The following is a 288,358-nucleotide window of genomic DNA, read 5'->3' on the forward strand; positions in this document are numbered from 1 at the left end:
TGTGCGGGACCGTAGCCCAGCTTCATGGGGACGGTTGCGAATGGTCCTCGCCGATACCCCAGGAGCAACAGTGTCCCTAAATTGCTGGGAAGTGGCGGTGCGGTCCCCTACGGCACTGCGTAGGATCCTACGGTCTTGGCGTGCATCCGTGCGTCGCTGCGGTCCGGTCCCAGGTCGACGGGCACGTGCACCTTCCGCCGACCACTGGCGACAACATCGATGTACTGTGGAGACCTCACGCCCCACGTGTTGAGCAATTCGGCGGTACGTCCACCCGGCCTCCCGCATGCCCACTATACGCCCTCGCTCAAAGTCCGTCAACTGCACATACGGTTCACGTCCACGCTGTCGCGGCATGCTACCAGTGTTAAAGACTGCGATGGAGCTCCGTATGCCACGGCAAACTGGCTGACACTGACGGCGGCGGTGCACAAATGCTGCGCAGCTAGCGCCATTCGACGGCCAACACCGCGGTTCCTGGTGTGTCCGCTGTGCCGTGTGTGTGATCATTGCTTGTACAGCCCTCTCGCAGTGTCCGGAGCAAGTATGGTGGGTCTGACACACCGGTGTCAATGTGTTCTTTTTTCCATTTCCAGGAGTGTATATATATACACTCCTGGAAATTGAAATAAGAACACCGTGAATTCATTGTCCCAGGAAGGGGAAACTTTATTGACACATTCCTGGGGTCAGATACATCACATGATCACACTGACAGAACCACAGGCACATAGACACAGGCAACAGAGCATGCACAATGTCGGCACTAGTACAGTGTATATCCACCTTTCGCAGCAATGCAGGCTGCTATTCTCCCATGGAGACGATCGTAGAGATGCTGGATGTAGTCCTGTGGAACGGCTTGCCATGCCATTTCCACCTGGCGCCTCAGTTGGACCAGCGTTCGTGCTGGACGTGCAGACCGCGTGAGACGACGCTTCATCCAGTCCCAAACATGCTCAATGGGGGACAGATCCGGAGATCTTGCTGGCCAGGGTAGTTGACTTACACCTTCTAGAGCACGTTGGGTGGCACGGGATACATGCGGACGTGCATTGTCCTGTTGGAACAGCAAGTTCCCTTGCCGGTCTAGGAATGGTAGAACGATGGGTTCGATGACGGTTTGGATGTACCGTGCACTATTCAGTGTCCCCTCGACGATCACCAGTGGTGTACGGCCAGTGTAGGAGATCGCTCCCCACACCATGATGCCGGGTGTTTGCCCTGTGTGCCTCGGTCGTATGCAGTCCTGATTGTGGCGCTCACCTGCACGGCGCCAAACACGCATACGACCATCATTGGCACCAAGGCAGAAGCGACTCTCATCGCTGAAGACGACACGTCTCCATTCGTCCCTCCATTCACGCCTGTCGCGACACCACTGGAGGCGGGCTGCACGATGTTGGGGCGTGAGCGGAAGACGGCCTAACGGTGTGCGGGACCGTAGCCCAGCTTCATGGGGACGGTTGCGAATGGTCCTCGCCGATACCCCAGGAGCAACAGTGTCCCTAAATTGCTGGGAAGTGGCGGTGCGGTCCCCTACGGCACTGCGTAGGATCCTACGGTCTTGGCGTGCATCCGTGCGTCGCTGCGGTCCGGTCCCAGGTCGACGGGCACGTGCACCTTCCGCCGACCACTGGCGACAACATCGATGTACTGTGGAGACCTCACGCCCCACGTGTTGAGCAATTCGGCGGTACGTCCACCCGGCCTCCCGCATGCCCACTATACGCCCTCGCTCAAAGTCCGTCAACTGCACATACGGTTCACGTCCACGCTGTCGCGGCATGCTACCAGTGTTAAAGACTGCGATGGAGCTCCGTATGCCACGGCAAACTGGCTGACACTGACGGCGGCGGTGCACAAATGCTGCGCAGCTAGCGCCATTCGACGGCCAACACCGCGGTTCCTGGTGTGTCCGCTGTGCCGTGCGTGTGATCATTGCTTGTACAGCCCTCTCGCAGTGTCCGGAGCATGTATGGTGGGTCTGACACACCGGTGTCAATGTGTTCTTTTTTCCATTTCCAGGAGTGTATATACAGAGGCATACATAACTTTGTACAGATGAGCACAGTCTCAAGATGCAGCTAAGTGTCCCAGCCATCTGCTCTTGATCAAATGGGACTGAAACTGGAGCGGAGCTCGTAGATGTCAACAGCGCCTGCTAGAGGGCGCTGTCGTCGGTGTCTCGTAGTAGTGCCAACTTAAGGCAGGTATTACACTATCAAATTTCTTTGTCAAAGATTTGATCAAAGATGTGATCAAATATTCCGTCAAATATATTTGACAAAGATCTTTGTCATAGTGCTAGAAGGGGTATTACACTGTCATCATATTTTCGTCAAAGTTCAAGATGGCTGACAACAACAACTTGTTATTAACCGCAGCTGCTGCATGTACCACAATTGCACTGTGTGCACATGCAGAAGAGAAGTGGGGGAAAAACAGGACACATACCTGGGTGAAGCCGTGGGTTTTACGACAACACGATAAAAGCATTCAACAAAACTTTCACGTGAGCTTATAGTGGAGGACGTCAAGTCGTACATCAATTACTTAAGAATGGATGAGCATACATTTCTGTATGTCCTCAATGAAGTGTAGCCTCATATCACAAAGCACAATATTCACTTAAGAACTGCAGGCTCACTGTAACACAACGATTGATTCCTTGTTACAGGAGAGCCTCACGCTGTAAAGCGCCTCATCAGCTTCATATATCTCTATAAATTTTGTAGTTGTCGGCACACACCAATTGTATTTACCCGCAATGTTTATAAAAATACTACAGACGGCAGAATGCAGCGATGCTAGCGCTCCATGTGGTAACATGTCACATTGCAGTGAACAAAAGACAAGCGACTTCTTTGATCAAATCTACAACGAGGCCCTAGATTTGATCAAATATTGGGCGACATTTGGCAAAGTTCCCTATTACACCATCAAATATCTTTGTCAAAGATACTGGAAAAAGATATTTGACAAAGAAATTTGATGGTGTAATACCGGCCTAAGGTACGCCGTGGCATCGTAGCTATCGAAACCACACTTCTTACATGACTGGCTCTTTGGATACATTTCTTTCCATGTTACACAAACTTTGTTTTCTAAAAGATATGCAGCTAGACGAATACTTTCTGTACTCACTGTAGCTCCTTTCCAAACTTGGAATTTCTGCAGTTATCTCATGACAGTAATATACACTTGAAGTCACTCACTTGCCAAACATAGAAGCGCAGCATGATTTTTATTTGTGAGCTTATTAATTTCAATTCCTAATCTGATGTGGAATATTTCAAAATATGCACCAATGTTCTGAGACCGCAACCAACAACGCCATCTCCTAGTAGCACAAGAAACTGTTTGCATAAATGTTGTCATTTCAGACTGAGCACTTTAGTATTTGTGGATAATATTATTTGTATAACCAGTTATTTCAAAAGTTGAACTATACTGAAAAGCAGAAAGTGCATTAACAAGAAACAAAGTACATGGAATATTTATTGTACTTGTACGAGAGCTGTACTAGTTAGGCAGAACTGTTCTTTTTTCGTAACAACTTCCGGAGTAGTACTCTGTGGCAGCCTGTTCGTAGTGGCAATGGCGTGTGATCGGTGTCCAATTGTCAGCCTTCTGAGATGATCGATGAAATACGTCAGTTAGAACATTTATAACGTGACTTTATGTGGAGATACTACGAAAAGAGGTTTTCTGCCACTGAACAGCGACGTCACAGCAGCAATCCAGTTAATGATAACAGTGCAGATTCTCACTAACGTTTTAGGTCCATATTCTGAACACAAAGCGTATTTATTTAACTATTCTGACGACTATTTTCACAACTCTTCATTACGAGTTATTTTGACACTGCCGTTTCAGTCATCCCAGTAAATTATTCAGTGCACTAAGGGCTATATTATCAGTTGTTGTTGAGGTCTTCAGTCCTGAGACTGGTTTGATGCAGCTCTCCATGCTACTCTATCCTGTGCAGGCTTCTTCATCTCCCAGTACCTACTGCAACCTACATCGTTCTGAATCTGCTTAGTGCATTCATCTCTTGGTCTCCCTCTACGATTTTTACCCCCCACGCTGCCCTCCAATACTAAATTCGTGATTCCTTGATGCCTCAGAACATTTCCTACCAACCGATTCCTTCTTCTAGTCAAGTTGTGCCACAAATTTCTCCTCTCCCCAATTCTATTCAATGCCTCCTCATTAGTTATGTGATCTACCCATCTAATCTTCAGCATTCTTCTGTAGCACCACATTTCTAAAGCTTCTATTATCTTCTTGTCCAAACTATTTATGGTCAATGTTTCACATTCATACGTGGCTACACTCCATACAAATACTTTCAGAAACGACTTCCTGGCACTTAACTCAAGACTCGATGATAACAAATTTCTCTTCAGAAACGCTTTCCTTGCCATTGCCAGTCTACATTTTATAGCCTCTCTACTTCGACCATCAGCGGTTATTTTGTCCTCCAAATAGCAAAACTCATTTACTACTTTATTGCGTAGTCCATGAATAGTCTTTTAATGTGAGTGCATTATAGTGTAGATAATTATTGCGATTATTACTTTACTAGAGTATTACGTGATTCAGTGATGTATTGTATGCATCGTTAGCTACTCCACGTCTACCTTCCATTTGTCAAACCTGGATTGTTTCATTCTAATTAGTGGTCGTCAGTACGTGTACATAAAAGTAGGTTAATGTTATCGCGCGTATTGAAATTTAGTAGTAGCTCAGCGTCGGGTCGTCTGATGAATTCACCGTCACATATTCAATGAATTAACATCTCAGTGTAGTAATATCCCAATGGCCGCGCCACAGTTTCCATTTGAGTTTACGAAGAGTCTGTAACAGTCGCGTCTTCATCGAATATATTGGCAACAAATCTAGCAGCACGCCCCATAGTTGCTTCGATGTCTTCTTTTAATCCGATTCCAAACATTCAAACAGTACTTAAGAATGGACCGCACTAGTGTTCCGTATGCGATTGCTTTTACACATGAGCTACAGTTCCCCAAGATCCTGCGTTCCATTTCATGTCGCTTGGAAACATTTCGCCTTTTTAATCGAAATGATCGTTACAAGCAGCGCACCAGTAACACGGTATTCGAACATTATAGTTTGCTTTTCCTATTTCTCTTTATAAACTTAATTTTACCCACAGTTAGAGGAAGCAAACATCAGTCGCAGCATCTATTCACGCCATCCAGTATCCCCCTAGTCACTCAACGACGATACTTTCATCAGAAAACAACCGCAGCTTGCTGCTCACCCTATCTGTCAAATAATTTAAGTATGTACAAAACAAGAACAAGTCCTCCAAACATGAACCCAATCGAACATGCCTGGGATAGATCGACGTAACCCACAGACCACATTGAGGAATCTACGCCGAATCACCGTTGAACAGTGAGGCAGTCTGGACAAACAGTGCCTTGATGAACTTATGGATAACATTCCACGACGAATACAGGCATGCATCAATGCAAAAGGACATGCTACTGGGTATTAGAGATACTGGTGTGTACAGCAATGTGGACCACCATCTCTGAAGGTCTCGCTGTATAGTGGTACAACATGCAATGTGAGGTTTTCATTAGCAATAAAAAGGGTGGAAATGATTTTTATGTTGATCTCTGTTCCAATTTTCTGTGCAGGTTCCGGAATTCCCGGAACCGAGGTAATGCAAAACTTTTTTTGATGTGAGTATTTCGAACATAATCTTAAGTATATCGCTTCTTTTAGTCCTAGTATCCTATTCTTCAGATGAACTATGTAGCTCAACTGAAGAATGGGACATTGGTACAAAAAAGAAAGAAAGAAAAGGGACAACAGTAACTTGTATAGGTTAACTGCAGTACGGGATGCAAATTAAACGTATGTCGACTTTTTCGCCTTTGCTACACTAGTAACCTGTTCTTCAGTTGACCTATATAGGTCAACTGAAGAACGGGATACAAATTTTTAGAATGTCGGTCTTCTCCCCTACGATAGTTCTAGTATCGACTCAAAAATATCGTAGTAATACTAGTACTAGCGAAGGCGAAAAAAGCGACAACTATAAAATCTGTACTTCGTACTGAAGTTGACGAATCCTGCTTGAAATCTTCCACCGGCCGCTGTGGACGAGCGGTTCTATGCGCTTCAGTCCGGAACCGCGCGACTGCTACGGTCACAGGTTCGAATCCTGCCTCGGCATGGATGTGTGTGATGTCCTTAGGTTTAAGTAGTTCTAAGTCCTAGGGGACTGATGACCTCCGATGTTAAGTCCCATAGTGCTCAGAGCTATTTGATCGTGATGGTAGAATTGTTTTGTTGATCTCGAAGATATGAACCATTTTTTGAAATCTTCCATATTAAATAGAAATAGATACCTGCAAACTGAAACCCGGCAGGGTAGCTGAGAACGCTAACGCGCTGCTTCCTGGACTCGGGTAGGCGCGCCAGTCCCGGATCTAATCCGCACGACGGATTAACCACGAGAGCCGGTGTACCAGCCAGCCTGGATGTGGTTTTTAGGCGGTTTTCCACATCCTGCTAGGTGAACACCGGGCTGGTCCCCACGTTCCGCCTCAGTTACACAGCTCGCAGACATCTGAACACATTCACACTATTTTATGGATTCCACTAAACACAGACAGTTAGGGTACACTACTTCCATCCTGGGGGGGGGGGGGGGGGTACAGGGTGGCGGCAGGAAGGGCATCTGGCCACCCCTTATAATTAACATGCCAAATCCGGTTAAGCATGGCCGACCCTGCGTATCTGCGGGACAAGGCGCAAGCTATAGAATACCTGCAAACTAAAATCAAAAAGTAAAAATTGTCCAGAATGGAAAGCAAATCCTCCAAAATATCTCAAACTCCCTGAGAATTAAAATAAGCACCGAATAAATTGGAACGAACAAATGATTTAAATTAATACAAGTGACAAAAATCCTACACAGTGTCTAGTCCTGTCTTTTGAAAATGCATTCATTTATTTCAATTTACAGTGATGACGCCTCGCCACAGAAGATAACCGATTTATTATCTATGGCTCGAAAATAAAGACATTAGTGTGTGTGAGTAGACTATGACGTCGTTCATCAACGCCGACGGGTTGTATCGCATTCTTCAGTTGACCCTAAAGTTTGGTGCGCGACACGAACTTCTGCGTGGCTGCCAGTAATGAACACTGTGAAATACTGCAATCGCGCAAGTCGATTGTATTGCTGTTAGAATCCAGCCAGAATCAAACCCAAACAGAGTCCAAGGTCTCAGCATAGGTCACCCACGAGAGGGCAGCCGGCGTATACGTTGTAAGCATGTAGAGTGCAGGCGACTCTGGCCTTCTGCCGCGATGACGTCATGCTTTATCCCAGTCGTGATGACGTCATGCTTTATCCCACTCTGGAGATACCACCAGCGCGACGCGTGAAGTGGCAAAGAGACGCACTTCTCTGGCCCACTGCTGTGTGTTCGCTGCCTGCTGCGCGTACACTCAGGTGACAAAAGGCGTGGGATAGCGGTATGCACGTATAGAGATGTCAGTAGTGTGGTGTCATCGCCAGACACCACACTTGCTATGTGGTAGCTTAAATCGGCCGCGGTCCATTGGTACATGTCGGACCCGCGTGTCGCCACTGTCAGGATCGCAGACCGAGCGCCACCACAAGGCAGGTCTAGAGAGACGTACGAGCACTCGCCCCAGTTGTACGACGACATTGCTAGCGACTACACTGACGAAGCCTTTCTCTCATTTGCCGAGAGACAGTTAGAATAGCCTTCAGCTAAGTTAATGGCTACGACCTAGCAAGGCGCCATTTGTACCATTGCATGTATCTCAAGATAGTCTCACTTGTATCATCAAGAATGCTGTATACCAAAGGACGATATAAAAGTTAAGTGTTCTAGTAGCTACGTTCTTTTCTTTATCACATTCATTACGAATCCTGTTCCAGACTTAACGCCAGACGGCGTGAGTTGACGCGTGCCCTTTCGGCTACTTCACTGTGGACTGGCTGCCTTAACAGTCCACTACAAGTAGTATCTGGTATACAAGGTATAAAAGGGCAGCGCATTGGCGGAGCTGGCAGGTGATGCATGTGAAAAGGTGATTATAGCCGCACGACGGGAATTAAGAAACTTTGTACGCGGAGTGGTAGTTGGAGCTAGACACGTGGGACATTCCATTTCGGAAATCGTTAGGGACTTCAATATTCCGAGATCCACTGTGTCAAGAGTGTGCCGAGAATACCAAATTTCAGGCATTACCTCTCACCACTGGAAACGCAGTGGCCGACAGCCTCCACTTGAGGACCGGGAGCAGTGGCGTTTGCGTAGAGTTGTGACCCCTAACAGACAAGCAACACTGCGTAAAATAACCACAGTGTCAATGTGGGACATACGACGAACGTATCCGTTATGACTGCGCGGTGAAATTCGGCGTTAATGGGCTGTGGAAATCGACGACTGACGCGAATGCCTTTGCTGGCTATGGCAACAGACGACCGACGCAAATGCCTTTGCTAACAGCACGACATCGCCTCTCCTGAGCTCGTTACCATATCGGCTGCACCCGAGACGACTGGAAAACTTGTGTCGTGGTCAGATGAGTCCCAAATCCAGTTGGTAAGAGCCGATGGTAGGATCTGAGTGTGGCTCAGGCCCAGGTTGTCAACAAGGCACTATTCAAGTTTCTGGTGGCTCTGTAATGGTGTGGGCTGTGTTTACATGGAATGGACTGGGTCATCTGGTCCTATTCACTAACTTAAAAGCTAAAGACAAAACAAGGAGACATACACTCCTGGAAATTGAAATAAGAACACCGTGAATTCATTGTCCCAGGAAGGGGAAACTTTATTGACACATTCCTGGGGTCAGATACATCACATGATCACACTGACAGAACCACAGGCACATAGACACAGGCAACAGAGCATGCACAATGTCGGCATTGGTACAGTGTATATCCACCTTTCGCAGCAATGCAGGCTGCTATTCTCCCATGGAGACGATCGTAGAGATGCTGGATGTAGTCCTGTGGAACGGCTTGCCATGCCATTTCCACCTGGCGCCTCAGTTGGACCAGCGTTCGTGCTGGACGTGCAGACCGCGTGAGACGACGCTTCATCCAGTCCCAAACATGCTCAATGGGGGACAGATCTGGAGATCTTGCTGGCCAGGGTAGTTGACTTACACCTTCTAGAGCACGTTGGGTGGCACGGGATACATGCGGACGTGCATTGTCCTGTTGGAACAGCAAGTTCCCTTGCTGGTCTAGGAATGGTAGAACGATGGATGTACCGTGCACTATTCAGTGTCCCCTCGACGATCACCAGTGGTGTACGGCCAGTGTAGGAGATCGCTCCCCACACCATGATGCCGGGTGTTGGCCCTGTGTGCCTCGGTCGTATGCAGTCCTGATTGTGGCGCTCACCTGCACGGCGCCAAACACGCATACGACCATCATTGGCACCAAGGCAGAAGCGACTCTCATCGCTGAAGACGACACGTCTCCATTCGTCCCTCCATTCACGCCTGTCGCGACACCACTGGAGGCGGGCTGCACGATGTTGGGGCGTGAGCGGAAGACGGCCTAACGGTGTGCGGGACCGTAGCCCAGCTTCATGGAGACAGTTGCGAATGGTCCTCGCCGATACCCCAGGAGCAACAGTGTCCCTAATTTGCTGGCAAGTGGCGGTGCGGTCCCCTACGGCACTGAGTAGGATCCTACGGTCTTGGCGTGCATCCGTGCGTCGCTGCGGTCCGGTCCCAGGTCGACGGGCACGTGTACCTTCCGCCGACCACTGGCGACAACATCGATGTACTGTGGAGACCTCACGCCCCACGTGTTGAGCAATTCGGCGGTACGTCCACCCGGCCTCCCGCATGCCCACTATACGCCCTCGCTCAAAGTCCGTCAACTGCACATACGATTCACGTCCACGCTGTCGCGGCATGCTACCAGTGTTAAAGACTGCGATGGAGCTCCGTATGCCACGGCAAACTGGCTGACACTGACGGCGGCGGTGCACAAATGCTGCGCAGCTAGCGCCATTCGACGGCCAACACCGCGGTTCCTGGTGTGTCCGCTGTGCCGTGCGTGTGATCATTGCATGTACAGCCCTCTCGCAGTGTCCGGAGCAAGTATGGTGGGTCTGACACACCGGTGTCAATGTGTTCTTTTTTCCATTTCCAGGAGTGTATTTACCATGGGTTTAAAATGTCTTTAAAAGGTGAAATTAATGAGAGAACGTAAGAAGTAACACTGTCTTTCTGGATAGTTTAAAAACTGTGACAAAAATGTGGACAGAAAGCGCAGTTAAAAACACCTGAGGAACACGAAACACTTGAGAGAGAAAAGTACCTAGCAAACACTGAACGAGATAGACGCTGATCATTAAAAAACGGAGCACAGTACACATCCACCAAACTGGAAAAGAACTTGTCCTGGGATGGCAGATTGTTAATAAAAAAGAGTATGGAGTAAAGATGAATGGTGGTGATGGGGACTCGTAAGAGATGGTGATGAGATAACGATGACTGTAGGTAACAAGGAGGGAGGGGTATCTGGTATTGGGATCTATAAATTTGAAAGGAAATAAGGTGGAGAGCGACAGAGAAGGACAAACGGAGGAGGTGCGGTATTTGGTATGGGGAGAAGATGTGGAGGGAGTCCTTGGTGGTGTGGGGCGGGGTTGGGGGGAGGGGGGGGGCTACGAGAGGTGTATGCAGAGTTGGTGGGATATGTTGGGGCAGAGTTCATGGTCTGGGAGAGGGAGACAGTTGAAATTTCTTTGGGAGAGTACGTGTAAGGTTTGCAGGTGGAGGGTAGATGGGATGTGTAGGTAGATGCGGGGCAGAACTCTAAAATTGGAAAGGATACAGGACACAGTAGGATTGTTGGAGTCCAGTTTGCGTATGGTGTAGGTTATCTGGAGGTGTTAAATATGAATGAGTAGAGGTGGGAATTTGATGAGATTGTAAAGGATCCTTGTGGAGGGAGGTAAGTGGATGTGGAAGGTGAGGCGGAAAGCATGAAGTTCAAAGATCTGAAGGGACCTATGGAAGTTGGGTGCAGCAAATATCCACGCAACATACGAATGAATGGACAGATAAGAGATTTACATGTGTGAAGGATAGTGGAGGGGTGAAGTCACCAAGTTCAGCCAGTTAGTAGTTTTAGTGTATTGTGTGCTTTCTGTTGGATGGTTAGCAGTTGAGGTTCAAGCGCTAGTCGCTGGTCGAAGGTTAGTCCTAGGTATTTTAGTGTGTTAGCGGATAGGACGTTCGTAAAGAAAGAGATTGTCGGTTCGGAGACATCGTTGGGACTTCTGGAGCGTAGCGTACAGGCTGAGGAAAGCGGTGTCATTGGCATATTGAAGAAGGTGGATGAGGTGAGGCGGTTTGGGCTTATCGACAGTGGATAAGAGGTAAAAGGGAGAGAGAGAGAACGGGACGTTGGGGCACTCCTGCAATAGATTGAAGGTATGGGAATTAGTCTTGTTAATAATGACATACACTGATCACTCAAAGAAACTTGTACACCTGCTTAATATCGTGTAGGGCCCCAACAAGCACGCAGAAGTGCCGCAACACGGTGTGGCACGGCCTCGACCAATGTCTGAAGTAGGAGGAAGCTGAGAGCATGAATTCTGCAGGGCTGTCCATAAATCCGTAAGAGTACGAGGGGGCAGAGATCTCTTCTGAACAGCACATAGCAAGGCATCCCAAACATACTCAATAACGTTCATGTCGGGAGAGTTTGGTGGCCAGCGAAGTATTTAAACTCAGAGGAGTGTTTCTTGAGCTACTCTGAAGAAATTCTCGGCTTGTGGGATGTCGCACTGCCCTGCTGGAATTGCCCAAGTACATCGGAATGCACAATGGACCTGAATGGATGCAGGTGATCAGACAGTATGCTTATGTACATGTCACGTGTCAGTCGTATCTACACATTTAAGGGGTCCAATATCACTCCAGTTGCATACGCCCCGGACCATTACAGAGCCTCCACCAACTTGAACAGTCCCCTGCTGACATGCAGGGCCCATGGATTTATGAGGTGGTCTCCATACACGTTCATCCACTCGATACGATTTGAAACGAGATTCATTCAACCAGGCAACATGTTTCCAGTTATCAACAGTCCAATGTCGGTGTTGACGGGCCTAGGCGAGGTGTAAAGCTTTGTGTCGTGCAGCCATCAAGGGTTGCAACACAGTGATTTTGTGCTTTCTGCAGTAGTCAGGGACGAATGTGCTGGTGCGTTACCGTGATGCAAGAGCCATGAATTGTCTGGCTACATTTCAAGCCGTTTTCTTCTCACATTTTTTCACAGGCGTCGAAACACGTCCCAGTAGTACTAGAGATTAATATTTTGTCCCTGTGGCACGAATTCATTTGAAGCAATCCTTCAAAGTGAAAGAAAAGTATCAGCAGGGCTTTGACATTTTATACGACCTTACGAGCTTTTTTTTTTTTTTTTTTTTTTTTTTTTTTTTTTTTTTTTTTTGTCTTTAAGAACCTTTCCCGAACCATTATCGACACCTTGGTCTCAACATCATAACCGTAGGCCAACGTCTCATTACCAGTTATGATTCTCTTGAGGAACGTCTCGTTCTCATTTGCGCGATCCAAAATCTCTTCACAAGTTGCGAGGCGAAGGTCTTTCTGGTCTTGACCCATGAGGCGTGCAACGAACTTGGCGGCAACACGATGCATTGCAAGATGCTGTGTCAGGATTTTATGAGATGATCCAACTGAAATGTTACATCCTTCCGCAATCTCTCGGACAGTCAGTCGTGATTGGCACGCACAATTTCTTTGACGTTCCCGACATGAGCGTCATCGGTAGACGTCGAAGGGCGCCCTGAACGAGGATCGTGTTTAACTTCTGTCTGGCCATTTTTAAACCGTGAGAACCATTCCTAACACCGAGTACGGCTCAAGCACTCATCACCGTAGACTTCCTGCATCATTTGGCGTGTCTGCAAAGGTGTTCTTGAGTTTCGCGCAAAATTTAATGCAGACACGTTGCCCCTCTAACTCTGCCATCGCAGAATTTGCAAACTGTGCGACACAACGTTCTACTCAATGCAGCACTGAACGGTAACTAACAAGCATACAACAATGAAACTTTCTACAGTTACACATTAAACAAAGGCGTTTGCAGGGATGCGAACCGCATTTCGCTCCAACACACCATTGGTGCGAAATTACGAATGTTCCGAAATTTTGTGAACAGACCTCGTATATAAGGTACAAAATCGTTAAGGTGGACAGAGAGAGCAGTAATGGTGTCATTATGGAATGCTGTGGAGCACTCATTGTAATTTTCCAATTAAAGATGATGTATCATTCTTGCATGATATTATGAAGCTTGTTGTGCAGTTTTGGACGACATTTTCATATACAGCTATGATGAACGAAATTATAACCATCGCAAATAGGCAGTTTCGACGTCTTTTGGAAACAATGAGAGAAGACCGTCAGTCTACATTAGGATCAGTTGTAGAATGTCACTCTAGCGTATGGACTCATTGACTGCAGCTTCTGAAGCCAGCTTCGTTAATCAGGAGAGGGCGTGCTACCAAGATTAACAGGCGGCTACTGCACTGTACCGAATCAAGCATTGCTAGTAATTCTAGGAATAAGCCCATTTAACTTGGAAATCGGGGAAGGGGAAGCTCTTTATTGGTTGAGGAAAGGTAGTCAGGTCGTAGTACGAAGGATACTTGGAACTGAGGCCAATACGAAAACATTATTACAAACTAGCATGTTGCAATCTTTATAAGGTTTTAATAACATTAGCCGTAGTTGGGCATTGAAATGTATCAATGGTAACGTCCAGGACTAGGGTTCGGTCCCGGCGGAGGTTAGAGTCCTCCCTCGGGCATGGGCATGTGTGTTTGTCCTTAGGATAATTTAGGTTAAGTAGTGTGTAAGCTTAGGGAATGATGACCTTAGCAGTTAAGTCCCATAAGATTTCACACACATTTGAACATTTTTTGACTAGGGTGCGAACACTGATTATCTGCTTTACGGGAACGGTCGCCTCTGTCCGTCGGCCATCCGAATACACATCTTACCCAAATTCCCAGCCTGGTACTCACCACTGATTTAGAGACAGCTATCCATGAAACTCTCACTCGCGGACTCTGATTCCCATAAGAGATCGGGATGGCAAGCATCGTCAACTTACTTATACATGACGATTTTTTCCACCGTGATAAACTCTAGGAATTGATCGATGAGACCATACAGAACAAAAAAGACCTAATGAACGTATGTCCTGAAATGAATGCTTTCCATACTAGAGACCGTTTATTCATGTGACAGAGACTGCGGTCTATTAGCGGAGTACCACGAAGCCATAGTTACAGTATGCATGATTTCCTCCTAGAGGGTGGAACTGTTCCTTGTAAGTCACAACCTCTCCTGCCATAGTTATTGGTAATGTTGTGTTCGATTCACTTACCTTGCTGATTCACCTTGTAGTGGATGTGATACAATGTTGTACACAATAGTTCCGTATTCAAATCGAGAGTTTGCTGGCATGGTCTTTCCTTACGGAAAGGCAAACGGCAACGGATGGCGGGCAGCAAGGTTGTATCGGGAGACCTATACCCGCCCACAAAAACCGCATCATTCAATGTTTGCAACAGTGTTTCGCCGTTTGTCTGAGGCAGGGTCGTTTCAGGAAGCAGGAAATCGTGAAGGACGTACCCGAAATGTTCGGACACCAGACTTGGAGGAAAATGTGATTATCACTGTGGGAGGCGACCGCTGTGTCAGTACCAGGCAGTTGGCTCGCCAGTACAGGGAAAGCCAGATGACCATGTGGAACATCCTCGTGACAATTGTTACTACCCTTATCACTAATAGCGTGTGCAGGGCTTACTGGCGACAGACTTTGCACCTCTGAAGCAGTTTTGTCACTGGTTTCTTCACAAGGCAACCACGATTCCGGGATATGTGTCATTCATCCTATTCACAGATGAGGCCACCTTTACGCGAAATGGTATCTTCAACCTTCACAACAGTTATCTGTGGGACAGGATGCAGAATCCCCATGGTACGATGACAGCGAATCATCAGCATTGGTGCAGCCAGAATGTGTGGGCCAGGTTAACTGGCGACTGTATTTTTGGACCAGTCTTCTTTTCACGTCACCTAACAGGCCGGAACTATTGGCGTTTCTTGCAGGTGACTTTGCCTCCCCTGTTGGAAGAAGTCCCATTGATGATTCAAAGGGTTATGTGGCTGGTATAAGATGATGCTCCAGCCCACTTCGCCGTTAATGTCCGGACGCATCCCAATCATGTCTTCCCTGGTCAATGGACTGGACGAGGGAGTCCAGTTTCATGGCCTCCTCGTCCATCGGATCTCAACCCGTGAGATTGCTGGTGTGCAGAGCTAATTCCAGATGTGGAGACCTAGGAGCAGCAGCGTATTCATGCTGCCTTTGACACTATTCGGGTGCAGGCTGGCCAATGTGAACGAGTGAGACAGAACATGCTACGGTGCGTACATGCATGCGTTGGGTGCTTGGCAACCAATTTCAGCACATACTCTTAACTGTGGCTGCACGATACAACGCGTATTAGACCACAGTCTGTGGCACATGAATAAATGGTCTCTAACATAGAAACCATACGTTTTCGGACATAAGTTCATTAGACCTTTTTTGTTCCGTATCCTCTCATCGATCAGTCCCTAGAGGTTGTACACGGTGGAGAAAGTCGCCCTGTATATACGAGGCGTGTGAGAAAAGTACTGAGACTAATTTCTTTATCCACCAAATTTTTTACTTTCTTCAAACAAGAATAATGACCGCTTCAAAGTAGTTCCCTTAGGCAGCTATACACCAGTGAAGTCGTAGCAGTGCTGAAAGGCTTCAACTTGTACGACCTCTAACACATCGGCCACATTCTTTTGAACGTTCTCCAGAATCCTTTTTTCAGTTTTCGGAAAAGTGTCACGAAGCCTGTGATCAAGTGAAAAAGGGGGGGGGGGGGGGGGACTGTGTAACAAGAGGAATGCCTCTTGAAGTAAAAAAATTCGGTAATTTAAGTAGCCGTATGACTTAGGGCGTTGTCGTGATGCAGCATCCACTTGTCCACAATGTCCGATCTCATTAGATTCACCCTTTCCTGAGCCTTTCAAGCATATCCTTGTAAAACACTTGGTTGACAGTTTGTCTTGGTGAAGCAAATACTGTATGCGCGGACCCCCTACTGTGGAAAAAGCTAATCAACATTGATTTGATTTTCGATTTACTCATTTGAGCTTTTTCAGGGCAAGGAGACGTCTCAGTATGCCACATCTCACGTTGCCGCTTTGTCTCAGGATCGTACTCAAAAATCCAGGATTCATCACCTGTGATCACACGACCGAGCCATTCGTGTTCATTGGAAATCTTGTCAGGAAGAACACCTTGCTTGGTCGCTGGTCAACAGCATGTACAAATTTTTAAAAATGCACAACACTGTGCTGTCGGTAAGATTGTTATTTTATTTTGCTACCGGTTCGGTTCTGAACCATCATCAACGGCAGGAAAACTATCACAGATGTATGTGCTTTAAAATAAGTTATCACAGGAAACCATAATTTTCAAGGTAAAGTAAAAGCTAAAATTATAACAGGATAAAATTATTTTTATCTTGTTACAGTTTCCGATCTTACAATATCTTGGCAATTATGGTTTCCTGTGATAACTTATTTTGAAGCATACATGAGTTGTGCTAATCTGTGACAATTTTCCTGCCGTTGATGATGGTACAGAAACAAAACAAAATAACATTATTGGTTCAAATGGCTCTGAGCACTATGGGACTTAACTTCTGAGGTCATCAGTCCCTTAGCTTAGTTAGGTTTAAGTAGTTCTAAGGACATCACACATATCCATGACCGAGGCAGGATTCGAACCTGCGACCGTAGCGGTCGCGCGGTTCCAGACTGTATCGCCTAGAACCTCTCGGCCACCCCGGCTGACCAAAATAACATTATTACACACAGTTTTATGCATTTCTTAAAAACCTCTCAACAATATCAGCCCACACGTTTCTTCGATTGTCCTTCTGCTCAGTTGTAAGGTTTTTCGGCACCATTTTGCACAAACCTTTCGCATGTGCAAATCTTCGGTCAAAATTTGATGTACGGTGCTAATCATCGGTTTGATCTCACAAGGGCACGCAACGTTCGACGCTTTCCTCAAATTTTTAAGTTGAGGGTTTCCCTGAACGAGGTTCATCTTCAGTGTACTCTCTGACGTCCAAAAATGATTTGTGTCGTCAAAAGCCTTGTGTTCTTCAAAAGCAATGTTCCCTATAGGCCTGTTTCAAATTTTCAAAGGTCACATTTGTGGATACCATAAGTTTAACACAAAATTTGATTGCATAACGTTGCTCTAAGTTCCGCTGTTCCATTTTCGTTACACACAACAGAAACACAACTTTACTGATGGTGCTCTCAGAAATCACGTGATGGCTGTACGGAGTCTGAAACTCAGACTGAGCGTCTAGAAGGGATGAACACACCGATCTACACAGGTACAATATACCGTTGCTAGATGGCTCGCTGTGTTACCAGTCTCGTTTCTTTGCTCACTTATCTCGAATATACGAGCGTCATTCAATAATTAAAGAGAAAAATTGGTCTGGAGAGAAAAGCGTTTATTTTTACAAAAGAATACTTTTTCTAATTTTCAACATAATCCCCTTGAACATTTATACACTTGTTCCATCGGGATACAAGCTTTTTTATTCCGGCTGCAAAGAACTCTTTATCTCGATGTTTGAACCAATTTCTCATAAACTTTTTCACTTCCTCGTTGTCCTGGAACCTTTTCCCACGTAATGCCTCCTTCAGTGCACAAAACAAATGGAAATCACTAGGTGCTACATCAGGACTGTAAGAGGGACGTGGCAGTAGTTCCCAGTCCATTATGTCGATGATCTCACTGGGTAGTTGAGCAATATGAGGGCGTGCGTTGTCATGCTGGAAATCACACCTCTCCTCTGAGATCCACGACGTCTCTCTCTCATGGCCGGTTTCACCTTGTTTAAAAGCAAATCCAAGTAGTATTGGCTGTTCATTGTACGCTGCTCTTCGAGATAATCACAAAAAAAACTGGGTTACTGCATCCCAAAACACCGTCAACATGACTTTTCCTGCTGATGCTTAGCTTCTGAATTTTTTCTTGACAGGTGAGTTGGTGTGGTTTCATTCCATGCTTTGTCTTTTTGATTCTGGCTCATAAGAGCGAACCCAAGTTTCATCACAAGTTAAAATATTGTTGACGAATTGCTCACCTTCTCTTTCATAACGTCCTTTAGCTCTGTGCGCACTCTCAACCTTGTTTCCCTGCGTAGCCGCGTCAACTCCTTTGGGACCTATCTTGCACATGTTTTGCGGTACTTCGGCAATGTTATGAACTGTACCAGTACTAATTTGAACCTCATCAACTATCATTTCCACAGTCACACGGCGGTCGGCACGAATAATGTCATCAATTCGACTTTCAAGTGAGGGAGTTGAAACTGCAACTTGTCGGCCAGAACGGTTTTCGTCAGTCACTGAGTCGCGACCATTTTTGAACTGCTCTACCCACTTACAAAAATTTGCACCATTCATACAACCTTCACCATAAACTTTAGACACTCTACAGTATATATTCAACAGTTTCTCCCCCTCAGCAATCAAAAAACCAATAACAGAACGTTGTTCAACTAATGTGGAATTTTCAAGCAGACTCACCATCTCGAAATTTAATTTTTAGGTTATAAACAAAACAATGTTAATACATCAGCTGCTGGCCGCTGTGGCCGAGTGGTTCTAGTCACTTCAATCCGGAACCTCACTGCTGCTACGGTCGCAGGTTCGAATCCTGCCTCGGGCATGTATGGTGTAATGTCTTTAGGTTAGTTCGGTTTAAGTAGTTCTAAATGTAGGGGACTGATGACCTCAGATGTTAAGTCTCATAGTGCTTAGAGCCATTTGAACCAATACATCAGCTGATCAGGGCTCATCCCAGTGGTGCCAACTTAAAGCCATAAAAGTACCAAATTTGCCCCACTAACAGTTTTTCCCCAGACCAATTTGTCTCTTTAATTATTGAACGACCCTCGTACATACTACAATTGTAGTAAAATGACTATGACATTTGAGGCACAGACAGGAGAACATACGAATTTTTTCACAACATTAGGGAAAGAACAAAATAAGATTTCTTAATCCGTTGAGTGAACTGATACATTATCTGACCGGTCACGGCGCGTACGCTACATATCTGTACAACATCAAAAGACAAATGAATAATGTTCTGCCCCACGCAGTGTTGGCTCTACAAAACTCACATTGAGGGGCTGTGCGGCCGTCCGCTGTGACCGAGCGGTTCTAGGCGCTTTAGTCCGGAACCACGCAGCTGCTACGATCGCAGTTTCGAATCCTGCCTCGGGCATGGTTGTGTGTGATGTCCTTAGGATAGTTGGGTTTAAATAGTTCTACGTTTAGGGGACTGATGACCTCAGATGTTAAGTCCCATAGTGCTTAGAGCCATTTGAACCATTTTTGAGGGGCTGAGCGCCCAACGGAGATACAACGGGTAGTGACCGTCAGACTTCAAGGATAATGGATGCCAAAACAGCATTGAGTATAGCAGTATAATGTTCGTCAAGAAGGAAGGTGACAGCCAAGAAACGAAATATATACAGGGTGTCCCAAAACACAACACAGACAATCTTTTATGATGGGCTTCTTCCACCAAAACAAAAGGTTCAAATGGCTCTGAGCACTATGGGACCTAACTTCTGAGGTCATCAGTCGCCTAGAACTTAGAACTACTTAAACCTAACTAACCTAAGGACATCACACAAATCCATGCCCTAGGCAGGATTCGAACCTGCTACCGTAGCGGTCGCGCAGTTCCAGACTGCAGCGCCTAGAAGCGCTCGGTCACTCCGGCCGACACCAAAACAAGAAAAGAATATGTAGTTCACCTGGGCTATAAACTGCATACCTTAAGACCTACGTCCAGTTGTTCATCTTCGATGTTATGAAATAAATATATTCTATTGCAAAGACTTTGCTTTCTACATTCTAGAAGAAGGTGCTATGGACCAAACCAAAATAGAGGCTCAGTAAACAGGAGGGATAAAATGCATATTTTATGAGCTATGAGCGCTTGTACATCTTCGCTACTGTGAAACACATCTCTTCTACTGAACAAGTGTTCATAGCTCTTAAAGTATGCACTTAAGAGCCGACTTTATCAGACATTTTTTCTTGTTTTGGTCCATACAACTTCCTCCAAAAATATGGAAAGCAAAGAGCCTGAAGTAGAGGAGAAGCATTTCATCGTATCGAAGTCGAACTAGTTCTCATAGTTCCTAAGGTAAGCTTTTTAGAGGCCATTTTTACATGAGTTTTTTTTCTTTTTTTATGTTTCGAATGATCATTTCTGTCATATCCCTGAATATTGACCATCACTTCTGAAACACCCTGTATATTAATAAAAGCATCTATAAGCATGAAACGTGTTTACTCTTGTTTTGTTGCAAAGAACCTGTCCCTATAGTCTGTCGCTGTTCTCTCTCTCTTTCTTTCTTTTCTTCACTGTATGTTCTGATGATGAGATTAAATTTATTGTACTTGACGTCTGCAAGTGGACTCATCAGTCATGGAACGCTGCAGATATGAAGATATCTTCTTAGGAATCACTACATTCGATGCAATCTGTTAACGTTGCATGCAGCAGAAAATGAAAAGTAGATTGTCTACTAAATTCTTCAGTTATCTCTCAGATCTTTCAAGTTAACTTAAAAACGATGTACTTCGTAATAACAAGTTTTCGAGTCCTGCTAATATTATGATACATTTCCACCTGTCGGACACTTTTTCATTTGTCGTGCGCTCGAACAAGAATTTCCCGCGAGGACGGCGGAGCTCTCCGAGACCATTATTCTTCATTGTTGGCTATAGAAAGAAATGTAGGAGTGTGAGGTGGGGGCAAAAGGGATAAATAATCGGGGCAAAAATGACGCACAGGGAGAGATGTACGGCTGGCAACCAGGTCACTCCGGAGCGAAAGTTGGGTAAGGAGTTCTCGCGCCGGTTATTTCCGATTAGGGGACAATTTATGTGACAGGCGGGGCTCTAAAGGGCCTCATTCGAATATATATGGCTGCCATTAGCAGTTCTCCGAAGGGAATCTTTCCAGCCTGAATTGGGTCTTAATGGAAACGACGGGACACACAGAAAGGAAGAATTAACGGAGCTTCGGTTCGTGTTCGGCCCTACTGGAGAACCGAGTCGGAATCTCTGGGCAACTAAATGGTTGTGAGCAGATCAGTTGTAGGCCGTTAATACGCTGGCGAAGTACTTCTGTGGCTTCATTAAATTTTAAGGGATACATTTGCTTCTCTATGGCCGTTTCTTAACGATACAACTGTGGAGAAAGATCTGTCTGTAATGCAGAGGCAAATCGCCAGTGATGTCAGCAGTCATTCAACTTGTAAAAGCTTTAGCGGCATTAAGCTCTGTAACGATATATACTCACGGTTTTGCTAAACTAAAACAAACGTTCGACTTCTACTTACTAGAACTGTGATAGTACACTTAAGAGCCAAAGGGTAAGGTACACTGCCTAATACTGTGTAGGGTCCCCGCGAGCAAGCAGAAATGCAGCAACACGGCGTGGCATGGACTCGACTAATATGTGAAGTAGTGCTTGAGGAAATTCACACCATGAATCCTTCAGGGCTGTCCATAAATCCGCAAGAGTACGAGTGCGTGGAGATCTCTTCTAAACAGCACGTTGCAAGGCATCCCAGATATGCTCAATAATGTTCATTTTTAAGGAGTTTGGTAGCCAGCGGAAGTGTTTAAACTCCGAAGAGTGTTCCTGGAGGCGCTATGTAGCATTTCTGGGCGTGTGGAGTGTTGCATTGTCCTTCTGGAAGTGCCCAAGTCTGTCGGAGTGTACAATGGACGTGAATGGATGCAGGTGATCAGACAGGATGCTTATGTACGTGTTACCTGTCAGAGTCGTATCTAGACGTATCAGGAGTCCCATATCACTCGAGTTGCACGCTCCACACCATTACAGAGCCTCCACAAGCTTGAACAGCCCCCTGCTGACATGCATGGTCCTTAGATTCATGAGATTGTCTCAATACCCGTGCACGTCCACCAGCTCGATATAATTTGAAACGAGACTCGTCCGACCAGACAACACGTTTCCAGTCATCAACAGTCCAATGTCGGTGTTGACGGACCCAGGTGAGGCTTGAAGCTTCGCTTTGTGCAGTCCTCAAGGGTACACGAGTGGGCCTTCGGCTCCGAAAGCCCATATCGATGATGTCTCGTTGAAAAGTTCGCACACTGATACTTGTTGATGGCCGAGCATTGAAATCTGGAGCAATTTGCGTAGGATTGCACTTCTGTCACGTTGAACGATTCTCTTCAGTCGTCGTTTTTCCCGTTCTTGCAGGATATTTTTCCCGCCTTAGCGATGTCGGAGATTTGATGTTTTACCGGATTCCTGATATTTACGGTTCACTCGTGAAATGGCCGTACGGAACAATCCCCACTTCATCGCTACTTCAGAGATGCTGTGTCCCATCGATCGTGCGCCGACTGTAACTCCACGTTGAAACTCACTTAAATCCTGATAACCTGCCATTGTAGAAGCAGTAACCGAGCCAACAACGGCGTCTGACACTCGTCTTATAAAGGCGTTGTCGACCGCAGTGCCGTATTCTGCCTGTATACATATCTCTGTTTTTGAATACGCATGCCTATACCAGAGTCTTTGGCGCTCTAATGTACAAGCAAAAACGTTTCAGCAAACATGAGAACCAATTCCGAATGTTTTGTTACGAGACGCTACTGTCTCCAGTAAGAACTATTGTTCCAGTTAGTACAAACGTATTTCGAATTTAAACTTTTTGGTTTAGTCTCAATCTGCGAAGGACGTTCAGTAACTACGGGCAATGCAATAAATTTTTATTTCTCGGTCAATTTCGGTTGTAAAAATGCAGACTTTCTTGTGAGGCATCGTAGAATACTCACTCTTCAGTCCTCATTGATCCTGTCCCTACCCTGAGGCCAGATCACAAAGGTATCATCCGCATAGCTAAAGAAGAATGTGACTTTGTATCTTGCCGTCTCTAATGCTTCCTCCTCAAATTTCACCATGAACAGAGTGGCAATCGCTGTAGGTGGAAGGCTATTCGTGGCTACTCCATTTGTCTATTCGTAATATTAGCTCCCCTACAGAAAATATCTTAAGGTCAAATTTCTCTCCAGCTCGTCTTCCAATGGTATCTTGGTAAACAGAGATATCACATCGTTTCACGGGATCTGATATAATGGTCAGTGACTTACGAACTACACTCCTGGAAATTGAAATAAGAACACCGTGAATTCATTGTCCCAGGAAGGGGAAACTTTATTGACACATTCCTGGGGTCAGATACATCACATGATCACACTGACAGAACCACAGGCACATAGACACAGGCAACAGAGCATGCACAATGTCGGCACTAGTACAGTGTATATCCACCTTTCGCAGCAATGCAGGCTGCTATTCTCCCATGGAGACGATCGTAGAGATGCTGGATGTAGTCCTATGGAACGGCTTGCCATGCCATTTCCACCTGGCGCCTCAGTTGGACCAGAGTTCGTGCTGGATGTGCAGACCGCGTGAGACGACGCTTCATCCAGTCCCAAACATGCTCAATGGGGGACAGATCCGGAGATCTTGCTGGCCAGGGTAGTTGACTTACACCTTCTAGAGCACGTTGGGTGGCACGGGATACATGCGGACGTGCATTGTCCTGTTGGAACAGCAAGTTCCCTTGCCGATGGGTTCGATGACGGTTTGGATGTACCGTGCACTATTCAGTGTCCCCTCGACGATCACCAGTGGTGTACGGCCAGTGTAGGAGATCGCTCCCCACACCATGATGCCGGGTGTTGGCCCTGTGTGCCTCGGTCGTATGCAGTCCTGATTGTGGCGCTCACCTGCACGGCGCCAAACACGCATACGACCATCATTGGCACCAAGGCAGAAGCGACTCTCATCGCTGAAGACGACACGTCTCCATTCGTCCCTCCATTCACGCCTGTCGCGACACCACTGGCGGCGGGCTGCACGATGTTGGGGCGTGAGCGGAAGACGGCCTAACGGTGTGCGGGACCGTAGCCCAGCTTCATGGAGACGGTTGCGAATGGTCCTCGCCGATACCCCAGGAGCAACAGTGTCCCTAATTTGCTGGGAAGTGGCGGTGCGGTCCCCTACGGCACTGCGTAGGATCCTACGGTCTTGGCGTGCATCCGTGCGTCGCTGCGGTCCGGTCCCAGGTCGACGGGCACGTGCACCTTCCGCCGACCACTGGCGACAACATCGATGTACTGTGGAGACCTCACGCCCCACGTGTTGAGCAATTCGGCGGTACGTCCACCCGGCCTGCCGCATGCCCACTATACGCCCTCGCTCAAAGTCCGTCAACTGCACATACGGTTCACGTCCACGCTGTCGCGGCATGCTACCAGTGTTAAAGACTGCGATGGAGCTCCGTATGCCACGGCAAACTGGCTGACACTGACGGCGGCGGTGCACAAATGCTGCGCAGCTAGCGCCATTCGACGGCCAACACCGCGGTTCCTGGTGTGTCCGCTGTGCCGTGCGTGTGATCATTGCTTGTACAGCCCTCTCGCAGTGTCCGGAGCAAGTATGGTGGGTCTGACACACCGGTGTCAATGTGTTCTTTTTTCCATTTCCAGGAGTGTATTTCAGACACCACAGAATTATGCCGTAAATTTTGACGAAACGGTACTGTTCCCTACTACAGTTCTTCAACCGTATCAACAGGCATGTCGTACATTTCAGTTCTGCAGCGATATCAGACAAAAAAATCCACAGGACTAAGGTCAGGGCATCTTGATGGCCAAAATCGAGATCCTGGTCGACTTATCCATTTTCAACCATGCTGACTCTTTAGGCGTCGTCTTATTTAAGCACCAAATTTTTAAGGTGGTTCTTTCCCTGATTATAGGACAGGGATGAAATTTCAGCCCAGTTAGATGGTAAGTTAATCGAAAAGTCTACCTTTTAAATATATTTGTACTACCACGCGGCTGCTACGGTCCCAGTTTCGAATCCTGCCTTGGGCATGGATGTGTGTGATTTCCTTAGTTAGGTTTACGTAGTCTAGGGGACTGATGACCTCAGATGTTAAGTCCCATAATGCTTAGAGCCATTTGAACTAAAAAGGTACAATATTTCATACCGAAGTCAATGGCCGCTCGTAACCACACATTCGCAGTTATCTAGCAAACAGCCTGTTTGCAGACTCGTATTTAATGGCACTTTTTTGCTTGTGCGATGACGGTAAAAGTCTTAGCAGCAATAAATAATTTATTTCGAGATAAAATTTGTCTAGGTAACATATTTAAGTGATTAATGTTGCAAGATCGCAGGGTGAGGAAATCCATTGCAAATGTGAAATGCTGGTACACTAATAACAGGTGCTGAATGCAAGCACGCAAATGTGCATACATTGTATCGTACAAGTGCCTGATGCCAGTTTGTGAGATGGAGCTCCATGTCTGCTGCACCTGCTCTGTCAATACAAGGGTGGTTAATGCAGTTTGTGGATGACGCTGCAGTTGTCATCCGATAATGTCCCACACGTGTTCCTATGGAGACAAATCTGGTGGTCGAGCAGGCCAAGACAACATGTCGACACCCTGCATAGCATGCTGGGCTACAACAGCGGTATGTGGGCGAGGATTATCTTGTTGGAAAACACCCCCTGGGATGCAATCCCTGAATGGCAGCGCAAAAGGCCGATTCAGCAGACTGACGTACAAATCTGTAATCAGGGTACGTGCGGTAACCACGAAAATGCTCCTGCTCTCATACAAAATTACCTGTGTTAGGCGATCAACTAACTTTTAATACTTACAAAATGCAAATAATATTCTGTAAGAATATAAAATACACAATGGACTAAGACTGAATGACGTCCAGTTTTAATTATCTGCAAAACAAACAACCAAGCAAAGCAGGAAACAAAGAGAAGTCGTCGGCCCCCATTTTCTTTCTTCCACTTTCATTTGTGTGTCTTTCCCTACCAATACTACCAGTACTACCATAATCCTACCATTTACTACATCGTTTATGTATTGTACCAAAACTAACGAACCGTAGTTTTGGTAAAGCGCAACTGTAGAAACTACTGTGAAATACCTAGGAGTGACTGCCTGACGCGTTACAAACTGGAACGACTGCATAAAAGAAATAATAGGAAAAGCAGATGTCAGGCTGAGTTTCAGTCGAAGAATTTTAAGGAAGTGCAAATCATCTGCGGAACATGCATCTTACAAAAAAAAAAAAAACTGCCTTTGATCGATTCTTGAGTATTGATGATGCGTCTGTCACCCTTACCAGGTTGAATTAATAGAGGATATGGAAAAGAACCGACGAAGAGAGGCACGTTTCGCCATGGGATCGTTTACTCGGCGCGAGAACTTTACTGAGATGCCCAACCCAGGCAAGTGGCATACACTGCAAGAAAAGCAGGGAGGTTTCTGTCGTAATTTCGATAGCGTACAGTGAGAATGAGTCGGGCAGCATATTACTCCCTTGCATACACGTCTCGAAAAATGAGCACGAAGAGAAAAATCGGAGGAATTGGAGCTACCCAGATAGCCGAGCGCGTTAAGGCGCACGCCTTCGAGATATACGCTCCGCCCGGAGCCGCGCGACCGCTACGGTCGCAGGTTCGAATCCTACCTCGGGCATGGATGTGTGTGATGTCCTTAGGTTAGTTAGGTTTAAGCAGTTCTAAGTTCTAGGGGACTAATGACCACAGATGTTAAGTCCCATAGTGCTCAGAGCCATTTGAACCATTTTGAACCGAGATATAGGGTGCCTCACCGGCTGCGAATGGAATCCGCCTCGCGGATTAACGACGGGCACTTGTCTACAGGCCATCGTGGTTGTGGTTTTAAGGCGGTTTCCCACATCCTCCTAGGTAAATACCGCCTCAGATTCACGATGCACAAATACTTCCCAAATTCGAAGTCACATCTGACCACGCGATCACATTAGACGCAGAGAGTAGTACACGGATATCTCTCCCGAGATGGGACGGAGGACGAGGGGTTGTGATGATGATGATGTTTGGTTTGTGGGGCGCCCAATTGCGCGGTAATCAGCGCCCGTACAAAGTCCCAATTTTTTCGCAGTCCAATCAAGCCACTGTCACGAATGATGATCATGATGATGAAATGAAGTGGACAACACAAACACCCAGTCCCTCTGCAGAGAAAATCCCCAACTCGGCCGGGAATCGAACCCACGTCCCATAGGGAGGGAGGGGGAGGGGGCAGTTTTTCAGGCAATAATTTTAAAATGTCTTTTCGAGTGGCGACCCCATCGTAATAATAGGCATTATATGTATTGCGGCGAGGCGGGTTGTTCTCTCTCTATCCGTTAAGCAGTTAGTCCACCTACCTGAATAGGTTTCAGGTTGTCTGCCCCTTCACTCTGCGGTGGTAGATACTGGTTTAGCTGACAAAAGCAGCGTTGACAAAAATTCGACTAAATATCTAACACGCAAATGCCGCATTACTCCAGTCAATGGACAGTCGCTGAAAGTTAAACTACCGAAGCTTCGGGATTCTTGCACGAGTCATTTGTGAAAAAGTGTCAAAAATTTCCTTGTAGTTGGTTTATTGTCATTAAAACAAGGAAAATGGCTATCAAGCCCGTATTTAATATCCCGACATCAATTATGCAATGTTACTGGTTGTCTCTGTTACAAGTTCACACCCGAAAGCAGCCAAAAGGTACTTAGTCCGACCATATATTTTCAACGTCCTAAACAGTCACTGATCCACTACTTCTTGCAAGTTAACGCATTCAGTCTTCAGAAGGCTTCTTGTAAAGAAGAGCTCGCCATAATGTTTCGTTATCTGCACGAAACACGCCACGAGGAGTTTATGGACGACATGAAATGTTCACACGCGAAGATCTCCTTAAATAAACAACTCACAAGGCTCAAACTTTCACAAAACAATCAATACTGTAGTCGCTTTCCGTCCGCTACACGTAAACCAATCAAACGCGCGAATTTCTTCATTTTGGTACAAATTTGATCAGGGCGGTTTAACATAGGTGTTTACCAGCAGACTTCTCCTGAGCGACTATCTCGATTTATAGATCTGAGGCACAAAGCCCAGTTCAAAAGTGCGGCAAACACTGAATTCCTATTGGCTAGTATTTTAAGCAGGCAATCAGATCATTTCAAGCACTTCTGTACTCGCCAATCAGATTACCACAAGTAATTTAAGCTAGATATCTCATAATTCGAAACTAACTAAAATTTAATGACAATAAAATACGATTTCTTGCCACACAGTAAATACAAATAAATTTAATAATCAACGCCCCTTCTGGCTTCCTTTTACCAAACCAAGCTCACTCAGACGTACGTCAAAAATTTCGTCTATTGCTCGAATGGCTCTTAGCACTATGGGACAACATCTGAGGTCATCAGTCCCCTAAACGTAGAACTACTTAAACTTAACTAACCTAAGGACATCACACACATCCATGCCCGAGGCAGGATTCGAACCTGAGACCGTAGCAGCAGCACCGTTCCCGACTGAAGCGCCTAGAACCGCTCGCACAACAACCGTCTCGGACATATATTTATATAGTTTTAATAAAATATCACATTCTCACTTTACATGTGCCCTCCATTCACTCAGTCTCTCAGTCTCTCAAAAACATGTGGAATAATAATTTTCGAAAGTACTTTTAATTACGTCACAAATCTGTGGTATTGAAAATAAAGAAAACTCCAGAAAATAAGATTGTATGAACCTATGCTCTTGATTGTAGTTTCAATTGATACTACAGGTGACTACATTACTGTCCCTACTCGGTTTCACAATTCCACCACAATTATTACGTGTTTTAGGTAAAAATTTATACCTCCGAAAGTATTGAAGTTATCGATTTGAAATTTTAACGGTACAGTTGTGTTATCGATAGAATTTTGTATACAAAGTATAAAACACGTCGATTAATATTTAATAGTTGTTGTGTACATAGTTCTGCATAGTCAGCGCGTACACAACTTTCCCACTAGAGCGCGCCCCGCTAAGCACAACAGCGCAGGCGCAGCGCTCGTCCGTCTCCACACTACAAGATGGCGCTACCTTAGAGACGGACCAAATTCTGCTTCCGCCGATCCGCGTATTAATATGTAATGCAGCCAATGAGATTGCTGCTAATCTAGAAACTTTTCTCTTCGCGGATCACACTCACGCAGTGATACCTGAACGCGCGAGGTATTATAACGAGTGTACAGACCTCCAATTAGTCAGTCTGCATTAGTCTGTACGAGTCTGCATTTATCTGCACCTGTCTGTACCAGTCTACATTAGTCTGTAGCAGTCTATAGTCAACTTTCAGTCTGCGCCTAATAAGATTACCCTATTCCTGTACATAGCCATGAAGATAAATGAATAGACACTTTGTCAAGTATCAGAGACATGTGAGAATAAGATTAACGTACCAAGACCAAAGGAACTTCAGATTGTCAATTGTAAACAGCATCCAGAATCAAGTTACGTAATGTCTATGATTTTTATTATTTTAATAAATGTGTGTGAAAATTAATCAAGTTCTGTTTAAAGTTGGTCACCGTCAATCTGCTACTCTAAGCGTGCAAGTGGCATTTCTATCGTTTGACCTAACGGCAGAAGATAAACACGCCACGATGAGACCACGAGACATATTGCTGACACTCGCCTACTTCGTTAGAGCAACAAGTCAAATAATCCGATGGCGTGTGTACCGAAGGTCTTGCAGTACGCACACCACAATAGTACTTCTTCAAATCCATAGAGAGTAATGTTACTTACTGCACGCTTCATTAAGCAAGTCCACAGCTCGCTGGGCCCAGAAGCCAGCGTCAGTTGTGCCAGCGCAAGAATCAAAATCTGCTCTCCTTCCGGCACCACGACAAGCTACGCTTTCAATGCAACATGACAACTCGTAATAATTTGCTGCGTTACGACATGTACCGACAGTCACTCTTCACACACACACACACACACACACACACGCACGCACACACACCATTCACGAATGGAACAAGGAAGCATGCTGACAAGGGAACCTCCCCATCGCACCCCCCTCAGATTTAGTTATAAGTTGGCACAGTGGATAGGCCTTGAGAAACTGAACACAGATTAATAGAGAAAACAGGAAGAACTTGTGTGGAACTATGAAAAAATGAGCAAAATATATAAACTGAGTAGTCCATGCGGAAGATATGCAACATCAAGGATAATACCCGCACCGTCGTGGTCCCCTGGTTAGCGTGAGCAGCTGCGAAACGAGAGGTCCTTGGTTCAAGTCTTCCCTTGAGTGAAAACTTTAATTTTTTATTTTCAGTTTATGTGACAAACTATTATGTTTTCATCAGTTTTTTGGGAGTCATTATCACATCCACAAGAAAACCTAAATCGGGCAAGGTAGAAGAATCTTTTTACCCATTCGCCAAGTGTACAAGTTAGGTGGGTCGACAACAAATTCCTGTCATGCGACGCACATGCCGTCACCAGTGTCGTATAGAATATATCAGACATGTTTTTCTGTGGAGGAATCGGTTGATCTATGACCTTGCGATCAAATGTTTTCGGTTCCCATTTGAGAGGCACGTCCTTTCGCAAAACACAGACACTAAACTTATTACAGTGAACAGCGACGTCAATGAACGAACGGACAGATCATAAATTCGCGAAAATAAAGAAATTAAAATTTTCACTCGAGGGAAGACTTAAACCAAGGACCTCTCGCTCCATAGCTGCTCACGCTAACCACGGGACCACGGCGATACTCGTGTAACGCTCTCCTTGATGTTATATATGTTGCGCATGGACTACTCAGTGTCTATATTTTGCTTATTTTTTCGTAGTTCCACATAACTTCTTCCTGTTTTCTCGATTGATCTTTGTTCAGTTTTTCAAGGCCTATCCACTGTGACAACTTATAACTAAATCTGAGGGGGGTGCGATGGGGAGGTTCCCTTGTGAGTATTGATGTATCAACGTGTCCCACTTAGAATGCACTATTTGTGTGCCATTTTCGTTCCAATCAGTTGGTAACACTCCCTATTGCTCAGTTTTCACCCAGAGACTTTGCAGTTACCGACGACTGACGCATCTTCGTCACCAAAACTTGTTAAAAATACGAGGAAAGTTCTTGAGTGACGCTCGTCACATGGCGTACGCTATTCAGACGCCGAAACGTGCCCAATTGATCATCAATTGCACGAGTAACTGAAAATTTTGAGGAAAGCAGTCCAGTTGCTGCTGACAGGACATCAAAGCGACGTTCCGACAAATCTGCTGAACATGTTGTCTCAGTAAACCTGAGTGTATCTCAGAGAGATCGGACCTGCTTTCGTCTTCAATAAGAATAACTGGTGTGAGTCTCCGGTAACCACCACTCCGTCTACAGGCCACAAGTGGCCCATCGGGACCATCCGACCGCCGCGTCATCCTCCGAGGAGGATGCGGATAGGAGGGGCGTGGGGTCAGCACACCGCTCTCCCGGTCGTTATGATGGTATTCTGGACCGAAGCCGCTACTATTCGGTCGAGTAGCTCCTCAATTGGCATCATGAGGCTCAGTGCACCCCGAAAAATGGCAACAGCGCATGGCGGCCTTTGTGGTCACCCATCCAAGTGCCGATCACGCCCGACAGCGCTTAACTTCGGTGATCTCACGGGAACCGTTGTATCCACTGCGGCAAGTCCGTTGCCGTGAGTCTCCTGTTAAGTCCTACAAAATTTAAACTAAACTTATATCAGATCAGTAAATGTGAAATGTAAAGAAGGAACAAAACTGAGTGTATTGCTGTCTATAAAAACCGCAGCTTATACGACGGATAATTAAACGCCACAACTCGTTAATATGATATTTTTGTGTTAAAAATATTAATGAAATATGTATCATAGGATCAAAGAACAATTATACAAATGAAAGACATTCTTGTAAGCAAGGTAATCCTATCTCATTAATGTCGAGAAGACTCTGTTCAAAGATTTAATGCTAGTTTCACCTCTGCTGTTGAAGAATTAAATTGCTTAGCTGTTCTGACGCTCTAAGTATTTGATGTATGTATTTTCTGTTACAATATATGGTAAAAAGTGAATTTCTCCTGTTCTTATTAAAACCTCTCCCTGCCTGTGGAAAACTTAAGTGAAAATAATTATTTAAAGTGAATTTTGCAGGAGATCGCCCTTCTGGCTTTCTTTTGTCGTAATGGCGCACAGGCGGCCATTACACAGAATTTAATTAAAATATTAAATATTGGGCTTCACCCTCAAGTCAGCATAATAAATACTTCGAATATTGATAATAATTTTCAAGCATTAGTATTTGCGAAGTTCATTTTATCATAATCTTTACGGAAATACATAGACAAATTTAACCACTGTAGGCAACAAGGCTTAGGCTTGCTTCACGATGTCTTTGCAATTAAATTTATTTCTGTCAAGTAAATGCTTAACCAAAATGAAGCCAGCGTGATAGAAATGAAATTATTTATCGTGAAGCACAAATCCTTACGCTGTGGAGATGGTTATATCGCCTCTCTCTTCGCAGCAGTTAATTTATTGGGCAATGCTACTTATGATTATCATTGAGCTAGCCGTGAGTCTGGATGACGTAGTTAAACCACTGCAACCGAAACTCTACCCATTTTTCCTAACATTTTTGTCTGCGTATCAACTTCGTCGGCGTATATGTAAGCCGTAATTATGGACGTGCAGAATACATGCGACGCTATAGCAATGTATTACATATACTTTACCTGTTTCCAAACAATCCCGACCACGTCTTACATTAAAATCAAAACACTTTAGTATCAAAGAAGAGAGAGAGACGATGTACTGGACATTCGAGTAGCACCTTAATCTAATCAAATCTTAATCTCTCCCAACAATGTTGCCATACGACCATTTTCAACGGCTTGAATTCGCCGACCAGGTATTGGAAAACCAAAATGTGGTTGACAACGATGAATGATATCTTTGGAGATGAATAGCATTTCTAAACGGGCAGCTGCTTCAACAAAAATAACTGTGGTATTTGGGGCGACAAGAATCCACGCATAACTCTTTAACAGCCGATGCGTGCAAATGAGAAATTCTTTGCTGCGGATTTTGGGCGGACGCGGTGACTGGACGCTACCTTTTTACATCAACGTAGTTGGTGGACTGAATACCTTACTACATCAGGGTGAGTGAGTTTCTTTTACCCAAATTAGAAGGGGTGGACCTCGAAATCAAGCGTTTCCAGAGAGGTAGCCCAACACGTCAATCGCGTTGTTCCAGGGGAAAGTCCTGTGTCGTGTCATCCCATTCCATGGCGACCAGAAGTGGCTGCTAAGAGACATCGTATTGTGAGACGTCGTATAACTACTCCCTGTGCGATTGTGTACAGTCATGTGTTTACGCGAGAACGATTCGTGAGTTAAAGGAAGAAAACTGAGCGTGTCATTGAAGAAATCAGTCCATAAATGTGCGAAAATTTCATTAATAATTTTATGTAACCAGCAAGAGATGGTCAACACCGTTTTGGCGATCATTTGTCCGATATATTTTTCCATGCATAACCGTATCGTATACTGATATAGCCTACAGCAGGTCAAGATTAACATCGCATCTTGGTTATATGAAGATTCACCGTCGTCATATACGTAATTTTTTTCACCTGTAGCATCTGTCACATATACGTGTCTAAGTGACAGATACTGTAACTAAAACAGTTCTGTGTTTGACGCCAAGGGATCTTCCTGTAATCTTTTCCTAATATTAATTCGTTGTTGTAGCTAGAAGGACTGGTCTAGGCGTTGCGACCGGTAAACACCTATTTGCTGTAAGGTTAACGCTGAAAACTGAGTAGGCGAAATGTTCTATAGTAGGGACATCTGTATCGAACTCGTGTAATTGAGGAAGTCGTCGGAAATATCAAGGAATTAATATTGAAGTTTGAGCATAAACAACTATACAAGCAGTACGTAGGTGGTGTAGAAAGACTGCACAAGAAATTCAAGTTTTGCGAGAATTATAGTACAGGGTGTTTCAAAAAGAGTATACGTATTACAAAGTATTATGTTGTCAAAACTATCGCTCGCTGCGCCACGTCTCTGTTGGAGAAAGGAATACATCGTCTAGGTACTGCCGGTAGATGTCGGTTGCCTTTTGTTTGATGGGCTACCGTTACATATTGCAAAATGGCTACTCCGCAGCAGAAATCATTTTGTATTCTCGAGTTTGCGAAGTGTAACTCCGGGATTATAATGCAAAGACGTTTCAGATTGAGGTACGAAACTGATCATCCGGATGGATGTATCATTCACAGATGTTATCCACAGTTTATGCATCGACAGGATATGGTTCATCTACATCTACATCTACATTTATACTCCGCAAGCCACCCAACGGTGTGTGGCGGAGGGCACTTTACGTGCCACTGTCATTACCTCCCTTTCCTGTTCCAGTCGCGTATGGTTCGCGGGAAGAACGACTGTCTGAAAGCCTCCGTGCGCGCTCTAATCTCTCTAATTTTACATTCGTGATCTCCTCGGGAGGTATAAGTAGGGGGAAGCAATATATTCGATACCTCATCCAGAAACGCACCCTCTCGAAACCTGGCGAGCAAGCTACACCGCGATTCAGAGCGCCTCTCTTGCAGAGTCTGCCACTTGAGTTTATTAAACATCTCCGTAATGCTATCACGGTTACCAAATAACCCTGTGACGAAACGCGCCGCTCTTCTTTGGATCTTCTCTACCTCTTCCGTCAACCCGATCTGGTACGGATCCCACACCGATGAGCAATACTCAAGTATAGGTTGAACGAGTGTTTTATAAGCCACCTCCTTTGTTGATGGACTACATTTTCTAAGCACTCTCCCAATGAATCTCAACCTGGTACCCGCCTTACCAACAATTAATTTTATATGATCATTCCACTTCAAATCGTTCCGCACGCATACTCCCAGATATTTTACAGAAGTAACTACTACCAGTGTTTGTTCCGCTATGATATAATCATACAATAAAGGATCCTTCTTTCTATGTATTCGCAATACATTACATTGGTCTATGTTAAGGGACAGTTGCCACTCCCTGCACCAAGTGCCTATCCGCTGCAGATCTTCCTGCATTTAGCTACAATTTTCTAATGCTGCAACTTCTCTGTATACTACAGCATCATCCGCGAAAAGTCGCATGGAACTTCCGACACTATCTACTAGGTCATTTATATATATTGTGAAAAGCAATGGTCCCATAACACTCCCCTGTGGCACGCCAGAGCTTACTTTAACGTCTGTAGACGTCTCTCCATTGATAACAACATGCTGTGTTCTGTTTGCTAAAAACTCTTCAATCCAGCCACACAGCTGGTCTGATATTCCGTAGGCTCTTACTTTATCAGGCGACAGTGCGGAACTGTATCGAACGCCTTCCGGAAGTCAAGAAAAATAGCATCTACCTGGGAGCCTGTATCTAATATTTTCTGGGTCTCATGAACAAATAAAGCGAGTTGGGTCTCACACGATCGCTGTTTCCGGAATCCATGTTGATTCCTACATAGTAGTTTCTGGGTTTCCAAAAACGACATGATACGCGTTTTGTTGTGGTTGTGAAGGAAAGAGCACTGGCCGCAGTCGAAAATGTCAAACTAATTCGAACCGCTTTCTTACTTAGTCCTACAACATCAACTATACTGTATTCATCATGAGAATGAACCAGATGTGAACATTACGTCATGCATTTCTCCGCGTTTCCTTGAATCTCACTGGATTTCGTTTCACGTGCAACGGGTGCCAAGCTGTGACCAGTACAGTCAATCTACTATCATAAGGATGCGTTTTATGCTGTGTTCACACAAAAGTATCCGGACACCCCCAAAAACATACTTTTCATATTAGCTGAATTATGCTGCCACCTAGTGGCAGGTGCTCCATATCAGCGACCTCAATAGGCATTAGACATCGTGGGAGAGCAGAATGGGGCGCTCTACGGAACTCAGACTCTGAACGTGGTCAGGTGACGAGGTGTCACTTGTGTCATACGTCTGTACGCGAGATTTTCACACACCTAAACAACCCTAGGTCCCCTGTTTCCGATATGATAGTGAAGTGGAAACGTGAAGGGGCACGTACAGTCGTGGACAAAACGAGCGAGACCCCTCGCCTTTTCGTTATGCTGATCCGCTACACAGCATAACAGGCAAGGCAAATGGTTCTGAGCACTATGCGACTTAACTTCTGAGGTCATCAGTCGCCTAGAACTTAGAACTAATTAAACCTAACTAACCTAAGGACATCACACACATCCATGCCCGAGGCAGGATTCGAACCTGCGACCGTAGCGGTCGCGCGGTTCCAGACTGTAGCGCCCAGAACCGCTCGGCCACTCCGGCCGGCGCAACAGGCAAGGCGACGAAGTGATACCAACATAATATGCGCAGGCGTGAAATTGAAAAACTATCAGAACTTTACATGAAATGAATTCCCTTAGCTGCATACAGGGGTTGATATAAGTCAACGGGGACAGTTGAAAATGTGTGCCCCGACCGGGTCTCGAACGTGGGATCTCCTGCTTACTTGGCAGAAGCTCTATCCATCTATTTTTTTTTTTTTTTCATTTTGTTCGGTATAGTATTGAGTCCAGAAATCTCTATGCAACAGAAACTGCAAATCATTTTGCCATTTTCATTGCCAAATTGCCGGCTTATTCATGTCTGGGGTAATAATAGATGGCTGTTTTCCTGGCTTGTCTGCTAGCATGGTGAAAGGTGTTTGTTACTGCAAGGGAGGTCTGGTTTGTTTTCAGTTCTAGTCTTGATGGAGGCAGATAGGCTATCAGTAAAGCAATTGTAAGAAATTCTCGCGCCCCAATGCGTTTTATTGCTACCTTTATTCTGTACCGGCGCCCTGTGGATGTCAGTATGAAAATCTTGTAGAATTTCATACTTGTTACTGCCTACTTTTTCCGCTTCTGTCAATAATTGAACTGACTTACGTGTGGCACTGAATGATTTTTTAATTGAATTTCGTTATGAATCTTAACGCATTGCTAAATTTGCACACTTTCATGGTAGGTCAGCAACGGTAACCCAGTATGACTCGTCTGAACGTTGACACAGAACGTTTCGCGGCCGAATGCTCATAATGTTTTGCTAATTCGTAACGATCTGGGGTACTTTGCCTTACTAAAATAGTTATGTTATCTCGATAAGCTGAAATTCATGTTTGTTAGTACAGTTCATACTAATTAGCGTTTCTTCTTTCACTTATATCTCATATTTACGTGTTGTGTTTAACACACTAATCAGCATTAATATAGTCTTTCACATGACTGAAAGCAGTGTAACAAAGTTCGGATAGTTTTTCAATTTCACGTCTGCGCATAGTATGTTGGTAGCACTTCGTCACCTTTTCTGTTATGCTGTGTAGCAGACTTTAAAGTTGTGCGGATCAGCATAACGAAAAGGCGAGGGGTCTCGCTCGTTTTGTCCACGACTGTACAGCACAAACGCGTACAGGCCGATCTCGTCTGTTGACTGACAGAGACCGCCAACACTTGAACAGGGTCGTAATGTGTAATAGGCAGACATCCATCCAGACCATCACACAGGAAGTCCAAACTGCATCAGGATCCACTGCAAGTACTATAACAGTTATGCGGGAGGACAGAAAACTTGGATTTCATGGTCGAGAGGCTTCTCATAAGCCACACATCGCACCAGTAAATGCCAAACGACGCCTCGCTTGGTGTAATGAGCGTAAACATTGGACGATTGAACAGTGGAAAAACGTTGTATGGAGTGACGATCTCACGTGAATGTATTTATGTTACAGCTGTTTGTTGTCCAAGTTGCAGGTCCACGGCTTCATACATACGAACGTATGTTAGAGGTGAACTTTCAATTTATAAATGAAAAACAAAAAAAAATCGAATAATCTTGGTTTATTATTGTTCTGCACCTAAACAAAAACATGAGAGTTAATCAGAGACCAGAGTATCGTCATGAGTACCCGTTACTATTTTTTGTATATGTAAAAGATCTGGCGGACAGAGTGGGCAGCAAAGCGACATCAAAACGAACGAGCACGTGAGGATTGTGGTAGGAAAGGAGAATGGTCTACTGCGATATATTGGGAGAATTTTTGAATAAGTGTAGCTGATCCGAAAGGAAACCGCATATAGGACGCTGATGCGATCCATTGTTGAGTACTGCTCGCCGGCCGGAGTGGCCGTACGGTTCTAGGCGCTACAGTCTGGAGCCGAGCGACCGCTACGGTCGCAGGTTCAAATCCTGCCTCGGGCATGGATGTGTGTGATGTCCTTAGATTACTTAGGTATAATTAGTTCTAAGTTCTAGGCGACTGATGACCTCAGAAGTTAAGTCGCATAGTGCTCAGAGCCGTTTTGAGTACTGCTCGAGTGTTTGGAACCCGCACCAGGACGTTTTGAAGGAAGTCACAGAAGGCGGGCTGTAAGGTTTGTTGACGATAGGTTTTAACAGCGCATAAGTGTTACGGATATGCTTTGGGAGCTCAAATGGGAATCCCTGGATGACAGGCGTCCATCTTTCCCAGGAATACTACAGAGAAAATTTAGAAAACCAGCATTTAAAGCTGACTGCAGAATGATTCTTCTGTCACCAACATAAATTGTGCATAAGGACCACAAAGATAAGGTAAGGGCTCATCGGAGGCGTATACACTACTGGCCATTAAAATTGCTACACCACGAGGATGACGTGCTACAGACGCGAAATTTAACCGACAGGAAGAAGATGCTGTGATATGCAAATGATAAGCTTTTCAGAGCATTCACAAGGTTGGCGCCGGTGACGACACCTACAACGTGCTGACAAATGGAAAGTTTCCAACCGGTTTCTCATACACAAACAGCAGTTGACCGGCGTTGCTTGGTGAAAAGTTGTTGTGATGCCTCGTGTGCGGAGGAGAAATGCGTACCATTACGTTTCCGACTTTGGTAAAGGTCGGATAGTTGCCTATCGCCATTGCGGTTTATCGTATCGCGCCATTGCTGCTCGCGTTGGTCGAGATTCAATGACTGTTAGCAGAATATTGAATCGGTGGGTTCAGGAGGGTAATATGGAACGCCGTGCTGGATCCCAACAGCCTCGTATCACTAACAGTCGAGATAACAGGCATCTTATCCGCACTGCTGTAACGGATCGTGCAGCCACGTCTTAATCCCTGAGTCAACAGATGGGGACGTTTGCAGGCCAACAACCATCTGCACGAACAGTTGGACGACGTTTGCAACAGCATGGACTATCAGCTCGGAGACCGTGGCTGCGGTTACCCTTGACGCTGCATCACAGACAGGAGAGCCTACGATGGTGTACTCAACGACGAACCTGGGTGCACGAATGGCAAAACGTCATTTTTTCGGATGAATACAGGTTCTGTTTACAGCATCGTGATGGTCGCATCCGTGTTTGGCGACATCGCGGTGAACGCACATTGGAAGCGTGTATTCGTCATCGCCATACTGGCGTATCACCAGGAGTGATGGTATGGGGTACCATCGGTTACACGTCTCGGTCACCTCTTTGTTGCATTCACGGCACTTTGAACAGTGGACGTTACATTTCAGATGTGTTACGACCCGTGGCACTACCCTTCATTCGATCCCTACGAAACCCTACATTTCAGCAGGATAATGGACGACCGCATGTTGCACGTCCTGTACGGGCCTTTCTGGATACAGAAAATGTTCGACTGCTGCCCTGGCCAGCACATTCTCCAGATCTCTCACTAATTGAAAACGTCTGGTCAATGGTGGCCGAGCAACTGGCTCGTCACAATACGCCAGTCACTACTCTTGATGAACTGTGGTATCGTGTTGAAGCTGCATGGGCAGCTGTACCTGTACACGCCATCCAAGCTCTGTTTGACTCAATGCCCAGGCGCATCAAGGCCGTTATTACGGCCAGAGGTGGTTTTTCTGGGTACTGATTTGTCAGGATCTATGCGCCCAAACTGCGTGAAAATGTAATCACATGTCAGTTCTAGTATAATATATTTGTCCAATGAATAACCGTTTATCATCTGCATTTCTTCTTGGTGTAGCAATTTTAATGGCCAGTAGTGTAGATAGTCGTTTTTCTCTCTCTCTGTTTGCGTGTGGAACAGGGGAGGCAATGACTAGTAAAGGTACAGGGTACCCTCCGCCACGCACCGTACGACGGCTTGCGGAGTGTGCATGTAGATGCTGTCACCTTCACCCCAGGCATAAACAATGGAAGACTATATTCGAAAAATAAACACATCAATTGTCTGCTACAGTGTGTGCAGGATGCAACTCCCCCATGCAAGTGCTACTCCCAAAAGGGAAACCCCCTCCAGCTGAGGTAATTTAAAGTATTACCTAAAACGGTCGTGTCTGTCTGTTTGAACACGCTAATCTCCAAAACTACTAGACGAATTTGCATGGAGTTTTCACAGCTAAATTGAGTATAGCATGGGGTAATGTATAGGTTTTAGTTCATCAACATCAGATCACAAAAAACTATCGTAATTTAAAGTTTTGTGAGTCTGCTCAGGTTAATATTTCGGATGTTTACCTCAATGACACGATCGTAATAGCGTAGTACACCAAAGAAACATTAGATGGCGCTGTTGGTTTTGTACGACACCAAAGAAGCAATCGGGGTGCCGTTACTTTCTTTTAATTCAGTGACAGACGTATTTTGAGAAATTTACGTTAGTGACATATTTAAGCTTCGCAGTATTACCTTTACGAAAGCAAACTGACATTGAATTGACTTGGCTAGGATATACTTATTTACTGATTTCGCTTTGTGTATTAAAAACTTAACGAAATTGTTTTACGTTTTTCGATAGTTTTTGTTTGTGTTTGAAACATTAGCTAGAAAAAAAAACAAGTTTATTGATAAAGTAATCCTGTAACTGTCCTGTTTTTATCGATTTACATATGGAACCCTAAAAAGCGATTGTATTATAAAGCTCTTCTTCAGTTTTATATGTGAAGCATGGTCGTATAGCTACAGCCGAAGTAAAAATGTAACATAATGTTTTCGTGATGTACATCAAACAAAATCCGTTTGATCAGAGGATTACAAAACTGTAATTGCATTTTGTCTAGGCGATGTATTATTAAACTTTGATACAATTTAATTGGCGTGTTAGTTCATACATAATACACTAATACGTCGTCTCTTAAATGAAAGTGGCCCCCAGAAGCCAGGTGTTTTGACCTCCTGTTTCAATTGAAATACAAGACTTTACTAAAAATTGTCAGAACGTAAGATGAGTGTTGCTCTCACATCAGGGCTTGCACGATTAGTTGGTGCAACCTATCCACCACAGAACCTATCATGCCACAGGAAATAATAATTGGTTCTGACTTCTGATGATACATGTTAGTAAAGATGGGGAAAATTTCTAAAAGACAAACCAGATACGGAAACTAACCACAAGGAGAAAGCTGATAAATTAAATATAAATAAAAGGGTCGGTATGGAAAGGGCGGATATTTTTCAGCAATTTTGTGTAGTGACAGAACGTGTCTGCTATGTTACATCGATAGATTCTCAGAACCAACTTTTATTGTGCAGAATTTAGTTTATGGCGAACAAAGTAGTTTTCATCTGAAACAGTCGAGTTGGAACAGTTTGAGTGCTTGCGATCAACCTCAGATTTATTAAAACGGTGACGAGTTGAATGGAATTATTATATCACAAACAAATCTAGTTGCCTGTAAAAAAAAATTTTTTACAGTAGCTTTTTGGTGGTTCTGTAGCGTCGTTACTTAAACATACACTTTAAGACAAAAGAAACGACGCAACACGAAGGAATTACCCGACTGCGGCGGAAATCTGTAGATGTGTTGTGCAGGTACAGACAAACAAATGACTACAATTCCAGAAAAATTTGATTATTTCCTTAAGGGGGGACGTTGATGAAAAACACACACTATTTCAAAAATGCACCAAATCCACAGTTTTGGAGATATGGCAATGCAATTTTGTATGTTGTAAGCTCTTCTCATGAGGTTTTTGGAATAGGTCAAATAGGAGAATTTTCATAATTTTTTTATTATGATTCCACAAGTACAATTTTAAATTCATGCAAAATTCCAAGCACTTTGCCCCATATCTCAGCTTGCAATCAGAATTTCAAAATTTGCTTTTGAGACAACGTTTATTAGGTTTACAGAAATATGTGTACAAAATTTCATATTCTAGCATTCATAGAATCTGAGGAAAAGGTACATAAACTTTAAAAAACAAACTTCTCAGGAAACGCAATTTAAAGTTCAACCTAACTTCTTTCCTTATGTCTCTTCTTCAGAAGGCAGCACATTTGTACTCTGGGTCGTCTTTCCCTTCAAGGCTTCTCTTCTGGTTTCTTGTTGCCTGACTTCTTTCCTTTACCAGGTCTTCAACTGACTTTTCAGCTGCAGAGATGCGCTGTAAATCTATTTTTTTCAGGATGTCTTGATTAAAATTTCCCATCTTGAAGCCCATTTTTTCTAATACCTTCATACTCCCTACGTTCTCATCGTTAAATAGAATATCTGAATCATAAGTTGCAATTCTGACAACTGTAGCAGATGTGAATGTGTTTTTAGGGCATCGTTTCCATATGAGTGAATTTAGAGACTCATTTGGATTTTGGATTTTGCCATGAACACACTTTCTGAGAAGTGCAGGATCGACCAGAAACCTGTAAGTGGGCTTGATGTATCCCGCACACGTTTGATTGAAAGTAATACACAGAATCGTTTTTCACTGAGCTGGTATTGAAGTGCTGTTTCAAAACGTGGGCGTGGCAGGGAGACCGCATCACACTTTTAATTAATTTTCAGGCACTTCTGATGCGATTTCAACATTGAAACTTTGGGAACTTAATGTCCATTAGTTGTACTAACAAATAAAAAAATAAATCGAGAATGGACGTTTTTGGTCAATTTCATCAACGTCCCCCCTTATGAGAAAGAGCATAACAAATTGAGCAAGTCAGTAGTGCGTTGGTCCACCTCTGGCCGCTGTGCAAGCAGTTATTCGGCTTGGCACTGACTGACGGAGATGCTGTATGTCCTTCTGAGGGATGACGTACGAGATTCTGTCCAGTTGGCGCGCTAGATAGTCAAAATCCCGAGCTGCTTGGAGGACCCACCCATAATGCTCCAAACGTTCTCACCTGGCGAAAGATTCGACGACGAATGTAGCGCTTATCAAGACCTAAAAGAAATACTATTAAGGCGGGTATTGCTGAAATTTAAGCCCAGGATGGCTTGCCATGAAGGGCAACAAAACGGGGCGTAGAACATAGAGCTTTAGGGACGTCCAAAGGGATACTGCTATGAAAAGAAATCGCATCCCAGATCATCACTTCTGGCTGTCTGACAGTATGGCAGTCGATAGGTTGGTATACCGCCGCTGTCTAGATCGTCTCCAGACATGTCTTCAGTCTGGACCAACGAAGACTTAACTGGGGACGCCCCAGACAGACCTAATGTCACCTGATATATGGTCCAACAACCTTGAGTGATGGTTTGGGATGCCGCTTCATTTCATGCCAGAATTTCTTTGGTTGTCATTCTTGGCACCCTTACAGCATAGTGGTACGCCCCATCTTGTTGCCCTTCATGGCAAGCCATTTTGGGCTTATATTTCAGCAAAATAATGCCTCACCTTCGCACACAGCGAGAGTTTCTGCTTGTCAAACCCTACCTTGGCCAATTAAATCGCCGCATCTGTTCTCAGTTGAGAACATTTGGTGCATGGCCTTGCGACCATCTCGGGACTCTGACCATGTAACGTGCCAAGTGGACAGAATTTGGGACGATATCCATCTAGAGGGCATCCAACAAGTCTGTCAATCAATGCCAAGCCTGATAACTGCTTGCATAATGGCCAGAGGTGGACCAGCGCGTTGTTAACTTGCGCAATTTATGAACCTCTTTCTCTTGAATAAATCGTCCACTTTTTATGAAAGTGTAAGCACTTGTTTTTCTGCAGATATACATAACATCTTCCGATTTCCGTACCATTCAGATAATAGTATATATGATATGCAAAGAAAAACACTGGATAAATAAACACAACAGAACAAAGTTATGGTTTTCCTTGGAAGCAACATTAATTTAATTGTTAAATACCTCTTCTGTCTTTTGGAGAAGTGGAGTGTCCACCACGCAAGTATTTCTGTAAGTTCTTAAGACGACCTTGATTGTTCTGAAGCCCATGCACACTTAAAAATGCTTCTCTGCATACCAAAACATTACAGCCATTAACCTTAACCTGGTACGAAAAAGTGACCATTCGCCGTGAAATTGTGCTTTTACTTTTCTTTGGGTACCTTAAAAAGCGAAATATATTAATCACAATAATAATATTTTATTTATAAAAAGTACGTGATATCCTTTGCACTTGCATCTTAATATTGCTCAGAAGGTAAATATTTTGGTAATTGAAATCAACCATATCCCAAAAAGAATTGAATATCTGCTCCACACATTCATTAATTTTGCTGCAACACTTGTTTTTACATTTACATCCAGGACCACGAATTTTAGCTCAACAATTTGTCCTGTTTTATCAGATACTGCCATAATTTCTACGACGTTTAGATTTTTCCCTTTTCCAATTGCTCATATTTATCTTATTTCTTCTGCCTTTAGGTTCTTTAGCAGGTGATACTTCAAGAGACCTTTCACATTCATCAGCATCCTAAGCCAAATAAAGTATTCAGAATGAGAAAGACCAAAGCTACTTTAACACATATATCAAACGTTAGTATATTATACAAATAGGCTTATAATATTTAAATTATTACCAATAACGCAGTAATTAATAGCAGAAGTAAAATTTGTACATGATACACATGTACATATTTTAATTAGTGAGTATATAATAGTTATAACTACGCAATAATATTTCACTGTGCTACAGACCTAAGCCTCAATGTTTTAAATGTTTTAAAAAAGTAAGTATTTTAGACTTACCATGTCATTTTCAGATGAAAATTCATCACAGGGACAATAACTGCTGCTACTGGACGAAAAATCGTCTTCAGAACTAGCCATTTTTGTATCTGAATCTTCTTTTTCGCTTATGCATGGAAGTAGCCTCTCCTTTGCAAGCGCCATTGTACTGTGGCTTTGGGTTGTTTCAAACGCGAAAAAGACTCCTTCCTCACAGTACGTGCAGTGTGAACTGCTTTGCCATCTATTGACCGAAAGTTAAAATATTTACGCAGTAGCTTCCTCTGTTGAGTAGAAGTTGAACTAACACAAAAAACGTATGTTGAGAAAAGTGTGGCTTTGGGCTATATTCATTCGTGGTGCGTCGCTTTTTTGTCTGGAGGTGTACTTACCTACTTCCTCTTCCGGGCTTAGGCTATTATGCTGTTCCGGCTTGTTTTCCTGCCATCTCTTCATCGGGTGAGCAATGTCTGTACTTGCACGAGGATATTTTCTATAATTTTGTTTATTCACTTACGTCTCGCTTCCATGCATCAGTGTTGGTACACCCATTGTCTTGGAGATTGGATCTCTTCTCTCAACTTGCCCTTCAATGTTCACCTAATTATTCCACACATACATTTAACCCGATGAAGCTTTTTCTTCACTTCGTCATTAACGTTAGAAGATAAACCACAATCAAGATAAATGAACCTTGAGATTTGTCCTATTGCTCCTCCTGTTACTATGATGGCTCTAATTTGATATTTTGCTTGCTATGCTATTACTTTGGTTTTTTTTTCCCTATATATCTGAAAATGATAACTTTTGAAAAGTATATTTAGCATACATAATTATTTCTGAAGTTTATCTTAAATAGACTAGTGAGTTTAAAACAAAAGTGTTTCCGCTTTTCGAGCCACTACTGCGTTTTATTGATATTTTTGTTTAGTGAGGAAATAATGCACAGGTGAACGACCGGATGTCAGAGACCAAAGGGCACAATATTTCGGCAAGCGACCACATTGCCATCATCAGTGAACTGACCCGTTTTTATCTCTCCCCCTCATCCCACCCCCTGCGATCTGCCGCCCTATCCGCCATCCGCGCCCCGCATTTCCCCCACCACTCCTGCCGCGGACTCTCTGCACACTCCTAGGTTCGCACCCAGGTACGCGTGCTGGCGGCACCTCTGCTGTTCGTCCATCTGCCCACGAAGTCAGTTCGTTGCTGGGTATCTCCTTCCTCTTCTTAATCAGACTAATTTTGCGGGTTCCCAGGACTTACTAAGGATGTACACTCTGTCACAACTGATTAGCGGTTCCCATATTCGAATCTCGACAGATGATTCAATGAGACACTCCCAAAAGTTATACGAATTTGTCTGAACTTGCACGAGGATATTTTCTATAATTTTGTTTATTCACTTACGTCTCGCTTCCATGCATCAGTGTTGGTACACCCATTGTCTTGTAGATTGGATCTCTTCTCTCAACTTGCATGATTGTAATTCGTTCCATGTAATTCCTACAGGTAATGTTCCGCGACTGCCTCCTGCAGTTATTGAACTATATGAAAAAAACGTAAATTAGTTACAAACTGCAGCCTGCACGCACTTTGTTCAACATGTCAACGTCACTAAAGATATTCGGATTTAGGTTATGACATGTTCCACAAACCTGCCATCATTGACGATGATATGGCGTAGACGAATAGCGATATTCTGTATGACCCGCTGAAGTGTCAGAACATCGATGCTGTCGAGGAGCTCCTGAATGGCTGTTTTCATCGCAGCAATGGTTTTGGAGTTATTAATGTACACCTTGTCTTTAATGTAGCCCGACAAATAGAAGTCGCATAGAATGACACATAGTTATGCACTTTCAGTACAGGGTGACAATTATTGAATTATACGAAAATAAAACGTAAATTAATTACAAACTACGGCGTGCACCCACTTTATTCAACATGTAAACGTCATTACAGATATTCTTGTTGTGTTGGCAGAAGAGCCAACACCGTGTTACTAGTGGAGGCCGAAATAAACGCGTTTTAGCTCACGCAGGCTGGCGTGAGGAGGGAAGGATTATACTGACGTGAGGTCTGGAACATGACAAGGAATTAGAATTCAGAAAGCGGACGTAATTAGTTTGATACTTAACTTTAATCGATTATGATGAACGTCGCTCTTGTCGGTACATGATTCACAATATTATCTGTTCAGAATACATTCGTAGTAACTGAATATGGCGCCTTGCTAGGTCGTAGCAAATGACGTAGCTGAAGGCTATGCTAAACTGTCGTCTCTGCAAATGAGAGCATATGTAGACAGTGAACCATCGCTAGCAAAGTCGGCTGTACAACTGGGGCGAGTTCTAGGGAGTCTCTCTGGACTGGACCTGCCGTGTGGCGGCGCTCGGTCTGCAATCACTGATAGTGGCGACACACGGGTCCGACGTATACTAACGGACCGCGGCCGATTTAAAGGCTACCACCAAGCAAGTGTGGTGTCTGGCGGTGACACCACAATTCTAATTTAGGTTACGACATGTTCGATATGCCTGCCGTCATTGGCGGTGATGTGGCACAGACGAACAGCTAAATTCTGCATGACCCGCTGAAGTATCGGAACATCGATGCTATCGATGACCGCCTGAATGTTTGCAGATGAGCAGAGTTTTGGGGTTATTGCTATACACCTTGTCTTTAGTACAGCCCCACAAAAAGGAGTCGCATGTGTTCAGATCTGGAGAAAATGGCCGCCAATAGACGCCCATGCCAATGGCCTCTGGATACCACAGAGCTAGAATGCGGTCCCCAAAGTGCTCCTCCAGGACAACAAACACTCTCCTGCTTCGATTGGGTCGAGCTCCGCCTTGCATGAACCACATCTTGTCGAAATCATGGTCACTTTCGATGATGCGGATGAAATCATCTTTCAAAACCTTGACGTATCGTTCGGTGGTCACCGTGCCATCAAGGAATAGTGCACCGATTATTCCATGGGTGGACACTGCACACCACACAGTCACCTGTTGAGTGTGAAGAGACTTCTCGACCGTCACATGCGGCTTCTCAGTCCCCCAAATGCGCCAAGTTTGCTAATTGACGAACCCATCCAAATGAAAGTGGGCTTCATCCCTAAACCAAACCATACCTGCGTATACTAATTCCCATCGAGCCCCACGGCCAACGGTGCAGTTTGAACGTCCTGATACAAACCGTTCAGAAGCTATGACGATTTTATTTCGTATAGTTAAATAATTGCCACCCTGTACCAGGCTACTGCAATCTTGTGCGCCGCACAGCACACAGCGTCTGACCTATACGGATCGAGACATTTAAAACTGTTTTTTGGTAAATATTTAGAGAACTACAAATCGGATTAAACAAGGTTGTAATAAAAGTTGTTCGTTTAGAAGGGGAACATCGAATGATACCAAATTCGACTCCCCTGCCCCACCCCCAGGGTGCGGTACGAGATCAACTTTGACATCTTAAGTAGGTAATCCCATTTATTATTGCAGATTCGAATTCTCCGGGAAAAATACATAACTTTAAATATAAATTTTTTTGTTGCGTGATACGTGGCGCTGTTATCGACAAAAATCAAAATGGCTTAAAAACTGTTGAGAAATGATGATATCTCAAGAAATATACATCATGTTAGGGTCACAGGGGGTTTAGAAGGCAGTTATTCCACTCGTAAAATATTTAATAACAAACCGGTTTTTATAGCAGGAAAACTTGGTTCTCCTGAACATAATACATTGCTTTTTCCAAATAGTTCAAATGGCTCTGAGCACTATGGGACTCAACTTCTGAGGTCATCAGTCCCATAGAACTTAGAACTACTTAAACCTAACTAACCTAAGGACAGCACACAGATCCATGCCCGAGGCCGGATTCGAACCTGTGACCGTAGCGGTCTCGCGGTTCCAGACGGTAGCGCCTAGAACCGCACGGCCACTCCAGCCGACTGCTTTTTCAACATTATTAGTGTATTTTCTTCCATAGATGTCGATCACATGGAAGGCATGTGGAACTATTGATTGGTTTACTTATAAAAGAAATTACGCCAATAATGTTGACAAAGTAATGTATTATGTTCAGGAGAACCACGCTTGTTCGCTATAAAAGACCGGTTTCTCATTAAATATTTTAGAATAGCTGCCATTCTGAACTCGTGCGATCCTAATCTGGTGTGTATTTCTTGAGATATCATATTTCTACGGTTTTTAAGGGGTTTTGATTTCTGTCGAGTACAGTCCCATCTATCAAGCAACTATAAAAATGTTAAATATAAAACTGATGTTTTTTTCCAGAGAATCCGAATCTCCGATAAAAAATGTGGGTGGCTATTTAAGAATTCGAAGTTTACCCCCCTCATGTCTTCTGGGGGTGGAGCAGGGGGTATCATTGGATGACCCACTTCGACCCGAATAACTTTTACTACGTCCTTTTTTAAATCCGGTTTTTAGTTTTACCGATATATCCAAAATGAGTTTTAACTGCCTCACCTCGTATATGTCTTGGTACATGGGCAGGCGATACAACAGACCACGGATTTCCATAGTCTGTTTCCTTTGAACACAACATCGTTGGATACTAACATCTGGCCGTTCACGGTTGAATTATTTCGTTATGAAATACACCAGAAGGAGCTGAAGAATCACATACTAAAGAGACGACTGAAAATTTGAACCGAGGCTGGGATTCAAATCTTGGTTTTCTGCTCACTACGAAGATGTGCCAACAACTACGCCGCCCTGGCACAACTGCAAGGACCACCCTAGCACACCTCTGTCCTCAATCAAAATACCCATTCACCCACGTGGTGTTCATCCTAAACCCGAACAGAATTGCAGAGGCACTCCACCTGTACCGGCATAGCACCTCAGCACCCAACGAAATGGGGCATCACAGACGTTTGAGACTTGGAAAGGTTTCTAGAACCATATAGTTTCATTTGAATGAAGCGTGTATGCTTGTGTTTCTGAGAGGATGCTCCGTATAGTTCAGGGGGAATACCAGGTGGGCTAAGGTTTAAATGGGAATTTGGGTCGAGTAGGGAAGTGTGCTGGGGTAGTCTACACAGTTATGCACCGAGCGATGTAGCGCAGTGGTTAGAACACTGGACTCGCATTCGGAAGAATGACGGTTCAAACCCACGCCCAGCCATCATGATTTAGGTTTTGCCGGCCGAAGTGGCCGTGCGGTTAAAGGCGCTGCAGTCTGGAACCGCAAGACCGCTACGGTCGCAGGTTCGAATCCTGCCTCGGGCATGGATGTTTGTGATGTCCTTAGGTTAGTTAGGTTTAACTAGTTCTAAGTTCTAGGGGACTAATGACCTCAGCAGTTGAGTCCCATAGTGCTCAGAGCCATTTGAACCATTTTTTTGATTTAGGTTTTCTGTGACTTCCCTAAATCACTTCAGGGAAATGGCGGGATGGTTCCTTTGAAAGGGCATGGCTGACTTCCTTCCCCATCCTTCCCTAATCCGACAGAACTGGAGATCTCACTGTTTGGTCCCCTCCCCCGAATCAACCAACCAACCGCAGTTATGCAAAGCCGCTTAGCCTGGGGAGAGGGGGGGGGGGGGGTAGCGAGCAGGAGGCCAGGGATTCGAGTCCCGGCTTTGGTTCAAATCTTCATTCGTCGCTTCAGTCTGCATTTATACACCGTAGGTGTTTGATGACACTTGAAAAAGTCTCTGGAACCATATACACTGAAGAGCCAAAGAAACTGTTACGCATGCGTAATATCGTGTAGAGCCCTGCAACATGATGTGGCATGGAGTCGACTAACGTCTGAAGTAGTGCTGGAGGGAACTGATGCCATGAATCCTGCAGGGCGTCCCATAGATCCGTAAGGAAACGTGGGGGTGAAAATCTCTTCTGAACAGCACGTTGAAAGGCATCCCAGATATGTTGAATAATGTTCACGTCTGGGAAGTATGGTCGTCAGCGAAAGTGTTTAAGCTAAATAATGTTCCTGAAGCCAATTTGTAGCAATTCTAGACGTGTGGGATGTCGCACTGTCCTGCTGGAATTGCCTAAGTCCGTCGGAATGAGCAAAGGGCATGGATGGATGCAGATGATCAGGCAGGATTCTTACGTACGTGTCACCTGTCAGAGTCGTATATAGACGTATCAGGAGTCACATATCAGTCCAATTGTACACGTCCCACACCATTACGGAGCCTCCACCAGCTTGAACAGTACCCTGATGACTGCAGGGTCCATGGATTGATGAGGCTGTCTGCATACCCGTACACGTCCATCCCCTCGATACAATTTGAAACGAGACTCGTCCGACCAGGAAACTTGTTTCCAGTCACCAACAGTACAAGGTCGTTGACGGACTCACCTGAGGCAGTCATGTCGTGCAGTCATCAAGGGTACACGAATGGGTCTTCAGCTCCGAAAGCCCATATCGATGATGTTTTTTGAATGGTTCGCACGCTGACACTTGTTGATGGCCCAGCACTGAAATATGGAGCACTTTGCGGAAGGGTTGCACTTCTGTCACGTTGAACGATTCTCTTCAGTAGTCGTTGGTCCCGTTCTTGCGCGATCTTTTGCCGATCGCAGCGAAATCGGAGATTTGATGTTTTGCCGGATTCCTGATATTCACGGTACGCTTGTGAAATAGTCGTACAGGAAAATCCCTACTTTATCTACCTCGGAGATGCAGTATCCAACGCTAGTGCGTCGAGTAATAACACCACATTCAAACTCACTTAAATCTTGTAGCAGCAGTAACCAATCTAACAACGGCACCAGGCAGTTGCTGTCTTATATAGGCGTTGCCGACGGCAGCGCCGTATTCTGCCTGTTACAGATATCTGTATTCGAATACACATGCCTATACCAGTTTCTTTGGCGCGTCAGTGTAGTTTCATTTGACTCGCATACTAATTTGTGCATTCCTACTGTGGCACGCTTTAGATGTAGATCTAGATCTACATCTACATGGTTATTCTGCAATTCACACTTCCTGGCAGAGGGTTCATCGAACCATTTTGATACTACTACTGCACCATTCCACTCTCTAACGGCGTGTGGGAAAAAGGAACACCTAAATCTTTCCGTTCGAGCTCTGATTTCTCTTATTTTATTATGATGAAAATTTCTCCTTACGTAGGTGGGTGTGAGCAAAATATTTTCGCATTCAGAAGAGAATGGGTCGGGGTTGGGTTATTTGGGGAAGAAGACCAGACATCGAGGTCATCGGTCTCATCGGATTAGAGAAGGACGGGAAAGGAAGTCGGCCGTGCCCTTTCAAAGGAACCATCCCGGCATTTGCCTGGAGCGATTTAGGGAAATCACGGAAAACCTAAATCAGGATGGCCGGACGCGGGATTGAACCGTCGTCCTCCCGAATGCGAGTCCAGTGTCTAACCACTGCGCCACCTCGTTCGGTAGAAGAGAATGGTTCAAATGGCTCTGAGCACTATGGGACTTAACTTCTGAGGTCATCAGTCCCCTAGAACTTTGAACTACTTAAACCTAACTAACATAAAGACATCACACACACCCATGCCCGAGGCAGGATTCGAACCTGCGACCGTAGCGGTCGCGCGGTTCCAGACTGTTGCACCTAGAACCTCTCGGCCACCTCGGCCGGCTCAGAAGGGAAATTTGGTGACTGAAATTTCGTAAATAGATCTCGCCGCAAAGAAAACCGCCTTTGTTTCAGCGACTGCCAACCCAACTCTCGTATCATATCAGTGACATTCTCACCGCTATTGCGCGATAGCACGAAACGGGCTGACCTTATTTGCATGTTTTCGATGTCCCCCGTCAATCCTACCTGGTAAGGATCCCACACCGCGCAGCAATATTCCAGCAGAGGACGGACAAGTGTAATGTAGAATGGAAGGTAGGAGACGAGGTACTGGCGGAATTAAAGCTGTCAGGACGGGGCGTGAGTCGTGCTTGGGTGTCTCAGTTGGTAGAGCACTTGCCCGCGAATGGCAAAGGTTCCGAGTTCGATTCTCGGTCCGGCACACAGTTTTAATCTACCAGGAAGTTTCAAGTGTAATGTAGGCTGTCTCTTTAGTGGGTTTGTCGCATCTTCTAAGTGTTCTGCCAACAAAACGCAGTCTTTGTTTCGCCTTCCCCACAGTATTATCTGTGTTGGTCTTTCCAATTTAAGTTGCTCGTAATTGTAATTCGTAGGTATTTTGTCGAATTGACAGCCCTTAGATTTGTGCGATTTATCATATATCCAAAATTTATCGGATTTCTTTTAGTACCGATGTGGATGGCCTCGCCCTTTTCTTTGTTCAATGCCAATTGCCACCATACAGAAATTCTCTCTCTAGATCATTTTGTAATTGGAATTGATCGTCTGATGATTTGACTAGACGGTAAATTACAGCGTCATCTGCAAACAATCTAAGGGGGCTCCTCAGATTATCATCTAGATCATTTATGTAAATCAGGAACAGCAGAGGGCCTATGACACTACCTTGCGGAACGCCAGATATCACTTTTCTATTCGATGATTTACTATCACTACGAACTCTGACCTCTCTGAGAGGAAATCACGAATCCAGTCACACAACTGAGACGATACTCCATAGGCACGCAATTTGATAGTCGCTTGTGAGGAACGGTAGCAAAGGCCTTCTGGAAATCTAGGAATATGTAATCGATCTGAGATCCCTTGTCGGCAGCACTCATTGCTTCACGGGAATAAAGAGCCAGCTGCGTTGCACAAGAACGATATTTTCTGAATCCGTGTTGGTTCAAATGGTTCAAATGGCTCTGAGCACTATGGAACTTCTGAGGTCATCAGTCCCCTAGAACTTAGAACTACTTAAACCTAACAAACCTAGGGGTCGCTCGGTTCCAGACTGTAGCGCCTAGAACCGCTCGGCCTCCCCGGCCGGCCGTGTTGGTTCAAATGGTTCAAATGGTTCAAATGACTCTGAGCACTATAGGACTTAACTTCTGAGGTCATCTACATCTACATCTACATGATTACTCTGCAATTCACATTTACATGCTTGGCAGAGGGTTCATCGAACCACAATTATACTATGTCTCTACCATTCCGAACAGCGCGCGGGAAAAACGAACACCTAAACCTTTCTGTTAGAGCTCTGATTTCTCTTATTTTATTTTGATGATCATTCCTACATATGTAGGTTGGGCTCAACAAAATATTTTCGCATTCGGAAAAGAAAGTTGGTGACTGAAATTTCGTAAATAGATCTCGCCGCGACGAAAAACGTCTTTGCTTTAATGACTTCCATCCCAACTCGCGTATCATATCTGCCACACTCTCTCCCCTATTACGTGATAATATAAAACGAGCTGCCCTTTTTTGCACCCTTTTGATGTACTCCGTCAATCCAACCTGGTAAGGATTCCACACCGTGCAGCAATATTCTAACAGAGGACGAACGAGTGTAGTGTAAGCTCTCTCTTTAGTGGACTTGTTGCATCTTCTAAGTGTCCTGCCAATGAAACGCAACCTTTGGCTCGCCTTCCCCACAATATTATTTATGTGGTCTTTTCAACTGAAGTTGTTCGTAATTTTAACACCCAGATACTTAGTTGAGTTGACAGCCTTGAGAATTGTACTATTTATCGAGTAATCGAATTCCAGCGGATTTCTTTTGGATCTCATGTGGATCACCTCACACTTTTCGTTATTTAGCGTCAACTGCCACCTACCACACCATACAGCAATCTTTTCTAAATCGCTTTGCAACTCATACTGGTCTTCGGATGACCGTACTAGACGGTAAATTACAGCATCATCTGCGAACAACCTAATAGAACTGCTCAAATTGTCACCCAGGTCATTTATATAGATCCCCTAGAACTACTTAAACCTAAGTATCCTAAGGACATCACACACATCTACGCCCGAGGCAGGATGCGAACCTGACTGTAGTGCCTAGAACCGCTCGGCCAACCCGGTCGGCTCCGTGTTGGTTATGTATCAATAATGTCATAAGGTAGAATATTTTGGGGTAACTCTTCAAGTCAAACAAAAGTTTTCAGAGTCCAAAAGCGTGTAATACGTATTATTTGTGGAGTAAATTGACGGACGTCCTGTAGAAACCTCTGCAAAGAACTGGGTATTCTAATTACTGCCTCTCAGTATATTTACTCATTAATGAAATTTGTCCTAAATAATATATCTCTTTTTCCAACAAACAGCTCAGTTCATACATACAATACCAGGAACAAAAATGATCTGCACAAGGACTTAAAAGCACTTACTTCAAAAAGGGGTCCTCTACTCAGGAACACTCATCTTCAATAATTTGCCAGTAAAAATAAAATATTTAGTTACAAATAAAGATCAGTTTAAAAGGAGCCTGAAAGACTTACTAGTGGCCAACTCCTTCTACTCCACTGAAGAATTTTTTAATAGAAACAAATGATGTATTGTATATATTCATACTATTAGTATTGTTATTTCAGCTTAAAAAAAAAAGACATGTTCCACATCCACGAGGATCTCCTCAGCACGGATCTATGGAACGGAAAACTAATCTAATCTAATCTAATCTCTAATCTAAGTGATTTTGTTCAAGGTGATTCATAATGTTCGAGTACAGTATATGCTCCAAAATCCTACTGCAAATTGAGGTCAGTGATATGAGTCTGTATAATTCAATGGGATACTCCTATTTCCTTTCTTGAATACTGGTGTGACCTGTGCTACTTTCCAGTCTTTAGGAACAGATGGCGACGGCAGCAGTGTAACGCGCGCGCTGTGGGCAGTGTGTTCCAGGAGATGCTGTACGGGATCTCGACGGGGTTCGGGTCCCCGCAGGTGCCGGTGGCGGAGATCCTGGCGCGCGCCGTGCCCACCCTGCACTCGCCGCAGAAGCCCAAGAGCAGCAACTTCCTGCAGGTGCCCGACATCGAGTCGCCCAGGTACGTGGGAGGCCGCGCCGCCCCCGCCCCTCCAGCAGACGCTCGCAGACCGCATATCAAGCGACACAGCCTCCGTGAAGTATCTGATGAGCGGATCACCACCAACACTGCCAAAGTGCTTCCGCTCCGTGAGACACTGCACAGAGGTTTGGAATTTAATCCATGCTACTGGTCCAATGTTTGTCACATCCATTTCGGTAAATATTGGGCTGGATTCCCAGGTTCCAAATAAGCTACACACTGCGCAAACACTTTGAAAACTGTGATACATTTCGCCATGCGACATACACTATACACAGACAGAAGAGGTACATAGGTCGCTCACAGACCGCATATCAAGCGACACAGCCTCTGTGACGTATCTGATGAGCGGATCACCACCAACACTGCCAAAGTGCTTCCGCTCCGTGAGACACTGCACAGAAGTTTGGAATTTAATCCGTGCTACTGGTCCCATGTTTTCCACATCCATTTAGGTAAATATTGGGCTGGTTTCCCAGGTTCCAATTCAGCTAAGCACTGCGCAAACAGTTTGAAAACTATGATACATTTCGCCGTGCGACATATACTATACACAGACAGAAAAGGTACACAGGTCGCTCGCAGACCGCATATCAATGAACACAGCCTCTGTGAAGTATCTGATGAGCGGATCACCACCACCAGTGCCAAAGTGCTTCCGCTCCGTGAGACACTGCACAGAAGTTTGGAATTCAATCCATGCTACTGGTCCCATGTTTTCCACATCCATTTAGGTAAATATAGGGCTGGTTATCCAGGTTCCAATTCAGCTAAGCACTGCGCAAACAGTTTGAAAACTATGATACATTTCGCCGTGCGACATATACTAGACGCAGACAGAAGGGGTACACGGGTTTCTGTTTTTGGATGAGCTGTCAGTAGGCTTGGAACGCTTTTGGGACTGGCGACTCCATCCACAACACAGCCCGACCCAGCAATGGCTGGATATAGGGCTCCGGAATGGACACAATGATGTTTGGTTTGTGGGGCACTCAACAGTGCAGTCATCAGCGCCCGTCCAAAGTCCAAATCTTGACACATTCCAATTTTTTTTAGACAATCCAATCTAGCCACTGTCACGAATGATGATAATGATGATGATGCTGATGATGAAATGATGAGGACAACACAAACACCCAGTCCCCAGGCAGAGAATAGCCTCAACCCGGCCGGTAATCGAACCCGGTACCCTGTGATCCAGATGCAGCAACGCTAGCCCCTAGCCACTGGAATGGGTGGATGGACTGGTACAAATACTGGTGATCGGGAACTGCATGCTACCGCTGCTCCTCTCCCTGCTGGACAAATACTGGGGATTATAAGGTTATGAATACTTTTGCTAGTAAACAGGCCGTCTCCAGCGACAACATACCAGTAACACACCCACTGCGCTTCCTAAAAGAATATAAAACTAGTGTCAGTGTTCACGAGAACTTTTACAGCATAGTTCGTTGAAACTCGCGAAGTCCTCTGATTCTCAAATGCTGGTTCGGTATAGTCCGAGTACTTCGCGCACAATTTCTGGTTTTAATTATAGGTTATGAGTTCCGCCTTCTTGCAAACACACTTTTTTTTTCTTTTTACCCAAACATGTTCGAGCACTTCTGTGCCATCATCTGAGGGTTTCCATTCATTGAAAACTGTAAAATAAAGCGTACATATTTTAGGTTGTAACTGATATGACAAAGTGAGGCCTACAATTTTTATTAAACTGCATGTTGCGGGCAGTCTTGTGAAGTTGCAACCCAAAATATGTTCATTTTTTACAGTTTTCAATAAACGGAAACCAACTGACGATGGCACAGAGCTGCTAAAACATGTTTGGGTAAAAATAAAAAAATGTCGTTGCAAAAAGGCGGAACCCATAACCTATAATTTAACTGCAAAAGATGGAAAAAAATGATCAAATGTGTGTGAAATCTTATGGGACTTAACTGCTAAGGTCATGAGTCCCTACGCTTACACACTACTTAACCTAAACTATCCTAAGGACAAACACACACACCCATGCCCGAGGGAGGACTCGAACCTCCGCCGGGACCAGCCACACAGTCCATGACTGCAGTGCCTTTGGACGCTCGGCTAATCCCGCGCGGCAAAAGCGGGAAGAAAGGACAAGAGTTGCAGATCCAAAATATGAATATTTCGTCGCCCAGCCACTCATTCCCGAGTTATCTCTACAGTAAATACAGGAACACCTTAATGAAACTTCAGAAGACAGCTCTCAAGATATAGTTTAGTAAAAACTGTAGGCCTAACTTTGTTAGATCAGTTACAACCTAAAATACGTTCATTTTTTTACAGTTTTCAGTAAACGGAAACCCACTGATGGTGGCACAGAGGTGCTGAAACATATTTGGGTAAAAAGAAGAAAAAACAGTATGTTTGCAAATAGGCGGAACCTATAACCTGTCATTTAACTGCAAATGTGAAAAGAAAGGACAAGAGGTGCAGATACAAAAGATGAATATCTAGCTCGAAAACTTGGCTTACTGTGTTAACACTTTAACTTCAGAATATACTTCTTAAGGAGTAAATTTTGGCAACATGTCAAATTTCGAAATTTGACCAATAATTATTCGAAATATTGAAAATCAAATTTTAGATGCCCTGAAAGCCTGCAACTGCTACAGCACATCCCTGTGCCCTGTTTTGCTGTTAGGTAATATAGATTGGAGTAATATAGATTAGAGATGACAGAAATGAACAAGGAGGTGTATATTTGTTTTATCGACCGGCAGCAGGCTTCGGCAGAGTCAACTGTAGTATATTGCTGAGAATATTATAAGGTGTGGATATAGACTGAAGAGAGAGAAAGATAAGGAGATTTACACAAAACAAAAAGTGTTTGAATGAGTAGGGAATTAGGAGACGGAAGAATTGAGCATTGGAAGGGGGGTAAAGCAAGAAGTTCGCTATCACCGAAGCCGTTCAGTATATATGGAGAATAATTGGAAGAGAAATAATAAAGACTACAAAATGGAGTCAGAAGATGAGCTGTAGAAGATGTTGAAGAGTACTGCAACGAGTAGCAAAGAGTATGGACTGAAGAAAAATATAGGAAAGACAAAAGCGATGAGATAGCAAGAAGGAAGCGCCAATTAATGTATTCTTAGTTGGAAAGTAAAATCTTTTCTGCATCTTGGAAGATTAATGACATGAAATGGAAGCTGTAAGGAAGAAATAAGGAGGACATTTATGGGAAAGAGAGAATTTGAAACGGTGAAGCAGTTACTAATACGTAGAAGAATTCCGATAGAGCTAAATGTTACGCCTGGAGTTATACAGCAGTGAATCGTCGACAGTTAACAAGAAAGAAGAAATTAATTCAGAAAGTTTTGAAATGTGCTATGGAGACGAATGCTTCAGGTGGATTGACAAACTTAAGAATGGACAAGTAAGGAAGAAAATAGGGGAAAAATAAGATCATTTGAAGAGATCAAAAAAATATCTTGGCTGGGATGTATACTGCTTTGGAATTGTCTGCAACAAATGATTGTAGAGGGAAAAGTGGAAGTAGTGAGAGGAATAGTTAGGAAGAGATTTGGAATGATGGGTGACAGTAGAAGAGGCCGAACATACAAACAGATGAACAAAGATGCTTAGAATGGGATATGATGGAGAGCCTCCAGAAACACGGGTACGCTAAAGAAGAAGAATATAGATTATTTCCCTGTTTTATTCCAATGAGGTTTGGAGATACAACCCATTTTCACAGACTGCATTGGCATTTTTGTTTATTACATGTGTTTCAGTTTACGACCTAGCAGTAACTGAACGACATAGTTATCAGTTGTACGCGAGAAATATCTCAGACGATAGAAACGAGTAAGTTAAGTATTACTAACTTTTGGCTTCATTTGGTCATTAGTAATGCTTTATTTACACTCCTGGAAATTGAAATAAGAACACCGGGAATTCATTGTCCCAGGAAGGGGAAACTTTATTGACACATTCCTGGGGTCAGATACATCACATGATCACACTGACAGAACCACAGGCACATAGACACAGGCAACAGAGCATGCACAATGTCGGCACTAGTACAGTGTATATCCACCTTTCGCAGCAATGCAAGCTGCTATTCTCCCATGGAGACGGTCGTAGAGATGATGGATGTAGTACTGTGGAACGGCTTGCCATGCCATTTCCACCTGGCGCCTCAGTTGGACCAGCGTTCGTGCTGGACGTGCAGACCGCGTGAGACGACGCTTCATCCAGTCCCAAACATGCTCAATGGGGGACAGATCCGGAGATCTTGCTGGCCAGGGTAGTTGACTTACACCTTCTAGAGCACGTTGGGTGGCACGGGATACATACGGACGTGCATTGTCCTGTTGGAACAGCAAGTTCCCTTGCCGGTCTAGGAATGGTAGAACGATGGGTTCGATGACGGTTTGGATGTACCGTGCACTATTCAGTGTCCCCTCGACGATCACCAGTGGTGTACGGCCAGTGTAGGAGATCGCTCCCCACACCATGATGCCGGGTGTTGGCCCTGTGTGCCTCGGTCGTATGCAGTGCTGATTGTGGCGCTCACCTGCACGGCGCCAAACACGCATACGACCATCATTGGCACCAAGGCACAAGCGACTCTCATCGCTGAAGACGACACGTCTCCATACGTCCCTCCATTCACGCCTGTCGCGACACCACTGGAGGCGGGCTGCACGATGTTGGGGCGTGAGCGGAAGACGGCCTAACGGTGTGCGGGACCGTAGCCCAGCTTCATGGAGACGGTTGCGAATGGTCCTCGCCGATACCCCAGGAGCAACAGTGTCCCTAATTTGCTGGGAAGTGGCGGTGCGGTCCCCTACGGCACTGCGTAGGATCCTACGGTCTTGGCGTGCATCCGTGCGTCGCTGCAGTCCGGTCCCAGGTCGACGGGCACGTACACCTTCCGCCGACCACTGGCGACAACATCGATGTACTGTGGAGACCTCACGCCCCACGTGTTGAGCAATTCGGCGGTACGTCCACCCGGCCTCCCGCATGCCCACTATACGCCCTCGCTCAATGTCCGTCAACTGCACATACGGTTCACGTCCACGCTGTCGCGGCATGCTACCAGTGTTAAAGACTGCGATGGAGCTCCGTATGCCACGGCAAACTGGCTGACACTGACGGCGGCGGTGCACAAATGCTGCGCAGCTAGCGCCATTCGACGGCCAACACCGCGGTTCCTGGTGTGTCCGCTGTGCCGTGCGTGTGATCATTGCTTGTACAGCCCTCTCGCAGTGTCCGGAGCAAGTATGGTGGGTCTGACACACCGGTGTCAATGTGTTCTTTTTTTCCATTTCCAGGAGTGTATTTCTTTTATGTCGCCTCAGATTTTTTTGTGGCGTAAAATTAACAGCTATTTCTTTCCTTTGCTGAACTAAACTAAACTCTGTCCGAACAGGCCTTGGAAGGCACAACGTTACCGACCGGCCGCCGTGTCATCCTCAGGTCACAGGCGTCACTGGATGTGTTGATGGAGATGCATGTGACCGGCACACCGCTCCCCCGACCGTATGTCAGTTTACGAGACCGGAGCCGCTTCTTGTCAATCACGAAGGTTCTCAGTTTGCCTCAGAAGGGCTGAGTGCATACCGTTCGTTCCTTTACTGCCAGGAGATAAACTGAAGCAGACGTAACGCCCCGAAACCTTAAAGTATCCATGAAAACGAAATTATACCTTCGAAACGCATTCGATAAAAGAGGCAAATATAACACCTCGACTGTAGACGGCGTGTTAGTAACAAAAGTATTCCTAACCTACATACAAGCTACACTCACGGACATCTCTTCATGGAATATTTGTTATTAACTGACAAAGATAATGTTTTTTTCACCATCGGGAGTCGCTCTGGCCCCCTCCAGGTTGACGCCACCTTAGTAGTCTGCATTAGCGACCTTGACCATCGTGTAGGTTCCATTCTTAGAAATCGAACACCAACATAAACACCGTGCACTGTCATCTACAGCAAACGAGGAGCTCCCTGTAAAACCAACTTTTACCAACAAGACTGGCAATGTTATTCAGATCCATAACGCTGTACCATCGCTACGTACAAGGCACACAACAGAACAATATCTCACAATATCGTTGGCTTCGTCGTACCAGATATGCCGCAGACGTAAAAGAGGTCTAATAAAGTTACTGTCAACATCGGACTCAGAAAGCTCTTTTGCTCTCTGATCATATAAACTGAATCACTTTCATCTCAGTTCTGAAACCATTACATCTCAGATCCCGTATGTGCCGATTCAGGTTCGAAATACTGGGGCAAATAATAACTTCCTTGCAACACAAGATAATTCTGTTTCCGAAGACCAATTACAACATATTAAAACGTACTATTAATTTTCCCAAATTCTATACGAACTTATTATGCCCTGCCTTAATTAATAACTGATTAGTTTTGATCTCGTTGAAATAATGGTGGCAAAATCTATTAGCCGAGACATATGTTTGTGTTTATTTGAACTCTGTTCTCTATTGTCTACTGTTTCATTCAAATAACAATCTATCTTCACATTATTCACCTCGATACATAATCATTACTGCAATGTGGAAAGGGCGCAAAATTCTGCTGAATGAGAATGAATTTCCTTCCGATTTGATGAAGGAAGGAAGAAGGTGTGATGGTTCCGACAGTAAAAACCAAATTCACAACCAAATCGATAACTGGCAACAGAATCATATAGTCTTTACGTGAGCTGATATCAGTAAGTGGGAGCCTAGCATTTCAAAATCTCAGTAGCCCCAGCACATTAATCTAGTATGCCGAGTAAAACAAGCAGTATCGAGGCAAATAAATAAGAAACCTTTGTCAGAATAGGCCGTACCAATATATGTGACTGTGATACAGTAGGTATTAAAAATTGTGCTGTCAAGGACTGTTTAATATGTTCATACAAACCTAACATTTTAAACGTTTTTCAAGTGTTACATTTTTAATATTTTTATGCATTTTATATGCTTATGAATAGCTGTTTTTTCGATGGATGTACTCTCAGCATCGATGTTATCTTGATTATGTATGTGTGAAGGTCATGATTTCAATTAATCGACACACCTCATCCAAACAGCAAACATGTAAAACTAAGACCGTGAGTGGCTACGAATTCCATGTAATACTGTTAGATATGTGCGTTGTTACTTTGAAAACTGACTACTATGGGTCAAAATTACATTAATTAAACTCGACTAATCACTTTAAAACCTTGCTACAAAAAGATCAAATTCTTAATAAACAATTTCTGTACTTGGTGGTTTTTGTGCAGTGATCAATATGATGTTTGCTATTTGGATATTGTAATTTTGTATACACCAGTTACAACAGGTAGCGATAGAAAACGCAAATAAATATGTTGAAACATTTTTCTCTTCCCTAAAATTAAAAAAAGTTACATTGAATATCGTGAAGTGATTCCATGCATTCGTACTGTGATGGTTGATCTCAGTATATAGAAACCTTCCTGCTAGAAACTCGAATTATTTTCTGGCCATAGGATGTGTAACAATCGTTAGGAAGCATGTACTGTAATTTATTCTCCCCTCTTCCGCCACATGATTTCTGAGGACATACAACGTCATATCTGAATAACGTTATGCCATTTGCATCTTTCGCCATTTCTTACAAAAAACAACATCTGGAACTGCTCATTTCCATAAAAACGGAAGCCCCCCTTACAAAATTCCGATTTTTATAATCCACCTACTTCATACCGCGTTCCATATAGGGACGTTCCAAAGTCTTCAATCAATACCATTCAGGTGTAAAACTGTACTGAAAAAATACCATCAATAAGGTATATAGTCCCTTCTCCCTATCTGAATTCTCTACAGGCAAACACCCATTCATTCGCCTGAATTAAAGTAGTTTGCGAAGAAGTGAGAATTTCTTATGTAGTCCTATTGTAAGATTATTTTAGTAAGTTTTCTAATGAAAAAATGTTCTCCTATGACGACATTCGATAGCAAGGAGAGAGAGGAGAAAGCGATATCTCTACGGTCGTAAAAATAGTTACACGTGTATTAAGTGTTGGCCGATTATTACCAATACACCATCTTATGCGATATTTGCCGTGCAGTTTCGAGGGACTTTGGACCAATGTGAATCGCGTTGTCATGAAATTTTACGGAGAACATTGAAGTTGTTGTGTCAGTGAACGCTTGATCTTTGCAAGTGCTCTTTTAGAAAATCTGATTTCAATAACTTCGACAATTACGCAGAGTATATTGACATCCTATGGTCTACAGATGCTACTGTATGTATGTATAAGCTGTAGACTGCACTTTGTCCTCTTCTATTTTCTTCATACTTACTGTCGATTTTAGGTCAGTGACTGGGTATCTGTTTCCTAAAGCAGTAACGCGGATTTCTGAAGAAAAAAATTATCGTTTAAGAGTAGCAGGTTTAATAAAAAACACTTAACAATGGTACCTGAGTTTTGCATAGCAGGTTTGTTTTCTTATACATACAGTTTAATTAACAAAACTTGGATAGATCACTTACTTCTACAAAACGTTGAACAAATCATTCACATCACAAACGTGAATATCACTTGTTCATTTTCTTGTGATAACGTGAATTTCTTTTTCTAAGATAAACCACATATTGTAGTAGTTGCTGCAATTCTGCTGTTTAATTTCTCTAACTTACAGTTACAAGTAGTTGAGACAATATACAACATAGTATAAAGAAAATGTTCTGCAAGAAAAACTACATACAACTGATAAATAAATGTTTCTGGGGATACAAAATGTTCAGTGCTATGGATGGTCATTTTATCGTCATATCATGTTTATTATTAAGAGTTCCTTTTTTAATGTAAGTAATTTGCAGGACGTAATTGTAGTCGTTAAGCTGTGCATCAACTTTTGTTAAACCTTGTAATTCACTGAAATTCAGTTCAATAACGGATTTAGTTTAAAAAAGTGCGTAGCATACAAGTTTTGTAATTGTGAAGTTGCAGGTTCGAATATGATTAGTGCCAACTTTTTTTATTTACTTTCATTTAATTCTGTGTCTCATATCAAATGGAAATGTTAATTAATAAATATTAAATTATATTGTTTCAAAAAATTAACATTTTTTATTCTTAATAGCTGGTCGTACGATAATAAATTAAATTGAGTTTTTGTCAAATGAAAAAAAACGTATCCATATGAATGCACCAATTTATGCACCAATTTATGCACCAAATTTTTATTTATTGTGAACACCTACATTTACAAGTCATTGGTTGCTAAAAGTAAAAGTAAAATTTTGTTACTTTTATTAAAGATTTATTATTTGTCAATTAATATTTCCATTTGTTGAAGTGTACAGAGTTTAAATGAAAGCAAAAGAATGTTGCTCCTAAATAGATTCGAACGACCATCTTTTACGATTGCATTACTTTAACGCTACACACTCAGATATCAGGGACTGGGTTATTAAGTTCGATATGTTTCACACGTAACAGTACTTGGAAATCTTACAGTCTTCAAAGGAAATTTATGCCTGCACACTAATCTTAAAATCCGCCAACTACGAAGGAAATTGAAGAGAGACGATCGGTAAGGTTTCCTTATAAGCAGATTGGAACATATGTCGGGAAACAGTGGGGCGTATCCAAGACTGAGGGAAATCGTAACAGTGCCGCGTTTTTAACTCTACCACTGTTAAAGCTTGTTACGTGATTAATTGCAAAAATTCTTCGATATGGAAACGAAGATGTTTGTTCCACACATTACGTGTGTCGTATTCATGCTTCTTGTTACGTGTAGTCTACCTAGACCTATTCACCTTTCTCCATATACGTCAGCACATATTTTTTCTGTACAGGTGGTTCCGCAGCTTGAAACACGTCGTAATACAACATTTTAAATTGAAACTTCCAAGTTAGTTGCTAACAGTTGTATTATATTTAGCAAAAAATGCCTATTTCGGCAGTACATGTGTAGTTGGGCGAGACGTACGAATTGCATCACTGATGAATCCTTTTGTCCATAGTCGCTGTTCTAGTAACGGTAAGATAAAACCACGTAGTAATTTGACAACTATTTGACAGATCCCCATGACTCTGCATGTTTACATGCTTGGTAAACATGTAGCATGTTCAGATGTGTCCATATTTGGTAAACATATGGCGTCACCGAGACCTTTCAAGCAGCCGTAAAATTACTGCGTGACAACTAACAACTGATCGAATGTAAAAGTCTCGGGCAGGTAGACATATACTTGACATTGGAAAGACTGACGAAATGGGCCTAGTGAAAGAAATAATAAAATTATTAGCAGCTAACTTGGAGGATTCAGTTTAAAATGCCTTCACATATACTCCGCAATCGACAGTACAATGCATGGAGCAAATTACTTGTAAACATGTAATTGCATTATCTGTCACTCATTTTCTGCGTAAAAAACACACAGAGAGAAATTAGACATTTTTCCGTTGTTAGGGTACAAGAATCGGGCTGTAAGCTTCTACATCAGGAATTATTCTTTGTTCTCCGTTCAAATAAAAAAACTGTTGTAACTGGTACCTGTTTATCAATGTTTTTATCTAACTCTTGTCGTTTCTTTCTACAAATTACCTGTTTTAGTATTTGTTCTTTTTTCAACGATTCTAATCATTCATTTTTTCAGAATGCTCTATTAATCACAATTTTTTTACTTATATATGTGTGTTTTTAATGTATTTCTCACACAGTCTGCACCACACAAACTTTTATTACTCACTAAAATAAGATGACATTTTTTTCCCTTTTTGTCTTTTTCCCCTGTTTTTCTGTGACTGTATTTCCAGTTGTATTTGTTCACGTCTCTCCGTCAACCTGGCGTAGATTCCGCTGCATGCTTTCCCCCTGTCCACAGTTTGACGCTGTGCATGGCTTTGGGTCGTTTCGGCTTCAGTCGCTTTTCGCTTTATCAGGCTTCAAGCTTCTGCCTGAAGAAGGGACGTACTAGTATAGAAATTATTTCTACTCTCCAAATTGACTTCCCCTTCCTGCACATTGTGTTAGCAAACGTAAGACGCATTGTCTAACATTTGTAACACACCATGCGGCAGTAAGGACATATCCTAATGTGGAACGACACAGTTAAATTCATTTTCACGTCAGTAGACAGCGTGTCTTTCTTCCAATCTCAGCTAAAAGTCGGACAAAAAAATTAGTTTCCGTAAATTTAAAAGAAAAGTCAGAAAAACGCAACAGACTCAAGGAAAGAACAATGATTCAAGGGAAAAGGTGTTGGTGTTGTTACTAGTTTTGCTGCACAAAGTTGGAACAGAAAAAAATTTTTTTTCACATTTTAGGATTTTTATCTCATTATGAAATTTGCAATTTTACGCAAAAATTATAAACTCACATGGGAAGTATTTTTTTAATATAATCTACACCGGTTGAAAATGTTAAAATTTTTAGGTGCCTTACATCAAGGTCTAATAAAATCGGTAATTTTTTATATAGAAGGCTGTGGATGGCTGTGTTATAAAGATTAAATTACGTGTTTGTATTGGTAGCACTGTCAAAAACAGTATCGTATCGTTTCATAGTATAAACATGCGTTGTATACCGAAGTGCTTGATGAACTACAGCAGTAGTATGGGATTGCCATTAGAAATAATACTGAGGATTTGTTTAAAATGAAGCAGGCAGTATGGACTACCTTCTTCCAGAGACTGTCAGCTGATGATAAACCAGTACACCACCTTTGCCCTCCTGGACCTGATTCATGGTGCAATTACCGCAATGCCCAGTGCTCAAACAGTTCATAGAACCATAAACAGTCCACACCAATAGCAGTCATGGATATCATAAAACCTATTTACAGAGACCTGGCAAATCCTGAATTACTCAAGAAATATCAGTATGGTCAGACTCAAATTCCCAATAAGTCGTTCAATAATCTTACAGTATATGGATTCGCTTACCAAAAAAATGTTTTGTTGGAATGGAGACACTAAAGGGGGGTCAGTAATGCTGTTATTGCTTTTAATGATGGCAAAATTGGTAGGGTGTAAATGCTATAGCATACGAGAATTAATCCTGGAGCAAACTGCATCAGAGAACTTGAACGGATGGACCAGGTTCGCATTGATAAAGCAGAGCATGTAGCACAGTTGACCACTAAGGAGTCCAGAAAGAAGAAAAGAAAAAGATCAAGAGGGTGAGATACGGTATGGTGCAGGGTGCTTCTGACTCACTAAAAATTAAAAATTGAGCATATATTGAGTTACAGTCTTTTGAAACTTTAGAAGCCGTTCCTGAAAATTTACATTTTCTGTTGCATTTTCCCCTAAATCTCAGAAACCACTTCGAGTAGAGTATTCAAATTTTCAGGAAGTAATACATACCCTGAGTCTACTGAACTGAAAGAAGAACATGATGTTATGTACAATTAAAATTATTTAGGATAATGCACAAAAAAGTACATAAAATTTTAAACGTCTAAGAAAAAAATTGTATTTCCTGAAAACAGTGGCTGAAATGCAATTATTGTAGTTCAGTAGACTCAGAACATACAGTTTAATGTCCTGTAAAAGTTTCATGTCAATGGCTAAAGTGGTTCCTGAAATACAGGGAAGCCAAGTCACTAAATTTGACATAGTCGGGATAGAGCGTTCCAACTCTCCTTACATCAGTGGCGCTAGAATTTGCTTGCGTTATCTCCATGCACCAGAATGTCTAAACATGGGACAGCAATTGAAAGTGTAGTTCAAGAAGACAGCTGGGGTACCTTCATTTATAAGACATACCACAATAGTGGCCATTGGCAGACTGCAGGCAGATCAAATCCAGGCAGAGGCGGGCAGGTGCTAGATGTTTATTTTTTCTTGAACAAGAATTTAACGATTCAGAATATTGACACGGCTGAAGGCTGCAACGCGAGCCGCTTTCCAGTGTCTGCGGTTATGCGCTCTTGTCCCAACAATAGTCCCAAGGCTGCATCCGAACTGAGATGTCTTTGCTGCATTTAACGATATTCTCTTAAAATTGAATCGAGCCCCACGCTGGGCGCCATTTTAACGATATTCTCTTAAAATTGAATCGAGCTTCACGCTGGGTGCCATTTTAACGAAATTCCTGGAATGAATGATTTGAAATTTCGTAGAAATAAAAAAAGGAAATAATAATTTTATTTCTTGCTTAAAAGTTAATTTGCCTTAGTGCGAACTTTGTTGTAGAACCACTCTCTTCATTACGTGTGGTAATAAAAAAACAAATTTTACTTTCTTAAGGATCACGTACATTTAAAGGAAATTATTACGTGCACTCATATTAATTGGATAGTACTATCTGGATAAGAACTGAGTCTCTTAAATCATTCGGCCTTGGCATACACTTTCCAGAATGCAGTGGGTTTTTCTTTTTGTGAAATATTTTTACTGACTTTTATCCCGGCACTAGCCATAGAACACAAGAATATTTTAATTAACAGAAAATGTCTTAATTATTGCCAAGCCGACATTTATCACTGATCAAACCTACTACATTACGCATGTGATTTATAGATGACGTGGGCATGCTCATTTACATAAATAATTCACACTTTTAATGAATACTAATATATTTAGCCCAAACAACAAGTCAACTCACATTAATTCGTACGCTTTGATTAAAGGCGGCAAAGTCCCGACAGATACAAAAGAAGTACATCTTAACTCTGCTGGATAACCACGATGCATACACAACCTTTAGTGCCCACAATGCGGGTTAATGAATCAGGCGCGTCTAATGGGCGCGAGCGTAGCTGCACATCGCGTCTGCTAGAGCGATCAAGGATTAACACTTCCTCACTTCTTCCTCACTTCAGCTGCTCTGTCCACAACTGACCCTTCCTCACTCTAGCGGCTCTGTCCACACACCTAGCTGCTCTGTCCGCAACTGACCCTTCCTCACTCTAGCGGCTCTGTCCACACAACTAGCTCTTCCACACTCTGACTGCTCTGTCCATACACACTGCACTGTCCATACAACGACAGAGAGTCTCCACATGCCAAAGATAAACAACGGCACGACTATTACGATTATTAACATTTCTTTGTAAATCGATTTCTAGCAAATATCGCTGATACCGCAAATACTGACACTTTTACATTCACATAATAAATATAGAAATTTCCTATCCTAATACAGAGAAATGTTACAAAAAAATATAATAAAAATAACAAACATTTCATACCACATTCAGTAATATTAAGATATATATATATATATATATATATATATAACTTGCCCAGATCGGCGTATATGTTACAAATAAATTGTGAAAATGCCAGGGAACGTTACATTGCCCCCTGGCAGCATTTGGCAAAGAGGTTTTACACTTTGACACAATGGTGCCAGTAACGTTCTTTACACCTCTGTATGTTTTATGGAATGGCTCTTGTAATTAGCCCCAGGATTATATAAGTACATGGCTCCCCCATTTGGGCGCAGGCAATCAGGAAACCTGGGCAAAACTGTGCCGGAGCCCAGCCATCCCAGTTGGTTTATAGTCCATATTAACAGTTTTTCATTTGAAGTATTTTGCAGTTTGTCACAAACGGGTTTACACAATTACACAATATCACTATTTTTCTTGTGATACACTACAAGGTCACTTGTCCTAGGATATATCAATTACGGACGTACATAGTACATGTTCAATGTTTATCAAAATGAAGTCATTAATATGTTATTCAGTTTATGTAAACATTTCAAAAGCCAATAATGTATTTGATGAGCGGTGGGGTGCGGCGCTCGGCGCGGCGCGCTGACTTCGTGTAGGTCACCGCCCCATCGTTGACAGCTACGGCGCGTACGGGCGTGGCCGTCTGGTCTGCTACGGGCTGCTGTGGCCGCTGCATAGCTGCTATAGCCGAACGCGTTGGATACCAGCTCGCCCGTGCGACGTCTTCTTGCGGTGCTCCAGGAAACATGCAACAAGTTCACAAACAGTATACTATCCGTATTTCCTGCTGTGGGAAAGAACGCACACAATTAGTGGTAGTTATTACTCAGTAGGCCTTCACTAGTCTGGTTCGCACAAGGTTTCATTGTCACAGTACACTTTTATGGGCACACAATATTTTCCACCGTCATGACTTGTCATTAGTCACACGCTCTTTCCTAGCGTCCCTTTACATACAAAAAGTTAAAATTTGACACTAGGTTTATCCACCGTCCGTTATCGGTTCACTATTCGTGTTGTGCTAGTTCTTTATCAGTGACTGTCACTGTTTCTGCCGCACAATACTACACCTTTGTTAAAGTTTATTTATTTCTATTTACAATGTCCGCTGCTGAATTTGTTTGCAACAGCACATTCGTAACCTTTTACCAGAGTGTAAGATTTACGTACATACAATCAACGTCCTACGTAACCACAGTGAAGTCTCTGTAGGCGAAAATTTACTTGGACCGTATCTGGCTAGCTCTTTCTTATTGATTGAATCTGCACATGCTTCAATTGAAGCTTCTTTGTGAGTTTCTTTACGCTACATAAATTTACAACAAGGTTGCCTCCCGTGGTGCTCTCGGGTCACTACTGGGTGCATTATTTTGTGATAACACTAGTGAGATAATAAAGTTCTCAGGGCCTTATATTACTAATATTGTTCCGGGTTCAGATCTGTCAATCTGACAGCTACACATAGATACACATAATATAAAGGATTGTGCCAAGAAATATCTCAAATTAAACACAAATTAAAAGAGTACATAACACAAATATCCACACACATGAAAAAGGTCAATCATATTCTTATAACTATACACTCCTACACTAGTACACCTTATTAATGTTCATTGTTTACAAAGGAACGGTGTCCGCATAGGACTATTAGTCTTTTACTGTAGGAATGCTTTTACATCCTTACGCGGATACAGTCCCCGTACTCTCCCTGAGTGGGGATCTGCTAAGAGATAGCGTCAAATGCGCGTTGACATTCGTCTGTCCACACCCAGTGCGCATTTTTACGCAACAGGCTCAATAACGACTCGTTATTCATTAATTGGTTCGGGACAAATCGTCTAAAAAAGGATGCTAGACCTATAAATGCCTTGAGCTGTTTCTTAGTTCTAGGACTAGGAAACCCACGAATTGCATCAAGTTTTTTGTTGTCAGGTTTGATGCCTTGTGGTGTTATTATGTGACCTAGGAATTGAATCTGATTACGTCCAAACTTGGATTTATCAAGATTCGCTGTTACCCCTGCTTGCTTAAACCTTTCTAAGACTTTACTCAGTAGTTCTACGTGCTCCTCCCAGGTGGCAGTGGCAATCACTAGATCGTCTACATATACTGTCACCCTTTGCAGCAACTCCGGACCCAAAACCGCGTCAAGGGCTGTTATGAAAACTCCTGCACTTACATTTAGGCCGAAAGGTAGTACCCTAAATTGGTAGCTTCTTCCCCCAAATATAAATGCAGTATATTGTCTCGACTCGGGTGTAAGTAGAATTTGCCAGAAAGAACTTCTCATATCAATAGATGTCAAATATTGCACTCCATGGAATTTTCGAAGTTGCTCATCAAGGTTTTCCGGATGAGTCCTGACAGGTACAATGATTTCATTCATGTCTCTTGCATCCAGTACTAACCGTACCTGTCCGTCAGCTTTTGCTACCGCCACCAATGGACTACTATAAGGGGACAAAGACGGTTCTATTATTCCCCACTCGATCAGTTTTCTTATTTCCTTAGCTACTATTTCCTTCTTGGACCAAGGAATGGAGTATGAGGCTCGACAGTAAGTTTTGTGAGGCTTTACCTCGATCTTGTATTGATATCCCTTAACAACTCCTGGTCGTTCAGAAAATACATCTGCATAATTAGATAATAACTGTACTATTTCCTTCTGTTGAATTGAATTTAAATTTTCGGACTGTGATACTTTGTTCACTAATATATCCATATTCACCTTTGATTGATCACCTTGTACGTCAGGATAATAGAGATTCTGCCCTGGACAATAATTGTCTAATTGTAGTATCGATTGATTCCTACATTTTATATTTATGGCGTTACAATTAGGTACAGGTACCTCTTCAGATCTAAGCATGGAAAATTCTATTCTCCTACCAGCATTCATCAAACTTAATTTTCCCCGAGAAAGGTCTATTATTGCGTCCCTCTCTCTCAAAAAATCTACCCCCAAAATGCAGGCTACCTTTAAACCCTTTACTACCAGGAATGAGCTCGTTATGGCTTCTTCCCCTATATACATCTCTACCCGCACTTGGAGCTTAATTATTTGTCGCTGTGCACTTATGGCTCCAGTGACTCTACAATTATTCACGGGAAAAGTCAGCATACGCCTTTCCTTCCCCAATACCTTGAATAAGTCCATACTCATAACACTAACAGTAGCACCTGTATCTATGACCACTTGCACATCAATATTGTTAATTTTAACTTCTATTATCACTTGTACATTGTCCTTGTGTTCCTTTATGCACGTGGATGGTTCGGTTATTAATTCATCTCCCATCTGTACCCCGTCATTATACCTAAGGATACAGATTGTTTTCGGTGTTTTGTTTTGTGTCGGGCTGCTCTCACTCCAAACCGTAGCCGACGATGGAGAGCGTATCTCGGCCGCATCTAGTTTGTTGAATTATTGCTAGTGGATGGGCGTGGCTGCTCTGTGTCATTGACCTCCACTATGTGCACGTTGTGTTGCGTCGGCCGCCACGGCTGCGCAATTGGCGCATTTTGTGGTGGCGGTCGGTTATTGTCATATCTATCACTGTTTTGCCGGTCCGGACTGGGCCTCTGGTTCTGTGGCCAAGTTCGGTTTGCATCATTATAAGTATTAGTGTTGTACGGCCCCCTGGCATTTTTCCATCTATGACTGCTTGGTGGGCCTGTTTCATACCGGTCATCGAACCTCCTTTTCCTATCATTATTCCCCGGTGGTCTATTTCCGTTCCGGTCTCTATCTCTATTTCCGTTTTGTGTATACCCTTGTCTCCTATTATTACCTCCGCCGTTTCTATTACTGGTTAGAGGCGTGTTATTTCTACCATTTCTATAACTATTTCCGTTACTTCTAATCTGTTCAGAGGCCGCCTTAATGTCCTCCTGAATCAGGTCAATTGCGTCCAGAATAGACAAGAAATGTTCCATATCATTTTCGGGCACGTGTATAAGCTTTTCCTTTACATCTATCGGCAAGTGTGATTTCAAAAGTCTGATCAAATCCCGAGATGAAATCTGTTCGTCCCAGTAACGGGTCTTATTAATGTACTTCTCAAAATATTTTCGCAAATTGCCTAATCGTGGAGAATACGGCTCTGGATTATATACTTCCTTCCGTAATCTCTCCTGAATACATGTTGACCAATATTTGGCCAAGAATGCCTTTTCGAATTGCTCATATGTATCGCAACTGTCAGCTGCTTCGGTTGCCCATAACGCAGCATCTCCCTGTATGTAAGACATAACAAACTGTATTTTCTGGGTATGACTCCAAACGCTAGGCAAAATGTTTCTAAATCCCTTGATAAACACTACAGGGTGAACAGATTTCTTCTCCGTTGTAAAGATCTGAAACTGTCGGTTCCTAATCAGACTTTCTTCAATCACTACTTTGGAATGACATTTATTTGTTCCGCTTACATCGGTTGCCTGTCCTGTCTTGCAGTCACAATTGTGTACTGCTGTATTTATATGCCTATCATTGTTGGACTTGGCTGGCGTGACATACGCCAGCGCATCGTCTTGCCGCAAACTTAGCTCCATTTCGGCAAGACGGCGGTCCACACTCCGCTGCCATAGCGGAATGTCCTTTTGCACTATCTTTTTAAGATCTTGCACATCCGCAGTAGAATCCATCTCTCTGGCCTCAATTGCGGCGTGCACTTTCTCATCTAATTCCTTTATGAAGTTACGTTCTACTTTGTGCACATGTTCGATCACTTTGTTCTCAATTACGTGGGTTGTGTTAAGTTCTAGTTGTTCGACCCTATTAGTCAGGACACTGACTTCCTCTACGATATTGGCATTAGCCATTTGAATACTATTTAGTCCTTCGCTTAATGCTTGCACCGTTTTGGGCATGGTTTCATATTTTTGTTTCAAGTTAACAATGTCACTTTGCATAACTTCTAAAGCTTGCATCAACTGCAAGTCCCTCTCATACATGCGTCGGTCACACTCTGCTTGTTTGGCATCACGTTCTTTATCACGCTCTGCTTGTTTACATGCAAATTCAGCTACCAATCTCTGGTCACGCTCTGCTTGCATTTGTACAAATTCAGCTTGGAAAGTGAGCATGCGCTCAAACATATCTTTTAATGATTGCACTTCTGACATCACACCACTCTCTGGTCCGTGCCCAGTGCTTGCGGATGGCACATTATTTACGCTATCAACTGAATCACTGGGTGGCAGTGGCAACATTTCTTGCCCTTCTGCCCCCAGATTCTCACATTGTACTTCCTGAGCTACGTCACTAACATTACTTTGTGTCCCATTTTCTAACTCGGTATCACTATTGACTAACTGTTGCTCATTATCCATGTTGATATCTTTCTGACTACGCAATCTAACCATATTAAACAAAAGAAATAAAATCTGAACTAAGTATCCTAACACTTCAGGTTTCACTCACATAAGCACACCAGAAATGGACATTACCCAATACATACGTACTATATACTACAATGACTAACTACTTAAATGTCCTGTTATTTTAAAACAAAGTACTAACAACAAGCACACCACTAATGATCCGAGGACACTGCACGGAGGCTACTTTACTACCTACAGGACAACTACACTGTAGCTTTACCTTTTGGTGATCTATCTTGGGTGCTGCTGCCCCCTGATATTGTGGAAGGTTATTAATTTTTCAAAATAATGAGCTCTCTGCTTCAGCTCCGGATACATAGTGTTCTCATGCAAAAAATCATACACAGGTATTACCACACAATATTGGTTAAGCAATACATACAGTACATGACAAAATTATTAAATGTCCTGCAACAAAGTTCGACTATATTAATTCCCTAGGTATCTCAAGGGTATTTCGTGGCCACTGCATATTCGAGCCCCACGCTGGGCGCCATTTTAACGATATTCTCTTAAAATTGAATCGAGCCCCACGCTGGGCGCCATTTTAACGATATTCTCTTAAAATTGAATCGAGCTTCACGCTGGGTGCCATTTTAACGAAATTCCTGGAATGAATGATTTGAAATTTCGTAGAAATAAAAAAAGGAAATAATAATTTTATTTCTTGCTTAAAAGTTAATTTGCCTTAGTGCGAACTTTGTTGTAGAACCACTCTCTTCATTACGTGTGGTAATAAAAAAACAAATTTTACTTTCTTAAGGATCACGTACATTTAAAGGAAATTATTACGTGCACTCATATTAATTGGATAGTACTATCTGGATAAGAACTGAGTCTCTTAAATCATTCGGCCTTGGCATACACTTTCCAGAATGCAGTGGGTTTTTCTTTTTGTGAAATATTTTTACTGACTTTTATCCCGGCACTAGCCATAGAACACAAGAATATTTTAATTAACAGAAAATGTCTTAATTATTGCCAAGCCGACATTTATCACTGATCAAACCTACTACATTACGCATGTGATTTATAGATGACGTGGGCATGCTCATTTACATAAATAATTCACACTTTTAATGAATACTAATATATTTAGCCCAAACAACAAGTCAACTCACATTAATTCGTACGCTTTGATTAAAGGCGGCAAAGTCCCGACAGATACAAAAGAAGTACATCTTAACTCTGCTGGATAACCACGATGCATACACAACCTTTAGTGCCCACAATGCGGGTTAATGAATCAGGCGCGTCTAATGGGCGCGAGCGTAGCTGCACATCGCGTCTGCTAGAGCGATCAAGGATTAACACTTCCTCACTTCTTCCTCACTTCAGCTGCTCTGTCCACAACTGACCCTTCCTCACTCTAGCGGCTCTGTCCACACACCTAGCTGCTCTGTCCGCAACTGACCCTTCCTCACTCTAGCGGCTCTGTCCACACAACTAGCTCTTCCACACTCTGACTGCTCTGTCCATACACACTGCACTGTCCATACAACGACAGAGAGTCTCCACATGCCAAAGATAAACAACGGCACGACTATTACGATTATTAACATTTCTTTGTAAATCGATTTCTAGCAAATATCGCTGATACCGCAAATACTGACACTTTTACATTCACATAATAAATATAGAAATTTCCTATCCTAATACAGAGAAATGTTACAAAAAAATATAATAAAAATAACAAACATTTCATACCACATTCAGTAATATTAAGATATATATATATATATATATATAACTTGCCCAGATCGGCGTATATGTTACAAATAAATTGTGAAAATGCCAGGGAACGTTACATGCAGTAATTGCGATAGTGAAATCAGTGATAAATGTATCGAGTTTCATGCAGGTAGGACATTCAGGCCCAGTAGTAATATGATGTTTGAGAGCCACGAAACAACATGAGCCATACCGATACTGTGTGCATTATAATGCGCACCAGCAATGTAGCGGCGCAGGACGCTGTGGCATAAGTACAAGATGTATAAAAAAACTGGCTTATGTACACACTTCTCGTGTGAATTTTCTATCCACTGACCATCCAGAGCACCAATAACGGGTGATATGCAATCCGGAGACATACCGGCTCTCCATAACTTCGATCAAACAGTCCAGCGTAGTTTTTTTGGGTAGATCGTTTGACATATACTACACACATGCTCATAACTTAAGGATAATGCTGATACATGGTGAAACAACGCTCTGCTGGGAGGTTTGCGGGTTTAAATGACCTCGGGGTATGACTATGCGGTGCATTTGACCTGAGGTCGTCGCACGGTGGCGCTGTCAGCAGTCCACATATGCAGAGGTGTGTGAGCCATGTCAGTTTACGGTGCAGCGAGTAAGTGTGCAGACATTTTCAGACGTACTAATGGTGAATTTGTGTTGAAAATGGCTCAAAGAACACATACAGGTGACGTTATGAGGGGTAGAATACTAGGGCGACTGGAGGCTGGTCGAACACAGCAGGTCGTATCACGGGCCCTCCGTGTGCCACAATGTGTGATCTCAAGATTATGGCAACGATTCCAGCAGACAGGAAACGTGTCCAGGCGCTACAGTACGTGACGCCCACAGTGTACAACACCACAAGAAGACCGATATCTCACCATCAGTGCCCGCAGACGGCCACGGAGTACTGCAAATAGCCTTGCACAGGACCTTACCGCAGCCACTGGAACAGTTGTCTCCAGACTCACAGTCTACAGAGGACAGAACAGACATGATTTATTCGCCCAGAGAACTGCAAGGTGCATTAAACTGACCCCTAGTCACAGGAGAGCCCTGTAAAACCTGGTATCAAGAACACAGTACATGGTCATCGGAACAGTGGTCCCAGGTTATGTTCACGGACGAGTCCAGGTACAGTCTGAACAGTGATCCTCGCCGGAGTTTCATCTGGCGTGAACCAGAAAGCAGATACCAACCCCTTAATATTCTTGAAAGGAACCTGTATGGATGTCGTGGTTTGATGGTGTGGGGTGGAATTATGATTGGTGCACATACACCCCTGCATGTCTTTGACAGAGGAACTGTAACAGGTCAGGTGTATCGGGACGTCATTTTGCACCAGTATGTCCGCCTTTTCAGGGGTGCAGTGGGTCCCACCTTCCTCCTGCTGGATCATAACGCACAGCCCCATTGAGCTGCCATCGTGGAGGAGTACCTTGAAACAGAAGATGTCAGGCGAATGTAGTGGCCTGCCCGTCTCCAGACCTAAACCCCATCGAGCACGTCTGGAATGCTCTCGGTCGATGTATCGCTGCACGTCTTCAAACCCCTACGACACTTTAGGAGCTCCGACAGGCACTGGTTCTAGAATGGGGGGGCTATACCCCAGTAGCTGCTCGACCACCTGATCCAGAGTATGCCAATCTGTTGTGCGGCCTGTGTACGTGTGCATGGTGATCATATCCCATACTGATGTCGGGGTACATGTGCAGGAAACAGTGGCGCTTTGTAGCACATGTGTTTCAGGGCGGTTTTCTCAAGTTATCACCAATACCGTGCACTTACAGATCTGTGTCGTGTGTGTTCGCTATGTGCCTATGCTATTAGCGCCAGTTTTGTGTAGTGCCACGTTGTGTGGCGCGACATTCTGCAATTATTCTTAATTTTTTAGCATGAGTGTAGAAGCAGGGCTTACACTCATGAGCCAAAACATTATGTCCACTGCTCGTCGTGAAACTCACATGTCACCTTGCGGGCACGTGAAATGATAAGAACAGGTACATCGACACAAGTTGTGGGATACCGTTACGCACATGTACAGACGGCGGTAGCATCGTGTACACAAGGTACAAAAGGGCAATGCATTGGTGGAGCTGTCGTTTGCATTCAGGTGATACATGTGAAAACGTTTTCGGCCTTATTGTGGCTACACGAGGGAAAATAAAGACTTCTAGCGCGGAATAGTAGCTGGAGCTGGACGCATGGGACATTCCCTTTCGAAAATCTTTAGGGAAATCAACATTCCGAGATCCACAGTGTCAACAATGTGCCGAGAATACCAGATTTCATTCATTACTTATCACCATGGACAACACAGTGAGCAGCGGCTTTCACTTAACGGCCGAGAGCAGCGGCGTTTGCGTAGAGTTGTCAGCGCTAACAGAGAATTGCGTGAAGTAACTGCAGAAATCAATGTAGGATGTACGACGAACGTATCCGTCGGACAGTGTGGCGATATTTGGCGCTAATGTGAGGGGGGGGGGGGGGGGCATCAGATGACGACAGGAGTGCATTCCTTAACAGCATGACATCGTCTGCAGCGCCTCTCCTTTGCTCGTGATCATATCGGTTCGACCCTAGACTACTGGAAACCGTGGCCTCAAGATTCTCGATTTCAGTTGGTAAGAGCTGATGGTAGCGTTCGGGTGTGGCGCACACTTCACGGAACCATGGAGCCAAGTATTCAACAAATCGCTGTGCAAGCTGGTGGTGGCTCTATAATAGTTCAGGCTGTGTTTACATGGAATGGATTGGGTCCTCTGGTCCTACTGAACCGATCATTGACCGGAAACGATTATATTCGGCTGCCTGGAGACCATTTGCAGCCATTCATAGACCTCAGGCTCCCAGAAAAACACTGGAATTTTTATGCATAACAATGCTCCATGTCGCGATTGATTTGAAGAACATTCTGGATAATTCGAGTGAATGATTTGGCCACCCAGATCGCCAAAAATGAATCCCATCGAACATTTGTGGACATAATGGAGAAGTCAATTCATGCACAAAATCCTCCACCGGCAACGCTTTCGCAGTTTTGGGCGGCCCGTGGTCTACGGGTAGCATCTTTGATTAGTAATCAAAACGTCCTCGCTCCAGAGTTCGAACCTCGCCACCACTTAAATTCTGAATAAAAATCATCAGCGTTGGCGGCCGAAGACTTCCGGAATAACAAATAACTCTCATTCTGCCAACGGCTTTATCAAAGAGTGTGGGGGAGCGGACAGAGTTCATGGCACCCTCTGGCCCTTGGGGTGGGAAATTATCAAAAAAAATGGTTCAGATGGCTCTGAGCACAATGGGACTTAACATCTGTGGTCATCAGTCCCCTAGAACTTAGAACTACTTAAACCTAACTAACCTAAGGACATCACACACATCCATGCCCGAGGCAGGATTCGAACCTGCGACCGTAGCAGTCGCGCGGTTCCGGACTGCGCGCCTAGAACCGCTAGACCACCGCGGCCGGCGGGAAATTATCCCTAAAGCCTGAAGAATAAGCAATGATCAACGGCATGAGGATGCAGAAGGCAATGGAAACCACTGCTTTAAAGACGCATTATGTCTATCCACAGGACATGTGGCCTGGAACTGGAAAAGTGTCATGATGATTTACCATTGGCAAAAGATTCCGGAATAGTCCCCCATTCTGATCTCCAGCGGCGGACTGCCAAGGATGAGATGACCAGGAGAACAAGACTGAATAACCGACGAAAGTATAACGTTCTACGAGTCGGGGCGTGAAATGTCAGAAGTTTCAACGTGGTAGGGAAACTAGAAATGAAAAAGGAAATGCTAATGCTCAATCTAGATATAATTGGGGTCAGTGAAGTGAAATGCAAGGAAGACAAAGAATTCTATACACATGAGTATAGGGTAATATTAATAGCAGCAGAAAATGGTATAGCAGGAGCAGTATACGTTATAAATAGGAAGGCAGTGCAGAGTGTGTTACTGTGCACAGTTCAGTGATAGGGTTGTCCTCATCAGAATCGACAGCAAACCAACACCGACAACGATAATTCAGGTATATATGGCAACGTCGCAAGCAGAGGATGATGAGATAGAGAAAGTATATGAGGACACTGAACGGGTAATTCAGTGTGTAAAGGAAGATTAAAATCTGATAGTCATGGGGGACTGGAATGCATTTGTGGGGGAAGGGGTAGAAGAAAAGGTTAGGGAGAATATGGGCTGGGTACTAGAAATGAGAGAGGAAAAAGACTAATTGAGTTCTGCAAAAAATATCAGCTACTAATAGCGAATACTCTGTCCGAGAATCATAGGAGGAGGACGTATACTTTGAAAAGACCCGGAGGTAAAGGAAGATTTCATCATCAAGGTTACATCATGGCCAGGCAGAGATTTCGAAATCCGATACTGTGTTGTAAGGCGTTCCTAGGAGCAAATTAGACTCCGATCAGAATTTAGTTTTGATGAAGAGTAGGCTGAAGATTAAGAGACTGAATTAAGAGACTGATCAGGAAGAACCAGTACACAAAGAAGTGGGATACGGAAGTACTAAGGAATGAAGAGGTACTCTTGAAGTTCTCTAAGGCTATGGAAACAGCAATACGAAATAGCAGGCAGTACAGTTGAAGAGGGATGGGCATCTCTAAAAAGAGCGCTCACAGAAGTTGGGCAGAAAAATATTGGCACAAAGTAACTGCGAAGAAAAGAAGTACCTGCGAAGAAACAGAAGGAAGCACTAAACCGTTTAGGGAATTTCAGGAATACAGAAATACAAGTCGCTTAGGAATGAAATAAATAGGAAGTGCAGGGAAGCTGAGGCGAAATGGCTGCTTGAAAAAGTGAAGAAATCGAAAAGGGAATATTGTCGGAAGGACAGACTCAGCATACAGGAAAGTCAAAACAACCTTCGGTGAAAATAAAAACAAAGGTGGTAGCATTAAGAGTGCAATGGGAATTCCACTGATAAATATAGAGGAGATAGAGTGTAGGTGGAAAGAGGCATCTGAGAAGACTTGTCTGATGCGATTGAAAAAGAAACGGAAATAGATTTAGAAGACATGGGGGATCCAGTATATGGATCAGAATTTAAAAGAGCTTTGGAAGGTTGAAGATCAAATAAGGCAAAAGGGATATAGAACATTCCATCAGAATTTCTAAAATCATTGGGGTAAGTGGCAACAAAGCGAGTATTCACTTTGGTGTATAGAATATATGAGTCTGGAGATATACCATCCGACTTTCGGAAAATTGTCATCCAGACAATTCCGAAGACTGCAAGATATACAGAAGAATGGAAAAGAAAATTGAGCATGTGTAAGATGACAATCTTTAGGAAAGACAGTTCTGACGTTTCGGTTGATAATGGAAGCAAGACTCAAGAAAAATCAAGAGACGTTCATAGGAATAGTCGACCTGGAAAAAGCGTTAGACAATATCAAATGATGTAAGACGTTCGAAATACTGAGGAGATACGGGTAATATACAACATGTACAAGAGCCAAGAGGGAACGAAGAACGAAGTGCTGGCCCTCTACTGTTCTATCTACTCATTGAAGAAGCAATAACGGAAAAAAAAGAAAGGAGTTAAAATCGAAAGTGAGAGGATATCAGTGATAAGATTCGCTGATGACATTGCCATCCTCAGTGTAACTGAAGAAGAATTACAGGATCTTCTGAACTGGTGACTAGTCTAATGACTACAGAAACTGGACTTTGAGTAAATCGAGTGAAGACGAAAGTGATGAGAAGCAGCAGAAATAAGAACAAAGAGAAACCTAACATCAGGACTGGGGATCACGAAGTAGGTGAAATTAAAAATTCTACTACCTGGGCACCAAAACACTGTAGCACATGATGGATGGAGCAAGGAGGACAAAAAGACCAGACTAGCACTGGCAAAAAGGGCATTCCTAGGAAAAAGGTCTTTTAGTATCAGACATAGGCCTTAGTTTGAGGAAGAAATTTCTGAGAATGTACGTTTGGAGCAAAACATTGTGTGGTAGTGAAACATGGACTGTGGGAAAACAGGAACAGAAAAGAATCGAAGTATTTGATATGTGGTGCTACAGCCGAATATTGAAAATTAAGTTGAATGATGAAGTAAGCAATGAGAAGGTTCTGAGCAGAGTCGGAGATGAAAGGAATATATCGAAAACACTGACAAGAAGAAGGTGCAGGATGATAGGACATCTGTTAAGACATCAGGGAATAACTTCTATGGTACTAGGGGCAGACAGAGATTGGAATATATCCAGCAAATATACTGGGCATTAAAATTGCTACACCACGAAGATGACGTGCTACAGACGCGAAATTTAACCGACAGAAAGAAGGTGCTGTGATATGCAAATGATTAGCTTTTCAGAGCATTCACACGAGGTTGTCGGCGGTACAGGCACCTACAACGTGCTGGCATGAGGAAAGTTTCCAACCGATTTCTCATACACAAACAGCAGTTGACCGGCGTTGCCTGGTGAAACGTTGTCGTGATGCCTCGTGTGCGGAGGAGAAATGCGTACCATCACGTTTCCGACTTTGATAAAGGTCGGATTGTAGCCTTTCGCAATAACGATTTATCGTATCGCGACAGTGCTGCTCGCGTTGGTCGAGATCCAATGACTGTTAGCAAAATATGGAATCGGTGGGTTCAGGAGGGTAATACGGAACGCCGTGCTCGATCCCAACGGCCTCGTATCACTAACAGTCGAGATGACAGGTATCTTATCCGCATGGCTGTAACGGATCGTGCAGCCACGTCTCGATCCATGAATCAACAGATGGGGACGTTTGCAAGACAACAACCATCTGCACGAACAGTTCGACGACGTTTGCAGCAGCATGGACTATCAGCTCGGAGACCATGGTTGCGGTTACCCTTGACGCTGCATCACAGACAGGAGCGCCTGCGATGGTGTACTCAACGACGAACCTGGGTGCACGAATGGCAAAACGTCATTTTTTCCGATGAATCCAGGTTACTGTTTACAGCATCATGATGGTCGCATCCGTGTTTGGCGACATCGCGGTGAACGCACATTGGAAGCGTGTATTCGTCATCGCCGTACTGGCGTATCACCCGGCGTGATTGTATGGGGTGCCATTGGTTACACGTCTCGGTCACCTCTTATTCCCATTGACGGCACTTTCAACAGTGGACGTTACATTTCAGATTGTGTTACGACCCGTGGCTCTACCCTACATTTCAGCAGGATAGAAGAAAGATTTAGGAAAGGCAAACCTATGTTTCTAGCATTTGTAGACTTAGAGAAAGCTTTTGACAATGTTGACTGGAATACTCTCTTTCAAATTCTAAAGGTGGCAAGGGTAAAACACAGGGAGCGAAAGGCTATTTACAATTTGTACAGAAACCAGATGGCAGTTATAAGAGTCAAGAGGCATGAAAGGGAAGCAGTGGTTGGGAAGAGAGTGAGACAGGGTTGTAGCCTCTCCCATATGTTATTCAATCTGTATATTGAGCAAGCAGTAAAGGAAACAAAAGAAAAATTTGGAGTAGGTATTAAAATCCATGGAGAAGAAATAAAAACTTTGAAGTTCGCCGATAACATTGTAATTTTGTCAGAGGCAGCAAAGGACTTGGAAGAGCAGTTGAACGGAATGAACAGTGTCTTGAAACGAGGATATAAGATAAACATCAACAAAAGCAAAACGAGGATAATGGTATGTAGTCGAATTAAGTCGGGTGATGCTGAGGGAATTAGATAAGAGGAAGTAGAGAAGATATAAAATGTAGACTGGCAATGGCAAGGAAAGCGTTTCTGAAGAAGAGAAATTTGTTAACATCGAGTATTGATTTAAGTGTCAGGAAGTCGTTTCTGAAAGTATTCGTATGGAGTGTAGCCATGTATGGGAGTGAAACATGGACGATAAATAGTTTGGACAGGAAGAGAATAGAAGGTTTTGAAATGTGGTGCTACAGAAAAATGCTGAAGATTAGATGGGTAGATCACATAACTAATGAGGAAGTATTGAATAGAATTGGGGAGGAGTTTGTGGACAACTTGACAAGAAGAAGGGACCGGTTGGTAGGACATGTTCTGAGGCATCAAGGAATCACAAATTTAGCATTGGAGGGCAGCGTGGAGGGTAAAAATCGTAGAGGGAGACCAAGAGATGAATACATTAAGCAGATTCAGAAGGATGTAGGTTGCAGTAGGTACTGGGAGATGAAGAAACTTGCACAGGATAGGGTAGCATGGAGAGCTGCATCAAACCAGTCTCAGGACTGAAGACCACAACAACAACAATGCACGAGCGCATGTCGCAGGTCCTGTACGGACCTTTCTGGATACAGAAAATGTTCGACTGCTGCCCTGGCCAGCACATTCTCCAGATCTCTCACCAACTGAAAACGTCTGGTCAATGGTGGCCGAGCAAATGGCTCGTCACAATACGCCAGTCACTACTCTTGATGAACTGTGGTATCGTGTTGAAGCTGCATGGGCAGCTGTACCTGTACACGCCATCCAAGCTCTGTTTCACTCAATGCCCAGGCCTATCAAGGCCGTTATTACGGCCAGAGGTGGTTGTTCTGGATACTGATTTCTCAGGATCTATGCACCCAAATTGCGTGAAAATGTAATCACATGTCAGTTCTAGTATAATATATTTGTCCAATGAACACCCGTTTATCATCTGCATTTCTTCTTGGTGTTGCAATTTTAATGGCCAGTAGTGTATGATTGAATAAATGTTGTCTACCATGAACACCCTGCGTTTCCTGGCGTAAGTTCATTAGACCTTTTTTGTTCCGTGTCCTCTCGTCGATCAGTCCCTAGAGTTTGCACACGGAGGGACAAATCACCCTGTATTAGAGGCAGTGAAACGAAAACGAGACCAACTGTATAACGAGCATGTCACGGACATTGGTAACGCAAGTCTGTCTGCGCACGGAAGTGCCTTGTATTGGGAATCAGGAAGGAACGGTCACCACTGGGTCGTTGCTGGTTACATGTTGTCGGCGTGAGGTCATCCAGTGCTGTGTACATCCGAGGCAGGGATAGAGGAACAGCGTGGTGTGTTTCGGTTGTTAAATGCGAGAGTGTCAGGAAGAGGAATTCGTGCCCGAACTTCTGTTGTGTATGGCGAAGAAGGTGTGTCACTTGCGCGTGTGTTTGCGTGAAGTGAAAGATTTGGAAACGTCGGTGGATGCTGCCGTCAGAAATGGGCGAGAGTGGAAGGCATTCGGCTCAGGCTGGACACCAGTCACAGTACGGCTCACGCTGTTGTGACAGATCGTCTGTAGTTCCGTAAAACTTGTGCGCAGTGGGTTCCCCACGGAGGAGCACAAGTTGAAGAGAATGTCGTCGCTGCAGTACCTGGAACGATATCGCGATTAAGAGTCGCGTTTCTTGTCCCGTATTGTCGCGGGAGATGAAGCACGGTGTCATCAAATGTTCAAATGTGTGTGAAATCTTATGGGACTTAACTGCTAAGGTCATCAGTCCCTAAGCTGACACACTACTTAACCTAATTTACCCTAAGGACAAACACACACACCCATGCCCGAGGGAGGACTCGAACCTCCGCCGGGACCATCCTCACAGTCCATGACTGCAGCGCCCAGACCGCTCGGCTAATCCCGCGCGCCACGGTGTCAATTTTGAGCTGGAGAGCAAGTCTAAGAGCTAACATGGGTTAAAATCAACAGTCGAGATCGCAATAACATTTATTTATTGACCGGTATCGTCTTATGTTAAAGTCATCTTCAGATTTTTTGGGCCTCCCATGGCTCGTGCTGGCGGCACCCCAGCTTTTTGCTTGACACACTGTCTTTTTCACGTGATACTACGATCATACACTGTGGAATCACCATAAGGGACCCAAAAATTCTGAGGATGGCTTTGACATAAGCCGAAACCGGTCCATAAACAATGTTATTGCGATCTCGACTGTTAATTTTAACCTAAATATAGCACCACATTGCTCTGCACTCCAGACAATGAAACCGCCCTTTCTACAATGTCAACCTATTACAAAAAGAATTCTCTAAAACCCAATCCCACCAAAACTCAAGTGAGTGCATTCCATCTGAACTCGAGGTAGGCAAAGTACAGGCTCAATGTTACCTGGGATGGGACATTACTAGAACACACAGATACTCCCACCTACCTTGGCGTCTTGCTGGACAGAACATTGACATACAAATATCACTACGAAAAAACACGCAAAAAAGTAGAAGCACGAAATTCCCTAATAAGAAAGCTGTCCAATAGCAAATGGGGTACCAAACCTACCGTGGTCAGAACTTCAGCCCAAGCTTTGTGCTTCTCAACTGCCGAATATGCCTGCCCGCTATGGTGCAGATCCGCCCACGCAAAAAAGGTAGATATTAGCTTGAATGAAATATGCGGGATAGTGACAGGCTGCATGAAACTAACCTTCATAGAAAATCTTCACAGGGCCGCAGGTTCCACAAACCCTGACTCACGTAGGACAGCCCATGAGCATACCGAGAAGAACAAACTCACTATCTGGCCTAGTGTGGCCCCAGCAGACTCAAATCCAGACGCTGTTTCCTAAGTTGCGCCTTAGATGAGCCCCCCATCTACTATCCACTAAGAGAGGACCCACCAAGCGGCGTTTCTGGTGATTGGAAAACCTGGAGAATGCTTAACCGCATCAGAACTGCGGTGGCTCCTGTGAAATCTAATCTGATCAAATGGGGTTTGTTGGACGAAAATGACGAAAAATGCGACTGCGGCACTCGACAGGACATGGAACATCTTCTACAATGCCCTGCCTGCACCCACAGATGCACCCTCGATGATCTATGGCTGGCTAAAGAAGAAGCATTGGACATTACCCAATACTGGGCAAACAAATTGTAGTTTCCGGACACGAAAAAGTAAAGTAAAGTAAGCTGTCTAAATTTATAAGAGCTAACAATAGAATAACATGGGTTCTCCCTCACAGAAAAAAAAGTTCCAAAACCGTGCACAACAGCTCCGGGAAAGACAGATTACCGTTTTCTTTTACTGCAAGGCCCCCTCCTCAATGACTTTCTAGAATATGTCACCCCAATTAATGCACAGTGGTACGTGGACACTTTGCAAAAACTGGAGCGCGCCGTCACCCTACTCACACGTTGTTTCGACTACGCTGCAGAAGCTGTGTTTGAAATGTCTTGCACATCCTCCATAGAACACCGATGTCTCCTCGTGCTATTTCCATGTGTTTAGAGCTGTGAAGAAAGGAATTCGTGTCCGCCGGTTTGCTTCGGACGAAGAGATGCACGCCTGGGTCCAGTCATAGTTTCGTAGGCAACCGCAAACATTTTTCCATGAACGCATTGAACGTATTGTCTCACTGTGGGATAAGCGTGCTCGTGTCCACAGCTATTGCGACTGCTTTTGAAATAATTAACATTTTACTTACTTTTTTTCCATTTGTCTCGTTCTCATCTGACTGCCTCTTATATAATAAAGAAATGCGTATTTGTAGTTTCATCACAGTTTAGTCCACACAGATTGTGATGGTAGAAAGTTTCTTATGGGTCTCGAAGATACCTAAGATGAGTGTACTTACGAATAGCTGTGTGTTACTTACGTGTGATGTAAGTTGTAGACATTATCTTATAACTGATTCATGGAGAGATTTTACTTTCCAGCAGGGTCTTTTAACTAAATCATACTGTCGTACAAGATGAATGGTTAAAATCTGAGAACTGTTGCGTTTGGATAGTTATCATGTACCATGCGTATTAAAAGTCTGCTGTTGCAACTAATTCGTAAGTATAACTATAAAAAAACTGCAACCCCACCCTTTCTTACTTATTACAAATGTTACGTATGTTGGTGTTATGCATGTCTGTTACTTTACATAAGTAATATAAAGACTGTTATGATAGAGTACGGTAAAAACTTTCATATGTGGCGTTTGGCATGTCTTCATTAGTAAGTGCATGCAGTTTTCAACAACAACAAACTTCATTGTGATGTTCAATCCCTAATTGTGCCTGCACGTTTTTGAATCTTGAAATGTGCTTCCATATAATTAAATTAATAGCCTTACTATTAACAACATTTTTAAATTGTGTACTAGCTAACACAGTCTCTAGTTTTAAAATTGTATTATGTACTAAGTAACATAAACCAGTTTCTAAAATGCGAAGTACAGAGATGAAATGTCAGTAGTATGCTTGCAAGAGAATACTGTAGAGCCTACATAATTTAAATTGAGGAAAATTGCTTAAATCCTGTTTCCACAGCAATAGAACCCTAGTCATTACTGATTTGAGACGGACGAAGCTCCAGGCCTTTTGAGGAATGGGCGAGTGTCAGCTCTTGGACGATGTCCCGTACTGAACTTCGGGTTGGGAGCACAAACACTATTATTATACTTTAGGTTGTTTCATTGGACTTTGTCCCCTGCATTATTTCAAACTTTTCTTTCGCACTCCTGGAAGAAAAAGGTTCAATAAGGAAGTTAAGAGTTGTTATCTAAGGAAAGATTTCATTAATAGGCGTCATCTGTCAGAATTGAAAGGCAACTTATCACATTCAAACAATCTTCGAAAGAAACCTTATACCTTGTTACATCTTCAGATACTTCAGTTCATTCCCAACATACAGGGTGTTTCCGTAAGAGCGTGTAAAAACGTAACAGGACATACAGAATGCTCCACTACACAAGTTAAGATAGGAAACCTCGGGTCGGATAAGCCTGCTTTGTCTAGTATTACTGTCTTCCAGCCTATTCACAACTAACAAGCGTACAAGTTCACACGTACTCTATTGTTTATTTGAATGTATACTCTTTATTTCCTGCAAGGAAACAAGGAGAACGAGCCTGATTACCAGGAAGTCATGATGCAAGTCATGTTTACAGAATGAGATTTTTCACTCTGCAGCGGAGTGTGCGCTGATATGAAACTTTCTGGCAGATTAAAACTGTGTGCCGGACCGAGACTCGAACTCGGGACCTCTGCCTTTCGCGGGCAAGTGCTCTACCATCTGAGCTACCGAAGCACGACTCACGCCCGGTCCTCACAGCTTTACTTCTGCCAGTATCTCGTCTCCTACCTTCCAAATTTTACAGAAGCTCTCCTGCGAACCTAGCAGAACTAGCACTGCTGAAATAAAGGATACTGCGCAGACATGGCTTAGCCACAGCCTGGGGGATGTTTCCAGAATGAGATTTTCATTCTGCACCGGAGTGTGCGCTGATACGGAACTTCCTGGCAGATTAAAACGGTGTGCCGGACCGAGACTCGAACTAGGGACCTTTGCCTTTCGCGGGCAAGTGCTCTACCAGGAAGTTTCGAAGTCATGTTTACTTTACTTCTCCATAAGGTGGATCTGTTGTATCGTATACACATTGTCCCATGACAGAAGGTGCTATGAATCAACGACAGATCTATTCATTACTCAGTGCTGTTCATACACGTACAGCACAATACGGTGGAGCAGTACCGGTACTATTTCCTGGTCGTTGGATTGGTTCAAATGGCTCTGAGCACTATGGGACTTAACATCTAAGGTCATCAGTCCCCTAGAACTTAGAACTCCTTAAACCTAACTAACCTAAGGACATTACACACATCCATGCCCGAGGCAGGATTCGAACCTGCGACCGTAGCGGTCGCGCGGTTCCAGACTGAAGAGCCTAGAACAGCGGGGCCACACCGGCCGGCGTTGGATTGGAAGGGGAGGTTCTGTTGCATGGCCTGCGAGGTCACCTAACCTGAATCTCCTTAATTATTTCCTATGGGGACATTAAAGTCACTTGTGTATGAGACCCCATTGGATACGGAGGTGGAATTAGTTGCCAGAATTGTAGCTGCCTGTGATGTGATTCGAAACACACTAGGAATATCTGTCAGGGTGCGTCAGAATCTTGTTCGCCGATATCTTGCATTGAGGTTGATTTCCGTCAGTTTCAGCACATTTTGTAAGACACAGTGCAAACAGTACGTTCATTGTGTCAGCGATGGTATTTGCATTTAATGTAAATAAAAAAGTACACAGTAATGTTATTTTATTCCCACTAACTCCTTAAGCTGGCTTCTCCGACCCCAGGTCCCCTACCTTTCCAGTGGAGCAACCTCCATGTCCCGTAAAATTTTTGTACGTTCTTACGGAAACATCCTGCAGATTATCTTTGACATAAACAGTCTGAAAAACGGTGATACATCTCTGTTAAAAGCAGCATTGTAAACCATCTTGTCTGTTCATAGTGTAACCCAGTAACAAACTATCCTCAACAGCCTATCAGCCCATTAGACATATAACGAAACTCATAAAACCTTCGGAGATTAGGTCTTTGTGGCAATGTTCCATTTGTTGATGACCTCACTCTAGTAGCCATACCAAATAAGTAACCCATTGTAAGATCGTAACAGTATTATCTTCGATGAAGTGGCACAGTATACTATAGGTAACATGGAACCAACGGGTAGAACTCTTTAAGGACTACTGGAAGACGTAAGACGCAATTTATGTGAATAAACTGCTGTACTGCAGATATACCTGAATGCTATATACAGTGCTCCACTGATATTGTCTTGAAAAGAGTTTGTAAGATGAACATCGATGAGAGTAATGGAATGTAGTTGAATTAAATCAGGTGATGCCGGGGTAATGAGGGAAGGAAATGATACATAAAAGTAGTGGTCAAGTTTTGCTATTTGGGCAGTGAAGTAACTGACGATGCCCAGAATGGAAAGGATATAAAAATCAGTCTGGCAATAGCAAGAAATTCGTGCCTGAAGAAGATAAACTTGTTAACATTAGAGATAAATTTGAGTGTTAGGGAAGCCTTCTATTGAAACAGTTGCCCCGAGTGGAACCATGTAAGGAAGTGAGAAGTGGAGTATAAGCAGTTTAGACACAAAGAGAATAGGATCTTCTGAAATATAAAATATGGTACTGCAGGAGAATGTTGGGTATGAAATTGTATGTGGGGTGTCAATGAGGAGGTACTGAGTCGAACTGAGGAGAAAACAAATTTGTGGCATAACTTAAGTAGGGGTCGGTTGGTAAGACGCATTCTGAGACGTCAGTGAATCGTAGATTTAATAAGGGAGGGAAGTGTAGGGAGACGAGGGTGGGAGGGGGGCGGGAGATTGTAGAGGAAGGCCAAGCCTTGGCAATAATAACCAGGTTCAGATGTCAGTAACTTGCAATAGGTACGTTGAGATGAAAAGGCCTGCACAGGATGGAATAGCAATGACAGCACATCAAACCAGTCTTTGGAATGAAGACCGTAAGAACAACAACAACAACACGCTCATTTACAGACAGCGGAATACTTAGGCTGACCTAGATAAATTGATACAGTTACGAACATTATGAAAGGAAGGTGAATATTTCTCGAGCTGCTAGCGAATCACCTTTTTTCCACTCAAGAAAAGAACGCGTTTTTTGACATTACCTCTTCGAGTTCGATATACTTTGTCAACGTGATTTCCATGATTATATTCTGTATATTGAGCAAGCAATAAAGGAAACAAAAGAAAAGTTCGGAGTAGGTATTAAAATCCATCGAGAAGAAATAAAAATGTTGAGGTTTGCCGATGACATTGTAATTCTGTCAGAGACAGCAAAGGACTTGGAAGAGCAGTTGAACGGAATGGACAGTGTCTTGAAAGGAGGGTATAAGATGAACATCAACAAAAGCAAAACGAGGATAATGGAATGTAGTCGAATTATGTCGGGTGATGCTGAGGGAATTAGATTAGGAAATGTGACACTTAAAGTAGTAAAGGAGTTTTGCTATTTGGGGAGCAAAATAACTGATGATGGTCGAAGTAGAGAGGATATAAAATGTAGACTGGCAATGGCAAGGAAAGCGTTTCTGAAGAAGAAAAATTTGTTAACATCGAGTATAGATTTAAATGTCAGGAAGTCGTTTCTGAAAGTATTTGTATGGAGTGTAGCCATGTATGGAAATGAAACATGGACGATAAATAGTTTGGACAAGAAGAGAATAGAAGCTTTCGAAATGTGGTGCTACAGAAGAATGCTGAAGATTAGATGGGTAGATCACATAACTAATGAGGAGGTATTGACTAGAATTGGGGAGGAGCTTGTGGCACAACTTGACTAGAAGAAGGGATCAGTTGGTAGGACATGTTCTGAGACATCGAGGGATCACCAATTTAGTATTGGAGGGCAGCGTGGAGGGTAAAAATCGTAGAGGGAGACCAAGAGATGAATACACTAAGCAGATTCAGAAGGATGTAGGCTGCAGTAGGTACTGGGAGATGAAGAAGCTTGCACAGGATAGAGTAGCATGGAGATCTGCATCAAACCAGTCTCCGGACTGAAGACCACAACAACAACACAATTCTGTACCTACGCTATGTGATGAAGTATCCGGACACCAGGCTGAAAATGACTAACAAGTACATGGCATCCTTCATCGGTAATGCTGGAATTCAATATGGCGTTGGCCCACCCTTAGCCTCGATGACATCTTCCACCCTCGCAGGCATACGTTCAGCTAGGTGCTGGAAGGTTTCTTGGGGAATGCCAGCCCATTCTTCACGGAGTGCCGCACTTAGTAGAGATAGCGATGTCGGTCACGAAGTCGGCGTTCCAAAACATCCCAAACAGGTGTTCTATAGGATTCAGACCAGGACTCTGTGCAGGCCGGTCCATTACAAGGATGAATTCCATTCACGAAATACCAGCGGTATATGATGGTTATAACGCACGCGATCTGTCAATATCAATGTGCTGTGCTACAGCGTGTCCCTGAAATATTTTGCAGTGCATTCTGCACTGATTAGCCACAACATTATGACCACCGACCTACTATCGATATAAACCCGTCCAGGCGATAGCAGCGTCACCTGGCGAGGAATGACTGCTAGTCAGACACACGGAAGGTGCATATAGTATCAGTGCATTATGCAGAGGTGCTCGATCGTGTTGAAGGATGCAATCGCTATCCCCGCATTGCTGTTCAGTAGTGGGAAGCAAGAAGATGCTTAAAACATAAACGTAGGTCTGTGCTGTGATAGTGCCATACAGAACAAGTGGTGCAAGCCCTCTCCATGAAAAACACGACCACACAATAACACCACCGCCTCCGAGTTTTACTGTTGGCACTACACATGCTGGCAGATGACGTTCACCGGGCATTCGCCATACCCACACCTTGCCATCGGATCGCCATATTGTGTACCGTGATTCGTCACTCCACTCAACATTTTTCCACTGTTCAATGTTTACGCTCCTTACACCAAGCGAGACGTCGTTTGCCATTTACCGTCGTGATGTGTGGCTTATGAGCAGTCACTCCAACATGAGATCCAAGTTTTCTCACCTCCCGCCTAACAGTCATAGTACTTGCAGTGGATCCTGATGCAGTTTGGAATTCGTGTGTGATGGTGTGGATAGATGTCTGCCTATTACACTCTATGACCCTCTTCAACTGTCGGCAGCCTCTGTGAGTCAACAGACGAGGTCGGTCTGTACGCTTTTGTGCTGTACGCGTCCCTTCACGTTTCCACTTCACTATCACATTGGAAAAAGTGGACCTAGGGGTGTTTAAGAGTGTGGAAATCTCCCGTACAGACGTATGACACAAGTGACACCCAATCACCTGATCACGTTCGAAGTCCGTGAGTTCCGCGGAGCGCCCCATTCTGCTCTCTCGCGGTGTCTAATGACTGCTGAATTCGCTCATGTGGAGTATCTACCAACAGGTGGCAGCACAGTGTCTAATATGAAAATGTATGTTTTTGGGGGTGTTCGGATAGTTTTGATCACACAGTATAGTACTTTCATTGCGAAGATCAGCAAAATACACTGCTGTGACCACCATAACCGCTTCGTTTCCCAGACTTTTTCATATGTGCGAGGTTCTGCCGGATTTGAAGCTGTGAGGGCGGGTCATGAGTTGCGCTCGGGTAGCTCAGTTGGAAGAGCACTTGCCTGTGAAAGGCTGAGGATCCGAGTTCGAGTCTCGGTCCGGCACACAGTTTTAATCTGGAAGGAAGTTGCACATGTGCGATTAGTAGGAAACGAGAGGATCTGTTAGTAGGAAACGAGAGGATCCGTATATGGTTGATACGATAAACTTTTCAATAATCCATAGTTCAAAACGACTTGAACTGGGTGATTTGAGATGGTGAATTAATGCCCAGTGGCAATCCGATAGAAGGCTTTAGGTTTTACCTTCCGCCATGTGTGGTGGCAACATTGAAGCACTGGGGAGGTGGTGTTACAGTACAGGAGTGTTTTCGTGGTCAGGGTGTGTGGTTCCCTTATTGCGCCTTAGCAAATGCTGAAGGGGAAGGATATGGACACATTTTACATCATCGTGCAACATACACAGTAGGGAAATGGTATAGAGACAATGATTGATCGTATTATTATTTACTGTACCATGAAGCAGCATCTGTGAGGCGTGGTTTGTTTACAGTAACATTCCCGAAATGGTCTGACCTGCCCTGAACGCAATCCAACACCTTTGGGATGAGCTAGAACGCCGACTTCGCTGTAGATCCCAGTGTCCAACAGCACAGCATTTTCTGATTTCTCCTCTTGAGGTAGAATGAGCTGCCATTGCTCCACAGACATTAAGATGCCTCATTGAAAGTATCCCCAGTAAATTTCAAGCTGTCATATAGATGAAAGATCGATACACCCCATATTAAATCAAATGAAAAAACAAGTTTACTGTTAACAGTCACTGTTTATTTATGTCTACGGTGCTTTTCAAAGGTGTAAACTCCCATCATCAGGTGGATTTACATTCGTTAGTCTGACGTGTGTGTGTGTGTGTGTGTGTGTGTGTGTGTGTGTGTGTGTGTTACGATTTTTGGAGGAATCTATGGCTCTGTCTAGTGGAGCAACAAAACACTACTTCGGAACATGGTTTTGGTTTTTTTTAACAAAAAAGTAAACGTATATATATCGGTAAACATAAAATAACTGAAATAGAGAACCTTTGGTAGTCACAGGTTCCTTCCACTGTCCTAACACAAGTATACTGCCATATTTTGTAAACAAATATGGCGTCTGTAAACTATTAGGTGCAAGGATCATATAGCAAAAGAGAAACATTATCACAAAGTACAAAGAATATACATTATAACAACATTATTACAGAATACATTTTAAAGGATTTTAGAGATCTTTGTTTTGAGGTTTTGAATTCATGCTTTGGAGTACATACTTCAGGTGGTATATAAATCCGATTTTGTGAAGTTTATATAGGTTAAACTTCATACTCGACAAAATCTTGACAAAATCGGATTTGTATACCACCTGAAATATGTATTCCAACGCATGTATTCGACACCTCAAAACAAAGATGTCCAAAATCCTTCGAAAGTTATTCTGTAATAATGTTGTTATGATTATATTCTTTGTACGCTGTAATAATGTCTCTCTTCTGCTGTATGATCCTTGCGCCTAATAGTTTCCAGACGCCATATTTGTTTACAAAATATGACAGTACACATGTGATGTGTTACGACAGTGGAAGGAACCTACGAGCACTGGAGGTCGTTTATTTCACTTATCTTATGTTTATCGTTAGACATACGTTTACTTTTTTGTCAAAAAAAAAACATGTTCTGCAAGGATGTTTTGTTTATCCACTAGACAGTGTCATAAGTTCTTCCAAAAACCGTAACACAACACACACACGTCATACTAAAAACCTTTGAAATGCGTCTTGACGATAAATAAACAGTGACTGGTAACAGTAAACTTGTTGTTCCATTTGATGTCAATAACAATCACGGTAAAGCCAAACCTAAAATGTTCGCATTTAAGCATCCCATATTACTGTTCACTAACAGGTCTCCAGATACATTTTATCACATAGTGTATGGTAATTTTATGGTCCCAAATTGTCAATAGTGGGGTTCTGTATAAATATACGCACTACTGTAGTCAAGAATAAAATTCTGTATACGTACCGTACTCAAACATTTCATTTACATATGTTTTAACGCAAATACTCATGAGCATCTCATTTATTTTCTGCATGTGGGGTACCACAGCCTTATATTTGTTAAAATACATTTTAACAGATTTATGGAGCGTTTCCACATAGGGTGTAAGTGGCAAGTATACGGTTTATGGAAGTCCGAGCTTTAACAAAGCGAATACTGTTGAACAACAGCCGAGGTGAAAATCTGCAAAATGTCTTAACTCATGAGTACGGTTTGAAACGCGCCACACACTTCACATTTTATCAGTATATGATTATCATAGGTATGACACCATGCAGTGTGTCATTCGTTATGGCAATAATAGAAGCCTAATGCTGTAACATAGTTGACATTCTGTTATCTGTATATAATGTGCTGGAACCACATTCTGTGAAACATAGTGATAATCTTTGTTGTCAAAACGGATAGTAAATGAAATATTCGCTGCAGTCAGCAATATATCGTAATGGATAAGGCGTTGTGTAAGACTTCCAAAGGCTTCGTTTGCATTTTTACCATGGTCCAAATTTTGTTTTCATATATTATTACAAAAGAAGTTAAAACACGCCAACAGATTCAGTATGTCAACAGAAACACACTCGCAATGTTTTTCGATAGTATAATTTCCCAAGAGAGGGAAATACTGCTGTTTATCTGTACAGCCACGATTATTTTTCACGCGATTTGAATAACAAATCTTTCTGGATATTCTTCGCGGGAAAGCGTTATCCTTAGTTGTTTGCATGACGGCCAGAGGCTGTTCTTTCTTTCACGCAGAGAGGCACAGCGAACTTTACCCACCGACAAAGTGACAAAAGGGAACAAGACTTATGAGACTTTTATACAAGAGCTGAATTATCGGGTGTAAATAATTCATAGTGGGTTTACGCCTCGTAATCACGGTACATAAAGGAACCTCGGGTGTTTTGCATTTCAAAGCCCTCCAGAGGAACTTGGCTCATACCTTCAGCGCTCCTCTCCAGGTGATCACAGTCCGCCGACTTAACAGTGCCAGTGGCAAGCGAGAAACAAGGTGGAGATCTCGCGACAGACAGACATGTCGCAAAGAGTGCATTTACTTCTTTGTCTTTGTGGGTTGGTATACTGTACGATCGCTAAGCTGGTACTGCTCCGGTTCTTTTTCCTTTGGTAAAGTGGCGTTTTCTTCTTTATTTATTCACATTTTACTAAATTTTTAATGACAAATTATCATAGGCTACATCGTAGTTCACTTAGAACTACAAAACAGAGTATTAAAACATGGAATAACAAAATTCAAGAATGAAAACCAACATTGATATCAACTATAATAATAATAATAATAATAATAATAATAATAAATGCACAGTATAATGATTAACTACATTTTGTAAATGTTAATAATAGGTAGGGAAAGGCGAAGGGCCGTAATATGCCCCTGTCACTAATGCGTGTAACGAAAAGAAATGGTTCTAGCATGGAGCCCCGAGGAACACGCTTTCTGATTTCTTGCCATACGAGAATGTAAACTAGCCTTCTACTTTGTGCTACTCGTATATGCAAACCAGTGGAATACAGTAACTCTAAATTCGCAATGTTCTTATTGATTTAGCAACAAAATTTTCAACAAAGCTCATTAATGGTAGCAGCTTTCGTTGTGGCTGCTCGTGATGGGGAGTAACAGCAATAAATGAAGTCAAAAGAAATAAATTCTCGAATATCGTTTTTTGTTCTAACTTAATCATGGCGGATAGATGTAGAATGCTTAATATCCTCCAGAAACTAACATAAACATGATATCAAATTTGATACAAAGAAATGAACAGAAATTATATCACAATATAGTACAGATTCGACCAAAACTTTGGAACGATAGACCGAGGCTCCGTTGCATACACTGAACTACCTAGAGCTGTAATTAGCTGAAACAAAAGTGGAAATTAATAAAAAACTACGACTGAATATTATCCCTTGCAAACATTAAAACAAATTACTAACTGCGACACATGTTGAGGAAGTTTATTCCATTTCATGATAGGCTGATTGGTGCAGCAACCGGTTTTCATAATTATATAAAGAGACAGTCTAGGTTGCAAAGTTACCGGGTGATCAAAAAGTCAGCATACATTTGAAAACTTAATAAACCACGGAATAATGTAGATAGAGGGGTAAAAATTGACACACATGCTTGGAATGACATGGGGTTTTATTAGAACCAAAAAGAAACAAAGATCACAAAATGTCCGACAGATCTCTTGCGCGCGTCGTTTGGTGATGATCGTGTGCTCAGCCGCCACTTTCGTCAGGCTTAGCCTCCCAGGTCCCCAGACCTCAGTCCGTGCGATTATTGGCTTTAGGGTTACCTGACATCGCAAGTGTATCGTGATCGACCGACACCTCTAGGGATGCTGAAAGACAACATCCGACGCCAATGCCTCACCATAACTCCATAAATGCTTTACAGTGCTGTTAACAACATCATTCCTCGACTACAGCTATTGTTGAGGAATGGTGGTGGACATATTGAGCATTTCCTGTAAAGATCATCATCTTTACTTTGTCTTACTTTGTTATGCTAATTATTGCTATTCTGATCAGATGAAGCGCCATCTGTCGGAGATTTTTTGAACTTTTGTATTTTTTTGGTTCTAATAAAACCCCATGTCATTCCAAGCACGTGTGTCAATTTGTACCTCTCTATCTACATTATTCCGTGATTTCAGTTTTCAAACTTATACTGACTTTTTGATCACCCGGTATTTTCATTACGGACTTGGTTAAGGCTTCCTCAGATTTCTCTAAGCCAAAAGGAAAAGCAAGGATGTAATTATACAAAATTAAAAATTAAGGGGCGTGGTACTAAGCTGCGCTAAATTAAAAAACAGATCAACACTCGCGAACGGCTGTCAAAGCAATGCATATCTCTGGTTAGTAGGGCGGTTAGTCAGCAATGTGGTAACGAACCATCTAAAGGAAGGATCGTCGAACAAGATACACTGGAAGAAAACCAAGTGTATAAGCGAAAGGGGAAAAATTTATGGAGGAATTAATAAAAAAAGGGGGTCAGGCAAATAAAGTAAACGAAATTACCTCCAGTTGTCATAGCCGCCATGTGTAGTGCACCTTAGAGCCACACATACAACGAATGACGTGTTTATCAAGTGATTAAAGGATCTAATGAACGGCCATATTAAAATCAGAGTACAGAGGAATACTATGTTTCCTGTGCTAGTAGGACTGTACGTCAAGAGAAGGCGCTAGTTTCGGTAAGAACTAATCTAGACATAAGACTATAAAAAGTAGCTACAGGCTATAAGTAAAAGTTATTAGGTAGCACCTTCACTGACAGTGTATGACAGCGCGTAGGATAAACATTCAAAATGATTGCAAATTAAAAGAACGTAAAGAAAATTAAATACTGTAAAACCAGACATTGCAAACACGACAATAAAAGATCCCAAAAGATTGCAAATGGGTATACATAAAATATAACCAAAATAACTACACACGTGAAAATAATCACAGTATTAAAATCGTTACAGTACATTGCGCATTTTTTTCCTATTTTACACACTATACTATTACCGTTTTAATACTCTGATTAATTTGTAACTTCACCGCCTTAGGAGAAAATTTCTAACTTCATCACCTTAGGAATCTCTTGTCAGGCAAAGACGTTATGCAAACGATAATCACAGTCCTTGGAATTATATGAACGCGCTGTTTCACACAGAGAGAAATGTTTGGGTAGCCTATTAGATAACGATATGAAGTGGAGCTGACTTCCTGACATTTAAGATCCCATTTTCGATCAACTACACAGTGTTTGTTGTAACCGGAATCATTCTTCCTGTGGAAAATAGGTAATGGGATCCAGCTAGAAGATCTTAAGTTGAAATATCCATTTTGTAACAGAGAGAAAGTTCTGGTAAGCTAGTAGTACTGGAATTAAGATGACGTTATGAAACTTTGCATCCATTGCTAACCTTTGAGGCTACTGCCGCGATTATGGGCATTTTTCTTGAGATGCAGAACATACAATGCGACTCAGGGAGAATGTCAGTGCGCAGCAGACTTTGAAGTCAGGGCAGCGACAGTTTTAAAAGATCAGACGCTTTACCTGTAAGTCCTTTATCTATAGGTTCGATCTGCTTCGCAGCATTTCAGCTGCATCAATTGCAATCTGTACAAATTTGTAGAAAAAGGCTCATGTAAGGCAGCAAGAAAACATAACTAAAATGAAAAAGTACATACAGGATGAACATACATAATCAAGTCATTTTAGAGCAAAAAAAGAGTATGAAATGATCCAGCTTTCATAATAAGATGTTGTTGTTGTTGTTGTGGTCTTCAGTCCTGAGACTGGTTTGATGCAGCTCTCCATGCTACTCTATCCTGTGCAAGCTTCTTCATCTCCCAGTACCTACTGCAACCTACATCCTTCTGAATCTGCTTAGTGTATTCATCTCTTGGTCTCCCTCTACGATTTTTACCCTCCACGCTGCCCTCCAATGCTAAATTTGTGATCCCTTGATGCCTCAAAACATGTCCTACCAACCGATCCCTTCTTCTAGTCAACTTGTGCCACAAACTTCTCTTCTCCCCAATCCTATTCAATACCTCCTCATTAGTTACATGATCTACCCACCTTATCTTCAGCATTCTTCTGTAGCACCACGTTTCGAAAGCTTCTATTCTCTTCTTGTCCAAACTGGTTATCGTCCATGTTTCACTTCCATACATGGCTACACTCCATACAAATACTTTCAGAAACGACTTCCTGACACTTAAATCTATACTCGATGTTAACAAAGTTTTCTTCTTCAGAAACGATTTCCTTGCCATTGCCAGTCTACATTTTATATCCTCTCTACTTCGACCATCATCAGTTATTTTACTCCCTAAATAGCAAAACTCCTTTACTACTTTAAGTGTCTCATTTCCTAATCTAATCCCCTCCTTGGTTCAAGTCTTCCCTCGAGTGAAAATTTTACTTTCTTTATTTTCGCAAAGTTATGATCTGATAAGAAGAAATTCCTAATAAGGGGCTACCAGGTAGGTAAAATACTAATAAATTCCACTCACCATCAGTAATAGCGTCTAGTGAGCTAAACAAAATCTCATCTGCTGAAATAGTGATCAAACCATAGATGGCTCCGCTCATCTACGAAATAATGTAAAAACTGAGCAGCTAGCGGTCCCCTATTTCCATGAAACAGATTAAAAAACCCAGCTACTCAAACTGAAATTGTTCTTAATCCCCACCAAAACTGTCCAGCGTAAAACTATTTTAAGGCACAGCACGCAACTGACATGAAGTAAATAACAGGACTGAAAATCATAGCATACCTAACTAGCTCAATCGGCAGAAAGCAGCGCATTGCAATGCCACATGGCTGGGAGCTAAATTTACCAATAGCAAGCGCGCGCACTGGATTGTGTACTAAACAGGACGTAGCTGCGATTTCATAGAGAGATCGGTATATTGTGGAGTGCGCATGCGGTCTGCACTTTGATCACCATTTCTCCATATGGGCACTCCGCTAGCTCGCCAGACACCTTTACTCATGGCGAGTGGAGGTTATTGGTGTTTTACTGACCTGGTAGTCTCTTACTAGGATTTTATTCTTACAAGGTGACCTCCACATCGCACCCCTCTCAGATTTTGTTATAAGTTGGCACAGTGGATAGGCCTTGAAAATCTGTGTCTAACAGATTGTTGTGGCGTAACAAGCTCGCTACGCCACACTGAGAAGGAAGCCGAAAGGCACGCGTACACACACGCAGACTGGCGTCAAGTCTGGAACAGGATACGTTATGACTGCTATAAAGAAAATACGTAGCTTTGGAATATACTTAACTTTTAATGCTTCCTTTGGTACATCTCTCTTGACTATACAAATGAGACTCGTACGATACATGCACTGTGACAATTGGCGCCTTGCTAAGTCGTAGCCATTAACTTAGCTGAAGGCTATTCTAATTGTCTCTCGGCAAATGAGAGCAAAGGCTTCGTCCGTGTAGTCGCTAGCAACGTCGTCGTACAACTGGGGCGAGTGCTCGTACGTCTCTCTAGGCCTGCCGTGTGGTGGCGCTCGGTCTACGATCACACAGTGGCGACACGCGGGTCCGACATGTACTAATGGACCGCGGCCGATTTAAGCTACCACCTAGCAAGTGTGGTGTCTGGCAGTGACACCACACAGATCAATCGAGAAAACAGGAAGAAGTTGTGTGGAACTACGAAAAAAATAAGCAAAATATACGAACTGAGTAGTCCATGCGCAACATAAGCAACATTAAGGATACTCTGAGTTCAGCAGCGCCGTGGTCCCGTGGTTAGCGCGAGCAGCTCGGGAATGAGAGGTCCTTGGTTCAAGTCTTCCATCGAGTGAAAATTTTACTTTCTTTATTCTCTCAAAGTTATGATCCGTCCGTTCGTTCATTGACGTCTCTGTTCACTGTAATAAGTTTAGTGTCTGTGTTTTGCCACCGCACCGCCAAAACCGTGCGATTAGTAGACGAAAAGACGTGCCTCTACAATGCGCACCGAAAACATTTGCTCTCAAGGTCATAGGTCAACCGATTCCTCCACAGGAAAACACGTCTGATATATTCTATACGACACTGGTGACGGCATGTGCGTCACCTGACAGGAATATGTTGTCGACCCATCTAACTTGTTCACTTGGCGAATGGGTAAAAAGATTCTTCTACCTTGCCGATTTAGGTTTACTTGTGGATGTGATAATCACTCCCAAAAAAGTGATGAAAACATAAGAGTTTGTCACATGAACTGCAACAAATGAATGCAATAGTTTCACGGACGCACAGTTTTCCCTGTGCTCTGTCAAAACATATGTTTTTAACGTTTTCAAATTTTTCCGTGTGTAGACCGTCAAATCCTGCATGTGTCCAAGCAAATCTGAACATGTCCTTGAATTTTGGAGAGCGAAGTTGATTATGTTTGAGTGCCTTAACTTTGATAATAGTCTGAAAATAAAAAAATTTTCACTCGAGGGAGGCTTCAACCAAAGACCTTTCGTTTCGCAGCTGCTCACGCTAACCACGGGACCACGGCGCTCTTGAGGTCAAGCAATCCTTTATGTTGCATATCTTGCGCATGGACTACTCAGTTTGTATATTTTGCTTATTTTTTTCATAGTTCCACACAACTTCTTCCTGTTTTCTCGATTGATCTGTGTTCAGTTTTTCAAGGCCTATCCACTGTGCCAACTTGTAATTAAATCTGAGGGGGGTTCCCTTGTTAGCAGTTGCCTCCTTTCTAGAAATCACGGAAGCGTTATATGTGATATTCTTTTTTGGCGTCCGCTACTTAGCAAAAATTTTCTGGTTATGAACACTGGGTCATCCCAGCCTCTTTTTTTTTCAATATGAACATGACTTGATTTTGTATGTTCGTCCCATATACAGGGTGTGTCAAAAAGAATCATCTGATTTTTTTACAAAAATCATAACTATCATGTTATTTGAGATAACGTACGTGAACAACGCAATGTTGGAAAGAGCAAACTCTCGAGTTTTACGTGGTTCCCGCTAGGTAGCAGCAGTGTGGGCTTACTTCAGTTCTAGTAAAAATGGTGTCGGGACAATAGAAAGCTTTTTGTGCTCTACGTTTTGCGCAGAGTGGGTCAGTAATAACTGTTCAGCGTGACTTTCGTATTAGGTATGGTGTGGATCCTTTCTACAGCACAGAGCATTAGATGATGGTATGGACAATACCGAGAAACAGGTTGTTTGTGTAAAGGCAAATCGCCGGGCCGTCCCCGAGTGTCTGACATAGATGTCTAATGCATCCGCCATAGCTTCACAAGTAGTCCGCAGAAATCTGTTCACCGCACAGCTCAATATGCCCACGATGTCCGTTTGGTGTGTGACGTCGACGTTTACACATGAAACCATACAAAATGCAGCTACTGCAAACTCTTCGTGAAGGTAACAAATATCGTGTGAAGTTCTTTAATTTCGTTCTTGGCAACATGGAGAATGACATTTTTCTTCCACGCTTTATGTTTAGTGACGAGGCAACGTTCCATTTAAATGGAAAGGTGAACCGTCATAATGTGAGAATATCTCGTATATGGACAGGCTTGAGAACTTTCTTTTCCCCCAGTTGGAGACTGATTTGAACGACTTCATTTACCAACAGGATGGGACACCGCCACACTGGCATCTGGAAGTGCGGGAATTTTTAACTCAAAGGATTACTGAACGATGGATCGGTCGCACTGGACCAAATGATTCAGCCTTACGTTACTAGCCTCCAAGGTCACCGGACCCGACAGTATTGTCTTCCAATTTGTACAGATTGCATTTGACGATGCAGCTAAAATGCTGTGAAAGTGATCGTGCCTATAAATAATGGGCTTACAGCTAAAGCGATAATATCTTTTCAAAAGAATGTCAGTAGTTTATATGTAGACAAATTCAGGAATGGGAATGATTTAACCAGAATTAAGATCTCATTTCCAGCTTCTGAGGCTATAAAGGATATTTGTATGGTAGAGGCCATACAGTATGATCCAAAGAAATGTTGCCGGCATGATTACTAGTTATCAGAAGGGAAATGATGTTTCCAGATTTGGGAGCTTTCATCCAACTTCCAAGTTAGGGGGGCTTTGTACCTGAGGAACACATTATGACCTGAAAAGACAATATCGGGTGGTCCTGTCCATCCTCTGTCAGCTTCTATCAGAGATCATTCACGTTGTAGAACGACATACAGTGGATGCTTATGGGGGACATGCTTATGAGTTGAAAATTTGGACGTTGTACTGAAATAAATGTAACTTGTCTGGTATGAGAACTTTCTTTCCAGTTTCTGAGCGTATTGGGACTGTCTGTACGGTAAAGGACGGACAGTGTTACTTGTAGAGATAATTTTGGGTTGACAGCTAGCTAACAGATAGGTAATGGAGCTGGCTTTACCACTTCTGAGACTTTCAGAAGACACAGAATGTGATCTGTATAGATGAAGTAGGTCTGACTACTAGATAACACACAAAGGGTGGAGCTGACTTTTTAGGCACATTTACTTTTCCAACCTCTGTGACTATCGTTTGTGCAATGGGAAGACTCACACTGAAATCTAGGGAATTGTTTGTGTGTTGAGAATTAGCAAATAGAATTTGACTAAAGCGGAGTTCCTCTGGATCTTGTTTATAAGTTCTGAAACCATCAGGAACATCGGTACAGTAGAGTAACAATATGATCTGTAGAGGCGATGTTGGGTTTAATGTTGTATAATAGCTAGGAAACGGAGCTTACTTGACCAGTTTAAGGAGCTTCCTTCCAACTTTGAGGCTCTCAGAACCATTCTTGTGGTAGACAACATACATTTTCAACCATCTATCAGGAAGGGGATGGAGCTGACTTGGACACCATTAGGATCTTCTTGTCAACTTCCAAGGATATCTGTACTGTAGAGGACACATAATATGATCTAGATACATGATGATAACAACTATCTAATACTAACAAGGGAACCTCCCCATCGCAACTCCCTCAGATTTAGTTATAAGTTGGCACAGTGGATAGGCCTTGAAAAACTGAACACAGATCAATCGAGAAAACAGGAAGAAGTTGTGTGGAACTATGAAAAAAAATAAGCAAAATATACAAACTGAGTAGTCCATGCGCAAGATAGGCAACATCAAGGACAGTGTGAACTCAGGAGCGCAATGATCCCGTGGTTAGCGTGAACAGCTGCGAACGAGAGGTCCGTGGTTCAAGTCTTCCCTTGAGTGAAAATTTTACTTTCTTTATTTTCGCAAAGTTATGATCTGTCCGTTCGTTCATTGACGTCTCTGTTCACTGTACTAAGTTTAGTGTATGTGTTTTGCGACCGCACCGTAAAACCGTGCGATTAGTAGACGAAAGGACGTGCCTCTCCAATGGGAACCGAAAACATTTGATCGCAAGGTCATAGGTCAACCGATTCCTCCACAGGAAAACACGTCTGATATATTCTATACGACACTGGTGACGGCATGTGTGTCACATGACAAGAATATGTTGTCGACCCACCTAACTTGTACACTTGGCGAATCGGTAAAAAGATTCTTCTACCTTGCCCGATTTAGGTTTTCTTGTGGATGTGATAATCATAAATAAAATACATTAAACTTTTCACGCGATTGAAGATTTTATATATATATATATAATTGATCAGAGGCCTTCTGCGCCCCGCTGGTAATATGTTGAGTCACGGCTTCTCGAAATTGATGTGTTCCGTTCAATTGTTCAGAAATGTTCATTGGTTCAAACAGGAAACCTTCTTCTCTCTTGGCTTAACACATTCCAGCTGCGAGGCGGGTCGTGGAAAGCAGTCCCAAGGAAATAACAGTCGCTTTCTCTCACGTTAGCGCGTTTCCACAGAGCTAGGGAAGAGGCATTTTTTAAAAATGGTTCAAATAGCTCTGAGCACTATGGTCATCAGTCCCCTAGAACTTAGAACTACTTAAACCTAACTAACCTAAAGACATCACACAACACCCAGTCATCACGAGGCAGAGAAAATCCCTGACCCCGCCGGGAATCAAACCCGGGAACCCGGGCGTGGGAAGCGAGAACGCTACCGCACGACCACGAGCTGCGGACAAGACTTGAACTAAGGACCCGTCGTTCCGCAGCTGCTCACGCTAACCACGGGACCACGGCGCTCCTGAGCTCACGTTATCCTTGATGTTGCCTATCTTGCGCATGGACTACTCAGTTTGTATATTTTGCTTATTTTTTCGTAGTTCCACACAACTTCTTCCTGTTTTCTCGATTGATCTGTGTTCAGTTTTTCAAGGCCAAACCACTGTGCCAACTTATTACTAAATATGAGAGGGGTGCGACGGAGAGGTTCCCTTGTAAGGAAATGAGGCTGACTTGCCCGAGCATAGGATTCTCTTCCCCATGTCTGGGATTATAAGAAACAATTTTTATGTAAGCGAACAAACAATATGTTCTGCCGAGATGATGTCGGGTTGACAACTAGCTAACGTAAGAGAATGGAGCTGACTTGGCCCGATTGGTGTTGCTCCCCAACATCTATGACTGAGCTGCAATTGTGGGTCATTCGTATAGTGGAAGGGCATACATTCTAGCCCAGGGAAGTGGTACAGGTTGAGAAATAGCGAGTGGTACTGGACTGGAGCTGAGCTGACTCCCCCAGACCCAGACCTGCATGCCCCTCCTAGCGGAGACCACCACGGGAGTAGCGAGGACTGCGCGCGTGTAGTCCCGTGGGAGAGCTGTGGCTGGCACGCTGCTGATCCGCCTCCGCCATTGGTCCGCCGCTGCCTGCCAGGTCCTGGCGAGAGTCCCTCGTGTGGTGAGGAGCTGTGTGTTGTTGTGACTGCCACAGGCCCAAAAGCGTGCCCTCGTCGCCCATGGTGAAGCGCGCCTTCTCCCGCCTGGGCAACCTCACCGCCGGCTGGGGCCGCTCCATCCGCAAGCAGCATTCCCAGCTGTCCGCCGACGACAAGAAGAAGTGGTCTTCGTCGCAGGACTGCTCCAGTAAGTACACGCCATTATTTCAACTTTTATTCTCAGCGGAAACCCCTAGAGCAGGGCTTCCCAACGTGTGGTCCGCGGACCCCTTAGGGGTCCGCCGGCTCTTTCTAGGGGGTCCGCGGCCACCTTTCACCAAATCGTGTAAAATAATGAGTAAAATTATTGAATAAAATGTGAAAATCAAATTCATTACTTTTTTTTCGTGTGTAAAACGTGTGTACTTCAGGTCGTATCCCCAAGCAGCCTTTGCGGTTCCTGAGTGAGAATGTATACACAGTTTAGTGGAGGAGAATGCGGCTCCTCTGATCGACTGTTTCGCAACAATACGGGGGTCGTTTGTGTGCTGGTTCACGGCGCTAGATGCGCTGAAACCTTTTACGCATGCGCGGAGCGAGCTTTGTCGACCAATCACAGCGCTCGCTGGTACGTATGCGGCCCCAGGCATCGTTAAATGTTAAACTTGCTTTGTCAGTGCACTACCTAATAAGTCGATTTTTGACCAGTGTATTACTTCTAACATGGATCGGTGGCTGAAGTCAGGATCATTGAAGAAGGCTGCAGTTTCTCCATCACCTTCACAACAAGGGAAGTTTCCAGTTGAAATGAATGAGGAGGGAGGACGACCAAAGGAAGACTATACATACATCTGAACATTTTTCTTCGGATTTCACGAAAAACCACACACACACACAGAGAGAGAGAAAGAGAGACACACACACACACGACTGTTACGAAATATGCATGCTCCTTACACAACAGTAGCCAAATAGTAGAAGTGAACAGACCATAAGCGACAGCTTGTCAACAGCGAACAATTTGGATGTGACGTTGTTGATTGCTCTTGGAGGAAGAAAGCTCCATCGTGTGAAATTTCAATTACCGAGTAATTTTAATCAGGCTATAGTGTATTGAACAAAGATAGTAAACCTACTAGTAAGTGTTGGATACAGTGGGAATTCAAATTGGATCGTTAATTTCAAGTTGTTTTCATTCATCTCTAAACCAAAGACTATTGATACTTCGGGGGAGAGGGGGGGTCATTCGGAACATGGCACCTGCATTAAGAAGCTTTCAGTTCCCATGGGTTTCGCTCTGAAATTTGAAGTTACTGTGCTGCTGACTTACCAGGGGTCCGCCATGGATTTTCGACCGAAGAAGGGGTCCGCCAGCTGAAAAGTTTGGGAAGCCCTGCCCTAGAGTGTGTGGTGGCACATTAAGTACCAATCTCATTCCATCCTCTGGATTTCTACCATACATCTGCACCTTCATCTATATCCGTACTCTGCAAACTACTGTGAGGTGCTTGGCAGAGGGTACCTCAAAGTGAATCACGTATTATGGCTGCTTCCCGTCATGATCGCATGGGTTGTGCGGAAGAAAGACTCCATAAATGCCTTCACTCTGTTGTAATTTAATCTTGTCCCTGCTGTCTCTATGAGATTGATACCTATGGGGTTGAACGACATACATGAGGACGTTCTTCACTTAAAACTGGTTCTTGACACTTTGTGAAAAGCTTTTGGCGAGATGTTTAGCATCTTCACAGAAGAGCCAAAGAAACTGGTACACCTGCCTAATATTGTGTAGGCCCCCGCGAGCACGCAGAAGTGACGTAGCACGACATGGCATGGACTCCGTAGGAGTATGAAGGGGTAGAGACTGCTTCTGAACAGTGCGTTGCAAGGCATCCCAGATATGTTCAATAATGTTCATGTCAGGGGAGTTTGGTGGCCAGCGGAAGTGTTGAAATTCACAAGAGTGTTCCTGGAGCCAATCTGTAGAAATTCTAGTCGTGTGGGGTGTCGCATTGCCCTGCTGGAATTGGCGAAGTCCGTCGGAATGGGCATGAATGGATGCAGGTGATCAGACACGATTCTTACGTACGCGTCACCTGTCAGAGCCGTATCTAGACGTGTCATTGGTCCCATATTACTCCAACTGCACACGCCCCACACCATCACAGAGCCTCCACCAACTTGAACAGTCCCCTGCTGACATGCAGGGCCCATGGATTCATGAGGTTGTCTCCATACCCGTACACGTCCGTCCGCTCAGTACAATTTGAAACGAGACACGTCCGACCAGGCAACATGTTTCCAGTCATCAATGTCACTGATGACGGGCCCAGGCGAGGCGAGGCGTAAAGCTTTGTGCCGTGCAGTCACCAAGGGTACACGAGTGGGCCTTCGAATCCGAAAGCCCATATGGATGACGTTTCGTTGAATGGTTCACTCGCTCACACTTGTTGATGCCCCAGCAGTGAAATCTGCAGCAGTTAGCGGAAGGTTTGCACTTCTGTCACGCTGAACGATTCTCTACAGTCGTTGTTGGCCCTGTTCTTGCAGGATCTTTTTCCTACCATAGCGATGTCAGAGATTTGATATTTTACCGGATTCCTGGTATTCATGGTACACTCGTGAAATGATGATGTGTCCCTTCGCTCGTGCACCGACAATAAGACCACGTTCAAACTCTCTTAAATCCTGATAACCTACCACAGCAACAGCAGTAATCGATCTAAGTGCGCCAAATACTTGTCGTCTTATATAGGCGTTGCCGACCGCAGCGTCGTATTCTGCCTGTTTACATAATACGCACGCCTATACCAGTTTTTTGGCGCTTCAGCATATATCCAGTGTTTTCAGCATGTTCTTGACACCTTCCTACGGATTCAGCCAAACCTGTGCTCATTTGTGCTGCTTTACTTTCTATATGTTCAGTATTCCCTGTCAGTTTTATATGGTATGTGACCCACAGTTTTGAATAATATTCTAGGATGTGTCGTACGAGTTTTTTAATTGCAGTTTAGCAGTTACCTATTAGTCAGCGAAGTCTGCCACCTGCCTTACCTATGACTAAGCGTTCATAATCGTTCCATTTATTATCCCTGTAAGTTATTACACCTTGGTATTTGTATGAATTAACTGATTCCAATTGCGACTCATTGACGTTGTAGTTTTATGAATTGCACGATTTTACGCTTCTGAACATTTAAAACGATTCGCAATATTTACACCTCGTTGAAATCTTACTATTGTCTGCCAAGTCACTAATGTACAACGTAAACAGAGCAGGACCCAACACACTTTCCTGGTACACTCCTACATCTGCCGATGACTCTCCATCCAAAGTAATATCTGAACTATTAAACGAGGGTAAAATAACACTATTGGCAGAAAGTATTCAATGTGATACGATTCCTGACTTTTGCTTGAATAGCTCAGTCGATAGAGCATTTTCTGCAAAAGGCAATGGCCCCAGACTCGAGTCCTTTTAGGGCACACAGTTTTAGTCTGCCAGGAAGTTTCGAACTAGGACTGGTTATGGGGTGCCCTCATAATTGAGTTCTATGTTTCTAATCGAAACTGACTCCCCTCGCTTGACCCATTTTCGATTTGTTTTCAGAATTGGAATAAAACTCCAGTTAATCAGCTCATTTGCATAGCATCTAACTTATTCCAAGAAAGTTCTTATAAACTGCTTTAGACGTTTTACTTTCGTGTACAAAGATGAATAAGTTCTGTGGTTGTTCAACTCGTAAACAAGCGAGAAACGCGATTCTTTTAAATTCATATCAACAACATTGGAATGTTTCAATCATACTGTTAGCTACTCTTACCGGAAATTGGAGGCTTTTGAATCTGAAACGAAATTGAGTTGAAAGGAATGAAATTTGAGGTATAAACACTTAGTTGCATTTTTCTTTTCCGATTAATATTTCAGTTCCTGTGACGTTGTTTTGAAGCTTTTTTTGCGGGGCGATATTGAGCGAATTTAGGAAATATGTTACGAAGTTTATGCTCACGTCTTGGTTCGTCGTCATATCAATGGACTTACATATTTTTTCTTCACATTATATTCTGTATTGGCAGATATGTTTGTTGAACTAAGTCAGTTTTTATGGCTAAAATTGTTCGCTCACGAAACCATTATTTGCGTACATAGTAGTCCTATATAAGCGGATACACTTTTTTCCCCGATAATCTGGTCCTCTGTCTTAACCATGTTGCACAACTTATCGGTTAAATAGTTCTTCTGGATTGAGGATCAATACAATGTTTGCTGTTTAGGAGTTCTGATGTAGAACATTCGAGAATATTGTAGAACATTCGAAAGTATTCTGGAAGAGTCGAAAATATTCGTTAACTCAAAAACATTATGGAACAAACTCCAATTTTTTTTTTCCTTGAAAAATGCACGATGCGAAAGAGACAGAGATGTCCTGGTGTGTCGGCCACTAGTGGCCGTGCGGTTCTAGGCGCTACAGTCTGGAACCGCGTGACCGCTACGGTCGCAGGTTCGAATCCTGCCTCGGGTATGGATGTGTGTGATGTCCTTAGATTAGTTAGGTTTAAGTAGTTCTAAGTTCTAGGGGACTGATGACCTCAGATGTTAAGTCCCATAGTGCTCAGAGCCAATTTTTTTCTTTGTCCTGGTGTCCTCCACGATGTAATGACGATAATTTCTGTCATCCACATCTCCACCACCACATTTGCCACCGCACAACCACTATAGCGAACAACTGGGGTACCAAGTGTCGCACCGCACACAGAAACCAGTGATTAGCATGCGTGACTTTGCAGAAATCGGTAACTTCAGCTACAAACACTTTTTTTACTCGATTCGGACGTTCTATGGACTTCGTAAATAATAGCTTCTGATTTGACTTCCACTTTTTCCAAAGTCTTTTTAGTTCGATCAGAGTGTTGTTGTTTCCGACCTTCTGACTACTTTTCTCTAGTTTCTGTTTCTGGTTTCCACTGGATATAGGTATCTAAAACATTCTTTAGAAAGGTACCTTTGTATAGAATTTGAAGTTCTTTCAATCTTCATGCCGTTCAGCTAACTTCTGATTTCATGGAGCCAGGGAGATTTTTTCCGGTTAGCATGTTCAAAAATTATCATGCATATCCTTTTTCCATTCTTCCCAGCCAGATGGCAATAAAACACCGTTCTGTGTTTTCTCCTTGTTATATTTATGGGTTCAGCTTTGTTGTATACATTACTCATGTTTTACCAACTTTCCTCTCTTTCATTTTCCTGTTTAGTATCTCTTGTGTATTAGTCAAATCCAGGCATGCGCCTACGTATAAATAGTCTGGTTTTATTACTGTAATACGAGGTGTGGTTAGAAAAAAAACGGACTAGTACTGGTGAAACAATAAAACGAATGCAATAAGGCTGAAAGTCGCGTGGCCTGTCACGTGACTCTCGCTCCGCCTACTGCTCGAGTTTCATCTGCCTCCTGCACTCAGTCTGCCCGTGGCGTCTGTTTTAAGTAGTTGACGTTTTGTCTGTGCGTCGGAAAATGTTGAGTGTACAGAAAGAACAGCGTGTTAACATCAAATTTTGTTTCAAACTAGGAAAATCTGCAAGTGAAACGTTTGTAATGTTACAACAAGTGTACGGCGATGATTGTTTATCGCGAACACAAGTGTTTGAGTGGTTTAAACGATTTAAAGATGGCCGCGAAGACACCAGTGATGACACTCGCACTGGCAGACCATTGTCAGCAAAAACTGATGCAAACATTGAAAAAATCGGTAAACTTGTTCGACACTTTCCTTGTCAACTCCTGTTAACTCAGACACTTCTCTGATTGTTAAACGGCGATCTTGTCGAACAAGTTTACCGATTTTTTCAATGTTTGCATCAGTTTTTGCTGACAATGGTCTGCCAGTGCGAGTGACATCACTGGTGTCTTCGCGGCCATCTTTAAATCGTTTAAACCACTCAAACACTTGTGTTCGCGATAAACAATCATCGCCGTACACTTGTTGTAACATTACAAACGTTTCACTTGCAGATTTTCCTAGTTTGAAACAAAATTTGATGTTAACACGCTGTTCTTTCTGTACACTCAACATTTTCCGACGCACAGACAAAACGTCAACTACTTAAAACAGACGCCACGGGCAGACTGAGTGCAGGAGGCAGATGAAACTCGAGCAGTAGGCGGAGCGAGAGTCACGTGACAGGCCACGCGACTTTCAGCCTTATTGCATTCGTTTTATTGTTTCACCAGTACTAGTCCGGTTTTTTTCTAGCCACACCTCGTATAGCACTGCCCTGTAAGTCCAAAAAGTTTGGAGCATGCATTAATAAAAAAATAGAGAAACTTTAAGATGTTCTACCTAGTCTCTCTCCTCGTGACTATACTCAACAACTCCTGCAACCATGTCAAACTGTCGAAAAGTTCTCATTTGAGATGTTCAATTCGCACTTCGCATTGGCTCGATAGTTGGTTATGTCTCCAATGTGTTGACCCTTTATGTGAATTTCTGCACTTTGTCGTTTTGTGGTAGATTCGTATCGTTAACACCAAGTCTCGTCATCTGTGATGACTTTCTCCAGAGAAGAATTGTCCGCGATTTTCATTTCAAGTTGCTGCAGGTGACCCATGCGTCATTATCTTTATTCAAGAATCAGTTTTGCGGGACAAAGTCTGCACATACTTTTCTTTTCTTCAAAATGTATTGCTCATAGAGTATCATGAACACTAATGAAGACTTCATAACAAAAACAATCCCTGTCATTTTTTTTTTTTTTCGGTTTCGGGTTTGCAGCTCAGTCTTGTAGCCTTCCACGAGACTCACGACTCGTTCCAATTAGATATGGCAGAAACGACCTTCGTCCTGAGTTGCTGCAGCTCAAAAACGTGATCGTTCTAGGAAAACGGCCAAAACATACAAAGACAACCTTTGTCATTTGAAAAGGGCTATTTTTGTGTCACAGCAGACGACAGTGCAACCTCAATGTTCATTGTCGCCTTCTTACTACTTGACGGATTATTTCAGTCTACTCTTTGGAAAGTGACAGTTCGGTGTCTGTGGTTCTGCAATGAATTCCGAAGGCAGTGTTCAGTGGTCTAAAAAGCAGAAACGTCAATAAAGAAAGGAGAATGTAATGAAGAAGAAGCTGATCGGTGATGAACACGCGAATTATGTCGGCAAAAGTGTTCCCGCCAAACGGCATAACGAAGTGACACGCGTATTGCTTCATTACTTGAAAAGTAGGCAACACCTGAAGAGAGATTTAATTTTTATTTCAGAGGGAAGCGCTGGTCGGAATAAAAATTATGTCGTCATCTATTTTCTGTATATGCTAGAGCACAGCCTGAAAATGTACAACAGAATAACTTGCGTCTTCCCCATGCGAGGTGATTCTTTTTTGCTCAGTGATCATGACTTCTTCTTACTTTCACGTAAAAAAAACAGAATCACGTCATTAAAGTACCTGATTATTGGAACACCGTCATTTCTTCTTCTCGAAAACTTCCAACACATTTCCGCACCTGCGAAGTGGGCCAGTCAATGATATTCAACATCATGAAAGAAGCTGTTGTCCTCTACTTCAAACCATTTGAAAAAAAGTAAATACATGAACAGTTGAAAGGGCTAAGGATGTATAGAATTGAGGCATGTACGAGCTACACTCTTGCGCGAGTCAGTTAACAGAACCCTGGCGTACGGCTGGACTAGCGCGCCCGATTAGCCGTTCGGTCTAACTCATTGCTTTCCGGACGGGAAGGCGTGCCGATCCCCGGCACGAATTCGCCCGGCGGATTCGTGTCGAGGTCCGGTGTGCCGGCCAATCTGTGGATGGTTTTTAAGGCGGTTTTCCATCTGCCTGGGCGAATGCGGGCTGATTCCCCTTACTCCGCCTCAGTTACACTATGTCGGCGATTGAAGCGCAAACACTGTCTCCATGTACGCGTACACCGTAATTACTCTACCACGCAAACATTTGGGATTACACTCGTCTGGTGTAAGACGTTCCTGGGGGGGGGGGGGGGGGGGGGGTCCACTGGGGGGACCGAACCGCGCAGTAACCCTGGGTTCGGTGTGGAGCGACGGCAGGGTGAGTGGACTGCTGTAGCCTGTTGTGGGGCTGTGAACCACTGAGGGCTACGGCGGGGACGAAGCCTCTCCGTCATTCCTAGGTCCCCAGTTCAATACAATACAAATACGGCTGGACTTCGGAGCAACGTGAAGCTTCCACATGAATTAACTTTCTCTTATATTTACAACAATGTACGCAAGACGTCAACGCTCTTCTTCATTATTTGAGTGGAGGGGACCAGTGAGCTTTTATTTGATCAGTTCTATATACGCTATATGATCAAAAGTATCCGGACACCTGGCTCAAAATTACTTACAAGTTCGTGGTGCCCTGCATCGGTATGGTGTGGGCCCACCGTTAGCCTTGATGACAGCTTCCACTCTCGCTGCTGGAAGGTTTCTTGTGGAATGGCAACCCATTCTTCATGTAGTGCTTCACTGAGAAGAGGTATCGATGTCGGCCGGTGAGGCCTGGCACAAATTCGGCGTTCCAAAACATCCAAACGGTGTTCTATAGGATTCAGGTCAGGACTCTGTGCAGTTTAGTCCATTACAGGGACGTTATTGTCGTGTAACCACTCCGCCACAGGCCGTGCATTATCAACAGGTGCACTCGGCATCCCCGAATTGCTCTTCAACAGTGGGTAACAAGAAGGTGCTTAAAACATCAGTGTAGGCCTGTGCTGTGATAGCGCCACGAAAAACAACAAGGTGTGCAGTCCTCCCCTCCATACACCACATACTCGTAATTTTACTGTTAGCATTACATAAGCTGCAGATGACGTACACAGAGCATTCGCCATACCCACACCCTGCCATCGAATCGCCACGTTGTGTACCGTGATTCGTCACTCCACACAAGCTTTTTCCACTGCTCAATCGTCAAATGTTTACGCTCCTTGCATCAAGCAAGGTGCCGTTTGGCGTGATGTGTGGCTTATGAGGGGCCACTCGACCATGAAATACAAGTTTTCTCACCTCCTGCTTAACTGTCATAGTACTTACAGTGGATTCTGATGAGGTTTGGAATTCCTGTGTGATGGTGTGGATAGATGTCTGCCTATTACACATTACGACCCTCTACAACTGTCGGCGGTCTGTGTCAGTCAACAGACGAGGTCGGCCTGTACGCTTTTGTGCTGTACGTGTCTCTTCACGTTTCCACTTCACTATCACATCGGAAACAGTGGACCTAGGGATGTTTAGGAGTGCGGAAATCTCTCGTACAGACATATGACACAAGTACACCCAATCACCTGCCGGCCGCGGTGGCCGAGCGGTTCTAGGCGCTTCAGTCTGGAACCGCGCGACCGCTACGGTCGCAGGTTTGAATCCTGCCTCGGGCATGGATGTGTGTGATGTCCTTAGGTTAGTTAGGTTTAAGTAGTTCTAAGTTCTAGGGGACTGATGACCTCAGATGTGAAGTTCCTTAGTGCTCAGAGCCATTTGAACCAAACACCTGCCCACGTTCGAAGTCCGTTTGTTCCGCAGAGCGCCCCATTCTGCTCTCTCACGATGTCTAATGACTACTGAGGTCGCTGATATGGAGTACGTGGCAGTAGGCGGCAGCACACTGCACCTAATAGGAAAAACGTATGTTTTTGGGGGTGTCCGGATACTTTTGCTCGCATAGTGTATCTTCAGCATAGCTTAATCTTTCGTTCTGTAAAATATTATGAGGTTTAGAAAGTTTCATTACTGCATCTATCGAATCATTCCTTCATAATCCCAGCTAAATTTTCTGACAAAACCAGCCTGCGTTAGTGAGGACTGTAATTTCAAAAAAAGAAAAAGATAAAATCTTATTAGCTATTCTGAAACTAAATTAGTACAGTGTCATAAAGATGATTTTGACATTCCCAACAAGCCAAGTAAAAAATGTGACTGACGCGAGACGTTATACAACTATTGTTGAACGTTTTGTTGCTCCCCTGAGAAGTGTTAATTTTTGGTGAGGGTCGTTTTTGTTATGAAGTCTTCACTTGACTTAGACATGATCGGTTCGCTGCTCCATTGCGATTAGTGACAGTACAACATTGACACAGTACAGCTGTCGTCCTCAACTTAGCACTGACTCGTCACAACTGAATAGTCGAATGTCATCCGTTATTTACAGTTGTTAGAACTGTTACTATAGTCACTGCGATGACTTCACTTAGTCACCAGAAATAAAATCAGTCTCGGGACGTTTTGAATGGACAGTGTGTGCTCGTGTAAATATAGGAACCCATATGTGGAAACGTCACCCAATGATGATACAGAGCGCCAAAGTTATAGGCGCCGGCGCCTGTAAATGTTGTATACATAGGGTGATCCCGTGATGACGTTACTAACGTTTAGGGATGATGGGGAAGGATAAATGTATCGATTAGGGGTAAGGGACCTTAGTCTGTAATCTACCAAGTCGAAAATACGAGGGTTGTCCAGAAAGTAAGTTTCGCTCTGTCGCTAAATGGGAACCACAGTGAAAATCAGAATCATTTTACTTCCAAGAGTTAGCTACACTTTCCAGATGCTTCTCTACATAGTCGCCGCTCCGACTCCGACTCCGACTCCGACATTTGTCGGAGCGTTATACCAGATTGCCAACACCGTCGTCATAGAAGGCAGCCGCCTGTGCTTTCCTATAATTCTCTACGCTGGTCTATAGCGCGTAGCCTGTACCCAAGTGTTGTCTTCGTATCCAGAGTTTCATGTGAACAGAGATCATAATCAGGACGAGCCAATTAGGGCTTTGTTGTGGGTGATCGAACACTTCCCATCGAAAAGGCTGCAGGAGCGTCTTCACTGCCCCTTACAGAGTGCGCCTGAGAATTGCAACAAAGAAGGAAGTGTGTGGCAGTTGTGTTAGGTGGGTTGCATTCATTAAGGCGAACCCTCTCAGTGGGCCCTCCTCTTTGGCGGGAGACATTGTTGTTCTAGGCACCTTTACTCGCTCACAGTGCGCTCACAACTAAAAAGAGAGTCTTGATGCGTCGACAGTCATACTATAGACACTATCCAACACATCTGTGCTAAGTTTCGTGGGGTTTTCACTGTGGTGTCCATTTCGCGACCGATCGGAACTTACTCTCTGGACAACCCTCGTAATAAGCGAAAATCGTTGTGATACCTCTGATGGTGGAATACATGTACCAGTACTGTTGTAGCTAAGATAGTTGCGTAGGCAACTTTCAGAGGTGGTGGTATGGATCACGACGAGAAAAAACGCCAAGCAAACATGGGCTCTAAAAAGCATGCCTGAGGAGCTACGGGCATTTGTTTATCTTCGTTAGTGTGAGAGACATTGTCTCTATTGAACAAGAGCTCATAGCTCTTTAGGTATAGCCCATGTTTACTTGACATTTCTTCTTCTTTGGTCCATACGGTCAGCTCTGAAAGTTGCAACAACCGTACCGGTTCATGTATTGTAGTGTCGGAGGTATCAGAACCGTTTTCGTTCATAAGTTTTGACTCGTCCGTTTCCGGTACAGGGACTCTTACCTCTAATTGATACATTTATCCTTCTCCATCATCCTAGAAAGTTTGTAACATCATCATGGGTACACCAAGTACATATATGCAAATACAAGTGTCGGTGCCTATAACTTTGACGCTCTATAGCATCGTAGGATAATATTATTGATTGGCGACTCCATAGTGTCCTGTGCACTACGACCAGATAATGGGTATACTTGAAAGGAGAGTCAGCATTGGTCGTATATTTTTGTTTATTATCGCAAAATCACTAAGTGACCGAAGATCGTAGGATAACGTTTCCGGACATGGGTCCTTACGTTAAACTTGATCTTCTAACTCCCCTCTACAGCCTCTAGAGGTGTGTAAGAAATCCATAATGGGGAATACCTTAAAATGGAGATGAGACACAGCTAAATGCTATTCATAAAAGTTGTAGGAGACGCATTGTTGTTAATGACCGTGACCCTGAACGTGATTTTCAAGGTTATTTTGAGCTTAAAGTGATTTTTCTATATGCTAACACTAACATTTAATCTAAGATTTGAAAAGGTCATGGCAAGGTTCAATCAAGCTCAAATAAGAAAGTAAGTCTTCATTTGTAATAGGGATTAACTCGGAATAGATGAGGAATACAGCAGATACGCTGTCAGATGCAAACTGGAAAGAGGAATAAGGGTCACGTATCATTACCAATAACCATGATTTTAAAGGTAATTATCGAAAGCCATTCGAAGGTTGAGTTTTATTTCATGGAAACCTCTACTTGTGACGTCGGATTTGGAAAGCGTAAACAGAGATTTAAACTAAGTTTTAATTACCGTTTTATTGGCAAAAGTTAATACATCACAGCGTATAAATGCTATTGTGGCATTTGCAAGACAGAACAAACATTAATAAAACTTAGATCATTGATTTATAAATCGTTAAATAAGTCCCTTCGCCTCTGATTCCCTCGGGATGCCTCTTCCAGCTTGTATCTTGCATTATACTTAGCCGTATTCTTCCTCTGTTCTGAATTAATTCCTATTAGATCTAAAAACGTATTTGCTTATATGACATTCATTGAATTAGCTGCGACCTTGAATAATGTATCATTTTGCACGTAAAATTTGCCGCTCTTTTCAAAACTTGAATGAAATATTAGGGTTCCCATTTGAAAAAAAATCACTTTTACCTCCACATTGCCTTAAAATTTACGTTTCAGATAACGGCCATTAATAGCAATATGTGACCCTCCTTGCCACCTACAATATTTATCTAAAACACGTTGTTGTATCTCATTTCTATCTCCCCGCGATTAATTAATTTTTTACATATCTACATCGCTACAGAACACAAACACTGAAGATCCAAAGAAACTGGCCACAGCACGACGTGGTATGGACTCGACTAATGTCTGAAGTAGTGCTAGAGGGGAACTGACACCATGAATCCTGCAGGACTGTCCATAAATCCGTAAGAGTACGAAGGCGTCGAGATCTCTTGTGAACAGCACGTTGCAAGGCATCCCAGATATGCTCAATAATGTTCGTGTCTGGGGAGTTTGGTGGCCAGCGGATTTAAACGCAGAAGAGTGTTCCTGGAGCCTCTCTGTGGCAATTCTGGACGTGTGAGATGTCGCACTGTCCTGCTGAAATTGCCAAGTCCGTCGTAATGCATAATAGACATGAATGAATTCAGGTGATCAGACAGGATGCTTACGTACGTGTCACCAGTCAGAGTCGTATCTAGACGTATCAGGTGTCCCATATCACTCCAACTGCCCACGTTCCACACCATTACAGAGCCTACCCCAATTTGAAAATCTTCGTGCTGACATGTAGGGTCCACGGATTCATGAGGTCGTCTCCATATTCGTACACGTCCATCCGCTCGATACGAGACTCGTCGGACCAGGCAACATGTTCCCAGTCATCAACAGCCCAATGTCGGTATTGACGGACCCAGGCGAGGCATAACGCTTTGTGTCGTGCAGTCATCAAGGGTACACGAGTGGGCCTTCCGCTCCGAAAGCTCACTTCGATGATTTTTCGTTGAACGATTCTCTTCAGTCGTCGTTGGTCCCGTTCTTGCAGGATCGTTTTCCGGCCGCAGCGATGTCGGAGATTTGATGTTTTACCGGATTCCTGACATTCATTATACACTCGTGAAGTGGTCGTACGGGAAAATCCCTACTTCATCGCTACCTCGGAGGTGCTGTGCCCATCGCTCGTGCGCCGACTATAAGACCGAGCTGAAACTCAATTAAAACTTGATAACCTGCCGTTGTAGCAACTGCGCCAGGCACTTGTCTTATACTGTATAGGCGTTGCCCACCGCATAGCCATGGTCTACCTGTTCAGGCATATCTGTATTTGAATACGCATGCCAATCCCAGTTTGTTTGGTTTTTCACGTTACAGAACGTTGATGTGACACGATTTTATGTTTACTTTGTTTCCAGACAAGGAGGGCAAGGACAAGGACAAGAAGGAGGCGCAGATCCCGCAGTTGGCCGTGCCGCGGCTCAGCGTCTGTGCCGATGCCCAGAAGGTGGACCGCGCCAAGCTCGCACAGACCGAGGTCAGTTGCTTTCGCCTGCAGTCTGTAGTGGTAGAGATGACGTTTCTGCTTGTCTGCCAAAAGTCTTTTCAATAAGGAAGCATTGCTACACAAATAGAGCAGGCACAGAAACTTAGTAAATAATGATGCAAAATGAATGAAAAATACTCGAGGTCTGTAGGAGATTAGAGAAATGAACAAGTGGCAAGTGTTAAACGAAATGGTCTATAGCAGGGCTTCCCTACATGTGGTCCGCGGACCCCATAGGGATCCGCCAGCTCTTTCTAGAGGGACCGCGGCCACCATTCACCAAATCGTGTAACATAATGAGTAAAATTATTGAATATAAATGTGAAAATCAAATTCATGACTATTTTTTTCGTGTGAAAAATATGAGGTGCATTCAAGTTCTAAGGCCTCCGATTTTTTTTCTCCAGACCGGAAAGAGATAGAAACATGCGCATTGTTTTAAAATGAGTCTGCGTTCATTGTCAATACGTCCCAGAGATGGCAGCACCGTACGGCAGATGAAATTTTACTGCCAGCGGCGAGAATGAGAACTGTTTTAAATACTTAAAATGGCGACGTTTTCCTTACTTGAACAGCGTGCAATCATTCGTTTTCTGAATTTGTGTGGTGTGAAACCAATTGAAATTCATCGACAGTTGAAGGAGACATGTGGTGATGGAGTTATGGATGTGTCGAAAGTACGTTCGTGGGTGCGACAGTTTAATGAAGGCAGAACATTGTGAGACAGCAAACCGAAACAACCTCAGGCTTGCACAAGCCGGTCTGACGACAGGATCGAGAAAGTGGAGAGCATTGTTTTGGGGGATCGCCCAATGACTGTTGAACAGATCGCCTCCAGATTTGGCATTTTTGTGCGTTCTGTGCACACAATCCTGCATGACGACCTGAAAATGCGAAAAGTGTCATCCAGGTGGGTGCCACGAATGCTGACGCACGACCACAGGGCTGCCCGTGTGGCATGTTGCCAAGCAATGTTGACGCGCAACGACAGCACGAATGGGACTTTCTTTTCGTCGGTTGGGACAATGGATGAGACGTGGATGCCATTTTTCAATCCAGAAACAAAGCGCCAGTCAGCTCAATGGAAGCATACAGATTCACCGCCACCAAAAAAATTTCGGGTAACCGCCAGTGCTGAAAAAATGATGGTGTCCATGTTTTGGGACAGCGAGGGCGTAATCCTTACCCATTGCGTTCCAAAGGTCACTACGGTAACAGGTGCATCCTACGAAAATGTTTTGAAGAACAAATTCCTTCCTGCACTGCAACAAAAACGTCCGGGAAGGGCTGCGCGTGTGCTGTTTCACCAAGACAACGCAACCGCACATCGAGCTAACGTTACGCAACAGTTTCTTCGTGATAACAACTTTGAAGTGATTCCTCATGCTCCCTACTCACCTGACCTGGCTCCTAGTGACTTTTGGCTTTTTCCAACAATGAAAGACACTCTCCGTGGCCGCACATTCACCAGCGGTGCTGCTATTGTCTCAGCGATTTTCCAGTGGTCAAAACAGACTCCTAAAGAAGCCTTCGCCGCTGCCATGGAATCATGGCGTCAGCGTTGTGGAAAATGTGTACGTCTGCAGGGCGATTACGTCGAGAAGTAACGCCAGTTTCATCGATTTCGGGTGAGTAGTTAATTAGAAAAAAAATCGGAGGCCTTAGAACTTGAATGCACCTCATATGATTACTTTTACTTCAGGTCGTATCCCCAAGCAGCCTTTGCGGTTCCTAAGTGAGAACGTATACACAGTTTAGTGCCGGAGAATGCGGCTTCTCTGATCGACTGTTTCGCAACAATACGGGGGTCGTTTGTGTGCTGGTTCACGGCGCTAGATGCGCTGAAACCTTTTACGCATGCGCGGAGCGAGCTTTGTCGACCAATCACAGCGCTCGCTGGCACGTATGCGGGCCCAGGCATCGTTAAATGTTAAACTTGCTTTGTCAGTGCACTATCTATTTCATAAGTCGATTTTTGACTAGTTTATTACTTCTAACATCGATCCGTGGCTGAAGTCGGGATCATTGAAGAAGGGTGCGGTTTCTCCATCGCTTTCAGAACAAGGGAAGTTTCCAGTTGAAATGAAGAAGGAGAGAGGACAACCAAAGGAAGAACAATGACAAGAAGCTCCAAAGACTATTGATACTTCGGGGGGGGGGGGGGTCATTGGGAACATGGCACTTGCATTAAGAAGCTTTCAGTTCCCATGGGTTTCGCTCTGAAATTTAAAGTTACTGTGCTCTTGACTGACTAGGGGTTCGCCATGGATTTTCGACTGTAGAAGGGGTCCGCCAGCTGAAAAGGTTGGGAAGCCCTGGTCTATAGAATAGTAAGAGTAAATGGTATGGTAAGTAAGACAAACTAATTTACAAAGAAAACAGAAGGAAAGTGCAGAAAATAGAAGAAGTAACCACAGGAAGAGTGAATAGGAGGGAAAAAAAGAAAGGGCATGAAAACAAAAGATAGAGTATTGAGAAAGGCTAAGGGTGAAGGATTGGTTGGTTGGTTGGTTTTGGGGAAGGAGACCAGACAGCGTGGTCATCGGTCTCATCGGATTAGGGAAGGATGGGGAAGGAAGTCGGCCGTGCCCTTTCAGAGGAACCATCCCGGCATTTGCCTGGAGTGATTTAGGGAAATCACGGAAAACCTAAATCAGGATGGCCGGACGCGGGATTAAACCGTCGTCCTCCCGAATGCGAGTCCAGTGTCTAACCACTGCGCCACCTCGCTCGGTCTAAGGGTGAAGGAGGTAGAACAACAAAGGAAGAGCAAATGGGGACTGAAAGATTTGATAGAGAAGAAAATGATTCCAGCAGAAATAAAGAGAAGGTGTAGGCAGAAGTGCCAGCAGAGGAAGGAGAAATGAACAGCGAAACGTAGACTAGTTCAGTAAGAAACTGAACATGATCACGCCCTTCTGGGGGTCTGCCTTTGTTCTGGCATACAGCCACCAAGGACCATCCAAAAAAATTCAAATGTGATCCGAAGCACAAAGCAGTAAAGGTGTTTATGTTTTTTCAGGACTCCTGTGGCATGATCATTGAGAGGTGCAACATCTACATGTGCATGAATAAAACGGCGAAGGAGCCCTCTAATAACCTCCCTCTCACCCCCCCCCTCCCTCCCCTGGCCAGTTCAGCAACGCCCTCGGTGTCACGCACACACCTTTGTTGAGCATGTTAAATATGTACCTGACAGACTACAACACCCACCCAGCTGATTTATACCCTGTGCCTTCTATAGCGCCTGAGGGCAGACAACCCCTTAACACCACTCAGGTGGGATTTCCTGCCCAAAGACGCTAGACGCTAGAGCAGTCCCGAGACACGTCTCACCTGAACGGGTGTTGAAGTCTCTGATAGGTAGGTATTTAACATGCTCAACAAAGGTGTGTGAGTGGCGTAGAGGTAGTTGCCGAAATGGTGGCGGGAGGGGGGTGGGGGGGAAGGGGGAAGAGATGGAGGCCTCTTTGCCATTTTATTCACACACCTGTAAATGTTGCACCCCTCCATTAGCAGGCCACAGGAGGGCTGAAAAAACATAAACACCCTTTGCTACTGTGGAAGAAGTTCGAATTTCGTCAAATGGATTCGGATGGTCCATGGAGGTTCCATCATGTACACCAGAGCAAAAATTGCAGTCGCACTGCACTCCAAGAGGTGCGATCACGTTCGATGGGGTCACAGCCCTATGGTACCCTTAGAGAACGACTGAATTGTCCAAGGGGTGTCAGCAGCGTCGAATGTTGTCAAGAAAGTCGTCCTGTTGTTCATCACACTGTGGACTGTCGTTTTCAACTCCGAAATGCATGGGTATCAACGCCCCGAGGAAAAGTGTGATCCCATCGAAGCCCTTTGTGCCGCGTCGTGAGGGAATTTCGCGTCGATTCCTAGCGGTGATATGCCTGAAATATTTTCCCCAGCTGCCCATAAGAAAACTGCTTGATTTCAACCGCGGTTCTGACCTCTGTCGCAGAGACGTCAAAAGAAAGGGTGGAATATGGGTAAGAAAAGGTGTGGCCACATTCCCATCTTGTAACACATCCACAGTGGCGTGGTGAAATTTGGTGACAATGTGACATCATTGGTCCACCTTATACCTTACATCCCCAAGCCCATGAACCATGGACCTTGCCGTTGGTGGGGAGGCTTGCGTGCCTCAGCGATACAGATAGCTGTACCGTAGGTGCAACCACAACGGAGGGATATCTGTTGAGAGGCCAGACAAACGTGTGGTTCCTGAAGAGGGGCAGCAGCCTTTTCAGTAGTTGCAGGGGCAACAGTCAGGATGATTGACTGATCTGGGCTTGTAACACTAACCAAAACGGCCTTGCTGTGCTGGTACTGCGAACGGCTGAAAGCAAGGGGAAACTACAGCCGTAATTTTTCCCGAGGGCATGCAGCTTTACGAGAGCTGCATCAAACCAATCTCTGGACTGAAGACCACAATAACATACCTTACATGAACATCTGAGCTGTGGCCTTTTTTCGCATGTAGCTAAACATTGCTCCCCGTGTGTGTTTCTGGATTAGGCGCGCTCAACGACGAGCTCACCTGTACTACACCTTGCTGTTTGAAGCAACATGTAGCAGGGTGCCCTGCGCTTTTGTACCACTACAGAGGAAGACTGTAGACACCTTTGAGCCAAATTTCAAAGTGATGCGTCGGAAATAGTTAGGGGTAACGAAAACGTGATACTTTTTTTACACAGTATATTGACACTGAACATGTATACGAAGTCTGGTCAAAAAAATTCGGAACATTCGTAATTTCGCGTCAATGGTCTGTTGGTGCGAAATGTGTAGCATTCCTGCACACGCCTGTGTTTAATGTGTGACTGCGGGGAGATTCGTTGTTGTATGTTCGTTAGTTATTGTTCAGTGCTGTACTGAGTAGAACGTTGTGTCGCACAGTCTGCAAATTTGGAGACGGCACAGTTAGAGGAACAACGCGTCTGCATTAAATTTTGCGTGAATCTCAAGAAAGTCTTTACGAAGACACGCCAAATAATGCTGGAAGCGTACGGTGGTGAGTTCTTAGGCCGTACTCGATGCTACGAATGGTTCATACAGTCTAGAACTGGCCGACCGGAAGTTAAAGATGACCCTCGTTCAGGGCACTCTTCGATGTCGACCGACGACGCTCGTATCTGGAATGTCAACAAAATTGTGCCAACCAATCGAAGACTGACTGTCGGAGGGATTGCAGAAGAATCTAACATTTCAGTTGGATCAAGTCACGGAATCCTGACACAGCATCTGGGCATGCATGGCGTTGCCAAGTTCGTCCCACGGCTCATGAGTCAAGCACACCGCTCTCCCAGGTGTTATGATGGTATTCTTGACCGCAGCTGCTACTATTCGGTCGAGTAGCTCCTCAATTGGCATCACGAGGCTGAGTGCATCCCGAAAAATGGCAACAGTGTATGGCAGCTGGATGGTCACCCATCCAAGTACCACCACGCCCAACAGCGCTTAACCTCGGTGATCTCACGGGAACCGGTGTACCCACTGCAGCAAGGCCATTGCCTGCTGTATGCGAGCAGTCACCTTTTTTTTGAGCAATCTGAGGAAACGAAGTAAAATAACAATGAGAAAAAAAAACAGAAAAAATCAGGAAGCTCCTTTTTTACTTTATTTTTTAATTTTTAATTTTTTTACTTTTTTTTATTTTTTTTGGGGGGGGGGGTCCATAGTGGACTGATAGGTGCTTGGGGGGGGGGGGGGCAAAGTGGGCAGAGGTCGAAACCCGAGGACTGCCCACAGCGTCCCCCTCACCACCACCGAGCCTGTGGTGCTAAGGGAAGTGGGAGGCACAGGAATCCACAGAAGTGGAAGGCGTTGTTGTTATTTATTTATTTGCGTTGTGTTTTTGTAGTATTCACTATTATCATGAAGTTATGTGGAACACATCGGTGACAGAAAAAAGAAATATATAAATTCTGGGTAAAGAAATGAAAAGAAAAAGGAAAAGCAAAAAGAAATAAAATCTGTGCAATCTGCGATGTGCTCTCCCATCCACAGAGATCAGAAGTTAAACTCAGATACCGCTGGGGGAGGAGGGGTAGGTGCCCTCTGAGCCAGGCACCCCCAAACTTAGTAGAGGTCTAACAAAGACCCCTCGATCACGTCATATCCTCTCCCAATGCATGGCCTGGTGGCGTCGTTCAACCACATTTGCGCAGCGGTTCCTCTGTAACTAGCGATAACAGTCCTTGGCCATGGACGATCGTGTAGAAGGCAGGTAAATGCAAATGTCGTGTGACTAGGGCCTTCCGTCGAGTAGACCGCTCGCCTGGTGCAAGTCTTTCGATTTGACGCCACTTCGGCGACTTACGCGTCAATGGGGATGAAATGATGATAGGGACAACACAACATCCAGTCCCTGAGCGTAGAGAAAGCACTCAGCTACCGGGGGCAGACTAGAAGGCAGGTCACCCAGCCGGTAACTATAATCAGTTAGAAACGTACGAATGTGATTGAGTGGCGGCGAAATATGACCGACAGCGACTGGAGGGTTCAGTGATGGTAGCGCCAGTTCGTCGATGACGGTGCTGAACAGGCTGACTTGTTCAGAACGCAATAGTCGGCGCATCGTTCCCAGAAAAAGCGTATGCACTCAGTTCCTGACATAGGTCAAACCTACGTCACTTTCACACGAGGACAATGTCAAAGCGTAAGTAATTTTAAAAACAGGGTCAGCACTCACGGAATAAAATTTGGTTAACAGGACATCCACAACAGAGCATCGTATAATCAGATAATAAACCGCTTCAGTTGTAAATAGTCTTATTGGTTCAATCAAGACCGGTTTCTGGTGATTATAAGCCCACCTTCAGGTGAACAAGACTGCAGTAGGAAAACGGAGAAAGTATAATAAGAGACTCTTTTTCACTTAACACTTGTTTATTATAGTAACAGTGGGAATTCACTTCCCAGTTGTAAACATGAGTTGATATGGTCATGAGAGCATAAGGGAACAATTGACAGGAATGGGGGAAAGAAAACAGTAGAAGAAGAATGGGTAGCTCTGAGGGATGAAGTAGTGAAGGCAGCAGAGGGTTAAGTAGGTAAAAAGACGAGGGCTAGTAGAAATCCTTGGGTAACAGAAGAAATATTGAATTTAATTGATGAAAGGAGAAAATATAAAAATGCAGTAAATGAAGCAGGCAAAAAGCAATACAAACATCTCAAAAATGAGATCGACAGGAAGTGCAAAATGGCTTAGCAGGGAAGGCTAGAGGACAAATGTAAGGATGTAGAGGCTTATCTCTCTAGGGGTAAGATAGATACTGCCTACAGGAAAATTAAAGAGACCTTTGGAGAAAAGAGAACCACTTGTATGAATATCAGGAGCTCAGATGGAAACCCAGTTCTAAGCAAAGAAGGGAAAGCAGAAAGGTGGAAGGGGTATATAGAGGGTTTATACAAGGGCGATGTACTTCAGGACAATATTATCGAAATGGAAGAGTATGTAGATGAAGATGAAATGGGAGATACGATACTGCGTGAAGAGTTTGACAGAGCACTGAAAGACCAGAGTCGAAACATGGCCTCGGGAGTTGACAACATTCCATTAGAACTACTGACAGCCTTGGGAGAGCTAGTCCAGACAAACCTGAACCATCTGGTGAGCAAGATGTATGAGACAGGCGAAAAACCATCAGACTTCAAGAACAATATAATAATTGCAATCCCAAAGAAAGCAGGTGTTTACAGATGTGAAAATTACCGAACTATCACTTTAATAAGTCACGACTGCAAAATACTAACACGAATTCTTTACAGACGAATAGAAAAATTGGTAGAAGACGACCTCGGGGAAGATGGGTTTGGACTCCGTAGAAATGTTGCAACACGCGAGGCAATACTGATCCTACGACTTATCTTAGAAGACAGTTTAAGGAAAGACAAACCTATGTTTCTAGCATTTGTAGATTTAGAGAAAGCTTTTGATAATGCTGACTGGAATACACTGTTTCAGATTCTGAAGGTGGCAGGGGTAAAATACAGTGAGCGAGAGGCTGTTTACAATTTGTACAGAAACCAGATGACAGTCTTAAGAGGCCAGGGGCGTGATAGGGAAGCAGTGGTTAAGAAGGGAGTGAGACGGGGTTGTAGCCTGTCCCCCATGTTATTCAATCTGTATATTGAGCAATCAATAAAGGAAACAAAAGAAAAATTTGGAATAGGAATTAAAATCCATGGAGAAGGAATAAAAAATTTGAGGTTTGCCGAAGACTTTGTAATTCTGTTTAGATGGTTGAAATGGCTCTAAGCCAGGGCTTCACAACATACGTGCTCGCGGAGCAAGCTGTGAGCAGCAAGGCGCGAGCACGGAGCAGCGCGAGCACGCTACCCCCACTACCGGACCAGAGCGGAGAGTGGGGAGCCATGTGAGGCACACAACAGCTGCCGCCAGTCAACGTAAATCGGCGGCCACCTTCAGGGATATCACTCACGAATTATACTGCGACAAATGAAACAAATAAAGGAGAATGTACACGTGCCAGATAATTTTATTAGCTTAGTGTATGCCTCTACATTCGTATTATTTTGTGAACTGTTACACAATAAAAGGTGTCACTGAAGTGTGGGATTCTCGGCTATCTTGTACTTTTTGCCCTTTACAATTGCGCTTATGTTCGGAGTAATTGTTCTTGTGCATTGTAGGCGCAGCGTGCAGTTTAAATTTCGATCAGAAAATGCGTTTCTCAGGCGTGTCTTGTTATATTTCATTGCAGGGAACAGTTCTTCACAAACATACGTGGAACCGAACATTATTATTATTGTAGCCGCCAGTTTGTGCAAACGAGGAAATCTATGCTGAGGGAAGTGTCTGTAGAAATGCAAAATGTTTTTCTTGTTCTGAAATTTGTCTCTGTATTCTCTGTCACTCTGCAGGTCAATAATTTCTAGTTGCAGCTCAGGACGAATCTCTTCAATATTCGCTGAATATGGAGAGGAGAACAGATCAAAATCACTGTCTAGTGCTGTCAGATCTTGAAAGCGTTGATCAAATTCTTCCTTAAGGGTAACTAAACTATGTGAATAACGTTCACAGTTTTTGTGAACATCTTGCATGGATGGTAATTTAGGAAAATGAGCTAGATTTCCTGTTTCCAGCTGACTCACCCAAAATGTTAATTTCATTTTAAAAGCTCGTATTCGATCTATGAAATGAGTAATTAGCAGATCTTTATCTTGTAGTGAAATGTTCAAAGCATTCAGATAGCTAGTTAAATCTGCTAAGAACGCGATATCACATTTCCATGAAGGCTCTTTCAATTCAGGAACACACATGTTATTTATTTCCATGAACATATTTATCTCATCTAATAGGCAAAAAAATCGATTTAATAATTCGCCACGACTAAGCCAGCGGACCTCGCTGTAATAAGGCAGGCTACCATACTGGTTTTCTACATCCTCAAGAAAGCTTTTAAATTGTCTGTGTTGTAGCCCATGCTTCCTTATATAATTGGTTGTACGAACAGCAACACTCATCACATTTTTTAGAGTGATACTCTTTGCACATAAGATTTCCTGGTGGATCACACAGTGAACGCCCCTTATTTCATTCGGCACGGTCAGTTTTTGCATTTTCTCCTTCAACAGCGCAACGAAACCTGATTTTTTCCCTGTCGTCGCTGGTGCACCGTCTGTAGACACTGAAACTAAAGAATTCCAGGACAATCCTATATTTTCAACACTTTCTTCAACACTACTTAAAATATCACCTCCAGTTGCAGTGTTCTTCATGGCTACTACATTGAGGAGCTCCTCCCTCACCTGAAGATCTCTATTAACACCTCTAATAAATACGGCAAGCTGTCTGTTCCCGTGATATCAACACTTTCGTCCAGAGCTAGAGAATACGCCATAAAATCTTTACAGATATTTGCAAGCTGGCTCTGGACGTCGTCTGCCATGTCCTGTATGCGTCGCATAATAGTCATGTTAGATAAAGGCACAATCAGAAACTGTTCAACTTGAGATGGACATAAATGTTCCGCTGCAGCTACCAAGCATTCTTTTATTAAATCGCCATCAGTGAAGGGGCGCAGGGATTTTGCTAAAAGAAAAGCAATTTTGTAACTCACTCTGAGAGCTGCCTCAGTTGATTTTTCTTCGTCGTCCAGATCTTCTTCGGATAGCTTCCTTTTAAGTTTAATAACTTCCTGTGCACGATCTGGTCCATCACATTTTCCACTTCCGTAGTCTTTCGCGTGGTACGACATATAATGTCGCTGCAAATTAAATTTCCTAAAAGAATTCAGCGTTTTGTGACCTGCTAAACATTTTGCAACTCCATCTTTTTCTGTAAACAAATACAATTCCTCCCAATGGGGGTTGAACTGCGAAAGCACGGTTGGGGTTACACAACGGCGACTTGACATGATTCTTAACCAGCGAAGTGACTGTTAGAGCTGATCGTAGTACTTTAAACGTTACACAGTCGGTGCGAATTCAATAGGCATGTTGCGCCCCTATTCAAACGTGCGCGCGAATTTCCCCTTCCTCCCCTCCTTCCCTACTCCGCGACCTTGCACCTGCTCGCGAGCACATGCCTGAGCAGACGCGAGTACTCGCGCTCAAAACCGGCCAGTTGTTAAGCCCTGCTCTAAGCACTATGGGACTCAACAGCTGAGGTCATCAGTCCCCTAAACTTAGAACTACTTAAACCTAACTAACCTAAGGACATCACACACATCCATGCCCGAGGCAGGATTCGAACCTGCGACCGTAGCAGCCTCGTGGTTCCGGACTGAAGCGCCTAGAATCGCTCGACCACCGCGGCCGGCTGTAATTCTGTAAGAGACAGCAAAGGACCTGGGAGAGCAACTGAACAGAATGGATAGTGTCTTGAAAGGAGGATATAAGATTAACATAAACAAAAGCAAAATGAGGATATGGAATGCAATCGAATTAAATCAGGTGATGCTGAGGATATTAGATTAGAAAATGAGACGCTTAAAATAGTAAATGAGTTTTGTTATTTGGGGAGCAAAATAACTGATGATGGTCGCAGCAGAGAGGATATAAAATGTAGACTGGCTCTGGCAAGGAGAGCGTTCTGACTAAGAGAAATTTGTTAGCGTCGATTATGGATTAAAGTCTGAGGAAATCTCTTCTGAGAATATTTGTATCGAGTTTAGCCTTGTACAGAAGACAAGAAGAGAATAGAAGCTTTCGATATGTGGTACTACAGAAGAATGCTGAAGATTAGATGGGTAGCTCACATAACTTATGAAGAGGTAATGAATAGAAGTGGGGAGAAGAGCAATTTGTGGGACAGCTTGACCAAAAGAAGGGATCGGTTGGTAGGACACGTTCTGAGGCATCAAGGGATCACAATTTAGTACTGGAGGGAAGCGTAGAGGGTAGGCAGGTGATAACTGTGTTTCATTCTAACGCGAGCATATCAGTTTCATATTTACAGTTGGGCTGTGAATTCCCAGTATTACAACAAGCAAGCTATAAGTGGTGTAAAATCTCTTATTACAGATTCTCCATTTTCCTACTGCAGTCTTCTTCACCTGTCGATGGGCTTATGATCGCCCGAAAACAGTCATTGAACCAATAAAACTATTTACAACCGAAGTGGTTTATTATCTGATTCTACAAACGAAATGTCCAAATGCAGCTTGTACCCTGGAAGCAACCGTAATGGAGGTCGGTAGCATATGATCGAAATGGTTTAATTTGGGAGATCAGACGACATTAATGTACTGTGTCTGCTGGAACAAGTCCATCGTGCATAGCGTGCGGAGTCACACCAATGGACGTACCTGTTGTAATATGTGACGGTTGCAGTGCATTGAATGTGGTTTTGAAGGAGGACCGCTAAACATTTGAGCGCTGATAAGTCAGTAATCGACACTGCCGCTCCCAGGGACAACCATCAACCCACATCCATATACTTCGTCTTCCGCAAACCGATGATACTGCCCGCCACTGTACCGTATTGTTGAAACCAACGCTGCACCGTCTGTACGTCATCCCCTGACCTGGCCAGGAATATGTCATTATCAGCATATGCACAACATCAGAACCTTGTAGTCCATAAATGAACCCTTCCAAGCATCGGCGGAGACCAAGCTGAGCTGGCTCAAGGACCAGTGCAAATAAAACGGTAGACAAAGGGTCTCCTTGCCTCACGAAACGTTCGATAGAAATGAGTTTGCATCGATAACTGTTCGTCGTCATTCAACCTTGAATGTTCTCCATGATCTAGCGCAGAACTACATCTACAAACAGACGGGGAAGCCCCTGCCTTCCATGGTCGTATGGAGAATACAATATTATGGATTTGAATCGGCTCGTGACATATTCAAGACTCTGTATGAGTAATGAGGCAGTTGTACACACATCAAAAAAAGTTTTGCATCACTCTGGTTCCCAGGACTCCTAAAGATAGACGTTGACTGTGGATTTTGTTTCACAGACACAGTCCGAAAGATGTAAACAACAATGCATAAGCAGCGCCTATTAGACGGAGGGGGTCTGACAGCCGATCAGTTCCAGTCATTACACCAGGAAGGAGGTACACGGCTCGTGTTGTCTGTAGTTCAACAATGTCTAGGCGGTCAATACCGCGGTTCAATCGCATCGGCAATGTTACTTAGTGCCGTGGAGGGCTCTCAACAAGGGAAGTGTCCAGGCGTCTCGGAGTGAACCAAACGATGTTGCTCGAACATGGAGAAGATACAGAGAGACAGGAACTGTCGACGACATGCCTCGCTCAGGCCGCCCAAGGGCTAATACTGCAGTAGATGACGGCTACCTACGGATTGTGGCTCGGAGGAACCCTGACAGCAACGCCAACCATGTTGAATAATGCTTTTCGTGCAGCCACAGGACGTCGTGTTACGACTCTGAGTGCAGTAGGCTGCATGATGCGCGGTTTCACTCCCAACGTCCATGGCGAGGTCCATCTTTGCAACCACGGCACCATGCAACGCAGTACAGATGGGCCTAACAACATACCGAATGGACCGCACAGGATTGGCATCACATTCACTTCACCGATGAGTGTCGCATATAACTTCAACCAGAAAATTGTGGGGGACGTATTTGGAGGCAACCCGGTCAGCCTGAACGGCTCAGACACATTAATCAGCGAATGCAGCAAGGTGGAGGTTCCCTGCTGTTTTGGGGTGGCATTTTGTGGGGCCGACGTACGTCGCTGGTGGTCATGGAAGGCGCCGTAACGGCTTTACGAAACGTGAATGCCATCTTCCGACCGATAGTGTAACCGTATCGGCAGCAATTGGCGAGGCATTCGTCTTCATGGACGACAGTTCGCGTCCCCATATTGCACATCCTGTGAGTGACTTCCTTCAAGATAACGACATCGCTCGACTATAGTGGCCAGCATGTTCTTCAGAGATGAACCCTATCGAACATGCACGGGATAGATTGAAAAGGGCTGTTTATGGACGATGTGACCCACCAACCACTCTGAGGGATCTACGCCAGTGGTGTACATGTTCCGCTTTTAACCCGCCCATGCTTGCCCGGTGGCCAGGCGGGCAGACCGCCGCGCGTTGCCAAAAGAACGGGCAGGCTGCTTCACTCCCAGCCAAGCCAAGCAGAACCCAACCCGGGCAGGCTGCGGGAAACTTGCTTGCCTGCCCATATAACTGCTGAGCTGCACTACGCAGCCGTTCAGTCTGCGCGCGTCATTGTCGTACTACGAACGTTAATTAAATGTTTTTATTTTACCTGAGCACCAAAAGACAAACCCCAACATTATATATACACTCCTGGAAATTGAAATAAGAACACCGTGAATTCATTGTCCCAGGAAGGGGAAACTTTATTGACACATTCCTGGGGTCAGATACATCACATGATCACACTGACAGAACCACAGGCACATAGACACAGGCAACAGAGCATGCACAATGTCGGCACTAGTACAGTGTATATCCACCTTTCGCAGCAATGCAGGCTGCTATTCTCCCATGGAGACGATCGTAGAGATGCTGGATGTAGTCCTGTGGAACGGCTTGACATGCCATTTCCACCTGGCGCCTCAGTTGGACCAGCGTTCGTGCTGGACGTGCAGACCGCGTGAGACGACGCTTCATCCAGTCCCAAACATGCTCAATGGGGGACAGATCCGGAGATCTTGCTGGCCAGGGTAGTTGACTTACACCTTCTAGAGCACGTTGGGTGGCACGGGATACATGCGGACGTGCATTGTCCTGTTGGAACAGCAAGTTCCCTTGCCGGTCAAGGAATGGTAGAACGATGGGTTCGATGACGGTTTGGATGTACCGTGCACTATTCAGTGTCCCCTCGACGATCACCAGTGGTGTACGGCCAGTGTAGGAGATGGCTCCGCACACCATGATGCCGGGTGTTGGCCCTGTGTGCCTCGGTCGTATGCAGTCCTGATTGTGGCGCTCACCTGCACGGCGCCATCACGCATACGGCCATCATTGGCACCAAGGCAGAAGCGACTCTCATCGCTGAAGACGACACGTCTCCATTCGTCCCTCCATTCACGCGTGTCGCGACACCACTGGAGGCGGGCTGCACGATGTTGGGGCGTGAGCGGAAGACGGCCTAACGGTGTGCGGGACCGTAGCCCAGCTTCATGGAGACGGTTGCGAATGGTCCTCGCCGATACCCCAGGAGCAACAGTGTCCCTAATTTGCTGGGAAGTGGCGGTGCGGTCCCCTACGGCACTGCGTAGGATCCTACGGTCTTGGCGTGCATCCGTGCGTCGCTGCGGTCCGGTCCCAGGTCGACGGGCACGTGCACCTTCCGCCGACCACTGGCGACAACATCGATGTACTGTGGAGACCTCACGCCCCACGTGTTGAGTTTTTTTTTTGCTGTGTTCGTAATTCTCAGGACACGGTTTTTATGAAATAAAATTTTTGGAAAATCGACCGAAAAATTGGGAAATTTGAGAAAAACTCAAAGTGCGTTTTCATTGTGTCCGTGTGTTTGTATTGCATACCATCTTGATGAAATTGTGCACACTATACCTTGAAACCAAGAGGAAGGTCACAGCCTACATAAAATTTCGTAGGATGCATGGCAGGGGTTACTTTACCTAACGGAATTCGACAAATTGTACGTTTTTATTCCGATCTTGATGAAATTTGGCACACTTGATATTCAAAGCAGGATGAAGGGCGTTGTCTGCTTAAAATTCTGAATGGTGCATGGCGGAGGGTGCTTTACTTACACATTTCTACACCACCCTAAACTTTTATTCCGATCTTGAAGAAATTTTGCACACTTGACCATCAAGTTGAACATCACTGTCTACATAATATTTCGGACAGTGCATGGAATAGAGTACCTTACAAAATATTTTGAGATCGTTCGCGGGTTACAATGAAAGTTGGCTCATGTACGCATATTTCCATAGAGAAAGTTTTTGAATATTTCCATGTGCATCTTTATATATATATATATATATATATATATATGTGTGTGTGTGTGTGTGTGTGTGTGTGTGTGTGTGTGTGTGTGTGTGTGTGTGTGTGTGTGTGTGTGTGTGTGTATACATTTTTTTAACGAAATGTCTATGATCTTTTTGAAATTTGAGAGATATCTGACACATTCACAGTCATCGTGTTTGACAATTCGCGCACAGCAAATGTCATTTAACAGTTGCAAACCATTTTTGGTTGAGCAAACGTGTTATATTGGCTGCAAAAAACCTTGATGTTAACGAAACAAATTTTAAGATTCAAAATATGATACCTGGCGAATTGATGACATACAAGTGATGTACTCAACTATCCTATGGAATTTTTAACTTCGCTGGATTTGCCCTCATTACCGCCTCCCAATCTGCAATTAACTCGGATCGGCAATCATTATGTTGCGAAAGGTAAACCAGCCACGTCTTTGTAATGACACCCAGCTTGCGGTGAAGAAATTAAAGAACAACATACTCGAAGACACAGTTTTAAAAGGAAAGTACAAAGGTGAAGACAGTTTGATTCCACGTATCACTATGATTCCGACGACATACCATTCGACTTTAAACGGTTATAATTTCCAGTGCAGCTTGCAGTTGCCATGTCGATAGATAAATCGCAAGGGCAGTCGTTATATGTTTGTGGCATCAATGTTGAAAATCATGTTTTTCACATGGCCAATTGTAAGTCGCATATTCCCCTGTCGGGACACCTTCAACATAGTTTGTTTACGCACAGAAAACAAAACTATCAATGCTCGGTATCAAAAAGTATTACAATAAATGCTACCTAGCAATAAACTTTGTCACTGCTTCACTGATCACCACAAAAGTTGACAGATATATATGAGTTTTCATAGACAGGTGAAGAGGAGATGAACTGAGGTGGCGGAGTCCAACAGAGAGAGGACGAGGAGAAGGATAGAGGGTGGGGGAAGATGGGCCAAGGGATGGGGGCGGGAGGTGAACAGATAGATAGTGGGAGAGGAATAAATGGGTAGAGAGAAAATAGGGGAGGGAAGATGGACTACGAGAGTATGGAACAAATAAATGCCCAGGCAACGCAGAGTTTTCAGCTAGTTGTCAAATATAAAAGGATTTCTTCGAGATTTCAGATATCTCAATACTGGATATTCGCAATTCGAACCACCATCAGATCACATCTCAAACAGGTTTGTGTAGCAAGCAGAACAATCACTGAAAATGGAGCTCCTTTGTACAATAAAAACTACAGATAACCACCAGGGAGTAGATAACGGGGAGGGGTGGGGCAGCGGTCCCCCCCCCCCCCCCTCCCCGAGCCCATGAACATAGTGTTTTTTGTTTTAGTGGAACGCAATGCAGTCTGTGTTGCAGTTTTCAACACTGAAACGGATGGATATTTGTACTAAAGAAGTGAACCTCCACCCCCCCCCCCCCAAAAAAAGAAGATTGGTCCCCTCCCCAGAAGGATAAATTATATACGCCCCTGATAGCCGCTGTACTGCAATTAGAACCAAATTAAAATTTTGGAAGTCTAGATTCCTTAATTTTAGTATTTTTCAGCCAAGTATGACACCAGTTATACAAATATTTAACTACTTTTCCAGGATGTACGAGGCCTGTTCAGAAAGTAAGCTCCGATCGATTGCCAAATTGAAACCACAGTGAACATCAGAAATGTTTTACTTGTAACAATTAGCTACACCTTTCAGCTACTTCTCTACGTAGTCGCCGTTCTGACTTAGGCTTTTGTCATAGCGTTGTACCAACTTTTCAATAGCCTCATCATAGAAGGCAGCCGCCAGTGCTTTCCGCCAATTCTCCACGCTGACCTACGCCTCGTTGTCTGTGTCAAAATGTTGTCTTCAAAGACAGCGGTTCATGTGACCAGAGATGAAACTCAGGGGGAGACAATTGCGGACTGTATTGTGGGTAATCTCACATTTCCATTTGAAAACGATGGAGGAGCATCTTCATTGCCCCTGCAGAATGCGGCTGAGAATTGTCTTGAAGAAGAAACCGCACGACAGTTATGTAATGTTAGCTGCATAGCTTCAGGCGAAATTTCTCACCAGGCCCTCGTACTTGGCGGGAGACACTATTTTCTAGACATCTTTACGCACTCACTGCGAGCTCAGAAACGAGAAGAGCGACGTGATGCTAACTGGGGTTATACTAGAGACACTACCCAACACATCTGTGCAAAGCTTTATCGGATTTTCATAGTCGTTTCCATTTCGCGACCGATCGGAGCTTACTTTCTGAACGCCCCTCGTATTTTACTGGTTCTGTGAATTCATTCGAAGTTGGCAAAATCATTCTAAATTGCCAAAATGCATTTTAACAAAATCGAAGCATTTGTTTCGTACCCAGTTCGTCTAAAAACTATAGTACTGGGAATACAATGGCGACTCTGAGCCATTTTTCGCGGCGTCTACGTTTGCGTCATGAGAGTCCACACTTGTAGTCTAGGTCTGCGTCATGAGGGACCATAGTTCGGACCCTCATGATACAGACTTAGACGACGAGTGTTTACTTGCATGATACAAATCTAAACGACGACTCTAGACCCTCATAACACAGAACTAAACGACGAGTCTGAACCCTCATGACGCAGACGTACACACTGCGGAGAGTGTCTCATAGTTTCCATTATATTCCTACTACAATACATTCGTGGAAAAGGACGCTCTTCATTTTAAAAGCATTTGTAGTGTCTAGGTCTCCAACATCTTGACCCTGCTTGTGGGATTTCCCTTATATAGAAATAGAGGAGTAAAATTACATTTCGCAATGTGTGCGGAACTCAACAAAATAAAGTGTAATTTAAACTCATAATGTGTATTGCCTTAAGCCACAAATGAATATATTATTTTGCAGAACACTTTTCAATATAAAATATTTACAAATTTTCCTTCAGTTCCCCTGAAAGTATTATTTAGGCCAAATCAGATACTCCTAAAAATATTTGGCTACTTTTGCAAACACAAGTAACAGAAAATGGTTTACAAACAATAATAAATGTCACTTGGGACGATTGAAATCAAAAAGTTTAGTCTAAAATAAAAATGAACTGTATGCATTACAAAATTTCTATCTCAGAAATTGACGCCCAGAAAGCACAAGAAAGAAAACTGCACTCTTAATTAGTAAATTTGCACTCAAACTCATAGTTTCCTGTTTAATGTTCTACTGTATTCTTAATGTGTCTGCTGATTAGTGTTTGAATTAATTATGACGAGATCGTTAAGTCTGTCTGCATTAAGACGGGATCGTTTTTCGCTAATTAGGTTTGCAAAGCAACTAAAAATTCTCGCACTAGAGGCACTAGTGGCTGGTATATTTAATATTTTTCTTGCCACACACGCAAGTCAAGGAAGTCGTTGGGAGCTATTTTTCCACCACTATAGAATACCTCCCTCGTTCACACAGTGTTCTTGCAAGTATCTCCTGACTTCATCATGTAGGAGAGGAGACTCTTCTGCCCAGTCCTCAAATTTCGCCATTTTGTACGGTCCTGGATTTGTTTCTTGGGTGCTGTGATTGGGCACTTGTACTGAAACTATACAGGTTCCAGTTAATATTTGCAGAATAATGTGAATATCGTACTACACATAATTGAAATTATAATAGTTTTTAGATGATGCTATCATTTATCGTCCAGTAAAGTCACCAGAAGATCAAAACTAACTGCAGGACGATATAAACAAGATGTATATTTTTTGTGTGAAAATTAGCAGTTGGCAATAAATAATGAAAAGAGCGAGGTTATCCGTGTATGTACTAAACTAAGTCAGTTAAACTTCGTTTACAAGATCAACCAGTCAAATCTAAAGGCTGTAGATTCTACTTAATACCTCTGATTACAATTACGACCTACTTAAATAGGAATGGACACACAGAAAATGTTGTGGTCTTTTTAATGACAAAACACTCTTTTGGAGCATTGCTACGCAGTTGGAGAGCCTTTTCTGGTACGATTGATGGAGGAGGTCGAAAGAGTCTAAAGAAGGGCAGCTCGTTTGGTATTATCGTGAAACAGGGGAAAGAGTGTCGCGGATTGGGGTTGGAATTATTACAACAATGGCGTTTCTTGAGGTGGCGCGATCTATATATGAAATTTCGATCACCAACTTATACCGAATTCGATGATATATTGTTGAGTCCCATCTACATTGGAAGAAATGATCAGTAGAATAAAATACAAAAAAGCAGCGCTGAGACGGAGAGATGTAGGTGTTTTATCCCTCGCGAAATCCAAGAATAGGAGACAAATAAGTCTGAAAGTGGTTCAATGAACCTCAACCAAGCACTTGCGTGTGACTTGCAGAGTACCCATGTACATGTAGATGAAGAATATATGCATTATCTTAGGAGCTTACGTTCAGCACACATCTGTCATGTTGCTTGGTAATGGCCGAGCGGTTCTAGGCGCTACAGTCTGGAAACGCGCGACCGCTACGGTCGCAGGTTCGAATCCTGCCTCGGGCATGGATGTGTGTGATGTCCTTAGGTTGGTTAGGTTTAAGTAGTTCCTACGTTCTAGGGGACTGATGACCCCAGAATTTAAGTCCCATAGTGCTCAGGGCTATTTGAACCATTTTTTTCTTTATTTGTTGCTTGGTAAACATCAATTTTTTCATCCTCGGTTAACTTTCTTAATGTGTCGTAGTTAGGCACGATAAACGTTGCACTTTTATGCAACATACTAACGCACATTTTATGATCTAGGAAGGCACCGGCGGCTTGTTTCAAAGGTTTCATGTCCTGAAAATACATTTTATCAACATATATATTTCACAAGTGGTTCTATAATATTCAGATGGAATAAAATTGCAAAACTCTTCATCGTTATCCCGTACAGTACAGTGAGCTTTTAAGGCATAAAACCACGCTAGAACTAAATGTAGGGTTGGCTCCTTGTCACCCTCTAGATTAACTGTGGCTTATTTAAACGGCTTAAGAAATGCTGGCCAGTTATGTGGTAGTCATAACCCAGCATCTTAACAGAGGCACCTTCGTTATGTAAGACAGCCTTCACTGATCAATCTGAGAATGGACTGATACAAGCATGTCAAAATAGCTATTCCAACGAGTTGAAACCCACTGCTTTACAGATGAGTTCAGTCTCACACAGAGACCTCTTCTCTTGAAGTAGGAAACCGTAGCCCGCACTGTATTAAGAATGGCTAATATATTTGGAACATTTTCTTTCAAAAACTGTTCGCTCAGAACATGTTTCAAGACTGTGTATATAGTATGAGTCATGCATAGAAGACGCTGATATACATACACTCCTGGAAATTGAAATAAGAACACCGTGAATTCATTGTCCCAGGAAGGGGAAACTTTATTGACACATTCCTGGGGTCAGATACATCACATGATCACACTGACAGAACCACAGGCACATAGACACAGGCAACAGAGCATGCACAATGTCGGCACTAGTACAGTGTATATCCACCTTTCGCAGCAATGCAGGCTGCTGTTCTCCCATGGAGACGATCGTAGAGATGCTGGATGTAGTCCTGTGGAACGGCTTCCCATGCCATTTCCACCTGGCGCCTCAGTTGGACCAGCGTTCGTGCTGGACGTGCAGACCGCGTGAGACGACGCTTCATCCAGTCCCAAACATGCTCAATGGGGGACAGATCCGGAGATCTTGCTGGCCAGGGTAGTTGACGTACACCTTCTAGAGCACGTTGGGTGGCACGGGATACATGCGGACGTGCATTGTCCTGTTGGAACAGCAAGTTCCCTTGCCGGTCTAGGAATGGTAGAACGATGGGTTCGATGACGGTTTGGATGTACCGTGCACTATTCAGTGTCCCCTCGACGATCACCAGTAGTATACGGCCAGTGTAGGAGATCGCTCCCCACACCATGATGCCGGGTGTTGGCCCTGTGTGCCTCGGTCGTATGCAGTCCTGATTGTGGCGCTCACCTGCACGGCGCCAAACACGCATACGACCATCATTGGCACCAAGGCAGAAGCGACTCTCATCGCTGAAGACGACACGTCTCCATTCGTCCCTCCATTCACGCCTGTCGCGACACCACTGGAGGCGGGCTGCACGATGTTGGGGCGTGAGCGGAAGACGGCCTAACGGTGTGCGGGACCGTAGCCCAGCTTCATGGAGACGGTTGCGAATGGTCCTCGCCGATACCCCTGGAGCAACAGTGTCCCTAATTTGCTGGGAAGTGGCGGTGCGGTCCCCTACGGCACTGCGTAGGATCCTACGGTCTTGGCGTGCATCCGTGCGTCGCTGCGGTCCGGTCCCAGGTCGACGGGCACGTGCACCTTCCGCCGACCACTGGCGACAACATCGATGTACTGTGGAGACCTCACGCCCCACGTGTTGAGCAATTCGGCGGTACGTCCACCCGGCCTCCCGCATGCCCACTATACGCCCTCGCTCAAAGTCCGTCAACTGCACATACGATTCACGTCCACGCTGTCGCGGCATGCTACCAGTGTTAAAGACTGCGATGGAGCTCCGTATGCCACGGCAAACTGGCTGACACTGACGGCGGCGGTGCACAAATGCTGCGCAGCTAGCGCCATTCGACGGCCAACACCGCGGTTCCTGGTGTGTCCGCTGTGCCGTGCGTGTGATCATTGCTTGTACAGCCCTCTCGCAGTGTCCGGAGCAGGTATGGTGGGTCTGACACACCGGTGTCAATGTGTTCTTTTTTCCATTTCCAGGAGTGTATTTCGAGAGCATTGACAATGTTACTGCCCTGGTCTGTGACAAACGTAATTTTGGCAATGTCTTCACGAGAAACACCCATAATTTCTAAGCAATCTTCCAACTCGTTTCGAATATTCGAGCCAGTTTTTGGGCAGTCAGAAAACGCAGAGCACATCAGTACATATTTATTCAAACGCCAGTCTGAATTTATATAATGCATTGTCACGGACATGTAATGCACCCATTTGCAATTGTCTGTCCATAGACCAATTGTACTGGCACATATACCAGAACGGATCGCATGCACTATATATATGGGAGCATTTTGCTGCGCACTTTATCAGCTAGGTTTTGAACTTTCCTAGCTACTGTCACTCGGGAAGGAATAATATTTTTCATATCAACTGAGCCATATTTTTTACCTATGTCGATCAGTGTCTGCCCTAAATTAAGAAATCCTTCTCCCTCTATACTGCTAAATGGTCTCAGGTCCTTAGCACACATTTCGACGCTCTTTTCGGCCACTAAATCTTTGTCCTCTTTCAAGATATTTACGGAGTGAGGGAACTGCTTGTCAAATTTGCACACATGTCGTAACATACTCGAGGTTCCCGAACACGTACTTAAGAGCTTTTTACATAGTTTGCATTGAGACACACCTACCGATTTATTTGAAGCGGCCTCATAAACAAACGAAAACGTTTCCCATGCGGCACTTGTGCTCTGTTTCGTTACCAGCATGTATTCGCCAGTTGTCAATTTTTTTTCAATCTCACTAAAGTTCGACCTATTCATTGTGCTGCCCCACCGTTGCGATATATGAACTGCGGGCTAACTACCTGGCTACTCTAGTCACGGTAGCTTGACAGCGCAACCTGTTGTCAGGCGCAGCAAGCTGAGCGGGTCCCGTGAAGCTTGGCAGGCCTGCGGGAACCCAGGTAGCCCGGGCTTGCGGGAGCCCAAGTCGGCCGCATTACCCACTATGCCTCAGTACACGCGCACTCTTGTGTTTACGTCGCGGCAGGCTGACCTGCATGAATGGTTGCAGAGGGGCTAGGGGCAAGCAGGCTGCAAGGGGAATTTGTACACCTCTAATCTACGCCGAATCGCCGTTGAGGTGTGAGAAAATCTAGATCAACTGTGCCTTGATGAACTTGTGGACAGTATGCCAAAATGAATACAGGCATGCACCAATGCAAGAGGACGTGCTAGTGGGTATCAGAGGTACCAATGTGTACAGCAATCTGGAACACCACCTGTAAAGGTCTCGCTGTGTGGTGGGACAACATGCAATGTGAGGTTTTCATGAGCATTAAAAATGGCGGAAATGATGTTTATGTTGATCTCTATTCTATTTTCTGAAAAGTTCCGGAACTCTCGGAACCGAGGTGATGAAAAAAATTTTTTTTTGATGTGTGTATTTGGCAAGTCCAATATGTTATGAATCCATGATGGCTGTTTGTCAATAGACCGTTTTCTTCGAGGTATTTCACAATGTTCGTACGCAGCATATGTTGCAAGATACCAGCGCCCTTCCCACGTTGTAAACACTGTTTCTCGCCCGATCCCCGAAATTAAGCAACGTCGGGCCTAGGTTCAATAGATGCTGTTCGCTCGGGGACAGACAAACCGCCGAAGTGCTGTCCAACTGAATGAAATAAGTGCACCACGCCGTTGAAGCACACAACTTTATGTTCCAAAATCCCAGCGCATGAATATGAATATTAATATTTGTACATAGATCAATGTTGTACATTAACTGTATTCCGTAAGTTCAGTGCAGTTGTAGTCAACATCATTCTGTATGTTCATTATAGTCAGTGTATAACACTGATCTTTGTACACAAGATGATCAGTGAAACATGCTCTGTGATTAATGTCATTTTTAGGGTTCCATACTACAGCCGGTGAAAACGTAACCCGTATAGGACCACTTTCTTGTACGGCTGTCCGACTGTTAAGAACTCTTTGTCTTAGGAAGGGGTAGACGGATCAAGATGAAATTTATGTCACATATTAAGGACTATGGTCCCTTAGCGGTGAAAAAAAGTGAAGCCTCCAAGTTCAAAGCAATAAAAGATATGGCCATTTATGTAATACATTTTGATACTCGCAAACTGACTCATAAAGCCTACACGATAGTTCCCCTAGACGTAGAATCATGAAATTTGGCAAGAAGCAAGGTTTCACACTGCAACCAAAAGAAAAAAATCCTAAAATTGTTAACTATACAACAAGAAAAAAAATGCCTCATTTGTTATCAGACTGGCTGTCCATCTGTCTGTTATAGTCCATATCTTTCAGGGACAGGTAGACCTATCAGTGCTGAAATTTATGTCACATTTAGGTCTACATTCATGTGGTGATGTAAAAATGTAAGCTTCTAAGTCAGTTCAACCGAAATACACCGCCATTTATGTCGCATGTTTCGATACTCGAAAACTCACCTATCAAAACCTGCATCGTGTTTTCCGTTTCTCTAGAGTCACGAAATTTACCAAGAAGTAAGGTTTCACTCTACAACCAAAGGAAAAAATACTATAATTATTGTTAATTTGCGAATGTACCACACGAAAAAATTTTTTTTTCATTTATTATCTGACTGTTTGTCTGTCCATCCGTCTGTTATGCCCATGTTTCTCAGGAAGGAGTAGATGTCTCAAGTGGAAATTTATGTCACACCCTGAGGTCTGTAAAAATGTTAAGCTTCAGAGTCACTGCAAGCAGAAGACATTGTCATTTATGTTACACATTTTGATACTCGGAAACTCAATCATTAAAACCTAGAAGCTATTCCTCGACGTAGAATCATAAAAGTTCACAAGAACAAAGACTTCACAGTACAAGTAAAAGAAAAAAATTAATATTGTTAATTTGTAATTATATCAGATAAAAAAAATTCTTTTATCATTTGTTATCAGACTGTCTCTCCGTCAGTATGTTAAACCATCTTTTTCTCAGTAACGAGCAGACGTATCAAGTGCAGAATTGTATCACGCCCTGAGGTATATAGTCGTTTAGTGCTGTAAAAATATAAACAAAAGATATTGTCACTTACGTCACACTCGAAAAATCAATAATTAAAATCTAGAACGTAGTCCCCCTTGACGTAGAATCATGAAATTTTATATGAACAAAGATTTCACAGTACAAGGAAAGGAAAAAATCTGAAAATTGTTAATTACATCACACGAAAAGAAAACTCTTTTGTCATTTGTTACCCGACTTCTAACTTGAAATTAAAACATTCTTGAAAATATTGGAATCCTGTGAGCACTATTTTGCGATTATGAACGTCGATAACAGGCAAAAATACGTAGGACAAACTGGACGTGCCTTTAAAACCAGGTATAAACAACATCTTTTAAGAAAAAATGGCACTAGCCCCCAAAATTCGTCCTTTGCCGACCGTCTTCTGATTACAGATCACTCGCCTAAAGCTATTTGCGATTTCATCATTTTGAACACCGACAAGAAAGGACGTAAATTAGATATTCTGGAAGGATTAGAGATTTTTAAACATCTTTCTCGAAATGATAGCCTCATTCTCAATGATCAGCTGCAGTTGCGCAATAAAAATTTGTTCAACGGTACAAAGCCGTTACTTGACATTTAATTTCACGTTGTGCAGTTTGCCGAAATGTTGGTTTTTTTTTTATCGTTGTGTTTGGTCGTTGCGGACGCCGCAAGACATCCTGTTGAAGTGCGGTGGTTGGTCCTTCCACTCAGTTTTTTATTACAGAGGCCAACAGGCTCTCTGACCGAACACGCTGAGCTACCGTGCCGGCAATCCATCTAAATTAACTCATAATTTTTCATTTATTATATGGTTTATTGGCTGTATTTCATGTTATATCGCTTTCTACAAGCTGTGTCATTCAGCCCTTCCTGTATTTTCTATAATGACGTTTTTATGCTTCAAACTGTACTTCTAAGCTCTGTTGAAGACAAAATGTTACTTTTTCTGTCGCTGTTAAACAAAATATTGCTTTTTACATTATGCACTGAACAATATTCATTATAATTTTCCTTTTTTTTTCAATCTCATTTTGTTCGTTGTTGATCTATTAACTCACTTTTTTTATTACAGAGGTCAGCTGACCCTCTGACCGAACACGCTGAGCTACCGTGCCGGCATCAAACACAGCGTCTAATAGACGCTTTTTCATAGGTCAGTACGTTACCACAGAGCCGGCGAAGAAGTAAATTTTTTTCTTCTGTCTACACTTGGATGTCAAGTAGGCAAGTTTGTGCATGCGGCTACTAGATGGCACTCTCGATGCAATGTCATGTTGCCCGCACTTGTTAACGCGGCCGCCTCAGTCCGTTGCAACCTTGCCGGCACGGTAGCTCAGCGTGTTCGGTCAGAGGGTGATGTGCCCTCTGTAATACAACGAACTTAAATGGATGTCTTACAACGTCCGCCCCGAGCAGATGCAACGAACGAAACCGAACAAAATTAGATTTTAAAAAAGAAAAAAAAGAAGGTTAGCTGCCCCCTGTAATAAAAATAACTGAGCTAAAGGATCAACGATAAACTGAAACGGGTGTCTTGCGACGTCCGCCCCGAGCAGATACAACGAACAAAATGGGCTTAAAAAATAAAAAAAATAAAAAAATAAAAAAAAGCAGCCCATAGTAGCTCCCCTTCAGGCATTCCTTTATATATATTTTGTGACTAAAGCCCTTCTGGCTTGTTAAATATTTTATATGTGACAAGTAACTACTGTCTGTTTTTGTTGTTAGTCAGTACTTACAATTTTTATATGCAGATGTATTTTCCTATAAATTTGAAACTATGTTATAGGCCATTTTAATTGTTTTAATTCTGATGAAGGCACTCTTAGAAGTGTTGAAACCTGGTCAATAAGACTAAAAATAATAGTGACCGAGGGCTCATCTGTTTCAGTTTTAACAGGCAGAAATCGTCCCGATCTTCAATTCCGGTAATAGATGAAGTGTCCGTATACATAATTAAGTTTGTACGGTTCCCCCAGTTTGCCTACTCTCAGCTGGCCAATTTTTTTATGCCTGAGGATGGTATGTTGTTTGAACGAAACTAGGTGTTTCAGTAAGGCGGCATACATATATTGTGCCAAATGTTGTTTTTAAAAAATATATTTAAAAGCTGTATACCATCGCCTTCCTTAAAACAATGTAAACGTTCAGTGCGTAATATAGCATTGGTGCAGTGTATGTGTGTTTTGGTGTGGCAGTTCCCCATCATCGAGTTCGACCCGGAGACGTTCCGCATCCTGCTGGACTACCTGCACACCGGCTCGTGCCCGCTCACCTGCTCCAACATCCCGGGCCTCATCTGCGCCGCGGAGCACTACGACCTGCCCGAGCTGCTGCAGGCCTGCTTCCACCACGCCAAGCAGTTCCTGCGCATCGACGTGGTCAGTACCCGACTATTCTGGCCCACTCTTGTAAAATGAAATGATACTTAAATCAAGACCGTAAGCTGTCGACAGGCGTTGATATACATCAACGGGAACAGTTGAAAATGTGTGCCCCGACTGGGTCTCGAACCCGGAATCTTCTGCTTACCATGGCAAAAACTCTCTCCATCTGAGCCACCGAGGGCACAGAGGATAGTGCGACTGCAGGGAATTGTCCCTTCCACGCTTCCCAAGAGACATGCATGGTTCAAATGGCTCTGAGCACTATGGGACTTAACATCTCAGGTCATCAGTCCCCTAGAACTTAGAACTACTTAAACCTAACTAACCTAAGGACATCACACGCATCCATGCCCGAGGCAGGATTCGAACCTGCGACCGTAGCGGTCGCGCGGTTCCAGACTGTAGCACCTAGAACTGCTCGGCCACTTCGGCCGGCTGAGACACACAGGCCCAACTTAATGTCCACACACTACATTCGTAGTGCCCCAGTCCATTACTGGCGGCAGACAATCTTACCGAGTCCCGTAAGACTTCGGGCAATGCGTGTGCATCCAGTGCAGATGAAGAACGTCAATGGCCGGTTAGCCGTAACATGTCCGAAAGAGCAGGCAGGTATCATCTTCATATAGTTAAGGCTAACCCGCCATTGACTTCCTTCATCTGTGCTGGATGCACACACATTGCCCGAAGTCTTACGGGACTCGGTAAGATTGCCTGCCGCGAGTAATGAGTGTAATGGGCAGGGGCACTACTAGGGTGTAGACGTAAGTTGGGCATGTGGGTGTCACGGGCAGCGTGGAAGGGATTAATCCATGCAGTCGCACTATCCTCTACTACGACTAATAAGAATTTGTTTCACTGGAACATGAAAGTCTGCCTTTCCCCCTCTGTACAGTTAAAATGCCGCAGTTGTACCTACTTACGATTAAAAAATAAACACTGATTTTACAAGCTTCTATACACGGACGAAAACTAACAAATAGTCAGAAGTTGTTATTGCATAGCATCTCTATTTGAAGACATTCGTATTGAGTTCTTAACTATTACATTTAATATTTATAAAGTACCACATAGGAATATTATATTTCATTTTTTCTATTATATGAAAAAAAGCGATCTAAATATCTCTATACACATTAATTACAGTTCAGTACAATATCAAATATTTTGTAAGAAATATTGTATAAATTTGCGTGAATAGGTAACCGCACCCAAGGAACACATTGCCTCAACCTCAGAGTCGGGGAGAACATGGCGGACGATTCAGTCTATTATATAAGCGCTCTACCCACATGCTTTCCGTCTGCAGTGTTAGCACACTAGCCAGACAAACAAGCAGGGAATTTCAGGAGGAATAGTAAATATTTTAGTGGGTGTAAAATGGCGTCCCATAAAGAACTCAACTCTTGAGTGGATTAGAGTGTACAACTTATTGATCAAACTGGCTAATATATGCATTATTGTAGCGTATGCTACTCATATGCCCTTCACTCTGTAAGCACACATTCACACTTTCGATGAAATTTTCCATAACTTTTCGACATATTTGCACCTATAGTTCTGAAAATATCCACTGACTCTCAGTGCGGAAGTGATTGTGGTGTTATTGATGTACACACAAGATTTCTAATATCTCCACAAAAAGAAATCACTTGGTGTCAAATCACAGAATCTCGGTGGACAGTTCACACCACCATTGCGAGAAATCACCCTACTAAAAAACCCCTCTGGTAACAATTGTAGCAATAGATATGTGACAGGTGGTGCCATCTTGAAACCGAAGCTCTTCATTTTCACACAATCCATTTCAGACCACAAAAACTCTCTTCTCTGTCCACTGTTAGTGTGTTCACTGTTCACGGCGACATCTTCAAAGAAGTACGGCTCAGTTATGACCTCAGCCCAAATTGCATACCACACAGCCACTCGTTGTACATACAATGTCTTCTCCATAACTACTCGGGGTTTTCAGTACCCCAAATCCTGCTTGTTCACGAAGCCATTCAACAGCAGTTATGCCTCGTCAATGAACATCATTTTTCTGCTGAAACTGATGTCCACCCTTCATTTTCAAGCACCTTATGGCCAAATGTTCAGCGTGTTTCTTGATCGTTTTGTCTCAGTTATTGTGTCAGTTGCATTTTATAGACCCGAAATTGCAGATATTTTTTCATAATTCGCTTTATGCTGATTCTGGATTATGCGTGTCACCTTTTACTTCACCTATACTCTGTTGATTTTCGGGTTCAGATAAGATATGACTGCTGGACACTCCACCAGTCTCACACAGCTTAGTGAAGAATTGGGTAAGCACTCCTGAATCTGGTGCTCTGCAGTTACCAAATTGTGTACCGTATCCTCCACAAGCATCAGGAACATTTCCTTTACAAACCATGTGCACAAATACCATATTGGCATACTCATCATTTGCAGATATGTGAAGCATGCTTAAACGATTGAGTAGAATTCTCCAATCACCATCTCAGCTGAAAAATTCAGTTACGTTTACTCCAACTTGAACTTCAAAACAAAGATGACAGTCAATGAAGAAACACATATCAACTGGAGTTCCAACACACTAACTGATAATTATCTCTGTTGTCAGCTATATGAATAAAAATTGGATGCATGTTGCATGGAATGTTTTATTCGAATTAATCTATACTACCACCTCATAAATTATTGACTGTTCCTCCTGAAACATTTTGTATAAGATGACATCCACATCGACTCTGACACTATATGTAAGAGAATGTTACGGTACTTTAGATAACAGCAGAATATACTAGCCATTTTTTTACTTTTTTTTTTTTTTTTTTTTTTTTTTTTTTTTTTTTTTTAAATTCCATTCTTGGATCACGATATAAATTCCTTCGACGACAACGGTTTCAGTCAGTAATGACCATCTTCAGATCTTCAATATAAAAAATATACACCAAGTGGCAGAGTACATCTAAGCCCACAGCAGCGGCATCTATGAAGCATACAGGCAAACAGATTTCTGGTAGCTACTGCACTTCAGTAGATTTTGTACAGTAACACCAGTTGTAAAATGACTGTGTGGACAATGTGGCCTATTTTACACCATATTTTAGTTCTATGAGATGATGCTTTGCTGAGTGTATTTATATGTTTTGACAATGACATTATGCCTTTATCACATTAGGACATCGTGTAGAACAGGTATGATTTACCTTATCTTATCTGAACAGATCTCAGTTTGTATGAGAGTATATTGTGATATGAAATTGTGTATTGTTTCAAAAGATAGACTGCAGACTAGGTGTATATTTTTTATATTGTAGATCTGAAGATGGTCATTACTGACTGAAACCGGTCATCGTCAAAGGAATTTATATTGTGATCAAAGACTGGAATAAAAAAACATTTGACAGTACCAGGATCTTGTTTATATTCACAACCATGTTGCAGCTGGTGAGAATATACTAGACCATAAATATTAGAATCTTTGCAATATTTATCTGAACAGTGTACTCCAAAATTATTATTACACACTTGTAGAAGAACCACGAGGTTTAGTGAATAACCTGTTAAATAAGAAGGTGTGCTTGAGAAAGTCACATGTTCATGTTACATGTACAATGAAGTACACTAACCTTTTCAATTCTTGCACTAACATTAATACTTTTTTAATATTTTCCCATATTTGGTTTTGAAGTGAAACGTGTTGACTCAAATTTCTGAGGAAAAATCTGCATGTCCTCGGTGTCCATGCGTGGGACTGTATCATCAGTGGCGGTTTGATTGTGCTGAGCATCTTTCTTTTCCTCATAATATGTAAGAGCTACCTGATTTTTCTCTAATAAAGTATGTGGTGGCAAAACGTGCATTGGACATTCGTGAAGGTATTTAGTTTCAACAACATTTTTAAATATGTTACACTTTTGCTTTATTTTAGCACAAGTAACTTTATAAGAAAGCATTAGTTTGTGAATTTTCCAGGATTTGTGGCAATATGTATATATGTGTGTCACACACACACACACACACACACACACACACACACACACACACAGAGAGAGAGAGAGGGGGAGAGAGAGAGAGAGAGAGAGAGAGAAAGGGGAAACAAATAACTAAAAAGTTAAATTGGCTGAAAATAGGAAAAAGAGATAAAGTGAAAGAGATAGGAAAAGAGAGAAAAAAAGAGGGGAAAAGGAGAACCCGAGAGAGAGAGAAAGAGAAAGGAGAAATGAATGAGTACATGAGAATAAATGAGAGCTAAGGAAGAAGTGGAGAGGAAAGGAAAAGGGATGACTATTAGGAGAGGAGTAGTGGGAGGGTACTGAGGAGTGAATGGAAAAGGTGGGACGGAAGGAGAAGGGAGAAGGAGAAATTGAAGGGGAAGCAGGAGTGAAGAAGAAGGAGGGGTGAAAGTGTGTGGATGAACAGAAGGAAAAAATGGAAGGAGAAGAGCCAGGAGAAATGTGGAAGCAGAAGGTGGAATGAATGGGAAGAAGCAATGTGGCAGATGTAGGAATGGAGGAGTAAGGATGAAAGAAAGGAGAAGAGGAAAGAATAAATGAGAAAGGGGAGGGAGAGGGCAAGGGAAGCAAAATTGAAAATGGTGGAAGCGAAGGAGAAGGGGACGGAGGACTGAGAGATGGACAAAGAGGAATAAAGGGGAAGGAGGGGTTGAAGGGGGCGTAGGAATGGAACAGTAAGGGAGAAGCGAAAGAGTAGAAGGAATGAAGGAATGGAAGGGTAAGGAAGAATGGAAGGAGATGGAGGCAGATTCTGAAGCAGGAAGAGAAAGTAAAGTGGGAAGAAGAACAGAAAGCAGGGAAGGAGCAGAAATAGGATGAGGAACGAGAAATAGAAATACAAGAATATTGTGTAAGGAAAGGAGGAGAGAGATAAAAGAAATTGCAGGAATGGATTTTGGAAGAGGAACAGATGAAGGAAGAGAGATGGATGAAGGAGTTATAGAAGGGGAGACGAAAAGTGGAGGGGGAGCAGGAGGAGGAGAAGGAATATAAAGAGAAAGAAAGCCAGTAAGAGAGGGGGCAGGGGTCTCATAACATGATCATCTTAGATTTCTTCAGCTCTCTTGACAGATGTTAGTCAGGTGTCCATTCAAATTTGCAATTCCTTTTCTGTGCTCAGTATTGTGCTACGTGGATCTACACCAACAACAAGCTTACCTAAGACCATCACTTGAAGCACCTATGTTGAAAACCGTCCATAAATATGGAATTGTGAACCTGGATGGACACCAGGAAACAGAGAGACATCAGTCTAACCTGGCTATCCCTACTCTAACAGGTTTGCGTGATGCTGTGCGCCCTGGAGAACTACTACTGGCGGTACACGTCTGCGTCAGAGCTGGTCAACATGATACTTGCCTTCGTGGAGACCAGAGCGCACCAGGTGAGTAGTCTATCACCATTCTGTGGTCACCACTATTCACTGTCGGCAGTTGGAGGCACTTCAGCAGATCTACCAACCGCTGCAATTTGCAGTAGAATGGATGACGCACAAAATTAGTAATGTCTTAGAGATGATCCACAGGAGCGAAGCGACTTAGTATGCCTTCACAAATTTCCTGCACAATTCTAATATTTGTGAATAAAGTAGGCAGCCACTCTTAATTGCAAAATTCATGCAACATCAAGCACAAGAGGTTTAACAAAGAGCAAGCTTTTCACAAGATGTACTGTCTGTCATCCACAAACAGCTTTGCTATTCATTCATGTTGAAATGTTCTTCCACCTTCTTCAGACCTGCTTTTACATTAGAAGTTAAATAAATGTTCTGATAAGCAAAGTAACTAACTTTCCATCCTACTTACCACGAACAGTTATTTCCTCATTTAGCGTTTATTTACTCCCATTTGGATTTCACAGTGCTATCTAACCAAAAGTATCTGGGCACCTATAACTGGACGTTAATATAGGATGTTTCCACTCTTCACCCTTATGATGACTTGAACTTTAATAGAGACAGTGAGGTGTCTGAATGTCTGTGGAGGAGTGGCGGCTCATTCTTCCACAAGAGCGGAAACCGGAAAAGGTAGTGATGTTAGACACTGGGGCCCGGATTGAAGTCAACATTGTAACGCATGCCAAAGGTGTTCTGCTGGGTTCAGATGGAGACCCTTGGGTAGGTCAGTCCATTTATGGAATGTTATTGTCCACAAACCATTACCTCGCAAATGCTGATTCATTGCAGGATGCACTCTAGTGCCGATACAGACAACCACCATCCCCAGACTGTTCCTCTACTGTATGCAGTACACAAGCCTGTAATATGTGTTTACGCCCTTCCACATCTAGCATTTTCTTAAGCGCAACAAGGGGACCACAACCTAACTGTGAAAAATATCCCCAAGCTGTAACACTGACTCCTCCGTGCTTCACACATGATGGCAGGTAACATTCTCCAGGCATTCACCAAACACAAGCCTTTTATTGGATTGCTGCAGTGTATAGTGTGATTTATCACTATTTTCCAGCCATCTGCTGTCCAGTGGCATCACTCTTTGTACCATCACAAGTGTCACTTAGCACTAGCTACTGATATGTGAGGCTCATGAGTGGCTCCTCAACCACAGTACTTCATTCTTTTAACTCCCTACACACAGGCATTGTGCTAGACAGACTGCTGGTAGCACTTTGGAACTCATGAGTGATTCTGTCCACTGATTTCACGCGATTTTTACAACAACCCTTCTCCTGGTACCGAGCGCCACAGGTTTCGAATCTGCACTAGACGGCATAGACCTCGATTACTACTAGAGGTCTATGCAGCCGTCGTGCTGTAAGACATAACTGCGTGGACTCCTGGCCCACGTATAATGTGAGGGCGCCACTGTGGAGCACGTGGTCTCAGCAGCCAATAGTAACATACCCTATCATGTATTTAAGCACTTGCCTCTCACTCAGTGAGGCACTGTATTCACCTCCACCTTAACCAGCACCACCTCCTTCTCCTTACCCAGTGTGGCTTCCAGCCTTCCTTCTCTGCTGACGACCAGCTCCTTAACCTTACCAATCTTCTTTCCCTCCAACTTAACTCCTGTCGCTCCGCTATCTTTGTTTCCCTTGACCTCCAGAACGCCTATGACCGAGTCTGGCATCCTGGGCTCCTCTTCAAACTCCAGACCTGTGCTCTCCCCATAATCTTCGTCCATCTCGTTGCTTTCTTCCTCTCCCATCGTCCCTCCTATGTGACTAACCACAATTCAAACTCCCGTACTTTCTATCCCTCTGCCGGTGCGCACCAAGGCTCCGTCCTTTCCCCTCTCCTCTATCTCCTGTACACTGCTGATATGCCCAAACCTCCCTCGCCTGTTCATCTCCTCCAGTTTGCTGATGATACCGCCTTCCTAGCCCTATATCCTACCCTTCAATGGTCCCAACGTACCCTCCAAACCCACCTGTACCAATTCACCGCTTGGTGCAACCAGTGGTTCCTCCGTATCAACCCCTCCAAGACCCAGGCAATCATCATAGGCCGCACTACCTGCTCCTTCTGTCCCCATGATTTCTACCTCACCATTTATGGCCATCCTATCCACCACACTCCTACCCTCAAATACCTTGCCCTCACCCTTGACCGCCACCTCACCTGGACTCCCCATCTCCTTACCACCCAACACAATGCTCACAACAGACTCCACCTCCTGAAACTCCTGTCTGGCCGAACATGGGGTCTGCATCCTTCCACCATCCTTCACACCTAAAAATCCTTGATCCACCTCATCCTCTGTTATGCCAGCATGGCTTGGATATCTGCCCCTCACAGGTTCTATAAATCCCTCCAAATCCTTGAACGCCATGTGCTCCACCTCGTCTTCCGCATCCGCCTTCCGTCCCCCACGCGCGTCCTCTACGACCTCATCCCCTTCCACTACCTCTTTTTCCTTGAACACATCCGCACACTATATATTGTCTGCCACATTGATCCCCCTCACCCCCTGGTGTCTCCCTTCCTCTCCACCCCCAGACTGCTGCCGCACCTTTACAGTTGTGTTCCACCCTCTCTCCATCTCCACACCCCTCCGCTTCCTTTCCCAACGCAACTTCCAACAACTACCCCTCCCGGATGATGAGCTTCGCCCTGACATCTACCCTTCGTACCAGCTCTAACCCCATCTTCCTGCCTACTCCTCAGGGCTCCCTCTCCTCCCCCCCCCTTCTCCTGAGTGGCTTGCCCCTCCTACTCACACCCCCCCCTTTCTCTTGTGCTCCCTTTCAGTGTCTCTGCACTCCCTCCTGCCTTGTCTTCCATCTCCTGCCCCACCAGTCTCCTGCCTCTTAGTGTATCCACTGACGCCCCTACTCTCTTCATCCCGCCACCTCCCCTGCTGCACCTTGCTCTCCCCTCCTTTTCCATCCTCTCCAGCCTCTCCCTCGGCAGGTCCCACCTGGCAGTTTTATTCTTCATTGTGTGTGCTCCAAGTGGCTTTAAAGTGTGTTGTTCTGGAGTGTTTTTAATACTGTGGCCGACTTTTAATCTGTGCGTGTCATGTGCCTTCAGTGTCTTCTTTGTGTTTTAAGAATCGCCAGCTATGTTTTTTAACTTTATGTCGACTTTTTTAATTGTCCTCCCATGAACGTCTCCATATCAGTGTATTTTTACCTCCATTATCTCCCCTTACTCTGTTTTATGTACCCCTTTTTTATCGCCTTATATGTGCATTTTATTCTCGTATTATTTGTCATGTCACTCGGCTGAAGAGCGGTGGATTGTGCCGCTGACACCCCTCCCCTCCCCATATGGGGTAGGAGAATGAAATCACAATTTTTTTTAAAAAATCAGTGATGCAGTCTGGTATTCATGTGAGTCTCTCGATATGTCGCTTACAGACATCGTGTTTACTTTCCGTGTCCGAGTGGACATTGTTGATTTCTTGAGGCCTTCGCTTGTGACCCTATTGCTTCTTGCGGTTTGCTGTTCTTGGTGTCTCGCTCGGTCGTCTATCATTGTGTGTGTCCATCCTTTCCCATTCATCCATCTTGTTTGTTTGCAGGCCACTCCTGTTCTGTCCCACCACGCCTTCATTCGTGGCCACCCCGCGACCATTCCGGTCGTGGTTAGAACACTTCTTAATGCTCCTCATACTTGTGTATTGGTATATGATGTCTGCCCGGTCGTCGTTTATCTGTGGTTGTTTCTTCACGTTTCCACTTCACAGTCAGGTCACCAACAGTCAGGCACCTTTAGATGAGACCAAATGTCTGTTGATGGATTTGTTACTCGTGTGACATCCATTGGCTTTAGTCTGTTCATCATAAGATTAAACCTGATGTAAAAAAACACAAACGCAATGATTGTCCAGAAGCCATAACACACGTACACTGTTGTTGTTATGCTCTTGGAAATAAGTCCTACTTTGTATGAGATGTATTATTTCTAAGTTACATTAAATGAAACTTTAAGATATTCAGATGTATTAACAGCCATCAACGTATTTCTTAATCATGCTTTAGCTATGTAGCTTTCATTTCAAAAATTGTGTAGAGTCACAGCCTCTGTACTGTTGTGCTCTGATTGTCACACTGTTAATACTCAGTATGAAAATATCTGAGGCTGCTTACTGTGAAACGTGGGTTTGGAACACGGTTAAAAAGTTCTGAGACATAGGTTGTTCTTAATGTTTTTCATAAATTCACAGAGATAATCGGCTTTGAAGTTTTTCTATGGGTATTACATACAGTTGAGACACCAACTTACATTGTATTTATAGTGGTATCGATAGTGTAGTAGATTGATAATTAATTGCAGGCTACTGTTCGCTTTTTCAATTCTTGCATGAGTCATTTATCATAATTTTTATGAACAATGCCTGTCTCCTTGTTTCTAATTACATATTGCACGCAAAATTTCTGTTTTAATTTCAAATATAAATTCTTAGTTGTCGATATTTTATAAAAGACTGTTTATGAAGGTTGCTTAAATCAAGAAAACATGACAGTCTAATTTTTGAAGACAAAAATGGAAAACTAAATACTCTTTATTTGGCTTGTGTCCATTGTTTTATACCACAGACGTATATAACTGTTCTAGAAATACAGAAAACAATCATTTTCACAGCATCGAGCACACCATGCAAATGCTGCATTTTTACATTTGCCACTTGTACCATTACAATATGAAACCTACAGAACTGATCTGGAACCAAGTTAAGGGATTTGGCCCGAGAAATAACAAGACTGTTAAGCTGCCAGACATTCTGGAACTGACGCACTCAGGAACAGCACCTCATAAAAGAAGAGGAGAAAATGTGGTGCCTGGGTGGCTTCGTGGATTCTGTTGTTGATCGACTCATTATCAACATAGCAGATGACAGTCCCAGAACTGAGATGTATTTGTCAGATTCGGATAAGGAAGGAGCTGAGAGATTACCAGACGACTGACTGTAATTAATACCTTCATTGGCTCCAGTATTCAACAGTACGGTGAAATCTTTGGAGTACACTTGGGGCATCATATTGTTTCTTTGTCCGTCTCTTTTTACATCTGAACTGCAAATGCTCACACCATTGCAGGTTAGGTGGACTGCTGAGTGGCCAGTGCTGTCAAATTTTTACACACTGGTACAGCTGTTGTTCCGCATTATCACTCAGTCTGTGTCCATATAACACAGCATAAAACATTTACCTATGATCGTACTTGACTGTACTGGTCACAGCTTGGCTTCCGCTCCGCGTGAAATGAAATCCAATGAGATACAAGCAAATGCAGAAGAATACATGGCGTAATGTTTATATCAGGTTTATTCTTATGATGAACAGAGTAGAGACCATGTCCAAGATCAGTGAGCTTTCCTGGCTGGCCCATTCTGCTGTCACTGATTGTATGCTGACAAACAGTATTCCGGCCATCTTTTATATTGGTGGGTCCACCTCTTGTGATATCTAGTGGAGCATTCCAATTCAGTATTACAAAGAGGTGTCCACACAGTATTGATCATGTAGTGTATCATAGATTACTCTTCCATGTATGTAGTTTACAGTAAATTCTTCCAACAACTTTGAAAATTGTTTCTGATTTTCTTTTCTGGCAACTTAAAGCTTTTCCTGGATCCGGACTGATCTTCAATTGGTGTGTCTTCATTTGTGTCTTTCTATTTATCAGTATATTGTTCTGATCTGTATGTTACTAACATGAGTTGTCAGGTATATTGTTTCAAAGCTCTCACATTTCTCAGCTGGGTGCTTTCTTTATTATGTTGTGGTAACATCTACTGCCTTGAAAAAATGGTGCATATCCTTTTACAATGTTTACAACATCAGATAAAATAAACTTCCATTCCATGTACCTCGCACCAATCTTAATAATTAATGATTTGTTTGAAGACCAATCAATCATGGTTTTCTGATCAACTAATTGGGCATTATAGGGTCAATAGTATTCACACATTTTCCATGTCTCTTTAAATATGTGTAAGTGTAAGATAATTCATTACATCCTCTGGCTGCTGCAGCTGCGCATCTGGCTGGCCATGTCGAGCATGCGCTTAAGGTCACCTAGTCCATTTACCTACACTAATAGCCACCTCCGTGACCTGCTGTCCATGCCTGAGCTCTTCGTTCTGCCAACCTTGCCCTGTGCTGAGTATTGCTGGGGCCAGGGCAGTCAGGATTGTCTGTTAGTCTGAGTCTGGTCACAGACATTACAAGTAAACACAATGTATCTGGGTACTTATTCCATAGCTTTGAATCTGCAGATGAATTGCTTAACAGACAATGTACACTGAAATAGCTTATGCTGCTAACATGTAACTCCTCATGAAAGGCTTTCTTTCATTTGCAATTAGTTGTTGTTGATAAACATATGAGTTTTATTTCACATGTTGATACTTATTTATCAGCTTTTTGGACATAATTTACAATGTCAACATTGTAGAATCCATAATGATGAAACATTGATGTTCGTCTGTACTAGCGCTATAATTTGCCTCCAAACAACTTTCGAGGGAAGTGCCTGGATGCCAAGAAACACATTCAAAGCTAATCATTATATTTTGAGCTCATTAACCCAATAAACTATCCCTAGGGAAACTTCTAAACCAAAATGTCAACTTTTCTTAATTCTTTTTATACGGTATGTAACTGTTACTATACAGTAGAAATAAATGATGGTGTATAACCTTTATTTAAGAATTCAATAAGGAAATACTACAGTTTCTGCACAACCTAATTAAATGTCAGCTTTAATTCCTAATGCCCTTTTGTGCCTCAGAAACAGGCAAGTGTCTGCAACTGACTGACCATCATCTAATGAAGTTAACTTTTTTTTTTTACATATATATGAACTGCTGTGTGTTGGTCTCACCAAAACTCAAAAATGGCTTAACAGATTTGGATGATTCTTTTTTTGTTGTGTTCATAATTGTGAAGGCAAGGTTTCTATGTAAGAAAAGTTTGGAAAAGTTGCCTAGAAAATTGGAAAATTCTAGAAATACTGAAAGATCTTTTTTCTATGCGATTTTCATTATTCACAATTAAAATTATTGATATGAATAATTATTTATTTGTTTTGTTCATTATGGTCTTGGATTTGAAGCATCCAGTCTGTCAGCAGAGATTGAAATCTCACCCACTTCTCCCTTTGAAATTAGGAAAATAATAAACTTGCTTGAAAGCAAAAACTCACATGGAATTGATGGCATTTCCAGCAAAATACTAAAAGCTTGTTCTCAACAGATAAGTAAGATTCTCAGCCACCTGTGTAATAGCTCTCTGGAACAGGACATTTTCCCTGATAGACTGAAATATGCTATTGTTATACCTTTGCATAAAAAGGGGGATAGATCTGATGTCAACAATTACCGTCCAATCTCCCTTCTAACAGCTTTATCCAAAATTTTTGAGAAAGTAATGTATTCAAGAGTAGCTTCACATATCTGTAAAAATGAAGTACTAACAAAATGTCAGTTTGGTTTTCAGAAAGGTTTTTCAACAGAAAATGCCATATATGCTTTCACCAGTAAAATTTTGAATGATCTGAATAACCGAACACCACCCATTGGGATTTTTTGTGATCTCTCAAAGGCTTTTGATTGTGTAAATCATGAAATTCTGCTAGACAAGCTCAAGTATTGTGGCATGAGTGGGATAGTGCACAAATGGTTTAATTCGTACCTAACTGGAAGAGTGCAGAAAGTTGAAATAAGTAGTTCTCGTAACATGCAAAGATCAGCACATTCCTCAAACTGGGGAACGATCAAGACTGGGGTTCCACAAGGGTCAGTCTTGGGTCCTTTGTTGTTCTTATTATATATTAATGACTTGCCATTCTATATTCATGAAGAGGCAAAGTTAGTTCTCTTTGCTGATGATACAAGTATAGTAATCACACCTGACAAACAAGAATTAACTGATGAAATTGTCAATACTGTCTTTCAGAAAATTACTAAGTGGTTCCTTGTAAACGGACTCTCACTGAATTTTGATAAGACACAGTACATACAGTTCCGTACAGTGAATGGTATGATGCCATTAATAAATATAGACCTTAATCAGAAGCATATAGCTAAGGTAGAATATTCCAAATTTTTAGGTGTGTCCATTGATGAGAGATTAAATTGGAAGAAACACATTGATGATCTGCTGAAACGTTTGAGTTCAGCTACTTATGCAATAAGGGTCATTGCAAATTTTGGTGATAAACATCTTAGTAAATTAGCTTACTACGCCTATTTTCACTCATTGCTTTCATATGGCATCATATTTTGGGGTAATTCATCACTGAGGAATAAAGTATTTATTGCACAAAAGCGTGTAATCAGAATAATAGCTGGAGTCCACCCAAGATCATCCTGCAGACATTTATTTAAGGATCTAGGGATATTCACAGTAGCTTCTCAGTATATATACTCTCTTATGAAATTTGTTATTAACAACCAAACCCAATTCAAAAGTAATAGCAGTGTGCATAACTACAATACTAGGAGAAAGGATGATCTTCACTATTCAAGATTAAATCTAAGTTTGGCACAGAAAGGGGTGAATTATACTGGCACTAAAGTCTTTGGTCACTTACCAAATAGTATCAAAAGTCTGACAGATAACCAACAAGTATTTAAGAAGAAATTAAAAGAATTTCTGAATGACAACTCCTTCTACTCCATAGAGGAATTTTTAGATATAAATTAAGAAAAAAAAGAAAAAATATTAAAAAAATAAAAATAAAAAATAAAGAAAAACAAAAAACACAAAAAAATAAAGTTGTTATATTAACTTAAGTATGTTGTTAAATTAACCTAATTATGTCATGTATTGGAAAATTCGACTCGTTCCACATCATTACGAAATATCGTATTCATGATCCATGGAACTAGTATTAATCTAATCTAATCTAATCTAATCTAATCTAATCATGTTCATACATAAGGTGTTTGTGAGCACAGTAATTCATATGGACAGGCTCATCAAGCTCAGATAGTTCTGTATTTTTAACTATTTATTTTTGTTTTTAATTATTTATTTATTTAGCATTGTTATATTTCTCATCCTTCTTTCTCATCCAGGTTTTGGTGAAGTTGATTTTCTTTTTTAATTTTTGTACTTATTTTTCATTTTTTGTCTTTTTTTTATTTTTAAGCAATTTTTTCAGAAGTCAGGGCTTAATTTCATCTTCCTGATGTAGCAACTTGGCTAACAGTTCTTCTTTCTGTGGTATGTTTCAAAACATGGTACAACACACAAGTGTACGTTCCATGTTTTGCATTCATATTTCATTTCTCGGCACACATTCTGTTTCGAGCAGACTGCACATCTGTGCCACAGTCTGCATTTCTTGAACTGGTCACTTTGGAATGACATTTGGGAAGTGCCTTCCAGTAAAGTGCAGAGGATTCTTGTCATCAGTGTGTCTTCTTTCCTATATCTTATGCTTTCTATAGAAATTTTTCCACAAGTTTTTGTACCAGCTATAAATGAAAATCTGCTGATGGTATTTTTCTCCCTTTCACCAATCTGTGGCTTCATTACTTTATTGCCAGTCTTCCTGTTTGTCTTTCCCTTGTCACACAATACCGTAGTGTTACAGATCGTCAACATCAATACATATCTCTTGTCCCACCACTTGATAGCAAGCATTTTGTCAATTGACATAAATTCAGCTTCTCCCTGTTTCAGTTTCTTCTGTAGCTTTGGCAAATTGTGCCTATTGCTACATACAGCGCCGCATGCTGCTCTCTATGGTTGTGCCAGAGGAACAAATCTGGACTTGCTTATCATTGTCGACATTCAGGGTATGTTCACATTCACAGTATGCCACTATATCGCCAGATTTTCCCAAATTATGGACTTCAATTTCTGTTGTTGTGCCTGAGTATGCAATGAAATCCAAAACATATCCAGTTTTACAGTCACACAACAGAAATGTCTTGATTCCAAATCTACTTCATTTCGAAGGACTGAATTGTTTAAAAGATAAACGACCTTTGAACCATAATAGGCTTTCAGCAGCACACAGCTTCTTGTATGGATTAAACACACTGTGGAATGCCACAAACTGTATAAATTATTTTCCTAATTTTAAACAAACTGTCATCTCCATGATTGGCAGAGTTGTCATTCAAATGTGACATTCTGAAAAGTAACATAAAATGGTCACGGGACATAACTTTGCTGAAAATTGGAGTGCTCAGAGATACATCTCTAGAGCAATATTTCCTTATTCTTAACTTTTTAACACAGGCCTTGAGAAGTTAAATACAAGAGAAGCAATACAGTTCCTCAAACCACTGTCTTTCCAGGTAGACTGTTGAGAATGCACTGATTCTGACGTATTTACAATGGTGAAAATGTAGAATTGCTTTGTTTCAAGTGCTACTAATTTCAACAGATTTTCTGACTGAAATACATGAAAAAGGAGAGAATGCTCGAATCAGGCACTAGTTGGCAATTGTGTTCTGAAGATGAGTCATCAAATGCATGCAGTACTGGAATGAAATCACACTTTTGCCAGTCCAATTTGTCGCTAAGGCGTGGGCTTTTATGGGTTGATTCATCTTCATTTTCAGTATCTGAAAAAGAACTAACCTAAGCAAAGTATGTGGACATGTATTACTACCAGATTCTTCTGAAGAATCATCATCATCACTACAGTCATTGAAGATGCGACACTCATTGTCACTGTTACTCCTTGTGAGTATCTCCAATATCTCTTCTTCTGTGCAGCCATACCGACATGCTGTTTGTTTGTGGAATTCAAAAGTTATAACTTTCTAAAAATCCTGATGAATAGGCAGTAAGCTAACTGAAATCACAGAAGCAGAATGCAAATGCAGACATGCACCAGCTAACACTAATGTCGAACACCAACTGTGAAATTTGACGAAAATACTGCTGAGTAGCTATAGACGTCTGCAGGACCACAGGTAGTGGAACTGGTGAACGGTAAAAGCTGTCATTAGGATACAGGTACTGGCCAGGCTGTGATGGTGAATGCCGTCTGCAGCACCCATGGGAAATACCACTAGAGCAGCTAAGGTCGTCCGCAGCCCCTGCGGAGAGGTAGATCATGGCAGAGTTTCACGTATGAGTGCTCAAAGGGTTAAAAAAGATAAAAAGCCTTACAGTATCTGAGAACAAGGGTAGTCATGAATGTCTTGAACATCGTATATGTATTTAGTGGTAATGTGAAATGAGATAAACACATAAAATCTGAATTAGGAAATGTACATGGAAGACTAAGATTTATTGGAAGTATTCTGGGGAAATGTGACGCATTTTTAAAGGAAATGGCATGCAAGACACTTGTGCAACTCATTCTATTGATTCCAGTGTTTGGAGTCCTTATTGATTAGGTATGACAGCAGGCATTGAACAAATTCAGAGAGACATTGCAAGGATCATAACCCATCTGCATAGTCCATGCAAAAGTGAGAGAAATTCTCAGGGAACTTAAATGGGAATCTCTGGAAGAAAAACAATTTACGTCTCGCAAAATCCCATTGGCTAAACTTAGAAAACCTGTTTTTGAAGAAGACTGTGTCACCATTGTGCTGTCATTGTTGCATAACTCAAGTAGGGACCATGAGAATAATATGAAAAGGTGATTATGGTGCATACAAAGGCATATAGACTGTTACTTTTTCCTCTCGGCACATCCTTAGAATAGAACAAAAAATTTGTTATGTTAGTAAGATGTACCCTCCGCCATGCACTGTACAGTGTACAGTGGCTTGTGGATTATAAATGTAGATTAAGATGTAGAATCGCCTTGCCCATCTCTTTTAAAATGTTGCGGAGCAAATCTATCTGTATTGGAGAGTGAAGGGATTCAAATCCCTGTCTGAGCTTTGTGTTTTACATTTTCGTATCTTCTCTAAATCCACACGGAGAAAATGGCACAATGGTATCTTAATTACTGTCAAAGATGTTCCTTCATCAAGCAAATCTTACTGAACTGATTTCCTTTCTTAAACCACTTAATAGAAATTTTGCGTCTGCAAACGTGTGTTTTCCATTCTATAGAACTGTGAATAATAATGATTGTAGTAGCTTGTGGCTCAAAGACTGAGTACTAGCCTTTCAATTAAACACCACTTCAGTGGCTTACCTTTCCCTAACCTACCCCATTATCCAATTTGAAAAAGGGAACCTGCAGGTTGAAATGAATTACTAACCACTTGTCATACCTGCTGACTCCTCACATCAATGGGGTAAAGATTAGATTAAAGGCATAGTGAAGATTTCTGTGCCCAACTGGGATTTCATCACGAGACCTTTTGGTTTCTAAGCACACACTTTACCACTGAACAACCAGTCCTGATTGGAAGCATGAAAGAAGTTGCCCGATTTGTCAGTGTACCAGTGAAGGCTGTCTAACATGTCTACAAGTGACAATGCGCCACCTGCAGCCATGTAACAAGACATAAGAACAATAGGTGTAAAAACATCCTAACCAACTGGGACCTGAGCCTAGTACCATGGCTTGTCAATGACAATCAGTTTCAAATGCAACAGGAATTGATATTATCAGTGAATTCAGGTCTATCTCAGTTTCAAGGGGACACTGCAAAGTAAAATCATTGCAATCGGCATTTGGAGAAAGATACCTCACAAAAGACTGCCACTCACAGCATCACAAACAGTTGCATGTTGTCACTGGACCAAACAACAGAGAAACTGCACTGTGGCCCACTACCTTAGCTGTTTTCAAATGATGCAAAGCATTGAGTACACCAATGGCCCAATGAGGCACTGACCTGCACTGTGTGTTCAGACCAGAGTTGGTTCTGTGATATTTGAAGGCTTTTTATCATTTCATCACTCTGGTCCACTCATTCAGATTTCTGGATGTTTATATCCTCGGCCATCTTCCTTTATACCTGCACAATATGCTGTTGACACTCCCATCTTCCAAGATGACAACAGCAAACGTCACAGGACTCCCTGAATACGTTCCTCGTTTGGTGAACACTAAGTCATGTTATCATATCTTAACTGGTCTGTTCTTAATCCCATACAAAATTGCTGGAACCATTTGGTACAGCAGGTGAAGTGTAACAATGAACTCCAGCAGTATGGTAGCTTCGAGGGGTTTAATCATTGTGTCAGGGTCAGTATGGTCCCAAGTGTTGTGGACCTCATTACGGGCTATGATATTGCTGCTGTATGGAAGACAAGGTATCAGGTACGGTGAACCAGTTCCTCATTGCGGAATCATACAGGCAGTGAGAATAATAACAACTTTATTTAGCAGAAACTAACCAGTAGCCAAAGGCATCATCTGGACAGCAGCTGAGCCATGTCAGCACAACAACAGTGTCACACTGGCTGTGCACCGATTTCAGCAGTCAGAGTCACTTGGGTCTGTGGTCTTGTGGCCAAAGCTGCACCAGTAGCTTACCCACAATCTATGGCACAGAAGCGTTGACTGCCAACAACAAGTGACAGTAGTTCAGAAACGAAGCACCCTCAAGTGCAGTTATTGAACACAGAATCTCTGGATGGCGTCCCTGAGTCGGCTGACGTTAGCCAGCAGTGGGCTGCCAGATGGTAGAAGAACCCATTCTGTTCCCGGCAGCATCAGGACTAGGCGCAGCCTATAGGCCTGTAGCTAGCAGAGGTAACATGCAGTAGTAGTTGAGACTGGACGGCCTTCATCGGATGGAGTGATGATGAGGAGGTCTCCTCAGGCTAGGATGCAATTGACAAAAGATACTGCATGACTGGAGTGGATGGTGTTTATGGCTGCTTATCATGGTGCTTTTGTGATGGGACGTCACTTTTGATCATACAGACTATGGAAATGACATAGTGCCAGGACCAAGCACGGTGTAATCCGTGTCACCACTGCGGCAACCTGGCCCTCTTACCATACTGTGTCAACAATGTTACAACCTGGCAGCAGCAGCAGGACTGGGTATCTGGTTCTGGCAAAATTCAGTGAGCAGACACAGATTTTCATCATGTCAGCTCAGCGTCCTTCCAGCTTTTGGCAGCAGAATGCGGTGGCAGCACTCCGGCTCTCTTGCCACACCTTATACACGCAAGTTTGAGGGGGTAGTGGTATAACACCAGTGGCTTTGTCCCCTATAAAACTGTGACTTCTTCTTTGAATGGGGTCATTATCAATTCTAGAAGCTGTGTTACACATTATTAGTGTGATGTGCCCTGGCACTGACTTCCTTTTCTCCAGTGTGCTATGATACACCTCAGTTGCAACCGAGAATCGTCAGTCGGAAAGTGAAAACGGCAGTTTGGTTTCTGGTCCTTTTGTTCCATTCTTAACAGCTTAACTGATTTCATTAAGTTAGACATATCACACCACATTAAGACCATAGGGCAAGATTAGTGGTGCATTGTCAGAAGAGAGTACATGTTCTGGGTTTTGTGCAGAGATGGCTCTTCTATGATATGGATTACAGGTGCCTCACAATGTGCAGCTGACAAGGCACAACAATTAGAAATGTACTGCAAAGTTGATGTACACAGGGCAGTACGGTTCTTGTGAGTGACACCTCTAAATTGCACACAGATCCATCATGAAGTTGGTTGGTTGGTTGGTTGGTTGGTTTTGGGAAGGAGACCAGACAGCGTGGTCATCGGTCTCATCGGATTAGGGAAGGATGGGGAAGGAAGTCGGCCGTGCCCTTTCAGAGAAACCATCCCGGCATTTGCCTGGAGTGATTTAGGGAAATCACGGAAAACCTAAATCAGGATGGCCGGACGCGGGATTGAACCGTCGTCCTCCCGAATGCGAGTCCAGTGTCTAACCACTGCGCCACCTCGCTCGGTTGATCATGAAGTTCTAGTGGTACGTGGACTAAAAGTAATGTTGTGTGCTGCATAGTGAAATGATGCCAACAATTTGACCAAGGTTGTATAGATGCAGATGATGATGATCATGAAGTCAAGATCTTACATCAAGCTACTTCCATCTTTTCAGCAGAAAGCATGTCTTGGGGGGGAATGGGGGATGGTGGTATCACAACGATGAGGTCCTTCTGCACATCAGTTCTCCATTGGCACCATGACCAAGGAATGGATTTCCATAGTGTAAGAACTGAATGACTGGTAGAGTATTTTGACCATTATTTGAAGAGACTTGGTAACTATGTCAAAAAATAGTGTCATGTATTTGTGTCACTTTGAACTGTTTTACAGCATTTAATAAAGTTACTTGGCTTGCTGTAATATTGTGTAACTTATTGTTTGAAACTCCCTTCTACCACATCAGTGGGGACTGACAACCAGCTGTCTAAAGTGACCCAGTATGGAGACATACAGCTCATGCCTGCTCCAAGTCTCATAAAACTTAAGTGCAGTTGAACTTGAAGTAGGGGTGCCAGGCCAATGGGTCAGTAGGATCTATACATCAGAATGCCACAGATGCTCCCCTGCATAACGAGTTTGGGCGGCCCATCGGAGCATGTAGGACCAGTGTTATGCTCAGCCTCTGTGCCTAGGGTGGCAAGCCGTCATCGTGCATCTGGTGTCTTGTGTGTAGGTTCTCACCTGACCCTCATTTACCAGCACACTGTCATATTCACAACCAAGTCTTGCAACTGCCTTTTCTAAACTGGCTATGTGCTACAAAGTGAGTTGGGATCTGGGTGAAACAAGATAAAACGAGACCAGAGGCCTGTCATTAATCAATGACTGAGAAGTTAGATAGATGGCTATGCTAGTAAAGCTGTTATCTTTGATCTTTATGAGGCTTAAATACCATCAGACACTGCAGTTTGCATCTGAAAGGTTTATCTAGCTCACATGACAGTGCCCTCAGCCTTTTAACTTTCTGTGTGACTCACTTTTTTACTACAATTTGTAAATGTACATACGTTTTCAATGGTCATGGCTGAAGTGTCCTCCTACATCATCTTACAGGAAAAGTAGTCAAAGGAATATCTTCTGCTGGTCACCAAGACTCAGTAATAGAAGTATTGCTCTAAATAGAAACACAGTGTACAGTGCTGCTGAATCAATAACAAACACAATGAAACTGAGCATATCGGTTAACATCAGCTCAGAAGTGGAGAGTGAAACAAATGAAAAGAAATTCCTCCTGGTTGTTATGCCACATCATCGTCCTCTTCAGATTTCCTCTTACACAATGTCTATCTCTGTGTTGAGATCTTCTTTGTGATCTTCTGGCGTGCCTGTTTACCTGAACACTGTTATAGATCAGTGTTGCATTCTTTTATATGAAGATGTTTTCCCACACTTCATCAGTAGAATTGTATTACACGGTGAAATCTTTCTAGTTACTCATTCTATAGGTATCTAAATGGGCAGAGCAAGAGAAGGGGAATGTTTACCAAAATATTATAGCTGTGTTGCAGAGTTGGTTTCTGATCATTGTCTGTGTCTTTATTTCCTTGATGGCTGGAGGGATGACTCTGGAAGCCTACAGCAGTAATCTCTCCTGAAATTTCTTTTGTACATAGAAATCTCAAAATGCTTCTCAAATGTCCTTCTATAAATATTGCATTTTAGGCTGTATACTGCCCACAATTCTCCTAATGTTCATACTTTATTTTAAAGGTGTATGGCATTCATTCTCTTTAATACATTCTTTTACTGTCCTTCCAATTTCACCCATACAGGGTGTACAAAAATGTGTGTCAGAAACTGTAAGGATCTATTCCTGACATCAAAGCATTACAAAAAGTTCATATGAACATGGGTCTGAAAATCATTCATTAGAGAGCTATGACAGAAATTACCTATGTTGACTCATCTTTGTTGTGTAATTTGCCTCAAATGTGCACTTTCACTTACTTATTCGCAGGTGGTCATGTCATTTGTTTTGTTTTGTCTGATTGCCATTTGTTCTGTTTTAGAGAACTTTCATCATAACATTCCACAATGACATATTCAGTGTCTTAAATGATGGATTTGTTCTATGTATATGGCCTAGCAGATGATACAGCAGATGCAGCACAGCAATTTTATGTGAACATTATCCTGGAAGGCAGTTGCCTTGTGCAAGAACACTAACGCTTGCGAGAGACAGCCTCATTTGAGAAGAGAGTTGAAGATGGTGGGAGACCACATGAAGTACGAGTGCCTGAGCCTGAAGAATATGTTCTTTGTGCTGTGGATGAAACTCCGCCAACTAGTGCTAGGAGAACTGTGAGAAGGAGAAAGGAAAGGTGTTACAGTATTCCCTTCAAAGGGTGCAAGGATTAAATGAGGTAGGTTTTTTTTAGCAACGTATTCCCTTCGAAGGGTACAAGGATTAAATGAGGCAGGTTTTTTTTTAGCAAAGAATGACTCTACACCAGAATAAATGATAATTAGACAAGGCAAAACAAATGCCATGACCAAGTGTAAACAAGAAAGTGAGTAGAAAAGCACATTTCATATAAATTACATATCTGGGATTCACTATAGGGAATTCCTATCATATCTCTTTAATGAAGGATTTTTAGAACCATGTTCACATGAGCTTTCTGTAATATTTTAATGTCAATAATAAATCCCTCAAGTTTCTGACACATGTTTTTGTACACCCTTTATGCACTGTGTCACAGCCACACATCACATCATGTACTCCTACAGTGAGGAGTTGATCAGGTGCATACATTTTGTGACTGGAAAAGTCTTTTATTTTCTACTGACTGAAAAATGTCGTCTTTTTGACAGTGGCCCACAAATAATAGTAGCCAGAAAAAGTTCATCCAGTAAACCCATTTCATAAGAAGTGCAGGCATGCGACACTAATCTCTAAAAGTGTTCAGCTGACTGGTAACACAAAAAAAAAAATTGTACAGTGGTAGGAAGGAGTGCCATGAGCAACATCCAACATACTAAAAATGTTGACCGGGAGGGTGTGAGCATCTGGGTAGAGGGGGGTGAGTGATTTAAAAATATCATCTTTAGTTTGTATTGAATAACTCTATAACTGTACCATCTAGCAAAAACATTTCCCTGTACAAAATTGAACTGTATTACATTTCCAACAAAAAAGATACTATTCAGCTTTTCTCTAGTCCTGATAGTTTCCGTGTTCCAAAGGGTATAATAATTGTAGATTATTAAAAATAATGTTTTACTTGTATTAAAAGAATGTTTATTGTTAAATTAAGTGAGTTAAGAACAAATATTAACTGTGGTGTACCACAGCTAAGACCAACAGAAATGTAATAAGGGATAAATTGTGTTCTGCTGGTGTGAGAGGGTGGAGTGGGGGGGCGGGTAGATGTGTGGGGGAAGGGAGGTTGCTGGATTGTGCACTTCCCTCCTTCATATGTCTACAAACTGAAGAGCAAGCAGGTGATTCCCATTCTCTTTATCCCACTACATCAGAAGAGTTAACTACAAGATGTTTCCACAAACTTGTACTGAATCTTCCACAGCTTTCTTTACAAATTACTGTGATGCAGTGCACAGACATCTCAGGGGATGTTTATTTTTCACAAAGTGCTTTAGCACTCCATGGAATACAAATAACAGCTACTAATAATAGTAATGCAAGGAATCCATGTAGACAGATTCTATGTAAATCTCTGTACATTGTTCTACACTGCTAGAGGGGAAATTGATTCTTAGTCATCCTGTACAGGTGCTGTAGCATTCTTCAGGGACAGGCAACTACCCTTACCATGAATCCTGCTCCTTTGTCAGTTTACTGATAGGCTATGCATACTCAATATTTCCTATCCTGTTTTCTTTTATGAGTAGAGAAAATAACTTCACTGAACTCATGTTTATATTGTGGAGCTATTTTCAATTTATTAAATGAGTACTTATTTGCAGATGTTAAGTGAACTATTATCTAAAAATGTTGAACAGCTCTAACAGTTAACTATCTACTACATTCAAGTGCCTGTCCCAATAATAACATGCTGTTAGTATGTAGTCTGCAAAGTGGATTTTATTGTCTCCACCATCACTGGTTGGAATGTTTTTCATAGCATGGAGAGTATCAAATGCATCACCAAGCTTTATCTTGGTGATGCATCAGATGCAATATCAGAAGATGTCCAGAGATTTAAACTCTCTCTCTCTCTCTGACACAAGTAGGCAGTAGCTGTTATAGAATTTCAAATATTTCAGTATAAATCAAACAGTGCTTACAGCAGATTAGTATTCTAGACTTGAACATGATTGGTCCCATTCCATCAGAAATTTTGAAACCCACCTTGCGAGACCTACTGTGGATGTGTGGTAAGTGGTTCCACTCAATGCAACCAATTCTACAATTTCCAGTTATTCCTGAATGGAAGAGATTTACACTATTAATGGTAAGAGAGGAGCAGCAACTTTCTGTGCATTCATTAATTCACCACCAAGTGACTACAACACAGCTACATGGTTTTACAGTACTCTGTCAATGATGGACAGCAGCAACATGCCACATTTACCTCTCCAATTCCTTTCCCTCTTCCACCACTTGAGTTGCTGACATCACTCTTACCAAGTAATCACATTTGAGTCATTGTTTATAGGAATGCATTTTACATAAGATCTCACTTAGTAATTACAAGTAAGTACTCAATAAACTGAAAATAACTGTACTACACAAACATGGGCTCAATGAAGGATTTTTTTTTTAATCAGTTTATCCTCTAGCAGTGTAGAACAGTATGTAGATATTTGTATAGAATATGTCCTTAACTGTTTCTTGAATTAGTATTATTAGTAACTCAGATTTATATTCCATGTAGTGCTAACACACTTTTTGGATCTAAAAACCCTTGGGCGTGTCAGTGCACTGCATCCCTAGTGATCTATAAAGCGAGCTGTGGAAGGGTAGTATAACTTTGTGACATACATTGTAGTCATTTCTTCTGACATAATAGGGTAGAGAGAAGCAAGAATCACCTGCTTGCACTTCAGCTTACACCTGTATGAAGGCAGGGAGTGTATGACCACAATCTGGTAACCTACCTTCTATCTATCCGCTTTTACCCTCAACCCCTCTCAACCCTGTTACACCTCCAGAATACAATGTATCCCTTTTATGGTCCTCCTGCACTTACATGTGGTACACACATATAACATTAGTTCTTAACCCACTTCATTTAACAATAACCATTAATTTTATACCATTAAAATTATTTTTAATAATCTGCAGTTACTGCATATCCTGCAATGTAGAAACTGTCGGTTCTAGAGAAAAGCTGAATAGCACCTTCTTTTTGTAGGAAATACAATGTGATTTAATTTTGTACTGGGAAACATTTTTACTAGATGGTGCTGTTTTTGAGTATTCAAGAAAAGGAAAAGCTACCTTTAAATGGCCCCTGCTGCCCACCCCCATGCTCAAACCAAATTGGTCAGGATTTTTGGTATGTTGCCCACACAGCTCCTCCTACCACTGTACAAAAATTTGTAACTACATGAATTTTGCCACTATTCAATCTTTCTCGATCTTTGTTGACTGGTTTATATGGCAACACCTCATTTTGTCATTGTTCTAGACAATTAGTTTTCACCTGCAGTTGTTTGGGCTTCACAGTTGAAGACTGGCAATAGTGCTGCCACCTGTCAGAGATCTTCTTTTCCCAACTGTACTGTAGGATATTTTGCCTTCATTGACAACTACCACAAAAGTTTGCAGTCTTAAATAAAGCAACTATATATTTATTCAAGATCAGATTTGCTAACAGTACACAAAAAAACTCTTTTAATGTGATAAAGCAAATTACTTGGGTGCCTCTTTTTTCCTCACAGTAGGCGGTGGACTTGCCTCCTTTCCCCTAATCTTGTACACTGAAACAACCAATATTCATGTGAAAAATCACTTTTTTTCCCATAAAGCATCTGTAGACTCTAATACACAAAATTTAAGCTACATAAATAAAGCATAAAATCACTTTTTACTTAGAAGTGGATTTAACCCCTTTTCTTTGGTGGTCTTCATTTAAGGACAGATAGGGAGGTTACAGAGCCATGTAAATAAGATACATGGATAACCTCAAATAAATACATAAACTGAATAAAGTCACCAGATACAGGTAAAAGAAACTCACTTGATCAGTTAATGAGGTAACACTGTGGAAAACTTGCTTAAACGATTCTTCTCTCATAGCATGCTGCACCAACAGTCACTGTTCAATCAACAGGAGAAAAATGACACACACGAAATGTTAAAATACACAAGAGAATAATAGTGAGCATGAGAGGGATAATACAATGGCAGCCTTACCTCAGTAGCTGCATTGATGATCTTGTGATTAGGACTCTGACATACTTTAGAAATGTTATCATAATAACTATTGATCGATTTGTCATGAGTAGTGTGCAACAAGATGCTTTAATGGTGTCCTTATTGAAAATTGGCGAACTTACCTAAATTTCTGAGCCTCTGAGAACTTACAAAAATGTCTAATTCATGGCACCTAAAACAACTTCATCTTCTCTAGTAATGACCAAAAAGGGAGGCCCATGGCTCACCTTGAGTGCTACTTAAAGCCTCTGCTTCCAGCAAAACCAATGACAGGGCAAAGTTTCACTCCTTTTTCACGAATATTGTAACTGTACATTTTGCAGGAGCGCTCTTGAATGTTAAGTTGCCAGTGGTTTCTGAGAGGCAACGTCACCTTGTTGGGGTAGCTCTGTGTGTGAAACTGTTGAAGTTTATACAAAGATATTGCTATCTAGGTGATAATTCGGAAATTTTTAATGCAACTTGGTACTGATTATAAAAATAAGGGAGGATAACTCTGTACCTGTGAATCAGCATTATCTATTTCCGCCTGCTTAGCTGGTTGGTAACTTGATTGCCTCCCATGCATGTGGACCCAGGTTCAATTCCTGATTGGGTTGAGGATTTTCTCCACTCATGGACTGGGTGTTGTGCTGTCGTCATCATCATTTCATCCTCATCACCAGCGCACAAGTTGCCCAGTGTGGCGTCAAATGAAATAAGACTTGCACTCGGTGGCTGAACTTCCCCAAACAGGGGCCTCCCTGCCAACAATGCCATATGTTCATTTGCATTTAGCATTATCTATTTATCATCCTTCGACTGACCTCATATCCCAAATAATATTGCACAAATTTCGATACTTATTAATTATTAAAGTTTCTGGATGAATTTTTTGCTTCATCTGCTTCATATTCTGTGATATATGTAATCATAATTTTTTTTTTGTTTTATCATCATCCATTGAGGGTGTGATATCATACATCCTTATAGGCAATTAGTGTAAGGGTGTTGTAATCCATGTGACACTGACAAATCCTGAAACCACTGGTAGTGCAGACTCAGATAAAAATATTTTTTTTTAACTGAACAGCCTCTGTATGAATCGTGTTGTCCTCCTTGAAACATACCTATATACTGGTATATTTACAGTTGCAGATAAAATGACAGGTGGTAAATTGTGTGTATCCCCACATTTTCTGGAAGTCACTCTTGGCTACAGCAGTTGCCGGTCTCACATACATAAGTCCCCAGCTTCTCACTTATAAAGGTTTACTTGCACAGGACATCACAGAACAGAAAGACAAAACATTCCACAACACATTTCAAATGATAACATTTGCTTAGCAGAGTCCCAAGTGACTGCAAAAAACCACAGGCAACTGCCATATATAAGAAGGTTAAAAGAATAGACTAAAACATTGCAGACCAATGTCCTTGATGTCAGTTTACTACAGAAAAGCTTCTATCCACAAATCTACACACATTTAGAAAGCATCGCTCATGTGAACTTCACCTTACCCTTTTCTTGCATAAAATCCTATGAACCAGGCACAAGGGCAAAGGCAGATTTGATAAAGTGGCTCAGGTATGTCAATGGCTCAAAGACTTTTTTGAGTAATAAAACCCAGTATTATAACTTATTTCAACACTCACACTTGTGATCACGTTTAAGTTGTTTATTTTTATTTTCAGATGACCTGTTTCTATCTTCTAAGAAATCATCCTCAGATCTTACATTCCACAATGACTGTAGGAACAGTTGGTGCGGAGCAAGCCCACTTGTTCAGGTGTATTCTCCATGCCAGCACAGATGGATCCACTCCATGCCTTACCTGAGCAGCTGTACTGATGATCTCATGGTTTGGTTTCATGTCATGCATATTACTTGCTGAACTTTCTGCCTTCGCTGCAACCCTCTGTCACTAAACAGTTCTGAATTGTAGCATGTAATGCAACAGTGCTTAATGTAATTGTGTTGGTGGGTGACAAACAGTATGCTATACCTGATTTTTGAATTTGAAGAGTTTGTCTATTCATGGAGCTCCTTCTCCTTCAGCATGACAATACAAGTCAACAGATAAGCGCTGTGACATATGCAACAATGTGATGCCTCGTGTTCACTGTCATTGATCATCCTCCGTACAGTCCCATCTTGGCCCCATACAGTTTTCATGTTTCCGAAACTTAAAGAACGCATTTGAGGACTTCACTTTGATAACGATGAAGCAGTGCAGGCAGAGTTGATGTTGTGGCTCCATCAACAAAGCACGACATCCTACAATGATGGTATCAACAAATTCGTCTTTTGCTGGGAGAAATTTGTTGATCACCAAGGTAAGTATGATGAGAAGTAAATTTGAAGACATGAAGAACAAATATGTAAAATGTTAATAAAGTGTGTTTTATTTAGAAAGCCTTAAGCTCTTTCACATAAGAAATTTTGAAGAATTATTTTTCATCATGCCCTTCTATTTTGGGTAACTTCAATCAGATGTAGTGGTATTCCTCTTTTTTCCATAATATCAATAGTTTTCCTGTGTAAACATTATTAAAATCTTTGCTGTAGTCTATAAAGACTATGTAGATTTCTACATTGTATTCTCTTCTTTTTTGTGTCACTTGTTTTAATGCAAAAATGTTATCTGAGCACTATCTTCTTTCTGGAAACCTGTGTGTTCTTTGAGTAATATGCTGTCTTCAATGGTTCTCATCGGATTTACTGTTATCTTTGCATATACTTCATATGCCATATTTAAGAGACTGTAACTTCCACAGTCTGTTCTTGATCCTCCTTTAAAAAAATGCTTCCTTTCATTCCATTGGCCAATATAATTTCTTTTTAGTCTATTGTAGTGCTTTATAGCTCAAATACCCAATAGTGCCAGTAACAGTGCTTTTGGGCAGTCCTAAACTCAACAACAGTAAGGACCCTCTGTGTGCAGCTGTTCCAAGTGCAAGACTTCATGATGCTGTCCGAGTCGATGGTGCAGATGATCATGTGCCGCAACCTGGAGATCCCCGAGGTGCGCAAGTTCGAGGCGATGCTGGGCTGGGCGCGCAACAAGATCCGCACCAAGACCTCCTCCAAGATGGATGCCAAGCTCGAGTTCAAGTGCATCATGGAGCGCCTTGCTAGGGACCTCAAGCTGTACCGCATCTCTCCGCAGGAGCTCATCAAGGTCAGGACACCTGCCTTCACTAGCCTGCCTCACGTACTGCCAGTGGATGTCCATCAGAGGGCACACATATTAAACAAGTATTTTTCTTATTCCGAATAATCCTTCCAGAGAGTGCGATAAATAGCCACTGTTTCTGCTTCTTTATTTGCAACTGCAGTTTCCTTTGGGCCCACACTGCTTTCGTTCTTTGAGAATGTTGTTGCTTCTCTTCCTGCATCTACATTCTTCCAGTTTTTGATTTTTTCCCTCTCCTGAATATCTGTTTTGTTTCTTATTGTGTCCATGTTGACTCCCACATTTTCAACATCACTTCCTACTCCTCCCAGTCATGTTAATTTGGATTTGTAATTGCTTAGTAAGCAAAAGATTTGTCTAGTTATACTGTCATTTTTCATGCAGGCTATGCATCCATAGAATTTTAATTTTATTTTTCTCATTGTGTCTGTTAGCTTTTCTACTTTCAGGTAAAGCTCTGTATTAGGCCTTAATAAGTATTCTGATTCACTGCTGTTTTTGGGTCCTAGCATTTTTCTTAGCATTAAGAGTTTTCACTTCATACATTATTTCTGGTCTGATCACAAATTCGTAATATTTCAATTTCTTATTACACAGTAAATATTGTTAGCATATATTTTTCTTGTTATTTGAAACATTGATACTTGTACACCTCAAGCTGCAAAATAAAGACTGTACAAGATTGCTACCTAGTGATAACAACCATTGGGGGAAGGATATTAATGCATGATGAAAACTGCATAATGGCTTTCATTTTACAGATCGTTCTGCCCAGCAAGGCGATCAAGAATGAGCGCATCCTGGAGACACTGATGTTCCAGGCAAACTCTGGAATGTACCGTATCCAGGACTCTTACCTGGAAGCGTGCCAGCAGCGGCTGCTGCAGAAGCAGGACTCGCGCTTCAGTGAGTGGGAGTCGTTCGACTATGGGCTCTAAGCCGGCTGGCCACGACCACCAGGTACTACGTCCACATCACACCTTCAAACCTTACACCTCTGGTCAACATTAAAGCTAATGTCTCTCTCTCTCTCTCTCTCTCTCTCTCTCTCTCTCTCTGTGTGTGTGTGTGTGTGTGTGTGTGTGTGTGTGTGTGTGTGTTTTGATGGTTGGGTGGCCAGATAGCTATGTGCAAGCATGCGTGTGTTGGAGTTGTATTGAAAAAAAGAGAGTTCTTACTGGTTCAACATACACTATGTGATCAAAAGTATACGGACACCCCCAAAACCATACATTCTTCATATTAGGTGCATTATGCTGCCACCTATTGCCAGGTACTCCATATCAGCGACCTCAGTGGTCATTAGACAACGTGAGAGTGCAGAATGGGGCACTCTGCGGAACTCATGGACTTCGATCGTGGCCAGGTTATTGGGTGTCACTTGTGTCATACATCTGTATGCGAGATTTCCACACTCCGTAACATCCCTAGGCCCACTGTTTCCAATGTGATAGTGAAGTGGAAATGTGAAGGGACATGTACAGCACAAAAGCGTACAGACTGACCTTGTCTCTCGACTGACAGAGACCGCTGACAGTTGAAGAGGGTTGTGATGTGTAATAGGCAGACATCTATCCAGACTATCACACAGGAATTTCAAACTGCATCAGGATCCACTGCAAGTACTATGACAGTTAGGCAGGAGGTGAGAAAACTTATTTCATGGTCAAGTGGCTGCTCATAAGCCACACATCATGCAGGTAAATGCCGAACAACACCTCACTTGGTGTAAGGAGCATAAACATTGGACAATTTAAGAGTGGAAAAACATTGTGTGGAGTGAGGAATCTTTGTACACAATGTGGCGATCCAATGGCAGGGTGTGGGTATGGCAAATGTCCGGTGAATGTCATCTGCCAGCATGTGTGCTGCCAACAGTAAAATTCGGCGGTGGTGGTGTTATGGTGTGGTCATGAAGGGGGCTTGCACCCCTTGTTGTTTCGTGTGGCACTATCACAGCACAGGCCAACATTGATGTTTTAAGCACCTTCTTGCTTCCCACTGTTGAAGAGCATTTCGGGGATGGCGATTGCATCTTTCAACACGATCGAGCACCTGTTCATAATGCACAGCCTGTGGTGGAGTGGTTGCACAACAATAACATCCCTGTAATGGACTGGCCTGCACGGAGTCCTGACCTGAATCCTATAGAACACCTTTGGAATGTTTTGTAACGCCAACTTCGTGCCAAGCCTCACCAACTGATATCGATATCTCTCCTCAGTGCAGCACTCCATGAAGAATGGGCTGCCGTTCCCCAAGAAACCTTCCAGCATCTGACTGAACGTATGCCTGTGAGAGTGGAAGCTATCATCAAGGCTAAGGGTGGGCCAACATCATAGTGAATTCCAACATTACCGATGGAGGGCACCACGAACTTATACGTCATTTTCAGGCAGATGTCTGGATACTTTTGATCACATAGTGTAGCCCTCCGTGATTTCCTATTTCAAGTCAATCTCTTCATCTCACAGTAACACCAATGAGCATATTACTAAGTTATTTCTTTGATGTACACTCTCTGATCAAAGGCATCTGGACAACTATTAGTGGATGTCAATATGGCAAGTCACCACCCTTCACCTTTATGAATGAACCCTGCTGGGGACACTTTCAGTGAGGTGTCTCAATATCTGTGAAGGAATGGCAGACCATTCTTCTTCAAGAGCTGAAACCAGAGAAGAAGGTAGCGATGTTGGATGCTAGAGTATGTAGCAAAGTTGATATTCTAACTCATCCTGTAGGTGTTCCATTAGGTTTAGGTTGGAACTCTGGGCAAGCCAGTTCATTTCAGGACTGCTACTCTCTTACAGAGGCTGCTTGATGATAGGCTCCCCTGTCATGTTGATACAGTTTATCATCATCTCCAAACTTTTCTCTAGTGTGCACAGTATACAACACTGTAAAATTTGTTGATACCTTTCTGCGTTTAGCGTTTTTTAAGCACACACATTAACCTCCACAAACATCCCATATCACTACTCCCACTGCTCCATACATCATTGTTGAAACTACACATCTTGGCAGATAATGTTCTTTGGCATTCACTAAACTCAAATCCTTCCATTGGACTGCCACAGGGTATAACATGATTCATCACTCAAAATCTCTTGTTTCCAGTCATTCACTTTTCTGTGACATTGCCCTTTGCATCACCTCAAATGATTTTTTACAGCCACACTGCACAACGGTTGATGGTCCCTGTCCATCAGTGTATGAGGTCTGCCAGGTTTCGATTTAGCTGTAGCTGTTCCTTCACGTGTCCACTTCACAACCAAATCACCAGCAGTTAACCTGGGCAGCCTTAGAAGGGCTGAAATGTCTCTGATGCTGATGGTTGTATTAATCAGGTGACATCCAGTAACTAGTCCACATTCAAAGTCACTGAACTACTCTGAATGGTCCATTGTGCAACTACTCCTTGTCTTCTGACAATATAATACTCCCCAGCTCTTTTAATGCTGACAGGTCCTTCTCCCATGACATCTAGCAGTCAGTTTGTGACAAAGCAAGCTGGGATCTCTTTACTTCCCCGCTTGGTTTGCCATCTGCCTCCTTAAATTCTTTTTTTTTTTTATATAATTACCATTAACATACATGAGTATAATCTGAATTTTCATAAAAGAGAAAGGTTGGCCCTCAGTCGTAAGAAATATAGTACCAGAACTAATTCTGTGCTTAGTTTTGTGTATGTACTCAATTTCCTAATTTATTTTGACTGATGATGATGATGAGGTCCCATACTCTGACGAGCATAGGGGACAATGCACGAGACCCGCACCGCCGACTAGGCAAGGTCCTAGCGGATGTGGTTTGCCACTGCCTTCCTCCGACCATAATGGGGATGGATAATGATGATGAAGATGACACAACAACACCTAGTCATCTTGAGGCAGAGAAAATCCCTGACCCCACCGGGAATCGAACCCGGGATCCCGTGCGCACGAAGTGAGAATGCAACCGCAAGACCACGAGCTGTGGACTTATTTTTACTAATCGTAGTTAATAATTGCTATAGGATGAAATCAGTAATTGTTTTGTGACTTAAATGTTATTATTGACTTATAAACAAATATAAATTCTGTACTAATTATAAACATTTGGAAGAACCACCACTAGGATTCTTTAAATATTTATTTGGTTCTATTCAAAAACATATCTTCAAAGCCAGCTCTGACTTAATTCCAAAATAATTACCAGGTTTGTCAAAAGTATTGTTTGTATAACTGTATCTGTTAATTTCATCATTTAAACAAATAATTCGATCTAACACTTGTAATAGAAGAAACTGTTAAAAAGAAGGAATTTTTCTATATATTCTATTAATTGAACGAGTTATGTTTTAATTGTAATTTCTGTAAATTAAACATCAAACAATGTATAGTTTCAGTACCTGTTATTGTGAGGATATATAATGGCCCAATTTTTGGTTCCGAGACAGTCAGTCCACTGCCAATTTTCAGATGAGGAACCTGTATTGGTTAGGTCAACAACAATGTATCAGCTTAACCGTGAAGTAAGTGTAACACAAATAGGTCATGTGTTAAAATAATGACAGTGTCTGTTCAATAGTGCCACATGTACCATATTATGCTGCAAGAACTGTGTGGTTAGGTTTTTACTGTTCGTAGATGTTCAATGGTGAACTAGTTATTGTAGCAGTGTGCTGACATTTTCCTGCAAACTATTGAAGAGGCTTATCAAAAGTTGACCAACAGTGAACTGGCCATATTAACTGTGTAAATTTGGGGGGATGTGAACAGTGGAAGTAAAGAACTGTGAAATGCAACTGTGCGACTGTTGGCTACATCATTTACAGTTGTCAGTGCTGAACTTCCACTCCCCATTTTTCAGCCAGTATAACAACACATTATGTCAACACCAAAGACTATCAAGAAAGAAATAAAGCAGGTGAACACCAAAGTTCTGCATTACTTAGGGGGTCCAGCTACTTTTGATCAGGTAGTGTACGAGTGTCATGCAGATGTTAACTTCTCTTTTTTTGAGAAAAGTAAAAAAAGAAACCATATTTATACAAAAAACTTTATTGGCAACCGATACAACATTGGTCAAGCTATTTTTTGACATAATTACCTTCAGAACTGAGATGGTTATCATATTGTGGCATCAATTCTTATATTACTGTGTTGTAGAAGTGTGCTTCCTGGGAGTGGAGCCACATTGCAAAAGTTGTCACCAGCTCTTCTTCATTGTGAAAATGCTGACCAGAGGACAAGAATTTTTTTAAGTGCAAGAAAAAATTAAACTGCTGCCAGCATGATAAAGACTATAAGGTGGATGATCAAACAGCTCCACAGACACTGTCACGGATAAGTACATCACCTGCAATCTGCATTCCATGCCCCGTGTTTTGAATGCCCTGCCACGATTTCTGCTGTGTTTCAAAGTAATGGTCAGCCTTCACTGTTTCAGTTCTGGGCAGGAAGTCAGTGAACAGAATTTCCTTGCAGCCCCAGAATGCTAGGCCCATTCTGGGGTGGCAGACTCTTACGGAACAGGAATACAAAAATTGATCCCACCATATAAGTGTCTCAATTCTGGTAATTATGATGTCAAAAAATAGTTTAAACATTGCTGGATCTATTGCCAATGAAGTCTTTCATGTAATTATGTTCTTTCTTAACAAAACAGGACAACTTAATTGTTGGATGATCCTCATATTTCAGTTTTTGTGTTCCTCTACAACTTTTGCCCCCTATGGTTTCCCCCAATGCCATGAGTGTCTTTAGACAGGTGCTATCATCCTGTCCTTTCTTCCATGAGGGTGTTGAAAGTAAGTGTGCAGTGCATTTTCTCATTCATTAAAACAATACTGCAGTATTCAAAATTACATCATTTTTCAACATAGATTTTCAGGGTTGTTGCTCTACCATTGCACAAGCTTTCCAGTCATCTCAGAGAAAAATTTTCTCAGATTAGCAGCAAGCTACATACACTATTTGATCAAAAGTTTCCAGTCACCCCTATGTAATCTGTAACTGGATAGATGTCACGAGAGGCTGACCTACCAGTATATAAGGAGGTGGGGAGTACTGGGTTGTCAATGGAGAAATAGTAACAGCAGAAATGAAATGAAATGAGCGTATGGCATCGTTGGCTGCGAGGCACCATCCGAGGCAGTTCAGCCGCCAAGTGCAAGTCTTATTTCGGTCTTGCCACACTGGGCAACTTGCATCCCGGTGATGAGGATGAAATGATGATGAGGACAATGCAACATTCAGTCCCCGAGCAGAGTAAATCTCCAACCCACTCGGGAATCAAACTCGGGCCTCCTTGCATGAAAGGCAGGCATGTTACCACCTAGCTAAGCAGGCAGACAGTAACAGCAGAATAAGTTGGTCAGGAGAGTTCATTAACTTTGAATGTGATTTTCAAATTACCCAATCAGTGACACAAATCTGAAGGCTGTAAATTCAACTAAATACTTAGGGATTACAATTACAAATAACCTAAATTGGAATGATCACATAGATAATGTTGTGGGCAGAGCAAACCAAAGACTGCCATTCATTGGCAGAACACTTAGAAGGTGCAATATCTCTACTGAAGAGACCGCTTACACCATGCTTGTCTGCCCTATTCTGGAGTATTGCTGTGCAGTGAGGAATCCGCATCAGGTGGGACTTACGGATGACATCGAAAAAGTTCAAAGAAGGGCAGCTCATTTTGTATTATCACGAAATAGGGGAGATAGTGCCACAGACATGATACATGAATAGGACTGGCAATCATTAAAACAAAGACGTTTTTCGTTGCGACGGGGTCTTCTCATGAAATTTCAATCACCAGTTTTCTCCTCCAATTGTGAAAACATTCGGTTGGTACCCACCTACATAGGGAGAAATGATCATCATGATAACATTAGAGAAATCAGGGCTCAGACAGGAAAATATAAGTGCTCATTTTTCCCGTGCGCCATTCGAGAGTGGAACAGTAGAGAGAGACAGCTTGAAGGCGGTTCATTGAACCCTCTGCCAGGCATTTTATTGTGAACTGCAGAGTAATCACATAGATGTAGATGTAGAGGCATTGGTCATCATCCAAGTATGAGACCCATCAAGAACATTTCAATCCTTCTGAAGCTGTTGGTGATGCGACTGCAAAATGGAAATGCGAAAGAACAACCATAGCTAAACCAAGACCTTGCATACCTCATGTAGTGCTGAGTAGGTACTGTTGGACGTTGTGGAGGGTGGTTGTGAAAGCAAAGTCTGTGATGCAAAACTTTCTTGAAACTGATGCAAAACAGGCTTTGTAGCGGATCGAAAGAGTAACAATCAGAAAAGAGTTCAAACTCCAGAAAACATACATGTATGCAAAATGCAAATATTTTCTAGTAGTTTTGTTTTGTCTACCTTTCACTTTCCTTATCATGCCCCATAGCCACATTATCGCCAGCTGACATTCAGTCTTGAAATGGGTAGTGGTCGTTATGTTTTGGCTCGTCAGTGTCTGCAGACATGGGTACACATGCATATTTCTGTTGGTTATACCTGCCATATAGTTATCTAAGGTAGTAGATGCTTAAAACAAATTAGCTTAATGACCTAAAAGTAATTCATCAAGTCTCTTAACTGCAAAGACCCCCTCACTTGAAGATGAAATTAGGATCGTGACCATGCAGTCATTTGTGTGTTGCATCTCCATGTCTTCCCTCCTGCTTATCTGAAAAACTGATTCAGACTCCCATCATGATGAGTGAGATTTTGCACTCAGGAAATGGTGTGGCATAAGTAATATACACCAGCAATTACCTTTTTCTATTAACACCTACTCTGTGTCCTCTATAGTGCATTTAAAACAAGTTATGACTTTTGACAGTTCAGTACGCAGCAAGTGTAGGGAAGCATAGTTGCCAGGGTGTGCTGGGCACAGCAGCAGGTGATCGCAGTATAATGCCAGGCCTGCTTAGCCTGGCTCTTCACTGCCTGAAGAGCAAGTCAGCCAATCAATGATTTTTCTCAAATGAATTTAAGGAAACTACTCACTAATAAACTCTCATTCTCACACATCTTATAGTTTAAGTCATCAGCTTCATGCTGAACCGCCTATGATCATAGTTATTGTGATATTTCAATAGTAGGTAAACTGCTGCAAGAAATTCTTAGTTTGCAGTGAAAAATAGGTATCATTATGAATTTGTGTTTGGTGCACGTTAGGTTACATGTTGCTCTGTGTTAAGTGTAGATAATATATCGAATTATTCTTTTAACTTCGAAGGATATCACTGATTCCAATCTCGAGAAAATAGACTGTATGTAAAGCACTCTGCCATGAGCTTGTGAGTCAGTGTAAACAAGAATGAAATATTCATAAATTTCTCATAACTCTTAAATGTTTTCAGATATTGAAACACAAGTTTGGCAAATGACAGTGTGCAAAGACAAGAGAGTTTTGCCATATGATTAATATGCAAAATTTTCATATCTACCGTGATATTCTAGCGGCTACAGATTTTTTTCAGTGAAATAATATAATTATTGAGGGTCATCAATAGCTGGTGAGATGAGAACTGCCATGAGTTTTGTAACAATATAAGTGAGGAATTACAAGTTTAATTTTATACTGACTACTTAACAACGATCTTGCTATGGCTGACAACCCAAGATCAGTCCTGTCATGTAACATTGCCAGAGGAAGCCTGATTAAACTATTTCCTTTACCATTAGCCAGTTTGTTGACCTAGTACCATGAAGTTTTGTGTTGTACAGCATTACAAGTTCCATTAACTTCGCCTTATGTAGGTCCAACTTTATCTCATGGAACATTTTTTTGTACCTAGAGAATAACATCTGCTTTCCTCCAATGCACTGTTGAAGCTTTATGCATCACAACAGAGTGATATGACTTTTCTCCTGTCCTATTGGTGAATTGTGAGGAATGTTTTGCGGCAGAACATTATCTTCCCAGCTGGTGCAAGTGTTTGTCAATGACACTTTTATTGTAAATCTCATATTTAGATGTACTGCACTGTTGTTGTTAATGCAACACCAACATAAAACACTTGTTCGCAATACCTGATGACTATAGAACACTTCAGTGCCAGAAAATACTACATTACTGGCCATTAAAATTGCTACACCACGAAGATGACGTGCTACAGACGTGAAATTTAACTGACAGGCGGAAGATGCTGTGATATGCAAATGATTAGCCTTTCAGAGCATTCACACAAAGTTGGCGCTGGTGGTGACACCTACAACATGCTGACATGAGGAAAGTTTCCAACTGATTTCTCATACACAAACAGCAGTTGACCGGTGTTGCCTGGTGAAACATTGTTGTGATGCCTCATGTAAGGAGGAGAAATGCGTACCATCACATTTCCGACTTTGATAAAGGTCGGGTTGTAGCCTATCGCGATTGAGGTTTATCATATCGTGACATTGTGCAGCCACGTCTCGATCCCTGAGTTAACAGATGGGGACATTTGCAAGACGACAGTCATCTGCACAAACAGTTCGATGACATTTGCAGCAGTATGGAATATCGGCTCGGAGACCATGGCTGCGGTTACCCTTGATGCTGCATCACAGACAGGAGCACGTGCGATGGTGTACTCAGTGATGAACCTGGGTGCACGAATGGCAAAATGTCATTTTTTCGGATGAATCCAGGTTCTGTTTACAGTATCATGATGGTCGTATCCGTATTTGGCGACATCCCAATGAACACACTTTGGAAGCGTGTATTCATCATCGCCATACTGGCGTGTCACCTGGCATGATGGTATGGGGTGCCATTGGTTACACGTCTCGGTCACCTCTTGTTCACATTGTTGGCACTTTGAACAGTGGACGTTACATTTCACATGTGTTACGACCCATGGCTATACCCTTCATTCGATCCCTGCGAAACCCTACATTTCAGCAGGATAATGCACGACCACATGTTGCAGGTCCTGTATGGGCCTTTCTCGATACAGAAAATGTTCGAATGCTGCCCTGGCCAGCACACTCTCCAGATCTCTCACCAATTGAAAACGTCTGGACAATGGTGGCCAAGCAACTGGCTCGACACAATACGCCAGTCACTACTCTTTATGAACTGTGGTATTTTGTTGAAGCTGCATGGGCATCTGTGCCTGTACATGCCGTCCAAGCTCTGTTTGACTCAATGCCCAGGTGTATCAAGCCCGTTATTACGGCCAGGCGTGGTTGTTCTGGGTACCGATTTCTCAGGACCTGTGCACCCAAATTGCGTGAAAATGTAATCACGTGTCAGTTCTAGTATAATATATTTGTCCAATGAATACCCGTTTATCATCTGCATTTCTTCTTGGTGTAGCAATTTTAATGGTCAGTAGCGTACTTTGCGAGAGCTGACGAACGTTGATGCATCTAATGCATGACACTACATGGTACTGTGTATTCATGATGTGGAAACAGGGGCGTTTTACCATCCAAACCACTTGCGGCATGGTAGGGAAAATCCGGCTTGCTATTGGTGTTACCTGGGCAATGGTGTCAGGTCCCCCTCTGGTCAGCCAAAGATCAAAAGTAGCAGCTAATTTGAAATGCACTATAACTAAAACTTAACTGTGTATTATGCAGTGTTTAAGAGAGACACTTCAAATGCCTTTTGTAATTAAATGCATTGTATTAATTTATTGTATTTGCATCCAGGAAATGAATTTACAAAAGATATCTTTTTCAGCTTATGAGTGTAGAAGTAAGTAAATGGAAAAAGATGTCCTTCAAATGCACTGTAATTATCTCTTTCACTGCCTTGGACAAATTATTATACAATTTTAATCCCTGGTATAAAACACTCTTGATAATTTTTAATATGTATTTTTTGTGATAAATACACTCCTGGAAATGGAAAAAAGAACACATTGACACCGGTGTGTCAGACCCACCATACTTGCTCCGCACACTGCGAGAGGGCTGTACAAGCAATGATCACACGCACGGCACGGCACACCAGGAACCGCGGTGTTGGCCGTCGAATGGCGCTAGCTGCGCAGCATTTGTGCACCGCTGCCGTCAGTGTCAGCCAGTTTACTGTGGCATACGGAGCTCCATCACAGTCTTTAACACTGGTAGCATGCCGCGACAGCGTGGACGTGAACCGTATGTGCAGTTGACGGACTTTGAGCGAGGGCGTATAGTGGGCATGCGGGAGGCCGGGTGGACGTACCACCGAATTGCTCAACACGTGGGGCGTGAGGTCTCCACAGTACATCGATGTTGTCGCCAGTGGTCGGCGGAAGGTGCACGTGCCCGTCGACCTGGGACCGGACCACAGCGACGCACGGATGCACGCCAAGACCGTAGGATCCTACGCAGTGCCGTAGGGGACCGCACCGCCACTTCCCAGCAAATTAGGGACACTGCTGCTCCTGGGGTATCGGCGAGGACCATTCGCAACCGTCTCCATGAAGCTGGGCTACGGTCCCGCACACCGTTAGGCCGTCTTCCGCTCACGCCCCAACATTGTGCAGCTCGCCTCCAGTGGTGTCGCGACAGGCGTGAATGGAGGGACGAATGGAGACATGTCGTCTTCAGCTATGAGAGTCGCCAATGATGGTCGTATGCATGTTTGGCGCCGTGCAGGTGAGCGCCACAATCAGGACTGCATACGACCGAGGCACACAGGGCCAACACCCGGCATCATGGTGTGGGGAGCGATCTCCTACACTGGCCGTACACCACTGGTGATCGTCGAGGGGACACTGAATAGTGCACTGTACATCCAAACCGTCATCGAACCCATCATTCTACCATTCCTAGACCGGCAAGGGAACTTGCTGTTCCAACAGAACAATGCACGTCCGCATGTATCCCGTGCCACCCAACGTGCTCTAGAAGGTGTAAGTCAACTACCCTGGCCAGCAAGATCTCCGGATCTGTCCCCCATTGAGCATGTTTGGGACTGGATGAAGCGTCGTCTCACGCGGTCTGCACGTCCAGCACGAACGCTGGTCCAACTGAGGCACCAGGTGGAAATGGCATGGCAAGCCGTTCCACAGGACTACATCCAGCATCTCTACGATCGTCTCCATGGGAGAATAGCAGCCTGCATTGCTGCGAAAGGTGGATATACACTGTACTAGTGCCGACATTGTGCATGCTCTGTTGCCTGTGTCTATGTGCCTGTGGTTCTGTCAGTGTGATCATGTGATGTATCTGACGCCAGGAATGTGTCAATAAAGTTTCCCCTTCCTGGGACAATGAATTCACGGTGTTCTTATTTCAATTTCCAGGAGTGTATAAGTTGCAACTGGCTCTTGCTCCATGATTGTTTATTGAACTATTTGTAAAACAGATTGGGAGATAAATTTGCTTGGTACGATAAGCATACCTAATTTCTTAAATATTTCCTTCCAGTGAGCCCAACTGCAACTTCTAATTTTTATTCTTACGATGTTTTTTCCGCATTTTTAAGGCTAGATCCATGTTTTATGCATCTGATCCTCAGAAAATAATCCAATAGAAAGGGAATAATATTTAACCACAACATGCTGGCTGGTACACACTGATGATAGAACCTGAAGGGCATAAACATACAGTTTAATTCTGTAGACTATTTGGTATTCTCAGTCAAAGTGAAGAAGAATTACAAAATCTGTTGAATGGAATGAAAAGTCTAATGAGTACAGAATATGGATGAAGAGTAAATTGAAGAAAGACAAAAGTAATGAGAAGTAGCAGAAATGAGAACAGCGAGAAACTTAATATCAGAATTGGTGAAGTTAAAGAATTCTGCTACCTAAGCAGTAAAACAGCCCACGACAGATGGGACAAGGAGAACACCGAAAGCAGACTATCACTTAGAAAAAGGCACTCCTGGCCATGAAAAGTCTGCCTCTATTAAACATTGGCCTTAATCCGAGGAATAAATTTCTGAAAGTGTAAATTTGGAGCACAACACTGTATGATAGTAAATCACAGATGGTAGGAAAACCTAAAAAGAAAACAGTCTTAGCATTTGAAATGTGACCCTATAGAAAGATTTTGAAAGTCAGATAGACTAATAAGATAACAAAAGGTAACATTGCCACAGAATCAGTGAAGAAAAGACTGTATGTAGAACACTGACAAGAAGAATGGACAGGATGACAGGACATGTGTTAAGATATTAGGGAACAACTCCTGTGATATTAAAGGGATACACCAAACAAAGAATTGGGGATGTAGGGAGAAAGTGCTATTCTGAGATGAAGAGTCTGGCACAGGGTGGGAATGCTTGGCAGGCCACATCAAACTAGTACGAAGACTGATGACGCCCCCCCCCCCCCCCCCCCCCGTAAATAAATTAAAAAATAAAAATAAAAAAATTATTTGACAAAGATGAATGTTATATGTGATTATTTGTCTCATCCTACACAATTACCAAATCATTCCATTTCATGTGCATGAGGCACATAAGGTTTTGTAATGAACTGTAACTGTTTTATAAAATGCATTATTTTAAAGGCATTATCACAGTATAAGTATTATAATGTCATTTTTAGTATGTAAAGTCTTCTTTTAAATTTGCATTTGTCCTGTTCAAACAGTATTGTGTTTCAGGAATTCTATAACAGAAAAATGCCAGCAATCTATGAAAATCATCTACATCTACATCTACATCCATACTCTGCAAGCCACCTGACGGTGTGTGGCGGAGGGTACCTTGAGTACCTCTATCGGTTCTCCCTTCTATTCCAGTCGCGTCTTGTTCGTGGAAAGAAGGATTGTCTGTATGCCTCTGTGTGGGCTCCAATCTCTCTCATTTTATCCTCATGGTCTCTTCGCGAGATATATGTAGGAGGGAGCAATATACTGCTTGACTCCTTGGTGAAGGTATGCTCTCGAAACTTCAACAAAAGCCCGTACCGAGCTACTGAGCATCTCTCCTGCAGAGTCTTCCACTGGAGTTTATCTATCATCTCTGTAACACTTTCGCAATTATTAAATGATCATATAACGAAGCTCGCTGCTCTCCGTTGGATCTTCTGTATCTCTTCTATAAACCCTATCTGGCACAGATCCCACACTGCTGAGCAGTATTCAAGCAGTGGCCGGACAAGCATACTGTAACCTACTTCCTTTGTTTTTGGATTGCATTTCCTTAAGATTCTTCCTACGAATCTCAGTCTGGCATCTGCTTTACCGACAATCAACTTTATATGATCATTCCATTTTAAATCACTCCTAATGTGTACTCCCAGATAATTTATGGAATTAACTGCTTCCAGTTTCTGACCTGCTATATTGTAGCTAAATGATATGGGATCTTTCTTTCTATGTATTTGCAGCACATTACACTTGTCTGCATTGAGATTCAATTGCCATTCCCTGCACCATGCGTCAATTCGCTGCAGATCCTCCTGCATTTCAGTACAATTTTCCATTGTTACAACCTCTCGATATGCAACAGCATCATCCGCAAAAAGCCTCAGTGAACTTCTGATGTCATTCACAAGGTCATTTATGTATATTGTGAATAGCAACGGTCCTACGACATTCCCCTGCGGCACACCTGAAATCACTCTTATTTCAGAAGACTTCTCTCCATTGAGAATGACATCCTGTGTTCTGTTTTCTAGGAACTCTTCAATCCATTCACACAACTGGTCTGATAGTCCATATGCTCTTACTTTGTTCATTAAACTTCTGTGGGGAACTGTATCGAACACCTTGCGGAAGTTAAGAAACACAGCATTTACCTGGGAACCCGTGTCTATGGCCCTCTGAGTCTTGTGGATGAATAGCGTGAGCTGGGTTTCACACGATCGTCTTTTTCAAAACCCATGCTGATTCCTACAGAGTAGATTTCTAGTTTCCAGAAAAGTCATTATACTCGAACATAATACGTGTTCCAAAATTCTACAACTGACAACTGATCAACGTTAGAGATATAGGTCTACAGTTCTGAACATCTGTTCGACGTCCCTTCTTGAAAACAGGGATAACCTGTGCCCTTTTCCAATCCTTTGCAATGCTATGCTCTTATAGAGACCTACGGTACACTGCTGCAAGAAGGGGCCAAGTTCCTTCGCGTACTCTGTGTAAAACTGAACTGGTATTCCATCAGGTCCAGTGGCCTTTCCTCTTTTGAGTGATTTTAATTGTTTCTCTATCCCTCTGTCATCTATTTTGATATCTACCATTTTGTCATCTGTGCGACAATCTAGAGAAGGAACTACAGTGCAGTCTTCCTCTGTGAAACAGCTTTGGAAAAAGACATTTAGTATTTCGGCCTTTAGTCTGTCATCCTCTGTTTCTGTACCATTTTGGTCACAGAGTGTCTGGACATTTTGTTTTGATCCACCTACTGCTTTGACATAAGACCAAAATTTCATAGGATTTTCTGCCAAGTCAGTACATAGAACTTTACTTTCGAATTCATTGAACGCCTCTCGCATGGCCCTCCTCACATTACATTTTGCTTTGCGTAGTTTTTGTTTGTCTGCAAGGCGTTGGCTATGTTTATGTTTGCTGTGAAGTTCCCTTTGCTTCTGCAGCAGTTTTCTAACTTGGTTGTTGTACCACGGTGGCTCGTTTCCATCTCTTATGAACTTGCTTGGCACATACTCATCTAACACATATCGTATGATGGTTTTGAACTTTGTCCACTGATCCTCAACACTATCTCTACTTAAAACAAAACTTTCATGTTAAGCCATCAGGTACTCTCAAATCTGCTTTTTGTGACTTTTGCTAAACAGAAAAATCTTCCTACCTTTTTTAATATTCTATTTACGGCTGAAATCATCGATGCAGTAACCGCTTTATGATCGCTGATTCCCTGTTCTGCATTAGCTGCTACTCAATGTGTCCAGTTTATTCTTGCAGTTTAACTGACTATAAAAGTGTAATAACATACACTGTGGTATTATTGCATGTATTTTAAATGCTGTGGAGCTATAACTGTGCTGACAATGAAAATGCTCAAGTATTAGTGTCTACAATAGAAAAATATAAGTGTCAGTAATGAACCATTATGAAACAGTCAATTTCTGCATTCCACCCAGCCAATTTCTTAAAATTTTTAAATGTAGACCACATGATACTATTTGGTAACCACGTTTTAAGGGTTTCTTTAACAGTGTCACCTCATACCAAATAACATTCTTAAAAAAGCTGTAGTCATCTGTATACCTAGTACATATCTTGTTGGTTATGGATACTTTATTAATTACAAGTGCCGGTCTATTTAATGTATTTGTTAACCAGTCTATGCCTTTATTGTTGTTGAAATATTGCTGCAGAACTCCACAGTATTATCTGCAGTTTTATCTACTACTTTAAATTTCAGAAATAAAAGGTAATATATATAATGAAATATCTCACCAAGACATAATACATTTAATAATTTGCTTGAGGATAAGAATGCATGAGAGTGAGTAAGTATGAGAATTTAAAATATTGCAGGATATGATATCTTAAAGAATAGACAGTCATGTTGGTCTAGATTATAACAGGATGAAGCTGACGCTACTTCTACGTGTATACTCTATATAGTCATCTTATGGTGTGTGGCTGTGGGTACTTGTGTTAACACTATCATCTCCTTCCTTCCCTGTTCCATACAAAGATGAAACATAGGAAAAATTATCTACATCTACATGATTACTCTGCATTTCACATTTAAGTGCTTGGCTGAGGGTTCATCGAACCGCAATCACACTATCTCTCTACCATTCCACTCCCAAACAGCGCATGGCAAAAACGAACACCTAAACCTTTCTGTACGATCTCTGATTTCTCTTATTTTATTTTGATGATCATTCCTACCTATGTAGGTTGTGCTCAACAAAATATTTTCGCATTGGAAGAGAAAGTTGGTGACTGAAATTTCGTAAATAGATCTCGCCGCGACGAAAAACGTCTTTGCTTTAATGACTTCCATCCCAACTCGCGTATCATATCTGCCACACTCTCTCCCCTATTACGTGATAATACAAAACAAGCTGCCCTTTTTTGCACCCTTTCGATGTCCTCCGTCAATCCCACCTGGTAAGGATCCCACACCGCGCAGCAATATTCTAACAGAGGACAAACGAGTGTAGTGTCATTTGTCTCTTTAGTAGACTTGTTGCATCTTCTAAGTGTCCTGCCAATGAAACGCAACCTTTGGCTCGCCTTCCCCACAATATTATCTATGTGGTCTTTCCAACTGAAGTTGTTCGTAATTTTAACACCCAGGTACTTAGTTGAATTGACAGCCTTGAGAATTGTACTATTTATTAAGTAATCGAATTCCAACAGATTTCTTTTGGAACTCATGTGGATCACCTCACACTTTTCATTACTTAGCGTCAACTGCCACCTGCCACACCATACAGCAATGTTTTCTAAATCACTTTGCAATTGATACTGGTCTTCGGATGACCTTACTAGATGATAAATTACAGCATCATTTGCGAACAACCTAAGAGAGCTGCTCATATTGTCACCCAGGTCATTTATATAGATCAGGAACAATGTTCCATATGACATCTAATTTGCCTAATTTTCTCATCGCGATCATTTTATGAGAGGGATATGGAAGAAATAACATGTTAGAAGACTCCCCTTGGAATGTAAGCTCTTGAAACTTCAACAGTGATCCCCTACATGATGCACAGTCACTGTCTTGTAGTATCTGCCTCTGGAGTCTGTTAAGCAACTCCATAATGCCCGCATCCCAACTAAAGAATCCCATGATGAAATATATCACTGTTTGTTGAATCTTCTCTGTCTAGTCTATTAATCCTATTTTGTAAATTGATGAACAGTGTTCAAGAATTGGTCAAACGAGTGTTTCGTGAGCCACTTCCTTCATGTATGAATTACATCCTCAAGGTTCTCCCAATGAATCACAGTCTGGTATCTGCTTACTCTGCTGTTTGTTTCATGTAGCTGCTCTACTTTAGATCACTCTGGATAGTCACTTCTAGGTATTTTATGCTAATTCTTGCCAATACTGTAATGGAACTAGTGAAGCTTCAGATAGTGAAGACAATAGAATCATTTATACATTTGGGAGCAGAGGTCAGTGCAAATTCAAGAATGCAAGCTTTGTTGTTGGTGTTGTTGCATGTGTGCCAAGTGTGTAGTTTTGCTAGAGTATGTAATGTACCTACACAAACACACACACACACACACACACACACACACACACTCTAAATGTCATCTTGAAAAGTGAACTAACCCCCTTTTCTTTTTCAGTCATCTGATTGTGTTCAAACATCACAAATAAACTGAAAAATTCCACTTTCCCCTCCCAAATAGTGGAAGAACTGGATCGAACAGGTCTGCACACGAGCTCCAGGTGAAACTTGTATGCAGCTATTTGCCAAAGAGTTCATAATTGCCAAAAATAATATTAAAAATCGACAACCAAGTGATTACAATCATGTGACACAATCTATTTTCAAATATAATTTTTATCCCAGTCATGCATGCTACACTTGTAACCACCACAATTGATAAATATGTGTCTAAATCAAGAAGGTAAGAGGAAAAACAGAAAAAAACTTTGCTACTGTGAAATGAAAACATGTTCTAAAACTTGAAACTGAAAAAGAAAATATAATTGCTGAATAAACGTCCAAAGAAGACAACTGAATACATATATTTGTATTCATATATACATGAGTATGCATCTAAAGATAACTTGTAGTCCATTACCAGTTTTGTGAGAATGATTGGGAAATGTTTGCTATAGTGGTAGTTTGACTTAACACTGTCAGCTGCCATTTAGCAAATTTGTTTCACTTTAAATATGTTTCAGTTTTATTTTTCTGAATTGAAAATGTCATACAATCAAGTGACAATATTTTATCTTTGATTAATTTCATTTGTAGGTTGTCTGTAAAAATGTAATGTTACATATAGAGATTTGCATGTTGTAATAGAAAATGACAATACCCTGTTGATTCTCAGAATATCATTTTTAAGTTTGTGAAGAAACAAGACATTCTGTGCCTTTCCAGATCCACCCATAAGAAGTGTTTCCTTTACTTACACAAGTAAGTGTTGCAGTAGGTTCAACACAGATCCTCAGAATTGCCTAGCACTTAAACTGATTTCATTTCACCTGCTCTAATTTCATTGGTTAATTTTCTATTTAGATTTACCAATAAAATGATGCTAATTCATCTATTGGACAATGATAAAAATTCCAAACACATTAAAAACTTATCAGCTACATTTCTTTTAAAACACATGAGCAATTGTTTTGCAGTGTCATGACGAATTTGCTGGATAATGAGATAAACAGGTGACATAATACAGTCACATAACAGGTCATGCTAACAGGATGAATTAAAACAATCTTCAATTTTGCTGCCCCAAAACATATTTCTTACTACCTAATAATAAAAAGGTGGAAAAGAGAGGTATATTAAAATTTTTAATTCTGCTAGTATTCATTGGCAGAGGTAGGGTGTGTTAGGTTGCTATAACATTGAGTCGAGGGACAGAAGATAGAGGGGAAAAATAAATGCAGCAGCAATATTGTTGTGAGAGATGAAGTACATGCAGAAAGGGATAGGTACACTGATGAAGACAAATCATGATTATGAATGAAAGGCCATGTTAGTCAGAGGTAGGTATCAATCACTATGAAATTAATCACATATTTGAATATAGTGATACAGTTTGCAAAAATGCTCACTGAAAACATTTGCTCATGGCAACAACTGACTGAAAATACAAACAAGACTGTTATGTTTTTAACATCCCTCTTCATGTGTAAAATACAGTAAATGTTTCATTCTGCAAGTAATTCCTGGTTCATAAAAAACTGACTTGGGGTTTGGCACAGAATGTCTGAAATAAGAGAAGAAGGAATAGTTTTTGCATTCTGATATCAAATAAACAAAATGGCATAGCTTTGTGCTTCAGTTTGTTGTCACTATTTGTGTAGTTATTGTAATCAGATAAAAATAATCAGATAACAGTGATTCATACACTATTATCCATTTGTGTTTAAGATGTTCAGTGTTGTTTACATTGGTGTAAGCAGTCGATAGATGTTCATTTTTAGATGTAAGGTTACATCTGTCCACCAGGTCAGCTCTGCCCCACATTTGTATCAGCCTTCATTTTGTGGAATTGTTTTCTTAACTGCGGTAAAACAAGCTAAAAAGCCCTTTCCCTTTCTTTCTTTATTGGGTGTTTATTTCATGTACAAGATCTGTGTTACTGTATTATCAAGACCTGAATACACAACTTTGTTGGCACTGCTGCTTGCTACAATTTTCTGTGAAGAATACTGTATTCTTTTACATTTTATATTAATTCATGAGAACCAATCAAGCTGGTGCAGTTATGCTCCTAACTGCAGTAAATTTCAGCATTGTTTCATAATATGTTTGATGCTGCTCATTTCCTCCATCAACATATTCATGCTCTCTCCCCACCATTTCTGACATCAGGCACAGTGCCACTCTTTGTCCTATCATAACACAAGGACAACTGTAATGCATATATAGCCTCCCCCCCCCCCCCCCCACCCAAAAGTACACATTTTCAGGATACACTGGTAAATATGCTCCAGATCATTTACACAATATTATTTAAGAACAAACTAAAGATTCTTTTCAGTGAGCCACCCAAATAAAACAGTAAATATAGTAATGCATAAACATTCAATGGAATTATCTGCTAAATTACACATGCTGAGTGCCAGAAATTTCCATCTGATTGGTAAAGCACAATTTTCTCACTGTAAACTAATTATTTAGTTCTTCCCTTGTCTGGATTACCTGGAGCATAATCTTACAGCCACATCAGTGGCAGTTTAATTTTGTGTACTTGAGATAAAGTTTATGCTCTAGCATCATCAAAACCAATGGGGAACTAAAGAGTAGTTCACACATAAGTATGACCTGTCCTCATTACCAAGGCAGTTAATTCATGTAGCTTTAAACAGTTCAGCAGGATTATCACCTGACACAGATAAAATCCGTAATGAATTACAGGCTTCACTCATTGATTATGAGCACCAGTTATTTTACATCTGAAACTGAATATAGAAGTAATTTGAAATAATTGTTGAAACCCATCAATAAAACCTATAATTGCAATATAAAAATGTATTATCAAGTGTGTAGTTGCCTATTTATGAAGAGAGTCTACAAATAGGAAGGACAGTTCAGGAAATAAAGAACAACATTGCCCATTGGCAATTCAGGAAATGATATTCCACTGCACCCTTGTTGGTTTGAAGTTATGCATGGTGATACCACTGTATCACTCACAGTTATGACTATCAAAATAATATAATAATCTGCATAATGCAGTTCTTCTCTTGGCTTCTGCACTCTTCAGCAGTGCCATGGATTATTAAATGATCACATTTCTCAGCATACTAATTGCTGTACTAACTTTTTCTTTTTTCCTTACATAAGCAGACTATACCTATTGCTGAACGAATTTATTATTTTTCAGCCACCAGAAAAAAAAGATTCTGATTGCTCGATAACTGTAATATATTTTTGTTTGCAACTAGTAAATATGGACACCTCTTTGTCAGACAGGCATAAATATCTATAAAGAACTTTACGATCAGAATGAAACTGCAATAAATAGAGGTACTTGTATATTTGCAGAAATTCATTTGATTGCCTCAGAAAGTGGCCAATGGACACTGGAAATAGTTCTCCATTTAACCCATCCAGTACATCACCACCATCAATATCATTTTAACTTGTCAGTCCTTTCCGACAATATTTCACTTTTTCCCTTTGAGTACACCAAGTCAGATGCATGTCAGAGTGCCAGAATGGGATATATTTTTGCCTAGGGAAACAAAATTTATTGTTTATTTTACTGGTGGACAGACAAGATCTCTTTGTATAAAGTGTATATAAATACAAGTTATTTTTGTGTGGTATTTTAAAAAGACTCATATATACATATATATATATATGTGTGTGCAGCTTTCTAATCTGTTAGGTTACAGACATTGACATACTCCTTGCAGAAGACAGTATCATAGTTATGTGCATTCAACTGCAGTAAATATTTTCTCTTTTGAATTTTGTTACTTTTAGTTTTACATTTAAACTATATATTCATGAAAGAAAAATCAGTGAAATGCCAGCAAATATTTCATGGGTAGTTGTTTGCTTATTCTCACCTACTCATGGGTATTCCTGCTGTACATCACAATATCACCTTCTCTGAATGAGGCATAGTGCTAAAAAGTACTGTAATCATGCTTGCAAGCTATTACTGCACATTTTTAAGCTGTTAGACTCTTGATTTCAGTTTAACTTAGGCAGTACATAACAGACTGTCTTGTAAACCCACACTAAAGTAACATTGTTTTGACCTTCAAATCTGTTAATAATTACTAAATCTGATGATATATGTCAGAACTTTGAATGATACATTATGCTTACTGGAGTTGCCTCTAATATGTTCCTTGCATTTTTATTAGAGCTTCCTGATATTCAAAAGTTGTGTTGGGGTGGCAATAAGTATGGATGCTGGATCAGATATTAATGACCACTGTTTTCATATGTAATTCACACTCAAATATGAAGCATTCAGATTCTCCCCAGTTCCTACAATTGACAGCAGGTAGTTAATTTAAAGTCTGCCCTACAGCAAACACTAATATTTGTTATAATCATTGCTTTGAATGATATCTATCCATGCTTAGGTTCTCATAAAATTTTCTCAGAGATTTTACATAGCAATTCTAAAATATTGTCTCATACCATCTCTTCATCCATTGAACTGTGAGCATTATATTCAGTCACACTGTGTGAAAGTAGTTAAACACCATTGTGAACAATGTTCATGGCATGGGGTATTCTTTATAATTATTAAAAAAGGTGCTTTAATGCTGTTATTCCTCAATTTACAAGACACCACAACACATTTAAAGTTAAATCTTTCTTCATCAAAAAGAGATGTGTCATTTTGTAAAAATCTGCAATAGAGTGTTATGAAAACAAACAATATAAGATTACAGTTTTAACAAATCACATCTAATGAAACACTAACAAGCAGAGAAAACTTCTTAGTGAGGGACTGATGACACAGAAAAAGACCACATTTCTAGGAACATGATAAAATTAATGGAATCAAATTTTTTTAGTCTTCCATGTAGTCTACTCTTACTTAAAACTTGAAATTACATACAGTTTTCTAACTGATTCCTAGAAGAACCAATCCCAATTATCAAGCTCAGATTTTATATATTAAAAAAAAGTTGAGTTCAAACCATAAATTTCTTTAGTTGGATCAGTGTGCCTTTCTTTCATCAACGTTTTCTTGAAAATAGGAGACATCTTTGAAGATTATTTTTGTTATCCCTATTGCAAAGCATTACATGCATCAATATTGTTCAGTGCCTAGCATGTATAAGCTTACATTTGCAGACCAACAGTAAACACTGGACTGAGTTGTGTGCCACCCCATCAAACTTATACTACATTATGTGTTGGCACATCATATTACATAACTCCAGAGGTCTTAAATATAATTCTTGAAATAAAGTTGCTGATATTTCACTGCATTCATTTTCAATTAATGTTTATAATGGTTGAAACATATAAAATGACTGCGTATTGGAGGTGTTACTGAAGTCTTTGTTGCAGTATGCAGTAAGAATATTTATTTTTTTCTTGTTTTACATATGCCCACAAAAATATGTGAAGGTAGAAACAGTAAGTTGGAAAGATTTTTCACAAATAACAAATTAGGTTGTTAGATGGGAGAACATGTCCCATGGTAAACATTGACTAAAGATGACTTCATCTGTTGGCTAATTTCTGGAAATCGTAAAATATTGTCTTTCTGTTTCTTTTTGTTTGCATTTTGTAGAAATGTTTCACATGCATTCTAACTGCTTGTTATTAAGATAAATTATAACCAAAAACATTTTTTCATTATGTAAGTGCAGAATGCACTTGTCGAGTGATAAGCCCACTAAAATCAGTGGATCAGAAATGTTAGATAGTAGTGCAGGTGAAAATTCATTTAAGCAGAAATGGTAGCTGTATACTGCAACAATAACTCCTTCCGTTGTGTCTCATAAGTATTATTTCAACTCTCATTCATCTCAGATCATCTATACTGCATAAGTGTTCACAATATTTTCATACAATCTAATGTTTGTGTGACTGGAAGAAACATAGTGTAATTGACTGTAGTAATTAAAAAAATTCATTGTTTAAAGCTGTGCGTATAATTTTGTGAAAGATTTTTTCCATGTATGTGTCAGCTGTATGGAATATTGAATAATAGCTTCCTTCAAACAGAGAAGAAAGATATATATTCCACTAAGTTTCTGTTAACATAGGACATATTTCTACAAAATTATATACATAAACATATATACAGATATATCTGAAAAATACCTTATTGTATGTGGCACTGCTAACATAAATATATTTTTAAGTACCGTAGCATGTTACTAAATATGTATAAAAGAGAATTGTGTTTTATATGGAAACTAAGTATAAATTCTTGCAAAAAAGAAATAAATCACGTGGCTCCTCCATTTCATTCCATGGCTGAGTCTCTTTGTACATGAACGCTCACTAGTAATATTATGGATTCATAAATGGGACACACTGAAACCATCTGATAGTCACAATAGTTCTCAATGCTCAGTTTTATTTTATGTTTTCTCCAACCATATTTTTGCTGAAAGCCATGGTAAAATGGCAAACTACTATTCTGCATTAATCTGTAACCACATGAGAAACAGTTATTACATGACTTGTATTATACTGTTAGTAATGGCAATATGCATTAAATACATAAAATATCTGCATACCTTGCTTCATCAGTTTGCTTCTATGTTATACAATGCAAAGTATGTCTTTCATTTTCCAGTATTAAAGCAATTATCATTGTTTGTAGATTAAAATGTAGAACTGCACATGATATTCCCATAATTAATTTTGTTTTCTCATACTGTACACTAATCATTTGTTAGTTTTTAATATGTATCCTCATTTTACCTATTACGCTGCAGGCACGTGTAATTACATTCGTACTTCAAAAACTGATGCATGGTAGAGAATTCCTGGTAAAAGGTTTCTTTGCCTCCAGTCATTTATATGCACCTCTACTGCGTATAAAAAACACAGAAAATTAAATTTTTGAACTAATACATGAACTTCTTCATGAGTGCATTATTTGCCATAACATATGATAGACACTTCTAATTCAGTTGCCAGGCATTTTGCGTTTTATTTTGCATTCCAGTGTGTTCCATTTTTCAGTTTGGGTGCAGCTCTATCAAAGCTGTTAGCACAATCTGCTGAGAGAAATCCTGTAAAATATACTATTAGCATAAAAAATTCCCGAAATAGATGTGCACATTCATGTGAATAATGCTACGCGGAAATTGAAGGTGCTCAGATTACAGCCCTGCGAAACTGGATGCTTGATGAGAACAGTAAATGAAATAAACTTCTTTGTTTCCTTGTAGTCCTACCCTCCCACTTCTCTGCCCACCCACCCCTTCCAATAAATCTACTCCGTATTTTGAAAAATCATCTTAAGTAGGAAAAGAGCATCCTGCTGTGACCAACTGCTTAAAGCAGTAAAAAAAAATTGAAACTCTGAAGAAGTAGACTGACATGAAGCTTTTAATAAAAAAATATATTTGAATTACCATTACCAATAAAGACGGAACAGCTAAATCTAGATGGCAGCAAGATGCAGGACAGTGGAATGAAACAGACATTCATTAGCAGATGGAAAATAACCCCATAAACCATGTATTTATATTCAGTTTGTATCCCGTCTGACAACCTTTAATCTTTCATACATTTGATGAATTTGATTGTTTCTGGATAAGGGTTGCGCCCATATTTGGTGCAGCTTATCTGAGAAAATACGTTACGAATTCATGTTCATTTTTCAAAATTCAGTAGCACAGACTGGAAGTTGTGCAGTAAGAGGTCAGCTTGGACAAATTGTCCAACAGAAAGAAGCAAAGCTATCAGGAAATTCTCAGCAACAATTCTGATCTTCTCCCAATACAGAAAGTGTGAAAGTATCACTTTGGTAGACAGTTTCATCAAAATTCATTGAACTAGGCCCCATATAATCACATATAGTTAATTTAGAGGGACTTCATGTACATTCATTTCATTTGCTGCTGCTGTTTAACTGCATCCTTTAAAGAAGCATTCATTTATTGAGCCAAATGAATGACATCTGTCTAAGCCATGTCTCATTTACCACAACTAAATAGATCAAAAAAGTTTGTTTTAATCCCACAATGGTGCTGTTAAAATATTTGCAGGAAAGTTCTGTCATTATAAGTTACTATTATTTCTTCATCTGCATGTCTGCATTTCAGATGTGAATTAAGAAAATTCCTTTTGAGTTTATCTGACCCTAAGCTAGATTTGGTTCTGGTATGACAGAAAAATGTTAATAATTTATTGTGTAATTAATTTTATTTGTCTTTTACAGTTTTGGCCTAAATTTCATATTGAATGGTCACTCATGGAATCTTACCAGCAGTCTTAGACATTATATATTTTTATTTAATGTTAGTTACTTAATTTGTTGTTAGACATCTTACATTTACAGTTATTACTGCCAAAGTTTTTACATGTGCTACTTTTCTGATCAAAATTCCAATATTGTCATGCATTTTCCCCAAGAGTCATATGATGTTAATGAAAGCATGCTTCTGAGTATATAATGTTTCATTAATTCCCAGTGCTTTTATTGGTTCGTTTCATTTCAACTATGTCTACACTAATGCAGTTAGTGGAACCTATATATAAAAGATCCAGTGAACTCTTGATGAATAAGTACAAAACTTTCCTTTGAACTAATTGTGTAATTGTTTCAGGGTTTGTAAAGTTTTGTTCCTTTTTTGTAAATAATGATTGAAGCGCTATATAGAAATATATCCAATCTTAAAATGTTCAGATTTTTTTTATTTTTGGATTGAAACAGCATTCTCTACAAGTAAGAAACATAAATTGGATTTTTATTACACTGTCATCATGGAACAAAGCAGAGTTGAGTATGTGATTATTAAAATATACAAGAAATATCTCATTACAATGAGTGATGCAAACTCTCCAGAAAATTATGTACTAAGTCAGCAAAATACAGAGTATTTGTGGCTAAATTTTCAAGACAATAAAACAGCAATGTTTTGCATTGTAATATTTGTTAGATAGTTAATTCCATGTTCTGCGAATCATTGGCAGGATTTATATGTAGTATTATTATGTAAAAAAAAGTCAGTATCCAAACTAAAGTGACAATGGTCTCAGCAAGTCAGTGACAAACCTCTCAGCAGACTGTGCATTGGGCTTTTAGAATGATAGAAAAACAAAAGAATCTGTCAATTTTCTTATAAAATCCCACATCATCTACTGCACTTCTTGTGTAGATAAGAACATGTATTGTAAAAAAATGTAATCATAAAATAAATAAAAAAAGCAAACTAAGTGTCTTACGAAAGGACACAGCATCTGTATCGTCACATATCTGGTGTTGATGCTGTGTACAAACAACCCATTGTGCTATTGTTGTCTGTTTAATATTGCTGTGATGACTGTCTATTGATTGTTAAGAAAAAAGTAAGCATTCTACTTTATAAAGGAATAGTAACATCTGTGTTTTGAAGGAAAAGACTTTTTACTAAAAAAAAATAAATAAATAAATAAAAAGTGTGTGTATTGTTTCGGTAGATATATAGGTAAATTTATACATACATATACCTGGCCACACGCACACAGATATGCACATATGCCAAAGGATAAGACAAATACATACTTGTCTGACCCTTTGCAACACTAAAAGTATTGTAAACTGTCTGTATGAATAATAAGTGTAGTGAACATATAACATTTTCTACAAACTTCTCAAAAATGAATGGAAATGTATCTTTGTATTTAAAACAGTGCTGAAAGAAAACTTTCTTTTCTATGCTGATCATATTGCAACTGCTGAAAAAGGCATTTAACAGTCATGCAGATGTGCAAATGAAATTGACCCCTCTCCTTTTAAGTTGTCTGTAACCTGCGGATCCATCTGCATCTTTGTCATTCATTAAGATCCAAAATCAAACAAAAGCTTACAACTAATACTTCTAGCAGGAAAAAAAGTGACAACTTTTGTGTGTATGTTTTGAATGTGATGTCAAATAAAAATCTATTTAGATAAATTCAGTTGCTTACTTCAAGAATACCTTTTCCTTTTGAGCCCACACATTGCTCCATAATTGTAATTTTCCTCAACTTCCCTTTTGCTAGATTCATAATCAGCACTGATGCTGTTAAAATGCTAGAATGTCAACAATACCAAGGAACATGAAGAAGCACAAGTCAATACTCTGACTAAGGAAATTTTAGTATTATATTGTATTGTATATGTATTGTGTCTTTGAATCATACATTGTACAGGGGTACATAGTCATACAGGACAAATAAAAGAACTGCAATAAATTTTGAACAGAAACTATTCTATGGTTTACAGTATATAGCAACATAGGTCTACCATATGGAAAAACAGTCCACAAATACAGAAATATATTTTACACATATACATCTCTTACTTTTAGTATTGATTATAAATACACACACAAATATATGTATAACAGTCCACATATGCATACAATTCACAAATAAATTTATACATACACATTACTTATTTGGCCTTAACATTATAATCCATTTAAATTTTTTCACGCATTTACGTAGTAGATAAAAATTCATCAACACTATACTATAAATCCTGTAGAAATTAGTCATTCACTGCAGTTTTGAATTTATGCAAGCCACTTACTGCCATAATTTTTGTAGGTAGTTTGTTGTACAATTTTTTTTTCCTGCTTTCAGGGGTCCCTTTTGTTTTAGTCTTGTCTGCTCAAACTGCATATGTAAATCTGTGTAAATTTGTGTTGTACGGATATATATATATATATATATATATATATATATATATATATATATATATATATATATATCTGTGTGTGTGTGTGTGTGTGTGTGTGTGTGTGCAAACATTATTGATTTTAAGATATATAGGTGTGATAATAGAAGAATGCAAAGCTTTTTAAATGAAGGTTTGCAGGAAGATTGGGTTGCCGTGCCTTCTGTGGCTCTTATAATTCTTTTTTGTGCAATCAGTTGAGTGCAATACAATGAAGTGCCACCTGAGAATCTCCTACATACCATAAGGACTAGTATCAGGCTCCGGTAGAATGAAAACATGCATCAGTCTTTTGAAATTAAAGAGAAACATTATGCTGCAGTGGTACATAATCTCCCATCATGTCCTCAATATCAAAATCTCAAAAACAGTACATACAATGGCATGTCTGATTTAATCATCGGAGATTCTGGCAACATTCTTTCTGCCTCATCATGATCCCAGCTTTGTTCTGAGAGTGCAGCAGGCAGGAAGATGTGAACCACATTTTCTTCAAATGTAATAGAAGATGTCATGAAACCAAGATACTACTGCGGGTGTATGTGATGTTCTCTGGCAATACATTACCAATGAACATCCAAACTTTTTCAGCAACAGAAGACCTAAAAGTTTATAAACTAAATTTCAGTTTTACTGCAGAAGGACAAATAAGAATCTATGAAAAGCAGTTTTTGTATGTTATAATATTAAGTGAATAAATATGATTTGTATTATCAAACCCCCTTTCATATTAATGAAAGAATTTTAATTTTCTTGAATCATAGGCTTCATTTCAAGTTAAATAAATGCACATGATAACTGTTGTTCCTTAATGGTTTCAGACTGTTACACATTTGAATGTCAAAACATCATTCTGAGGTTGGTTGTATGGATGGTATCCAAAACACATTAATAAATTTTTAAAAAATCAGAGCTGAATTCTAAGATAGTGATGTTATTTTGATGGTACCACCCCCTCCTCCCCCCTGAAAATACCATCCACCAAGCAACTTTTTCAAGTAAACCAAGTTATAAAATCACTTAATCAAAACTGAGGTCTAAAGAAAGGATGAGGAAATTCTTCTCATTTCTTTGAATTTTTCCAGGGTGCAACATCTGGTTGTTGGTATGCTTCTTTCACATTTGTTGATCTTAGACATCACAACTGTTGACATTTACCCTCTTCTTCTCTTCCTTAATCTTGCCGAGCTATCATTTTTTGGGAAATACACAATGCAACATTCATCCTGGGTCATACTAGAGAGCCATCTTTATATTTCAAGTGTTCACTGTTGTCATACTAGATGAAACATTATTGCTGCATCTTGACAGAATTTGATACATCACGTAAGTACTTTCTGGCATTAAGATCAACACTCCTGTCTCAGTTGTGTCACTACACACACACACACACACACACACACAATTTTTGTCCCCCATATTTTCCTCAAGTACTAAACTGGTGATCCCTTGATGTCTCAGAATGTCACCCATCAACTGACCCCTTCTTCTAGTCAGATTGTGTACCAAATTTCATTTCTTCCCAGTTTGATTCAGTACCTCCTCATTAGTTATGTGATCTACCTGGCTAATCTTCAGCATTCTTCTGTAGTTCCATACTTCAAAAGCTTCCATTATCTTCTTGTCTAATCTGTTAATCATCCATGTTTCACTTCCATACATGGCTACATTCCATACTAATACTTTCAGAAAAGACTTTCAGACACTTAAATCTATATTTGATGTTAACAAATTTCTTTTCTGCAAAAACACTTTTCTTGTTATCACCAGTCTACATTTTATATACTCTCAACTTTGGGCATCATCAGTTATTTTACTACCAATAAAAAAGCTTTTCTACTACTTTTAGTTTCACAGTTACTAATCTAATACCCTCTGTAGCACCTGATTTAATTCAACTTAATTCGATTATCCTTGTTTTGATTTTATTGATATTATCTTATATCGCGAGGTATTGGAAGTAAACAAATGGCTATATCACCTGTGTTCGAAATTCAAAAATACCACAGTCATTAAAGCTAGTTAGTTTGACAGGGAGTGCTATACACGACAAGGATTCCACCTCAACAACCAAGGAAGAAGATTAATCTCGAAACTGATTACCAAATCTGTGAGTAAAGAAATGGCCACCTTTACAGTAATTACCGCTGGACCAGGGAAACCTGTAAAGCCTGCTGGTCCATCTGGCAAAATATTAATAGATATGTTCCAGCAGGGTCAAAATAATCTTCAAACCATTCACTCTGAGCCCAGAAAACTAGATGTATCCGAACGTTGTCAAAATGGGGCCTGGCTACCAGCAGTAGACTTACAAACAACTCAGGATACCAGCTGTATAGAAGTGCCCTTACGAAGACAATCTGAACCCTCTTCTTTGCTGCCCAGGGTTAGCAAAAATAGTCTTCTGTTCTTACACATTAATATACAGTCTTTAAGAAAGAAGTTGGGAGAATTGCAGTACTGGTTAGAAACTTCAAACTGTGGTATACTTAGCGTAAATGAGCACTGGCTATATTCATCAGAAATTGAGCTGAATATTCCATTTGGTTACTCCTTAGTTAGTAGTTACTGCAGATCAACAATTGGACATGGGGGTGTTGCATTATATATTAAGAATGAACTAAATCTACAATACTTTACTATTGATGTCACATACCTGTGTATAGACACCACCTTTGAGGCTGCAGTTGTACATATACCTAAACATAATATTATTGTTGCATCTCTATATCACACACCATCTTCTAGTGAATATGAATTTATAGTAAATTTAAAAAACTATTATTCTTACTAACTAAGCCTAAATATAAATACCAAAGAATATTAATTTTTGGTGATATTAATATGGATATCAGGGTACAGAGTCATATCATATTCGAATTCTTGGATAGCCTAAGAGCTTTTGATTGTTATTGTCTAAATGATAAGCCTACAAGATATGATGCATGCTTAGACAATATAATAAGTAATATCCATGAAAATAATGTTGAAACTAGAGTAGTCAAGTTAGGCCTAGCTGACCATAATGGCCTATGGATTACAGTTCCAGTCAGCATTCCAGATGAACAACACAAAACAGTTAGACCTATGAATGAATGCAACATAAGAGAGTTTAGAACTAGATTAAGGTCAGTCAACTGGAATGACATCTTCTATACAAAGATATGTGTGTGAATAACACAATCAAATTATTTATGGAGGAAATTGCAAGAATATTTGATGAGTGTTGTCCCAGATTAGTAAAAAGACAGAATAATAACCAAGCTTACAAACCACAGAGACTAAATAATTGATTTACACCATACCTCAACAGCATCAGGAATATGCTTCTTATGTTTAAGGACAGATCTCATAACAGCAGCGAGTACAAAGAGAAGTACATTAGAATAAGTAAAAATTTATAGATCTGAAATAAGCTTGGCAAAACATAGGGCGAATGATAACTATATTCTTAAATCCAGAAAGAGCTGTAAAGCTGCCTGGGAAGTAATTAAAAGTGAAATAAATAGACCAACAACTCAACTAGCTATACCCATAGCCCCAGATATCTTAAACTCACACTTTGTTAACTTCAGCTTACAACAAGATTTGTCTCCCCCCCCCCCCCCCCTCAACACCATGCTTGATGCTAAAATTCTTTTAGGTTCAAATAAGAATGTAGTTCATAAATTCTGCTGGGCAACAGTAACTGAAAATGATGTTAGCAAGGCAATAGGCAAACTAAGTAGTTCCAGAGCAGAGGACTTCTATGGTCTGTCAAACTTTGTCATATAGAAGATATCAAGTAATCTCCTGTTCCCTCTAACCACTCTCATTAACCGTATATTAAAGCAAGGGATTTTCCCCGACTGTTTGAAAATAGCAGTAACCATTCCCATATTTAAGAAAGGAGATAAATAAAATCCAAGTAACTATCGCCCTATCTCATTAATCCCAATAATATCTAAAATAATCGAAGACTGTGTTCACCAACAAATGAATCACTATTTTGAGAGGAATAACTTGTTAAGTAACTCATAGTATGGATTCAGGTCTAAACTACCCACAGTCAAAGCGGTTAAAAATATTGTTAGTGATATATATGATGGCTCTGAAAATAAATTAATCTCTTGTGCTACTCTCCTAGACCTGAGTAAAGCATTTGACACTGTATCTCATAGTACTTTGATCATGAAATTAAGACACTACGGAATGGAAGAGGACACCCTGAAATTATTAGAATCCTACTTAAGCAACAGAGTACAATTTGTTAGTGTAAATGGGCAGCTGTCAAACCCACAAACAATGAAAAGAGGTGTGCCACAGGGCTCCATACTTGGGCCCTCCCTGTTTGTAGTGTATGTTAATGATATGCCACAGTATTTACCCTGTAAAACAGTCCTCTATGCAGATTATACAACTTTCATCAATTCAGGACAGACTCTTGAATCTGTGTGAGAAAAAAATAATATAATATTTGAAAAATCAGTTCATTGGTTTAGTGCAAACTCCCTATACATAAATGAAACAAAAACTGAGGAAATATTCTTTAATTTGAAGGTATCAAACAAAGATAATAAGTCTGTTGAACTGTTGGGAATGATGATGGACGAGAAACTGGGATAAACATATCATGTATGTCTGTTCTAAACTTGCACATGCTATGTTCCTCCTTTATAAGCTTAGGAATAATGTCAGCCAAAACTTACTGCTGCATTCATATTTTGCTTATATCCACCCCCATCTTTCATATGGTATTCTGCTCTGAGGAAATTCTCCCAATTCAGTATCAATTTTCAGATGGCAAAAAAAAGCTCTTCGATGTATAATAGGTTTATCTCCTAGGGATACATGCAGGGAACATTTCAAAAAACTTAACATCATGACAGTTCATTGTTTGTACATCTATTATTGCTTATTACATGTAAAAGAAAACATAGCTCAATATCCCCTTAGGTCATCTGTCCACACCCATAATACAAGACAAAACCACACAACTGATCTGCCATACTCTAGATTGTCCAAGATATATAATAGTTATAAATATGTAGGCCTCGAACTGTTTAATATGCTCCCTAAAATTGTACAAACAGTATCTAAAAATAAATTTAAGACAACATTGGGTCAATGGCTCAAAGGCAAAGCATTTTACTCAGTTGATGAATATAAAGATTGTAATATTGCAGATTTGCTGTTTTAACATGGAGAAAGGTTCCTGTGCCTGTAGTAGGACCTAAATTTGGAAATACAATATCTAACATATAGGCATAATAGACCTATTTTGAGTGCTCTATATTTGTATCAATATCGTAGGATAATGACATAGTGTTATCAACATGTATATGATAATGACATAATGTCATCAACATGAATACTCCCCACTTAATATAAATTTGTATAATGTTTTCTTTTTTATTGTAAAATTAACAATATATAAAATGTGTGCTATTGTACTACACTAACATTCATAGGATTTATATATACATTGTTATAAGAATATACTGTAATTGAACTCATTGACGAAGCCCATTGTATAAGAAAATACTGAACTAATAAAGACTCTTATACTCCTTCTTTCAAGAGGGTGCCCATTCCATTCAACTTCTCTTCCAACTCCTTTGGTGTCTCTGACAGAATTACAGTGGCATTGGCAAAAAGTTTTTATGTCTCCTCCTTGTAGTTTAATTCCTGCTCCAATTTTTCTTTGGTTTCCTTTACTGCTTGTTCAATGTACAGATTGAATAAAATCACGAATAGGCTACAACTCTGTCTACTCCCTTTTCAATAACTGTTTGCCTTTCATATACTATGACTCTTATAACTGCTGTCTGGTTTCTGTACAAGTTGTAAATAGCCTTTTTCTCCCTGTATTTTATGCCTGCTACATTGAGAGTGTTCTAGTCTACATTGTCGAAAGCTTTCTCTAGGTGTACAAAAGCTATATCTTCTATGCAAAGTCAGAGTTAGTATTGCCTCACATGTCCTTACATTTCCCCAGAAACCAAACTGATCTTTCCCAAGGTTGGCTTCTACAAGTTTTTCCATTCCTCTGTAAGGAACTTGTGTTAGTATTTTGTAACCGTGACTTATTAAACTGATAATTTTCACACCTGTCAGCACCTGCTTTCCTGGAAATTGGAGTTATCAATTTTTTTTTAACTCTGAGGATATTTTGCCCGTCTTATACATATTGCTCACCAGATGGGAGATTTTTGTCATGGCTCTCAAAAGGCTATAGTATCCTAATAGAATGTCATCTATTCCTGGGGCCTTGATTGACTTAGGTCTTTCAGTAGTCTGTCAAATTCCTCTCACAGTAACGTATCTCCCATCTCATATTCATCTGTACACCATTCCAATTGTACAATACTTACTTCAACTTCATCTTCCTTGCATAGACCCCTATACACTCCTTCCACTTTTGTTTCCTTGCTTAGAACTGGTTTGCCATCTGAGCTCTTCATATTCACATAGCTGCTTCTCTTTTGTCCAAATGCCTATTTAATTTTACTGTAGGCAGTATCAATCTTTCCCCTAGTCAATTATGCTTCTAAATCATTGCATTTGCCATCCAGCCACTCCTGCTTGTCCATTTTGCACTTCCTCTCAGTCTCATTTTTTCTTGTCACCTGCTTCATTTGCGGCATTTTTATATTTCCTCTTTTCATCAGTTAAATGTCTAAGGATTTCTGCTATGTCTTGTCTTTTTACCTATTTGATCCTCTGCTGCCTTCACTATTTCGTGTCTACCATTACTTCATAAATCTGCTCCTTGAAACCAACGGCTCCATCTGCCAGAGACTTTGGACATGTGCATGAGTTGCATTTGCATGAGTGTGTGCATGTGTGTATGTTGTCTATTTTTGACAAAAGCCTTGTTGGCCGAAAGCTAACTTCCCGCCAGTGTTTTTGTTGTGCCTTTCTTTGCCTCAGCATCTCCGCTTTATGGTGAGTAGCAACTATCCTTTTCATTATATTGTTACAGTCCATCCTGGATTTTCCATTGTTTGAAAAGTCACTCTATCATTTATTTGAGATAAAATGTAGTTCATCATATTGGATTGGAGTAATGCTTGTGGTAGATGCAAGATCAGGAATGGTGAATCGCAGGTACAATGATGGAATGACCCGTCATCTGAACCAGGAACCTCTAAAATGGGTTTTCAAGACAGTCGTGTTAAGTACTTATGGACCACTTTGGGTAGGATTCTAGAAAGGTGCACCAATGTCCAGAATTGGTAGTTTTCAAAGAAAAGACATTGAAATGGGAAATAGGCTTATTGCACACCCAAATTACTTGTGCATGCAACAAAATATATGTCCCTACTGAATTATTGGTTTGGTCTTTAATGATAGTAGGTATTAAACTTCATTTTTGATATATGGATTGATCTGCATATGAGTCTTTGTAATATTATTGGGATTTCCGTAGTATGAAAGCTGTGAGTACCCTTGGAAAGGCATTCACCTATCTGTATATTAAATGATCAATTTATGAGATGAGACATATTCTTTGAAAGACATTTGTTTTATATAATTTACATAACTGCAAAGATGTGCATCTAGTGCGGACACTAATACATCGATTGCGCAGTCAAAGAAACATTTTAACAGAAGCTGAACTGACGTTCTGCTTCAATCTAAATGAAAGATGACAGTAAAAAACTTTTGTAGATCTTCAGATTTTTAATGTACTTCTGCTTGTAATGTGAAAACGTCGACTTTAAGCTATAAAAGTGAGCGGTTTTGCCAGCGTGCAGACAACATTATTAACTAATAAAATTCAAGTTATTTATGTTCGAAACTGTAAATCGGCAAGTTATTGTTATGAAGGTGTTGAACAGTGCAAGAATTGTCTTTAACAAAGGAGAAAAGTAATGACTCTAATTTGTGACAAAAACATGAACCAAGGAGACAGCACAGGGCAGGCTGAAATCTGATCACACCATACAGTTAGAAAAGTACTTATGTAAGTTATATTGTTTATAAATAACCCATAATTTGCTAGTGAGAATTGTTTGAATATATTTAGTGTTTACCAGATTCCTTATTCTGTTCTTTTCCTTTATACTTTTTTAACCTCCATGCCATATTATTTTTATAAATGTCAAACAGCCTTTACTACAGCAAAGAATACTGCGGCATCCTGGTCGTGTACAGAAGGCCGCACCTTGTCTTCTATACAACTCATAGCCTCCCCATTTATTAATGATTTCATTTGCAAATGCAATTTTTTTACTGTTCGTTGTTAAAGGTACCTTAGGTAATTATAAAATTCATACTGATTACGTAAAGAAATCTGGGTTGTTCTTTTCCAAATAATAGAAGTCTTTGCGTAATCAAAAACTAGCCTCCTTCTGACAACGATCAGGAGCCGACGTCTTCGACCACTTTCGTGTCTCCTGTGGCAAAGCTGTGCCAAACTGGGAACACGACATTCTAGTGTGAAACACAGATTTAAATTGAAAGAATTGAAATATATTTAACCTAATTTTTTTTATCATACTAGATCTTGTAAGTATAATAGAGGCTGTGTTACCATTAGGTAATTGCACTGGTCTTACGTTGCACATGTATTGCTTACAGAGTGCTGTACATAGCTTATGAACTAGTTCATTCACTTGATAGCAGCTAAATAGCAAATAACAGAACAGATGGTATCACCTTTATACATCAAAGACTGCAAAGTTATCTTCACTCATCCATTTAAACTTCAAGAACGTGGACTCCATGTCTAAGGCACCACCTTTGCAACTGATTCATGGCACACGCCACTGTGTTGCTAGTCAGCAGTAGCACCTGGACCATGTCAAACACTCGTAGAGTTTTTTGTGTGCACTTTTCAGCTGCAAGTTTTACTACAACATCAGTTATATCTCAGATGGAATAACAATCCAAGTAGATGGATAAACACATCTCAAGATTGCCTGTAGAGATCCATACAATTCATGAAGGGCATGTACCTTGTACATCAAATATAGAGCTCAGAGTAAAGATGTATGTGACTGTGATTAGTTTGTAAACATCAGACCACATACTGTGGGAAAGTATTACTCAACAGGTGTGGAGTCTACCTGCTGGAGAGCATTTGTAATCTCCATAGAGCAAAGAGGAATGAAGAATCTCTGGTACCATGGAAGAATTCTGGCCCCAAGCAAGATGAATATGATGTATATAAGGAATCGTTGTTATGTACTATTCACAGACAGAATGTTAAGAAGAGGCCTTTGGGACAGTAATATTAGTTGGGCCCTATGTAATGAGTAGTATTTTTGTAAAAGTTTGTGACAATATACAGAGTTAATTGGAACCAATGCGCACATTATTTAAGTGGAACAGCATTGTTTCGTTTTACAACCACTTCACTTATAAAAATCTGGATGGAAGAAAGAAGTGCACTGCCAAGGAAGAATAGGGAACAGCATAACTGGATCCTGAGGTAAATCACAAGAGCTGCAAGGCTGAATATTTACACCAATCTAATAAGCAAGTGTTAAGGCAGTGGTGTTAGGTGCAGCTGCATAGAGTAATAAGTCATGGGCGAATGTTTCTCAAGCAGTCAAAACATTGCCACACTAATTAAATGCAGCAGTCATTCGTTACCAATAAAAACTCCACATGGTGATTGTATGGTTTTAAGTGGAAAGTGGCAGACAAAAATGGAGTGAAAGGAAGCAATTCTGTAATAAATGAGCAAAGAGAAGATGTATTGCCAAGAACAACAGGAAACATAAACAGCAACATCAGTGCACCTGGGCTAAGAGCATCTGTCTAAACCGATGAAACATTCTGCTGTAGATGACCTGCAAAAAGTGAGCACACACCCAGCGATGTCCAGCCAGCATGCCGTTGTCAGCAACTGATCTAACGTCAGCATACAGTTTACACCATGGTGACACCAGCTTGCAGCATGAAGTTTGCACATCGAAGTTTTGAGACATATTGAAGATTTTCATACAGATGTTGACAACAGAATGTAAGTGGGTAAAAGATCAAATGTCAGATGCGCAAATACACATAGAAATTTAGAACAGAGAAGTGACAACAGAGATTCCGTATATTCACACAACATACATTCAGGTTTGGAGGAAACAATGCAAGCATTGTAGCATCAAAATTTCAGAAAACTTCATGCACTTTAGGAAATGTGCAGTTTTCCAGGGGGGGAGTCATGAACAACACCAGTGAGTTTCAAAGACTATGGGATGAATTGCCAGAAACTAGAAGGGAATTAACAGAAAGTCAAGTTAAAGTTAAATCTTTTGATGCAACAACACTATTAGAGGAATTACAGTTGGGAAGTGGAATGAACTTTTATAATCATTTTCCAGAGTTTAAACCAGATGGGCAAGTACATCCAATGGCCTTACTGTGAGTGTCTTCTGGGTCAGCACCACAAAAGTGGTAAGACCCCAGAAAGATGGATTCGTTTTGGAGAGAAAAGTAAATTAGACTCAAATGGAGTTTAGATTTATTTTGGAGAGTAAAGAAAATTAAATTCAAGTGGAGTTGAGATTTGTTTTGGAGAGCAAAGAAAATTAGACTCAAATTAAGTTTAGATTTATTTTGGAGAGTACAGAAAATTACACTCAAATGGAGACTGTGTATACCAAAGTCTGTAGAACTCAATTTAATTACATTTATTCATCAAGGGTATGGACACTTTACAAAAATCTGTCCAACATGCAAAAATTTACTACTTAAAGAACTTAAGAAAAAAAGTACTGTCTGTACTACATAGACATGAAACTTGCCAAAAGCAGAAAGGCAATAATCAATCGATAATGTATCACCCAACAACACCTAAAGTCTTGCATGACCTCACTGCTGCTGATTTCCTTGGCCAATTACCAATGAGTAGAGGAGGAGTAACTTACATATTTATACTAGTGGAGTGTTGGTCTAAGTATATTAAACTCTATCCTATTAAGCATGCCAACATAGAAATGGTGATTAGATGTAGAGAGAAATATTTCTCGGAGATAGGAAAGCCACATTGACAGACATTGGTCAGCAGTTTGTGAGTAAAGCCTTTAAAGAGTTTCTAGCATGGGAAAATTGCTACTCACCATATAGCGAAAATGCTGAGTCACAGACAGGCACAACAAAAAGACTGACACAATATAAGCTTTTGGCCAACAAGGCCTTTGTCCAAAATAGACAACAGACAGACAGATGTACACACACACTCACACACACAGCATCTCCACTATATGGTGAGTAGCAACCTTCCTTTTCGTGATACTGTTACATTCCATCCAGGGTTTTCCACAGTCTGATTTTAGCATGGGAAAATGTTAGACACATTCCTATCTCAAAACACCACCCACAAAGTAATCTCTGTGAATGTATCATGAAAGAAATTGGTAGTTCGCGTAGGACATACTGTTCAAACAGACATACAACACAGGCATAGAAAATACTTGAATTCCAAATAATACTTAATGAACTTCCAGATTTATCTACTGGTTTATTTCCTGTCAAAATAATGCAAGGTAAGTTCTTAGGTGAACAACTGTTAAAACTCTTTAAATGACCAGAAAATGATAATAACGTACACAAAGACAACTTAGATGATGTTGGAAAAGAAAATTTTCAATGGGCAGCAGATAACTGACTGCATAAATAGCATAAATATAATAAAAAAGCTATGAGACCTAACATTCATGTGGGAAACATGGTACTAATTAAGGAAGTACAGCAGAGCTCAAATTTGAAGAAAGAAACACACAAGTTTTTCCCTCAATATAGTGGTCCTTAAAAAGTTTTAAATGTGCCACATCCCAAAGCAGTTTTCCTGGTCAATCCAGCTGATGACTGTTGTATTTAGCTAGTGTGGTGATGTTTTGACTGCTTGAGTAATGTCTGTTCTAGACCTATTATTCCATGCAGCTACACCTAACACTGCTGCCTTAATATACACTTATTACACTGGAACAATATTTTGCTCCAGTCTAATAAGTGTGTATTAAGGCAGCAGTGGAACAATATCATGCATCCCCATGAACCATGGATCTTGCCATTGGTGGGGAGACTTGCTTGCCTCAGCGACATGGATTGCCGTACCATAGGTGCAACCACAATGGAGTGGTACCTGTTGAGAGGCCAGACAAATTTATGGTTCCTGGAGAGGGGCAGCACCCTTTTCAATAGTTGCTGGGGCAACAGTCTGGATGATTGATTGATTTGGCCTTGTAACCTTAACCGAAATGGCCTTGCTGTGCTGGTACTCTCAACGGCTGAAAGCAAGGGAAAACTACAGCCAAGGGCATGCAGCCTTACTGTATGGTTGTGTAAAATATTCTGGAAGTAAAATAGTCCCTCATTCAGATCTCTGACCAGGGACTACTTGGGAGGACATCATTATCAGGAGAAAGAAAACTGGCATCATACAGATCGGAGAGTGGAATGTCAGATCCCTTAATCGGACAGGTAGATTAGACAATTTAAAAAGGGAAATGAATAGGATAAAGTTAGATATAGAGGGAATTAGTGAAGTTCAGTGATAGAAGGAACAAGACTTCTGGTCAGGTGAATACAGGGTCAGAAATACAAAATCATATAGGAGTAATGCAGGTGTGGGTTTAATAACGAATAAAAAATAGGAGCATGGATAAGCTACTATGAACAGCATAGTGAATGCATTATTGTAGGCAAGATAGACATGAATCCCATGCCTACCACAGTAATACAAGTTTATATACCAGCTAGCTTCACAGATGATGAAGAGACTGAAGAAACGTACAATGCAATAAAAGAAATTATTCAGATAATTGAGGGAGACAAAAATTTAATAGTCATTGGGGAATGTAATTCTATAGTTAGGAAAGGAACAGATGGAAAAGTAGCTGGTGAATATGGACTGGGAGTAAAAGATTATTGCACAGAGCATAACTTATTCATAGTTAACACTTGGCTTAAGAATAATGAAAGAGGGCTGTACACATGGAAGAGGCCTGGAGACACTGGAAGATTTCAGATAGATTATTTAATGGTAAAACCAGATTTAAATGGTAAGACATTTCCAGCAGCAGATGCGGATTCTAAACCACAATTTATTGATTATGAACTGTAGATTAAAACTCAAGAAACTACAAAAAAGGTAGGAATTTAAGAAGATGGGACCTGGATAAACTGAAAGACCCAGAGGTTATAAAGAGTTTCAGAGAAAGTGTTAGGAAACGATTGACAAATACAGGGGAAAGAAATACAGTAGAAGAAGAATGGGTAGCTTTGAGAGATCAAATAGTGATGGCAGCAGAGGATCAAGTAGGTAAAAAGACGAAGGCTAGTAGAAATCTTTTGGTAACAGAAGAGATATTGAATTTCATTGATGAAAGGAGAAATTATAAAAATGCAGTAAACAAAGCAGGCAAAAAGGAATACAAACATCTCAAAAATGAGATCGACAGGAAGTGCAAAATGGATAAGCAGGGATGATTAGAGGACAAATGTAAGAATGTAGAGGTATATATCACTAGGCGTAAGGTAGATACTGCCTACAGGAAAATTAAAGAGATCTTTGCAGAAAAGAGAACCATCTGTATGAATATCAAGGGCTCAGGTGGAAAACCAGTCCTAAGCAAAGGAGGGAAAGCAAAAAGGTGGAAGGAGTGTATAGAGGGTCTATACAAGGGTCATGTTCTTGAGGGCAATATTATGGAAACAGAAGAGGATGTAGATGAAGATAAAATTGGAGGCTTGGTATGGGTGAAGAATATGAAAGAGCACCAAAAGACCTAAGTACAAAAAGGCCCCAGGAGCAGACAATATTCCATTAGAACTACTGATAGCCTTGGGAGAGCCAGCCATGACAAAACTCTACCATCTGGTGAGCAAGATGTATGAGACAGGTGAAAGAAATACCATCAGACTTCAAGAAGAATATAATAATTTCAATCTCAAAGAAGACAGGTGTTGACAGGTGTGAAAATTATCAGACTAACAGTTTAGTAAGTCATGGCTGCAAAATACTAACACAAATTCTTTACAGACGAATGGAAAAATTGGTAGAAGTTGACCTAAGGGAAGATCAGTTTGGATTCCATAGAAATTTTGGAACATGCAAGGCATTACTGACCCTACAACTTAGAAGATCCACTCATGCTCATGTTCCTCACTGTGTGATTCTGGCCTTGTTATATCCCTAAACAAGGGATTTTTTGAGTATTGTAGTCTTTGAAGTCTTACAACAACATAGCATCTTACAGCAATTAAGGAAACAGATTCTAAATAGTAAATTATCTGCACATAAGCGCTTCGAGTTTGAGTGCAAGTTTTATTGCACTTCAGAAACATTAATCCAGTACTTTGAACGTGTGTGTATGGTAGTGTCAGCTCTCAATATGTGTGTGACTGAGGTGGGGAGCATTTTAATAGGTTAGATGGGATGCAGCCTCAGGATCACTCTCACTTGATATTTTCCCACCAGCCAAGTACTTTTGACCAGTTTCAAGAGGTGATTAACTCTACAGAAGCACTTCTGTTTTTAGACTAACAATGTGAGAGGGAAGGTGGAACACGAATGTTGCCTTGAGTGGCATGAGTGGTGAATTCAGTTTCTGATTACAGACAGTGTGATCATTGTGGAGCGCCAGATCATTTAGTGCATGAGTGTCCTGTTAAGAGAAATCCTAGATCTACCAGCTGACACCATAAGAGGTGGGGTCAAAAGCGCCTGGGTATCTGGCCTTGGGATTGTAAGGCTGTTAGTGTTCCTAAGTATCTGATGCTTCCATATGTATGTGCCCAACTCGGGCAAGAACCTTTGTGTGCGCTCCTTGATTTGGGTAGTTTGGTGTCATTGTTAGACTACCAGTGGCATTTGGAATTCTGCCATTTGTGTAAATTCTCTCCCCCGCATCCTGTCACTCAGAGATGTCGTGGAGCCAATGGGCATGAGTTACCTCTAGTGGTCAAGGTGCAGGGCAGCTTATCTGACAGGAATTCTTCTTGGCTGGTTGATCGGGTTCTGGTAAAGGATATTAAATTACCTTTACTATTGGATTGTGATTTCATACAGTGCTCTGGTCTGGTCCTTGACTATGCGAGTGGTGCAATTTTCTTTAAATTTTTGCCAGTTCAAAAGATTTCCCTCTGTGCTTGCCACCACCCATCGCAGGTTAACTTAGTAGTGACAGCACTAGGTTTGAGTTGAGTCATCTACTGCTTGATCGGGCAAGGCAGGTAGTTGAGCTGTTACGACAATATTCTGACGTGTTATCCGATAAATTGGGTGTTACCAATCTGGTTGAATACATTATCTGCTTAGTTGACAATGTACCAGCCCATCAGTCTCTTTACAGACTGTCACCTCCTAAGATGAGGATCCTGAGGGGAAAGCTTGAAGGCACGTTACAGGGCAGCTTGGTCAGGCCATCTACTTCCCCATACATTTCTCCTATACTTCTAATTCCCAAGGACCAGGGGCAGGATTTTCAAACTGTCATTGACTATTGCCTTCACAACAGGAAGGTTATTATGGAATCAGTCCTATTACCTGACCTCCATAACTGTTTCATTTGGTTTTTGAGTGCAATGTATTTTGCAGTTCTGGATCTCAATCAGGCCTATTACCAGGTTCCCCTGGAATAACAACCCAAGCCCATAACAGCTTTTTGCACCAATTGGAATCTCTTTGAGTATAACTGGATTCCCTTTAATCTGGCTACTGGTGCTGCTGTTTTATCCCATTTTGGGACATTTGAAGTTTGTGTGTGTGTGTGTATAATTATTTGGATGACGTTTTGGTTTATAGCTGTCCATTTACTGAGCACCTCTCCCACCTTGGACATGTTTTATCTAAATTTTGGGCGGGAGGTTTGACAGTTAGCCTTGAAAAGTAACCTTGTGCAGGCTGCAAATTTCCTTCTTGGGACTCTTGGTTTCTCTCAATGAAATAAAGATTGACCAGGAGAGAACTAAGAATTTAAAGGGCTTCCCTCCACCCAAGAATAAGGGGGAAATCGCTAGGTTTGTCAGAATGGTGAATTATTTCTGAAAGTTAGTCCCCAACTTTGAACAGCTGGCCACCTCCCTCAATGCCCTGTGTAAGAAGCAGGTTGAATTTACCTGGGGAGAGAGTCAGCAAGGGATATTTGAAGCAATTAAGACTACAATTACCAACCCTCAGGTTTTGGCTATTCCAGATTTTGTGAAAACCTTTGTTGTACAAACTGATGCTTCCCATGCTGGGATTGCTGCAGTCCTGCTCCAAGCACATAAAGGGGAAAGATGTCTGTTAGCTTATGCCTCAAGGAAGCTGTCAGGTCCGGAACTCAACTACTATGTCTATGAATGTAAGGCGCTAGTGGTGTTGTTCGCCCTGAAAAAGTTGGCTAAGCCATGTAAGACCGGCAGAATCAAGCTCTGGGCTATTTGGATATCGGCATTCCGCTTCCAAGTAAAACACATTCTGGGATTGGAGAACTAAGTATCTGATGCCCTTAGTTGCATGTTTAGTTGAGGAGATAGTGAATTATCAGCCCAACACCAGGAGCCCCAGAACATTGCCCATACTGTTTTGGCAGAAGTACCCCAGCTATTCTTCAATTTTATTGAGAAGTAGGATGCTGAGGGAATTTGGGGTCCTATCAGAAGGAAGTTGGTAGTGAGGGAGTCTCTGCCCAAGTACCTACTAAGGAGTGCATTTTGTACAAGGAATTAGGAGAGATCCAGTATTTTGCTACTTTGACAACTCTCTGATGGGAGGTCACCTCGGACTATACAAAACCCTCACCAAGGTGTGAGCTAACATTACCTGGCCATCCTCGTATCGAGACATACAGTGCTTGGTTAACCAATGCGAGATGTGCAAGAGGGGCAAACTGAATTCCGGTTCACCTCATGGTTTCTTGCAATCTGAATGGGAACAAAATGTTCATAGATTTTCTAGACCCTGCATCTTGAACTAAGAGAGGCAATAGGTACATGCTTGTGATTGTGAATGCCTTTTCCCAGTTCATTTGGCTCCTCCCTACCCGCAGAGCTACTGCATCCATTACGATCCAGTAAATGGTTAATGTTATATCATGGTTTGCTCCTCCGAGAGTACTGGTGAGTGACAACATCCCAGCCTTCGCCTCTAAGCAAATTAAAAGTTTTTGCTTTAATCAGGCTATCAGGCATGTCACCTCTACCCCATATTACCCGCAGGCATCCTTCGCTGAAAGGGTAAATAGAAATCTCAAGGCAGCCTTGATCATTTACCATGCTAGGGCTCCTAGTAAATGGGACATTACCCTCTGCTGGCTTAACCTAGCATTCATTTCCACCAAACATGAACCAACCGGAGCAGCCCTTGCAACCCTCATGTTCACCTAACCTCTTAACTTGCCCCTTTTGTGGGGCGGCGGGTGGAATAATTGCTAAATGTTCCTATTATTTATTTAATGCTGTTGTTTGCCATTCTCAACACTGGCTCTCTAACTACAATATTGGCAACCAGAAAGTGATTAGCAAAACATGAAGCCTGTAATTAGAATTCCTAGTGCCCACTTCATCTGAGAAATACATTTATAGCTTCAGCTTATAGCTCTGAGGAATTAGGAGACTGTCTGGGATTCATAATCAAAAACCATTCTCTCTAAAATGTTCACTATATTCTGAAAATCACAGACCAAAAAGAATCCACATGATCCAACTACCAGAGCAGTTCAGAGTCTAATGCGCTGATGCAACTATAACTGTTCAAATTAAATGTTTAAGTGAATGCTCACCATAATTTGATGATAATGTTCATCAAACGCCACGCTAAATAATGGTAGAATGTCTGTCCTGCGGCGGCACGTGAAAATACGACATACGCAAACTAAAGATAGATCATTAACGTCATCCCAAAATCAACACTCCACTCGAAAACGATTTCACGGTTACGCGTATCCCGAGTAACTTATTACTGCATCCGAGGCTGTTTATATCAACGATACCGACGCGACGTGACTCCCGGCACAGGTGGTGCACTAATCAGTGTCTGGAGAGAACTGGGGCCTTCCTTTTCTCGCACAGCATTCTTACATATAAAGCCGCGGTGCGGACGACTAAGGGAATGCCTGATCAAATTTGCTCTCCCGACTAGCTTCCTTTGCTGATGGCCGATGAAGCTTTCAATTTAATTGTGCAATCAGCACACAAGTAAGTAATCATAATAAAAGTCTGACGTGGCTAAGACAAATATTTTGGGCGAGATAATTAATTTAATTACACAACACGTAGTAGACGAGCTCTGAACTTGCCCTTTGGAGATACGCTATAGCTATAGTTTTATAGTTATTCTGTTGAAACTTCTCACATTTTTATGATTGTAGCGGATCTCCCTTCTACTTAAATTTAAACATCCCAGCTTTATTTATTCGCCTACTTAATCTATCTTGCTTCCTTAATTTCTAAGACAAAAATCAGAAAATCATGAATTTCAACTAAAATTTTAATTTGTGAGATCCAGAATACTGTTTCTACTAAATTATTATGCAAAAGGAATCTAAATATAAATTTTTAAATTTCTAGCTCTTTTCTGTTGCGCCAATGATTTTTACAAAAAAACGTCCAAATTTCGAAAATGGTTAAAGTTATTGAACTGATATTCAACACATATTGATTTAGTATTATTCCTGACATGCTAGAAACTTTTCAGGTTATTTACTTGATTTTTAAAGAATTGTGCAACATTTATAACGTCAGAGCTAGTTACAGCGGACTGGCTGGCACACAATGGAAAAACTGATGTGAATTTTATAAGGCATGAGTAGGCTGCTTCCCTACACTTTCTAATTTATGGAATATCAACAATCTGATGCCAACCTCGATTACTCCCAGTGTACTTAATAAGAAATGGGAGCATTCCAAGAGGAACATCAAATTGGCTCACCAGGAACAAGCATGTCAATATAATCAGGGTAGGAGACCTGCCCAGTGCAGGGTTGGCGATAAAGTTTTCATTAAGAATTTTGTAGGCCAGGTGAGGAAGGATAAGAGTCATGTTGCTCAACTGTCTCCATGGTTTCGGGGCCCACGTGTCATGTTTAAACTCTTGAGCCCAGTCAGTCTTAGGGAGTTGGCGACCAGTAAGGCCTTCAGGGTCCATTTGAGTTAGGTGAAACTTGTGAATTTAGTGCTTGGAGGGAAAAGAAGAAAGGGGGAGGGGGGGGGGAGGAGTCTTTAGGTTTGGGAGGCAGAGGTTGAGCTTTGCGGCTCGGTTTGCTGGACTAACTACCAAGGGCACCAGTATCGACAGTTACCTCCCTTGTGACTTACCTTTGATTTTCCTGGTTGGGGTGTGGAGGATTGGCGTGGAGGCAGTGAGTTGTGAACAGTACATGACGGAAGGAGGAAGGCTGCAGCAGCAGTGCCTGGTGGCAGGGTTTGGTTGTGCCGATTTGGGTTTGACAACGCATGTGCCCAGCCGGATCACAGAGCGACTTGTCAAATGTTGGGCAGCCACTAAAGAAGGTGAGCTCTGGTGTGGGGGCCTCCTCCTGTTATTTGAAAAGGAGTTAAAAGGATAACTGATGGTGGAGAGAGAGCACCATAACATACTGCCTATTGATATTCTGGTTCTGTGGTTTTATAGCTTAAAACAAAAATTGGTGCAATATTATGGTGTCTTGTTCAGTGAATAATATGTATTTATTTGGCTTGAGAGTGGCCACTAGTTGTTAGTGCATCTTCTTTGAAACCACGTGATTCTGTTAATTGGTAAACCACTTGTGTGCGATATGAGGTGACACAATAAAGTAATGAGACTGATTTTCTTTGCAAGATGTTGCAACACTGCAGGCTTGTGTAGGCACAATATCTTTGAGCTTGGTCTATAGGCTGCTTCTAGTCCAAGTGGCACATCAATGCAACTGCTCAGTCATGAGTTCTCCTGTAATAAGTCAACACGTGTTTGTGTCTCTTGTCACGGAAATGTAACCGTATAATATTGCCAACAGTATGCCATTTATTTTTGCATTAAATTGGGTCAAAATGAGACGACAACTTACAGAAAGCTTCAGAAGGCTTTTGGAGAGGAGGTTATGTCAAGAGCTCAAGTTTTTCATTGGCATAAAATGTTTAGTGAAGGCAGAACGAATGTTGAAGATGAAGACCACGGTGGACCACCATCAACCTCACGGACGGATGTCAACTTGGCAAGGGTGCATGAACTCGTATGATCTGACTGAATATTATCCATAGAAATGATTGCAGAAGAACTGAACATCAATCAAGAAATGGTCCATCTAATAATAACTGAAGATCTTGGTGTGAGAAAGATTTGTGCAAAAATGGTCCCCAAAAATCTCACACCACAACAGAAAGAAACACGGAAAACTGTGGCAGCCGATCTGTTAGAGCAAACGAAAATCAATCCAGAATTGTTGAGGCATGTTATCACTGGTGATGAAATTTGGCTTTTTCAGTACAATCCAAAAAAACGCCAAAGTTTGCAATTGTGCTCAAAGGGATCACCCAGACCAAAAAAAGCTTGCATGTCAAAGTAAAAAGTGAAATGCATGCTTGTGTGCTTCTTTGATTCAAAGGGAATTGTTCATAAAGAGTGGGTGCCTCCTGGACAAACAGTTAACAAATATTACTACAAAGAAATTTTAGAAAGATTTTGTAAAAGAGTTCTTCGTGTCCGTGCCAACATTGCTGATAGTTGGATTCTGCATCATAATAATGTGCCATCCCATACTGCACTGTCAGTACAGCAATTTTTAACCTCAAAATAAATTTTGGTACTACCACAGCCACCTTATTCACCAGATATCACTCCGTGCAACTTTTTTTCTATGTCCAAGAGTCAAAACAGAGATCAAGGGACACCATTTTCAAACAACACAAAGTGTCCAAAAAGCTGTGACGAGGGTCTTGGAGGATATTACAGAAGATGAGTTCCAGAAATATTACAATCAATGGCAGAAGCGCTGGAAAAAGTGTGTGCAATCAGAAGGGAACTACTTTGAAGGAAACAACACTAAACATGACTAAAATGGTAAGCAAAATTTTTTTTCACATCAGTCTCATTACTTTATTGTCGCATCATTTGTTAGTGTATATTCTGATATTGTTTGAGGGTACTGCCTCAAGTGTGTTTTATGTTCACAGTTTTTTGTGAAATGTGCGAGTTTACCTTGGTGCTTGCAGCCATAGCTTCTGGGCTGTGACATTGGCAGCATTCTGTCCAATGCCCGAGGTCTAAGTTATTGCCTTGAGAGCACTTTGCTGTGTTCTCTTTCATACTTAGCAAAAGTTGAGTAGTTGTCTTGTTCCTTGGAGCTACACCTGGGTTGAGCAACTGACACCAAGGCTGTAGGCTGTGGAGTTTAGCAGGATTAACTAATGAACTTTTTGAAATTATAATCAAGCTGCTGATCCTGTTACTGTTCATAAGAGAAGGGTGTTCATATTCTCTAACTGTTCTTTGTAAAACCAGATGTGCTCTGTATATGGTAAATGTTGTTTCCATTTACTGAATGATCAAATTTTATTCTTACTGTCCATAGAGTCAGATGCCTTGTGTTTATTGAATACGTTTTCCTTTTGCTTGTATTAGTAAATTTCAGTAGTTTGACACTTTATATATCACTATAATTCTGATGGTTTTCATGTTGCTATTAATCTGGAATTTAATTGAACAGTATGCTTTTCTTAAATAAATGTTAATTTGAAGAAAATGGCGAGCTATCTAATGGGTCTCCCTTCCACGTGTTGATATTTGATCCTTTTCTATCCTGAACCTGTTACCTGGGTTTCACCCGCTGCTAGAGTGCTACAGTTCTGTGTGATATTCAGTGCTGTCATATCTGTCATGCATTCAGAATGAGTATGCACACATTTCAAATAAAACCACATGCTTATATCTGTTTCAATTCCTGATAAAAAATCAGGGATATTGTAATTTGAATGCACCAGATATCTGCCATCCAGCCCTAATTGTAGCAGCATGATTAAGTTCAGTCAATAGCAAGGTTGTCACATGAAGTTGATTTAAAACTTATTAAAAAGAATGAATCGGAAGTTCAACCACAACAATGAATAGACATTGACAAAGCACAAGAGATAGAATGTTGTTGTTGTTGTTGTGGTCTTCAGTCCTGAGACTGGTTTCATGTCACTCTCCATGCTACTCTATCCTGTGCAAGCTTCTTCATCTCCCAGTACCTATTGCAGCCTACATCCTTCTGAATCTGCTTAGTGTATTCATCTCTTAGTCTCCTTCTGCGATTTTTACCCTCCACGCTGCCCTCCATTCATAAATTTGTGATCCCTTGATGCCTCAAAACATGTCCTACCAACCAGTCCCTTCTTCTTGTCAAGTTGTGCCACAAACTCCTCTTCTCCCCAATTCTACTCAATACCTCCTCATTAGTTATGTGACCTACCCATCTAATCTTCAGCATTCTTCTGTAGCACCACATTTCGAAAGCTTCTATTCTCTTCTTGTCCAAACTATTTATCATCCATGTTTCACTTCCATACATGGCTACACTCCATACAAATACTTTCAAAATCGACTTCCTGATACTTAAATCTATACTCGATGTTAACAAATTTCTCTTCTTCAGAAACGCTTTCCTTGCCATTGTCAGTCTACATTTTATATCCTCTCTACTTCGACCATCATCAGTTATTTTGCTCCCCAAATAGCAAACCTCCTTTACTACTTTAAGTATCTCATTTCCTAATCTAATTCCCTCAGCATCACCTGACTTAATTCGACTACATTCCATTATCCTCATTTTGCTTTTGTTGATGTTCATCTTATATTCTTGTTTCAAAACACTGTCCATTCTGTTCAACTGCTCTTCCAAGTCCTTTGCTATCTCTGATAGAATTACAATGTCATCGGCGAACCTCAAAGTTTTTATTTCTTCTCCATGGATTTTAATACCTACTCCGAATTTTTCCTTTGTTTCCTTTACTGCATGCTCAATATACAGATTGAATAATATCGGGGAGAGGCTACAATCCTGTCTCACTCCCTTCCCAACCACTGCTTCCCTTTCATGCCCCTCGACTCTTATAACTGCCATCTGGTTTCTGTACAAATTGTAAATAGCCTTTCGCTCCCTGTCTTTTTCCCCCTGTCACCTTTAGAATTTGAAAGAGAGTATTCCAGTCAACATTGTCAAAAGCTTTCTCTAAGTCTACAAATGCTAGAAACATAGGTTTGCCTTTACTTAATCTTTCTTCTAAGATAAATCGTAAGGTCAGTATTGCCTCATGTGTTTCAACATTTCTACGTAATCCAAACTGATCTTCCCCGAGGTCGGCTTCTACCAGTTTTTCCATTCGTCTGTAAAGAATTCATGTTAGTATTTTGCAGCTGTGACTTATTAAACTGATAGTTCAGTAATTTTCGCATCTGTCAACACCTGCTTTCTTTGAGATTGGAATTATTATATTCTTCTTGAAGTCTGAGGGTATTTCGCCTGTCTCATACATCTTGCTCACCAGATGGTAGAGTTTTGTCAGGACTGGCTCTCCCAAGGCCATCAGTAGTTCTAATGGAATGTTGTCTACTCCCGGGGCCTTGTTTTGACTCAGGTCTTTCAGTGCTCTGTCAAACTCTTCACGCAGTATCATATCTCCCATTTCATCTTCATCTACATCCTCTTCCATTTCCATAATATTGTCCTCAAGTACATCGCCCTTGTATAGACCCTCTATATACTCCTTCCACCTTTCTGGTTTCCCTTCTTTGCTTAGAACTGGGTTACCATCTGAGCTCTTGATATTCATACAAGTGACTCTCTTTTCTCCAACGGTCTCTTTAATTTTCCTGTAGGCAGTAACTATCTTACCCCTGGTGAGATAAGCCTCTACATCCTTACATTTGTCCTCTAGCCATGCCTGCTTAGCCATTTTGCACTTCCTGTCGATCACATTTTTGAGACGTTTTTATTCCTTTTTGCCTGCTTCATTTACTGCATTTTTATATTTTCTCCTTTCATCAATTAAATTCAATATTTCTTCTGTTACCCAAGGATTTCTACTAGCCCTCGTCTGTTTACCTACTTGATCCTCTGCTGCCTTCACTACTTCATCCCTCAGTACTACCCATTCTTCTTCTACTGTATTTCTTTCCCCCATTCTTGTCAATTGTTTCCTTATGCTCTCCCTGAAACTCTGTACAACCTCTGGTTTAGTCAGTTTATCCAGGTCCCATCTCCTTAAATTCCCACCTTTTTGCAGTTTCTTCAGTTTTAATGTAGAGTTCATAACCAATAGATTGCGGTCAGAGTCCACATCTGCCCCTGGAAATATCTTACAATTTAAAACCTGGTTCCTAAATCTCTGTCTTGCCATTATATAATCTATCTGATACCTTCCAGTATCTCCAGGATTCTCCCATGTATACAACCTTCTTTTATGATTCTTAAACCAAGTGTTAGCTATGATTAGGTTATGCTCTGTGCAAAATTCTACCAGACAGCTTCCTCTTTCATTTCTTAGCCCCAATCCATATTCACCTACTATGTTTCCTTCTCTCCCTTTTCCTACTCTCGAATTCCAGGCACCCGTGACTATTAAATTTTCATCTCCCTTCACTACCTGAATAATTTCGTTTATCTCGTCATACATTTCATCAATTTCTTCACCATCGGCAGAGCTAGTTGGCATATAAACTTGTACTACTGTAGTAGGCATGGGCTTTGTGTCTATCTTGGCCACAATAATGCGTTCACTGTGCTGTTTGTAGTAGCTTAACCGCATAGTAAGCAATAAATCACAGTCTTGTAATTGTAAATAATATGAACATCGAGGAAAACAAAAATGCAACCATGAAACACTGTGTATTTGAAAACAAAATATTTACAGTTAGACAACAATTATCTCTCTTATATCTTTGTAGACCACTGAAGATGCCTACTACAGCTGGGTGGAACATGTTTTGTCTCCAAACTAATCAAAATTCAGTGGCAAAAGAGTAACAGCTATTCTTATCTACAAGAAATAACATTCTCCAGTAGATTGGTTATTTTGCCACACAGAAATTAGTGATGAATAGCACCTGTTAATTTGGTAAACGGTAGGATCCTATGAGTTTTCCACCCGTAATTCTTGTCCACACATTGATACTTAAATGAAACAAGTGCCTTGCTTCCATGGTTGCTTGAAGAGTTTCATCTCCCTACATGTGGTTATTGTGTCAATTTTCAATCTTGCTTCAGTTACGTCTGAACCTTAAATAAATTGCAAGCTGTGAACTGTGGCTCTTCAGTGCTACATCTTAGAATACTTTGTCAGAACTGTGATCTGGAAAGGCAATCTTGCAATGTGCAAACTTACACATGTTGTAAACGATACATATATAGTGACAGCTTGTGAGTGTGTGGTTTACACCTCAGCAGCACCAATTTTTCCACCCATATCCTCGCCCCCGTTGTAACACTGGTCCCCATTACATCACCAAAGTTAAGCACTGTTGGGCTTGGCTAACACTTGGATGGGTGAGCATCCAGGTCTGCTGAGTGCTGTTGGCAAGAGGGGTGCACCCAGGCCTGGTGGGGCCAATTGAGGAGCTACTTGAATGAGAAGTAGTGGTTCTGGTCACAAAAACTGGCAACAGCCAGGAGAGCGGCGTGCTGACCACATGCCCTCCATACCTGCATCCAGTGACACCTATCAGCTGAGGATGACACAGCAGTCAGCCGGCACTGTTGGTCCTTCTGAGGCCTGTTCAGAAAAAAATTTTTATTCTGCAAAAATTACCTACTTGTAGCAACATTTGTTCTGCCAAATATGTTATGTGAACTGTGTGACATCTACTGTGATCTCTAACCCTTGTTGTAAATGGTACCATTTCTGCAACTTTACTGGAAGAACTCAGCAATAGCTTTTAGACAGAATGGTCCACTGAGAATGCTGGTTGTCTCCATAACAAGTGTTGGTCAATTTAATTCAGTATCAGAGACAAAAAATGTAGAAACAGGAGTACCACAAGGCAGCATCCTAGGGCCATATTGTTTCTTGTCTATATAAATGATTTTCACACCTCAGATGATGCAGCCAAAGCAATAATATTTGCAGATGATACTAGTGTGATAATAAGTGCACCAAAGTAATTGCTACCAACAACTGCTGATAAATTACTAAATTACATCCACTCTTGGTTCAATGCAAACAGGTTGACATTGAATGTAAATAAAACAAATTATATGCAGTTTGGGAAAAGATGTCAAAATGTAAATCTCGATCTGGTGTGGGGTGACAAAGCCTTAGACAGAGTGACATCCACAAAATTGCTGGGGATTCATGTGGATGAAAACTTAAATTTTAATGACCATGTAATAAAACTTGCACAGAAACTTAATTCAGCCTGTTTTGCCCTCAGAATTATTGCAAATGTTTGTACCTCAGAGGGTGCCAGAATGGCATATTTCGGCTATTTTCAATCTCTTGCCACATACGGAATAATATCTTGGGGTTCCACAACAGGGTGCCTAAAACAATTTTTTTTTTTTTTTTTTTTTTTTTGTTGCAGAAGAGGGCCATCCGAATAATAACTCACAGTCATCCACAGACACACTGCAAACCCATATTCAAAGAGCTTAGAACACTTACTATACCATCATTATACATATACAAATGTGTATTGTATGTCAGGACCCACATTGCAGATTTTCAGACAAATGCCAACTTTCATAACTACAATACCCGTAATAGCATTCGGGAGGACGACGGTTCAATCCCGTCTCCGGCCATCCTGATTTAGGTTTTCCGTGATTTCCCTAAATCGCTTGAGGCAAATGCCGGGATGGTTCCTTTGAAAGGGCACGGCCGATTTCCTTCCCCATCCTTCCCTCACCCGAGCTTGCGCTCCGTCTCTAATGACCTCGTTGTCGACGGGACGTTAAACACTAATCTCCTCCTCCTCCCGTAATAGCGCAGCACTCCATACTCAGCGAACAAAAAGAACGAATACACAAAGGCATGTGAGCCATATCGGTGAAAAACTGTGCAACGCACTGCCAGTCAACATCAGGTAGTTAGAAGATGATAACAAATTTAAAACAGAATTTAAAAAATTTCTAGTAGAACAATGTTTTTATTCTGTAAATGACTACGTAGGTCAATAAATTTTTTCTGATGATATTTATAAAGGCAAAATGGAAAATAATCTATCTGTACCTAATCATTCATTACCTAATCATTCATTACCTAATCATTCATTACATTTACATACTTAAAGGACAGCTGTTGTGTGATGTAAATATATACTTAAGCAGTGTTGTGTATATAAGGACTTGCTGTTTATGGAGGACAAAACTAAAGCGTTATGAAAAACAGACTATGCATTTAAAATAACAAGCAGGGGTGTATATGGGCTATATTAATTTCATTGTATTATCATTAACTTCATTGTATTATTTTGTTTTTTACTTTTTTACGTATATATTGTTTGTGTCCCATTTCTTTGAAATGGCTTACATGTACCCTTGACAACATCCACACAATATTTATTGTCAATGGATGGATAAATAAAATAAATAAATAAATAAAATAACACCATTGGCTAAACCATAACAGAACACCATGTTCGCCATTTCCCATATGCAACAACAGGGCTTAGTTTCACTCTTTGCATTGTTCAGATTTTACAGAATCAGTAATATTGTTCTGATACCAACACAACATCAAACCAACACACATGAAATGAATTATCTGCCAATGGAACCAACACAAAATAAACACAGAATTTCAGCTGGAAGACAAGTGACATCACTAAATAGTGGCCATTCTCAAAACAATTAAAACTGCCCATATCTAAACAGGCATTTGTTCAAGAACTTTTTTGGTTTGTTCTTGTATGGCACTATCTCCTGGAGTGCATTACTTTTTTAAACACTCTGCCATACACATATGAGAAGCATACAGTACTGGTTGATTCATCTTTTAGTCCCTCCCCTCTAAACTAATTTTCTTAGGGCTCCACAAGCAAATGTAACATTCCACAGGAAACTATTCAATCTTCCTCTGCCTTATACAGCGGTCAGCATCACACCAATGGCATGCGCGCCACAGAAATATGACTCACTTTCCACATCATCCTCACTCACCGCTTCCTCCTTGTATTTTTGTCATCTGTTTTCTCAGTGTTCAATGTGCTAGGCCTAGAAAAATCTTCTGAAGGCCACCATTTCTGAAACAGTTGAAAGAGAATGTTACTTAAGCTGTGAGACAAGAAAGTAACAAATTTTCAATCAAAGCCACAGAGAAATTAAGCTTTAGTTAGCAATGTTGTTCAAAAGTATTAAAATCAAACCACTAGAGCTGCTTTAATACAGATTCACCAGGACAGCTATTCAGGGCAAATTGTGGTGTGTTCAAATGAAACAGAATGTCAACATCGCATGCCATCACTCAGAGCAATACTGAACTGTAAAATTGAGCATATGAGAGGCTGTCCATCTTACAGATAGTTGAAACACAGTATTGAAAAAAAGGAAATTGCAATGGTGACATTATTTATTAATGACCAAAGCAAACTGTTTTGTTAGTAAAACCATCTACATCATATAACATATTTCTGTATTTATAATGTCATATCGGCTACTGCCATGATTAGGGAAAAGCTTGGAATTTATAAACCAATTTTCAATGTTAGTTTCAATAAAATATCCTGCTTAGGCTGAGGGCTTGCTGCAGCTGGCACTGGAAACTGTTTTAGAAATTCTAAGTTTCAATCAGATGATGGCAGTAGCCACAATAACATTATAAACAAAAAATATGGACTTCAAACACTTGGTCGGGAAATTGACAACATGAACACCCCAAATCCCATCCTTGATGTGTTTCAAATAGTTCCTGTGGCTATTGCAAAGAAAGCACATAAGGGAGACCTAATACGACATCAAAGTATTTAGGAGTGCAAACCTCAACTGCCGGCCGGTGTGGCCGAGCGGTTCTACGCGCTACAGTCTGGAACCGCGTGACCGTTACGGCCGCAGGTTCGAATCCTGTTTCGGGCATGGATGTGTGTCATGTTCTTAGGTTGGTTAGGTTTAAGTAGTTCTAAGTTCTAGGGGCCTGATGACCTCAGCAGTTAAGTTCCATAGTGTTCAGAGCCATTTGAACCATTTTGAAAGCTCAACTCAGATCATTTTCTCTCAAAGTTCAAGGTGAAACTTCTTTCAAGGGACACTAGTAAGACCCAACAAAGAAAATCTGAAGATATGGCAAAGAGAAGTTCAGATCTAGCAAAGGGTTCACCCAGAAGTTAGACATGTGGGGAATCAAGTGCTGTGGCTACATAGCAAAAATGGTGAGCAAATGAGATTGACATTTCCCTGCCACCTGGCTAAGGCCTAACTGACCATCAGCATTCAGACAAAGCATTGTGCAATGACCTAATGTAAAATTAAATATTTAAATAATGTCATTATACTTTGCCAGATGATGTAAAACCATACTAAAGTTAAATACTTTGAGTTTCCACATGATCTGCTGACTTGTTTCCACAAAAATCTGTATTTTACAAAATTTGAGAAGTGTGTAATATTAATGATAGAAAGTTGTAATTTTGGATTTAGGTTCTGTTTCATGTAAAGACATTCTGTAGAGGTTTTTATGAAGTTACCTCTTTTGTTTTTAACTAAAAACTGATTTTTGTACTAAAATTTGTGAATGCGTGATAGATTAACTAGCCTTTGGAAGTAAAATTACATCAGTAAGTTCATTAGAAATAAGGATGGAGCTCTGCCAAATTGCAAGTCTACAGAGGTACAGACATTAGAATAGAGGCAGTTCAGAGGTCACAATCTACCACTGGTTCCATTAGAAAAATTCTAGATGCCCAAATTTAAGAGTTATCTAACTTATATTTTTACAGACCATGCACAGAATACAATACTGCTGATAGAAAAATTGAGAAAGTTGTTAGTCTTCAAGTAACAATGATATGCAACATCTTGTAGTCAGAAAATGTGCGATTTGAGCATTGCTGCAGGCACTTAAGGCACTCTAACTACAGGTGCTCTCTTTGCTGTCCAGTGAAAAATCACACTGACAGTACAAAAGGATCACCCCCATCATGTATGTAATTCATTTGATCATCATCAGTCACCTGTGTCGTCTCTCACTACACTTCAGGATGTGCCATACTTCAATTGTTGACCATATATGCTAAGCCTCAGATGGCACTGAATATTTGAGTGCTTATTGGTCGAAATAGTTGTCACGCATTTTTGTGAAAATGTGTGGAGGTGAACTTCTGTGGCTTGATAATTTACTGGAAAGTCTGCATTTTAATTTTGATGTTTCTCTTTTGTGTGCCATCTATAGTTTTAAAGGAAACCGCATGGCAAGTAGCAGAGCTTATTCACCACTTCTAAGGCAAGCAATTAACTGTATTTAATTAACAAATGGTATGATAATTAACAATGCTCAAAACTTCAAGTAGAAGTCTTCTCTGAACTGTATCAAATTCTTATTACTGTAAGAAAACTGTAACGAATTTCAGAAATATTAATTCGTATGTGGGCTTTTCTTGAATGTACCGAGTTGTTAACACAACTAATTTTGATCTATCTTATTGATTAGTTTCTTTAGATTTTACACAAAACCCACAAATGCATTACTTGTATGAATTATTTATTGAAGACAGATCAAATCAGTCTCAAAAAATAAATAAGTACATAAAACAGCAGAACTGATCCGCAGAATTAATGTGTGGTCTACTCGAGTCAAAGTGATAATGTGAAGACTACAGAAGCACATGTGGATAAAGAAACGATGCTTTGTAAGAGACAAGAGTGACTTGGAGATTCAATAGAGTCATGAATGGGGTATTATCTAAAAAAATCTAACATTTACTTGAAACAACATGCAATATATTTTTCAAAATATATTTTGCTTCATTGTCATATGTTCTTCTCCTATTAAGATAAGATAATTTTATTGTCATTAGGCCATTACAGCAATAGACAAATTTTTGTACAATAGACAAGTTTTTTGTACAGCACAGTCATTACATTAGTAAGCAGAATAATAACACATTGTTGATTTACAATTCAGTGTCACAGTCAAAGAACTCTCTTAATTCATAAAATGGGTTGGCAACAAGCCACATATTTAATCTTTTCTTAAATTCACACTCTGGAAGGTCTTGTACTGTCTGTGGAAGCTTATTAAATAGTTTGTGGCCCACAATCTCATAGCTATTGACTGTCTTTGCTAGTCTATGGTACGATTTATATATGGACTTGTTTTTCCTTGTGTTGTGACCATGCATATTATTTCTACGTTTTACTTCATGTAGGTTCTTTTTTGTGTAGATTGACACTTGGTATACGTATTAGTCATAGAAATGTAAGTGTATACTTTCAAACAAGTGATTAAAATACACTGAGGTGACAAAAGTCATGGGACAGCAATATGCACGATAACAGATGGCAGCAAGCTCTGCAACATGTATTGACAATATTGTAAGTAGTTATAATTATTATGTAAAAGAAAAGTTTCTTCTAGACTTAGGAGTATCAGACCATAAAGCACTATTTATATCACTACCGAAGCAAAATTCAGTCTGCACAACAAAAAGATGTAGGAATTTCAGTCAAGAAAATGTGGAAGTATTTTGCAAAAAACTAAGCCAAACCAAGTGGACAGTCAGCAAACACACTTCCACAAGTGACAATTGCAATAACTTTTTAACTGAATTCTTGGGTATATTCAATGAATGCTTCCCTTTTGTAACAGTGAGGACCATGTCCCAAAAAAGTAGATCCTGGGTAACAAAAGGAATTAGAGTGTCTAGTGCTACTAAGAGGAAACTGCCTATGGAGGCAAAAGTAAATCGAAGCCCTCAATTTCTTAAGTATGTAAGCACATACAAAAAAACATTTGACAAAATAGTTAAACTAGCAAAACGTACTGCAAATAACGACTTCATTTCAAATGCAAAAAACAAATCAAAAGCTGTTTGGTCTGTTATAAGAAGTGAAGTTGGCAGTGAGGCAGAGAGAAAATGCCCTTCTAAAATAGTGATAAATGGTAGAGCTGTTACAGACCCCAGTGCCATTTGTGAATCATTCAATGACTTTTTCATAAACTGTAACAAATTTGGTGACTGTTCACCACCAAATACAAAGCCCAATATGACAGATAGCAATTGCACATGTTTTAAGTTTTCTCATGTTTCCATCTCAGATGTCATCAAAATCATAATGTCCCTAAAAAATTCAAAATCTGCGGGGTGGGATGAGGTCCCCACTAAAATAATAAAAATAGTCCATCACAGTATTGCATATCCACTCTCTTTCATAATCAACCAATCATTTGATGAGGGATGTTTCCCAGATCGATTAAAATATGCAGAAGTTCGGCCCATACATAAAAAAGGCAAACAAGATTAATTGGGCAACTATAGGCCAATCTCACTGTTACCAATTTTCTCAAAAATATTTGAAAGAGCTGCATGTGATCAGATTGAAAATCACAATTCATCTAACAGCATTATCTTAGGCAATCAATATGGTTTCAGAAAAGGCCGCAGCACAGTCCATGCAATAAATGAATTAGTCACAAAAGTCAGCAGATGTCTTGATGATAGAATGTGTGTGTCAGGCATCTTTTGTGACCTGTCCAAAGCCTTCGACACAGTAAATCATGACCTGCTTCTCCAAAAATTGGCACGCTATGGTTTTCAAGGCAAATCTCTTAGCTGGATGTCATCATACTTGGCAAACAGAAAACAAAGAGTACTTATTAACATCAACAACAAGAAATTTCTCTCTGGCTGGAAAAACACTCAATTAGGTGTTCCACAAGGCTCAATATTGGGGCCACTGCTTTTTCTATATTATATTTATGATATGCCATGTCAGGTCCAGTCTGATACTATCCTCTATGCAGATGACTCAACAGCTGTAGTCTGTTGTAAAAATGAGGTAGACCTAATTCGTCATATTGAACAAACACTTGGGGAAGTGGAGGCATGGGTCAAAAACAATAACTTGACATTAAATTTTACAAAAACAGAAATTGTTCATTTTACCACAAAATAATCTGCACAGTCTATAAGTGAAATAAGGTATATGGACAAAAAATTAGAGACAGCAGACTGTGTCAAATTCCTTGGCGTGTTAGTCAATAAAAACCTGTTATGGAGTCGCCATGTGGACAACATACTGGGTCGACTGAATAGCCTTGTATATATTATGAATATATTGTATAGTATTACTGATTTAGCTGTAAGAAAAACTGTATATAATGCATATTTTGTTTCAGTCATTAGGTATAGTATAATTTTCTGGGGGTCTGAAAAAACAAATTTACTTAGAGCTTTTAGACTACAAAAAAGAATCATCCGAGCAATGGTGGGAGCAAAACCAAAGCAACACTGCAAACCTTTATTTGTAAAACTGGATCTAATGAGCATTCCAAGCATATACATCTATGAAACTCTCACTTTCACGAAAAGAAACCCACAACTTTTTGAGGGCAACTTCTTCTTGCATCAATATGATACTAGACATAGAACGAGCTACATGTTACCTACCCACCGTTTAAAATCATATGAAAAAACCCCATACTATATGGGCATGAAATTTGTAAATAAAATATGGAAAGATATGGATGGCCCAAAGGTAAAAGGTACCAAAAGTGACCTGGAAAAATATTTGAAAGATAAATGTTACTATAGTGTAGAAGATTTCATGAATGGTAACAATGCATTATAATTGTAATTAAAATACCTCTTTGAAGATGTTACACCATGTATATTATTAGTTTATTGTCTATTTTTAGTATTGTTATATATAGTGTAAAACTGACAAGTCACCTATGTCACAATCTTTGATTGTATAAGGCATGTGATGTGATAATAAAAATTGAATTGCATTGAATTGAAGTATCATGTACACAAGGTACAAATCAGCAGTGCAATGGCAAAGTTGTCATTTGTACATTTGTACTTAGGTGTTCTGTATGATGGGAATTAACAGACTTTGAATGTGGAATGGTAGTTGGAGCTAGATGCATGGCACAATCCATTTCAGAAATCGTTTGGGAATTCAATATTCCAAGACTGACAGTGTCAAGTGTGTGCCGAGAGCACCAAATTTCACGCATCATGTCTCATCATGGACACCACAGTGGCCAACGGCCTTCACTAATGACAGAGAGCAGTGGTATTTGTGTATAGTTGTCAGTGCTAACAGACAAGCAACAGTGCATGAAATAACAGCAGCAATCTACATGGACATATGATGAATGTATCCGCAATGACAGTATGGTAAAATTTGGTCTGTTGCAGCAGATGGCCAATACAAGTGCCTTTGATTACAGCATATCAAACCCTGCAGTGCCTCTCCTGGGCTCACGACCATATTGGTTGGACCCTAGGCGACTGGAAAACTGTGACATGGACAAATGAGTCCTGATTTCAGTTGGTAAGAGCTGATGATAGGACCTGAGTGTGGCCCAAACCCCATGAAATCAAGTTATGCCAGGCAAAACAAGGTCCAACATGATATTAGAAGATTATCCAATGACTTTTGTCACCTCTGTTCACTGGAATGAAACAGTATTCACATTTGACAAAGAACAAAATGTGTGCACAATTACACCATTTTCAGATTATCTGCACCGGAGTAGGCTGGTATCAAATACCATGGTAAATACATTATCCGTATGTTTGCCATGAGCTGTTCCATTCTGCTACATTTCAATCAGTTCACTGAAACTCCACATCTGCACTTTGAGGAAAAGTAAGGGAAGAATGTATGACAACACAGCGAGTTCTATTTTGGGAAATTTGCTATTTAAGTACTGCAAGCATTTGCATATTTTGCTCCTAGAAAATGTTTTCTCTATGGCCAGATAATACTGCATTATGACTCTTGTGAATCTGCTAATCATAACTGTCTGTTACAGCGTATTGTTTCTTCAGTCTGCTTCAGTAAGCTTTACTTTCTTCAACATTCAAACATAGACTGTACAGAAATTCACAGTTTCACAGATCTTGATGTGTGGTAGAACAGAGACAGACCCATTCTTTAAAATAATTTTTAATCCATTTTAGTTGTTCAAGCTGGATTAGTTCCTTTGTCAAGAGTTACGGATACAACCTGAGTCGGGTGTTTCGAGATACTGGAAACCTTTGACTTGGTACCTGCCAGAGGAGTTATGTTTTTATCTGTTACTTAATCTTGGATGTGACAGTCATAACAGAGGGTGTTATCTTCAATGAGAAGTCATTGTCAGGTACTGAATTTTATAACTGATGTCTTCAGCAATGGGTAAAATGGTCATAACTGTCTGTGTTACATATTAAAGGCTTATGGGATAGTACTAGCTGTAGTGCCAACTTATTGCAAAATATATGCATATATACAAAAAAGAAGTCATGTGATAAAAACTGTAGCAATATGTAGTAGGTTCTCAACTAAACATCAGTCTTATGAGAATGGATAAAAAAGACAGGAAAAAAATACAATAGCCTTTCACTACAGGGCTAATGACTCACAACTAAAGTCAGATGTGTCCTATCAGTGTTTGAGAGTAAAAAAGTCTAAATATTTGAAGTGGAACCATCAGTTAAGTTCAGTTGTAGGTAATACCAATGCCAAAATTTAATCCATTGGTTGGCACTGAGAGTCTGCAGTTTGTCTGTGAAGGAAATTGGTTATGATATACACTAGAACACTGTTTAATTGCGAGGCATCCAAAATGTTCAATTAAATCTGTCTACAAAACTCTAAGAATCACTTACCAGTACTGAATGCACAAATACTTCTGGCACACCTTGTATGTGTGCTGAAGGGATTGTGGAAACAAAAACTTAGAGCAGCACATAGAGAAAGGCTTATAAACAATTATTCTTGGCAAGCTTCACCTTTAAGTGGGGTTGTTAATGAACCTTTGACAACACATTTTATGATTTTGGTATTGTATTGTATTTTTATTGGTCCTGTTATCTATATAGCAGCTTATGCATAAGACATTGGACGAGTCAAGTTATAAATATACAGGCTGAAAGTCATTTCAAGGCATACATATTTAAGGTTACAATAATACACTTTACACGTAAGTGTTTATACAACACATTTCATAAATTTAAATATTCTTCAATGGAATAAAAGCAGTGATGCTGTAAATATGACTTTAGAGATTATCCAAATGTATTAACCTCTGTGATAGCTTTTATGTTTTCAGGAAGTTTGTTATAAAGCTTAACTCCCATGTGAAAAGTACCATTTTGGCACAGTGCTGTGCTGATTTGAGTCATATGTAAGTTTCTGTTTTGTCTGGTAAACATGTATATCACAGTTTTTTGCAGTCTCCAGTCCTTACCTATCACATTTAATTTAAAGAACAAAAGGGCTTCCATAATGTATACACATGGTAATGGAGGAATACCAGATTTCTTAAAAAGGGGTTTACGAGAGTCTCTAGGCTTGCACCCAAACAAGATTCTAATGGCCCTTTTTGTAGTTTAAAAGTACTATTAGCTGTTTTAGAGTTTCCCCAGAAGGTGACCCCATATCTAAGACGAGAATGAAAGTACTCATGATATGCATTCAATACTGTTTTCTCACTACAGCATGATTTTAATTAACAAAGAAGGTAACATGTTTTGCTCAGTTCTGCATTGAGATATTCAATCTGCTTATTCCATCTGATGTTACTCTGGAGCCAAAGTCCTAAGAATTTGGTTTCAGTATTGTTACCAACTGGTTCGACATTGACCGAGACTGATGGGATAAACATGTCCTTGTTAGGAACATTGTGGAATTTTAGAGCAATGGTTTTCTTACTGTTTATTACAAGCTGATTACTCTGTGCCCAGCTGCTAAGATGTTTCGTGACCGCGTTTACTGTCTGCTGTAACTGTTCATCATCGTCTCCTTTTAGTAGAATCGTGGTGTCAGCTGCAAATAAGATTGTTTTGTATGCATCAACATTTAAGCTTAGGTCATTTATGTACAGAAGAAACAGAAGGGGTACCATTACTGATCCTTGGTGTACACCACATTTAATTTGTTTATAGTCAGAAAAGTGATTAGATACAGTTTTTAGTTCAATATTTGTGTGTTTGATGCACACTGCCTGCTTACGATTAGTCAGGAAGGAGCTGATCCACTTGTGGGACAGCCCTCGAATTCCATATCTTTCAAGCTTTGATAGCAGAATTTTATGGTCCAACATGTCAAAAGCTTTTGACAAGTAAATAAATACTCCTATTGTTTCCTGTTTTTTGGCCATCAGGTTTATGATGGAATTGATGCACTCATAGACAGCAGTTGTCGTTGACCTCTTATTTCTGAATCCATGTTGTTCATTACATAGGATGCTGTTTTTATTTATAAATTTCATAAGTTTGTCATACATAACTTTTTCCAGTACTTTAGAGATGCAGGAGGAAATTGTGATGGGTCTGTAGTTATTTACATTGTCTTTATCCCCTTTTCTATATACAGGAATAACTTTTGATGTTTTCAACACATCGGGGAAAGTGCCTGCCTGAAGCGAGCAGTCACATAAGTGTGTGAGTACTTCAATTAGGTTTGATGCACTCTTCTTTAACATTGTTGCAGGTATACCATCAATACCTGCCGATTTAGATTTTTTTAGTCCTTTTATTGCTTTAGCTACTTCATCTTGTGAAACAGAACTGATGTACATTGATCCTCTACATGCACTTATTTTATATTCATTTGCCTGGGTGCTCTTAAAGTTTGATTATAACACATTATCAGCAACACCTGTGAAAAAGTTGTTAAATGTGATGGCTACTTCTAAGGGGTTTGTTACTTTTTTATTTTTATGTGATAGTGTTATATTTTTGCAAGATTGTCTGTATTCTCCACATTCGTTTTTTATAACACTCCACATAGCCTTTGATTTATTAGCTGAATTATAAATGATTTCATCATTATGCATTATTTTTGCTTCTTTTATTACTTTTCTTAATATTTTGGAGTATTTTTTATAGTATGCACGTACTTCAGGTGAGGCATTTTTTGAGTTTCATATTTCATGAAGTAATCTTTTCTTCTGGCATGAGACCCTTATTCCCTTTGTGATCCAGCTGTTTGTTCTAGAGTTCCCCTGTATGGTTAATGTTTTCAGTGGGAATGCAAGTTCAAAGAAATGGGTTAATGTATCAATGAAAGTGTTGAATTTTTCATTTATATTGTTCATTTTGTACACTCCTGGCCATTTTTCTTTTTGTAATAAGTTATTGAAGTAGTTTACTATATGCTGATTATAACTTCGATATGCTGTTCTGAAAGACATGTTGTTGATAATACTGCCTTGTACTTTTATGCTTAATATTTGAGCAAGATGGTCATTAAAACCTGCATTGAAAATTTTTAGTGAGGTGTTGTGTAAACTCTTCTTGACTAGAAACTGATCAAGAGCTGTTTGGCAAGTTTCTATTACTCGATAGCTGCTTTTACTTCAGCCTTTAAATTGTAGGACATTGCAAGGTTCAAAATGGTCTCCCTATCTCCACTATTCATGAGGAAATCAATATTGAAGTCTCCACAGATTATCATTTCACAATCCATTTTATTTACTTTATTTAGCAATGACTCCATTTTGTTTAAGAAGAGTTCAAAATTCCTGGATAGTGATTGGTAAACTGTAGCAATAACCAGGTTGAACTGAGTAATTTTTATAGCTGCAGTTTCATAATCCTTTTCGACATTTGTCCTAGTTAAGTCAGGTAGTGTAATAAAATCTACATTATCCTTTGTGTAAATTGCTACCCCACTCTGCTTGCTGTTTTTCCTGCAGTACTAAGCAGCCAAAACAAATTTGTTTATTTTCGTATTCTGGATTAATTCTGGGTTAATCCAGTGCTCAGAAATGCATAACACTGAGATATCATTAAGTTCATGTGGTAACAGTACGTTTATTTCATCAATCTTATTATGCAGGGATTGCACATTATGATGATAAATTATTAGTTTGGGCATATTCACGATTTGGTAATTGGGAATCATATTCACAGCATCACATACCTCTAGTTTAAATTAGGAATGTCAGCAGTGTTGTATTTTCGTTCTTCTTTCTTGTTTATTTTGTTTTCCTCGCTGTTGTTGGAAGGATGTTCAGGAAGCTGATTGATCATTCTATCCCTTACAAGTCTTTCTTTAATTATTTCACTAACATGATCACAAACAAACCTTTTCCCTTCATAGTTCAAATGCATTACATGCTTCATGTGCAGATTTCAATGCTTCACAAATACAGGTTAATATATTTTTTGCATGTTCTGTGGATCAAATTCAAGACAACTTGCTAGATGCAGACACATCAGTAGCCTACAAATATGACAGATTTTCTCTATTGAAACAAGGCTACATGAAGGCCATCTGTATCATTAGATTTTTTTGTATCCCACTCTACAGCAAAATTTGATAAATGCAATCCAACCAAATACAGGTTCTATATATATCCATAAATCCACCACTGGTGTAATAATTGCCAGGCAGCAGTAATTTCAATACTTTTTTTAAATTTTTATTATCTACCAGGAAATTTAATTCAAAGTTAGGTGGTCAAATAGTTTTGTGGGTACATACTTTGCTGCTTTCTTTGCAAAGGTAAAGTTAACTTGGGACAGTGCCCAGCTCTTCAACAAAGGTTGTAAGGTAGTAAATATATTGTGAGGCCATTGTTAGTTCCCATATTTTTAAATTAGTTTCACAAGGTTGGGGGAGTACATCAGATATTACCCTTACAGCACATAGCTGTGCAATGGACACTGTGTGTCAATGTACTGAATTGCTGCAGAAAATTATTCTATATGACACAAATAAATGAAAGTATGCAAAGTAAGCAAATTTGCAACATATTCGACACCATGTAGATCAAATGTTGTTAAACTTGAGTGCTTGAGAAGACCTATAATGTCTGATTTCCAATTCAAGTTCTGATCAATAAGAACATTAGGAATTTTGAACAATCAGGTTTTCAAATCATCTTTCCATTGTGTCTTACTGTAATTCATGATTATACATGTTGCCATGTATAGAACTGAATTAACTATCTTTACTCCAAGTAACTAAGCAATTACCATCAACCAATCAATAATAGTTTTGATGAGGTGTATTCGCAGCTGCTAATACGGACAATCATCAGCTCTATATCAGAATAATGACAATGAAACTTTATGCTGTACCAGGACTCAAACCCAGATTTCCCACGTATCAAAAGTGGTTGCCTTACTGTTAAGTTATCTGAGCATGCCTCACTGCCAAGACCCAAACTTCCTTATGTTATCAGCCATGTGTCCATGACCTGCATTCGTACATCCATTATGTATATTCCCGTACCATGGAGACATTTTTAATTGAAAGTTATTTGCCTGGTGTCAGCGGATAAATACTATATTGTAGTGCCTTTGTTGCTCAGAAGTATGATGTATTGTTCCTTTGGATAAGCATGCAACTTTCAAAAATGTATTAATGAAGAGATCACTCCCGATGGATCACAGGGCACGGGCAGGGAAAGAGATAAAATGTATCCTTTACAGATGAGTTTTATCCTGGAATCTGGCCTAGCCAATTTATGGAAACTGCTAATAATCTAAATGTGGGTGGCCAGACTGGAGACTATATCACTGTCTTCCTGTAGCTTAATCACTGCTGTACTTCACTCAATGCAGCTCAGACAGTAGAATAGGAAAATGGGCAGTTCAGGTAACCAGAAACACAATTCTTGTGGTGCCATCACATAAGGCACACTAGAAGCTTACAAATGGGGTAAGAGACTAAAATGCATATGGGGGCCAATTCCTTTTTTTGTGCACCACTTCTGAGTGAAATAGCAAAGGGAATGATTAACAGCCAGATGTAAAGACAGTCCAATTTTAGTACTTTCTGGAGTTTCTTCTTTAACAAACACATCCTCCATGTCTCGCTTTGGAGACACTAGTGGCTCAGTTTCCACCTGAATTAGACATTGAATAAGTACATGCAGAACAGAGAGTAGAAGAACCACAGAAGAAAGTAGCCTAAATAATATTAATGAATATATCATGACAATTGAAAATCTGTGCCAGTCTGGGACTCTAACCTGAATTCCTATTATTATTGCTGCGGGTTCCTTAAGGGTTCCGATATAGAGAAGGCTATGCACATGTACAGTTATAATGTACTTAATTCATTAGATAACAAATTAGAGACTACTGGCATTTTCTGTAACATACCAAATGTCTTTGACTGTGTGAATCACAGCACTCTCTTAATTAAATTAGAATATTATGATGTCACTGGCAGTGCTGCAAAATGGTTCAAGTCTTACCTAACTAACAGGAAACAAAGGGAGTCATTGTGAAATACCTGTGGAATTAGCAATCAGTTTTCATCTGGTTCAGAATTAATTACATGTGGTGTTCCTCAAGGTTCCATCTTGATTCCGTTGGTTTTCTTGCATACATTAATGACCTCTCATCTGTTACACTGCAAGATGCCACGTTTGTTTTCTTTGCAGACAATACAAACATTGCAATAAACAGCAAGACAAGTACAGATTTAGAAATGGCTGCTGATCAAATTTTCACTGACATTAATAAATGGTTAAATTCTGATTCATTGTCATTAAACTTTAAAAGGCCCACTATATGCAGTTCAGAACCTGCAAGAGATTTCCTTCCAGCATATGCATAACATATGAACACAAGCAGATTAAAGGGGTTGATGGTTTAAAGTATCTGGGATTACAACTTGATAATGAATTCGGTTGGGAAGGGCATACCACAGAATTGCTGAAGTGCCTAAACTAGTCTGCATTTGTAATATGAATGATGTCAGATATATGAGATAAAAATATTTAAAAATGCATACTTTTCTTTCTTTCATTCTGTTATGGTGTATGGGGGTCATACTGTGGGGTAACTTGTCAAAGCAAGTAATAAAAAGCATGTAATAAAACTCATCTGTGGTGTAAATTCAAGAACATCTTGCAGAAACCTGTTCAAACACTGGACTCACATTTGGGAGGATGACGGTTCAATCCCGCGTCTGGCCATCCTGATTTAAGTTTTCCGTAATTTCTCTAAATCACTCCAGGCAAATGTTAGGATGGTTCCTTTGAAAGGGCACGGCCGACTTCCTTTTCCATCCTTCCCTAATTGGATGAGACTGATGACCTTGCAGTTTGGTCTTTTCTCCCAAACAACCCAACCCCAAACCTGTTCAAGGAAGTGGGTATTCTAAGCATTGTTTCTCTGTATATTTGTTCCTTAGTGAAATATGTTGCAAATAATATGTCTCTATTTCCAACCAATAGCTCAATACATAGTATCAGCACTAGGAATAAGAGCAATCTACATTTACTTTGATCCAGAAAGCAGTCCAATATTCAGGAGCACACATTTTCAATAAATTACCAACCACCAACAAAAACTTGGTTTCGGATAAAGCACACTTTAAACAGAGTTTGAAAGACTTTCTTATAGGCAACTCCTTCTACTCTATAGGCGAATATCTTAATGGGGACTGTTAGATCAGCTTAAATAAAAATGTCTGTTAGATTTCAGTTTTGACAACACTTGGTCGCAACAGTCAAGTTTAGGTATTTTGTGTATGATCAATTTATTAAAAATGCTTAATTATGTTTCACTCTGACAGTGTATTAATTTTGTAAATATTAGCAGTTCCAGAATACTGTGAGTATTATATACAAATGTTCTATGTTTTTTTTATGTTATACTTTCTATCATCATCTCATTTCTGGGTCTACAGAATGAAAACTGAATCCAATCTAATCTAAGCAGCTGCCTCAAACATTCAGCTCTCTCAGGATGATTCAAATTTTCATTCATCACCATCGTTTTCTCCTTCAATTTCAAAACCCTACTACCAGAGGTATGTAAGAAGAGAACAGTGCAGTAGCACTATGTGGATGAAGTCCAGTGGGGGACCGTAACTTGACCTCACAGGAGGGACAGATATAAAATGAACTAAATGCACTGATTGATGGTGGTGAAATCAATGCATCATGAAATATTGTTGCTTTGATTTGAAACCAATTCACTGAATGCGAATATCTTGGCATCAGCTCTGTTAAGTATCGATACACTAGTTATTAGTGACATGAGAAAATTTGTATTGCACCAGGACTCCAACCCCAATACCCACTTATCATGGGCAGTCACCTTCACCACTTTGACTAGTTTCACAAGCTGCGACATGGTAAAAATAAAGTAGTGGCCTGAATATAGAATAAATTTCCTTTACTTTACGTCTATGGTCACAAATTTTTTGTCATGAGACTACCGGTTTTGGTCTATAATGATCATCTTCAGATCTGTTCTATAAAAAACATGTCTTAACATGTCCTAACATGTGCTGCTGACAAGCTGACTATTGCATATGCTGTTAGTGATACATATTTGACAATGCTGGTGCTGATTTTGTGTTTAACATTTGACAATGCCACTATGGCTGCAGTACGTTAGGACATGTTTTTATAGAACAGATCTGAAGATGATCATTATAGACTAGAACCAGTAGTCTGATGACAAAAAGTTTGTGACCACAGACATAAAATAAAAGAAATTTACTTTGGCTAGCTGTGCATGGCTCCTGGACCAACCCAAACTTCCATAGGTCACACTACATACATCTATATACCATAGTCCCAAGTAGGGACGTAGAGTGTATGACCTATGGAAGTTTGGGTCAGTCCAGGAAGCACACATGGCTAGCCAAAGTGGTTAAGGTGATCTCTTGTGATAAGTGGGAATCCAGGTTTGAGTCCCCGTCCAGCACAAATTTTCACATCACTAATAAGTAGAATATCAATACCTAACACAGCTGATGCCAAGATATTTGCATTCAGCAAATCTATTTTGAACTAATTTTGGGTGGCTGTCAGTTGTCATTAATGTCTGTTCACCCAGACATGCAAGTTAACATTACACACTGAGGTGGGCACAAGACAATAACATCATGGGTCTCAATTCCCCATAGTCTCATCCTCACTGGTGCAGATATACAGAGTAAAGCTACAAGCATTAAGTGATGGATATATGGCCTGTGGTACAGGAATGTAGACAGTGTAACACATGGAAGTTGGCATCAGTCCAGCCGAAGTGGCTACGGTGATCGCTTGCAATAAGCTAGAAATCCAGGTTTGAGTCCCAGTCTATGACAAATTTTCATATGTCACCTAACACGGCTCATGACATATATTCACATTCAACAAATTTATTTCAAATTAATTTCTGACCGCTGTCAGTCATCATTAATGTGTATTCATCCTGACATGCAAGTAATTAAAACCTCTAGCTATGGTTGAATCACTGAAACTGGATTTTTGCAGAATTTAGCTGTAATTGCATTTTTTTTTAATGATGAGTTTATTGCAATGTACTTCAATCACTCAAGAGCAGGAAGTGTAACATTCATTTCACTCATTTTCGTCACTCACTGCTTTTATCTATTGAAGATCATAGACATTCTATTATTTGCAGAATGTATTGGATTTTATTATTTTGTATGCATCATGTGGAACCAGTGACTTCTGAATTAAATCCAATATGCAGTTTCAGCATTTCTTGCCATTTATTCATATTTTCTTGAACAGATAACATTTAAAACACATATTTCTCCTCCGTTTGCTTGGTCACCACTTTACATTTTGCTTGTCATAGAACCAGTCTTCCATGCTACCCAATGAGCAACTAATGTGGTATAATACCTCCTGCCACAAGTCGGAACATAAAGTAAATTAGAGCATATTCTGCATATGAAAAAAATTTAGCACAAGGATTTATGTATGATAACAAATAGTAATCATTCTAATTGTGACAATAAGTAAACATTTTTGAAAATTAATTCTGTAAAATGAAATTATTACTTTGAAATATTATTTCATCCTATTTTGAAGTTAGAAAGTGAAAATAAAAGATTTATTAACAGCTTTTTTTTGTGATGGGATCATATGCATAATTCATAATCCCTATTCCAGAAGTAAAACTGTAATGATTTTGTTTTAAATTGAACTTAACCTTTACTGCACTGTGACAGAAAATGAGAGACAGATAAAATGAATTCTCATGTCTTTGACCTGTTTCACACTATAGGTTCAACACATCTCGACAGTTTGCACCAATATAATTTTGTAATTTATTGTCATTGCACCTTCCTCAATTTCATCTCCATCAATCCATTCACTCATTTCAGCACAGTGAACTCTTTCCCTTTAAAAATCATACATATGACTCCTGTAACACGAGAAGAGTTCAGTAGCTGATGTATTTGATATCTAGTCATGGAGCTGAAGGTCAAATATCTGGACTCTGATCACAAGCAGCCTGCAGGGAGACTTTAGTTACAGAGATACCATATGGCTCTACAAAAACAGAGGAGTGGGGCCTTTACACAGGATAGCCATTGAACTATCTACCTTCTACTCACTCACAGTGTACTGGGGTGATCTTTGTGGTTAGTGGAATATTTGTGTCCAATCTAGACTTAATCCCAGACTTCCATCCCTTGAAACTCTTGGAAAGCAATGACCAGCATTGGCTTGGCAGCTGCTTCTGGTTTTACAAACTGCAAAGAAGTTCTCCTCCACCCACTTCTGTGCTATGACTTCTATGATAAACAATACAGAAGAGGGCACTTTATTCATTGTCTGGCAGTTGATTCTTGCCAGAATCTCTAAAGTAGTGTTAGTACCATAATCTTCTGTAAGACATGACACTTGATTTACACTGATGAAACAAAACATTATGGCCACCTTCGTAATATCTTCTTTATCCATCTTTGGAACAAAATACATCACTGATTCTGCATATCAGGGATTTGACAGTTTGTTGGTAGGTTTTGGAGGTACGTGGCATTATATGTCTACCCACAGGTCATGTAATTCACGTACAAAACAGGCTGGTGATTTGCAGATGCAGTGATGGTGCCCAACAGTGACCCAGATAAGTTCCATAGGGTTTACATCAGGTGAATTTGGTCACTGAGGCATCAAGATGAGATCACTATAATGCTCCTCAAACCAATGTAGCACAGTTCTGGTTCCAAGACATGGACATTATACTTCTGAAAGATGACGTCACAGTTGGGGAAGACATCAAGCATGAAGGGATGCAGGTGGTTTGCAGCTGTCAGCGTATCTTCGATTACTACCACAGGTCCTATGTAAGCACAGGAAAATGTCTCCCATGGTATAATACCACTCCCACCAGCCTGAATCCAGGGCATGTTTTGAGCCACTGTTCACCTCAATGGTGGCATTGGGAAGGCGACCATCAACCTAGTGCAGCAAAAATGTAATTCACTTGAAAAGTCAACATGTTTCTGTTGATTGACAGTTGAATCCCAATGGTCCCATGCCCGTTGCAATCACAACTGATGATTTTATTGGATCAACATGTAAACACATAGGGGTGATCTATTCCAGAGCTCTATGTTCAACAATTACGTGAATGATGTGCTCTGAAACACTTTTGCACACACCAGCAGTTTGTTCTTTTGGCAGAGATGCCACAGATCACCATCTATCCTACTTAACATAGCAGGTAATCCTCTGAACCCCATGTTCCATGAAGAATAGTGGATGTCCAACCATTCAGCACCTATTGGCTGTTTCACTGTCTTTCTACCTCCTTCTGTAGATGCTCAAGACAGTAGCATATAAACATTTGACCAGCTTCACCATTTTTTAGATACTCATTCACAGGCTCTGTGTAATAATGTTCTGCCCTTTGTGAAAGTCAGTTATCTCAATGGATTTCCCCATTTGCAGTCCATATCTTTGCTATGCTCCACTTACATACTTGTGTTACCATAGAACATGCCCACAACATCAGCAGGTGGCATCGAATGTCATGGGGGCCAGTGGCCACAATGTTTTGACTTATCTGTGTACTACTTAATTAACCCATGTGCATCATTAGTGCATCAATATGATCTACTCCCACATAATGGTTACTTACAGGGTGACAATTATTGAACTACACTCCTGGAAATTGAAATAAGAACACCGTGAATTCATTGTCCCAGGAAGGGGAAACTTTATTGACACATTCCTGGCGTCAGATACATCACATGATCACACTGACAGAACCACAGGCACATAGACACAGGCAACAGAGCATGTACAATGTCGGCACTAGTACAGTGTATATCCACCTTTCGCAGCAATGCAGGCTGCTATTCTCCCATGGAGACGATCGTAGAGATGCTGGATGTAGTCCTGTGGAACGGCTTGCCATGCCATTTCCACCTGGCGCCTCAGTTGGACCAGCGTTCGTGCTGGACGTGCAGACCACGTGAGACGACGCTTCATCCAGTCCCAAACATGCTCAATGGGGGACAGATCCGCAGATCTTGCTGGCAAGGGTAGTTGACTTACACCTTCTAGAGCACTTTGGGTGGCACGGGATACATGCGGACGTGCATTGTCCTGTTGGAACAGCAAGTTCCCTTGCCGGTCTAGGAATGGTAGAACGATGGGTTCGATGACGGTTTGGATGTACCGTGCACTATTCAGTGTCCCCTTGACGATCACCAGTGGTGTACGGCCAGTGTAGGAGATCGCTCCCCACACCATGATGCCGGGTGTTGGCCCTGTGTGCCTCGGTCGTATGCAGTCCTGATTGTGGCGCTCACCTGCACGGCGCCAAACACGCATACGACCATCATTGGCACCAAGGCAGAAGCGACTCTCATCGCTGAAGACGACACGTCTCCATTCGTCCCTCCATTCACGCCTGTCGCGACACCACTGGAGGCGGGCTGCACGATGTTGGGGCGTGAGCGGAAGACGGTCTAACGGTGTGCGGGACCGTAGCCCAGCTTCATGGAGACGGTTGCGAATGGTCCTTGCCGATACCCCAGGAGCAACAGTGTCCCTAATTTGCTGGGAAGTGGCGGTGCGGTCCCCTACGGCACTGCGTAGGATCCTACGGTCTTGGCGTGCATCCGAGCGTCGCTCGGTCCGGTCCCAGGTCGACGGGCACGTGCACCTTCCGCCGACCATTGGCGACAACATCGATGTACTCTGGAGACCTTACGCCCCACGTGTTGAGCAATTCGGCGGTATGTCCACCCAGCCTCCCGCATGCCCACTATACGCCCTCGCTCAAAGTCCGTCAACTGCACATACGGTTCACGTCCACGCTGTCGCGGCATGCTACCCGTGTTAAAGACTGCGATGGAGCTCCGTATGCCACGGCAAACTGGCTGACACTGACGGCGGCGGTGCACAAATGCTGCGCAGCTAGCGCCATTCGACGGCCAACACCGCGGTTCCTGGTGTGTCCGCTGTGCCGTGCGTGTGATCATTGCTTGTACAGCCCTCTCGCAGTGTCCGGAGCAAGTATGGTGGGTCTTACACACCGGTGTCAATGTGTTCTTTTTTCCATTTCCAGGAGTGTATATGAAATAAAACCATCATAACTTCTGAACGGTTTGCGTTAGGATGTAAAAACTGCACAATTCGTGGCATGGCATGATGAAAATTAGTATGCACATGCACACACAAAGCCCACTTTAATTTGGATGGGTTTGTCAAAAAGCAAAACGGGCACATTTGGAGGACTGAGAATCCATATTTCATGTTCAAGAAGTCTCTTCACCCTCAGTGGCTGACTCTGTGGTGTACAATGTCCAGTCACACAATAATCGGTGTGATATTTCTTGATGGCATGGTAACTACCAAAAGGTACATGAAGGTTTTGGAAGATGATTTCATCCCCATCATCCAAAGTGACCGTGGTTTCAGCAAGATATGTTTCATGCAAGATGGAGCTTGACCCCATCAGAGCAGGAGAGTGTTTAATGCCCTGGAGGAGCACTTTGGGGACTGGCTCCGGAGTACCCAGAGGTAACTGCCACGTGTCTCGATAGGCTGCCATATTCTCCAGATCTGAACACCTTTGACTCCTTTTTGTGGGACTTAATTAAAGACAAGATGCACATCAATAACCCCAAAACCATTGTCGAGCTGAAAACAGCCATTCAGGAGGTCGTTGACAACATTGATGTTCCAACAATTCAGCGGGCCATGCAGAATTTTGCTATTCATCTGTGCCACATCATCGCCAATAATGCCAAGCATATCGATCGTGTCATAACCTAAAACCTAATATCTGTAGTGATGTTTACATGTTGAAATAAAGTGTGTGTATGCTGTAATTTGTAACTAATTTATGTTTTTCCCCATCTAGTTCAACAATTGTTACCCTGTATGTTGAATCACATTCTACCTCCCAATATTAGACAGAAGAGTATGCTTCTATGTGAATATCAGAAGACTATTGATAATTTTGGCCTTCCAATATTGATTGATATCTTTGCTGTGTGGTGTAAAAGATTGAGATGAAGATATCCCACTCTCATCACAGCTAGAATTCTTGCTGAAAATAAATTCAGTGCCAATGGTGAACGGAAATTATGCTGGCAACAAAACTGTCTTCCACAATGCCTGAAAATGTCCTGCATCCAGGAGAAACCCCATGGATTTGACCAGCATGCAGCAATTTGGACTACTCTGAACCACATCCGAACAGGTCACTGAAGGTGTGCACACAGTCTCCACAAGTAGGCAATATCTTCATCACCATCTTGTAACTGTGGTGCTCAATGACAGACATTTGCTCATGTTGGAGCAACATGTCCTGCACATACGCAGAAGGCTCCTTTTGAACATTTCCTTACAGTGATGAGTGGAGTGATATAGTTATAGCTATAGTCACTTGTATTATAGTATTCCGGAGAGCTGTGTTGAAGTATTGATATTTAATAATTTAGTAATTTTTGCATATGAATAGCTATTCTTCTGATTAAAAACTCTTAATATGTACCATATAATAAATAATAATAATTTAGTGTGAAGATCAGACAGGTTTTGTATATAAGTACCGTATATAAGAACTCACAGCTTTTTTTACCTTTATCACCATGAAGACTGAAGTATGTTGTACCATCTTTCCTATACCCTCTACAGCTGTGTCCGATTACCATTTGTCAAGCTACCTAGTCACTGATCCCTACCTCTCACTCTCTTCATTCAAACTGCAGTTAATTATTTCCTTATATTTTTATATTGGTGCACACGTTCGTAGCGATTCTGTTTTGCATGTTGGCATCCTGGTTGCTATGAGTTTCTTTATAAACTGTCATTTTCTTGTACTTCACTATTGCTATTTAAATTTAGATATTGTCATTATGTGACATCTACAGCTCTAGTCGCTATCTCCAAATAGCGACTAGAGCTGTAGATGTTAGAAAATGGAGTGCCAAGTGGAGAAATCAGAACATTTCTGACACAGTCTTCTGTTTGGGTTCAATAGAGCGATGACAGCACCAGAGGCAGCAAGAAACATTTGTGCCATGTGTAGGGATAATGCCACTGGACATAGTACAGCAAGAAAATTGTTTTCTCGTTTTAAGGAGAGTCGTTTTGACATTAGTGGCCCTACACATTCAGGAACACCTTTGGGGTTTGAAGAAGTCATTTAAACAATTTTATTCACAATGACCCATGTCACTGTACTCAAGAACAGTCAGATTTGATGCGCTGTGATCATTCCACCATCATGCATCATTTTCATGCAATGGGGAATGCTCGAAAATGGGATGTATGGTTACCATATGCTCTAAGTTGAAATAACAAAAATTAGCAGGTGGCCATATCTGCATCTCTGCTCATCATCAATTGGCTCATGAACAACACTGACCATTCCTATCCTGTATCATTACTGGTGACAAGAAAAGGTATTTTTATGCTAACATAAGAAAAAGAAAAAAAATGATTGAGCCCAAACAAAGTAGCAACTTCCCAACAAAGACCTGCACACATCCACAGATGAAATGTTATGCATCTGGTGGAACAGCCAAGGACATAGCCAAAGGGAGGATTGGGGGGTTCGGACCCTCCCCCTGCCAACCCCTCCCACTTACAGCTTAAACAAAATTACACACAACCTCACTGTCATGTTGTTGTTGTTGTTGTGGTCTTCAGTCCTGAGACTGGTTTGATGCAGCTCTCCATGCTACTCTATCCTGTGCAAGCTTCTTCATCTCCCAGTACCTACTGCAACCTACATCCTTCTGAATCTGCTTAGTGTATTCATCTCTTGGTCTCCCTCTACGATTTTTACCCTCCACGCTGCCCTCCAATGCTAAATTTGTGATCCCTTGATGCCTCAAAACATGTCCTACCAACCGATCCCTTCTTCTAGTCACTGTCATGTAGTGAAATTGAAAGACATCCACAGATGATAATGTTATGCATCTGGTGGAACAGCCATGGACATAGCCAAAGGGAGGATTGTGCGGAGGGGGGGGGGGGGGGGATTGGGATGCTCCCCCTCCCACCTACAGCTTAAACAAAATTACACACAACCTCACTGTCATGTAGTGAAATTGAAAGATACTGTTTTTTTCAATCGTACAACTAATAATGATAGGTGCTATCATTGCTCAAGAAGGCCATTGATAGATTTAAACTATCAATTATTGATAGCATTATCAGCTATCCCCCATCCCTACTTTAGTCAAGACCAACTGCTGTACATTGTTGGCCATACTTGAGCTCAGTTGCTTTGTTAATCAGTGTAGTTCTTACTTACAGTCTGGTTTATGTTTGTTGCTGTGTGCTTTTATTGTAGTTTCTAATAATGAATAAGTTTGTAACAAGAAACAAGAGGAAACTAGTTTGGATTCATTCACTAGCATTGTGGTAAGTTAAAAATATATACATACTACTATAATAGCCTAATTACCTATCTTCAGCAGTTTAATGTTAGCACTGGAGTCGTTATTTGAAGACTGTTAAAACTTTGGGGTTGCAATATTTCAGTATTTCACAAGGCAGTGGAGTGGTAAACACAATCACAAATAACTTTAAATTATAAACAGCACATAAAAATACTCTTAGATTTGTCTGTTTTGCTCAAAAATTGTGTTAATCAAAAAAACTATCATCCAAATGATGATGGCAGCATCTACTTTGAAAAATTTGCTCAGAGTTATATCATTACTAGCCCAAACAGCGAAATGTTGCCTGTGTGTTCACCTAGGCAGTATGCAGTTATAAAAGCCAGCTCCACTGTGGAACGATGCAGAGGAGTTTGTCACACGCGAGAGTGGGAGAGTATGTGATGACAGCACATTCCATAGTTCATTTCTAAAAGATTTTTTCAGTGGACTGTTTGAATTCATCTTAGCTGACTGCACCCTGCATCCCCCCCCCCCCACCTCCCCCACACCACCTCCTCCCTCCCCAACCTTCCTTTCGTCCAAAATCTACATATGTCCTTGCAATACTACAATAACTGAAATGCTTTTGTCACTTAAGGAAATTGAGGAACTTAAATGAAATGAAAGATACCTTAATGAAATTTGAGACTGAATTAAGGAACTTGGGATGTTTTTATGTGCTGAAGGACTTCTGGCTTGATTTCAGATAAGCCATACATTTAAATACAAGATGGCAGTAGTAGAAAGAGATTTGAACCCATTCAATTTTATAAGTAATTCACCACAATGTTAAGGTTTTCTTGCTCTGCAATACTAAACCTTATATTAGAAGACTGAGCTGTGTTTTGTTATCAAAGAGGCAATACATTATATTAGAATTTTAATCCATTTGCAATAGAGTGAAGATTTAATTTTGGTATTTCTCATACACTGTTGCGAATATATGTCATACAGTTTTAAGAAAAGCTTTTCTTCCTTAATTTTACAAGCCAAATACTACATGTATGAATGGAAAGCTTGAGCCTTGTCAGTCCTCTTTAACAATTTAGAACCCCCCCCCCCCCCCCTCAGCCTTTTGACAAAATCCTGACGACATCCTTGGAACAGCAACAGTGTGGTGTACTACAAATTGGCCCCTCCACATTTCACCAGCACTGCTCACATTTATTGTCAACAACTGAGACATTTTGTGGAACAATTACCAGGAAGACTGTGTGAAGTAGAGGTGGGCCAAACGGTTATTCTGGAGTAACCGTTATCACAGTTCCAGTTATTCTTTGATAACCGTTATCGTTAACCGTTATTAATAACTGCCAAGTTATTTTTCGCTAGCGAATACCAAATACTCCGACAGTTAAATAACAACATAGTTGGAATCCATCAGTTTAGTAATCAGTATAACTGCGAGTAGTGTGAAATAGCAGGAATGTCGTATGAATCGTGTCATAACCTTAGCTTATTAACTCCGGGTACATTTTAGTTGATGTTAGAATGATTATTAGTGTTTCATATTATATGTTTGTAGGTTATCAGTCGCTATTAGAAATATTATCTTCGCAGCTGCGACAGAAAGCACGCGGAACTTCGCCAAAGCACTGTTTAAGTAAAATGTTAACAACGTGCGTTTTTAAGTATGAAGTAATATGTAAACTGAGTACTGTAGGTTAAATTCGAAGCTTAATTTCTTGTGCTGCTCACATAATAGAATAAAGTGTACAGCCTTGTAATCCAACAAAAAATATATGTAATGTGACAGATTCGTTTACTCCTGTGCTGTAAAAGCTAGTCCTATTGGGGAAAGTGTGAGTACGCTAATCCAAGTTTTATGTCAGATTTGGAAACTGCTCGATTTCTCCAGCGACAGCATGTTTATAACATATGAAGACATGCAGATCAAAAAGGTTGCAAGTGTTACATTTCTGGGACTACAACTCGATAATAAATTCAGTTGGGAACGGCATACCACATTTTTTCATTCTATTATTTCATAAGGGAGCATATTCTGTAGTAACTTATCAAACGTAGCGAAAGTTTTTCGCATGTAAAAGCGTGTAATAAAAATCGTTTGCGGTATAAATTCAAGAACATCATGTAGGAACCTGTTCAAGGAACTTTGTATTCTAACCACTGCTTCCTAGTATATTTATTCCTTAATGAAATTTGTTACAAGTATTTCCAACCAATAGCTTAATACATAATATCAGTACTAGAAATGGGAAGAGCAATCTACATAAAGACCTAAAATTACTTAACTTGGTCCAAAAGGGGTCCAATATTCAGGAACATGCATTTTCAACAAACTGCCAGCAAGTCAGCAACCATTAAAAACTTGGTTTCAGATAAGGCACGGTTTACAGTGTGTTTGAAAGACTATTTGATACAGAAGTGTCTGATTCCACCCGTCATCAATATGCTGGAAATCGCTATTTTAAGTGTGTGTATGACGTCACTACATACACATGGCAACAAACACGAAGATACAGATAAATAATACAATAACATTTCCCACCAAAAATACAATCAAACGAACGGGACAACTGCGGGAAGTTGGGGGTTTTAGGGTGAGGACAAGCTAGTAAAAAAAAACACCATGATCCCAAAACACAAAATGAAGAACAAAAAGAAAAAAAATACAGCATTCTGCTACACCAACAAAAAATCTGCAGGAATCGGACACTTCCCTTGAACAATATAGGTCAACTATAGGTGACCATACCAAAACACCAATACCCACAACTAAAAGTACGAATCGGACATTTCCCCTTGACCTACATAGGTCAACCTCAGATGACGATACTAAAACATCAACACACACAACTATGAAAATGGGAATCGGTCATTTCCGGTGACCTATATAGGTCCACCACAGCTACTGATGCCAAAAAACCAACACCTACAACTGCGAAAAATAAAACCACAATCCCAAAAGTCCACAAATCAATCATCCCTACATAAATTAAATCACATTCAATACTTCATAAATACACAAAACATCACAGCTAGAAAAAAAAAAAAAAAATTAATTACCACCAGCAAATTCTGGCACTGCAACCTAGATCGACAGCCCCCCCCCCCCCCCCCACACACACACACACAAAAACCAACTCATAAACACCGTGCCGTAATGACGTTAACACACCACAACACCTTTACGTCGAAGCAGACGGGTGGAATCAGACGCTTCCATTTAACCCTCCTTCTACTCTGTAGATGAATATCGTAACAGAGACTGATAGACCAACTTAGGTAAAAATTCTGCTATATTTCAGTTTTGACAGCACTTGTTTGCAACAGTCAAGATCGGGTATTCTGTGTGCGATAAATTTATTAAAAGTACGTAACTGTGTTTTATTCTGTCAGTGTACCAATTCTGTAAATATTAGCAGTTACTGTGATATATTCACATATTTTGACAATCTCCTGACAAATGATGAGGATAATAATCATTATATTCCACTGTATTATGTTATACTTTCTGACATGTTATTTGTCATTCGCGATGGCCAGCGGCTATTTCCGAAGAAGTACGTAAATATTTGTTCGCTCCAGTAACTATCATCTCTGTAATATCACCGGGGACTAAGACTGGAGTCACTGTATCAGGAACACAGACACACAGTTATTCCGTTACCAACTTCCAGGTTACTTGTAATGGTAGTCCGATAACTGCCAGAGAGCGAGAACTGTGAGCCAATAACGATAACTGCCAGAGGAAAATACCGATCTCTGACGGTTATTTCCATAGTCGCTCGAATTCCTTATGGTACATCTCTTTATACAACCCGTCCAAGCTAAACTGACATATGAGGCGGTGGCTTAAGGGAACGATCGTACTTGTCAATGCCTGTACTGCAGCTCCTATCAGCCACCGCTCGGACATTAACCTTATTTAATTGTTTGTGCTAAAAGTAATGAAGGCACACGATATAGTACACAGTTCTTATCAACAGATGGCGCGCAGTCTCACAGTTATTCCCATGGCCTATAGAACGCCTTCCAAATGGTCTACCCTCTCCTTAGTTCCTAGCCGATCTCCGATGAGTTGACGGGAAAGCGTAGTACGATCTTCGGTCAACAGATGGCACGAGGCACTGTTGACATTAGACAGTTATTGAAATAACTGCCTGTATCAGAGGAACGGTTATCGCAGTAACCGTTACTTTTCAGTAACTGGTTATTTCTATCAGTTACGTTATTTTTTGCCACCTCTAGTGTGAAGTAATGCTACTTCCCAGTAACACCCACCCACATTTTGCTAGGCTGACAAAAAACACTATGCAGGAGTTGGGTTGGGAAATCATTCTGCACCCACCTTTTTCACCTGATCTTGCACCCTCAGATTTTCACCTTTTCCACTCTCTATCAAACAGTGCTCAAGGAACTCCCTTCCTGGATGAAAATGTACACCAAAAATGGCTCAACAAGGTCTTTGCCTCAAAACCATGTGGTTTCTAAAGTCACAGAATTGAAAAGTTAGCTCAGTGTTGGCAGACTGTTGTTAATAGTGAAGAAGAATATTTTTATTCATGACTAAAATCTCTGTTATGTATATCTGTCGTGTTTATTAACATATTGAAAAATGCACTAACCCAATATATAATTTTCAAGACATAGTATTGTCACCTGCACTGACAACCTTGTGTGACAATACGTATTTCAATCAAAGGAAGTAAAGGAAAAATAGTGGTGAACACACAACTTCTCATAAAGTTTATTAGTACCACTTCACTGTTAACACTGCTGTAGCCTTTGCTATTTGTATTCTGTGTATTGATATCTACAGAGAATTAAAAACAAAATATTAACTTTATTAAGAAGTGGTATTAGCCATTGAAACAAGTAAAATAAGTCCAATAAAAATGGGTTTAGACCTGTACACTTGCATGTAGGAGGCACTGAAAGACAATCGCTTGCTGGTACAAGAACAGTCATTGATCAGAGCTCCAACAATAGTGTCAACAAAATATTTTTGTCTTTCTACAGGGTGGGGCAAATAAAAGTGGCCTGGACAAGTGGATACAATTAGACATGAATGTATGCATATAACCACACCAGTTCAGAGCATAGTTTGGGCTGTGTGAGTGTGAGTGGAGCAGTGCAAAGGGCATGATGGTACTCACAGTTGAGCAGCAGGTGTTCACTGTGGAAAGTTATGTGACATCAGCGTCATGGAAGCGGTGTGGTTAGTTATTTGCTCAGAAGTTCAGGGTGTCAAAGTGCCAGCAAAGAGTGCCATGCATCACTTAGCCTGAAAATGGCATCAGACAGGGTCTGTTTTCAACAAGTCAAAAAAAAGTCTGAAATGTGCCCACACACCAGAAAATATGACTTCAGTTCATCCAGTAAATGCTTCCGAGTCTTATCAAATCAACCCAATGTCTGTCTCAAGAGATCGGCACATCACACGATCATACTCTACCTGCACCTGCACATGCATCCCTACCAAGAGTCTATTGCTCACACAATAAAACCAGCAGATGCTCCTCAGTGTCTCCAGTTTTGTGATTCACAGAGATAACAATGAATGGCTTGGATATGGATCTGTTTCTTCTGTCTGATGAAGCCTGGTTTCACATGAGTGGTTATATCGACACACAGAATCACAGGTTCTGGGCAGTGGAGAATCCACATAACTTCCACAGAATGCCATTCCACAATCAGAAGGTTGGGTTTGATGTACAGGCTGCTCTATTGGTCCCATCTTCATTCACCAGACACTGAATTTGGTGAGTTACATTGCCAACATTTTGAAACCATTTGTGGCAGCACTAACAGAGGAGGAAAAGAGGAGGAAAAGACCTACAGTTACATACAACAGGATGGAGCAATAGCCCATACAGTGGGCCAAACCTTGGAACACTTCTACACAATCTTCATACCTGACAGGGTTGTTAGCAGAGGTTAGTCTGGTCTGGCCATATCTAGCCACCCAGGTCACCTGGTCTGTCAGTGTGTGGGAAGCCCTCAACTTTATGGTGTATCATAACAACACTCATAGTCTTCAAGAAATGCAGCAGAGCATTTTGGATGAGAATGCAGCAATTCCAAACAGTCCATCTTTGATCTGCCTTCAGCAACTTGCTGACCAGAGCCCAAAAGTGCCAAGAGATGAATGGTGGTCACTTTCAACATCTGCTGTAGTCAGATTAGTACTGTATTTCCGATCCTCTGCTGTGTTTCTTTGTACCTTGGAACTCTGTTCTCCAGGCCACTTTTATTTGTCCCACCCTGTATATTACTGCAGTACAGGCTGTAATGTAGCAGCCCAAAAAGCACACAGTGAAATATTTGATACCTCACTAAGTAAACTATCTGGTCCTGATTTTATTAAAATAACAAATACATGGGCTTGAAACTTTATTTTAGTCATTTATGTTAATTTCTAATCAATATATTATTGTTGAATACAAACAATATTAATTCTAATCGATTATGTAATTGTCCTTTCAGTCTGCCATGTAAACATGTCATAATTCCTATCCACATGTAATTTATGATGAAAACAACTGTTGTAATACAATGGACATATGACTTCAAAAACATGTTAGTAATTTTCATCTTTAAGCATCTCAAATCAAGAAACACTATTAACTAAACTAATTCCACAAACTGTAACAAAGAAGAAACTTGTCTTCAAATATTGTTTCTAAATAAATATTTCCAAGCAATTTGTAATTTGTATTGATGTAATTAAGTTTCTGCAGGTCTACAACTTTTAATTACATGTCTAATAACTGAATATTGTAACAATACATAGAACATTTTCATTGCTATAATCTAATATAATGCATCACTGGGTGAGCCATAGAGTTGATTTTTGGGATTGATTCTGTGCATGCATCTTTGGTGTTGTTCAGAATCATTTTCCATTTCTGAGACTGTATAAAGGAAATGAAGATTTAGTAAAATAAGTGTTACAAAAAAAGGAGATAAAAGCAACCCAGATAATTACAGAGGTGTCTCTCCCTTAGACTGCACATTCAAGATTTTCTCCAGAATCCTATACAAGAGGATCAAAGAGCAACTAGATGAAGAATTAGGTGAATACCAAGAAGGCTTCAGACCTTGGAGAAGCTGTGCAAAACAGGTCATCACTTTAAAATTAGCCATAGCGTATTACAAGAAACGAAATAAACCTCTTGTAATAACCTTTGTGGACTTTAAAAAAGCACATGACTGTATCCATAGACCTTCAATGTTAAAAATCTTAAGAAATTTCAGGCTCCATACAAAATTAATCAAATTGGTATAACTCACCTTAACCGACACTGTATCTAAACTCAAGTTCAGGGGGGAACTCTCTGATCTATTCATCATAAAAACAGGTTTAAGACAAGGGGATTGCTTGGAACCCCTGCTGTTCATCTGTGCTTTAGAATACATAATGAGGGAATAGTACAAGACTAACCCAAAGAACATCCAAATTGGAAGACCCAAAGACAACATAAGTTTAAATTGTCTAGGATTTGCTGATGACCTTGTTCTCTTGCCCAACAGTATTTGTGGAAACCAAACAAGTTATCTCACTACAGGAAACAGCACAGAAAATTGGTCTTGGAATATCCTTTGAAAAAACAGTCATCATGTTAACTGACCCACCACTCATAAACAAAATTGCCATAGGAAACCAAGAAATGAAAATTGTAGATAAATTTAAATATCTGGGAGAACTCATAACATATAATCTCAATGAAAAGCCAACATAGCATAACAGAATAAACGAATTGACTAGAGCACAATATATCACCAAGAACACCTACAACAAAAAGAACCTGTCAATAGCAACAAAATTAAAACACTACAAAACAGCCACTCATCCAGAAATAACATACACAAGTGAAACCATCTTCAAAACAACTAACACTGCACATATAGACAAAATACTCAAAATAGAGAGAAGAATCATCAGAATGTGCATCCAAAAATCATACCAGAAAGCTGGACACTGGAGAGTAGCTACAAATGAAACAGTCTACAAGGAAATAGAACCGGTAGTGAGTACAATCAGGAAGAAACACATTTCATTTTTTGGACATCTAATCAGAACACCAGAGAACAGGATCATCAGGAGAATAAGAGAAAAATTGTGGAATAGTAAGTGCAACATTAAGTGGATTACAGAAATCAAGGAGGATATGGATGAGCTACAGATTACACTGGAAGACCTAAGAAACAAAACTGACAAAATCAGGAAACTCACAGACAAACAAACCAGAGTGCAAACGAGAATCAACAAACAGACAATAGAAAGGGTGATTTCCGATGAAGAAAGAAGGATGACATCCGAGAGAATGAAGAAATACTGGGCTGACAGAAAATTGAAAAATTCTTTGTACACAGTTGGTTAGAGTGTTCCAATGAAGGCCATAAAATGTAAATAATAATAATAAAATAAGTGTTAAAATTGATAAAAAGTTGTCAGTCATTTGGTGGAGCGCAGGGAGAAATTTCAATATGCTAGAAACTTGTGACATTAAAAATTGCTGTGAATGAATTTTTGTGACCCGATTGTGGACCAGATAGTGAAAAGTTAACAAATAGCCATCTACTATTCTGCTACAATCTCATCTACATTTGTAAAATGCTTCATTTGTATTTCAGAACCAACATATAAATTAATATTTTCAAATGACGCTTATTACACACTACTCAAATCCTTAGGCTCATCCCAGAACAGCTCCCCAGAGTCCATCTCTCTACTTACCCCAACCACTCCCCACACTCCCAACTTCTAAATGCTTCCTAAAGTCCATAAACCCAACCACCCAGGACGCCCCATTGTGACCAGTTACTGTGCCCCCACTGAGAGAATCTTTGCTCTCGTAGACCAACACCTTCAACCTATTACCCGGAACCTATCCTCCTATATAAAAGATACCAACCATTTCCTCAATCGACTCTCCAGAGTTCCTGTCCCTTTACCACATGGTGCCCTGCTCGTCACTATTGATGCCACCTGCCTGTACACTAACATTCCCAATACCCATGGCCTTACTGTTATCGAACACTACTGTTCCAGACGTCCTATGGATTCCAAACCAACAACCTCCTTCCTAGTCTCCATGAGCAACTATATCCTCGTCCACAATTACTTCTCCTTTGAAGGCATAACCTACAAACAAATCCACAGTACGGCTATGGGCACCCACATGGCACCATCCTATGCCAACCTATTCATGGGCCACCTAGAGGAATCCTTCCTAAAAACCCGGAACTTAAACCCCTCACCTGGTTCAGATTCATTGATGACATCTTCACTGTCTGGATTGAAGGTGAGGGAACCTTATTCACATTCCTCCAGAACCTCAACAAGTTCTCCCCCATTTGCTTCACCTGGTCCTACTCAACTCAACGAGTCACCTTCCTAGATGTTGACCTCCACCTCAGAGATGGCTACATCAGTACCTCTGTCCATATCAAACCTACTAACCACCAGTAATACCTCCACTTCGACAGCTGCCACCCATTGCATACCAAGAAGTCCCTTCCATACAGCCTAGCTACCCGTGGTCATTGCATCTGCAGTGAAAACAGTCCCTCTCAAAATATACCAAGGATCTCACTGAAGCCTTCGTTGACCATAATTATCCTCCCATTCTTGTACAAAAACAAATCTCCCATGCCTTATCTTTCCAGTCTCCCACAACATACCAAAGTCCCACCATCCGGCCACAGAGGAGCATTCCCCTCATAACTCAGTACCATCCGGAAATGGAGCAACTGACGTACAACTGACGTACATTCTCAGCCAGGGTTTCAATTACCTCTCGTCGTGCCCTGAAAAGAGAAATGTCCTGCCCACTATCCTTCCCACCCCTCCTACAGTGGTATTCCGCCGTCCACTGAACCTACACAATATACTCTTCCATTCTTACACAACCCCTGCTCCCAATCCCTTACCTCATGGCTCATACCCCTGTAATAGACCTAGATGCAAGACCTGTCCCATACATCATCCTATCACCACCTATTCCAGTCCGGTCACTAACATCACTTATCCCATCAAAGGCAAGGCTACCTGTGAAACCAGTCATGTGATTTACAAGCTAAGCTGCAACCACTGTGCTGCATTCTATGTAGGCATGACAACCAACAAGCTGTCTGTCCGCATGAACCGCCACCGACAAACTGTGGCCAAAAAACAAGTAGACCACCCTGTTGCTGAACACGTTGCCAAACATGATATCCCTCATCTCAATTACTGTTTCTCAGCCTGTGCCGTATGGATCCTTCCCACCAGCACCAACATTTCTGAACTGTGCAAGAGGGAACTTTCCCTGCAATACATCCTAATTTCCCATAACCCTCCTGGCCTCAACCTTCATTAGTCACTGTCGTCACCCATCCAGCCCCCTCCCTGTTCCCATTCCAGCACTACACAGCCGTCATTTCACCACCACACCCAGTCTTTTAATTTCTTTTTATTTCTCTCCTTTCTGCTACATACCCCCTTCCCCCTCCGCACCTTCTCTCCTGCCCTCCGTCTAAACTGCAACACTTCAGTGTTTGCCACTCCCACCATACTATCCCTCCCCCTCCCTGCCCCAGCCTCCTCCTTACCCCCACCCAGTTGCCACTCCCATCATGCACTGGTGCTGCTGCTCACAGTGTGGTTTCAGTTCACTGAGACTGCAGACATGTGTGCAAGTTGTGTTTGCTGACAAAGGCCTTAATGGCCGAAAGCTATAATTGGGTGAATCTTTATGTTGTGCCTGTCGAGACAGCATCTCCGCTGTATGCTGAGTAGCAACTTTCTTCCTATGCTGTTGTTACACTCCGTCCTAGAGTTTCCATTGTTTGATTTTTGTTATTATACACTAGAGTTCAATATAGCTGCCTATTAGACAGTATAGTCACCTTATACCCAGGACATTCGACATATGTGTGGCTCTATGCTGTGCTTCATCTTTTAAGTGTATCTTGTTAAATGGTTCTTCCCTTATAGATGGTTTGTTACCTTTGTTCTGACTCACCACCCTACCAACCAGTGATTTGTAGTGATTTGACAGCCTTTCAAAATCTGAGGAAGCCTTAAACAGGTGAAACACATTATGTCTAATAAAAATAACTCTGCAACTGAGGATACCTCTTTACATGATTTTAAAATGTGTATACGAGATGTGTTAGAAAAGTATCTGACATTTGGCTGGAAAGAAAAAACTGGCTTACTTGGAGCATTGGACACCCAATCACCCTCAAAGTTGTTCCCTCGGGACTCCAGACCCTTCTCCCAGTGGTGCTGCCATTGTTGGAAGCATGCTGAAAGAGCTTCTTTCAGAGTGGAGTTTAACTCAGCTTTCACTGTTGCCATAATGTCTTCTCTTGTCTGAAATCGCATTCCTTTCAATGGCCTCTTGAGTTTGGGGAACAGCCAGAAGCTTCAGGGGGCCATATAAGGAGAGCAAGGAGCCTGTTGAAGCACAGGAATCTGGTTTACAACCAAAAAAAGTCTGAAGCAAGTGCGAGGAATGTGCTGAAGCGTAGCCGTGATGGAGGCAGCAATTTCCTGTCGATTGCAAGTCCACTCAGCTGCACCGCACAGAATCACGTAGGTGACAGAGGATATCCCCACAGTATTCTTTGCTGATTGATTGATCCTGTGGTGCATACTCATGGTGTACCACACCTCAGGAGTCAATGAAAGCAGTCAGCATCACTCTGACATTGCTGTGTGCTTGGCACGTAGGTGACGGAGAATATCCCCCCAGTATTCTTTGCTGATTGATTGATCCTGTGGTGCATACTCATGGTGTATCACACCTCAGGAGTCAAAGAAAGCAGTCAGCATCACTCTGACATTGCTGCATGCTTGGAACGCCTTCTTAGCTCTTGGTGATGAGGAATGTTTCCACTGTGATCACTCTGATACAGTTTCTGGGTCATAAGGACTTGTAAGTGGTGATTATGGTGTTCACAAAGTTGGGGTCACTGCTTGTGGAGTCCAGCATGTCCTGTGAAACTTCAACACAAAGTTGTTTTTACTCTGCCATCAGCAGCTTCGGCACAAATTTCACCGACACTCTCTTCGTGGTGAAATCTCGAGTCACATTACAAATGTGCCAATAAAGTGCCGATGCCAACCTCTTCCACAATTTCTCTGAAAGTCACACAACAGCTCTGCATCACCACAGCATTCAATTTGGCAATGACAGGGTCATTTTGGCATGCTGATGGCCGACCAGAGTGTGGCTCTCTCTCCACTAATGTGCAGCCATCTTTAAACTGGTTGTACCACTCCATAATCTGTGTGTTGCCCATAGCATTGTCACCAAAAGCAGTCTGAATCTTCTGAACGGTTTCCACCCAGCTGTCGCCCAGTTTCTGGCAAAATCTGATGCAGTAGCACTGCTCCAGTTGTTCTGTCATTTTCCTTGCAATGAAAAACCAATACAAGTACTGCACAGTACCTCACTGAACTGCTGCTTACCAGAAACTGATGATATTGACAAATGGGAAAAAATTCAAGCATGTGGACAAAGTTTCAAGTCAGCTCATGCAAGCGCACTAGATTCAAATCCATCATGTGTTCATAAAAAAATAAGGTTGGATACTTTTCTAACAGTTCTCATATAGTTCAGTTAGTTTCAGTTTGATGACACAGTACACGTCAGTCTGAGCGTTAGGTAGTCTGCAGTCAGTTGCGTGTTGAGAGTTATGTCCTACTGTAATTTCTGTCATGTTAGTGTGTGTAATTGTAGAGTAAATTACTAACAACTGTGGGTGTGTATCATGCAGTCTTACATACTTCATGGATGACTTCCCTTTTGTGCTGTTTGTAAGTATGAGTGGTTTAGTACATTATCTTTTTTACTTTCCACCACTTGCAAGCAGTGGAATCCTACCAACATTCAAGTGATACAGAGGATACAATTTTATGCTATGCTTTAGCAAATGTAAGCCACCTTGGAACCTGTGCCCTCTACACTGAAAAATATCCACATCTGTGATTACCACCTATAAGCTTTTTGACTAATGCTTCCAGAGTCTTAGTTACATAGTCTCTGGTAACCCAAGGAATAAACAGTAGAGAACCTTGCTCCATCTGTCCATCCAGTATGGAGGAGCACACACTACACTTGGTGGATGAAAATCAAAAAACCACTCTGTGACAAAAGAAGTCATGCTTGTACCATTTGCCAGGCAGCACTTCATAAACAATTTCTGTAAATGCACAGTCACTAGTGCATCCAGACTCTAAGGTGAAGATACGAGTTCTGCAGCAGCTTGTAGCTCCGTCAATGGATCATGTAAGCTGTGGTGCATGTCCTCTGTTTATATCTGATATTTTATGTTCTGCCAAGATATGGTTCACACAATTTGGTTTCATGAACTTTCATCATCATCTTGTATGGGGAGATAGAAATCCTATACAACTGCAGAAAGAGAGATTAGCCAGCTTACCTTAAATAACACATGGACAAATTTTCATGCTGATAGATTACTATGGCCATGTCTGTTAGCACAATGATTTGATGGGGCTCATTGTCAGCATTTTGGCATTAACATATTTGCCTACATTGTTTGAGGGCATGTTCTGCCATCAAAGACTGCATATAAGGTTCACACACAATGGTGCACCAGCACATTCTTGCAGCAGTGTTCATAAACATCTGGTGCTGACACTTTGGGTATTCCATGTCAATCAGAGGGCCCCAACACATCAGCCTCCTCATTCCCCAGACCTCAATCACCTAGAGTTTGGTTCCGCAGATACGTGAAGGAATCAGTCTACATCACTCCAGTCAATGGTGTGCATACAGTACAGGACCATGTCTTCAATGCAAGCCAGCAACTACAGCACAGTCAACTTCAAATGAAATGTGATTCCTAATTCTGAAGAACAGAGAGCTGCACTGCTATGGATGGACATCACACTGAACACTTCTTTTGAATGAGTGTTGAGATCTCACAAAATATGCACTTCTGGACACATATTTATTAAATCTGTTTTCTTGTTTGAATGAATACTGCCGTCTCACATTATGCAACACCTTTTTTAATATATTGTATAACTGTAGGCGTTGAACTGTTCCACATACAAGCAAATCAATTGAATAACATCAATACTAAAAGCACAGAGAGCTCTTGACACACGTCTGTCAAATATTCCTGTGATGTGAAGTTATGCAGAAACATTTAGATCCAGAGAAACAGGCTCTTGATTAACAAAAAAATGTGAACTGCTTTGTAAATACAAACTGACAAAAGAAGATAGTAGTGAAGATGTAAAACAGAGGTTAAAACAGTCTCTAATTAACACACTGAGCAAGAATGATAAGGCAAGAACTGTCACTTGTTGACAGGCCATAAAAAGAACAATGTGCAGCACTGTTGAATCACAGTCATAAGAAAAGTACTTTAAAGTGAGCAATCATTTCAAACGTAGATGCACATATTACAGCTTTTAGACAAAAAATAACGCCACAGAAAATCATCCAAATGTGTAACTCAGTTTTGCAAAAAAGCAAGACCCAATGATGATAGCTCACAGGGGCAAAAAAGTCTGGATAATGACAGATCTGACACTGATGACAGAAACCAGTAATTTCCATCTGAAAGTTTGTGTGATTGTACTGGGCAATAAACCATTTTAAAAACTTTTTCCCTTCCTTTGGTTTTGTATTTTATATACTGCCCCACTATTAAAAATCAACATATTTGCTCATATTAATACCACTTAACGACTCTTGTTTGATGGTAGTCACACCACAGACAGTTCTTTCATGTTGTGCTGGTGACATCCATCTGGGGGAAAAAATTAATTAAAGACAAAGTAAAAAGAAAAATCTAAGGCTAAATCATGCACCAAAAAACACAAATGACTGGTTTTAGATTTTTGAACTGAGGAGCTAAAGTGTGTGTTAAAAGGAATTGACTGGAATGTCAACCAATTTATAATTGTTAGGTGGAAGCTGAAAATCAAGCCAGTCATTGAAACCTCAGTTGTTCTGTATATACATAGATTCAGTAATAAGGGAACTAAGCTTGAGTTCATTCAGATCATTTTCTGTCTATTTTTTTAAATGTGTTTCTCTTATATGTTGGACAGGATAATCAGATTTAAAGTGGTTCTAAGATTGGGAACTACTTTTAAATGTTCAGAATTGTAAAATTGTACATTTCACAAAATGAAGCAAAGTGATATCCTCAGACTACATTGTCAGTGAGTCACAAATAGAAGCAGTCAACATGTACAAATACTTTTGTGTAACACTTTGTAGGACTGTGAAATGGAATGATCACATAAGCTCAGTCACAGGAGCAGTAGGTGGCACACTTCTATACAATGAAAAATTCAATCAGTCTATGAATGAGATTTCTCACGAAAGTCTCATGCAGCCTATCCCAGCATATTATTCAACTGTGCAGGATGCATACAAAATCAAACTAATATGGGATGGTGAGTATATATAAAACAGGGGCAGCATGAGCGGTCCGAGGTTTGTTTGGCCCAAGGGAGAGTGTCAAGCAAATGTTTAAAAAAAATTGAAATGGCAGATGCTTGAACATAGATGGCAATTATGCCATGAAAGCCTGGTTATAAAGTTTCATGAACAAGTATTAAGTGAGGAATCTATATAGATATTCTTCAACTCTCCACATATCACTCCAGTTGAGACTGTGAAGACAAGATTAGGCTAATTACAGCACACACTGAGGTACTGAAACAGTCATTCTTCCCACACACAAGATGCAACTGGAACAGGAATAAACCCTAATATGTGTTACAATATTAAGTACCCCATCCCGCTCACTTCACAATGGTTTGCAGAGTCTGTATGTGGATGCAGAAAATTTGAATCTTGCAAAAACTCACGTCACAATTACAGGAATATCTTGTTAGCCACTCATTCTATAAATTAGCTGAACACCTAATGTATGAATCCACAAAATGTTGTTAGCACTGCAGAAGACCAAGTTCATTAGATATACACTGATAAACCTAAACATTAAGACCATTGCCCACCATTGTGTTGGCTGCCACCTGTGCTGTGTCATCCGAACAAAACACAGCCAGGTTCAAAGGCACCACAGGCACAAAGATGCAAGCTGGTGCCAGTACCGTAGAGACTTACAACTTGCAAGTTCCACCAGTGCCACGGGCGGCACTGATGATGTGCATATCAACTTCGCCTCGGCCAATTGGTTGCTGAGTACAATCCACCAATGAATGGATGACAATGGACAGAAGCCTACGGAAGATAGAAGAGCAGTTCTCACCCACTTGGTTATAGATCATTGTCCAGGGCTGACTTAGACAGGAAACATTGTATAGTGAACTCTTGGAAGTGAACAGACAGTTGTTGTTCATTACATTTGCTATGTACTGTGAAGTTTACCTACGATAATTTGCACTTGGCTATTAGGGATTTTTTTGTGTTACATTACAAGCAGTGTTGCAGACTCCATTGTTCAATGAGACACAAAGATGAGTAAACCTTTTCAACTAATTTGCCTGACTTTGTTAGTAATTTGTTGAAGTGTTATAAAATGTTAGTTCTGCTATACTGTTACCCGACCTTGGGGCACAGTTGTGTAATAGTGACAGGGAGAAATTTTCTTAGTAGTGTACTGCACCAGAAGCTGTTTCATGAACTCACAAACTTGGCCAACTGTAACAACAGTGCAACTTGGCCTCCACAGCAGTAGCAATGAGGCCTTTACAAAATTGGTGATGAGGTTTTACAAAACTGGTAACTGTTGTTGTTGTTGTGGTCTTCAGTCCTGAGACTGGTTTGATGCAGCTCTCCATGCTACTCTATCCTGTGCAAGCTTCTTCATCTCCCAGTACCTACTGCAACCTACATCCTTCTGAATCTGCTTAGTGTATTGATCTCTTGGTCTCCCTCTACGATTTTTACCCTCCACGCTGCCCTCCAATGCTAAATTTGTGATCCCTTGATGCCTCAAAACATGTCCTACCAACCGATCCCTTCTTCTAGTCAAGTTGTGCCACAAACTTCTCTTCTCCCCAATCCTATTCAATACCTCCTCATTAGTTACGTGATCTACCCACCTTATCTTCAGCATTCTTCTGTAGCACCACATTTCGAAAGCTTCTATTCTCTTCTTGTCCAAACTGGTTATCGTCCACGTTTCACTTCCATACATGGCTACACTCCATACAAATACTTTCAGAAACGACTTCCTGACACTTAAATCTATACTCGATGTTAACAAATTTCTCTTCTTCAGAAACGCTTTCCTTGCCATTGCCAGTCTACATTTTATATCCTCTCTACTTCGACCATCATCAGTTATTTTACTCCCTAAATAGCAAAACTCCTTTACTACTTTAAGTGTCTCATTTCCTAATCTAATTCCCGCAGCATCACCCGACTTAATTTGACTACATTCCATTATCCTTGTTTTGTTTTTGTTGATGTTCATCTTATATCCTCCTTTCAAGACACTGTCCATTCCGTTCAACTGCTCTTCCAAGTCCTTTGCTGTCTCTGACAGAATTACAATGTCATCGGCGAACCTCAAAGTTTTTACTTCTTCTCCATGAATTTTAATACCTACTCCGAATTTTTCTTTCGTTTCCTTTACTGCTTGCTCAATATACAGATTGAATAACATCGGGGAGAGGCTACAACCCTGTCTCACTCCTTTCCCAACCACTGCTTCCCTTTCATGCCCCTCGACTCTTATAACTGCCATCTGGTTTCTGTACAAATTGTAAATAGCCTTTCGCTCCCTGTATTTTACCCCTGCCACCTTCAGAATTTGAAAGAGAGTATTCCAGTTAACGTTGTCAAAAGCTTTCTCTAAGTCTACAAATGCTAGAAACGTAGGTTTGCCTTTTCTTAATCTTTCTTCTAAGATAAGTCGTAAGGTTAGTATTGCCTCACGTGTTCCAACATTTCTACGGAATCCAAACTGATCTTCCCCGAGGTCCGCTTCTACCAGTTTTTCCATTCGTCTGTAAAGAATTCGCGTTAGTATTTTGCAGCTGTGACTTATTAAACTGATAGTTCGGTAATTTTCACATCTGTCAACACCTGCTTTCTTTGGGATTGGAATTATTATATTCTTCTTGAAGTCTGTGGGTATTTCGCCTGTCTCATACATCTTGCTCACCAGATGGTAGAGTTTTGTCATGACTGGCTCTCCCAAGGCCATCAGTAGTTCTAATGGAATGTTGTCTACTCCCGGGGCCTTGTTTCGACTCAGGTCTTTCAGTGCTCTGTCAAACTCTTCACGCAGTATCTTATCTCCCATTTCATCTTCATCTACATCCTCTTCCATTTCCATAATACTGCCCTCAAGTACATCGCCCTTATATAAACCCTCTATATACTCCTTCCACCTTTCTGGTTTCCCTTCTTTGCTTAGAACTGGGTTGCCATCTGAGCTCTTGATATTCATACAAGTGGTTCTCTTCTCTCCAAAGGTCTCTTTAATTTTCCTGTAGGCAGTATCTATCTTACCCCTAGTGAGACAAGCCTCTACATCCTTACATTTGTCCTCTAGCCATCCCTGCTTAGCCATTTTGCACTTTCTGTCGATCTCATTTTTGAGACGTTTGTATTCCCTTTTGCCTGCTTCATTTACTGCATTTTTATATTTTCTCCTTTCATCAATTAAATTCAATATTTCTTCTGTTACCCAAGGATTTCTATTAGCCCTCGTCTTTTTACCTACTTGATACTCTGCTGCCTTCACTACTTCATCCCTCAGAGCTACCCATTCTTCTTCTACTGTATTTCTTTCCCCCATTCCTGTCAATTGTTCCCTTATGCTTTCCCTGAAACTCTCTACAACCTCTGGTTCTTTCGGTTTATCCAGGTCCCATCTCCTTAAATTCCCACCTTTTTGCAGTTTCTTCAGTTTCAATCTGCAGTTCATAACCAATAGATTGTGGTCAGAATCCACATCTGCCCCTGGAAATGTCTTACAATTTAAAACCTGGTTCCTAAATCTCTGTCTTACCATTATATAATCTATCTGATACCTATTAGTATCTCCAGGATTCTTCCAGGTATACAACCTTCTTTTATGATTCTTGAACCAAGTGTTAGCTATGATTAAGTTATGCTCTGTGCAAAATTCTACAAGGCGGCTTCCTCTTTCATTTCTTCCCCCCAATCCATATTCACCTACTATGTTTCCTTCTCTCCCTTTTCCTACTGATGAATTCCAGTCACCCATGACTATTAAATTTTCGTCTCCTTTCACTACCTGAATAATTTCTTTTATCTCGTCATACATACTGGTAACTAGGGTTTACAAAAACCTGGTGGCGTTGTTGGCCCATGATGTAGTAACAAAAGTATGTGAGTGTAGCAGATATGAACAGGGGCTCAACCTAGTGGAGATATGAGGTGCAAAAGGGGAAATCCACTGAGATAAGTGACTTTGAGAAAGGGCAGATTATTGTGACATACAGCCTGTAAAAGAGTGTCTTATAAATGGTGAAGCTGGTTGAATGTTCACTTGCTACTGTCGTGAGCATCTATGAAAAGCGGTAAAATGACAATGAAACTACAGTGAGGTGCTAAATGGTAGGATGTCCATGACTCTTCGTGGAGCATGAGATTCAGAGACTTCTCTGCTCTGTAAAGCAGGCTAGATGGTGATCTGTGGCATCTCTGCTGAAAGAGCACAAATGCTGGTGCATGCACAAGTGTTTAAGAGAGCATCATTCACATGCATTGTCGAACAGGGAGCTCTGGATCAGATCACCCCTATGTGTTCACATGTTGACCCAATGCCATTGTCAATTATGATTACAGTGGGCACAAGACCATCAGGATTCAACTGTCAATCAATGGAAACATGTTGGCTCTTTGGGTGAATCACATTTTTGTTACACTATGTTGATGGTCATCTCCACAAATACCTTCATCGAGGTGAACAGTGGCTCAAAAAGTGAAGCATGCCATGAATGCAGGCTAGTGAGAGCAGTATTATGCTATAGGAGACATTCTCCTGTACTTCCATTGGACCTGTGGTAGTAATCAAAGATACGCTGACAGCTGCAATCCATCTGCATTCCTTCATGCTTGATGTTCTCCCCGACGGAAATGTCATCTTTCAGCAGTATAATTGTCCCTGTCTCAAAGACATAATTCTACAATGGTTCGAGGGGCATTATAGTGAACACATATTGCTGTCTCAGTGACCAAATTTGCTTGATGTAAATCCTAAGGAACCCATCTGAGTTGCTTTCGGGCGCCATTACTGCATATGCAAATCAGCGCCCCATTATTTTCATGAATTACATGCCCTGAGCACAGATATCCAATGCCACATACCTCCACAAACCTACCAACGAACTGTTGTTTCCCTGATACACAGAATCAGTGATGTATTTCATTCCAAAGATGAACAAGCAAGCTATTAAGCAGGTGGTCATAGTGTTTTGGCTCATCATTAGAATCTTATGTGATACACAATTAAGTGTGTTTTTTTCTTCATCAGTACTTAGTACACTTACAAAACTGCTAAGTATCTATTACTTCTAGAACAGTAACTGAATCGCCATTTAAAAAATATTTCACACTTCACACAATTAAAACATTCTTGGAGAACTCAGGGTAATGCTTAAAAAAATTAATTTAAATAAAAACGATTGCTAATGCTTAATACTAAAAGTCTCGCATATTTTCTGGGGTCAACATCTCATGCATCAAAAAGTGATGTTAGATCAATTTTTCACATAGGCAGAAGAGAAAGACGTGGAAATAAAATACAGGCAGGGGAGCTGGTCGTGGTCCTAAAGTCATCTTCAGATGCGTGTGGCGTACACCAATTGTGGAGAGACTAAATGAGCAGCTGATACCTATTTTTTGTGTTATGAAGCTCCAAGTACATATAAACATAAAAGCATATACATTATACATAAGCAAATGATCTGGCCTTGTTGTAAAGACAAATGCATGGGCTTGAGATTTGGAAGGACACAGTTTACACTCTATCTTCCTATCCTAATACAGGTTTTCCTAAACCTCTTCAGGCAAATTCCAGGATGTTTCCTTCAACAAGCCTGTGATTAACCACCCGTCCTCACCTAATTAAACACATGCATATTGTAGTGGACTGTTAAGGCAGCCAGTCCACAGTGAAGTAGCCGACAGGGCACACGTCAACTCACGCCGTCTGGCGTTAAGTCTGGAACAGGATTCGTAATGAATGTGATAAAGAAAAGAACGTAGCTACTAGAACACTTAACTTTTATATTGTCCTTTGGTATACAGCATTCTGGATGATACAAGTGAGACTCTTTAGATTCATGAAGTAACTAATGGCGCCTTGCTAGGTCGTAGCCATTAACTTAGGTGAAGGCTATTCTAACTGTCTCTCGGCAAATGAGAGAAAGGATTCATCAGTGTAGTCGCTAGCAACGTCGTCGTACAACTGGGGCGAGTGCTAGTACGTCTCTCGAGACCTGCCTTGTGGTGGCGCTCGGTCTGCGATCCTGACAGTGGCGACACGCGGGTCCGACATGTACTAATGGACCGCGACCGATTTAAGCTACCACCTAGCAAGTGTGGTGTCTGGCAGAGACACCACACATATATTCACACATCTGTATACAGGGTACATCATAAGTAATAGCAAAAACTGACATTCCTGAAGGTACACAATAATACAGAAGCAAGCAGAACCATAAATGTTCCAATAAACATGGGATCACACACAAGGCACTCCAGAGACCATTACAAATGTACACTTAGAGGCTGTCACTGACTGTGGTGTCAAATATTGTCCTAGTTAGTCAAATCTATTTGAAATGTTCTTCTTCTGTATCAGCAGGGGTGCCGTATGCTTCACTATTGAGGTGACCTCAGGTTTAAAAGTCCAGAGGACAGATGTGACATGATCTAGATGACTCACATGACCTATCCAGATTGGCACCTTAGACGCCATTATGTGCCAGTGCTCACATTCCCCATGGCATTCCTGAACCATGGACAATAGATGAAATTTGAGTCCCGTTAGATGGGGATTTAACTGCAAAGTTAACATTTCAAAGAAACTTGTACAAACTAGAACAAAACTCCTTACTGAAGTCAGCAGCAGCTTTTAACCATACATTTGCAATTACCTCACAAATGGTTCATTTGATGATCCATGTTTTTTAGAATGTTATTACTTCTACACTATCCACTCATAGTGATGTGACCACCTGTCAAGAGCATAAATTATCACCTTTTGCAGCACAGACTTCTGTGTGACATGCAGGAAGAGTGTCAGTGGGGTTCTGGAAGGTACTTGCTCCTGTGTCTTTCATATGGATATGATCCCTGTGACAAGGGATTGGGGTTGGAAGTGGCATAGATATGGACCAGGATGTTGTGGAGGATGGGTGGACAACAGAACACCACTTTAGGAATGGTGGGGAGGATCTTGGGTAGGATATCCCATGTTTGAGCACATGATGATAGCCCTGATAACTGATGTGGTTGAGTTGCAAATCATTTTCCCCCCTCACCACTATGACACACTGCTCACTTACCTTTTACATGCTCTCGAAAATCCATAAACCCAACAATCCTGTATGTCCCATTGTGGCTTGTTATTGTGTCACCACTGAAACAACTTTAACATTCACTGACCTAACACCTCCAACCAGCTGCCCGTAATCTAGCCTACCACATCAAAGGTAACAACTACCTCCCTCATCTACTGTTAACCATCCCAACTCTTTGTCTCCTTGATCCCTACTTGTCACAGCTGATGCCACTCCTCTGTACACAAACAACCCTCATGCCCAGGTCTTAGTGCACTTCAAACTACGAATCTGCTACCTCGTTCCTCATACACCTTGATAACTTTATCCTAACTCATAACTACTTCTCCTTTGAAGGGAAACTATACAAATAAATCTGCAGCACAGCCATGGGCACATGCATGGCACTCTCTTGTGCCAGCCAGTTTATGAGCTATCTGGAGGAGAGCTCCCTAGCCTCCAAAAACGTCAAGCCCTAGTCTGTTTCAAGTTCATTGATGACATCTTCATGATCTGGGCTCAGGGTCAAGATACCCTATCCTCATTCCTTCCCAACCTCAACACCTTCTCTCCCATCTGCTTCACCTGTTCCTCCTCAACCCAGTGTGCTATCTTTCTGGACATTGATCTCCTCCTCCCCGATGGCTCCATCCATACCTCTGTTCACCTTAAATCCACTGAAAGTACCTGCATTTCAACAGCTGTCATTCTTTTTACACCAAAAAATCCCTCCCATACAGCCTGGCCACCCAGAGATGGCATGTCTGCAGTGACAAGAACTCCCTTGCCCAGCATTCTGAGAGTCTCATCAAGGCCTTCATAGACAGGCACTGTCCCCCACACCTAGTCCACAAACAGATCTCCCACGCCACTTCCCCATACACCCCCAATTCTCCCACCACCCCCAAGATGCAGCTACAAAGGAGTGCCCTCTTTGTCACCCAATACCATCCCAGACTGGAACAACTGAACCATGTCCTTTGCAAGGCTTTGATTACCTATCATCATGCCCTGAAATGTGGATATCCTACCAAGATCTTTCCCACCCCTCCTAAAGTGTGTTCTGTCACCCACCCAACCTCCACAACATTCTGGTCCATCCTTATGCCACTTCCAATCCCAAACACTTGCACAGGTGCAAGACCTAGTGAATCCATCCGTCCAGCATTTCCTATACCAATCCTGTCACAAGCTAACCCTACCCCATCAGAGGCTGGGTCACCTTTGAAACCAGCCATGTCATATATCGGCTCTGTTGCAGTTGTTACACAGCTTTTTATACCAGTATGACTATCAACCAGCTGTCCACTAGGATGAACAGCCACCACCAAACTGTGCCCAAAATCAAAGTAGGCTGCACTATGGCACAAGATGTGGCTGAACTTAATGTGCTTGATTTCAATGGCTGCTTCACTGCCCAAGCCATCTGGATCCTACCTCCACCACCAATTTTCTGAACTGCACAGATGGAAGTTATCCTTGCAACACATCCTCCACTCCTGAAATTATCCCAGCTTCAACCTACAGTGAGCTGCTGTCCCAAAACCCTCCATCCAACAATTTCCACCTCCCCTATACTATATCCTCCTCCTTATTGTCATCAACTCATCCTCTTTGTGTGCCACTCATCTTTTCCTCTGCCCTTTCCTCTCCTTTTTCACTCCTCATTTTCCTCACCTTCCTGCCCCACAGTCTCCTGACACTGTGCCTGTTCATAGTCTAGTAAATGCACACACTGCCAGACTGTGCTCTTCTCACCCCTTCACCTGTACACTTCTGGTCAGAGCTGCTGGAGAGGCTGTCGTGTGTGTGAGGTGTGGACACTTGAGTGAACAAATGTGTGTGTGTTTTATTTTCTGACAAACGCTATGGGCTAAAGCTAATGTGTAGATGTATTTTCATTGTGTCTGTCTGCAACTCAGTGTGTCATCTTTACTGTGAGTAACAACCTATCTAGCCAGCCACTGTGGCCAAGCGGTTCTATGCGTTTCAGTCAGGAACCACGCTGATGCTACGGTCGCAGGTTCAAATCCTGCCTTGGGCATGGATGGGTGTGATGTCCTTAGGTTATTTAGGTTTAAGTAGTTCTAAGTCTAGGGGCTGATGACTTCAGATGTTAAGTCCCATAGTGCTTAGAGCCATTTGAACCATTTTAACAACCTATCTTTTCCTTATATTGTTGATATTCCAACTTGGAGTTTCCATTGTTTGATTTTTTCCTAAAGGGTTTTCTTCCATGCCACACTACTGTGATGGTTTCCGTTGTCACTATTCTCTATAGCATTACTCTTCTGTGTCCAGTCTTTCTCTTCTTCCCTGTGGTTTTTCACTGCCTTCCAAACTGCACACACTTTTGAGCCACACTGTATCAGTGCTCTCGTCTGCATACAACACATGGCTATGTGACTCTGTGGATTGTTGACACAGCATCTGATGCTCCAAATTCTTCCCACCTATAGTTACATTTATTCCTATAGATCACAATTCCTCCCTCATCCCCATCTATTTTGCACACCTAACCATGCTACATGAACTTGTGATTCTCGACATAGTAATTCCCCTTCCACCTCTCTTCCCTTATCTCAAGATACACATACTTTTGTACACCATCCGTTCCTTTTCTCTCCCATTTCTAAATGTTTTTCTCATATTTGTGGTTATTTTATTTAGTTTCATGTGCTTTCACTTATTTTCATGTATTTTTGCATATCTGTGCATGTTTTTGCTTATCTGTGCGTCTTTTAAAGTATCTTTATGTAGTTTTTACCTGCTTTTTCTATTATCCAGCTCACATCACAAGTACACCTTCATTTGGCTATTTTTGCATCATCCCATTTCCCCTATGGCTCCCTGCCACAATGGATTGCTCCAAATTCCTGCTTCAGTTCAGAACAGTACGCCACTTTCCTTGCCAAAACCCAGTCCCACATGGAGTTTCTTAAATGCTGCCTAAATTGTGGAATCCTCCCAGCAACCTAACCACAAAGTTCCTTTCTATTGATCTCAACCCTCATTTCACAATAACCTTCAGCTTTTCATATTCCATCAGTCCCTGGCCCTAGCAAACCTGGTACTGTAAAAACACACCTCCATGGCACAGCCATTTCAGAACTGCCTCTGTTCCCTCTGCGAGATACTGTTGTGGAAGCAGCCGTGTCATATCGTATCATATACCACCTCTGTTGTAATTATTGGACAGATTTTTATATTGGTATGACTACCCACCAGCTGTCCGCCAGGATGAAGGGCCACCCCCAAACTGTGGCCAAGAGCAAAGTAGGCCACCCAGTAGCACAACAAGAGCCTGCACAAAACATGCTTCATTTCAGACAAGCAATGCTATCTGTATCCCTTCCTCCAACACCAGCTTTTCCAAACTGTGCAGATGGGAGTTATCCTTGCAATGCATTCTCTGTTCCCGAAATTATCCTGGTCTCAACCTACGGTAACATACTGTCTCCACACCCTCCACCCAACAATATCCACCTTCTCCCTATGCTCATCCTCCACCCTCTTTGTGTGCCACCCTCTGCCAAGATATCCACACATATTTCCTCCAACCTGCTCCTCTTCTTTTTCGCTTCGCATTTCGCCCCAAGCTTCCCATCTCGCTGCCCACTTTCTCCAGATTCTGCGCCTTCTGACAGTCTAGTTCCTGCAATTTTCCCCCCACCAGCACTCTTCTCTCCTCCCAGTCATACCCTGCTATCCTTTCCTCTTCCCCGAGTAATGTTTGTCTTACGGAACTTTACTATGTAATGTGTTGTTGAGCAAATGGTGTGTTTAATCAGTTTTACTGTAATCTAAAGAAAATTAAACAACTTAATCTGGAAAACCAGCATGTAATACATATTATGAAATCAATCCCTCTGAAATTTACTCAGTCTCGTGAGCACAGAGTTCTGTGGCCCTGTGCAATAACCTGATAAAATTCCCTATGCAAATAAACAATGAAATACATTGTTTTTAGCTCTTGAGTCACAACAGATGTAATCTTGGTATTCTGTTCTATCCACAGTAGGCACACAAAATATTCGATCTTGGCTCAGCACTATGTAATGCTGCCCACATTGAAACTGTTACAAACATTAATACTTTTCCGATTCTGGCACATTAATATTTTTGTGACTCTGATTAAAACAGCATTTCTTTTAAAATTACATTGGATTTAAAAAAAGAAAACATGACGTGGGAAAGGATGAGGTACTGATAATGGGATATGCTAAGACTGAATTCTTTAGTTCAAAAATTGTATTCCATATAAAGTTTATCCTTCACAAAATTTGAAATGAAACATTTTAACGTTGACTTCAAAATCAATGAACTTCTCAACTGTTCTACAATTCTCCCTTACTGATTGACCCAGTTAACAATACTTCTACATCTACATCTACATACATACTCCGCAATCCACCACACGGTGCATGGTGGAGGGTACCTCATACCACAGCTAGCATCTTCTCTCCCTGTTCCTCTCCCAAACAGAACAAGGGAAAAATGACTGCCTATATACCTCTGTATGAGCCCTAATCTATCTTATCTTATCTTTATGGTCTTTCCGCAAAATATAAGTTGGCGGCAGTAAAATTGTACTACAGTCAGCCTCAAATGCTGGTTCTCTAAATTTCCTCAGTAGTGATTCACGAAAAGAACACCTCCTTTCCTCCAGAGACTCCCACCCAAGTTCCTGAAGCATTTCCGTAACACTCGCGTGATGATCAAACCTGCCAGTAACAAATCTATCGGCCTGCCTCTTGGATAGTTACATGACAAAAAGTCTAACATCATTTAACAAAATAGATTCCAAAATTTATCTTGTCTGTATCAGGATTACAAAACATACAAAATATTACAAATTGGGCATACCTAATCAACTTATATATTAAACCTGATGGTAAATACTTGGTTCCTACATTAAAGGGGCAGTACTGCAAAATTAGCAAGATCCACAATGCGTTGCTGCATACTTAAAACTAAATATACACAATCTAATTGCCTTAAAAAACTGTGTTATGCTGCATCCATAGGCCAACAGCTAAATTCTCACAGGTAGCCACTAGCTTAAAGTCTTACATCCCACCTTTAACAGAGTGCAACAGCAACTGCTACTGCGCTCCGTGCACTCCTACTTACAATTGATTCTGCCACTCAGGCAACATCTTTGGTTCAGTGGTGTTGAAGATGCAATCTCTTCTACATATGATAACCATTTCATGTCATTTTTCGTGAAATATTTTGCAAAATCAGGCTCCACGGATTTCCCATTTATCTTGACAACCCTAAATAACTGTTTGTCCAGATGCAAACTACAAAATGTTTCAAGCAAATGTTCTTTAGCCATCAGGGGGACATCAATCAGCAAGATTGCCTTTGTTGTAGCTTTGTTTTTTACAAAGATATGAATTATTGTATGACTTTTTTAAATGGCATCCTGTATTTTTTATTCAGTAATTCATTTACTCTCTTAAAGACCTATTCAAAAATGTATCACAGTGTACCATTCACTGAA

General features: G+C 41.5%; 1 protein-coding gene across 1 annotated transcript; it reads left to right on the top strand.

Annotated features, from left to right (window-relative positions):
- The first annotated feature begins 21,039 nt into the window (after positions 1 to 21,039).
- LOC126209928 (uncharacterized) lies at positions 21,040 to 180,801 on the top strand. The gene is made up of 8 exons (XM_049939046.1): positions 21,040 to 21,097; positions 55,784 to 55,991; positions 108,532 to 108,683; positions 122,423 to 122,541; positions 149,895 to 150,077; positions 155,367 to 155,471; positions 179,612 to 179,848; positions 180,625 to 180,801. The coding sequence occupies exons 1-8, from the start codon at positions 21,040 to 21,042 to the stop codon at positions 180,799 to 180,801; spliced, it is 1,239 nt and encodes a 412-aa protein (XP_049795003.1).
- Positions 180,802 to 288,358: the final 107,557 nt, after the last annotated feature.

Source organism: Schistocerca nitens, chromosome 10 (assembly GCF_023898315.1).
Source record: "Schistocerca nitens isolate TAMUIC-IGC-003100 chromosome 10, iqSchNite1.1, whole genome shotgun sequence".
In the NCBI taxonomy this organism is placed as follows: Eukaryota; Metazoa; Arthropoda; class Insecta; order Orthoptera; family Acrididae; genus Schistocerca; species Schistocerca nitens.

What these genes read in the sequence shown, in the direction of transcription:
- LOC126209928 (XM_049939046.1), top strand. Translation starts at nt 21,040, where the DNA reads ATGACGCACAGGGAGAGATGTACGGCTGGCAACCAGGTCACTCCGGAG. An exon ending in CACTCCGGAGCGAAAGTTGG is followed by an intron (nt 21,098 to 55,783) that starts GTAAGGAGTTCT and finishes GCTACTTTCCAG; the next exon opens with TCTTTAGGAACAGATGGCGA. An exon ending in TGGAGACCAGAGCGCACCAG is followed by an intron (nt 155,472 to 179,611) that starts GTGAGTAGTCTA and finishes CTCTGTGTGCAG; the next exon opens with CTGTTCCAAGTGCAAGACTT.